Source organism: Puma concolor, chromosome B3 (assembly GCF_028749965.1).
Source record: "Puma concolor isolate L17-30 chromosome B3, mPumCon1.1.hap2, whole genome shotgun sequence".
NCBI classification, from domain to species: Eukaryota; Metazoa; Chordata; class Mammalia; order Carnivora; family Felidae; genus Puma; species Puma concolor.
Window position 1 is genome coordinate 114073392 of NC_141672.1, and position 243793 is coordinate 114317184.

General features: G+C 45.4%; 1 protein-coding gene and 3 long non-coding RNA genes across 13 annotated transcripts; 3 read left to right on the plus strand and 1 right to left on the minus strand.

The window, feature by feature from the left end:
- Positions 1-85871: 85871 nt before the first annotated feature.
- LOC147580310 (uncharacterized) lies at positions 85872-89568 on the plus strand. The gene is made up of 2 exons (XR_015252777.1): positions 85872-86926; positions 88303-89568. It is a non-coding gene; the product is annotated as an uncharacterized LOC147580310 (long non-coding RNA).
- Positions 89569-110041: 20473 nt separating this feature from the next.
- On the minus strand, positions 110042-207036 carry UACA (uveal autoantigen with coiled-coil domains and ankyrin repeats). Of its 4 annotated transcripts, none has more exons than XM_025918828.2 (19): positions 206787-207036; positions 154353-154486; positions 149446-149534; positions 146438-146502; positions 145612-145669; positions 141369-141439; positions 141163-141269; positions 137757-137938; positions 136326-136363; positions 133447-133515; positions 129709-129816; positions 129146-129178; positions 128541-128639; positions 122870-122906; positions 121939-121991; positions 117413-120151; positions 115268-115420; positions 113099-113164; positions 110042-110226 (listed from the first exon to the last, which is right to left on the minus strand). In XM_025918828.2, the coding sequence occupies exons 1-19, from the start codon at positions 206868-206870 to the stop codon at positions 110155-110157; spliced, it is 4257 nt and encodes a 1418-aa protein (XP_025774613.2). In that variant the 5' UTR covers positions 206871-207036; the 3' UTR covers positions 110042-110154. The 4 variants fall into 4 exon arrangements, with proteins under 4 accessions (XP_025774613.2, XP_025774614.2, XP_086567222.1 ...); XM_025918829.2 differs by lacking the exon at positions 206787-207036 and adding an exon at positions 156666-157244; XM_086711096.1 differs by lacking the exon at positions 206787-207036 and adding an exon at positions 155887-156567.
- An 88-nt stretch (positions 207037-207124) lies between these two features.
- LOC147580311 (uncharacterized) lies at positions 207125-240467 on the plus strand. 7 transcript variants are annotated; one of them, XR_015252780.1, is made up of 6 exons: positions 207125-207211; positions 207415-207537; positions 216840-216923; positions 223568-223648; positions 236208-236756; positions 236949-240467. It is a non-coding gene; the product is annotated as an uncharacterized LOC147580311 (long non-coding RNA). The 7 variants fall into 7 exon arrangements; XR_015252781.1 differs by having other exon boundaries at positions 236208-236382; XR_015252779.1 differs by lacking the exons at positions 236208-236756; positions 236949-240467 and adding exons at positions 235219-235366; positions 235609-236172.
- LOC147580312 (uncharacterized) lies at positions 207544-210079 on the plus strand. The gene is made up of 2 exons (XR_015252785.1): positions 207544-207753; positions 207823-210079. It is a non-coding gene; the product is annotated as an uncharacterized LOC147580312 (long non-coding RNA).
- Positions 240468-243793: the final 3326 nt, after the last annotated feature.

The window sequence follows — 243793 nt, forward strand, 5'->3', positions numbered from 1 at the left end:
GGCTCTGTGCTGATAGGTCAGAGCCTTAAGCCCGTTTCAGATTCTGTGTCTCCCTCTCTCTCTGCCCCTCCCCCGCTCACACTCTATCTCTCTCTCCTACAAAAAGAAATAAACATTTTTAAAAATTTAAAAACCAAAAAAAGGAGTAACTGGGCTGACTCTACTTTCTCGTTGAAAGCTTGTCAAATGGCCTGTGCCAGGGTTCACCCCACCTGCTTTGAGGATGTACTTTATCACCGTGGGGAATATCCTGAGGGAAGCATCTTCCCCCTAACTGGGAGTGAAGCTCTGAAGCCTTACTTGGTGTTAGAGCGGGTGGCCTTACTGTCCACTGTCTCCCATTTCACACCTCCCTTACAGCCTTCCCACTCTCCAGAGACAGAAGAGGAAAGAGAAAAAAAAAAAAAAAAGAAATTTTGCATTTCTAAAGACTTAGGAGTCTTCTGGAGAAAAAAAAAAAAAGAAAAAAACCTCCAGACTTTTTATCTACTTAAAAGAATCCTCACTGGGTACATCACTCCATTCCAGAGCCTTCTATTTCTTTTCTTGGCCATCAGTGTTCACACTTACAGGACTGGGCACGCCTTTCCTCACGGGGTTGCTCTGGTTGATCGCTTGCTTATTGGAGTTTACAGTTTTTAAATTCATCTTCTTAAGTATTGCAGGAGGGGATTTCTAAGATTCAGTCTGCAGTCCCCCGGCTGCCTCTTAACAGTTTTGGTAGCTGTGTTCGTTTTGTTAATAATAATCAACATTTATCGAGCGTTTGTCACCTTCTAGGCACCACACTAAGCACTCTGATACTTAACCGCCTCACCAAATACTCCAAACAGTACTTTAAGGAGAGTATTATTAATGAGTCCCATCTTAAAGATGAGAACGCTAAGACCTAAAACAGTTAAAGGATTTACTCAAAGCCACCAGCCAATAGGCAAAGCCTAGACTGGCCACCAAGCCCTTGAAGGCAGCCCAGGCTTTTATGGAAGCAAAAGAACGTGTAGGCTGACCATGCCGGAAATGGCTTCTACTTCCGCCCTGAGCGGTGAGAGCGGCGTCTCTCGCCACTTCCTGTGTCACGTGAGTCAGCCTCGCCAGGGAGCCACGGTCACAGGCCACGCCTGTGTGCCCTACTTCTCACTATCCCAGGGGGACGTCAGGGCCCTCCAGGCCCACCGATGGCACAGCTCTGCCCCGAGGGTGGCCTCCAGCTGCAACGAAGTCTCTACTTGGGGTTTCTATCCCAGTGGCCCCACATCTAACCCAGAGTCACCCAGACTTTTCCTGCCAAAGCAAGTCTCAAATGGGCCTCCGGGTAACAGAAGGGCCCCTTCTGATGGTGAGAGGCCTCCAGATTTTCATTTTAAAAACGTATGGGAATTTTTGCTTTCTGACACGTTTGATTTAATATTAAAATCGTCCAGGGAAATTGGCCTTCCAGGAAGAGAGGCTATGCTTCTCCTGTGGGTTTGCTTCCCTGGCACTCTGCCTTTGGTGGGTGGGTGAAAAGAAGATTTCCCCTCCACAGCCATCCCAGAGACCACGGGTCGTTACCCTTCCTCGGTTCAGAAAGGAGAAAACAAACGGTTCGTAGTGAAAATGGTCGTGAACAGGAGCGGGCCTCTTGCCCGGAAGGTTCGCCTTTCCTGGCTCACCTGCCTCAGTGCACTGCCTGGGCACACCGGCCAGGCCACAGGCAGGGGGAGGCCGCTTTTTCTAAATGCATCTCCACACCATCCCTCAGACTGGGCGGTTTTCATAGTGTGGCCCTGTCTCCGGAGATGTGTTCACCGTGCCCAGGGGAGCCAGCCAAAGCTCGCTGCCAGGCAGGGTGCCTGGGGCCCAGACACAGGACTCCCCAAGGTCTCCTCAGTCACTCACGGTCCCCTCCCAACCCCTCCAACCTCCAGAACCACACCCCCCAGTTCTTAGGTCTTAAAATCGCTTCTATTTACTGAGCAACGATAGGCCACAGGGTGTGAGCTGCTCCGAATTCGTCACCTTTAATCTTCTCAACAGCCCGGCAAAATAAGGGGTTTTTTTCTTGGCGCCCATTTTGCTGAGTAAAAAACTGAGGTTAAGGGGCTTGCTGTCAGGCACACAGTCAGTAAGGGGCACGGCAGGATTCAAATGCACTTGAGTTGCTTCACGGAAGTCTTAGCTCCGCGATGGGGACCCTCAAGCCCGTGGGCCGGAGGCGTGGCTTTTCCTTCTGTGAGTCTGAGCAGTGGACAGCGTGAGGTACACTCAGATTCGTCCCTCTTCTGAGCAGGGTCACGTCTGTGTACTTCCCTCCTCTTTCCCTTAGGGTGACATCTTTGCCCTGAGGCTTTTTCAGTCTTCCTGCAAATATACCTGTAAGGGCCTGAGGCCTCAGCTCTGCAGGACTGCCCTCTTTCTGTGACCCTTCCCAAGATGGATGGGGTCCCACTGGACAACAGGATCCTTTTCCATTGAGGAAGCGCGTTCCTGTGCCCTGAGGGGGTTCCTCTGTCCCCTGCAGTCACCCTGGACCCCTAATCTCTCCTTTATACCACTGAGTGCTATGCTGGCCCTGCAGAGATGCACCTGAAGGAGGAGCCCACACAGCCTGGCTGCAGAGAACACACACACACACACACACACACACACACACACACTTTGAGAAATTGAGCGACACTAGGGGTATCAGTTGGCATTCTGTGCTCAGAGTCATGTGCATGACACAGGGAAAGAAACAGGGGAGAAAGAGAACACTTAGTTGGGTTGGGGCTAATCAGGGAAGGCTTCAAGGAAGAGGTGAAATCAGAATTGAGCATGAGTTGAATAGACACTTCTCCAAAGAAGACATCCAGGTAGCCAACCGACACGTGGAAAAATGCTCCACATCACTCATCATCAGGAAAATACAAATCAAAACCACAATGTGATACCCCCTCACACCTGTCAGAATGGCTAACATGAACGACTCCGGCAACAACAGATGTTGGCGAGGATGCGGAGAAAGAGGATCTCTTTTTGCACTGCTGGTGGGAATGCAACCTGGTGCAGCCACTCTGGGAAACAGTATGGAGGTTCCTCAAAAAACTAAAAATAGAACTACCCTATGACCCAGCAATTGCACTACTAGGTATTTATCCAAGGGACACAGGTGTGCTGTTTCGAAAGGACACGTGCACCCCAATGTTTACAGCAGCACTATCAACAATAGCCAAAGTATGGAAAGAGCCCAAATGTCCGTCGATGGATGAATGGATAAAGAAGATGTGGCATATATACACAATGGAGTATGACTCAGCGATCAAAAAGAATGAAATCTTGCCATTTGCAACTACGTGGATGGAACTGGAGGGTATTATGCCAAGTGAAATTAGTCAGAGAAAGACAAAAATCAGATGACTTCACTCATATGAGGACTTTAGGAGACAAAACAGACGAACATAAGGGAAGGGAAACCAAAACAATAGAAAAACAGGGAAGGGGACAAGACATGAGACTCTTAAATATGGAGAACAAACAGAGGGTGGCTGGAGGGGTGGTGGGAGGGGGGATGGGCTAAATGGGTAAGGGCACTAAGGAATCTACTCCTGAATTCATTGCGGCACTGTATGCTAACTTGGAGGTAAATTAAAAAATAAGTAAAACAAATTACAAAGAACTGGGCATGAGTTCTGTCATCCTCACAGTGTAGCAAAAAGTGAAAGGAGATCCTGGTAAGCAGAGGGGCAGAGCGGTAAAGAGGCTTGAGGCTGCACCTTGCAGTTAGAAGACAGGACCGGGAGGTGAGGCCAGCCACGGGGAGGCCAGGCTGTGTGTAGGCCTGCTGCCCCCTTCTCTGCGTGTTTCTTCTTATCCCCTGCCCCACGCTGGCCACCAAGGGAGTATACAGTGGGCACCGGTGGGGTGACAGCTTTTCAGGACGCCCATTCTCAAGCATCAGCCCTTGATGGATGTAAAAGCGAGATCCCAGGGTCGTGAGGATCTTTCAAGACCCTGCCCGGGCAAGGACGACACCTCCAAGCCCCTGAGCTTGGCCGATCAGACTCTCTCCCCTGGTAGATTGAAAAGGAACCTGGGAGGTCACGATCTCGTGGTCCGTGAGTTCGAGCCCCGCGTCAGGCTCTGGGCTGATGGCCCGGAGCCTGGAGCCTGCTTCCGATTCTGTGTCTCCCTCTCTCTCTGCCCCTCCCCCGTTCATGCTCTGTCTCTCTCTGTCCCCAAAATAAATAAAAAACGTTGAAAAAAAAGTCAAAAAAAAAAAAAAAAAAAAAAGAAAAGGAACCTGGGAGACACAGGGCGGTCACGGGATGGTCGGGCAGAGCCAAGGCCTGCCAGGGGGAGACTGCAGAGCCCAGGAGCAGCCTGGCTCCTGCCCTCCCCAAGGCGGAAGTTCACCAAGGAAATTTCTTATTTTGCTTAAGTCCGCCAAGACTGGTTTCTGTTGTTTGCGATGCAGATACCCTCCATTGATACGGAAAGGAAGGTGGGCAATTTTCCCACTGGGCACCTGTGTGTGCTAGGAAAATTAATGCTGGCATCTCTCTGCATATTCCCCAGAACCACGTGGAGGTAGGCATTCGTGTTCCTATCTTACAGATACGGAAACTGAGGCCAGGCTCCCGAGGCCAGGCCTAGCATGCCCAGTGCACCCGGCTCGGAAGGAGCAGAGTTGACCAGCTCACCCTGGTCTGTCCGACTGCAGAGGCCGTTCTTTTCCTACCTTTCCACCCTTCCGTGTAATCGCCCCACCGCCCATCGCTCTAGGCCTGATGTCGATATTATCTCCGGGTCAAACTTATTTCCCTTTAGAGAAGCCAATAGAGCTTTTCTCTTCATTATTACTTTTGGGGCAAAATGTACACAACCAAGGTGATCATTATTAACATCTAGCACTTTCCAATGTCGAGCGACCATCACCGCTATCTAGCCAGCTGCGCAGAACGTTTCCATCACCCCAAAAGGAAATCCTGCACCCGTTAAGCTGTTACTTCCCGTTCCCCCCTTCTCCCACCCCAACCTGGCAATCACTAATCTACTCTCAGTCTCTAGGGATTTGCTGACTCTGGACACTTCGAATAAATGGAATCGTACAATACGGGGCCTTCCGTGCCTGGCTTCTTTCACTGAGAATAACGTCTTGGAGATCTATCCCTGTTGTAGCATACTTTAGTGACTTGCAGTCACTACTTTATTCCTTTTCCCGGCTGAATAATATTCCATTGTATGGACATACCACAGTCCGTTTATCCGCTCGTCTGCTGATGGACGTTTGGATCGTTTCCACCTTTAGGCTATTATGACTAACGCTGCTCCGAAACTCACATACAGGTTTAGTCTGGACGCTTGCTTTCAATTCTTCAGGACATGTGCCAGGAGTGGAAATGCTGAGTCATACAATAATTCTATGTTTAACTTAATGAGGAAACGATATCCTTTTATGTCTTTCTTTCCCTGAAAATTTCCACAGCCTTCTCCCCAACATCAAGGCACTGTGGCAAAGGACAGAGGAGAACAGTGTTCAGAGACCAGAAAGAAACCCCTTGTGAAATTTTCAAAAACGACCTTGTCTACGACGGGCTGAAGGTTTACCATGGACAGGCACGATGTTGAGCGCCTTGTAAAGCTTTCTCCAGGGCCCGGAACCAACAGAAGCCAAGAAAACCGTGTTTCCCCAACCACCCTGGGACTTAGGAGGGGCTGAGAGGGTGCTGTGGGCGGTGATGGGCGGCCTCGGTAGTAGTCTGGTTCCGGCCACCCCAACAGAGCCGCGGCTCGTCGCGCCGGGTGGGGGGGGCGGGGGGGGGGTAGGTGCATCACGGCAAATTGGCATTTCAATTCCCAAACACAAATTCAGCCCAAAGTTGTCATCAAAGGAGAGATGAAGACAAGGGTCAAAGTGACTCCACACTCCCGGAAGAGAAGAGATAAAAGAAAGCGAATTGAACAGTCTTAAAGAGGCTTCAAAGGTCTTAATGCAGGTTAATGCCGTTAATGAAGCTTAAAAAAAAATTAGCGGTTGCTCAGCTCGCATTTTCAGCCAGAAGAACTGTTTGCACCTTCCCTCGTTTCAAAGCCTGGATGTTTCCTCTTCTGAAAAGACAGCCTCGATTATTTGCAAAGGAAGAGGAGATTAAAAATAGACTGGCGATAATTGCCTCATCCATAACAGTAACAATTTATTTCTCGGCTCCCCAAACCGAGCCTCATAATATATGGTATACTTGGCTGCCCCCAAGCGGTCCTTGAACCAACGCGGTAGGGGCTGCGGGGTGAGGTGTGTAAAAGCAAGATCGAGGGTTTGCCTTTCTGCTGGGTACTCCGGTTCTCCTGACACAGTGGAAAGAAAAGGGAGCCCAGATGGACCCAGAAAGTCCTGAGGTTGCATCCGTCGCCCGGTGTCTATTCTAAACATCAATATTACGTAATAAACAAGAATCGGGCAGTCGGCCTTCCAGCATGGCTGGTGGTCAGGGTTCTGCGTGACGGTCTCTTGGAAGAGGTAAGGGCTGGTAAGGACACAGTTCATCCCAAGACAAATAAACTCAGCAGGTGGCGGGGCCCCGGGCAGAACGCCGGTCCATGCCGGGAGGGTCCCAGGAGCCAGGCGGGTCTGCTTCAGAGGAACGTAAAAACCAGACAGGTTGGCGAGGCACGAGGGAGTGACACAAAGTCCTTGTCTTCATGATCTGCATTTTATTCACCATCACCATTGCCATCATAGTAGCTAATGCTCATTGAGCACGCCTCATGTGCCGGGCCGTATTCCCAACACTTTACAAATATCTCATTTAATCCTAACATCGATCCTATGAAGCTGGCACTATTATTCCCATTTTACAGAAGAGAAGCTAAGGCTCAGAGAGACACGGTAGCAGTGAGGAGCTGAGGTACATTCTGGGCCGTCGCTTTCCATCACGGTAAGTCCCAGACATGGGTCAGGGCAGGCCCCAGTTACCATGGAGGGTTCCTTCAAGATCTCCCCGCTTCCAGCCAGGGACAGGTGGGGTTCTGGGGCGGGAGCCAGAGTCAGCAAGTGGGGCAAAGCTTCCCTGTGGGGTTGGAGGAATCGGGAGGGTCTTGAGTTACGGAAGGAGTGCCCTCTTCTGCCCTCGCGCGCAGGAGCCACCTGCAGGGACCCAGGAGGGACGGGAGTGATGCAGGCAGGGACCTATAATGAGACCCTTAGCAGAATTTGCTCAGTACAGGCTTACTGGGCAGGTAACCTCAGATGGTCCCACTTTCGCCCAACCAACGATCATCAGATGCCAAGGAAGCACAGTTCGTATCCTGAAAACCTCTCGGTTGAGGTGTGGGGAGGAGACTCTGAAACGGGAAAGGATAACATTTATAAAACCACGGATAAGTGAAATGCACGGGCTCTTGCTACATCACCGAGAAAAAGCACCAACCTCAACAGGGGAGGGGGCATTCAGGGAAGGCTCCCCAAGGGAGGCGATGCTGGGTGACGGTCATGGTGGGGCCCGCTGTGGGAGCCTGGACACCCAGGCTAACTAGCTGCTGATCTAACTAGCTGCCGGTCTAACTAGCTGCTGATATTTCCAGTTTGTTACACGTTAAGGACAGCTTTCAAGTCCTGGGCTGTCCGGTGGGGACCAAGTAAGGGAGGAGGAGTAACTCACGACCCAGTGCCTTTATTAGACCTCCTCTGGCATCAGAGATGGGGGCAAATGAGCAAGCCCTTCTGGCGGGGGCACCCGCCTCTCTGGATTTATCCATTTCACTTGAGAAAACGTCCTAAGCCCCAGAAAGACAACGGGGAACAGAGGACACCGGTGCCCGCCCGCATGGGGCTTACAACCCGAGAAACCTGGGCTCCCCTTGCTTTGCTTCAGGAAAGCTCGGGGGAGGCTCAGGCATTTAGGTGAGTGATCTTACACAGAAAAGAAGAAACGTTTCAGAAGTGACTGAATCCACGGCGGTGAGTGGCCTGGGCGTATCCGTAAGAACAGCCGCCTTTGAAAGAATCAGAGTGCTGATTCTTGAACACGCCTGGACAGGGCCCTGGTGGGGGAGGGGCCTGGTTCTCAAAGGGGAATCCTGAGGACTCACCAGCAATGCCGATTCCCAGGCCCCATATCTGGACCTGCTGCACCCGAGACTCTGTGGGTGGGGCCAGCGATCGGCGGGGATTTCACAGGGACTCTTATCGGTTCTGCTCCACACTCCAGCTTGCCAAGCACAGAGCTGGAGAAAAGCACAGTGGTAACCACACCCCCCCCCCACCCCGTCCCTGTGCTGGGGCGAGTCCAGGAGCCGATGAGGCCCCAGACCCCCTTCCCGCTAGCCCCGGCCTGCGGGAGTCAGGAATCACGGTGGCGGTGATGGTGGCGGTAAAGGGGAAGATGGAGACAGTAGTCAGCTGTCGCCACCGTAACCATTCACTGAGCCCTTCCTAGCTGCGTCTCCATTCATTCCTTACCCGCGAGATTTGCCTCGATGTTACGTTCGTCCTACAGGTGAGCGCACTGAGGACTGAAGAGACTGCGGTTCCCTCTGGGGTCCCATAATGTCATCCAAGTTATCCCGTTAAGTGTGTGCAAAGCAAAAGCAAGCAATTGCTCAATGCGACGTCGTCAGTAGCTCCCAAGTATTCGCGGTGTGTAAGATTCTAAGGGCAAGCGTCAGATGAAAAGAAGATTCTCCTCTCCTTCCCGCCCCCGAGTCACTTACAGCACAGACGCTCTGCGTCCCACAGGCAGGCGCATCCTTAAGAGAACCGACCCCCGTGGGGCGCCTGGGTGGCACATTCGGTTGAGCGTCCGGCGCTCGGCTTCGACTCAGGTTCATGAGATCGAGCCCCGCATGGGGCTCCGCGCTGACAGCGCTGAACCTGCTTGGGAATTTTCCCTCTCTCTCCCTCTCTTTCGGTCTCCCCGGCTCTCTCTCTCTCTCAAAATAAATAAATAAACATTTAAAAAAAAAAAAAAACGATCACTGACCCTGGTCATTTGCAGATTTGCTCTTTTGGATTTTAGTTGTCGGCTGGCAACCCTGAATCCCGAGGTCTGTAATCGGCGGCGGCTTCGCTGAGTCACCCACCGACATCCCAGGCTCTGTGACCCTGCGGTGGGGGAAGGAGGCCAGCAAGCGGGCATGAGCAAGAGTCTGGCTTGGGGCCCCTCTCAGCTCCCGTTCCCTGCGGTCTTCTCAGCAGGTGCAAAGCCTCTTAGAAAGGGATGGAGACGTTGCTTCCTTTTGAAAGGAAAAAAGCCCGGATGTTTGTGGCTCGGTGGCTTTGCACAGATCTCTGGAGGTACTCCTCCCGTGGACAGGGTCTGTGGCGTTCTGCTAGTCTGTGCTTATGACAGCAATAGTATGTGTGGGTTGATGCTTCTCTCTTACTGCCCCCAGCCACGGAAGGCCCTGGCGCATCTCTTATTCTCCTGCCCCGACTCCCTGCTCTCGCGTCTCCTGGTTCTTCCTCACTCCACTTGGATGGACATCACACACCAACGCCATCATATTTGCACACTGGCCCTCCAGAGGAGGCCGTGAGCCACTCAAGGGCAAGCCTGGTCCCAACGGTCTCTTTCCCCCAACGCTTAACACGGTGCCGGGAATCAAGGCACCACGGGAGAGTGTTTGTTGGATGGGTACATGAATTACTTAGTTAACTGATTGATTCATCCATTTTGCCTAGCCCCGTGGATGTGTCAGGGGAGGTGCTATTTCCCTTCGGTTCCGGAGGCCAGAGAGGGTAAGTGACTTGTCCAGGGTCACGCAGCCGCTGAAGCCCTAGCTTCTAGTCCAGAGACGTTATGCAAAGTACCTAGCCTGATGCTTGGAAGACAGCATAAACGCGACGTGTTCTCATGTCCCCCCCTCCACAGCTTTGCATGTGTAGATTGGCAACAGGGCTGGGACTAGTTTCTTCTTCTCCTTCTCCTTCTCCTTCTCCTTCTTTATGTATTGATTTCTTTTGAGAGAGAGAGAGAGAGAGAACACAAGTGGGGGAGGAACAGAGAGAGAGGAAGAGGGGGAGAATCCCCAGCAGGCTCCGCCCTGTCAGCACAGAGCCCGGTGTGGGGCTCAAACTCACGAACCGGGAGATGAACCCGAGCCGAAACGCTGAGCCGACTGAGCCACCCGTCAAGAGTTTGAGTTAGGAACCTGCCTCTGAGGCTATCAAGCCAACCTGTGAAGAGAAGCCAGCACTTAGCCCCCGGTTTTCTTCTCACGAACGGACGCCTATCCCGTGCCCCGGGCGCCAAGAAGAAGGATCGGTGAAGGAATGCGTTTATCCTTCCACGCTTTAGCCACTGTTCCGTTTGCAGAGGGCGCCAGCGTTGAGGAAATTCTCCCCCATCCCATTCTGCTTGTGGTCCTCAGGGAGCCCCTGAGACCTCGGAGAACCGGCCCAGTTCTTCCGCCCGCACGGCCCCCCTCAGTTTGAAGACAGCCCCTTCCATTGCGAGCATGTGCCTGCAGGATGCACGTTCTTTCCGTTGTCATCAGCGGTACTCCAGCTCGCTGTGCTCGGGGTGGCAGAGGGAAGACAAGTTTATGTTCTTTATTCATCTCCCAGGTTGGTGGCAGAACCCTTACTTTATGTCAAGGCCATGTCGCCTCTCAGTTTCGGGCTCCCCGGGGTCAAGGTCTCTGCCTTCCCCTTAATGAAGTCCATATAGCATCCAGGTCTCCACGGGGCCCAGCACTGCACTGGCACCCGGCCCAGCACACATGCGGGGGAGCAGTGAAGCACCCCTGGCCTGGGGGCGGGGGGCGGGCAGGCCACCTCGCCCGGTGCCATCCAGGCTTTGCAAATCACCCAGATAACTCTCCAGCCAAGAGCCACGTCTTTGCTGGGGGAAGGGAGGCTTAAATTGGTAGCTTCCGAACATAACAAGCTCAAGACCAGACAAAGGCTGCTGAACGGCCCCCGTGGGAACCAGCGGTTTTATGAGCCCGTCATATTTACTATTATCCAATGAGTCATCGGCGGCGTGTTTTCATTTTGAGGCTGCTGGACGAATGGGCTCTCATCGGAGCCGCTCTCGATCCATTATTTATGCCCACTCTTTGTCCTCTCCCAATTGCATCTTTGCAGACCGGAGCCTTGGTCTACATCCACCCGAAGCATTTCCCGGGCTGATGCACATCCTTCATTTCCAGCAAAGCCTGCGGCGCTTAAAAATAGCAAACTAGGCAAACACTCTGATTATGACATTTCTAGCTGATATTTCCCTCGCCTTTCATTAGGGAGAAAGCTAGCATTAGGCAAACCCGCCAAGTCCGATGGGTGGAAATTAAGAACGCCGTGTTTACGACTTCTGCTCAGACCTGTTTCCCGGGAAGCTTATGCTGGTATTGTAACAAGCCGGGATCAACAATTTGAACGTGTCTGTGGTGCCTAAAGATCCCTTGGCTGAGGGCAAGGAAGCCGGAACAATTAGCCGATTAGAAATCGCCCTTACGTTGGTACTCAGCCCGCAGGAACAAATCACTCGTGAGTGCTTGGAGCTGGCCTACGCCTTTTGGGCCACGAGAAAATATAAGGCTTGTGAAATTTAAAGTGACTCACTGCATCCAAGTTTGCATTATGGTATCGGCCACTAATGACCCGTGATCTTGGCTAAGTAAGGAAAGGGTCTACTTTCTAAGATGAGGGGTCAACAGGAGGGCAGTTCCCTTCATGGCTAATTGTCCTGCTGCTGCTGGTGTCACGGCCCAGAGGGCCGTGTCACCTGGATCAGGCAACAGCCTGGCACCTCAGGGGAAGGCAGTTCGGGAACCCCCTAGTGGAGCTGCGTGCGTCCGGAGGCATGGGTGGTTCTGGTAGCCAGAAAACAGCCAGGAGGCAGGGCAGTGGACGTCCAAGCAGAAGCATGTTCCAGGCCCAGGTGCACACTCTGTTGGAGCTTGAATCCTGAGCACGGCCGCCAAGAGACTAAAAGAGGTTGGCGCTTATATTCACCGGCAGTGGCAGCGGTAACGCAGCCCCTGAGGACTGTTCTTTCCTCCACAGTGCCTGTTTCTGAGAGCCACACCCCACCCGTGTGCTGTCCCGGCCCCGGTCCCCCTGAGCTGGCTCTCCAGCACTCCCTCCAGTTCTGTGAGTTCTGCCACAACGTCCCAGTAAACCCCCTGATGCTGACATCAGCCAGAGGGGTCCCTGTTGCTGGCGTCCAAAGTGCCCTAGCAGGTAAGAGCAGGAGAACGGAAGCAGGACATGGACAAGTGCCAAGACCCGAAGCCCAGTGGTCCAGGGGAGGGGCCGAGTTGGAGAGAGAGACATGGGCCCAGGGCTCAGGGCCTGAGAAGCCAGAGAGCACGCTCAAAGGACTGGCTAACGCATGCCTCGAAGCTCAGACATCGTTCTCTCAGGCAGAGGGTACTGTTGCCAGTGGGTTAGACAGCCACGGGCAGTCAACTGTGGGGTCACTCCCAACCTCGAGTCTTAACAATGTGACGGCTCCGGCCGCGATCCACCAAGTGCCTATTCTGATTTTGACCAATGGCGAGAAGAGATGTTCGCAAGGCGAGCACGCTTCCCGCCCGGGATGATTTGAGCGTCATTGTGAGAAAGCAGGGCGTCGGATTAGAATGCCGTCCTGACTCACTGAACAAACGTTCATGGAGCTCCTGTTCCCGGCAAGCACCTGCTGTGGGCACTGGAGGAGTCCCAGGCCCTGCTTCTGCAGGACGGTGTGCATGCAGGACGGTGTGCATGCAGCACTACCCAGCAGGGCGTGGTAAGTGCCCAGAGACTGGGACACACCGGGGTTCGGAAGCCAAGAACTCCTGGGGGCCGGGAGGAGGACAGAAGACGACAGGGAGCAGTTGGCCTGGGAGCTGCTTCCTGAAGGAGACAGAAGGTCTCACTGACCGCGATTCCAGTCGCAGGAGCAGGAAACAAAAAGGCAAGTGGTCTGAGCCGGCTGGTGTACCTTCAGTCCCAGGCCGGGTGGGGAAGGTAGGCCGACGTCAGATTGTGGAAGGCCAGGCTGGGAAGTCTGGAGAACCAACGGGGAACCAATGGGGATGGCCCCAGGCCGTGTCTGGCAGAGAATTTCTTGATAACAATGTGTGAGGCCAACAGGAGACGGGGAGAGTCTCAGCATAGTCCTATGAGCTTGGAGGCTACTGCAATAGTCCAGGCAGGACCCTTCATTTGAGGCTAACGGTGGGAATACAAAGGAAGACAGGGATGGAAAGCCTTGACGGTGGAAGGGCTGGAAGGCCTGGCCTTGGTACACGGGTGGGCATGGGGAGAGAGGGTAAGCCAAGGTCTGGGCCAAGATGTCTGCTCAGTTCCGTTTAATTAACAGACGTTTCCTGAGCACCTGCCGTGTGCCCAGCAATGGGTTGGGGCGGGGAGAGGCAGAGGGGTGGGAAGGAGGCGGGAGGGTGGGAAAGGAAAGAACTAGAAGGCCCAGGTCCCGGAGGGCCTGAGATGCTCCGTTGAGGAGCTGGGGCTATTTCTTTACGGCCAGGTTCTTACCAAAATGCGCTCCGCGCACGTGAATTTTCCCTTTAGCATCTGTGAGGGGAGAGACACCGTGTCTCTTGATTCCTCCCCTGACAGTTTCCTTGAGTGAAGGCTTGTGGGTAAGAGAAAGGAAGTACAACCCGGAGGAAAACGTTGTGCCGTCACTAGAAGTGGCTACTCCGTGAGCCGGGGGGTGCAAACCCAGCCCCAAGCCACGGTCTTCACTGGGCGGGGGGGCGCTTCCTGGCCTGGTTTCTAGGCTGCTTCAGGCTCCTCTCCCAGGATTCACTTCAGCCCAAGACAATTACGCCACCCTCGGCTTGTTTCCGAGTGAAATGTATCCACCAAGAGAAGACGTTCCTAAGAGTACACGGCACGCCGTCCCCAATCGTGCCCACGTAACATCTGTCACGAGAGGACAGGACCCAGTCAAGGCTCAGCTGTGCCATGCCAGGGCCTGCCCCTTGCACCACCTCCAGCACGAGGGGCCGGGGTTAAGCCTACATGTCCCTCCTTCAGTGAAAGTCTCCGTTCGGTCCCCACCGGCCACCTCATGATGGAGAAGACGCTGAGGCTCAGGAAGCACCAGTCACAAGCAACGGGTCAAGCATCGAGAGCAGAGCTGGGACTTGAACTCGGGTCTGCCCCTCCTCTCACCCAGGAGGCCTGTGGCCGTCCCTGCCAGGCAGCGATGGGCACGTGGTGGGCTGTTGAACCCTGAGGCCTTGACCTTGGGAGAGATGCGTCTAACGTGGGAAGCTCGGGCACTGAGAAGATAAAAACGGGTAGAAATGCTGTGTTTCCGTCTTGTGCTTGGGACTTGGTATTTCGAAGCCTTTCAGATGCCGCCTGTGGTCAAACACCAGGCCTTCACAGCAGCCGGGCCCGGCTGCCTTGACCTTGAATGATCTGGCCCACGTGAAATGGCCAACCAACCTTACCCCAGCCTGCCTGCCGACCCCAGCGTGATAACCGGCATCGGATTCTTGGATCAGCTCCCTCTTCTCAAGCAGGTTTGCCTTTGCCTTTTGTTGAAGGGAAATCAGGGCTGAGACCCGGAGGAGGAGAAACGGGACTCCCCCCCCCCCCTTCCCGAAAACAAAAGCAAAGTTGTGCGACAGGCAATTACTTTTGCTTTCATTTTCGCCGCTCCTGATGCAAAGCGGGAAGGGTGAACTCACCGGGGCCCAGACCCGCCCCGGGGACTCGTCCAGAGTCACAACTCACGGGCTTAGGCATCCAGCTGCCTGACCGTCAGCAAGCGATTCTCGCCTCCTTTCCACCGGTTGTATCTTTATTTTGAAGACCACACACGCGTGCCTGCACACACACAGCCTCTCGGAACCAATTAAGTAGACCCTGGGGTGACTTATCATAGATCAGTCACAGCATCACAGGTGGGGAGCTCTTGAAAGGTTGTTAGCAAACTAATGAATTCCGTGATAGCTGCTCAATAAGTCCCAGGGCTGAGGGAAGCTCCCGGCACACATACCTGTACTTGAAAGAGTAAGTTAAAACCATGTGTACTGTGCTTTGGATAATCCGCGAGCACCGCCCTCTTTCCTGAGAACGTTTGGACAAGGAAAAACGCGTGGGGATGGAAGGCCAGGGCTGCCTGGGGAGGTAGACCTCAGGAAACCACCTGACTCTGGTGACGAAAAGGGTGAGAGCCACCCCCGACTCAGCACTAGGCCACCGCCACCCCCGGGCCCGCCACGGTGGTGGCAGGCAGGAGGCCGTGAGCCCCGAGGATCCGTGTGTGCAGGGCTCAGTCCTGTGCACTGTGAGAGGAGACTAAATTCGGAATATGGTTCCCGGACTCAAGAAGCTACCGCCTTGGTCGGGAGACACCCTCCCTACTTTGGGAAAACTCCCGGGGAAGAGAGTCTAGCCTCCCCTTGGAGAGCTCTCGAGTTTGTTGAAGACATATGTCCTTCTGAAGTTCCTGGTTGGTGGAGAGGACACGGGCTGTGCCCTCGGGAAAGGCCAACCCATCTGCAGGTTGGAGGGGAGGGGGGAAGATGGAGCTTGCCTTCAGGAACCCTCCAGGCTGAGGGGGAGGATAAAGATGTGCTCTGATCGGGGAGGGGCGTGGCCCTTGGTCTCATGGGGGGGTATCATCCCCGTGTCCTTCACTCTAACAGGGAGTTGAGTCCCGGAAAGTGGTGCCCACGCGTGTGTGTTTCTGCCTTGCAGCACCTTGTCTGGAATCTTCTCTTATATGCATGGCTTATATTGACGATCTCCTTGAAAAATATAACCCAGTTCAGAACAGGGCCTTCTGCCTGCGTGTCTCCAACTGCACTGGCACCTGATTTAGCCAACCCCCATGAAGTCGCCATCCATCTGCACACGGAGAGGCCAGCCAGTCCCTGGAAGGCGGGATGGGGGGGCCTCTTACTCACACCCTGCACAAGACTCTCATCCCAGGCAAGAGGCCCCAGGGGCTGGCAAGTTCGAGAGAGAGAGAGGAGGGGCCGTGACAGGCCGCCATCAGTTTCACAAAGACGGCAACAGAGATGGCCATCCAGCTCTAGTCTCAAGAGGCACAGAGGGGACAGTGGAGAGAATGGAGGGGACAAATGAAATCTGCGCCTGCTTCTCCCCACCTCCCCTCTGTTGTGCTACCCCTAATTCCCAGGCCCTAACAGCCTTAAGGACCAGTGCTGACCTGAGTGAGAAACACAGAGTTTTCTCGATTTGAGCCCCCTCTAGAAGTAACCACAGCTTATTTCCAGGGTCCATGTTTGGCTTCCCAGTTCACTTCCACTAGGATCTTCGAACAAGATCTCGAGGGTGGTTCAAAGGGCCCTTTGAGAAATGCACTCACGGGCCAGTATCGATACTGAATCGGGCACCCACTGGGGAGCCATGGGCTTTGACTGCCTCCAACTTAAAGCTCAAGTCCCAGCCTTCAGGGAACCTACCAACCTCCTCCCACCCCCACCCCCCACCCCCACCCCCCCAGGACATATTGCAACTTCCCTCTTTTGTTTGAAAGTCTCGGTTCCAGGGTAGATATAGCTGCTCTTAGGTTCCAGCGTTTCTGAAAGGTAGTTTCCAGATCATACCCCACACAATGACCACACGACTGAATGGACTGTATTAACAACTACTACCTTGAAAAAAGTCAACAAACAATGTAATAAGCCAGCTAATGCGGTCCAATCATCATGCGTTAAGTTTACTGGGGGAAGAAAGTCACTCCGACCTGTTTAATGATGTAATCTGGAATCGTCTTGAATAAATGCAGATTGGAAGCTCAGGAGGGCATCCCCGCCCTCCCCACTAGCACAGCAATGCGCCAGGGGCTGTCGTGGCAAGCACACAGTTTCGTGTTGCCCTTTGAACCCCAATGCACATGGACCACTGATCGGAGCCAGGATTTCTGAACAGTGGGAGCACGTTAACAGGTGGCTAGGTGTCAGGAGGGTGAGACAGCAACGAAACTGAGCTTGGAGTCAGAGGACCCTTACTCTGTGCAACCCCAAGAAGTCCTCTCCTCCTTCCATTTCTTCACGCACAGAAAGAGGGGATGGTTGCGATGTCTCGCGGATCGTTGCAATGATCTTGAGAGAGACGCACAAAGGGACCCAGCCAAAAGGAAGGCCTGACTGAGCACAGTCGTGTCCTTCTCCTCCTGCCAATGTCTCTGGGATCACTGAAGGGGTGCGTTTTGAAGAAGGAGGAGGAGGAGAGGAAGAAGGGAGAGGAGGTGGAGGGGGATGGGGAGAAGGATGGGGAGGCAGGAGGAGGGGGAGGAAGAAGACGAGGAAGTCTGTGTATACCAGGACTAAAAACTGGAAAGAAGGGAGGGAGAGAGGGAGAAGAGGAGGGAGGGAAGGAGGGGGGCAGTGCTAAAAGACCAGAAACGTTGGGGGATCCCTGAAAGACACACAGCGCAAGGGACGGAGTCGATGGAGAAAGAAACGTAGAGAAAAACCCAAGCATGAGGAGCCCCACGAGAAACAGGGATTCTCAGGTGCAAGGGTGAATAGACCACCAAGAACCACCAACCATAGGAAGACCAACCACATGAAAGAGGGCCCCTGACACCTGAGGGAAACATCAGTAGGGGAAACAGAGGACCATTTTAAAGCAATAGTTAATATTCTCAGAACGAGTCGAGAAGATGACACACTCATACGGAATAAAAAGTCGCAGTGACAAGCAACGATTCAACGGTGATTTCGTATTCAAACTAGGACCATAAACATTAAAGTCACAATCACGGGCTGAATAAACGAACACACACGGTGATCCGATTAGTGAGCTGAGTGGTGGAATCCAAGAAGTGCCCCCGAACACAGAGGGAGAGGCCAGAGCCAGACTGGGGGCGAGCGGGGTGCCCGCAGGAAGTGCGGGTTCAGTCAATGCTGGTGGAATCTGGGGAGACGCAGCCTGGGGTCAGGGAGATGGCTTTTCCATCGTGACACCAACAGTACTCGTGAGTGAATCAAGCCCTTTGCTGTGTGAATTATGCAAGACTAGCCTGAATTCAGCCTAGTGCAAGTCAAAAAAATCACACGTTCAGAATCAATAAGGTCTGAATTTGCCACATTTGAGTGCGCTGAGCTCTCAAAGGACACACACACACACACACACACACACACACACACACACACACAGCCAAACTCCTGAGCTTGCTGAGTAGAAGGGTCTCCTCCAGAGATCACAAAACCCGATGCACTCTTTGTACAGCTGAGGACACTGAGGCTCTGTGAGGCCTCCAGTCCGCAGTCAGTCCATCCTTCCAGAAGATTCCAAGGGGTCTGACGTTGGGGGCAGCTCTGGGAAGGAGGACATGACAGGGAGGTGCTCGAGAGCTGCTTTTAGAATTGTTTATGCAGCAGAGGGAAAAGGAAGCCAGCTGCTGCTGTCCCCGCCATGTGTCAGCTCCTCACCCAGGCCCCTGACAGAGTCTTTGTCTGTCCATCAGGGGCCGTTCCGGGTCCAGCTTGTCCTTCTCACTCCCCACCTCCCAGTTTTCCATAAGTATACTTTTCCTTCTGTTTTTAGTGCAGTTGGCTATTTGCCCCTCACTTATCCCGTGGGTTCTTCCAGAGGAAGGAATAATATTTATAAACTTCATAAAACCTCTCCCATGTGCCCTCTCTGTGGGGGCATTTGACGCACTTGACTAAGTTTACTTCTCGCGGCAACTGTGTGCTACGAGCATCTTTCCCACTTTGACAGATGGGAGCCCTGAGTTCAGAGAGGGTAAGTAGCCGGTGGAGGGCCACACAGCCAGCAGGTGGGGAAGTCAGGATGAAACCCAGGCCCGACTCCTTGCTCCTCGAGTCCCCACGCCACCTTCCTGGGAATTTTAAGAGTCTCCTGAGGCTTCTGGAAAAGGACAGTAAATATAACTGGGGCGGTGGGGCGGGGGGGACAAGTCACACTAGGCTGGGACTTAGATGATCTAACTCCAGGTAGCGGGTGAGTAATGGCCGAATGGGGGCCTTGTCACAAGATCGCAAGCCACGGGATCAGGGAAGCTTCGTGGAGGAGGCGTTCCCTTTAAAAGGTCAGGCAGGCAGAATTTGAAGAGCCAGGGGGAGAAGGAAGAAAGACATTCCAGGCTTAGCAGGTAAGATTTTCAATTGCTCTAAAGAGTAAAAGACAGTAACGCCATCTGCCTTGAAGGGGGGTCAGCGGCGCAGAATAATTTATATCAGGGAAAGATTACATCATGGCCTGAATTCTTTTACTGACCCAGTGCGGTGGGGGTGGGGAGCCACATGGAAAAACCGATCACGGTAAAGATGACAGGTCAGAGCCTCTGCCGGTTCCTGTGCGTGTTTCTGATTTACAGAAACGGGTCCCAGCCCAAGTAGTGGGTGGAGGCTAAGAACCGCTCACTCCTCTGGGCTGAAGTTCCAGGGCGGGGGGGGGGGGGGGGGGGGGGCGGGGGAGGCAAAGGGACAGGGGTGAAAGGGCAGAGGAAGCAAAGAGGGGGAGAAATTCGAGGAGAGTCCCGTAAAAGCGAGGAGCCAGGGAACCCAGGGACAGATGGGGGGCCTGGGGGAGAAGGCGGGGTGCAGGAGGAGCTCCAGGAGGGAGTGGCCCCGGAACCTTCAGACCGGCCACGGGTGCCATTCAGTTCGAAGCTCACTGTACTTCCCTGTAAGGAACACACGCCCCCACCCTCCACAGCAGAGCACGCATCAGCCTACGGTTGTGGCTGCTGGATGGATTCCGTGGCAGAAGGGGCCAGCCGTGGGTTTCCCACTCCTCGTGACATGGGGCACCTGCAGCCATGGTAGTTAAATCACAAAGGGTGACCTCAGACGTGGGAGAGTTTGGGGACAGCTGGGTGGCCAACAAAGGCAGAGAGAATAGCGGAGCCGACACGCAGGCATGAAGTCGATGGCTCTCAGTCACCGGAAGGAGGCTTCTCTTCATCAAACCACACTGGCTATTTTCATGGAATTTTATTTAATGGGGCCGGGACACCATTTTGTGCCCTGGCAACAATTTGAGCCACTTTTTTTTTTAATTTTTTTTTTTTTTATCGTTTATTTATTTTTGAGACAGAGAGAAACAGAGCATGAACGGGGGAGGGCAGAGAGAGAGGGAGACACAGAACCAGAAGCAGGCTCCAGGCTCTGAGCCATCAGCCCAGAGCCCGACGCGGGGCTCGAACTCACGGAACGTGAGATCGTGACCTGAGCTGAAGTCAGACGCTTAACCGACTGAGCCACCCAGGCGCCCCTGAGCCACTTTTTAATAGCAGCTGAGGCGAGTTCGTTGAGTGCTCTCTGCTAACGTAGGTTACCACGCTTATCCCCGCTGTGCAGGTGAAGAAACCGAGGCACAGAGAGGTTAAGTTAGCTGCCGAGGTCACACAGGAAAAGGTCACGGCTGGGGCTCCGACCGGGCAGTCTGGCTCCAGAGTCTCACCTTCTCTATCACCTCGCTTCCTTACAGCTGCAGCCACTGCCTCTCCCCGAGACTAGATGGAGTATTCTCAGTCAGTGGAAGAAACAAGGAAAGAGATCCCAGGTCAGTAGAGGAAAGACTTTGCTAACATCCTGAGCCACCTGCACGAATACACGGTCTCAGGAGGTAGGGAGCCCCCTGTCGTCAGAGGGATGCGAGCCGGGAGCTCCCAACAACTTGGTCTGGATGCACACTCAGCAATGGGTGCTTTTAAGGCTCTCTCCAGCTTGAGATTCTCGGTCTCTGGGAAATTTCCCTGACCTCGAAGAAACTATGCAAAAGTGCTCGACACCGAGGAGTGCAAGGATCCAGGGGCTTCCAGTTACCCCACGTTTGTTATGTTGGCCGTTCCTGAAATCCTCTTCTTCTCTTTTGGTCTGCTCAGTTAACTCCGGCTCATCCTTCAGAGCCCAGCATGAATGACACCTCCTCTGGGAGGCCTTCCGTCCTCACTCCATTCCTACTAGGCACAGCGGTCACCCAGGCCCTTCCCATTCAACTATCCCATCTTTCTGATTGCATGTTAAGTCTCCTCACTAGGCAGAAACGAAGCCCGTTTATGTCTCTAAATCCATAGCTCCCGGCGTGGAGAAGGTCAGGGAGATCAATTCAGCTCAGCAAATACGTCTTTACGGTCAGCCTATTATGTTCCACTCTGATTATCCGTGTAGAGACAAGCCATCTCCCTCGAAGCGTTCACTCCCCCCTGAACACCGCGGCATGACGCCCTCTCCCGCTGTCTGACCTATGCAGACCCTGTAAATGATTCATGGATGAACAACGTCGGGGGCTCCCTCTCGGCTTAGTTCTCCGGGGCCCGCACGAGGCGACATCGCCTGGTCGTGAGGTGCCACATTTCCGGCAGCTGAGCTCTTCGGCCACGGCCACGGAGTGTGCCTTACTCATCTCGCGCCTGTACCCGCGGTGGACCCGCGGAGACAGGGGCCCCTTGAAGGAAGGTCTTGTCGGGAGGGCAGTGGCAGACGGCCGTCACTGGTCGGGCCCTTCAGGGACTGCCTTGGCTCAGAGGGCAGCCAAGTCCAAGGTTACATCCCTTCGCCCGGAACACCACACCCAGCGACTGATGGGACCAGAGAAACGTGTGCAAAAATATCACCATAACCACCCGAGACTACTTTCCTTACGAAGGCCTGCTTGCAGGGCTGACCTTGGCTGGCACCCGGGAACTGGGATTTGAGGAAGGTTCCTACCATTCCCCGATAAGAATGGTTCACGCTGCCTACTGTGTCCAAACAATATGATTTATGCTGTCCAAACCTGCTGTCCCCCTGGGGGGGGTCTGGAAGTTTGCTAAGGAGGCAGGCAGAGGGTGCCTAGGTGGTCAGGCCTCCCGCATCTCCCAACAAAAACCCGGGGCACGGAGTCTCTCTCTGCCTGGCAACGCTTCACACGTGTGGTCACGGTTTTGTGGCCGCGGGGATTAAGATTGTCTGACGTGGTTCCTGGAAGCTTGAGCCTGGTTTCCTGGACTTCTTCTGCATACCTTTCCCTGCTGCTTTGGCTTTGCCTCCCTGCAGGGCCACAACCCATTGCTACGAACATGACTATGTGCTGAGTCCTGGGAGCCCTCCCGCTGAATCCCCAAACCTGGGACCTCCGGCACAGGGTGGAAAGGGCCCCAGAGCTCCGTGAGGGTCAGGTGACGCTGCACGCGGGCCGCTTCCTCTCCCTCTCCCTCTCCCTCTGCCTCTCCTCTCCCTTCCCTCCTTGGCGGGTGACCCCAGGAGCACCCCCTTAATCAATATCCTGAGCGCTAGACTCCGTGTCAGAGTTTGTTTCCCTGGGAACCCGCCCTTCGACGGTTACAAACGAGCGTTCCTGAACTCCCGGGTCATCGGGCACTTTGTGGTGTGTTAATTTCACTGTCACAGCAGCCCTCTCTGGGTCTCACAGAGGAGGACAACGGGCACTGAGGGAAGCGAGGACAGCCACCGCGAGTGCGTGAGGGAGCAGGGAGTGGGCAGAACGATTCTGGAGCCCGTGGCCCGTCTCCTGAACCAGACTGCCTTTCACCTGCGCTTCTGGGCATCCGGGATTCTTCCAGGCCTGAGTGGCCATGCATTCCCCTAAGATATTCTAGGGGGCACCTGGGGGCCAGGTCTGGCCAGCCCTGAGCCGGAGAGAACTCCAGGACCAGGAAAGGAGGCAGGATTCCAAGGAGAGGATGTGTAAACACAGCTCCTGTAGTGTTCACACCCACCTGCACACACTCAGGCTGGGCCCTCTGGCCTCCCGGGTCTCCCACCCCAGCCCTGGAGTCTGTGCATCAGACAGGAGTGATCTAGGCTTATCCCGTTAACCCCGAGGCACCAAAGCATTCAGCCTGGCTGCAACTGCAGGAACCCACCCAAGGAGTGACGTCACTGAGAGAAACTTGGCTTCGGGCTGGAGGGCGGTTGCCCTCCGCGGAGGCAGCCCGGCCAGCTGTCGGTGCCAAAGACGATAGGGCTGCTGGAAGATGTGACAGACAGAGTCCCCGGGAGCTCGGGAGCCCCATCTGCCCTCGGGTGGGCGGGGGGAGAGACACCCCTCCCCGAGCATGGCACTGGCTACTAAGGCGATGGGGACAAAGCCCCACAGGGCCCCGGGGGGGTGTCCACCTGCTCCACACAGAGGTTGGAGGTCCGAGGAGGCAGGTCATGTGCTGCAGGGCACGAGGGGGCTGGTGGGCCACACTCCTCCCCGCCCCCCACCCCCACCCCGCACGCTGCCAGTCCCACTCCTCTGCGCTGGACCTGAGTCTCTCTCAGTCCACAACAGTTACATGAGAGAGAGAACCCAGGTCATCTCTAAAGTGCATTCGGAGCTGATCTCCAGGACTCGGTCAACCCAGAAGGAAACCAATCTCAGAAACCAGAAGGTTCGGAGGCTGGTGCTTCCCGCCTCCCAGAAGGTCCCAAGAGGCGGTCCAGGGTGGCCCCGGGTACTCTCCGTGTCTGAGCTCGCCACGCCTCGCTGCTCCCCCTCCCTGAGGCTCGAGCTGCAAATTGGATCACGTGACGAGCACGCACTGCCCGAATCACTCGTAGGATGGCTTGAGAAAAAGCAATTAAATGCTTTCTTAATTGTAGGATGGCAAGAGGTTAATGAGTTACTATAAAAACCGGTCCCTGCCATCTGGTGGCTGTCACCAGAGCCCGCATGCAGGGAGCGATCCCAATTTGTAAGACAAGATGACGGGATCACTCCAAGTCAGGAGAAGGGGTGGGGGCTGTCGGTGCTGAAGCCTGGGGCCCGGAGCTCCAGAGCCCAGCACATCCCGGCTGGCTTCCAGACGTCCCAGGGAACCAAGGGGGGGCGGTTCAAGACCAAACGGAGGAAGATCAGACAGGGAGCCAAAATCGTGCATCGGTTCCAACACTGTTTTTCTCTGGGATTCGGCTCCAGGGAGAGATGGCCCTGACAGCCACTTTGCTCAGCACGAGCCAGGAGGAGAAGAGGGAAAAGTGACAGACTGAGAGAGAACTTGGCCAAAGGCGGAGGGAGGGACAGACAGAGGCAGGGGCTGCAGCCCCTGCAAAGACAAAGAGATGCAAACCAGCCTGGACAGACAGAGGGACCAAAGAGAAAGGACGAGAACTGAAATGCCAGGAGATGAAAAACGACTATGACATCGGCAGGCTGTGAATGTGACAAGCAGATGAAAGGGCCGGTAATTTTCTGGAATCAGAGACAGGAAAGAACCTTTGAGGGTTTTGCTTTGTTCTGGGCAAATGTGTCCTCTGCGATATGCCATAGCTCCCAGGAATCATCTAGAAACATGGCCCTCCTCCCTTGTTGGAGGTGAAGAGGCAGCATGGGTCAGGGCCAGCCTTCGCTCTCCCCTGACTACCCCCCCCACACACACGTGTCCACACACATGCACATGTTCATATATGCACACGTGCATACACATACACATTCCCACACACACACGCATTTACACACATACATGCCCACGTTCACACACACATTTGCACACACTTGCACACACGCACATTCGCATATGCACACACATGAACACACACGTGCACACATATACGCGTGCACACGTATACGCATGCACGCACGTGCACCTGTTCACACAGGCACACATTCGCACACGTGTGCATATGCACACACACATGCACATAGACGCATTTACATAGGTATGCGCGTTCACATGCAGACACACATTCACACACACACACACGGTTCACACATGTGCACGCGCACACACACCCCAGTTCTCACCAGCCAAGAGCCACTTCTAGGGCACAGGAGGCCATGGGCCTCAAGCTGTCTCTCCTCTCAGCTTCCCGAGGTCCTCTTGGCCATGCTCAGCCTGGCCGCGAGGCAGGTCTGGTTTTCTGATACAAAGAAAGGAACCCAGAAAGTCCACATATTCCCAGGGCTGCACAGCCTGTGATTTCTATGAGGCCACGCTCAGCGCTGGCCCTCTCTGTCATCTTGAAGGAATTGACTGGGAAGGTGACTGGGTCACCCCTCCCCTGTTCTCCTAGCGTCTGACCTCAAGACACCCACTTCCCAGGCCTCTCTGGAAGTTTCCCCTCCCGGAGCAGGCTCTAACTGGCCACAGCGACCCACCTACAGCGAGGGGGTGAGGGTCCTCTTCCCACGACCACTACGGCTCTCCCCGTCCGCCCTGCTTTCCATCTGTGAGGACCCTGGCAGCTTGTGCCTGTAGGTCAAAGTCTCCACTTTCAGAAAAACTCTGTGGCCCAAAGTAAACACCACCACCAACAAACAAACAAACAAACAAAAAACCCCAAGCATCCAGAGCTAGAAAATTCCAGAATCTCCACTTTCCCCATTATCTTGCGTCCTTGCTTTAACTTCTCTCCAGTGCCATTTGGCCGATTCGCTTTCGAGCAGACTCTGCCCCTGTGAAACCAGAGCATCGAGGAGATGTCCCACTAATCCATCTAGGGGTTAGAGATGCCCCTAAAATCCCCGGGGCGGGGTGGGGGGGGGGGTTGCTGGTATTCCAGGGCTAAATTCGAGTTTGAAATTCCTCATCTGCACTCTGGGCCCAAGCAGCACAAGAGCTGACCATAATAACCGTCCCTTCTATTTCCAACAATAAACCGGAATGCCAAGACCCCACTGAGAGCCAGCTGGGCTCTCTGGGGACTCCTGCCACCTCCAAGGCTCCCAGGAGAGGAGTGCCTGGTCTTTGAGAAGCTTCCCTGATTCTGGTGTGGGCGCAGCCAGGGTCCGGCAGCTGCACGGCCGCGGTGCCAGTGGGGGACATCCAGGCGCAGGAGGGACGTCACCGGCGGTGTCCCCACAGGCCTGGTTCTGGGGTGCGATTTTGCCTGTGCCTTTGGGAGGTCTGTGTTCCTTTTCCTGGCGATTCTGTGAACCACACAACAGGTTTTCTGCTTCAAAAGAAAAAGAGTGCAGACACACACTTGTGACAGAGAGGCAGAGATTGACAGACAGAAACAGACAAGGAAAGACAAAGAATAGAAAATACTCCAGTGCTTGGAATTCAGTCATTAAGTCACGGGCACTGGTCTCTGGCCCTCTTCTGCTGCCTCTGGACGGAGCCTTCAGACTCCCAGCCGCACCCTCAAAGTCCCCCGAGTGCAGACCCCAAGTTTTGTCCCACGGCTTTAAACCTTCTCCCTCAGCCTGCAACAAAGACTCAGTCCCTGCTCATTATTTGCCACCCACCTTCCGCCCGCTGCCCCACACCCCTTCCAACACAGGCAGACACACATGCACACACACACACACACACACACACACACACACACACCACACCCACAACGGCTTTTGCTCACGTCCCGTTCCGCATTTTCCAAAAGTCAGCGCTGGGAGTTGGTGCTGTCCAACCTCCAGCTCCTGGCCTGGCTTGTGCTCAGTCGCCCTCACCCCAGACTGCAGGCATGGGAGGGGAGAAGCCACGGGGCCGTGGGCAGGGGCAGGGGGAGGAGGTGGAGGTGGGCAGCCTTAGGCGTCTGAGCTGTTCCACGGAGACCAATCGAAAGCCACAGAAATCTACTCCATGACTTTGAACGGTGTGAAATTAACACCCGAAACATCGGACCCAAGGGTTTTGCTTTAACTCATGAGTCTTGAGGAGTAATTTTCACCCAGGTGGGGTAGGCACAGCCTGATGGCACTGCCAGCCGAGGCACCTGAACTCCTTCTGAGCCACCACGTTTCGTCTTCCGAGCCAGCGGGGTGCCGCTTTGTTGGGAAGGATAACTCAGATGTCACTCTGAAGGAATGAATCAGAGGAAGGCGTTCCGTTTCGAGGACAGAGGGTGCACATCTCAGTGAATTTTAATAAGCTCAGCCCTGTGAGAAAACACTGAGACAGAACAAACCACCAGGGGATAACTCTAAAGCAAAACAGGGGCTAGTACAAGTTGCAGGGAACCCTCTGTGTTACACTTGGAATGTCAGGGAAGTCAGGCGTAAAGGACAGATCGCTACTGGGAGGTGATGCTGAAATGCGTGTGTCCCCTAGCCCCGCTGTCACAGCCTAGCCTGGCTGCTATCGACACGGCTCCCTCCCTGTGATTCCCTGGGGCTGTCACTGAGAACACGGGCCCTGGAGTAAGAAGGCTTCAGGGGTGAGTCCTGGCCCCACTGCTTGCCCTCTCTGGGATTTGGTGGGAAGTGGGAATAATCCTAGTGACTCGACCAGCGTTTCTGGAGAGGATGAAGTGAACCGATCCGTAGGAAGGCACATCAGTCCAGGTTCCATGGTAGAAAGAACACCAGCAGGAGATATATATGGAGAGATTTATTGCAAAGAATTGGTGCACGTGATTGTAGGGCTGGCTGGCCGAGTCTGAAATCCAGAAGGGCAGGCTGGACCCTCGGGCACAAGCAGAAGCTGCAGTCCACAGGTGGAATTTCCATCTTCAGGGCGGGTCGCACGCTCTTCCTCCCTCCCAAATCTCCTTCCCAAGAGGGTTGAGGACTCACCCCAGGGAATCAAAAGGAAGGTGATCCCTTGGATTCAGCCGCTCAGCAAACACTCCCTGGGAGCACCCTGCACCAGCCTGGGGCCAGGGGCCGCACATCCAGATCAGGAACGCCCGGGGCTCCTCGAGTCCTCTTCTGTGGCCACATGCTCCCTGCCAGGCCCACTGTGGTAGCCAGGGCCTCCCCTGCAGCAACATGTCCTGCACGGACACCTCACCAAGGGGGCAGGAATGGAGCCCGTGCTCTGATCTATGCACCGCCCAGGGAGACAACTTTTGCCCGAGGAGTCGGTGGCACCTGCTACTCCGTTTGACCACGGACCATCTGCTCAGCAACAGAAGGGGGATGCCCCCCGGGAGTCACGTGCCCTTGATCCTGGGACGTCTCCTGTCACAGGCACACGTGGGTTGCAGGGAAGAATACCTCTCAGGCCCTCCGAGCTACGTCCACCCCTGTTCCGGTCTGCAGGCCCTTCTAAGTACCCACCCAGACAGCGTCCTTCCCCCCGGCCCACCCCCAGCCTCTTACCGTGGCTCCCCCAGCTCCCAGACGGCAATCATACTCAGCCCATCCTTCCTCCCAGTCTGAAGCCGTCTCGCTCAGTGGCACCCACTAGCTTAGGACCGCCCCGTCCTGGGTCCACGGCGCCCCTGCCAGTCTGCCATCTCTCAGTTCACAGTTGCCCTGGCCAAATTTGTGCTGCCCCAGGAAGCCCCCAAGCCCTTTCCACAAGCACCGCTTTTGAGTTACGTGGGCTTGGCCAAGGTACTTAACCTCTCTGAGCTTTCATTCCTCCGCAGGAAAACAGACGCAATCACAAACCCCACTTCAAGGGGCTGTCACGAGACGCCAGCGAAACAATGGGTACGAAGTGCCTGACACATGGTCGTCAGTCCATCTCCCGCTCGCCCAGCCCCCCAAGCCTCCCCTCCCTCCGAGCTTACAGTTATCAGGTACACGAAACCCGCACTTAACCCATCTGATGGCATGGCATCCCCGTGCCGGCCGAGCTCACCGAGCTCGGGGCACCACGGCACCGGGAGAAAGGGTATGTCTGCCTTGACATCTGCAGGGGGGGACGCCTCCCTCTCGTAAGTGGAACCTGGCACAATGTGCAGGGTTTGAGTCATTGGGGTTGTGATCAAAGGGAGAACGTGAAGAGTCTTATGACAAGGAACTGATTTCATGGGAGAATGAGAAGCAGGTGTAGACTTCCCTGCCCACCCCCACCCCGCCCCGCGCCAGCCCATGACCGGAACAGTGCGGCGGGGAGTGCAGAGGACCCCAATCTGCATGAACCTCAAGCACAGAGGAAGCACTTTATCACTTGTCAAGCACGGTATCAACATCCATCATTATTATAACTTAATTTCCCCCAGCTCTGCGGGGCGGTGGGCAGTGGTGTGGGGGTGGGCAGGGCTGGGCTGGTTCTCTCCACCTGGCCTTTGGACAAATCTGCTTCTCCTCTGGAATATGAGCACTCCAGCCAAGGAACTTCCAGATGTGGGGTCCTTAGAACGCCCACCTCTCTGCAAAGCTGCAAGGCTGACCAGAGGGAGCTAACTCCGGGCAGGTTTTGAAATTTCAGCACCACTGAGACTTGTGCCTGGGTAATTCTTTGGCTGTCGGTATGGACTGTCGGATGTTCAACAGCATCCCTCGTCTGCAACTGACTAGATGCCAGTAACACCCACTCCCCATGGTAACAAGTATGTCTCCAGACATTGCCAAATGTCCCCTCAGGAGGAAAACCGTCCCCGGTTGAGCTCCACTGCTCTAGACCTGTGCAGGCTGGTTAACGTGGCTCACCGGGCCCACCATGGCTTGACCACCCACTCTTCTTCGGTCTCAGCACTCACCTCTGTTCTACGCCGGAACAGGACAGTCCATAGAGCCCAAGTGACTGCCATGCCTGGAGACCCTTCCGAGTCAAGCAGCCAGAGGACTTGTGACCCTATGACTGTGGCCAAGAACAAATGGACAGGATCTCCGTCCTGGACTAGACCCCCTGTAGCATCACTCGGTTGAATCAGAGCACTCTAATTGCATGATGATTCCCGGCCCCTGATCAGGTTTGCTTTGGGGCTTGGAGGTTGGAGCAGGATGTCCTGGAAACAGGATATGGGGAGAAAACAGAGAAACAAATACATCACTGACCGCAGCACAGGAGGCATCAGCTTCCCGGAAGCAACTCGATGACCATTCATTCTATCAGCTCTGTAATCCCACAGTTTCTGCAATGATGATATGCTACCTTTCAATCATTTTTTAAGGGCTTTATTTAAAATAATTGATCTACTATTGAAGTAGCCATCGAAAGCTCTATGTCCAAACTGGGCTGGTTATTTCTGGCACAAACGGGTTGCGTTATTTTTCAAGAATGTATTTTTGTTACCAGACGGGGTCATTTTTATTTCATTCAAGTGAAGTGGGCTCGGGTAATAAAAAAAAACAACAACAATAAAAACAGAAAGGAACTGAGCAGCTAGCTTTATTTTCTTTAATCCCACCACTTTTTAGGAAGAAAGCAAATCAACCTAATCTCACTGCCCTTTCAGTCGCTCCCACCAAATTACTCTTTCTATAATTAGAGTATGCAAACACACATATAAGTAACATGCATATTACATGTGTAGACACATATATTTTAACCAAAATGCAATTATGCTGTATCTTTCTGCACCTTGCTTTTTTATCACATGACATTCAACTTTTATCGGTGATCCCCTTCCGAGTCCGTGCCTGAGGAATCTCACTGCCTGGTTCAAATACCAGCTCTGACTTCTCACAGCTGTGTGATCTTGTGAAGGCTAACAACCTCTCTGTGCCTCTCCTGCAACATACGGATGATGATAACACTGTCTACTTTATAAAGTGTCCGGAAGGTTAAGTGAGGTCACATTTGGAAAGCACTCAGGGGGTGCCTGGGTGGCTCAGTCGGTTAAGCGTCCGACTTCGGCTCAGGTCACGATCTCAGAGTTTGTGAGTTCGAGCCCCACGTCGGGCTCTGTGCTGACAGCTCAGAGCCCGGAGCCTGCTTCGGAGTCTGTGTCTCCCTCCCTCTCTGCCCCTCCCCTGCTTGTGCTCTCTCTCTGTCTCTCAAAAATAAATAAATGTAAAAACAAAAAAAGTTTTTTTAAAAAAAGAAAGAAAAGAAAGAAAGCACTCAGAAAAGTGTCTACAATGCATGGCAAATGGTCAGGAAAGCCCTAGTCCTTATTAGACAGATCTACCTGGTTTCTTAACAGTTGGCTAGAATTCCATGCCATAAATATGCCATGCTCTGTGACGAGGATTTTAACTTCTACTACTGTTTGTTCTCCTGAGCCACCGTACAAAGAATGCCCTTGTACGTATATCTTTACTCATTTATGCTCTGATTTTTGGAGGATAAGTTCCCAGAGGAGACATAGCTGGATTATTAACAAGCACATTCCAAGTATATATATATCTCTTGACAAATTACCCTCAAAAAGGTCATTGGGATTTACATTCCTACCCGTATCTGCTCATTTCTTCATTCTTCCCAATTCGGAGGGTTACCGATCTTTTTTTTTTTTTTTTCAGTTTATTTATTTTTTAAAAAAAAATTTTTTTTTTCAACGTTTTTATTTATTTTGGGGACAGAGAGAGACATGGAGCATGAACGGGGGAGGGGCAGAGAGAGAAGGAGACACAGAATCGGAAACAGGCTCCAGGCTCTAAGCCATCCGCCCAGAGCCTGACGCGGGGCTCGAACTCACGGACCGCGAGATCGTGACCTGGCTGAAGTCAGACGCTTAACCGACTGCGCCACCCAGGCGACCCTTCAGTTTATTTATTTTGAGAAAGACAGAGAGAGCTCGAGCAGGGGAGGGGCAGAGAGAGAGGGAGAATCCCCAGAAGGCTTTGCCCTGTCAGCGCAGAGCCCAATGAGGGGCTCGAACCCAGGAAACTGATATCATGACCTGATCTGAAATCAAGAGCTGGGCACTTAACCTGCTGAGCCACCCACCCAGCCGCCCCTGGTTACCTATCTTTTCAATCAGGTAGGCAAAAATAAAAACAAATGTCACGTTGTTGTTTACACTTAAATTTCTTTAGTTATTAGTGAGATAGAATATCTTGTTACATTTTTCCCTTTCCCTTTCCCTTCCCAGTAAGGGCCATTAAAGAGGAATGTGTGTGTGTGCACATTTCCTATTTAATCATTTTTGTTGTTTCTGCTTGATCTGGAGGAACAAGTTCTATAGCACGGATATTCACAGTTTTCCTGCTCGAATGTGTAGCAAATACTTTCTCCCCAGCTGTCATTTATGCATTTACATTTTGGTTTTTTATGATGTTTTTCACAGTACAGTTTTGGGATTTTTTTTTTTTTCGTGTTTTGCTTTTTAATTTCTAGGTGGTCCAATTTGCCAAACTTTTTTCTTTGGGCTACTGGGTTTGGAGCCAGATTTAGAAAATGCTCCCTCACTCCAAGATATAGAGACAGAGATGAGATAGAGACATGACATATGCCCTCTACCTGACCTCGAGGGATAGATATGTACACAGATACGTAAATATGTAGACAGATACATAGATAGACTTGACTTACATGTAACCTTACATATACGTAGTCTTATACTGTTTTTTTTTCAAAAATGTTTAAATGTTCATTTATTTGTGACAGACACAGAGAGGGCGAGCAGGAGAGAGGCAGAGAGAGAGGGAGACGCAGAATCCGACGCAGGCTCCGGGCTCCAAGTTGTCAGCACAGAGCCCCACATGGGTCTCGAACCCGTGAACCAGAAGATCACGACCTGAGCTGAAGTCAGACACTTAACCGCCCAGGCGCCCCCGTTTTTTAATTTCTTAATATTTTATATTTAATGCACAAATCTTTAATCCATCTGGCATTTGTTATTATACACGGCATGCGGAAGGTATCTGATTTTACCCTCTTGCAAACGGACAGCGATCTGTGCCATGGTTCAAAGTGCTCACTTTGACCTCCAAGTGGCTCACCTGCAGGAGAAGAATCTCTAGACTTGAGTCTGCCTAGCCTGGGAAGAAAACCGGACGGGGAAGGAAGCAGATCTCCCAACCCCCTGCCCCGCCCCGTCCCTTTACATTTATCGCATCCAGCAACAGCAGGTGTCAGTGAGGTTCCTCTACTCAGAGAGCAGGGCAAGGCGGGCAGGCTGCCGAGGGGGCCATGAACACTACATCACTTGAACACAGCATTACAGGAATGGTCAGGGCCTGAGCTATGGTTCCCCTGGGACCACAGTAACTTATGTGCCCAGAGAAATCATTTTCCTGGAAGATGCATTTTAGGCAGTGCGGAGGCTCGGGTGACCCTTATATCATCCGGTCCCAGGTTTCTGTGGATTTACACATGCTGGCTCCCCACAACAGAAAGAAATCTAATTACCAGTGGAATAACTTACAGGTTAGGGGACCTCCAGTGTGCACTCAAACCGGCTGTAAATCCTCCGAGCTGGATCCCGAGGAAAGTGAACTGGTGCTCAACCGAGATACCTCACAGCTCAGAGAGCGAGCGTCCTTTCTAACCCAGGTGTGGCCAGGGGGAGCAGGTGGCCTTCAGAGGAACCGGGGTACAGGGGGCCCGGAAAACGGAAGGAACCTCAGGCCGCGCGTCAGAATGCCCAGGTCTTCGTTCTCCTACTGGCCACCAGCGTGACTTTACCCTCTTGCTTAACACCCTTCCTCAGTGTCCCTGTCCCAAAACACTGGTTCCCACGTATTAAGCTCCTCCCAGGGATGTGCTAGTTGTTTTAGACGCACATCTCCGATTTTCAGGACGGCGCTGAAAGGGAGACGGAGTATTTCCATTTTGCGTATGTGGAAACAACATCAAAGAGTTTAAGGGGATCTGTTGAGGGCGGCATTGCTGGAAAGCAGCAGAGCCCAGCCCCAACCCACCCCCCTCCGGCCAAGCACAAGGGGTGAACACTTGCCCCAGCATCCGTGTCTCCAGCTCTGTGCATAGAAGCTCAAGGGTGCACGGATTTCTGGGCCTCCCGCTGAGGCCACTGAAGAGGTTTCTCCGGGTTCTCTCTCCCTCGGCCTTGGTGTGGCCTTGGCCCTGGTGACACACACACACACACAGTCAGTGGCAGCCTGGTCCACACAGCAGGCCAGCACTCTGCACCAAGGGCTCCAGCCTCACCAGAAACCGCGTCCTCCTCCAGCGGACGCGCCCGAACGTTGGCAGGGCCGGGGCGAGAGACGAACGGGGCCCGCAGGCCACGTGTCTGCACACGCGAGTTCTAACACAGCCAGTGTTAGTTACATCACAACGGCCCACGCTCCCACCTTGACAAAAAGACCTTCGCAGCAACAAAATGCGAACAGATCAGCGATTGCAGCCTTTAAATAAATAAAAGCCTTCCGGGGCGCCTGGGGGACTCAGCCGGTTGAGGTCCAAGTTCAGCCCAGGCCATGATCTCACGGTTTGTGAGTTTGAGCCCCGCGTCGGGCTCTGAGCCTGCTTGGGACTCTCTATCTTCCTCTCTCTCTGCCCCTCGCGCTCTCTCTCTCTCTCTCTCTCTCTCTCAAAAATAAATTTTAAAGTATCTTAAGAAATAAAATAGGGGGACCTGGGTGTCCAGTCAGTTGGGCATCCACTTTGGCTCAGGTCACAATCTCACTGTTCATGGGTTCGAGCCCCGCATCGGGCTCCTTGCTGACAGCTCAGAGCCCGGAGCCTGCTTTCGGATTCTGTGTTTCCCTCTCTCTCTGCTCCTCGCCCATTCACATTCTGTTTCTCTCTCTCTCAAAGGTAAATAAACATTAAAAAATATAATAACAACATAAAAAAGGAAGAAAGGAAAGAAGATACCTTTAAAAGTATGTACAAATTAGGAACACTAAAGTTATATGTCGATACGATTCCAGTGGAAGTTATTTCTCTTCTAAAATATTTAAACGTTGCTAAAAAAATTTAAAAGGCAGAATATGAGGCATAACGAATATGAACTATTTGGATCAAAGCTACTTAAATAGAGCTGAAACTTTCAAATTTGATTTCTTAGAACTTTGGACGTAAGCATCTTTGTAGAAGTGAAACAGTTCGCGACCCTACGAGTCTGTCCATCTAGTTGCCGATGGACAGAACCGATGTCGTGCTTCACGCACATTACATCTCGAGCTGCACACGTACACAAATTTAAGAGTAACGTGAATTGTTTGCTATACTGAACTATGTCTCCACATCCATACGCAAGCACCGTGAGCCCTGTGCTCAGTCTTATCTCCAGAACCAGGAATTGGAATATGAAGAGAAGCGACACAATCATTTGTTTTATAAGAATCTATGGCATTCGAGCTGAGAGGAAGGATTTGACAAGCTAATTAATTTGCCTTTTCTCTTACCCAAGCACTTCCCCTGCTCCGATCCGCCCCGCTCTCCGAGGCGCTGCCTGCCCCCGATGTTTCTAGAAGCATACGGCACACAACCTTCGTGGCATTCGGTCCAGCTTTCCAGGACATAAGGCAAGGGATGTGCAGAAGGGTTTCCCTGGGGCCTCAGTGGTGACTGTCACTGAGCTGGTCTTTAAGGTGACAGATTGTATTGGGCCAGCCCTGAGCTCCAGGTCCCAAGCGTGAGAGTCGTGTGTGTGTGTGTGTGTGTGTGTGTGTGTGTGTGTGTGTGTGATACTCAGGGCCCTTCAAAGTATAAATCTCAGAGCAGAGGCTACTCTATTCAGAGTCTCAATGTGGTTCAGGAAACAGAAGTTTTGGGGGAATGCCAGGGGCCCCCAAGACCACCCCCAGGTAGACTCATAGGACCCAGCATACGGTCAAATTCATGGCTATGATTTATTATGGCAAAAGGATACAGAGAAACTCCGCAAAGAGAAAGGCGCAGGAGGCAAAGTCTAGAGGAAACCAGGCACAGGCTTCCACACTCCTCTCCCTTTGGGGTCACACAGGACAAGCTTAATTCCCCAGCAATGAATTGTGACAGCGTGCGTGAAACGCTGTCTCCCAGGGAAGCTCATGAGAGACTCGGTGCCCATGGCTTTTACTGGGGGAAGTTGAGTGGGGCTACTGGTCACAGAGCACCCTCTGCCTGCCACATACCAAAATTCCAGACTCCCAGGAGGAAAGCAGATCGATGTTGAGCATGAATCATATTGTTTGGAAAGCTTAGGCGCCGTGAGCCACCCTTACCAGGGAATGCTGGGGACCTTCCCCCAATCCACGTTGCTGGATGTCAGTTGCAAGAACCAGCCTTGCAAGCAGGACTTTGTAAGGAGAGCAGCCTTAGCGGATGGGGAACGTGGAGGAAGGGGAATCCTTTTCATTCCACCTATCCTTGAATTCCATTTAAGGTGAAAGCTGGGGACCGGCCTGAGCAGAATCGGAGGCAGTGACGAGCTTCCTGCCTTGGGCAGATTAATCTGAGTGCTTGCATGCAGTCTGAATGTGTTTGTTCATTTTCTCTCTTGGAGTAACATCCCGTTGTGCACACACACCACAGCTGATTAGCCTGTCTCCTAGAAGAGGCTAACAGACGACAGCATTCTTATAAAGCTCATGTTCAAGCAAACCTAAACAGTATACTGTTCAGGAATGTCCTAGACGGTTAAACTATTTTTAAATACAAAGGAATTCGGGACAATTTTTACCAGAGGAGGCGGGGCGGGGGGGGGGGGGGTGCGGTGGAGGCAGCGACTCGAGGTTCCTCTGGAGAGGGGCACGTAGTTGATTAGCAACGTTCTTAAGACAGGGGTGGGTTCAAGGGCTCGTTTTATAATTATGGTTCGTAACTCCACATGCAAGCTATGAATACATAGATTCTTTTATGTGGACCAAAAAATATACACACTAAGATGTTTTAATTGTTTAACATTTGCTTACCATCTGGGCAATGGTTAGGCAGGCACCCTTTCTATGAACACATGTGGGAAAGGATTATCAGTGCTGGGTACCCTCAAAGCTAAAAATCATTACACTACAAGGCGCCTGGGGGGCTCAGTCGGTTAAGCGTCTGACTTCAGCTCAGGTCATGATGTCACTGCTCGCGAGTTTGAGCCCTGCGTCGGGCTCTGTGCTGACAGCTCCAGAGCCAGGAGCCTGCTTCCGATTCTGTCGCCGTCTCTCGGCCCCTCCCCTGCTTGCACACTGTCTCTCTCTCTCTTTCTCTCAAATATAAAAAAAATACATAAATAAATAAAAACATTTAAAAATAAAATACATTATAATTTAATTGACATAGAAACCCATGGTCATCTTAACTCAAATGACATCAAGCTTAATATTCTTTTTTTTTTTATTAATTTTTTTTTTTTTTTTTTACAGAGACAGAGAAAGAGTGTGAGCAGGGGAGGGGCAGACAGACAGGGGGACAGAGAATCTGAAACAGGCTCCAGGCTCTGAGCTGTCAGCACAGAGCCCAACGCCGGGCTCGAACTCACAAACTTCGAGATCATAACCTGAGCCGAAGTCGGACACTTCACGGACTGAGCCACCCACGCGCCCCAAGCTTAATATTCTTTCCTCAGTGTCTGGTCGTATACCATTTTTCTCTTGGAGGATCTCATTTTCGTGAATCAATTAGGTTTTGTGAATCAATTCAAGTTTTATTACTCTGCCTTTCGTTATTTCTATTCACAGGTGAATAGCATTATTTCGTTTTCAGTATATTTACTTTCATAGCTACATTCTATTTATGAGGAGTGATTGTAAGGGAGGAAAAAGTTTTCCCTTCTCTTCCGCGTCCTTAGGCCAATCTAATGATTCAATTGACATGAGGCAGATGAGCAGGAGAATAAGAAGTTTAATTTTGTATGTATGGGAGCCCCACGAGGACATGAGACGCTCTCAGATGCTCAGGTAACTGAGGGAGAGTTACCATCCTTAGCTAAACAGGAGGCAGCAGGGCTCTGGGACTTTAAAGAGGCGACAACCTACAGGAAAACGAAAAGAAAAGTGCTCTCTTCCCCGTACAGGCTCTCCATCTAAAGTCCTATAGGCCGTGTAGGGGGAGGGAACAAGCTCTCCCTGACTCTATTGGTCCTCGAACGTCTTTAGCCTGAAATACTCCACATGCCAAAAATGGAACATTCTGGGGCAGCCTGCCCTGAACCCTATCCTGATGCTGGTTTTCTATTTATGGCACAGACGCAATGTTTCCCTTTAAAATAAGTTTCTCCTTATCTAAGCTCAACCTGGAGACGAGTTAAATACAAGTATTAACCAGGGGCGCCTGGGTGGCGCAGTCGGTTAAGCGTCCGACTTCAGCCAGGTCACGATCTCGCGGTCCGTGAGTTCGAGCCCCGCGTCGGGCTCTGGGCTGATGGCTCAGAGCCTGGAGCCTGTTTCTGATTCTGTGTCTCCCTCTCTCTCTGCCCCTCCCCCGTTCATGCTCTGTCTCTCTCTGTCCCAAAAATAAATAAACGTTGAAAAAAAAAATAAAAAAAAAAAAATTATAAAAAAAAAAAAAAAAAAAAAAATACAAGTATTAACCAGACGGTGGCACAAGGGATACAGGATGTGGCCAAGTCACCCGTGAAGTGAATGAAAATTCTCAGTCGGCAAAGCGCCATACGACGCTTCGTGACCTCCAAATATCTATCACCCAAGGTCACCCAAGTGACGTGCTGTGGGAGGCCACAGAGTTGCGGGGGCAGGAGGGCGGTGGGGCGACATGATCTTTATTCTTGGTGAGTCTCCACCTGGAAAAGCAGCACATACCGTCGTAGACGAGGAAACAGTGGGTGCCCGCGGGGGGGACACCCAGTAAGCGGAAACACGGGCAGGCCCTGGGCCGTGAGCAAGTGTGACGTTTCGAGTCGCACAGCCTTTTAAAAACCCGAGCCCAGCGTTTCCAAGGGCTGTGTACAAATCCGGGGGCTCCCAGCTGGCACCACTGGGTTGCTGGACTGAATGTGCTTTCCCGAGGCAGGGTGACAGGTGTCAGCTTTAAAGTGATAAACCGATAGCACGAGGCAGGGGGTAATAGGGTCTGTCCCACTTCTTGTCCGTGTGTCAGGCCTTACTGGGAATAGTCACTCATCCTGTCTGCCCATGGAAACTGAGCACCAGCTTGCTGGGTCTGAACTGATTGTGTTGGCATATCCTCAGTGGGGAAATAGAGGGGGCACGCTGGGAAAAACGCTCACGAGATGTGACCCAGGAGTCACTGCAGACGGCAGTCCTCTGAGGTTATGGCTTCCCATCTCCTACGCTCCTTTCAGTGCCGCGGGGCAACAGAAACAGGTGATGTAACAACATTAAATAAGTCAATGCGTATGACACCGTTGGGGACCAGGCAAGGCAGGGTGGCAGGCGGCCGCTACAGCTATACCCTAGGCCACCCAGGCCCAAGGAGACGAACACCAAGAAGGCCAGACGCCGAACGTTTAATTCTGAGACAGAGTGTATTATTAAAGCCACCTTAGGGGCGCCTGGGTGGCGCAGTCGGTTAAGCGTCCGACTTCAGCCAGGTCACGATCTCGCGGTCCGTGAGTTCGAGCCCCGCGTCGGGCTCTGGGCTGATGGCTCAGAGCCTGGAGCCTGTTTCCGATTCGGTGTCTCCCTCTCTCTCTGCCCCTCCCCCGCTCATGCTCTGTCTCTCTCTGTCCCAAAAATAAATAAACGTTGAAAAAAAAAAAATTAAAAAAAAAAAATAAAGCCACCTTAGTCTCTAAAGAAATTATACGCATAGTGGGAAGAATGAAAAAGGGAAGCCGGAAGCGACTTGTTCATGGAGTCCCAACTACATGTGCCACCTAGCACTAAATTCAGATATGGAGAAGTTAGGTCAACCTTCAAGGGGCTCCCGTATGTGGAGGCGGACAGGCATAGAACGGTTACCAGCACAGGAGAACAGGATGATCGTGCTATGTAACAATACCATGCTCCGGGAGGGAAGGAGCCCAGGTAAGGGGTAATTCACCTTGCAGGAGACGATCTGGAAAGGCTTCTTAGTCTTAATCACTCTTGTGGCCTAGAACAGAGCCTGGCATGTAGGCTGAGTGATAGGCTGTGATAGGCTGAGTGATGGTCCCCCAACACTCCCATGTCCTAATCCCTGGAACCTGTGACCATCACCTTGCAGAGCAAAAGGGACTTTGCAGACCTCATGAAGTTAGGGCTTGAGATGGAGAGATCATCCTGGATAATCCAGCCGTGCCCTAAACACAATCCCAAGTATCTTGTGAGAGGGAGATGTGACATACGGACAGGAGGAGGCAACGTGGGGCCACAGAGGCAGAAAGACTGACCACAAGCAGAGAGACATCGGCAGCGCCCGGAAGCCGGAAGAAGCAATAAAACCGATCTCCCTGAAGCCTCCCACGGAAGCCCCGTCCTGCGACGACACCTCCATTGGGGCCCCTAAGACTCAGTTCAGATTTCTGGGCTCCAGAACCGTAAGAAAACAAGTCTCTGGTGTTCTTAAGCCCCCAAGTTTGTGTCATTTGTTACAGCAGCCACAGGCAATTAATACAGCCACCGCTCTGGGAAGAAATTATAGGCAGAGGGAGCTACAAAAGCTGTCTGGGCAATGCCAGGTAATTTGGAGAGCCTAGGGATCCTGAGCTGAGGCACCCTAGGATGCAAACAGCGTGAGGAAGGTGAGCCTGGCTTGGCCAGGCAGGCTGGACGGAAGACACAGAGGCCAGAGGCAGGGAGCTCTGCCAGAGAGGTTCTTGAGGGAGCTCGGGCGTGCAAAGGGGATGAGAGCCAGGCCTCAGGGATTAGCAGCGGGAATGAGAGAAGGGGCTGGTACAAAAGAAATTTCAAAGGCAAACTTGATGGAGCTTAGTGAAAGATTGAATATAGCAGATGAAGGAGAAATTTCTTCCAGCTGTTAGAGCTGAGACTGGCAGAGAGGGGGAAATCAATCGGAGGGAAGAAGAGACATTTCTAAATGTTTCTAACAATAGCCAGTTGGTCGCAAAAACATCCCAGGGCCATGATTTGAGCTGATCTACGTGTCCAAGGAACACGTCAAAGGCCAACACCCTTCGTGGCTGGCCACCAGTGGCTGGAGTAAAGGGTTATTACCAGAGCTCCTTGTTAGAAAGTATGGAAGAGTTCCTTCCAGCCTACCTCCTGATCTCCCAGCAGCTAAAGCCTCCCGTGGCCTCAATTTGCAGAGTGGGGGGGGCGGGCAGGAGAATGGGGTAGAGGAGATGGAGGGAAGGAGAGAAAAAGGGGAGGAAGGGGAGGAGAAAACAAGAGCGCGGGTCATGCACACGCAGACATATTGTAGCTACCCTCTTGCCAGGAGCCTGGCCCCATCTCTCACTTGCGGCTACTACCCTGTGGAGCAACCTTTCTCACCAGCAACGCAAGCGGCTTCGGACATGTTGGGAGACTGCAGAGCACGGAGAGGTCAGTGGACTAAGCAGGACCTGATCTTGAGGGAAACAGCTAATTGAGAATGTGCTCTCAAACCGGGAACTGCCCGGAGCGTGGAGCGGGGCCCAGAAAAGACGGCGGTCAGTCCCAGAAGCACATCTCAAGAGATCTTGGCTATGGCTCGGGAGAGCATGAATAACAACAGAGCACAAGCATTCGGTCCCCGCCCTCAGCCTGTGGTCGCCCTGGCACCTACTGGGGAATCCTGCAAATGTGTCAACTAATCCGAGAAGGCCACAGCTCTCGAGTCCCCCTTTGTACAGAAACTGCCAGGCCTCCGTCTTCATCCTGGCTTGGGGGTGGGAAGGAGAGAAAACAGAGCTTCCTGCATTTACTTATTAGTAATTTATCGAGCATCTCCTGTGTGTCAGGCACCTGTTAGATGCTCAGACTACTCAGTGAATGAGACAGGTCCGGGCCTTGTCCCCATGATGCTTCTAAATATTACCAAAAATAGCCTTACAAAAAAAAAAAAAAAAAAAAAAAGGCCCGAGCAGAAGCTTGAATCAGAACCAAGTCTCCATATTTTCCAAAAGCATTGAACTGGCGAACGTGCAAGTGTTCTCTGGACCAAACCAAGATTCCGTTCCGTCTGAGTCTCTCTACTTTTAAAAGGAGACTCACGCAACCTGCCGAACAACAGGAAGCCACGTGGCGTGCCTCTTCGGACGCCGTCCCCCGAGGAAGGGGCCGTCATCACTGACAAGTCAATTTAGTCGCGTCACTTTCCAGAAGCGTTACCCCGTTCCCTGCCCAAGCCCCTTCGTACGTCCATTCGCTCACCTGACAATGATTTATGGAGTGCCCGGCACGTGCCAGGTGTGGACAAAGGGCCGACAGGCCAGCAGGTGTACCCCATTCGCTCGCTTTTCCTCTCGGCCTTGGCCGGCGGACAGGGACACTTTGGTCAGACCGGCGGAGAGCTGAGGGTCAGCCTGCAGAAGGAACTGGCCCCCACACCAAGGGCTGGCAAGTGGCAGGGCCGGAAGAAAGTGCCCAAGACCCTGGTTTCTATCCTAACACCTTCCCCCTACCCTCTGCCCGGTTCCATCCCTGAGAACCAGCCAGCCAGAGAGCCGCGGCCCGGCCTTTGGCATTACCCAGTGGGTTCACGATCCATCACCAAGTCCCCTGGTGACCCTGTACGGTAAGCTTTGCGACCCCCCCCCCCCCACCTTGACAGACAAGAAAACAGAGGCACAAGGAATGTCAGAATTTGTCCCAAGTTACGCAGCTGGTGGGTTGCCAGATCGAGGCGTGAGCCCGGATCTTAAGACTTCCATGTGTTCCTTTCTCTTAATAGTGAACTGCTTCTCTTTCTTCCTGGCATCTTGTCCCCACCCCCCGCCCCCACCAAGTCCCAATCCAACCAAAAAAAAAAAAGAAATACTAATAATTAAGTTAAATTAAAAACAGAAATGTCTTCTCCTCCCCAGAATCTGGCAGCCGGCAGCAGCCAAGCCTCTGGAGAACACTTAGTGATTTCCAGGGGAAATCTGACCATTGCTAACGGCCAAAGATACTGCCGTGTTTTCAATTAGGGAGCTGAGTACTCTGGCTTCAGAGGCCAGGGAACTGTGGACAGAATGCTCCAGGAGAGAAGAACTGACCTCTCTCAGAACCCCCTCTGTTCCCGGCTAATATGTCAATAGCCTCTTAAATGGAACATTGTATGTCTGGGATTTTACGGTCAGACTCATCCTTTTGGGGTAGGGTTGAGGGTTGTTGTGTGTGTGTTTTTTTTTTTTTTTAATCTAAAGTTGATTGCCTCCCTCATTATCAAAGCCACCATCCATCTGGTTCCACTTTCTTTTTTTTTTTTTTTTAATTTTTTTTTTTTCAACGTTTATTTATTTTTGGGACAGAGAGAGACAGAGCATGAACGGGGGAGGGGCAGAGAGAGAGGGAGACACAGAATCGGAAACAGGCTCCAGGCTCCGAGCCATCAGCCCAGAGCCCGACGCGGGGCTCGAACTCCTGGACCGCGAGATCGTGACCTGGCTGAAGTCGGACGCCTAACCGACTGCACCACCCAGGCGCCCCCTGGTTCCACTTTCTTAAGGGCTGCAGCAAGGATTGTGCTGGAAATGTGTTTTTCCTTGAGGTTTTAGGATTCCCTCCTCCCGCCGTGTTAAGGGTTGTTCAAGTTTTAATGTTGTCACTGCAATGTGATCTTCCAGTAGTGGAGGGGGGGGGGGCCGGCTGCGCCATTTGAAACTAATTTACAGCTTCATCGGGGACTATCGTCACTTGAAATGAATTAACCCAAAGCACCAGAAATTATACGACGGAGGGAACAAGCAAGGAAGGGATCGGGGGGAATGTTGTAAGCCGTTAAGAAAGGACTCCCCGAGCTTTGCCAGATACTGCCTTTGGGTGCAAAGGGCAATCTTCCCTTTCCTTCCCACCCACCTTTGGAAACCAAAACACACAGGGACAACATAAAAAATTCAGTATGTTGTTTTCTGAAAGGTTTCTCGGGGAAGATATGGACTCCACGTTGGCTTCCACAAAGCCAAGGCAGAGCTTTTACCAGGGGAAAAAAAGGTGGCTAGCCCCAGCACCGGGTGATGGGAACTTCTGCGGCACACGTAGAAATGGAAGCCTGGAGCAGGAATCAGGGGTGCGTGGCGGGGAGGGGGCGGGCTGCAAGCACTGCGGGGAAGGGGCACGCGGGGAAGAGCCCCGAAGAGGCTTCCAAGCTTCATCAAAAATGGCAACCTTCCTTTGCACCACTCTTGGCAGTCCCACACCTTCTCACTTGACCCTCCCAACCGCCCTGCGAAGCACACAGCGTTATCAGTCCGTCCGACCAGGCTCAGAGAGGCCAAGAGGCTTGCCCCAGACCACACAGCTAGCTGTGAAGGGACAGCGCCAGAATGCGAACCAAGGTCCGTCACTGGAACCCACAGCCGGGGATTATAAGCACAACAGCGACCAGGACAGAAGGGGCATGGAATCTTTGGGTGCCTCCACGCGAACGGCATTGGGAGTCGGCGGGCGTCTTACGTTCCTGCCGTCAAGCGTGCTGGCCCTGCCGCCTTGAGGCTCGAGCTAGTGACGTGGCCCAGAGAGGCAGCTCTCTGACTCGCTCGAGGGAGTTCTCTGCCCTCACTCAACACAGCATAAATCTGTCAGTGACAAAGCCACGCGCATCATCTCTGGCTCGACGAGACCTTCTAAAGCTGAAACACGCAGATTATAGCCCGTCCGCTCCTATACGCCAACGAGTATCTGAAAGTAATTTGAGAGCCATTAACTGATGCTTGCGTAATGCCTGGCACACACAGAACACTCAAAACACACTGGCTGTGACTGTCTTCCCCAAATCCTCCCACTCCCCTCCGGAGCTGGGATCTCAGAGTTGGAAGGAAGCGTCACGAAGGTCCTCGATCCAGCCAAAAGGATAGATATCTGTCATGGGGTTATGTCGCGGATAGTAACCGCTAACACCGAGCACGTAGCCCGTCGGAATCACCCCTCCACTGCTGTAAGCGCCTTTGTTCTCAGCACCACCCTGTGAAGTCTTGGACGACCCTATTTGACAGCCGGAGAATCCGGAGTGAGGACGAGTGAGACATCTCTTGCCCAACCAGGATTCAAGCCCACACGCCTTGCCTCCCAGCGAGGAAGCTTAGCCACGATGCAATGTAACCCGTGGAGCCTTCCCCGCCGTCTAGAGCAAGCGGCTGTCTAGCCTTAGCTTGGAGATCCCAGGGCGGGCCGCTCACCGCCTCCAGAGACAGCCCTCCTCCTGCTGCATTTGAGGACAGCTCTCGGGCAGAAGGTTCATCTCGACGTTTCGCTCCCTGCCGTTTCCTACCCGTCGCTCCCGATAACGCGTGGAGCCCTCCCCGGATGGCGAAGCCCTTTTTCCCAAACCTTGGCAGGCACAGGGGATCTGCCGAAGTGCAGGTCCGTGACTAACGACCTAGGGTGGGGCCCGAGGCTCTGCATCGCCCACACGCCCCCATGACGCTGCGGCTCCTGGTCCACGGCACACACTTTGCGGATGGAGGTTCCTCTAGGCCGGGAGTGGGGTCACGTCCGGCCTGCCACCTGTTTCCATAAACGACATTTTGTTGGAACCCATCCGCCAGCCCATCTGTTCACATACAGGCGGCGGCGGCCTCTGTGCGACGGCGGGGCCGAGTAGCGGTGACCGGAGCCGCCGGGCCTACAAAGGCCTTTACCCGGAAGGTCTGCCAACCCCTGGGTCAGGTGACTGCCGTTCAGATTTCTCAAAGCACTGTGGCGCCCTCCACCCACGCACTCGGAGCGTTCTCACCTCAGGGCTTGCCGTCTTTCCCACTGGGCTGAGTCTCCAGTCCCCTCGGCATCCTGGGGCCTAACTCCCGAACACATTCAGGTTAGGCAGAAGCCCTCTTAAAGGAGGAGGGAGCGTCACCCTCAAACACTCAGTCGCAGGAGTAGACAGAGACCATTCACTGCTGATCCTCAGGCCATATTCTCTGCAGGGGAGGGGCGCCAGGGCCTCTGCCCCCCCTCCTCACCCCTCACCCCCAAGCCCACCACCCCGCTCCCTCACTGCCTCCCCAGCGCTCTCGCCCTCCCCCTCTCCGCCCACACTCTCTACTGCCCCACAGCCTCTGCTTGGGCTTTCTGCTTAATAATTGATACCGACTGCTGCCAAATGCAGAATGTCAATTGTTGGGAGCTTCGGGAACTCTCCGCCCAGGCTGTACCGAACCGGTCCCCCCTCCTAAGGCTGCGGGGAACAGCCCTGCTCAGTTCCACGCTGTAAGTGGGCATCTCTGACCATCCAGAGACGGCATCCCAGAGGGATGCAGGGACCCAGGCCTGGGAGATGACCAGGGGCTATTCATACCCTCAGGACCACTGCTTCCGCGATCTCAAGGCCTGTGCTCACTCCGGGCTCGAGGTGGCTCACTTAGTGGCTGAGTGTGGCTCAATGAGGAGGCGTTAAAGACTTGGCTCTTCTTAGGCAGGGCAAGAACCTCTTAACTGGGGTGACTCAGGACTGAAGGAAGTTCCCGATACACCTCAGACCTGCTTTTTTTTTTTTTTTTTAAAACGCTTTGCTTTCCTGTTTCCTGTTTATTTTTTTTTTTATTTATTTTTTTTTATTATTTTTTTATTTATTTTTTATTTATTTTTTAATTTTTTTTCAACGTTTTTATTTATTTATGGGACAGACAGAGACAGAGCATGAACGGGGGAGGGGCAGAGAGAGAGGGAGACACAGAATCGGAAACAGGCTCCAGGCTCTGAGCCATCAGCCCAGAGCCCGACGCGGGGCTCGAACTCACGGACCGCGAGATCGTGACCTGGCTGAAGTCGGACGCTTAACCGACTGCGCCACCCAGGCGCCCCTGGACCTGCTTTTTTAAAAACTGCCTTTCCTTATCTCAGCATTTCCTTATCATCCCCATCTCTGATGATGGAGACCTGTCTAGGCCAATACGGTAGCCATTAGCCACACAAGGCTCTCGAGCATTTGCGATGTGGCTACGGTAACTGAGGAACTATGTTTTAAATTTTAATTAATTTAACGTTTAGTTCTTTTTGAGAGAGAGAGAGACAGAGCATGAGGGGGGAGAGCAGCAGAGAGAGAGGAAGACACAGAATCCGAAGCAGGCTCCAGGCTCTGAGCTGTCAGCACAGAGCCCGACGCGGGGCTTGAACCCACGAACCGCGAGCTCATGACCTGAGTCGAAGTCGGATGCTTAACCGACTGAACCACCCAGGCGCCCCTAATTTTAATTAAATAGCCACACATAGCCCATGGCTATGGTATTAGACAGGAAAGGGTTTAGCTCATGCATGAAACTCGTTAGAATTTGATCTTTCCACTCTGGGGCCTGGCCAAAAAGTCCCTTGGGAGAAGTCACATTTGGGGCTATTTGAAGTCATGGGCTCCTTAGTATGAACCCAGGCACTGAAAATAGGGATTAATTTGGGGGTGGGGAGTCAGGGAAAGGGGGTGCTGGAGGTCACTGGGACCCAGGGACGGATGAGAAAGGGCAAGATCAGGCCAGCTGGAGACCAGTACAGGCACATATACAATTTTGCCAATCTGGGACCCAGCCGGGACCTTGGAGGCGACCAGTCAGTATGGAAGAAAGCCCTATCCGTTTCTACTGGCACACCAGACACTTGACGAATGGCAGCAAGGGAGGAAGAGGAAAAGAACTTGTAAGCTGGTTTAAGAAACAAAATCACAACAGCTGAAACCACGGCAGGACAGTCAGGGGCCAGGGTACGGCAATGCTCCTATATAAACCAGAAATGCCGGGAGCGGGGACGTCAGTGGGGGCTGAAGAAATCCTGGAGGAAGTGGGAGTCGGCATGGGCCAGGCACTGGGCAAGGCTTGTTTTGATCACAGGAAAAGAGATGGCACCCTGGGCAGGAGGAGGCCTTGAGCAGATGCACAAAGGTGGGGCCGAGGGGGCAGGTGGCTAAGCGGGCAACCGATCCCATCCGGTGATGAGGGTGACGGGCCAGCGGGGAAGACAGAACTGCGGCGGGACGGCCGCCATGGCGCTGGACGTGGGGGTCAGGACAGCTGCGAGGCAGGAGTTTGGGCTTCGGTGGTGTTCTCGTGGTCTCAGAAGGTGCCTCAGAACAGGGTTCCGGCAGAGGCATCCTGGAGAAGCAGTGCCTAAGGTCAAGCTCAGGAGGAGCCAGGGGCGGAGCACCCTGCATGGGGGACGCAGGCCCCTCGAACTGGCTGATGGTTGCCTAGAACTGTACTGTGGTCTGAGTGCTTCCTGTCCGATGCCTGTTGCTTCATCGGCAGGCGGCAGACTCCTGCCCGCCCCCTGCCCTGTATCCTTCCCAGATTTCCCCCCAAAACCTGTTGCGCATGCCTCATTCCATTTCAGGCTCTGCTTTTGTAGGACCTGAAATAACACAGTAAGGGATAGAGAATTCTATTATCTCCTAAGAGAGTATTGCTTTTTAAAGGCTGAGGCATCCCCCTGACCCAAACGGCCCTTGATAACGTCTCTGGAGCTTAGGAAGTACTCCAGACACGTGGGTAGTGTGAATATGCATCAGCCACAAAGAAGGGGTCTGGCCACCAGGAGCAGGGGCATGGAAAACACAGGTTTTCTAATTTGCCTGGGCAAATCCTGATGATGGCCCCCACTGGTCTCCCATATCCCATTCTAACCCCGCCCCCTTCTGCTCCTGAAACCCACCCGCTCCACTTTTCTCCAACATGGGCACCAAATGTTTCAAACTTTTGATCCTGCAGCGATAACAGAAGTGTGAGGGATGGGGTGGGGGTGGGGGGACCACAGAGATGCTCTGGGTCCCTGGTAACATTCTCCCGGTGCGAAAGGAGTAGGGAGTAGAGAGGGCTTCTGTCACAGTGCCTCTCCTGTCACAGGCCTGTTGAAGGAAGTCAAAGGCCATCAGAGGAGGCCTTTCACGAACCTCCACTACTCACTGGGTTCACTCATTCCCTTGTTTTGAGTTGGGCTTCTCAACTCAGCACTAAGGACATTTCAGGCTTGATCATGCTGTGTTGAGGCTGCGGGCAGGGGGGCTGTCCTGTGCTTTGTAGACAGACACCAGCATCCCTGGCCTCTACCCACCAGATGCCAGCAGCACGTCCCCTGCCCCCCCCCCCCAGTTGTGACAACCAAAAACGTCTCCAGATATTGCCAAATGTCCGCTGAGGATAAAAGCATCCTATTTGAGGACCACTGAATTAAATCATCGGGAGCACTCCCGCTTTGGGCAGAATAAAATAAATTCGCATCCTGTGGACTGCTTCTGTCCCCGCCAATCTCCCTACACTGAGTGCAGCTTTCAAGTCTTGCCGGGTCTCTGGTTCACCTGAACCTCCCAAGATAACTTCTCCAGACCTGGTCCTGGGGGACCCCAGCCCCTCCCCAGACTCCAGAACCTTCTCTGTGTGTCCAGCCCCAACTTATCAAGTCCCGTTGGCCAGGCAGCCCAGCAGAGCCCAGCAAACAGCCACAGAGGTACTGTCTGCCCAGAGAGTCTTCAGATGGTCTTACTTAAGTATGCCAGTGGCTTCCATTATGGATCAATAGTGTAGTGCTGTTTCCCCTCACTGCATTTAAAAGGAACTAATCCAAGCAGGGATTACATTTGCTGTCCATCACTGAACATCTCTTGATTTATTTATTCATCCAACAAATAGTTACTGAGCTCCTTCTAGATGGCAGGCACGGTGTTAGGAGCTATGGATATAATCATGAGTCAGGCAGACACAACCAACTCTGCCCTTCCCAGCGGGAGCAGGTGCGGGCTCCCAAGTCAGGCCGCTGGGGTTTGAATCCGGGATCCACCACCCGCCAGCGACCTGACTTTTTCCGTCTTCACCTCCGTAAGGCTCAGTTCTTCATCTGGAACGTGGAGATAGTGGTGGCTCCCACCTCACGGGGAGATGGGAATTAGAAGGAGGAAAGAATACAAAATGCTTAGCGCAGCGGCTGGCACGTGTTAGGGTAACAAAGCGCTCATCCTGCAGTGGGGGGGGGGGGGTGTCGTTATTATTATTCAAGATGTTGCATTCGCGACTCTGTGGCCTGGGGGGAGAGACTGACAAATTTAACATATACAGTGTGATAAGTGACCTGAGAAATAGACCACCGAACTCATTTGGGTGCCGGTGGGGGAGGGCTAGGGCTCAGGGATGCTTCTAGCAGGAAGAAGTGCCGTCTAAGACCCGAAGCTGAAGTTGAAATTAGCCGGAAATTAATGAGGTGGTGGAGAGAGTGTTGCAGGCAGCAGGAAGGGCATGTGTTAAGGCTCAGAGACCAGAGCACGGGGGTGGGGGACGGGAGCACAGATGCTGCAGATGTCAGCTGGGGTCACACCAATCAGTCCTGTAGGTCAAGGTGGCTGATTTGACCCTCGAGCAATGGGAAACCATTGCGAGTTTTCAGCAAAGGAGGGGCATGATCAGATTTGGTTTCGAAAGCTCACTCTGGCTGGAGAGAGAAGAAATGACGGGAGGGGCGGATGAAGAAGTGACAGTGACCTGGCCTAAGGAGTGATAACAGGAACTGGAAGAGGGGGACAGCCTCCAAGTCCACAGGGCCGCAGACTCTGGGATCACCACACCTCCAAACACACAGTAGATGACCCAGAAACAGCTGAAGAACAAGTAAGTGAATGGGGTATAACCATCCGGTGTTTGGGGGACCATTTAGGCTCTTGGCAAATTCCCCTTGCATCCAGCCCAGGGGCATCTTCAGGAAGCTGATTCAGAGCAAAACAAAAAATGCCTTCCTCCCAGCATCATCTTCCCCCACCAGCAGCCACGACCTGCGCAGACAGAGAGAGAGAAAGAAGGAACAAATACCAGGCAGTCAGAGAAAAGAAACAAAACGTGCCAGGCTCAAGCGGCTGCCATCTGTGGTGAGGCTAAAGAAATGAGGTCCAGAGTCTGGAAGGGCAGGAGCCAAGAGGGACCGGATCAAAGGCTCCCAAGTCCCGCCACAGGCACCTAAGGCCGGCTGACGACAAATGAGCTCCCCCAGGGAAAGCGCCCGGCATGTAAGGTGCTCAGCACCGTGTTTGGGGGTTTCCGGCACTGATGCGGTACAAGCTCGCTCCCCACGGCACAGAACACCAGCTTGGAGCTTAAAGCAGGGAGTCTGGGGCGACTACAAGAAGGAGCAAACTTTCTTAAATATTAATTTTTAATTAGACAACTAATTCTCATAAAACATTAAAGCATCACAGATAAGCTGAAGTCCCTTGGCACCACTAAGCTCCGTTCCCAGCGCCTTCCTCCCCTCTCCCCGGAGGTGCCCACTCTCCAGATTCCTGAGAACGCTTCCCAGCCTTTTGCTGTTTATTTACAGGCAGGTAAGGTGCCCAAAGAAAGCACATCATACCGTTTTGTGGGGAGTCTCGTTTGCTCGCTTATCGTTGTGGCTGCAAATAGCCAGTGTTCTCCATCTGCAATTTGCTTTTTAATTCGCATCCGGTCTAGCGATGTGCCCATGTGGGTCCACAGGGCTCTGCCTCACCTTTCCCGACTGTAGCACAGTTACACATATTACACCTCGGGGAACGGGGCCATTCCCCCATGAACACTTTATACGATCGGCGGAAAATCCACAACACCTTACCCTTTAAGGATGGTTAGTATAGATCAAAAAAACAGATGTCTCTTCCAAAAACTCAGGATAAGGTCCAGAATGGTAGCGTCTACAGGGCCCCTGAGGCTTATAGGAGGAGCTGAGGGAAGTCTCCAACCTCAACAGCGAGGGCCCCACTCGGGGGACAGTTCAAATGCATGATTGAAAAGAGCTGCAGTGAGTGAGAAGCTGGGCAGAGAAACTGCTTCCGGCCTTGTTCATACTTGGCCGAACCCCTACCCCACACGGTAAAGGAAGCTTTTCTTAGCTCTCCCTTTGGGGTGAAGTCCAACCCTACCCTGTAGCCCAACCTGACTTCTGAGCTCAAGCAGAGCGAGCTCCTTTGAACATGTTGGCAGACGGAAAGAAGGAGGTGAGTAAGAGAAATTCATCCCTTCTGTAAATGTCTTCATTGACCGGGGCCACCTGCCTCCTGACCCAGAAGCATACATCCCGCCCTTCTTGAAAAGAGAGAGGGGGCTTGTTGGATCGCCGTGGCTTCTGTATTGGGGCCCTTCAGACGACACCTGAGTTTGGATGACTCCCCCCAGGCTAGATTCTATCAGACACGGCAGCTCAGAGGGTAAAAACCAAAGCAAGGCCGAGGATGCTGAGATGGGGCTGCCGGAGCTCTTGACCGGCCCTATCTGTAGGTTGGGTGAATGGTCACCACACTGTCACCCCTGGTGATGCCTGACGTCCCATACGACAGTGCTTGCTCAAGGTCCTCTCCCTCATCAAAATGAAACTACCTTCCGTGCCCACCAGCTTAAATCCCACCACCTGGCAGAAGTAAGCCACGCGGCACCCAACCCCACACAGATGAGCTGGACATTACCAGGGTTACCGCAGGGGTCGGGTGAAGACCCATAGAGACCCAAGGAGACGCTGGGTCTGGGCTGCAACCTTGTCTCCAGGTCAAGTCCTGGCTTTGCTCCTTATGGCGTCTCCAGCAGGTGACCCGCCCTCTCAGGAGCACCCTTTCCCAGTCACATCAGTGGGACCCCAACAGGGCCCTGCCTGTCTCCAGGGCTATTGGCAGCTCCCATGAGCTCGGGGTGTGCCATCCAGATGGGCACGGGACAGGGGAGCCAGGAAGGAACTCGACACTCACCCTCCGTTTTCTTATCCGTAAAATGGAACACCAACGGCCCCTACCTCGCAGATTGTTTTAAGGATGGATGTAGACGCTGCAGGAAGCACCCAGTAAAAGGGAGGTGCCAATAACCACCATTGAAATAATAATTAGGCGTAATGAACACTGCAAGCATTACAGTCTGGGATAAGCCGCTGGTGTCTCAGAGAGGAAGGACTTAGCCTCCGGCAGACGGAAGCTCAGCTGACCCCCAGAGATCCCCGGTTCTTGACTCCGCTTTTCTGAGAGGTACGAGGACTGCTGGAGGCAAGCCTCCACCCACCAACTTTCTCGGTCTTCCCAAAGTCCCCCGCCATTGTGCGCACAGGGTGCTGCCACGACCACGCTGACATGACTCAATTATCTCCACCATGGACCTCCGCGGTTGGGCAGGGAACAGCCGGAGGGAGAGTGTGACAAGCTACCTCAGGCTCCTGGTCACCATTTGCTACAAGGGGAAGGGCGGGGGAAGGTCTGGTGGTGGCCCATTGGCTTGCATCTGGGGCCTTCCAGAGAAAACTCAGGATGGTAGGCCAAGCAAGAGGGTGGAGGGTGGGGCCTTTGTGGCCCCTCCTTTGGTTGTTTTTCATTTTTTTTTTCATCTTTATTTATTTTTGAGAGAGTCAGAGTGCCAAGGGGGGAGGAACAGAGGGAGAGGGAGACACGGAATCCGAAGCAGGCTCCAGGCTCCGAGCTGTCAGCACAGAGCCCAACTCCGGGCTCGAACTCATGAACGACGAGATTATGACCTGAGCCGAAGTCAGACACTTAAACGACTGAGCCACCCAGGCGCCCTATCCTTCGGTTGTTTTTAATGTTGTTGGTCCCCATCCAGCATCCAGGAGCCACCCACATCCCCCCTCCTCCTCCGTGAGGCCTCACACCCTAAGGATGTCTGAAATTTGTGTGGCCCCAACGACAGCCTTCTCTACCACCCTTACATTAGACTGGAATACTCCGGAAAAACTCAGAAGCGGCCCCAATCTCCTGCTCAAAACAACTGGCCTTGGCGCAACAGCGTGGCCATGGGGGGGACTTGGGGGACGGGAGCGTCGTGCCAAGTCACTCCCAGACTTTCAGAAGGTCGGAGCTCAAAGGTCCAGGCCCCGCCCCAACCCCTCACTCAACAGATGAGGAAACTGAGTCCCAAGCGAGGAGCGACGCGCCCAAGTTGCAAGCCAGCTAGGGACCAGGAGCCTCTAGACCCTCCCCTCCTGCCCCCTGCAAAAATAAATAAATCCCACCTGGATCCCTGCGTCCTGCTTTTCAGTAAAACATGGTAATAAACCCGTTCGCAATTCCTTCCTGAGTGGAATCCTTCGCGGCTCTGGCCTTTAATGAGAATCATCTGGGCAGATGCCGTGTAAACCGTGGGCTGACTTGGGGGGGCGGCTGGGGAGGGGGGGTGAGAGGGAGCAGGCGCCTGGCGGAGCCCTGAGGTCCCCAGCACAGACCTGCGGAGAGCCAGGATCCCGGCCCCCACCTCCCCCACCCAGGTGTGGGGGAGGGGTCTTAACACCGCCAGCCCTCCCCCCCCCCCCCCCGCCGCCCCCCACTTCCTGCCGGGGCGCCCCAGGCTCCGCTCGGGGCTGTGAAAGCACGCGCCTGCCCGTCCTCGCCGCTCTGGAAATTCTGGGAATTTCCTTTGAAGTCTGGAAGGCCTTTCATTCCGCCGCCTTCCCTAGGAATTTGGGCGATTGGGTCTGCGGCGGACTGGGAGCCCCACCCCCTGCCCTGCGAGCCTCGCCGCGCCGCCTTTGCTCGGGTGCGCAGCGCCACCTGCGGACCGCTCGTGCGTCCCTTTCCCGGGGAGGGGTCCGGTCCCTCGGCCCCGCAGGAGAGGCTGAACCCGGTGTGGCGAGGACCCGGACAGCAGCGGGTCCAAAGAGCGCGGGGTTCAACCTGAAGAAGTTCTGGGGTCGAGGCCCTCCGGGACAACGTGAACGCGGGCCACCTGTGAGAGCCACTCCGTCCACAGGTGGAGGACCCCCAATCTCCTGAGCTGCTGTGAGGATCACAAGCAGTGGAGGTAAGATCCTTGGCAGTGCCTTGCCTCCCCTCCCCCGCCCCAGTCTCTCCACCCGGGTCTTGGATGCCCACGTGGGCCTCCCTCCCCCTCGGCGGCCACCTCTCTTCCTCTCCCAGCACCCTTCCCCAACCCTTACCTGTGCAACCAGTCTAGTTGGGGCTAAGCCTTCGAAGCCGCCCTTCCACCACGACAGACAGAAAGGCACAAGCACCGATCTGGGCCTCAGGAGACTGGACTGCATTCAGCTTAGCCAGCCGTCCCAGGACCTTGACCTTGGATAATTCCTTTGCCCCTGGCAGGGCAATTTCCTCAACTTTGAAAAAGGAGAGGCTCTGTTTAGATCTGTCCTCCTTGACTCAAATTCTCTTTCCGAAACCGGTATATAAGGAGGAGTGCTCGTGTGGCCTTCCCCCACCCCATAATGACCCCTCCCACTCCCTGCGCCTCCTGGGTTGAATTAGTAAAGGGCACCACCCCAAGCTCCTCGCCCACCTGCAGACCTGGGGAGGGGGCAGCATAGACTCTGCTCCTGTATTTGACGGTCTTCGGAGGCAGCCTCTTCTCTGCAGCCTCTTGCTTCTGCTCCTGCTAGAGCAAAGCGTCCCCCACCCATCCCATGTGCACACGCGCGCGCGCACGCGCGCACACACACACACACACACACACACACACACACACGACTGCCAGAATGGCCACCCAAAACATGGTTCTGACCAGGCCACTCCCCTGCTTGACACTCCCCAGGGGCTCCCTAGGATGCGGGCCCAGGGTCCATACCCTAGCAGAGTGAACCCTTGGCAATCTGCCCCTGCTGACATTTCCAACATCATGTCCTGTCCCTTCCCACCTTAGACTTGAGAGCCCTGTGTATATGAATCTGCTTCACAGGCCATGCTGGCTCACACCCCTGCATTTTACTTACAAGGTCCCTTTTGCAGAGGAGGCCCCCTCCCTGGACACACTGTCATGTGACTCACTCCTGCTGTCGTTCTTGTCCCCTCCCTGGCCAGGCTGTCCTTCCTCTGGGCCGCAGAACCCTCTATGCGGACTTCTCCGGCTTCCCCTAACCACATTGTATTAAAACGCAATTCAGTGTTCTTGTTCCAATTAGGTGTCTGTCTTCCCCTCTAAACTGTGAACCCCTCAAGGGCTGTCTTATTCATCTTCAAACAACCCAGATGGCTCCTGGGGCCTCCCAGCCCACTTAGCTCTAGTTTAGATGAGATCTCAGGCAGACACGGCTAATTGCCTACCGAACAGCCTCTTTCCAAGTCTTCCTTAATGACGGAACCCGGATTTTGTTCAGGGCGGCAATATGCCCAGCTAAAATAGTCTCCTTCCCAGACTCTCTTGCAGCTAAGTGTGACCATGTGACTGACACCTGGCAGAAGTCACTGGATGGGGCTTCTGGGAAAGCTTTTTCTAAAGAGGACAGATTTATGCATCTGGCCTTTTTTTCCTCCCCCCTTTCCCTTCCTGATGGGCAAGATGTCTGCAGGAATAGCATCCATCATGCAATCATGAACACAGAAGTTAGAGTAGAGTTAGAGTTAACCACACGCTGAGTTAGAGCAGCAAGATAGAAGGAACCTCTGTCCCCTGTCACAACCTTGAGACACTACACCAGCTCCCTGCTGTTTAAGCCACTCTTGGGTGGGGGTGGGGGTGGCAGTGGGGAGGCAGAGATCTCTTACTTGTAGCCAAATGCAGTAGCAACTGATACAAACATCACGTCCTCTACCAGGAGTTCAAAGTCCTCCCCTCCAAGATGTCTGCTAATTCCCAGTAGGCTCACATTCTCATGGTCACCACTGGCATTAAGATCCCGCTCCTTGGTCTCTTTCACCTTGGAGCCTTTAGTGACAAACCGCCAGCCCTTCCATTTATATAATTTCACAGTGGGAAGTAGGTTAACTGAAAACATTTTACAGTAAAGACACAGACATTACTCAGACTAAAGAGTGGCCTTCTTCCTAGCCCGTCGGTCACTTCAGTCCTCTGGGGAATAGATTCTGACCACATCATTCCATGGGGTCCCCAGCGTCACACCCTCTGGCCTCCTGTCTCCTCCTTCCCTCTCTGCTGATCTTCCCTCCCCAGCCCGCGAAGGGGCAAAACCCGAATTCTTCTCATGTCCTCACTCACAGCAACTTAACCATCAATTCTCTGGCTTGGACTCCCGGAAGCACCCTCCCTATCTGTCCCAGTGGCTCTCCAAGCTATTCTTCTAAAGTTGTTATTTCTCTCTAAGAGGAATTCTGTTACTAGGGGTTAAGGTCCTCAATTTCTCACTCTCATTACATTTATTTTTCCCCATGTTCCATGTAGGGCCTCCATGAATGAAGGTGGGTTGAGTGGACGGGTCCAGAAGAGAGCTCTGAGATACACACACCCCAATACTCACCTATTTTAAGAGGTGCCATGGCCTCTGATTCAAGGGAATAAGTCTCTTGCAAGACACGTCAGTCCAAGTAAAAAGAACGATGGGTGCTCAGGCCGGACAAGTGTCATATAGGCCCATCGACTTTGTGTGCAAGTCACATTTGGTCTCTGGGCTCAAGTTTCCCATGAAGAACTTTGACTGAAATTAGGAGGACCCTTTAAATCTCATCTTTAATACACTAAGAATGACATAAGATCCCTTTGTTACTTGGAGATGTTTTTGTGTTCCTTCGACTCTGCCAATGTTTCTTGATCAATCTTGGCAAATGTTTACTCTTCAAAGCAGTAATTTTTGGTGTCTTTTATTACTTCAACTGCATGTTCTTTTTCTTTGCTTTATTATTAGTTTCCTTCACTGTCTGCACTTACTCTAATTTCTTAAGTTTGGTGCATGGCTCCTTAATTTTTAGGCTTTCTTCGCTTCTCATACAAGTATTTAAGGCTATAAACTTTCCAATATGTACGGCTTTGACTGCATCGTGATGTTTTGATGTGTAGTATTTCTGTTAAGGTTCAATTCTAAATGTTTTATACTTATGATTTCCTTAACCCATGAGTTGTTGAGAAGTGTTTCTTTTTTTACCTTCCAAAATAATGGGGAGGGTTGTAGTTTCTTATAATTATGGTTGTTAATTTCTAACTTAATTGCATTGTGATTAGATAATGTAGTCTGTATGACAATAATCCTTTTGAAATGTTTGAGGCTTACTTCATGGCCTTCTCATGATCAGTGTTCATAAATGTTCTATGTGTTCTTAAAAAGAATGTGTGTTTTCTATTTGTGTGCAAAAGTCCTTACGTTTCTATTAGGTCAAACTTTGTATTCGCCAAATATTTTGTATCTTTGTTAATTTTGTATCTCCTAGAAAAATGAGTTAATAAGAAGGGAATGTTAAAAATCTACTTTGAGGGGTACCTGGTTGACTCAGTCATTTAAGCATCCAACTCTCAATGGTTTTTGTTTTGTTTTGTTTTTGTTTTTATTTATTTTTGAGAGAGAAAGAGACAGAGTACGAGTGGGGGAGGGGCAGAGAGGGAGGGAAACACAGAATCTGAAGCAGACCCCAGGCTCTGAGTTGTTAGCACAGAGCCCGATGTAGGGCTTGAACTTGCGAACCGTGAGATCATTACTTGAGCCGAAGTTGGACACTTAACTGTAAGCCACCCAGGTGCCCCTAAGCATCCGACTCTTGATTTCAGCTCAGGTCATGATCTCACAGTCATGAGATGGAATGCTGTGTTGGGCTCTGCACTGGGCATGGAGTCGGCTTAGGATTCTCTCTCTACCTCTCTCTATGCCCCTCCCCCACTCATGGGTATGCACTTTCTCTCATTCTCAGAAAAATCTACTTTGAACATGAATTTGTTAATTTCTCCTTATAATTCTATCAAGTTTTGCTTTATATATGTTAAGGCTATTATTTTAGATTCATGTCACTTAGACTTGTTACATCTTTCTGATAAAAATTGTTCTATCATCATGCAGTCGTACTCTGCTTTTGTAATTATGCTTTCTTCTTTGAATAGTATTTTGTCCTATATTAATATCCCCACACCATTTCTTTTCCTTGGCTTAGAATTTGCCTGGCGTGTATTTTTCCATGCTTTTACATTCAGCTTTTATGTATCTTTATTTCTCTTGTAAACCACATACAAACTGAATTTTGCTTATTTAAGAATAATCAACTCTGAAAATCTTTGTATTCTACCAAGAGATTTTAGTTACTTTATATTTATTGTGATTATTGGCATGTTTTTATTTTTTGCTCTCTTACTTTGTATTGTACATCTGTCCCACTTTTTCTCTTTCTCTTATTTAGTTTTTCTTGTCATTTATGGGAGGGAGTTAATTTTTTTTCTCATTCAGTTTTTTACCTCTATTACTTTAATCATTACTCTGGAAAATTTAAGTGCATTTTTAACAAAGTCTAAAGTTAATCAGTATCCTTACCCTTTTTCTGAACAATCCATAGACTATAAAATATTTATCTCTGCTCACTTCTCCATACTTGCAAGTTATTGAGGGTCTACATTTTATCCTTTTTTTTTCTTTAATCAAAAATGGGCATTATTCTTATTTTATACAGTCAACATTTATTTATATATACACACATGTTTACCACTTCCTTGTCTTTTAATTCCTTTTTGTGTGTCATAGCTGGGATTTGGAATCACATCTGAGATTACATTCCTTGTGTGGGAAGATATGATTTTAGAATTTCCTTTAACAAAGATTTGTTAGTTTTAACTTCTCATTTTTTGTCTAAAAAAGATTTTACTTTGGTCTTCCATTATAAGACACTTTTGCTAAGTGTATAATTTTCAACTAACAGTATTTTCTCTCTACATATTTTTCTGTTGCCTTCTGGCTTCTGTTCTGCTCATAGTATAATTACTTTGTGGGTAACATACTTTCTGGATGCTCTTGTAATGTGTTCTCTGCCTTTGGTGTTCCACATTTTCACTATGATATGTCTAGGAGTGGATTTCTTATCCTGCTTAAAATTCAGAGCATCCTCATTCTGATGTTTTGCATCTTTCAACATGGAAGATTCTCAGGTGCAATCTCCCTTTCTTCTCATCCTGAAACTCCGATTTGAGACTGCTCTATCCTCCATGTTGCTTAACTTTTCTCTCATATTTTCCATTGCTTTTTCCCTATGGTCTACATTCTAATTACTTCACATTTATCTTTTAGTTTATGAATCTCTCTTTAGCTGCTTCTAATCTCTATATCTCCCATCTACTGAGATTTTCCATTTCAGTTGCTATATTTATTGTTACTAAGAGTTTTGTTTGGTTCTTTTACAGTTCTTCTTGGTCTTTTTAATACTCTGTTTTTCTTTTTTTATTTTCAGAGTATCTCTTTATTTTCAAGTATATTTTTACTTTCTGTAAATGCATTAACATAATTAATAGTCTGTATTCTTAATTCTTTTGTCTGCTGATTGTTACCCATTGTGCCTTTTTCATGTCTGTTTTTTTCTTTTTTTTTTTTCATTTTTTTTTTCAACGTTTATTTATTTTTGGGACAGAGAGAGACAGAGCATGAACGGGGGAGGGGCAGAGAGAGGGAGACACAGAATCGGAAACAGGCTCCAGGCTCCGAGCCATCAGCCCAGAGCCCGACGCGGGGCTGGAACCCACGGACCGCGAGGTCGTGACCTGGCTGAAGTCGGACGCTTAACCGACTGCGCCACCCAGGCGCCCCTGTTTTTTTCATTTTTGACTATGAGCACAACTTCCTTAGAATTTTATCTGTGAGAGTTCTTTGCATTTTGGGATGAAGTTGTGTTTCTCCAGACAATTTGCATTTATTTCTGCCAGTGTCCGGGGTACTACAAACCTAAGACTACTTTAAATTCTCTAGTTAAAGCTTTTGGGGATTATATAAGTAGAATGAATTTAGACTATATTAGGGCCAGCCAGTAATTATGATTTCTCAAAGGATCTTCTTCCTCTCCACTCAGTGCCCAGTCTTGTCAAACAAAGGCAGGTTTGCTTGTTGTCCTTCCACCTGCCTGGTGGACTTATTCCCCACCTCTACACTAGGGATACAGCCCTTTTGAGTCCAAGCTCTCTATGAGGGTCTCTATTATATTTACCAACCTGGGTGAGCCCAAGACATTATCTCCCCACACCATATCTAGCTGTCAAAAACTAAAGCTCAGGATCATCAGTTCTTGGTGGAAACCTTCAAGGTGAACTGGCTTCTGTGCTAGCTTACCTACCTGGCTTCCCTGTTACTCTTGTTATTCCTCTTCCTCTTCCTCCTTTCTTTTTTTTGTTTTTGTTTTTGAATATTCTTGGTTTTTTGGTCAGCTCAGCTCTTCATTTAAAACTTTGTTTTTTCAAAATAATCTATAGAGGTTTTGTTTTGGTTTAGTTTGGTTTTGGTTTTAGTTTTCTCTAGAATCCAATTTAGGATGTCCAGTCCACCAAACTTTGTGAAACAAAGTCTAAAAACATATTTGGATTGTGACAGTTGTCCCTAAGTGGATCTGTGATTCATATTGTCTTCACCACCAGAGTCCCACAAGTACTGTAGTGATTTCACTGTCTTGCTTTCATGCCCCCCTCACCTTTACCAACACCAGACCTTGTGGATGATGACAAGTGACTTTTATCTGCACTATTTGGAGCCCAGAATGGTACTAAACTTTCAGGAGTGATGGAAAGTTCTTCAGGTCATCTTCTAATAGAGATAATAATGACTACTAACTCCTAATGAGCACTCACTACATGCCAGTCGTTATGCTAAGTGCATTTTGTGCATTCTCCCGTCTCATCCACACAACAGCCCTATGAAGTAACGCAGTAATTATCATATCCATTTAAAATATGAAGAAGCTGGGGGCGCCTGGGTGGCTCAGTCGCTTGAGCGTCCGACTTTGGCTCAGGTCATGATCTCACCGTCTGTGAGTTCGAGCCCCGCGTCGGGCTCTGTGCTGACAGCTCAGAGCCTGGAGCCTGCTTCGGATTCTGTGTCCCCCTCCCTCTCCGCCCCACCCCTGCCTGTGCTCTGTCTCTCTCTGTCAAAAATAAATAAATGTTAAAAAAAATTTTTTTTAAATATGAAAAATCTGAAGTCTGAGTGGTTAAGTAAATCATCCAAGTTCATCAGCCAGGCAAGACTGGAGTCTGACCCCCAGGTTGTGTCTAATTCAGAACCAGAGTTCTTAAGCACTGTGCTGTACTGCATGAGTATGCTCTTTGGCCATGATGACTAACAGCCACAGAGAGCATGAAAACGCTACAGGCAAGGAGGTGGCTGAAGGGGCCCCAAAGCATCCCAGAGCACTTTCAGCCTTCAGAAGCCTTAAAGCCAGAGATTCATCCCTTTAGGTGAAGGCACTGTGTCTTTAACCTTTACTTCGAGGAATGGTAGCATACAATGGCTGATAGTGAGGGAAGGAAAGAAAACTATCGTGTATGTGGCATCTGTTAATGTGCCAGACCCTAGCCAGGTGCTTCCCCATTGACCTTGTAAAATGGATATTCTCGTCACATTCTGAAGATGAAGCAACTGAAGCTCTGAGAAGTTAAATGACTTCCCCTGACCTGGACCGGGGGGTGCAAACTCAGAACTATGTCACTTCAAAGCCACGGTCTGTCTTCCACATAACACTGAAGATGGTAAGGCAGTGGAGGGAGGCACTGCTACTGAAGTTGTGTGGGAGAAGAGAGCCAGAGAGACCAGGCGACAGAATCAGAGAAGGTCGGCCAAGGCCCCCAGAGCACGGATTGATGGGGGAAAGTGAAATACTTTGGCAGAGACCGCTTGGCCTGCTCCTGACCCACTCGGCCCTGCTATCCTTGGCACTGAGATGACTCAGACCCCCAGAAAGGGACTGGGGAGCTGGATCCCCAGACAGTCCTATAGCAATAGGGACCCAGTTCTGGGGTAAGTGGGGGTGCTGACAGCCCCTCAAAAGCAACTACATTACAATTTCCAAGACTCCCCATGGTGGACAGTAAAGTGCTGGGTTATACAGTAGCCCTGGCTCTTGAATAGTATGGGGACAAGGGTAGTTCTAAAGATTATGCGAGTCATATGGCTTCTGTTAACTGCTCTGGAAGCTTTAAAAGACAATGATCTACAAAACTCTAGTGAAAGATATCAAAGAAAAGCTAAGTAAAGGGAGAGGTGTTCCATTTTCATGGATAGAAGACTCGATCTTGTCAAGATGTCAGCTCTTCCCAACTTAATCCAAAGATTCATTCAACCCTAGTCAAAACCCCGTCAACTTATTTTATTGATGTGGACAAACTGGTTCTACAGTTTATATGGAGAGGCGAAAGGTCCAGAATAGCCAGCTCAATCTGGAAGGATAAAAACAAGGGTGGAGTGGGCGCCTGGGTGGCTCAGTCATTCAGCATCTGACTTGGGCTCAGGTGGGATCTCACAGTTTGTGAGTCTGCGTCCCACATCGGGTGAACGAGCTCCACTTCGGGTGGGTGAGCTCGAGCCGCACTTCAGGGGAGCTCGAGCCCTGCTTCAGATGAACACGAGCCCCACTTCTGGTGAACACAAGCCCTGCTTCGGGTGACCCCCGCTTCTCGCTCTTCCCCCCCCCCGCCCCTCGTGGGATTCTCTCTCTCTCTCTCTCTCTCTCCCTGCCCTCACTCACTTGTGTCCTCTCTCTCAATTAAAAAAAAATGTGGAAGACTAACATTATCTGAATTTAAAACATAATGTAAAGCTGCCATAATCAAAATACTGGGGTATTGGTGAGAGAACAAATAGACCGACGCAACAGAATCGAGAGCCCAGAAACAGACCCGTGTAACTATCGTCAATTGATCTTTGGCAAAGACACTACGGCAGAGCAAAGACAGGATTTTCAACAAACGGTGCCGGAACACCTGGACATCCGCATGTAAAGAACTGAGTCTAGATGCAGACCTTACACCTTTCACAAAGATTAATTTACAATGGATGATGGGCCTAAAATGCAAAATGAACCATTATAAAACTTCTAGAAGATAACAGAGGAGAAAGCTAGATGACCCTGGGTACGGTGATGACTTTAGATACGACACCGAAAACACAATCCATGAAAGAATCGTTACACTGGAATTCGGCAAAATAAAAAATTTTGTTCTGCAAAAGATGCTATCAAGAAAAAGAGAAGACAAGGCTTAGACCTGGAGAAAATATGTTCCCAAGACATATCTGACAAAGAACTGCTTTCCAAAGTATACAAAGAACTCTCACAATTCAACAAAAAGGAAATGAACTACCTAATTAGACAACAGGCCAAAGACCTTAACAGACACCTCACCAGAAAATATATGCGGGTGGCAAATAGCATATGAAAAGGTGCACCACATCACGCGTCATCAGGGGAATGCAAATCAAAACAACAAGATACCAGGGGCGCCTGGGTGGCTCCGTCGGTTGAGCGTCTGACTTCAGCTCCGGGCATGATCCCCCGGTCCGTGAGCTCGAGCCCCGCGTCGGGCTCTGTGCCAACAGCTCGGAGCCTGGAGCCTGCTTCCGATTCTGTGTCTCCCTCTCTCTCTGCCCCTCCCTCACGTATGCTCTGTCTCTCTCTATCTCTGTCAACAAAAAATAAACATTAAAAAAAATTTAAAAAGCAAGATACCACCACGCACCTGTTGGAATGTCCAGTCTCTGGAACACTTGACGACACCAGAGGCTGGTGAGGGGTGTGGAGCAACAGGAACTCTCATTCATTGTTGGCGGGGATGCAAAAGGGCGCATCCACATTGGAAGACAGGCTGATGGCTTCATATAAAGCTAAACATACGTTTACCGTACAATCTATTAATCGTCGTATTTCCCTAAAGGACTGGGAAACTTCTATCTGCACAAAAACCTGTGCGCGGACATTTGTGGCAGCTTTATTCATAATTGCCAAGGCTTGGAGGCAACCAAGATGTCCTTCGGCAGGTGAATGGATAAATAAACTGTGGTCCGTCCAGGCGATGGAATATTATTAGGTGCTAAAAAGAAACGAGCTATCAAACCATGAAAAGACCTGAAGTAACCTTCAATGCGTGTCACTAAGTGAAGGAGCCCAATCTGAAAAGGCTATAAAGGTATGATTGCAACCCTGTGACCTTCTGGAAAAGGCAAAACTATGGAAACGGTGAACAAACCAATGGTTACCAGGAGTCGGGGAAAATGGCAGAACGAATAGGTAGAACACGGAGAATTTTTAGGGCTCGAGGCATGTAAAAGGGTATCTGAGAACTCTTGGGTACTTTCCACCCAGTTTGGCTCTAAAAATTAAAATCTACTTAAAAAAGGAACAGAAAGGGAAAAAACTAACAGGCCCAGACCAGGTAGCGACCAACTCAGGGTTCACTGTGAAAACCACAGGGCCTTTGTGGCGACTCATCAATGTTACCCACAGGGACTCTTGGGCAAAAACCCGGGCCCCAGATCGAACTGTAAAGGTATCAGTGTTACCGGGGGGACACATCTTCCGCATCAAAGTCAACAACTTCATAGGAAGAGGAGGACCCTGAGATACGGGACAGGGACATTGAGTGGACAAGCCTGAGGATTTTGGAACCTCCTGATGCCCTGAGTCCTCGGGCTAGAAGAAGCTCCCTCCTTTTTCGCTAGAGACAAGGGGTTTCCCCAGGCCTGGAGAGCGTGCATACACGTCACCTGAGACAGGCACCTCCCAAAATGATTCTTGACCTTCTCGAGGTCTTTCGGCACCATTGTTTGCTGCCCCGAGGCCGATAACCAGGGTCGGGATTCAGCAGGGCCCAAGCGTGGAAACACTGCCCCTGCTCTGGGACAGGACGGCTTCCACCTCAAAGGAGTGTCAGCGCGTGGCTGGTGAGCACCTGCTAAGAACCACGGGAATATTTGTGGAAGCAGATCTTCAGAGTCTGGGCTCACTACAGTTGGCGAAAGAGAAGGTGGAATGTCTTTTATATTCACGGACGTGGGCGCGCATCGTCACTCGGGCGCCAGGGTCCCGGCAAGACCTTTGGACTCGGCCTCAGACACTGCTGACACCTTCTTCGAGGCTGGGCTCAGTGATGGCCTGCGGCCCAGGAGGTGGAGATGCTGGAGCGTGTGGGAGAATTCTCAGGAAGGTGGGGGTGTTTGGATGTAGCACGTGAAAGCTCAGACCTCACTCTGCTTCCTCAAATCAGCCAGCGCCCACCCCACGTATGAGTCAGTAAAGCCGCACTGGGAAGGGGGCCGCCAGCCTCTTCGAGAAGCCCAGCAGTGGTGGTGGCTGTTCTCCACAGGACACGGTGGAAGGTAGCAGGGGCTGCCATGGATCCAGCATCCTAGGGGGGATGCTGTCAGCATCCTAGGGGGGATGGCGGGATTCCAGAAAGGCTGACACTCAGGAGAGCAGTTAACCAGCGGCACCAAAGTGGACAGAGCTACTATAATAGCAAGGCTGGGGTGCCGTCACACTGCCCCGAGCTGCAGGGATCGTGGGTTGCTAATTGATCCTGCTGTTGTGAGGGGCGTGGCAGATTGACAGCCGACTTGTTACTTGTGTAACCAAAGAAAAACAAAACACGAAAACCTCCCAGAGCTAGCAAGCAGAAGCTGCCGTCAGCCGCCACAAGCCACCACGCTAGAACGCAGGGGTTCTGTGTGATGGTCCCAGAGCTAAGTCCGTTCGCAGACGTGGGGCCCATGGATTGCAGAGGAGGCCATGTCTCCAGAAGGGCCCCCGTAATGCCATCACGAGCGTATGTATGATAAACCCTTTCCCGATCCCTTCCCAGAGTCCCGCAGCCAGTTGCCATGGTAACTGCACACTGGGAGAGGAAAACACCCGGACTTTTCAAGAAGCGCTGGACAGGAGGCTGAGCTGACCCTGATGCCAGGGGAGTTGAAATGCCACTGTGGTCCGCCAGCCAGAGTGGGGACTTGCAGAGGGCGGGCACCACAGGACGGGAGTGGGAGGGGACGCTTTGGGATGGCGCCCTGGGTCTCTCTGCAAAGCGGTGCCCGTGACACTGTCGACCTCTGAACTGAAAGAACGAAATGGTGTGCGCGTGAAAAAAAGACCACATAATCCTCCCGGCCGGTGATAAATTCCATTTAGTTTATAGCTTCATGGTAAGAAAGTCCCTAAACCAATCCTTGAAGAGCCGGAAACAATTAAAATGAAAACATTTTATAAAATATCAAAAATGCAATGGGCTCACCCACCCAGTGTTGGACGCCACCCCCATACCCCAAGTTCCCCATGAGAAGGGGCCGAGCCTCCTGGGCTTTCCCAGTGTCTCCCAGTCTGGGCAGGCACTACAACCCCCTCTCCCATCTAAGAGGTGGTTCTGTCACCCCCTGGCGGTGGAGGGGCGCACACTTGACTAGGAATCAGGAGCCGGAGCCCTGTCTTCGTTCTCCCCCAGCCGGCTATGTGACGTCGGGAAAGTTCCTCACCCCATCCACGTTCCCAGAGTGAAGTAAATTGGGGGGGGGGGAGGGACTGGATACCCCCCAAGGCCTCTTTTATCTCCAGGACCCATAGTCTTACCGGGAGCAACTCCCAGGGACTGCCTCTCTGGAACCTCAGCATTTCGAAGAAACTAAACCTCGTTATAATGGTCTCCGCCCAAAGACCTTCAGAGTGACTGTGTTTATCTAACACAAATGACCTTGTTTCGGCTGGCACGTGGCCTTCCACGTTCCCAGGTACACTCGACGCACGCTGAGGGGCCCAACGGGTCTCTGGCCTTGGGACAATCCCTGAACAGAGTACCCCACGCCACCCCCGGGGCACACGGCTCTTCTTGGCCTTCAGCTGCCTTTTCATTCTTTTTTTTTTTTTTTTATTTGACTTTTAATGTTTTTTTTTTTTTTTAACGTTTATGTATTTTTGGGAGACGAGAGAGACAGAGCACAAGGAAGGGGAAGGGCAGAGAGAGAGGGAGACACAGAATCCGAGGCGGGCTCCGGGCTCCAGGCTCCGAGCTGTCAGCCCAGAGCCCGACACGGGGCTCGAACTCACGAACCGCGAGATCGTGACCTGAGCCGAAGTCAGTTGCTTAAACCACGGAGCCACCCAGGCGCCCCTACCTTTTCATTCTTCATACACTCAACATATCCTCAAACGTGCCATTTGTGTCCTCGCTGTGATGCCCTTTGTGCCTGTGCGGGGTGGGGGATGGGAGGGGGGGCAGGAAGCAAGCTGGAGGCCCTGCCAGTCCCCCTCTCGGTCCAGGCCAAGGGCTGCATTTAATCAGACACAGGCCGGAGCCTACTTAGCCCGGGAACACATACCTTGGGCAGATGTCAGCTGCCTTGAGGAAGCTTTTACAGCAGCCGCTTTCTCCTCTCAGACTTTTGGCAAAGCCCTCTCCATTTCTTCGTGTTAATAATGAAAAAAGAAAAACCCTCGATGAATGTGCAGTGAAATGAATCTGCAATTAATTTCAAATAAGCTTAAAATCCCATCGAAATGCCCTCCCTTGGTGTTTGGACGGGAAATGGTTTTCGCTAGATATGCGCCCGGTAAAGATCCTGAAACATACGAGAGACGAAATCCTCCCAGGCGTGCTGGAGGCCAATTTGGTTTTTCTCAAAGCTACATTAAAAAAAATAATAAATATGGGATAGAAATAAGCCAGCTTTTAAAGAAATCTTAACCACTAACCTATAAACTATCCCAAGAAGCAATCTCCCCACTCAGGAAACCTAGCATATGGTTCGCCAAGCTTAACCCTTTTCCTTCCTCGCATCCTTACCCATCTCGCGCTTAAGTCAAATCCCTTATCCCAAGAGGCCTAAGAAGGCCCTTTCTCGTGGATCTAAAGCCAGCCACGACCCTCATCCTGCACGGGGCTGGTCTGGCTGCAGTTCAGGAGGGCAGCCGCTCCAAGGCTGTGGCAAGCCCTTCTCCCCCGGCCTCTGGGACGGTTTCCAGATCCAGCTCCCAGCCCCCCGCCCCCCTGTCTGATCCCAGGCCAAACCTTGGCTCCAATAATAACAAAGAGGCCCAGAAGATGAAAAGCCGAAGTCCTTTCTCTTCCAGCTGAAACCAGGTGTGATGTCGGCGGGGAGAGGTGCCAAGCTCCGGCAGGCCAGATGAAGGCACTCTAAAGCAATAACCCGACAACGAGCCCCAAGTGGGGCCAGATGCCCAGACCTCTCACTTATTTTGCTATAAATGAGTTTCCTGGGGCAAAATAATTTCTTCCTTCAAAGAAAATCGCAGTCAAAGGCCAAAGAAGAGAAGGATGGGGAGGTGGGAGGAAGGGAAAGGGGAGGTAGGAGAGGGCCAGGGGCAGGAGCCTCCTGGTGGGTTTTCTAGGGCTTTCCAGAGGATCCACCAGACCCAGAGGGAGCTCTGGTGGGTAAGCTCCCACTTTGGTGTTTGCAATGGGAAGGAGCCCTAGAAGCTTTGCCCAGCCGTGTTCCTCAGCAGGGAGACAAACCATCGGGATGGTCCGCTGGCTTCCCAGAGGGCTGGACCTCCGGGTGCCCTAAGGGCTGCTAGGCTCCCAAGGGAGGCATCTGAATCCCAGAGTAAAACCGTGGGGGGGGTGGTGGACGAAGGCTGCAGGCTCTATTAGAAGTCTGCTCCCACCTCCGTCTCCCTTCGCAGTCACTCAGATGCAGGGACTTTAGAAGGCGGCCTTCAGCCCTGCCCGCCAGGAAATCCTTGGTCCCTTTTTATAATCTCAGGGTCGCATATATTTGAAGCTTCTGGACTCGGTCTCAGAATGAAAACCAGATGCCCTGCTCAGCTGTTTCTGCCTGGTCATTTCGAGTAGATGGCCCTACAGGGTGAGCCAGAGCCGATGGCCATCAGCCCAGAAAGGGGTGTTTTCTGTCGTGACCAGAAATGGGGACGTGAAGATGGCAAAGCCCCTCTCTTGTTTGCCTTTGGTTAACAGCTCGTTCAGGTAGGGAAGGGTGGTCTGGCTGGTCACCACCCCACTTGCCAAGGCCCCAGCTGCCTCCTGGATCTCGAGCCACTGCTTGGAACCCAGCACATTCAACCTCAAACTCACAACCCTATCCCTCAGGTCAGTTTTTGCTTTCATTGCAACTTGGAGAAGTCTGAATTCTCACTCCATTGCATCCAGCCTACCGAGATGCAGAGAGGGCTGAGTCATTCCTTTGTTTAGTCGATACTTATTGAGCACCTACTGTGTACCTAGTACTGTTACAAGCACTGGGGAGATGGCTGAGAAAGAAGAGGCTCTTTTCTCAAGGAACTGCTGCTTGGAGTCCCAGAGTGTGATCTACAGTCTTTAAGAATCATCCAGCCATGGGGCGCCTGGGTGGCGCAGTCGGTTAAGCGTCCGACTTCAGCCAGGTCACGATCTCACGGTCCGTGAGTTCGAGCCCCGCGTCGGGCTCTGGGCTGATGGCTCAGAGCCTGGAGCCTGTTTCCGATTCTGTGTCTCCCTCTCTCTCTGCCCCTCCCCCGTTCATGCTCTGTCTCTCTCTGTCCCCAAAATAAATAAACGTTGAAAAGAATCATCCAGCCGAACACCAAACAGCCCCCTTTGCCAAAGGGCCCTGAGACCCAGAGAGCGGCACGGCCTGCCCAGTGCTGCCCAGAGTGGGTCTTCTGCCTTCTAGTCCAGTGTTCTTTCTGCCGCCCCACACGGCTTTGTCGATCACCTGTTGGGTACCCAACTTGGAGGACCCAAGATCCTAAGAGGAGGCAGGGTAAGGGGCTCAGAGTTCGAAGCCCAGAGCTGCCTGTTACTGCGGGACCCTGAGTGGAATCATTTAACTTCCCGAACCTCCTTTGCTGAGTGGGATCTGAGAGCAACTAGCTCACGCTGCTGACATTGTTAGGAGAGTTCAGGAGAATGTCCAGCTCCTGTCGCCTGATAGAGCCCTATAAATGCTGGCTGCATTACCAGGTCATGGCGACTGCCCTGCTTTCAAAGAGTGCGGTCTAGCTGAAAAGATAAGACAGGGGCAAAATGGTTAGAATTCTGACACCCGAATATGTGACATGTGTCCCGTGATTGATGCAGAGGAGGGAAAGAGCATCCCGTCTTTGACTTCTTTTTAAAAAAATTTTTTAATGTTTATTTATTTTTGAGAGAGTGAGACAGAGAGAGAGTGCGTGAACAGGGGAGGGGCAGAGAGAGAGAGAGGGAGACAGGATCCGAAGTAGGCTCCAGGTTCTGAGCTGTCAGCACAGAGCCCGATGCGGGGCTCGAACTCACAGACCATGAGATCATGACGATCATGATCCCATGAGATCATGAGATCGGATGCTTAACCAACTGAGCCACCCAGGCGCCCCCCGTCTTTGACTTCTTGAAGGTGATGGGGCCTTGGCCTGAGCACTGCTGAATGGGTAGGATTTGGGTAAGTCTGAGCAGGCTGAGAATTTCCTACTGGAAGGGACCTTGGTGACCACATAGTCATCCATTCATTCTTTCATTTGTTCACCTGACAAATACATATTGAGCAACAATTACGCGCCAGGCTCTGCTCTAAGCATCGGAGAGACGACGGGGAACGAGATAAGTGATGTCCCTGCCTCCATGGAGTTTATGTTCTAGGAGGGGAGACAGCATATTAGCATATAAATTAACAAGAGAATTTGAGGAGGTTGGTATGACAGAGAAACTTGGAAAGGGAAGGAAACTTCTTTAGACAGGGAGGCCAGCAAAGCCTGTCTGGCGCGGCGGTTTTTCTGAAGGGAGCAATGACAGCTCTTGCTTGCGGTCAGCCACGGAGAGGAACAGAAAACAGGGAATCAGGAGGTCTCCTGGGTTGTTCGTTGAAGCAGTTGGATGATGATCCTGCCTTCTGTGAGATGGGGAAGATTTGTGGTGAAGTCGTGGGTTCTGTTTGGGGCATGCTGTGTCTGATATGCTTCATTCAGGGAAGCAATGGAACCTGCAGTGGAGAGCTCAAGAGAGTATCAGGCCTGGAGACACAAACATGGGACCCACTGAAATGGAGATGAAAAGACATGGCGGGGGCACCTGGATGGCTCAGTCGGTTGGGCGTCCGACTTCGGCTCAGGTCATGATCTCGCGGACCGTGAGTTTGAGCGCTGCGTCGGGCTCTGTGCCGGAAGCTCAGAGCCTGGAGCCGGCTTTGGATCCTGTCTCTCTCTCTTGCCCCTCCCCACTCCCGCTCCGCCTCTCTCTCAAAACTAAACAAACATTCAAAGAAATTTAAAAGCCGTGGAACTGGGAAAGATTACTTGGGAGGGGACAGAGGAAATGCAGAGGATCCAGGGGCAAGCTCTGGTGCCCTTGGATACTTAGAGGTCGGTTGAGCAGAAAGGATGAAACCCAAGAAGGTGGTATCAGAGAAGCTGTGTGGCTCACTCAGTTCCATTCGCACTTCCTGGCAGTCAGCCTTCCTGCCTGCTCGACCCTGGGAAGCTAAAGAATATCTTCCTCGTGCTCCTCTCCATCTCAGGTCTGCACATGGCCTGACTTTCTCCAAGCAGGTGCACCAACTCAAGACGTGGGTGACAGGGCATAAGCCTGCATCCGCTGTGCCTCCTGGCAAACATGGGATCCAGAACGGATGAAACCGCTGGCCTTCCAAAGGATGAAAGGAACTTCCTCCGTTATAACAACCTCTTGGCATGCAGACGATACAGAGCAGGGGTGCCTGGGTGGCTGAGTCGGTTAAGTGTCCCACTCTTTATTTCAGTTCAGGTCATGATTTCACGGTTTGTGGGATCGAGCCCCACGTCGGGCTCTGCGTTGACAGCATGGAGCCTGCTTAGGGTTCTCTCTTTCTCTCTCTCTCTGCCCCTTTCCTGCTTGCAAGCATGCTGTCTCTGTCTGAAAATAAATAAATACTAAAACAAAAAAAACCAGAGAGGGCAGACCAGCTGGGTCCCAGGGCATGTGTTGGGATCCGTGAGGGATAAAGTGAGAGGAAGCCAAATTGTATAGAGTTTTGAGCCAACCCAAGGAATTTAGACCTCCTCCTGTAAAAGGCGAAAGATGTATCCTATCTGGAGAGAAACCAGAGTGTAGACCTCCTCCCGCAGACGCCGGTTTTGGGGGCAAATAGTCCCAGCCACGAGGATTACACAAGAGCAAATATCTGAGGGAGACCCCAATCAGGTCCACAGGAAGGAAAACCATTACTTAGTACGGTGTCCGTGGTTGGGCTGGTGTCAGCACTGGGGCAGGGTTTTGGACTAAAGAAACAGCAGTATGATGGATAGAGCACTGGCTTTGGATTCAGACAGATCCAAGTTAGAATCCTGCCAATTCATAGAGGTGACACTTGGGAGAAAATCTTCAACTTTTCTGAGCCTCCCCTGTAAAGGGGGAGGAATAATTGTCCCCTTGGAATGGATGGTGTAACGATGAGATGAGATTACGTACTCGCCTCATACACAGTGAGCGTTTACTGAATAGCAGCTACTGAACCCGAATTCCTGGAAGAGGGGCCTGGGATCCAGTTTTAGAAAGCTCTCGGAGGTGATTCAAGTGTTGGCCCCTGGGGCCTGCAGAGAAAGCTTGTCTTGGGTTTTCCCATGAGCTTTCCCTGCTTTGTCCAATGCTTAAATAGATAGACCGACAGACAGGTGGGGTGGGGGTGGAAAAGAAGGAAAAGAAGAAGAAAGAGCGTCTTAGTCCATTCAGGCCGCTATGACAAAATATCACAGACTGGACAGCCGATAAACAACAGACCTTTATTTCCTACAGTTCTGGGAGGCTGGGAAATCCAAGATCAAGGTGCCAGCCTCAGAGGACGAGGGCCCTCTTCCTGGTTCATAACTGACACATTTCTACTGTGTCCTCACCTGGCGAAAGGGGCTGGGGGTCTCTCTGGAGCCTGTTTTATAAAGGCACTAATCCCATTCCTGAGGGCGTCACCTCCATGACCTAGTCATCTCTCAGAGGCCCCACCTCCTAATATCATCACCTTTCAGGTTAGGATTTCAACATATGACTATGGGAGGGGGTGGTGGATACAAACATTTAGAGATAGGTGATGATTGATGATAGATAGATAGATAGATAGATAGATAGATAATGGAAAGAATGGACATAAGTAGAAAACAGGCAGATAAACAATTAGCTACAAAAAAATTACAGTCTCAGTTTGGGGTACTAAAATTTAAAACCCACTTTGTAAGACCTTACCACCCTCCTGTAAGTAACAGGGCCATTGGGCATGAATCATTTTCCTTTTTGGAGAACCAAAGCCCAAGGGAACGCCCCATAACCACACAAAACCCAACACCGGGCAAAACCAAACGAGCCACAGACTAACTGCATATACATGCTTGTTATCTCTTAATAGGACAGCGGGGGTTTTCAGCAACATCCTTGCAAAGCTGATCCGTTTGAAACACACATTCATCTGGAAGCAGAACAAGTCTGTTGGACCTAATTATACTGAACCCACATCAGGACCGGATCTCACCCCTCCATCCCAACGCATGCCAGAACTCAGAATGCACACACCCAAAAGATTCCCTGCCAGGATCCCCTGTTGAGGGTTTTCACCAACACCTTCTCATTCACCTAATCTAGTAGTGTCTGAACACCGAGGCTTTGGAACGGTCCTAATTTTACTTCTTCCTGCCTGATTGGCAGGAAGTTTAAATAAGCCAAGATGTAATGGGCAGGGAGTGGGGGGAGAAGAAGAGAGGGGGTGGGTGTGGGTGGGGGAAGGAGAGTCCAGAACAAAAAAAAAAAAAAAGCCTGCCTGACATTTTCCTTCAGGAGAATCATTTGTTATGCTATTAAAGCTCCCCACCCTCATCATTCTTAGAGAATGTCAGCTTGAATATTCAACTCTCCATCAACCTTGATCTCCAGTTGATGCCTCTTCTTCCCTGCAGAGCAGGAATTTTGAAAGGTTAGAAGCAGCCTCAAAATCACAGAAGTTTCAGGGCTTGGTAGGCAGACCACACCTCCTCCCGCTTCACCTCTTTGGGCAAATGGTGTGTGTATCCAGTGGTAGCTGAGCCTTGTTCCGTGAGGGCCCCGGTGGCTTCTGGGGACTTCCCCCCCCCCACCCCCCCCCGTTTTCAGTGAACATGACGTTTTGAACCTGAAACTGGCATATCAATCAAGTCTGCATCCGGAATAGGACTCTGAATCACCTGAAATGTACAGACTCCATTTGGAACAGCGATGGTTCCTGCAGCCATTTTCTGCGGATGCCGTCCGGGCACCAAAACGTCTTAAGAAGGGTGAGGGACACCTCTCAGATGAGCTCAAACTAGCCGGAGCCATATTGAGACCTGGTATAAAGCTTCAAAATATTTTTCAGTTTTTCTTCGAGTGTCACAGCCCAGTGAGCTAGAAATGCCACCTGGGGTTGGAATCCTAGCATGCCCATGAACTAGTGGGGGTGGCCTTGGTTGAATCGCTCTGGAGCTCAGTGTTCTCAGCCGTTAGCCGGGTGGAGGTGATGCCGGCTTCATCAGGAGAAGGGTGCAAAATACAGAACAGACGGTAGAGGATGCCTCGCCCAGCCCTGACGCGTGGTAACTGGTCAACCCAAGTTCGTTCCTCACTCCCTCTCTCCCTCCCTGGCCCTCTTCCTAGGACTGTAGAGGGAGTCTTCTCAGAGGACACTCACTGACCAGAAGACTCAGAAGAGTAGTTTTGCCAAGGTTTTGTCCGTGTATAAGTTCAACAAGCAAAGACTTTTTTGATGCTCAACAGAGAAAACTCTGTGTCCTCACTTGTGTGGTTAGCAAGTTCAATATCAGCTGCTTACTTCACATCAAGAGAGACAAAGGCATTGAAATTTAAGTCCCTTTGAGGACTAAAACAGTCAACACCTGCAAAAAGAACCCATATGTTAATAGTTTCAATGAGGGATTTTTTTTCTACATTGGAAATGAGCACGTGTATTTTCTTCCCTGAAAAGACCTCCACTCAGGCTGCTGAGACGTTGTTAGCATCCAGCCAAACGGGGCGTTTATTTCTAAGACACATTAATACTTTTCTTTTAAGAAAAAGTTTCAGGGAGCGCCTGGGTGGCTCAGTCAGTCAAGTGTCTGGCTGGGGCTCAGGTCATGATCTCGTGGTTCTTGGGTTCGAGCCCCACGTCGGGCTCTGTGCTGACAGCTCAGAGTCTGGAGCCTGGTTCAGATTCTGTGTCTCCCTCTCTCTCTCTCTCTCTCTGCTCCTCCCCTGCTTGCACTCTGTCTCTCTCTAAAATAAATAAACATTAAAAAAATAAATTAAAAAAGAAAGAGAAGAAGTTTCAGGATCTTTGAAAATCTTTTTTAGACCATGCATAAAATCTCCTATGTGCCACACCATGAGTTTCCCCAGCACCCTCCTTCACCCAGTCCAAGAATATTCCCCCATTTGACTGTCCTCTGCCTAAAATTCCTCTACTATGGATCCAATCCTTTGGGTCCCAGGGAGTTAAGGAACATAATAGCTGCTAATGACAGTGTAGCAGGAATTCATCTCTACACACAAATACAAATATAGTTACAAATAACTATAATTGGAGTTCTTTTCCTCATCAGACTAATTCCAGACCTCTGCGTCTTGAATCCTTCCAGAGGGGCCCCCCCCGATTCTCCAGCTTCCTGCCCCCCCTCTCTCGGGAGTCTTGCTGAAGTTCTAGCAGCTCACTCTGGGAGGGTTTGGCTGAGAAGTAGACCCCACCTGGTAGGTGTCTCCCTCATTTGCCTGATCCTATCCTTAGGGGATAGGATTCACATCCTCCCGAAGATGAGCAATACCATGATGAACATCTCTCAGTACCAGGGCCAGTGAGGCTCTCTGGCATTTGAGAACAGATAGCTAACTGTGGGTGTCACACTTAGCATGTCACTTAGCATGCCCAGTTTCACTCTGCACTGCCAGATTGCTCTCTAAGACCACTGGATGTACGTGGCAGTGGCTCTGGTTCCCCTTGGCCTTCCTGACATTGGTCATTCTCTGGTTTTCCAATTTTTGTCACCAGATGGGTATAACGTGGATCTTACTTCTGCCTTAGTTTTGCATCTCTGCGGTTACCAGCAATGTTCAGCATTGCTTCAGGTACTTATCACAGTCACGTTCCCTTTTCTGTGAGCTGCCTGTTCCTGACCTTCGCCCATTTTTCTAAACTGTTCTTAATTTTTTTTTTTTTAATGTTTATTTGTTTTTGAGAAAGAGAGAGACCGACAGAGTGTGAGCAGGGGAGGGGCAGAGAGAGAGGGAGACACAGAATCGGGAGCAGGCTCCAGGCTCTGAGCTGTCAGCACAGAGCCCGACGCGGGGCTCCGACTCCTGAGCCTTCGAGCCGTGAGATCATGACCTGAGCCAAAGTCGGCCACCTAACCGGCTGAGCCACCCAGGCACCCCCTAAATTGTTCTTGATTTTTTTTTTACTGTTGATTTTCAAGAGCTCCATGTATATTTTGAATGTTGCTTTATTGCTATTTCCTCTATCTTCTCATTTTGAAAAATCTCAAACTAACAATAAAGTCACATGAATGTCATAACAGATTTACCAATTGTACATACTGTGTCACACGTTTGCTTTCTTTCTTTCTTTCTTTCTTTTTTCTTTCTATGATATAGGTTATACATATAGATGTATAAATATATATTTAGATGAAACATCTGAAAGTGAGTTGGTGACATTCAGACCCTTCACTGCTAAATATTTCAATGTATATCTAAGAATAAGGACATTCTGTTGTGTAAACCCGTAATACAAGTCCTCCACTCAACAAATTTCGTGTTTATTTAACACTCATGTCTACTGTAGGGTTCATATTCAATGCTTCCCGTTATCCTCATCCACTTGGACATTGTAAAAAATACCTCCCAATCTATCAATTATTTATTAATGTCATCTATGAAGACCATTTCACAAAATCTCTCCCTTTTGATATCATCAAATGTGTTAATTTTTCCTCCCTTAGGAGAATGGTTTTGAGAGTTTCATTTAAGAGGTTTTGGGCTATCCCCACGTTGCAAAGTTACCTTTGAACAATTCCTCCTGCTAGCTTTATAGCTTCACCTTTCAAATTGAGCTCTAAAATCTCAGAGGGGTTCACCTTTGTGTAGGGTAAGAAGTAGGGGGTCAACGTTCTTTTCACAGAGTGGGCAGGGTTTTCCAATGCTATTTATTAAACAGTCTGTTGTCTCCCAAGTTGTTTGTGGTTGTCTGTGCTACATCCTGTTCCCGCCAACGATCTGTTCTCAGGCTCTCTCTTCTTTCCATGTATCTATTTGTTCATTCCTGGTCAGGGGCCACCAGTGGTTTTGCCACATGGGTCGTGAGCGACCTCGAAGGTCCCTCTCGCTGGACGTGAGACCAATTAATAGGAGAAAATCAAATTGAATAGTGTTTGTATGGAGACTGCACACAGACGTGGAAATTCCTTGCCACGTGGGTGGTGAGCAACCTCGAAGGTCTCTCTCGCTGGACTAAGAATCAAATTGACGTGAGACCGATTAATAGGAGAAAATCCAATTGAATAGTGTCTGTATGGAGAATGCACACAGACATGGAAATTCCAAAGGCAGGTGAAGTGAGGTATGTATGTCATTCGGAACTAAGGAGAAGGGCATCAGGGGTGCACTTCACAAGGTGATGAGAGCAGATGCTTGGTAATTAGATGTTTGCCCCTCCGTACAGATGGGTCACTCAGGTAAAATTTTTCTCTATTAATAACCCTTTTTCTGGGAAAGACCCCCAGTGTAGATTCTTCTATGTGGCTAAAGGAGGGACAGAGGTTTCTCTTGAGCCTGCAAGGTCTCAAGTGCCTTTAGCTCAAACTAATCCATATGCCAACGGGACACATTCGGCGGGGGGGTGGGGATTGTGGCTGCATTGAACCCCTTCAACATGTTTTCATATATTTTTGATAAATCAAGTTCTTTTTGCTCTCAAGTTTCAACCTGGACAGCTATTTGGAGACTTAGTTATTCTACTGTATCAATTTTTGACCATATTTTTTTCAGTGCCTCAAACAATCTTGCCGGTAGCCGACCACTGTAATAACCTTAATACAGAGCTGTCATGACACTAAGTAGCAGAGTTACTTCCATATCCTACCACAAAAAAAAAAAAAAAAAAAAAAAAAAGCCAAAATTTAGCCTGACAATAAACCAATAAAAGCAACTGTGAACGGGTGTGAATTCCAGTGTCGCAACGTCATAAATACAAGAAAAAAAAAAAAAAAAAAGCACTGTTTCCGATTTCTCAAGACGGAAATGAATTTCCTTTTGGAGCTTCTATTCCACTGCAGCAGAAACTTAATTTCATTCCACTTGAGGACACTTCCCATTTCCTCTGGGGTGGTATTTGAGTTCCAAAGGACTTACAGAGAACCAAGTCTTCAAGGGGAGGGGAGATCTATTAAGCCCTCGATATCCCTGAGACAGACAGACGTCAGTAGATGTCCCTTGCCCCATCCAGTGTTCAGCTGATGGTCCCCAAAGATCTCTCTCTACTCCTATTCCCCCTTAGGCTCCTGCACGTCATCCCAGAGCTACATAAAGGGGATTGACAAAGGCCAGGAGACCCTCATCTGCCGAGAGGCTCCTTGCAACCATCAGTCCTCTGGGATCCTGCTGCCTCCCCAAGGTCCACCAGGAAAACCAGGCCCAGGTGCCCTGCAGTCTCAGCCCCCACCAATTAGTGGATCGCATCAACATTCATTGTCCGCTCCCTGGGATCACCAACAGCTACCTCTCTAGACTGGTCAGTGGTCTCTGGAAGAAACAGAACCAATAGGATGTATAGAGATAGAGAAAGAGCTTTATTGTAAGGAATTGGCTCACACGATTATGGAGGCTGGCCCATCCAATATCGGCAGGGTGGGCTCCCAGCCTGGGGACTCAGGACAACAGATGCTCTGGTTCAAATCTGAGGGCAGTCTGATGTAGAACCAGAAAGAGATGTCACAGATGAAGTTCAAGGACAGTCTGTTGGCGAATTCTCTCTTGCTTGAGGGAAACTGGCCTTTTTATTCTAATCAGGTCTTCAACTGATCGGACAAGGCCCACCCACATTGTAGAGGGCAATCTTCTGCTTTACTCAAAGTCCACTGATTTAAATGTTAATCTCATCCAAATCACCCTTCCATAAACACTCAGAATAATGGTTGATCAAATATCTAGGCACTGTGAACCAGCCAAGCGGACGCATAAGATTAACCACCACATTCTCCTTGATTAGTGCGATCCCCTTTAGGATCCAGTCAGGTAATGCATTCCCCATAGGGGATTATATTTTTAATGAGGTATAATTCACATATCATAAAATTCATCCTTTTAAAGCATGCAATGCGGTGATTTTCAGCATAGTCACAAGGTTGGGCAATCATCACCACAGTCTAATCCCGGGACATTTTTACCACCACCGCCCCCTGCCCCCCAAATTCGAAAACCCATACCCATTAGCAGGCAGCAAGAGGATTAATGACAGGGAGTTGACAACAAAGGGACAGGCGTCTGGGGATTGAAAAATCAGGAGAAGGACACGACGTCATACAAACGCGTAGCTGGAGGAAACAGCTCCCACTCGTATGCCTGGGGGAGCCCGCCCTCGCTTTTCCCACCTGCTGAACCCGCAGCGCCCCACGCCACAGCTGGACATCCAGCCGCAGACTGTCAGACGTGGCGGCCCTGCGGAGGCCCCGGACTTCTACAGACTTCTTCCCCCACCGGCCCCGGTCTAGCAGCTGCACATGCCTGGTTGCCGGCTTTTGTGCCAAGTCCGAAAGCGCACCCCATGTCAAACAGCGCTTCGGGGGGGTTGGTGAGCTGATTTCTCGCTCCTTCGACTCCCCTTTCTGAGCCTCAACTCCCCTAGCCTTTACCACAACTGCATGAGCTCTGGTTCCTCTAGCGCGTCCTGCACGCCACGAGATTTCACAGTGTCCCGCTTCCCGGCTGGAAAGCCAACTGATACATAGGCCTCCGCGGTAACCGCCTTCTTGGTTTTCTTTATAGTATTACCAACCAGCGTGCATCCCTAAACGCTGGACTTGAGTCTTGCCTCTTCGCTTGGTTGACAATCTGTGAGTGCAATCCTTCAATGTTTTACTCGACGGCCAGCTTCACCGACTCAACATACGTCTGCAAGATTCATCCGCGCTGTTGTGTGAGGCTGTCACCGATTCATTTTCTTTGCTGTGAGAATTTCTTTGCACGAATAGCTTACACTTCATTTACTCATCCTATTGGTGGTGAGCCTCTGGGTTGTTTATTTGGACTATTATAAATGATGCTACTTTAAGCAATTGTGCGTGTAGCCCTTGCACTCGTGTGTCTGTATGTTGGTTGAATGCATATTTGGGGGCAGAGCGGCTGAGTCCCCGAGTGTGTGTGACTTCAAGATTAGTCAATAAAATCTGTTTCTCAAAGTGATTTTACCGGTGCACATTCTCACCAAAATCACAATTGGTTTTATCAGTCTCTTCCTTTTAGCCCTTCTGGGAGCTCATAGGGGAAGCTCATTTGGGTTTTAAATTGCATTTCCCTGATAATGACGTTGAGCACATCTGCATATCTTCATTAGCCATTTTTTTAAGCGTCTGTTCTAGTCTTCTGCTCAATTTTGCATTAGGTGTTTGCTTGCTGTGTTTATTTTTTTTCTCATTGATTCGTAAAAGCTGTATATATTCTGAATATAAGAACCCATTTTAGGGACGCCTGGTGGCTCAGTCATTTAAGCATCTGACTCTTGGTGGCTCAGGTCATGAACTCATGGTTGATGAGTTTAAGCCCCACATCAGGCTCTGTGTGGAGCCTGCTTGGGATTCTCTCTCTCTGTGTGTCTCTCTCTCTCTCTCTGCCCTCCCTCCACCCATACTTGCTCGCTTTCTGTCTCTCTCAAAGTAAATAAATGAACTTTAGAAAAAAAGAAACCCATTTAGTTTGGGGAGTGTTGACATTTATATACACCACATACGGAAAAGACTGCTCTTTCTGTGGAATGATCTGGACAGCTTTGTCAAAAATCAGTCCGTTCTCTGTGGATGGTCCATATCTGGGCTCCACTCTCCACATATATCTCTACACACTGTCTTATTTACAGCAAGTCTTAAAGTCACATAGTTTAAGTCCTCCAACATTTTCCTTCTTGTTCAAAATTGTATTTGCTTTTCATGGTCCTTTACAATTTCAAAATTTAAAAACCAGTTTATCAATCTCTGGTTTTAAAAAGCCTGCTTGGGGGACGCCTGAATGGCTCAGTCGGTTGAGCGGCTGACTTTGGCTCAGGTCACCATCTCACAGTTCATGGGTTCAAGCCCCGCGTTGGGCTCTGGGCTGACAGCTCAGAGCCTGGAGCCTGCTTCAGATTCTGTGTCTCCCTCTCTCTCTGCGCCTTCCCTGCTCATGCCTTATTCCTCTCTCAAAAACCAACAGTAAGAAAAAAAAAAAACATTTTTTTAAGCCTGCTTTGGGGGGAGCGTGGGTGGCTCAGTCAGTTAAGCATCAGACTCTTGATATGGTCTCAGGTCATGATCTCACAGTCCTGGGACTGAGCCCTGAGTCGGGCACCACACTAAGCATGGAACCTGGTTGGGATTCTCTTTCTCTCTCTCTCTCTGCCCCTTCTTTCCCTTTCTCTCTCTCTCTCTCTCTCTCTCTCCCTCTCTCAAAAATAAATAAATAAACTAAAAAAAAAAAAAGCCTGCTTGGATTTGTATTGATTAATAGATTCAATATTCCAATTGGGAGAGAATGAGAGAATTGACATCTTAATGATGCTGAGTCTTATGGTCCGTGAATATGGTATTATTTGTCTATTTATTTAGATCTTTAATTTCTCTCCACAGTGTTCTTCCATTTCAGTGTACAAGTCTTTCGTTATATTTAATCCTCAGTATTTCATGCTTTTGACATTGTATTCAATGAATCTTCTTATTTTATTTTCCAATAGTTCACTGCAAATATATAAATTACAAAGAATTTTTGTGTTTTACACCATGTCCTGCAGCTGCTAAATGCACTTTCTAGTTGTAGTAGCTTTTTTGCAGAGTCCTTGGAATTTCCTGTGTAAACACTCAAGGCACTCGCAAATAGGGGCAGTTTATTTTTCTTACTTTTCAACCCGTAAACCTTTTATTTCTTTTCCTTGCCTTATTACAATGGCTACGACTTCCAGTATAATGTTGAATGGCAACAGTGAGAACTGCATCCTTATGCTCCCAGTCTTAGGAGTAAAGCATTCACAATTTCACCAGGAGGGATGGGTTGCAATTCGTTCATACACGCCCTAAAGGAGTCTGAAGACGTTTCCTTCTTTCCTAGTTGCGAAGAGATTTTACGAGGAATGGATATTAAATTTTTCAAATGCAGTTTCTACATCTTTTGAAATGATCACGCTGTTCTCCTTTTTTCCATTAATACGATGAATTACATTCATTCTGAAATGTTGCACCAACTTTGCATATATCTAGGCTAAACCCACCTGGTCACAGCATGCTATCCTTTGTATGTATCGCTTGATTCAATTGGCTAACGTCTTGTCAAGAACTTCTGTGTCAAAGGTTCATGAGAGATATTGGTCTGTAATTTATATTATTTTTGGAACACCTGGCACAGATTTTGATATTAGGGTTTATGCCAACTTCAGGAAATTAGTGTGATAGTGGCCCCACCTTATTTTCTAAGGGATTTAATGTAAGATTTGTACTGTTTTATTTCACTCTTAAAGTTTTTATAGAATTTATCAACAAATATATTTGAAACTGATATTAACTACACTGGAAATATCTTTTAGGAAATATCCAGGCTGGAGATTTTTTTATGAGTAGTGTTTTGTTTTGTTTTGTTTTTTTTAACAACAAACAAACTAAATGTATCTGATGAGTATAATAGAGTGCTATAGTGAGTTTCTGTTTCATTTTGCAACTGTTCTTATAAATATTATTTTTAAAGTCACATATCCATTTAATCTATAGTATTGACTTTGTTGGTATAAAGTTATTCATAACATTCCCTTACTAAGCTTTTTAAAACTGTTTTATTTATTTTTGAGAGAGCGCGAGCAGGGGAAAGGTAGAGACGGGGGGTGAAGGATCTGAAGAGGGCTCTGCACTGACAGTAAAGAACCCCACGTGGGGCTCCAACTCAGGAACTGTGAGCTCATGACCTGAGCCAAAGTCGGATGCTCAACTGACGGAGGCACCCAGGTGCCCCTCCCTCACTAAGCTTTTAACTGTCTATAGTGTCTGTAGTGATAACCTGTCACTTCTTCTTGGTGTTGGTCATTTGTCTTCTCTGTGTTCATCATGAGGAACTTAGCAATTCTGTTCATCTTTTTCAAGGAAACAACTTTTGAACTTGTTAATTTTTTCTGTATTACTTGATCTTTTCTACCCTGACTTGTGCTCGTATCTTTATCTTGTTTCCTTCTACTTACTTTGGGTTTACTTTGTTCTTTTTCTGTTTTCCCCTAGCTTTTAGAAGGATACCCTTGGGCATTTCATTTGAACCTTTCACCTTTTTTTTATTATAAGCATTTAAAGCTGTATGTTTCCCTGGTTTATTTATATAGTATATATTACACTGGTTTAGCTAAGTCCACAGGTTTGAATGTTATACGTCACTCTCAGGCAGTCTGAAAGAGTTCTAAATTTCCTTGGGTTTTGGTTTTGGTTTTGGTTTTCGGGTTTTTTTTTTTTTTTTTTTTTTTTTGTTCTTTTGACCATGAGTTCTAGAGAACTGTAGTGTTTAATTTCCAATACATGAGTTTTTCCTACATGTCTTCTCGCTATTGATTTCTCACTTAGTTCAGTTTTGGTCAGACAACATACTCCAGAAGTCCCGAATTCTGAACGTATCCTCCTGAGCTGCTGTTCTCCCCCAAGACTCTTTACAGTCTCGTCAGCTAACTATGAGCTTCCAGCAGATTTTTTAAAATCATATTTCCTGGTTTTTCTTACTATGCCAAGTGGGAGGGTTCATCCAAATGACCTAGCCCTCTCTTACCAGAGGTCACTATAGCTGCTTTTACAAACAGGTATCATTCAGACAGAATCGATCATTTAGCATAAAAGCTAGGCTATAAATGCTGTTGGGGGAATTTTTCCTGCGTGGGGATACACTGGGTCACGTCTTGAAACAGGAGTCAAATGAAGTCTGGCCAAAGGTATTTTCTCCCTCTCTTAGGACGACCTTCAGAATCAAGCCGAGGCATTCTCTCTACAAGAACTTCCAAGAGGTGCTCCAGACTGGGGTCCTCTGTCTCAAGCTTCATTGCCCACTCAGTTTATCAAGATTGTCTTCAACAATTATTACGTAGTAATGTCTGAGGAAAGAGAGATTCCATTTCTTCCTCTTTATTCCTTGATCCCTGTTTTATCGACCTGAAAGACTCGTTTTGGACTGCCTTCCTCTTCAACCATCAAGTACAATATTTTCTGGAAAATTCTACAATGCTCTAGCCAGTCTTAGAGTTTTCTTCAAACCCCAGTGTTATTGTGAGGTTGGAAAGCTTAACCCGGTTCATGTGTCATTCCACATGGAGGATGTAACACTTTGTAACACTTTGGCCTCACTCAGACTGGTGAGGGAGAAAACAAACTGGGCATGTGCAGTCCAGGCCCCTCTGTCCTTTCCCTTAGGAACAGGCTGCTCTAAGAAGCATAACTTCTTAGGTGTGCACAATTTTGCAAGCCAATATTTCTGGGTGGGTACATCCATCACCATTTGAGGTTCAGGGTTAGAAAGCCCAGATATCAAGTTCACCATTAATAAAGGAGCAATTTTTGGTGTTTCTCTGCCTTATTCTCTCGTCTATTTTCTCAGGACATTCAGAAACCAGGGTAGGGTAAGAGGGTGCTACTTACGAGGTTCTCTCGAACCCAGTAGATACGCCAACCAATTCTCTTCCTGAAGTGAACCATCCATCCTTTGTTTAAAAGGAAAACATTCTCAGGGCGCCTGAGTGGCTCAGTCGGTTAAGCATCCGACTTCAGCTCAAGTCACAGTCTCACAGTTCGTGAGTTCGAGCCCCATGCCGGACTCTGTGCTGACGGCTCGGAGCTGGGAGCCTGCTTCGGATTCTGTGTCTCCCTCTCTCTCTGCCCGTACCCCATTCATGCTTTCTTTCTCTTTCTCTCTATTTCTCTCAAAAATAAATATTAAAAAATTTTTTAAAAAATTCTTATGTTCTCAAACATTCCAGAGAGACTGTAGCTCTTCTCAATTTGTTCCTTGGCTCAGAGCTGCCCGATGATATAATGCATCCATGAGAAAGTATGCCCTCCTCGTGAATCAGCTCATCATATATTTTTTTTTTGGTCACCATTGATCATTTGGACTATTAACAACTTCATATGAATCCAGAAAAGTATTTTAACGAAAGGAGTCTTATTTGTTATAGGAAAGGTCAAACATGAGGAAGGGGGCAGTGAAAAGGTAAGTAAGTTGAGAGCGTCTCTAATGAAAGACGAACGGTGGTCTTGAGTCCTCGTGTGGCAGGAGAGGCCAGAACTGAGTTCACATCCCTGCTCTGTGACTTTGAGCAGATACTTGGCCTCTCTGAGTCCCCAGTCCCCTCTGCTGTGAAAACAGAGACAGATGCCCATCCCAGAAGGCTGTTCAATGAGGTAACTTCGGAACGCCTGAAAGGTAGTGAATCCTCGACGATGGTAGTTTCTTTTCTCTTCTGAAAGCACCAGCTGGCCTGGGTTTTCTTGATCGCCTTAGGAAGTCTCGGGGGAACTTCCGGATGATCCCGAAAACCAGAGAAATGGCGCGATTGACAAAAACCAACAGGCAAAACAGAACAACAGAGTTTAGAGACAGAACGACTCGGTAAAGCTTCTTCTATCCGTACAACTTCACGCTTTGCCGAAGGGCTCCCCTAAATGCAATATGATTTGGGCCTCACACTCGCTCGCTCTAGGAGACCTGATGGGGCAAATACCACCCGGTCCACGTGAAGCACGAGGAAACTACTGGTAAGAAATTAGATATGATCGCTCATGGCCCTTCGGTGTCCAGTCTAGTGCATTTCTCCCACAGTGCTTTCTCAGCATCACGGTGATTCTAGAATAATGACCATAACGACGTCGCCTGCGTGCGCACACGTAGGGCCCTTTTCAGCGCGCACACCTCCCGTGGGGCGTCTCCCCTAGCTCTCACGACAGGGATTTCTGGGCTTTTCACCCATGAAGAGCCCAGCGCTTCAGATAGTCCAAGCAGTCAGCTCAACATCACACGGCTAATCCAAAGGTTGAGCTTGGGCCTCCTGCTACGTCCAGGGCTCCTGTGCTGGAGGCCTTTCATCGCACTCAAGGTACCGAGGGCAGTGGGGAGGTGGATGTGTGTCTAGGGTGAGAGCAGGCCGCGCGTTCTCTGGCCCCGGTGGAGTGCCATGCCCCGGCGGCCCCGGCCCTGGCGGTCACAGCGACGGGCACAGCCAGCTCCCTGCCCAGGTCATTTCGTGTGATCCGCGGCGGCGGTGTGATTTGTTGACGGCTTTTCTTCCCCGCTGGGACAGCATGGAAATAATCAGATGAATAATGAGCCTGTGAAGACGGATGCCGTCTGAGCCAGCTCCCACAGAAGGGAATCCTACGCCGGGATTCCCGCCTCGAGCAGCACAGGACGATGGATGTTTCCGCAGAAGGCTGGCCCTCGTTTGCTCCGTTGGCAGCCGATTGTTCCTCTCCACGGACGGCAGAGAGGCTTCGGATTTAATAGTGCTGGCAGCTCTGTGTTCCAGGAGCGGGGAGGAGATGAGCACTGGTGGGCTCATTCTGGGGACAGAAGGCCGCCTCTGACCCTGAGTCGGCTGTCAGGCGGGCCAGCCACCCTCCGCGGAAGGTTTTCCCACGCAGAGGTGGCCACCCTACCTGGTGACGAGCCACGGCGGGCCCGTGCTACTTTTCCTCACCTATTGCTGGATCACAAACCATCCCCAAACTCGAGGCTTCACGCCAAGTTGTTCTGCACCTTGCCATTCCATGGGCCAGGTTTCTGTTCCACGTCGCGTTGGCTGGGGTGGCCCGACTGGGGCTGGAGGATCCACCGTGGCCTCGCTCACGCGTCCGGGATCGTGGTGCTGGCTGGCGGTCGGCGGGGTGCCTCAGGTTCCCTCCACACGGCCCCCCTCCGGCAGCGCAGCCCGGACTCGTTTACGCGGCAGCTGGGTTCCAGGAACAACAGTGAAACGGTAAGTCCGCCGAGGCTTGGGCCCCGAAGTCCCAGAAGGTCAGTTGATCGAAGCAAGACGATACATGGAGCCAGCTCAGATTCTGGGGTGGAAGCAGATGGCATGAGAGGAGCGGCAAAGTCGCTGCAAAGGAGGGGGGGCCCAGGGGCACGATTCCCTGGGGGCCACCGGGAGGCGCCTCTGAGATGGAGTTTAATGAGTGAGCAGGATAGGGATCCAGGGGTGCCCGTGGGATGAACACCAGTGGCAGGGACGGGAAGGAAGCAGAAGCGGGGAGAGGGAGACCCTGCAGTCAGGTCCACAGGGCGCCTGAGCCTACGCCACAGGAGCAGCGAAGCTAGAATGGTCCGTCACAGCTATCCTAAGGTGATCCAAGATGCCAAGATTTCATACGCTCACGTCACAGGTAGTGGGCACCACAGGGAGGGGCCTGACCTTGGGCGAGGCAGTTCCTGAAGGGGCTGACCCTGAAGGCTGCCTGCCCGGGGCTCCTGGCAGCTGGGAGCAGACCCTGCGGGGAGGGGGGATCTGGGAAGCCAAGCCAATATTCTGCCATGCTTGCCTGCCCCAAGAATCTATTTTTCTCTGGGGCACCTGAGCGGCTCAGTCGGTCAAGTGTCCAACCCTTGATCTCGGCCCAGGTCATGATCTCACCGTTCGTGAGATCGAGCCCTGCATGGGGCTCTGTGCTGACAGTGTGGAGCCTGCTTGGGATTCTCTCTCTCTCTCTCTCTCCCCCTCTCCCCCTGCCCCTTCCCTGCTTGCACACGCTCTCTCTCTCTCTCTCTCTCTCAAAATTAATAATAATAAATTTAAAAAATTTTAAATCTTTAAACAAATTGTATTTTCCTCCCAAGCTCCCATCTCCTTGCACCCCGCATGCCACCACCCCTCCCCAAGACAAAGCAAAATGCCCCGACACCTCCCTCTCCTGGTTTGCCTCCTCAATGCCCCCCTCCCCACCAGCCCAGGCTTTCCCTCCTGCCCCGCCCCAGGACAGCTTCCTGACCGGCTTTCCTCCCTTCTGCCCTACCCCTTTCACAACTAGCTTTGCCCCCATGACTCTCCCTTCCCCGCTTCCCATCCCTCCCTTCACTTTCTCCCTGGCCCTGGGGAGCTTCGTGCACGCTCTCACCTCTGGGCTGCTGCACAAGCTGTTCCGTCTGTCCTGTGTACCTTTCTTCCCCACCTTTCCCATCTCGCTCTGTTCAGTCTTCAGCTGACCCCTCGCCCCGGCAGCCTCCCTGAGCCCCAAGCCCACCTCGTGTGGACAGGCGGCCTTCCTCCCCTTCCTGTAGCCCCTCCGCTCCCCTGCACCAGCTCACTGCACACAGGTACAGGTGCACCTGCTGACCTTGTCCGTCCTCTCCCGCTAGACAGTGAGCTCCTCGGGGAAACACCTGTGTTCTCTGCACCCCACGGGGCAGGCGCAGCAGGGCACAGCGGCTCAGTCACATGTTCTCCGGACTGTGGATGGGGCAGCGAGAGGAAGAGAAAAGAGGGCTGCCCCGAGGTCCTGAGTTAGACAAGCCTCAGAAGACAAACGTCCTCCAGGGAGAAAAGACAGCTGTTCTGGAAAATGGGCCTGGCCTACAGACTGTGTCCAGCCACAGTGGGGAGAGGCTGGCAGTCACATTCATCCGTCACGGGCATCTCTAGTTGGCTCTTAGCAAGCCCAGGGGAAAAGGCATTTCTCTCTCTCCTAGTTTCTGCCTGTCCATTCAGAGAACTTGGAGTGACCTTGCTTGGGTGTTCACACACGATTGATCCCTGGGGCCCCGGAATTCTGATAGGCTGAGCCCCGTCAGATGACCGCCCTGGTTTGGGGTGGGTGGACAGCGTGCCCCTTGCAAGGCTGAGCCAGGCAAGGGGAGCCCAGGGGACACCCCACAGAAGCACCCTGCCTCAGGACAGCATCCAGATCTCTACTCCCTCCTGGGCTTTTCCACACTGGCAGAGTCCTCCGCGTTTCTGTCTGTCTTCCTCCCACCCAGAACAACGCTGCCACCCCGCAATGCGAGAGAATTGCCCATCATTTCCTGAGCTCTCACTATGAGCCACACCTGTCTGGCCAGCTTCATGAAGATTATTGTCCTCGTGTTCCAGGTTAGCTAACTGAGGCTCGGAGAACTCAAGCAGCTTGTCCAAAGTGTTGGTGTATGGCAAATCGGGGATTTGAAATCCGGTCCTGACTCGTGTGGACCCCCGGGGACTTTGCGTGAGTCCCCGCAGGGCAACCTGGAAAAGTCAGAGCTCATGCCTTGGAAAGCAGCCCAAACCGAAGGAGGCTGGGGGCTCTGGAACTAGAACACCAAGCTCCTGTTTCTGACTTCCGTGATTCACGCTGCCTTCTACAAACACGGGGCTGAAAGGGAACTTGCAGACTATCTTATTGAACTACCTCCGTTCGTATTTAATTTTATTTCATGCGCCCCGAGGGCTGCGGTTTTAAGTTCCGTCCATGCTTCTCCGGTGAACATCTGGTCTGTTGCTTTTAAGTGCTCCTAACAGTGCCTCCTCCCTGGTTTCCTGGCCCCCGCTGTAGCGATGGACTTTCAGATCACAGCTCGCTCCACAAGCGAGCGCCCACGGTCATGGCTCTGTTTTTGAAAGTGAGGAAAAGATAAAGGGACGAGAAGTGGGGAGAGGCTGGCGGCCAGATTCATCCATCGTGGGCATCTCCAGTTAGCGCTTAGCAAACGTGGGCATTCCCCAGTTTGGGATGGATGGAGCTGGGCTTTGCCTCCCTCCTGGGGACACAAGGAATGGGGGACACAAGAATGTTTCCTTCTTCCAAGATGAAAGGAAAACAGCACGGGGGGGGGGGGGGTTGGCCAGGAAAAACAGCAGGGGTCCGCGGAGGGACTCACAATCACTCCCAGGCTGGGACACCAGGTGCTGGTCACAGAGGCGGAGCCCTTTCTGGGAGCGGGGGGCACGGTGGAACTTCCTCTGGGGGGCAGGGGTGAGTGCATGTGGTTCCATGCTGCCCATCCAGAGGGATGTGCTCCCTGCAGTGTGCTCCCCCACACGGGGCTCGGGAGCCCCAGATGCCTCTGTGCTCCCTCTGATGTGCTGAGCAGGGGGCAGCAGGGCCCCCTCGCTTACTAGACACCCCCTCCCCACCTTGGCGCAGCCCAGAAGACAGAGATGGTGAGCCTCGCCACATTTGCACAGAAGCAGGTGCAGGGGCACCGAGAGTCTCCCGCCACGGGAGGGAGCACCATTCTCCACCCCGCTAAGTGTGGAGTCCCATCCTGGCTGACAGTGTAATCTCTCAGAAAGTTCAGGAACGAGAAGGTGCCTCCGCGGACTTGGTTCTGGTCAACAAAGCAAGCCACAGCCACGGAGGACCGGGATGCAGTGCCTTAAAGGCCCCGCTCCCTCTCCTTCCGTGGGGCAGCTCGGGGTATGATCTCCGGGGGCCTCCCAGGGCTCCCCACGGGGACTGAGCTTTCGTTGCCCAAGTGGACACTCACAGTGCACACTCGCACGGGAGCTCAGACACCCCGGAGCTTCTTTCCCTCTTGCCCCACCTCCCCACTCCCCTGCCCTTGTCTCCCAGATCACGCTCCAAAAAAAAAAAAAAAAAGACTTTCACTCACATCCTTCCTTCAGGGTCTCTGTGTGGAAGGGCTCCAACTCAGGTAACGTGATAACCAAGAAAGTAAATCTGGAAACCTGGAGGCCTAGGAGCAGGCTGGGTAATCTTACAGGCTTTGGAGTCAGGCAGTCTGTGTTTGAATTTGCCTCTACGAGTATATAAACATTTAATATTGAAATGAGTGCTATTTACAGACTTTAGGAAGTAGATTTCAGAACAGGCAGAGCTGGAAACCCTGGGAACGGGAAGGTAGCTCAAGTATGGGAGGCTTTTACAGATTCTGAGGAAAACACAAATAATCCATTCCTCAGAGGCAGCTCCAGATATACTGTGGCTCCCCAGGATGCTCTGGGGAGGGAAGGGGCAGGTGTTTAAAATGACCAAGAGGGGCGCCTGGGTGGCTCAGTCGGTTAAGCATCCGACTTCGGCTCAGGTCATGATCTCACGGTCCGTGAGTTCGAGCCCCGCGTCGGGCTCTGTGCTGACAGCTCGGAGCTCAGAGCCTGGAGCCTGCTTTGGATTCTGTGTCTCCCTCTCTCTGACCCTCTTCCGCTTGCTCTCTCTCTCAGCGATAAACTTAAAAAAAATTTTTTTTTAAACAGCAAAGAGCAGGAGTAACCACAGCCAGGCAGAGAGCAAAAGAGCCCACCCCCAGCCCCGAAGGCTGGCATTGGAGGGCCAAGGCCCAGAATGCACTGCGGCTCACTAACATCCCAAGGACGATAGAGAGGGTTTTGTTCAAGTATGTCCCGAATGAGCTGAAGGAGCAGGGAGGGACAAGCCTGTGCTTGTGGCGGAGTGTTCGTGAGTGACAGGGAGAAAGCAGAACTGCCTTTCCTATCAAGGCAAACGTTTTCGAACATAAAAGGTGAAGACAGAGTTAAGAGAAATTAACACTCAACTGAAGTCCTGGCAGGCGTTGGGGCTTCACAGGGTCCCTAGACTGGTAGACGCCGTGGTGAGGCTGGGCTGGGTTCCGCGGCCGGCCGACCAGCAGTGTCAGTGCCGAGACTCCCTAGGAGTGGGCTGCTAGGTTCTGTCCTTCCTCCCAGCATGCTTTCCCAGAAGCGTCAGGAAGATTCCAAGCACGGCGTTTGCCTCTCCAAAGGCTCTAAAGCAGCATTGAGAGAATGCTGCTTACATACAAGGTCTGGAGACCATGTATGGTGGTCACAGCTGGGCAGGGGGGTAGGCATTGGCATCTAGTGGGCAGAGGCCAGGGAGCCTTACCGCCCCACAATGCACAGGACAGTCCCTTACAACAGAGAATTCTCTGTTCCAACACGTCGGTCAGTAGGGCCAAGACTGAGAAACCCAGCTCTAAGTGGGTGACTGTTGAATGAATGAGGGAGCGGTTGAGCACCCACTGTGTGCCGCGGGACTGCACAGATGCATAAAACACAGGCTGTCCCCTCCCCTCCAGAGCTCATTCTCCAGTACAGGAGACAGAGGCAGGTGGCCGCCTTACCGTGTGAAATGTGCTCTAATGGGGGGGAGTGAGAACAGACATAAAAGAAACGCCAGCCCTGCCAAGCAAAGGCGCCATGTGAGCTGGGCCATGAAGGATGGGTGGAAGCTTGTCCAGGACACAAGGCAGAGACAAAGGTTGAGCAGAGGCATTAAACACGCCTCCGTGCTGGGGACAGCAGGAGCTGGAGTGCGGGACTCTCGAGGAGGAACAACTGGAAGCAGGGTGGGGGGCTCCAAATGCCATGGTCAGGCTCCTGGACGGAGTCATGCAGGCATAGGGTTCAGGAAAGGTGGTAATCAGATGACGTCATGATCAGATTGGGCTCTCTCTTTCTTAAATGTGTATTTATTTATTTTCAGATAGAGAGAGTGCAAGCAGGCGAGGGGCAGAGGGAAAGGGAGAGAGAAGCCCAAGCAGGCTCCGCACCGTCAGCACAGAGCCCGACCCAGGGCTCGATCTCACGAGCCGTGAGATCATGACCTGAGCGGAAATCGAGAGTCGGATGCTTAACCAACTGAGGCACCCAGGTGCCCCAGATTGATCTCTTTAAAATAAGAATGTATGTATTGCCTGTTTGGTTAAAAACAAAACCAAAAACAAAACTTCTTCCTTCCTGTAAAGAATGAGTGTAACCTTAATCTTATTTATAAATCCAGCATGATGACCAAAACACAGGGGAATATATTGGAATCTTCTAGAGCACACCAAAACATTACCCCAACCATCCCATCAAACCCTCCCTTTGCCCTGTGTATGTGCCAGATTTAAGTGTACAATTCACTAATTTTTAGTAAATTTACAGGATTGTGTAACGTTACCATAATCCAGTTTTGTAAGATTTTTAAGTTTATTTTTGAGAGAGAGAGAGAGAGAGAGAGAGACAGTGTGTGTGTGTGTGTGTGTGTGTGTGTGTGTGCAAGCAGGGGAAGGGGCAGAGAGAGAGGGAGAGAGAGAGAATCCCAAACAGGCTCCACACTGTCCGCACAGAGCCTGACACGGGGTTCGAACCCACAAACTGCGACACCTGAGCCAAAATCAAGAGCTGGACGCTTAACTGACTGAGCCACCCAGGCAGCCTTACTGTAATCCGGTTTTAGAACATTTGTGGCCAACCCCCCAGCCCCAGGTAACCACTAATCTGATCTCTGTTGCTATTTATTCGCTGCTTCTAGACATTTCCTATAATGGCCATCTTACAATATGTGGTCTTTTACCTCCAGCTTCGTTCACTCAGCACTGTGTTCTGAGGTTCATCATGTGGGAGTATGACTCAGCAGTCTGTTCCTTTTTATCGCTGAATGATACTCGGGTCAGATGTCTACTTAAAAGACGATGCTAACTGAATGAAAGATGGGCGGGAGGAGGGAAGCCCGGGGACGTACTAGGAGACCACGGTGGTTGTTCAGGCTGTAGACAAAGAAGGCCTGAGCGGGCAGAGTGGCAGCGGGCCCGGAGAGAGGGAGGGACGAGGCGGGGGCGGGGGGCGGGACACAGGCCCTGGAGGCAGTTCACTTACACAGGGCTGTGTGGGGAAGGGGAGAAGCCTGGGGGCTAAGGAAGGGGTGGCAGGCAGATTCGGGGCTGGCTGATGAGGTGGGGTATCCACAGGTCCATGTGGCCCTAAGGACCCTCTGGGGGCCTGCTGAGAGGCTGCTTCCTTAGCTTTGGGATGAAGACACTGAAAACATGTCTGTCAACCCTGCTGATGACACAGAGCCGTGGGGGACAGCAAATGGGGATGTCAGAATTGAAGAAAATTCTTGGCAGGCTCAGATGATGAGCCATGGCAGAATCTGGGCAGCTCTTAGGACCTAAAAATGCCAGGGGACTGTGGTTTTCGGGACCCTCGTCAGTCCTCCTGGGCTGCTGCACCCAGAACAAGGGCAGTGAGTGAGTCCTTGTGAGAACAAGGACGGTGTCTACAGCGGTACAAGGAGGATCATGGGAAAATGGCCCCAGTAGCTTGCTCTGGGTTGATGGAACCTTCTTTTGTCAGCTTCCTAGGGGACCAGGAGCCCCTTTGCTCTAGCAAGATAGTCTGCGCCTGCCTGAAACTCCCACAGGTCCCCAAGGCCCCCAAGTGTAAGGTGACGGCTTTCCTGGACCACTCCTCTAGCGTCCCTCCACCTGACAAGCCTGGCGTGCCACTCCATGGGATGTTGGAAAGACGGAGACCTCATCCGTCTTCTTCCTGATCTTTACTGTGTGTTTCTCCCAGTAAAGTCTGTTCCTTATCGCTGACTGTGCGGTGTGCTGGAATTTGTCCCCAGCCCTGGGACACAACAGGTGGCCATCATGGTAGCAACAGCAGGACAAGAGTGACGGCCTCATCTTTGTCTCCATCCACGCCAGCGGAGTGCCTGGCCCGTGCTAAGTGTTCGATAGACGGCGATGGACACGTGAATGCACGAGCCCCCTGGGTGAAGGACGCCTGCCTTGAAAGGGGGCAGTTCTGACCTCCAAGTAGCAAGCAGGGATCCCATCCCTCGAATCTGTTCATCGTGCCCTAATTCTTGGAAACTGGGACTTCTGGTAACATTTACTGTAATGTTTAATTATAGAAGTAGCATGTGATCTCCAAGGCAGATTTAGAAACTATAAGCAATGCTACCTTTTTGATTAATTTCTTTCTCTCTCAATATAGAGCGTATGTTGAGAGTAGTCATCCATTCATACACGTATCCACACACGTATGCCACGGATCTTCACTACGTAATTGGGTCAACAGCAGGATTTTCTGTTTCCACTTAAAAATGTTTTCCTGGGGCACCTGGGTGGCTCAGTCGGTTAGACTTCCGACTTCGGCTCAGGTCATGATCTCACGGTTTGTGGGTTCGAGCCCCGCGGCGGGCTCCGTGCTGACGGCTCAGAGCCTGGAGCCTGCTGCGGATTCTGTGTCTCCCTCTCTCTCTGCTTCTCCCCCATTCATGCTCTGTCTCTATCTCTCAAGAATAAATAAAAAGTTAAAAAAAAAAGTAATTAAAAACATTTTTATGTGAGTAAAACTCTTTGGAAATACCTTTATAATCAGGGCAGCATGTTCCGTCACACGTAGGTTACGTGATTGACTTGCGCATTCCCGTCTCACTGTCCCTGTGGGTTGTTTCTGGGTCCGGGGATGGGCTTCGGTGGTCCCTGAGCCTGTGCTCCCCACGTGGGGCTCAGGAGCCCTGCTCTGGCCACGTGGTTCTCTCCTCTTTAACTGCCTGCTCTCAGTACCTGAAAACTCTCCTCTTCCGGTTACCTTGCCCAGAGTCTATGAGAGGCCTCACCCTCACCCTGCTCCCCACCACAGGGGCCATCTCGCTGGGTTCCTGTCTTCTCCCCGCCAGCTGGTTTCCAGAACTGCACACCTTCACAGTCCTGGAGGCCATGCTAGTGGTTCCTGGCTCTCTCCTGCCATCTCCTGCCCAGTTGCAACATGTCTGGCACCAGGCTTAACTCTCCTGGTGCTGGAACGGGCTGGGACAGGACAGACCTGAGCCACCATGACGACATTTAACATGTTTAATTGTGTGGGGCACCTGCGTGGCTCAGTCAGTTGGGCGTCCGACTTCAGCTCAGGTCATGATCTCGCGGTTCGTGAGTTCGAGTCCCACAACGGGCTCTGTGCTGACGGCTCAGAGCCTGGAGCCTGTTTCGGATTTTGTGTCTCCTCCTCTCTCTGCCCCTCCCATGCTTGTGCTCTGTCTCTCTTTGTCTCTCAATAACAAATAAACGTTAAAAAAAAAATTTTTTTTTAAACCAACATGTCTAATTGTGAAGTCCCATAAACTTTGTTCTCAGTTATCTGCATATTCACACCATGAGAGGCCTGATTTCATTGCATCTGAAAATGGTCCTAAAGGTTTTACTTGGTAATAAGCCCGGTAAGAATCAATAATGGAATGTGGCTGTCAAAAAAAAAAAAAGGCTAGGATGCCTGGGTGTCTCAGTTGATTAATCGTCCAGCCCCTGATTTCAGCTCAGGTCATGATCTCGTGGTCCATGAGTTCGAGCCCCACGTCAGGCTCTGCGCTGACAGCATGGAGCCTGCTTGAGATTCTCTCTCTCTCCCTCTCTCTCTGCCCCTCCCCTGCTTGTGCTCTTTCTCTCTCCAAATAAATAAACATTTAAAAAAAATTAAAAAAAATAAGACTAAGCAAGGAAAACCTTGCTTCTTCTGCAAAATTAGAAGACTGCATGATGGTCTTTGTTCGTGAGTTTTTACCACGTACCAAACCACCCAGACGCAGTGGGCCTTCCAGAAGCGTTTTTCTATTGAAACCTCCGGTTACAGCGCCGTTGGAGAAACGGCACCTTCGAGGTGAGGGTGCTGATGTATAGTGCACAGTACCCGTCTTGAACCAGCAACCGGTCCCTGGGGCCTGGAACCAAGCAGCGGACGTGGAACCGGCGCTGGCTTGTCAGTATCACACCTAGCGTTTGCTTCCTTCCCATCCCTCTGCCTCGGAGCTCTTTTGGCTTCCAGCTTTCAGTCTTCAATGTTTTGTTTTTTTTTTTTTTGGGACAGAGAGAGACAGAGCATGAATGGGGGAGGGGCAGAGAGAGAGGGAGACACAGAATCGGAAACAGGCTCCAGGCTCTGAGCCATCAGCCCAGAGCCTGACGCAGGGCTCGAACTCACGGACCGAGAGATCGTGACCTGGCTGAAGTCGGACGCTTAACCGACTGCGCCACCCAGGCGCCCCCCAGCTTTCAGTCTTGAGAGAAGAACGCGTCCACCGGGAGGCCAAAGGGTGGCTTCAAATGCTCGGCCATGTCACCTCCTCAGGCTACCGTGGCGGCCTCACCGCACTACTGCATGACGCAAGAGGAGAAAAGTGAAGACAGAGCACGCAAGATCCCATGGGACTCCCCTTGACCCTGCAACGGTCAGGGGCGGTGCTGCACTGTTGGCCAGTTTCCTTAGGGTCAAATCTCCCCCGCTGGCTAATTTCGAGCTATCGATATGCCATTACTGCACTAAGAACACGGAAGGGGGAAAAAAATGAAAGAGCACGCATTCTCTGGCATTTCTCCCATGTAGGTTAAGAGATACAAATGTTCTCGAAAGGACAGATAGTAGTAAAACAATTAGGAAGTGACGAGTTCGGGGGTATTTATTACATTGTTTTTAATTTGCTTTATTTAGTTGCGGATTTATACCATTTGATCATTAATAATGGCTGTTTTTAACAAACGACTCCCTCCATCGCCAAAAGTCTCCTCTCCCAAGGCGGGAGAAGGTAAAGCCAGCACACCACTGATAAGCAGGTCCCTAGAAAAAGGATCATCCTCCTTAGATCCCTCAGAAAGGAAACTCTTCCTTTCTGGAAGAGTTCCTTCCTTCCAGGAAACCCTTCCTGGTTAAAAAATCCAATTGAGATTCTGGCTGAAGGAAAAGGGAGTCTTATGTTTTTGTGGAGGAAAAAAGTCATAAACACCGAATCTGGCCTTGGGTCCGTTTGCAAAAACTGACTAGAGCAGCCACCCATATTTTCTCCCAGTCCGTGTACGCATTTCTGGGTTGTAACTCATTTTCCTCGTCTTTGCTCCATCGTCCCCACTCAGGGAGTCAAGTTTACAAGTTAGTGTCTAGGTCAGGCCACAGAATTGTGGGAAGAATGTGAAGGGACTGGAAGAGGAGGATGTCCCCAGAGACCCAGGACATAGACTTGGAACCGTTTTCAGTCTTTATGAGACGCTGGTTTGTCTCCCTTTGTCAAATGGATGGATGCGGGTTTTTGTTTGTTTGTTTCTTTGTTTGATCATATGAGGGTTACCACTGGGGAAGTTTTGCTTGGTCATATTTTGTTTTTGAAGCAAAAATGTGGGAAGAAGGAATATACTGATATGCAATCGTACACAACCTCACGATGCAGACTTGGACACAGCACGATTAGTAATCACTCTGTCTCCTGCCCAACCCCTGTCCTCTAATGGGGGCAGGCATAACTTATCTTCTGCTTCTGCGGCAGGACTGAGGAAGGAGAATGAAGCCGAGCAGAGAAACAGCAGGCTACCTTGTATGGTAAAGGAGAGAGAGAGAGAGAGCATCTTCCATCATTGGTATTCGCTCCAGATCAAGGCAATGAAATGGGAACCAACTGGGGGAGTTTTAGAATCACTGCAACTGTTCTAGAATCCCTTCTTGCTGCAGAATCCAGAATCGTGCTCTTGATATTGAAGCTGGAGGTGACACCTGCCCCCAAATGACACCAGAGGGCAGCCAGGACCTGGACCCAAGTGCGTCATGTGATGGGGCTCTCAGAACTGCCATCCGGCTAACTGCCGTCACGCCCACATATGATTTGTTTCACGATCGTGCATCTCTCATCTTACAAGGCTTAGATATTCTTGGAACTTACTGATAGTATTACAACTGGGTGCTATGGTATTGGACACCAAAGGGAAGTTAATGGCGGATACTTGTGTTTTCTTTGTTGGATTTTGGGCTTCCCAGAATTGGAGCCCATTTCCACAATTGGGACATTCCCGCCCTAAGAGTCTTACAGTAGGAGGTGGTGCTGATGGTGCCCCGTGCCCACTCTCCCAGTCTCCCGCACACTTAACACAGTCAGGAGCAGCTAGGTCGCAACCCATCCCCCCCACCCTCCGCCCCGGCACCAGACACTGAGTGGTAATGGTGCTGGCATCCGCACTGAACCAATTCTACAACATGGCTTGGCTGTGTAGACTTCACACTTTGTCTTTCCTTCTTTCCAGTGGTTCTATGAGCTTCCTTATATATTTTTTTCTCAGTAAATTATGTTTATTCTTAAACCAGACAACTGTTCCTGTAACTGAAATCCCTGGTTGTTACTATATACATAATTTCTAAGGGGAAGTAGCAGAATCTCATTTTAACTGTTGGACGAGTGACCCAGGTTGTAGGGCCACCCCCCCTCCAACAGAGTTCTGGGCACACAGTGGTTGAAATAAAATGATGAGCCACTTTGAGCTACTATGGAGACTTCTTTGAATGAGTCTGCTTCCAGCATCAAATTGCTACTTCCTTGGTGAGTACTATGAACTTTCCGGCTTTAATCTCTCCTTCTTTCATATGGCTTGTCTTCCAGCCACTTTTGTAGAGGCAGGAGAGAAGCTCTTCTCTTCGTGGCAGCTTGATTGTGCCCTGTATTTTTCCTCTCCTGATTAATGCACACAAGCTCTGGATCTCAAGGTTGTGAGTTCAAGCCCCTTGCTGGGTGTGGAGATTACTTAAAGTCTCTAAGAGAAAAAGAGAGAAGAGAAGGGAAGGGAAGGGAAGGGAAGGGAAGGGAGAAGGGAGAAGGGAGAAGGGAGAAGGGAAGAGAAGAGAAGAGAAGAGAAGAGAAGAGAAGAGAAGAGAAGAGAAGAGAAAGAAGAGAAGAGAAGAGAAGAGAAGAGAAGAGAAGAGAAGAGAAGAAAAAAGAAAAGAAAAAGCAACCTGAAATCCATAATTCAGAGAAAACAGTAAGAGCATGATTGGCCCAAATGCCAAGACAAACCAGCAATCACTCCGGGAATAGACCCTCATAAAACTTTTATGCTGAGAAGTACTTTTGTAATCATCAAAGCATCTCTTTTTCCATTCAGGTCTAGATACTGGAGTTATTTATCCGAGGTCACACCAATAATCAGGAGTGTACCAGGAGCCAGAACCAAATCTTGCTTACACCTGTACATTTCACAATCATGGCCACGGCATAAATTGGGCCAGCCAAGCTCTTGAATACACCCAGATCCCGACGCAGAAGAGAAAGGACTGATTTGGATCAGTGTTTTCAATGTAACACAAAATGACAGAAAGTCCCTTTGATTCACCTGGGTCCTACAGGCACTGTCTTCTGGATTAGAGATGTAGCTCGGGCGGGGGGGGGGGGGGTGTAGGGGAGGGGACAGAAAACCCTAACAGACTAATTTTTCTTTGGCCTTTAGAGAGCTCGGAGCTGATTTTGTGGGTTATGAGCTTTATCTTAACTCTCAGCTTCCTAACATAATTACTTCTACTTTGTCATATATGTTTCTGTAAGTCATTGCTTATTTTTCTCAAGAACAAAATTATTTTTACGATCTTTACATTGTAAAATCATTTGAGAGTCACCAAAAGTTTTAAAGATATTACAGAGAGGTTCTGCTCACCATTTACCTAGTTTCCTCTGGTGGTTACACTTTACAGAAATACAGTAAAGTATCAAAACCAGGAACTTGATGTTGGTACAATGTGTGTATATAGTTCCTGGTCATGTTATCATGTGTGTAGATCCGTGTAACTATGCAACTCCCAATGCAGTCAAGACTCAGAACATTCCATCACCACAGAGACCTCCTTTGTGCTATTTATTCCTTTATAGCCACCCTCCCCACGACTAACCCCCTCTGGTAACCGCTAATCTGCTCTCCATCGCCGTTAACTTCGTCATTCTGCAAATGTTACATAAACGGGTTCATGCAGTGTGTGAAAGTAAATATATTTTTGAAGTATATTTATTTGTTCACTCATCTCTTTTTCTCTAAGTCATTTTCATTGGCTATTTTGTTCATTATGTTCACTTATTCAAGTGGAAGATTCTGGGCTGGGATAGCCACTGCTGGAGAGATGCAAAGTTTTCTAAGTTGCCCAGTAGTTGATAATTTGGTTTAGGAGATAAAAAACCAGTAAAACTGATTTGGGACTTCTGCCTTCCATAGCTTTGAAAGAATACATTTCTGTTGTTTTATGCCACTGTGTTTATAGTAATTTCTTATAGCAGCCATAGTTAACTGATATATTCTTCATCCACTAGCCTTGTGCCTTTCTGTACATGACAAGTACTCAGGAAATGTTTTATGAATGTCTTTGAGTTCCGAATAAAAGGAAAGACTCTTCCAAAAGGAAATTCCTGGAAGCCTTCATGGAAGTAGGATTTGGGTTGTTCCTTGAAGAGTTAGGTGGGCTATAATAGGAAGAAATGGAGTAGATTATTTCCAGCGGTGGGATAAAATGCACAGAGCAAGGAGGCAGGCAAGCCTAGGACTATGAGAGCAATGACCTTGGCCCAGTTTGCCTGGGATCCAAGGGTGCAGATGCCCTGGCTCCCTCATTTATCAGCCCCTGTGTGGGTTTTCATTGGTTTTCCTCCAATACAGTCAATTCTACCGATGTGGGGAACATTCACGGATTAAAGACCTAAGCATAAGCAGTGGTATTCCGTGGTGTGCCATAGAAATTCAAGTGGGTCCTCTTGATAGCTGCAAGGAAGCTATTTAGAACCTAGTAGGATAGAAAGAAACTTTTCCCTCCCCTGGGAAATGGCTATGTAAATTACTGACCAACTGTTTGGGATTGTTTACTTAGCATTCTGTAATAGCACTAACTCAGAGTCCATTCATCAGCTTAGTGTGGATGTGGTAATTCACATAGCAAATTGGTAAACTTGTCATCTGTCTCCAAGGACCTATACTCACTTCACTGCCAGCATCTGAAAAGAAAATATAGTCAATTCCAGTTTATCCAGTATTCTGCTCAGACTCTGTTAATGAGCACATTAGTGTATCTACAGCATAATGATAATTAGTGTTTGTGGTGTTGGTGATGATCCTGAGATACTATAAGGTCTTGACAAGCCTTGTGAGTTCTCAAAGTCAAAATCAAATGACTTCAATCCAATTGCTTATTGACAAGAATCCTGCATTAACCAGAACATCCCATTCCCCGTCCACATGAAAGAACAGTGTTTTCCATAATGGCAATCCCCAATTGATAGGTACCCCCAAATCCTTGCCTATTTACCCAGGATGGTTTTAGTTTGTTTGTTTGGTTGGTTGGTTGGTTGGTTTTGTTTACCCAAGAGCAACTGCAGAGAGATTTGGAACTTGACAGAACCTATAGATATTGAAGTGGAGGGAAGAGATAGGTAGACGAACGAAATAGAACGAAGAGTCAAAAACCAGCCCCAGATAGGAATTTGGCACCTTCCCATGGTGCCATTAGAAATCAACCAGAGAAAACACAAATTACTGAACTGAAGATAAACGATAATTGAATTAATCAAACTGGAGAGCAATAGAAACAATAACTAAACAGAATCTGTACCTCACGCGACACCAGAAAACAAACTCCAAGTGGATTATTTGTTTAATGTAAACCGTAATACCATAAAAGTACTAGATAAAATGTAGGCCCGCATGTTGGACAAGGATGTTTAAGGTATGACACTAATGCTACAAACCACAAAAGACAGCCAAATTTGACTGTATACGAAATTTCAACTTCTAAATGAGAGAAAAAAAACCAAAAAACAAAGTTGAAGCACCGTTGACAAAATTAGAAGGAAAAAACTGCAACCTACACAGCAAAGAAGTCAACAGCCTTTTGTAGGTGATGCTTTCAATAGCTCCAGGGGTTAGAAGTAACTCCTGCCCACACAGTCCAGTGCAATTAAGCCCTCTTAACCCCAGGCTCTTAAAACAGGGGTAGGAAACCTATTTATTGGATTCCCTGGACAAAGACAGTAGCCCCCCAAATCCTGAACCATTATTTTTCTAAAGCATAGTCTTCCTTGAAATGGATGCATACAATAGTATTAGGGGAAAAAAATGCTTTACCAAAGCATTAACAATATTTGGGTTATCTGGGCTTGGGGTAAATTATGTTTTCCTTTTTCTAAGTTTCTAACTTGAATACAGTTTGCTTTGGAAATAGGGGGAAATTTTTATATCAGCCTAGGTTCTTAATGGCAAGAAACAGAAACCAATCTTGGCTGTTTTCAGCAAATAGGGGATTTATTATTTATTACGAATGTACTAGGTAGCTCACTGAATTATAGAGAAGGCAGGAGACCAGGCTTGGGCCCAAGCAGACAGAAAAAGCTTCCAAATCATGCTCCAAAGTCTGTCTGGGAGAAAACAGCAGCTGTCCCACCAATGGATGCTAATCTCTGGACCACCTCCATCTCTGCACCAGGAACTTGATCTTGGTGCAAACCAATCTGTCCCTGCTACTAGAAAGTGATCAGTATCACCTCTGCCTCTAATGGTCTCCTAGTGCCCCAGTCAAAGTCGAGGACACAGTTGGCAAAATGACCTGGCCCGGGTCATGTACCTCCATCCCAAGATGTCAGGTAAAAGCAAATATCTGACATTTTTAGTCTCTTTATCTCATTAAGGCGCAAAAGACAGACAATCACCTAAACACAGAAAGATGGTTCATGTGATGGGTGATCAGGAGGACAGTGGCTGTCCACCGCGTAATACACTTTACAGAAGAGATTTTCATCAAAAATCTCGAGGGAGGGAGGAATCTGTGAAAAGCAGTAATAGTTTAGAGGGAGTTGTGATGACAGGGCTAACATAATTCAAGCAAGGCTGACCTCTCCTCCGCTTGCTGCAAATTATTTTCCTCTCCCTTTAAAATGTGATTTCCCCTTAAGTTTACTATCCCCCCCCCCCAAAAAAAGTTCTTGGATTAATACATTATTGGGAGTTCAGCATGTCTTTTTAAGTAAAAATTCATTTATAATAGTTACCACATTATCAACAAGGTACAACGGGTGTGAGCTAATTTGGCCGTACTGGCTTTTGATACCTGCCCCAAAGCGCGGCCCCGTTTCCTACTTTGGAATGGAGGGGAGGAAGATCAAGGGAAACAGAAGCACGTGGCTGGCCCGGATAAGGGGGTGCCAAAGGGGGGTTTAGGGTCTGGTGAGAGCATAGGCGCCTGAAGGGACACAGGTAACGAATGCAGGAGAGCAGAAAGGAAGGTGCAAAATCCCATAGACAAACCTCTACTCGAGAATAATTTGGCTTGAAACATCTGTGGATCAAGAGGAGAGGGGTGAAAAAATTCTTCGTCCTCATGGGCTCAAATGGCCCCCACACGTGGGCAGTCATTACCGATCCAGCCATCTCGTGGGCTACAAGTCATTGCAAAATAGAAAGGTTATCCCAAACCAGCTTCAGTTTCTTACCGTCAAGTCCGACGGAAGCGCTTCGGAAGAGGCACCATTCATTCCACCGTGCACGCCCCCAGGGGAGTGCACACCCCGGTTTGAGTTGTGCACCACCAGATGTGCTGGACCCACGGGGGGAAGGCTGGCTGGCTTCAGAACCAGGAATACCTGTGCTGTCTGTGACGGGTGCCGTGCCTCACGGATGGGATGCTCGGTCCTTGCACCGGCTGCTAGGAAGCTGAGTCCTGTCGAGGCCAGCTCCAGAGAAGCAAGCCGTGGATTATGGTGTTTATGAAATGTTTTCTGGATCCCAAGCTGCTGCTTCTTTTTCCTACCCTTTCAGTATTTACCATCCCCCTTGTCCTCTCCCACATTAAGGAAAACATTGCAAGCCACCTTAATTTCCTTTTTGTAACGCGGCAGGGCAGAAATAATAAATATGCATACTGACATTTGCTTGGGAACCCAGAATGTAAATTCAAGGCACCAGCTCTTTATTCTGGTTAGACATCAGATCACAATTAAATCTTCCTCAAATTCTCTGTCGTCCTGGTAACTGCTCTCTACTTAGAACATGAGGGCGAAATTACCCAAAAGGGTCTGGAAGGGTGTAGCAAGAGCTTATTAAGGAATTCTGATGTCGAGAACCACACAACAAGCTGCGCCAGCAGGGTAGCGTGGAGTTGGAGAGAGGCCCTCCTTCAGGTTATCGCAATTGCTGGGATGTATTTGGGCTTTGCTGCCGTTAAGTAGTTATGTACATTATAATAACAAGATTGGCTATGGCACACCAAAAATATTGACAATGAATAGTATTTTGGATAATCACAGATTGCAAATCCTCTTAAACGCATTCAACTCTAACAGATATATTTAGACTTAGATGAACAGTAGCTGGAGGAATTTCTTCAAGTGTCAGTTGGTGTGAATGAATAAAGATGGTTTTCGAGGAGCCATATTGCTTGGGGATTAAGGCCAACTGGAACAATTCACTTAAAAAAAAAAAAGCCTCCAAGCTCAAGAGAGCAGCTTCCCCTTTATTCAATTGAGGCGCACAGACTTCAGTCCTTAAGACTGGTGTTGGCAGCCCAGCCCCTACCGTGTCGGTTCAGCTCTCTCCGTTTGTCTAAAGAAGAGTTTTTAATTGTGCATCCACGGGAACTTGCAAATCCTGTGAGACAATGTTTGTAGCGGCGACGAGGAAAACAAAATTTAAGTAGCAGTCATTTTTATTTTGGCTTAACAGATTTGAGCAGGAAGACGCTGAATATGAATCGGCTTCATTTTTAAATCCTGAAGACAATTTCTGAAGCAGCCCAGAAGGTGCCACTTTAGTCTTGAGGCAATTAAAAAAAGCCTAGAATAGCAAGAAAGAAAATCACACAGTTTGTTTGGACATTGCAGGGGGAGAAAGTTACAAATTCTATTAACTCCATTCCTTCATCCCCCCCGCCCACCTGTTTGCTTTTGTGACCCGACAGAAGACCCTTCCTGGTTTTCAGAGGTGGGGATGGGACAGGAGGCATGGTGCGAATAGTAAGAAAAGTTTTTAATATTTAAGATATTGCTTGTCACGTTTTAACTGCAATGATGTGAAGTGTGTGACGAGCTTTGAGAAAAGGGTGGCACAGACGTTCCCCCCATAGCTGAGTGAGTCTTCTTAAGAATTGATTCCTTCTTTGATAATTTGGGCATCACTAAAAAAAAAAAAAAAAAAAAAAAGTAAATACTTATTAGAACTAACTTCTCCTCTCTAGGTCTTTTTTTTTTTTTTTTTTTCTTTCCTGGTCCTTAATAAGGACCCCTGGAAAAGGCATCTTCAAACTTAAATTCTTTATGATACTGAATGACCGGGAAACCATTAGAAATGTAGTTTCTGGAAGTGGCATATCAACAGAGGGTCCCTGGCCACTTGGATTTCCTGCAGGGACCACCTTTAGAGTGGCCTTCACTATATTCTTGTAGCCTGTAAGCTACTTAGTGATGAACAGAGCTAATTATTCTAACACCAGACCGTATCTGTATAGTAGCTGTTCGCAAGGTGGAAAATCACACTTTTTTCATGGCTTCTTTTCTTTTTTTAAAAAAAATTTTTTTTTTCAACGTTTATTTATTTTTGGGACAGAGAGAGACAGAGCATGAATGGGGGAGGGGCAGAGAGAGAGGGAGACACAGAATCTGAAACAGGCTCCAGGCTCTGAGCCATCAGCCCAGAGCCCGACGCGGGGCTCGAACTCCCGGACTGCGAGGTCGTGACCTGGCTGAAGTCGGACGCTTAACCGACTGCGCCACCCAGGCGCCCCATGGCTTCTTTTCTTTTAAAACGTAGGCCCTTTTCCCATCCTTGATGCGTTCTGTATATACGAAATAAATACTCTTCGCAGCAGGATCTGGACTCAGAGGCCTCAAAACCCAATAGACGAGTCCTGTAGTTTAATGGTCCTTAAATGCTCAACATCTTTTTCACTTAATGTAAAATCCATCTGATCTAATAGCCGTGACTGAATTATAGATATATAATTTTTTTTCTATTAAATGTTAATCTTCTGACTTGGCAGAGCAATAGAAGCTCTAAATTATTAAGAAGGCAATAACCTCTCTAAACTCTTTCCTGAATTCAGAATATTCCCAGGACTGCTATCTTGAGAAATAAATTGCAAAGCTGTTTAAAATATAAAAATCAGGCCCATTCAGTGTAACAATTTGATGCCAAATACCAATTATAATGGGCATTATTTTTATGGCTGTCTCTTCTAGTATTTCACAGAGAGTACACACACACACACACACACACACACACACACACACACACACACCTGGGGGAGCGACCCTCACAAGCCTTGGCTCTTTTTCATTTACATATGACATTTTTGTAACCTTCCCTTTTTGGTTGAATTCATTCATCATCGACGTTTGTTCACACAGGCATAAATAATGAAAATGCCCTCTGATGCATAAGTGATGCCACATGGCCAACTATGCTAACCACGAGTGCTCTCAGTGCCCGGGGATCTTCCCGGGAACGCCACCTCTGTTGCATTTTTTGTTTTTAATCTCTAAGTCAAGACTCTTATGAGGCAAAGGCCCCTACGTGGAGGTAAGAGTCAGGCCGTGCTAAGAAGCAGGTTAGGATTTCCCCAGAGAGGTCCGGGCCAGGCAGTCTTGGTTCAAGTAGCCAAGCCCCGGATGCAAGAGAGAATTTCCAACAACAAAGTCTCAGATGGAGGTTAGCTGGGGGTATCACTGAAGGCGATGGGCGCTGAGATGCCCATCGGAATTTTCCATTCCGTGTTTCGTACGTGATACATTTTATGGTGCCTTTTCTTCCCCCCTTCTGAAACGTAGTCATTGCCGCACCTCTCTCACACAGCACTGAGCAGTCAGGAGGCAGGCCCAGGCTCTTGTTTCTCTGGCAGGCATGTGCGACCATATTTCTGCATGTTCATCACAGGCAATTCTCTTTCAATCCTTATCTTGGTGCCAGAGGTACAGCCATTGCTCTGATGCACAGAACTTGTGAGAAAAGATCACACGAGGTTGCAGAGTCCGGTGATGAGGCAGGTCAAGAGGTAGTAAGAAGTTTTCTTCCCCTGTGGGGAAGCAGGTGTCGGGACGCTCGTAACCAATGCTAAGGTTGCCCGTGCGAGCAGGCACCGATACACCTAGTCATCACAGACACCAAAAATTTACTTGAAACTCTTCCCTTTTCTACTCCGAAACAAGCAAACCAAGAACATGAACCATTCCGGTGGGTTCCGAAGCTGCAACATTTTCAAAGCAGCAATGAACCAATGCATAAGAGAGACTTTTACACCATGTAACGTTCGGTTAGGGTCGAGAGCAGTCTAAATCAGTAAGCCTTCAGAAAGATTATGCTACATTCATCCGGGGTTTTAGAACAGCGCAGATATGGCTAGTGAATACAGTCACTGCAATGTTAAATTTTAAGAGGTTCGTTGAATGAATATTCAATTTTAGTAGTTGTTTATAACACTGACCTTCTGGCCAAAAGAATGAGCTTTCCTGAGGAAGCAGGAATGATAAGAATAAAACTGAACAGGGGAAGAGTAATAAAGCTTTCAAGAAAGGAACATACCCCGACAGGGATTTGGTGAGTCTCCCAGAAAGCACGCCCATCTTGGACACAACCGATCTTTCTCCCTCTCGCTTCTTAAGTTCAGATGTTATCGTTTTTCTGAACACAGACCGGCAGAGAGGCCGGCATTGCCCACTATATATATTCCATTTGTTTACTCTCTAAAAAGCTTTAACCTTCAGTGTTGTAAATGCAGTCTCTGCCTTTGATATCAAAAAGTGGGTGAAGGAGACAACAGGATTAATTCAGGGAGGCGACCTACTACTCCGCCCTCCACGGAGGACTGAAAATGGGTAACACCTGTCTGTACTTGGACCCCATCGTTCTCTACACCAAATTCCCCAAAGCGGCACATGGAGTAATTGGCCTCGTAGATCTTTTACGAGGATGTTCAAAAACAGTAGTCCACAGAAAACATTTTATTTGTGATTGAAGACAAAATAAAGTACACACAAGTTTCCCCTCCCACTTCTAATAAGGAAAATACAAGACGAAAATGTGAGTATTCAGTAAGGACTTTCTCTCCTCTACAGCTTCAAAGGAGACCTACATAAAACTCATGGAACAGACTTCATGCAGAAGGACAACATTAAGCATAAAACCAAGGAATTTGAGTACTGCTCGTGTAAACTGTGTATAACTAAAGAATTAAAAAGAAATCCAATTCTGACTTTTCACTGTGGTTTCTACACTGAAGAAATCTGATGGTTTCTGGTGGGAGAAGCTATTCGGATGGCTCTTTGTCCTTGTTATTATTTACAGAATTGGGCTAAAAAGTCTGACTCAGGGAGCACCTTACTGGTTCAGTCGGTGGAGTACACAACTCTTGACCTTGGGGTCATGAGTTCAAGCCCCACGTTGAGCACAGAGATTACTTAAAAAAAAAAAAATTCCAAAAAATAAGAAATCTTTCAAATCTTTCAGGATGCTCAAAGATTACTGCTAAGGCACACTTTGCGATTGAAAGAAAATCTGGCTGAAAGGATTCATTTGTTCAGTTTATTTGCTAACAGTCAAATTAGTAATCTTCAATCTGGATGGAAAACAAAATATTAATAAAAACAACAAAACATATAAACTTTCCTTAATGAGATGTGGTTAATAAAAATGGTTGGTTACAATAAAGTGTTCACTAAAACGTGGCCAATTTTATTTTTTCCTTGTGATCTATATTCTCACAGTTTACTATATTATTGCACTTTCATCTGAAACCTTAAAAATCTGTTTTCTAAAATTAGTTCTCTAATTTTGCAAGAAAACTGCATTTCACATTATTAATTTCATTAGTGCAATTTTCCTATAAATAAGTGCAAAACATTTGGAGGATGCATGTATAATGAGTGTTTGGTTACTATAGTAGCAAATGTCAAAGTAATTGCTAAAAAAAAAAAAAAAAAGCCTAAGAATTTTGATACTTTGAAAAATCTAGGATACCGGCTATCATAGCTCTCTAGATACTATGGCAAGAAAAAAATCACCACAAGTAAAAAATTAAGATACTGTTGTGGATATTATGAGGCCATCGTATTAGAAATTCCTGATATGTTCTATGCTGGTCTGCTTTTAATCCAAATGTAATTTCGTACAGTACACCTTTTATGAAAAGAAATGTATTGAAAGAGGCATAAAAGTTAGAAGAAAAAAATCTGTGCCTCCAAAAGAAGTCAAAGGCACTCATTAGGTTACTTCAATAAAAAATGCAACTCGGCCAGCCAAGTTATGGTGCATATTCCTTAAAATCACGTTAGGCTCTCGTGGCTCAGCTGAAGGCCTGAAAGATCTTTTGATCCACTTAACCAAATTAATTTCTCTGAAAGAAACCTTTAAACAATTATTTCAGCCTAACGCCTCTTCGTATGGACCTACACAGATGGCTTATGTTTTATTATTAGGGACTCAACGGCTTAAAAATACATAGCCAACCCGAGGCAAAGTGTTACATTGTTTGCCTCACCATAAAATTAACATATATAGATTATAAGATCTGAATTGCTATTGAAAAACTCAGTAACATCCCCATCTAATTAAAAAAAAAAAAAAAAAAACTTGCTGATGAAACAAAATATATTTTATTTCAATGATACTAGCACAAAAGGGCCCAGAAAGGCTGTGGGTTTGCACACGGAAGGCTCGGCACCAGCAGCTGAAGCACAGGCTGCTTAGTTAGCACACAAGCCCCTGCCGCATTTGTATGATTTGGAGTAAGGCCGCCTGCACATCTTCGTCCATGTGACCCTTGAGAGAAAGAAGAAAGGGAGAAATATTTTACGTCCTCTTCAATGACACAAGAATTCTATTAGGCCTAAATGGCTGTGATTCACCAAATGCTAAAGCCTCATCATTGCAGAGATATTCTAAAGGATTTATTGGAAAAGACAGCAGAGCTCTGCGATGGAAATTTAAAAAGTCAATCTAAAAGCAGTGCAAACCAGCTGCTCTTAACACTTATTATCAGAAGACAGATGGACAAACTTTTCTCCTTCTCTCTTTTTTAATAATGGCTCAGATAATAGGGGCGGCGTAAGTCATAAGTGAGCGAAGTCAGCTACACGTTAAGTTTTCCTTCTGCTCCTGCTGAGAAACGTTTTTGTAATTAGAAAAATTAATGGAAAAGCCCCCATACTTATATTTTTATCCTAGGGAAGATCACATCATTTTGCAACTTGCCATTTCACCTAATGTCACGGATGTCTTTCCTAAGCTATTTCCCTAATTGTTTTAAGTTACTGGATACCATCGCACCGTACAGATGAATCGTACTTTCTTTATTCGTTCCCCCAAACGACGGGCATTTAAGGTGTTTCCCATCTTCATGGGCAGATTCCTAGAGAAGAAACTGCTGGGTCAAAAAGCAAGGCTCCATTGCTAATTTTGCAAAGCACTACAAAACTTCCCTCTACGGGCATTGTAACAAGTTACACTCCCACCAACAGGGTATAAATGCCAATTTCCCACAACACCTTGGCCAATGCTGCAGATGCTCATCTTGTTTAATATTTGCCAATCCCATAGGTGAAAAAATGGTCCCTCCCTGTTTATTTGGATTTCCCCCATTACCAATGAGGAGCAGATCCTTTTACATGAATGTTAGTCATCTATATTTAGGAAGAAACATTTTGAACTTAAAAAGATGGCAAGGGGCAGATTAAATGCAAGTCAGTATGGTGGGCTTACGACACCCTCGGCCCCTTCTCTTTGCTTGGACATTTGAATAGAATTCAGCTTAACACTTCCCATTCATATAAAAAGTTGTGCTTCCAAAACCTGTTTCTGTAAGAATGGGATGTTGAAATTTCAAACATTAGCCATGGCTGACTACACTGAATTTCTTGGTTAACTTTATGATGCCGGAAGGCAAGACAATTTCTGATGTCAGTTGTTTTTGTTATGTTTCATTAGGAGTCAGTAGGATTTCAACTTTTGGAAGCATACATTATACAGAGTTGACAGGCTTGACAGTTTGTGGTGTCTTTCATGCTCTTTCTCTCCTGGCTGAGATCAGATCTGAATGAGTTCTTTATCCACATCTTCCACACTTGTCTACCATTTCCCTCCTAAAGTTCCCACTCTGCTGTCCCTCAATGGTCTTCTCGAACAATTTCAATATACAGCTACCCTTGAACAACACGAGTTTGAACCGTGGGGGTCCACTTACACAAAGATCTTTTATTTGGATTAATACCGTAGAGTACTATAAATGTATTTTCTCTTTCCTTGATTTTCTTAGTAACACTGTCTTTCCTCGAGCTTCTTATTGTAACACTACAGTATTTAGTAAATATAACATCCCAAATACATGTGAATTGACTCTTTATATTACTGGTGAGGCTTCCTCACAATAGATAGCCTACATGAGTAGTCAAGTTTTGGGGGAATCGAAAGTTACACACAGATTTTTGACTGCAGGGTCAGCGCCCCTACGTCCCACTGTTCAAGGGTCAGCTGTACTTTCAAATCCCAGCTTATCTTCTAGCTCCTCAAAAGTTCTAGCCAAACTTCCTCTTATCATACCACTCGTTTCCCCTCATCTCCTATAGAAAAGGAAGGCTTTTTGGTTTTACGAATTTGATGTTTCTTCTTTTTATTATTTTACCTAGTTCTTCTTATTAAAAAACGACCTTCTTGGAAGCTTTCTCGCAACAACTCCCCGCCCCCCCCCACCCCGCCTTTTTTGGTAAACAGTGTCGCCTGATACTTCAAATCCTGAACAATTCCTAACGTATCTCACCTGCCATTCTAACGTTGCCTCTTTTAGGACATCTTCCTGAAAAATCTACTCTGAGAATTTTAGAGATTGCTGATCACAGGGTTTCTACAGGGCATTAAGTATGGTATTCTTCACATGCTGAACAGCTTCTCAGTGTGATATATTCTTCTAAAAGAGGAGCCTTTTCATTACACCCCCCAAAAAGGGAATTCTTAATCTGATGTTTCACTGAATTTAAGCCACATTAAATAAATACTATTGATAATCTCCAAACAGAACCAGTTTATTTTCTTACATTACTACAATTTTGTGCACACCTTGTCATCTTTGCGCTTTTATAGCATTCTCTACGTTTCAAAGAAATACTCCTGAGCTACCAAGAAACAGTGAAGTCCTTTGCACTCTCTTTAGCTGACAGCCAGGTATGGATGTCAAGGCATTATCTCCAGCTAGCAATACCATTAACATGTGCTGCCATCATATGTTGCCAAACTGTCTATAAAATGAGTGACAAGCAGATGGAGAGAACACTACATTTAAGATGTTGTGTTACCATATAGCTTTGTAAATTTCTCTGGGAGATACACAAGCCATGATTTAAAAAAACACAATGATTTTAAAATAAGCATATGGGATACAACTACTTTACACAGCAATGACTTTCACATAAATTTACTTGAAAATAAAAAAAATGATCTTCTCTAAAACGGGGATGAAGGAGTGCACGTGTTGTGTTGAGCACCGGGTGATATATGAAATTGGTGAATCGCTGTATCGTACACCTGAAACTAACATAACACTGTATGTTGACGATATTGGAATCAAAAAAATAGAAGCATTTTTATAAAGAAAATTAAAAAATAAAATGGTATCTCTGCCAGAGGAGAAATCGTTTTTTACCTGCGCAGCACTAAGGAGATGTGTCCGATAAATTGCAATTACCTCTTGGTGCTGTCTGTCGGCATCCTAGAAATGTGGAAAGATGGACAGATCAGAGTATCAGCATTCACGTTTTCAAATACACAGAGGCTTGTGACAATGCCATCTTCAGGCCTGACACTACAAAATGGCAATATTATTAAAGTGCTCCTGCCACGTCTTGTAACAAACCACCTGGGACCCACCGGATGCAAAACTTCACAGCATTAACAATCGTTTAAACTTTCCTAATCAATGTGTGGAGACATTCATAGCGAAAGCAATGCCGCTTGTCCTAGGTAACATGAAATTACTGCCTTAGTTCACATCTAATGCCACGAAATTATCCAGATACTTAACGGTTTATCCTTGGGATTATTGCAAAAGCTTCCAATCTTGTCTCCCTGTCTCTAGATTTTATTCCCGATCATGCTTCCAAGATGAAGGCAGCTCTTTTCTGGAATCACTTCTGGTTCAAAGACCTTGGGAGAAACCTCATTACATATAAAAGAGAATCTAAACTCCTCAAACTTCTCCACAGCCTGGGCAATCTAGCCACAAATACAGTTTCCACTCCCAGCCAGGCTGATCAGCTTTTACCGCCCCTGGGGTACACCGTTCACATTCGACCCCCACGCCCTTCTTCAAACTACTTCCCTTGCCTGGAAGATTCTCTATTTTCCATTCACCTACCAAAACGCCAACTATCTTACAAGTTCCAGCCAGCTATTCCCTTCCTCTCGGCCTAGCTCCTATCGCACCAGTGATCTTTCCCTCCTATGAATTCATATCACTTATAGCCGGGGACCTTATTCTCAACTCTGTATATGACATTTTTTGTCTTGTTAATTCACTTTTCATGGATCTAAATTTTGCTTCTCTAATTACCTAGAACTCCTTGGGACAAAACCTGTGTACTCTCTTTATCCCTGACAGTGTTTTAGCACAGTGTCATGAATATAATAAATAAGAAACAAATATTTCCAATTATTGAAGGGACTACCAGATCCTTTTGATAAGATCCAAATCAATAATCTGTCATCATTAATCTGTAGGCCAGTAGTATTAATAAACAAACACTTACAAAAAGAGCTTTCTATTCAAAAACAACTCATAACCAATTCCTATAAAATAGGAAATTTTTAGTAACAATTTACATTTGACTGGGCTGTTTTACTTAGCATCTCCGTGTATGTCATATTACCTCGTTTGATTAAAAAAGCAAACAAATAAGTAATCAGTTCTTGCTATTGCACTGTATGGATAAGGTAGCCAAGGATTAGGGGGAATGTTCCACGTCACCTGGTTTTTAAGCAGCAGTGTTTAGAACTGAGCTCCCATGTTCAGTTTCTCAATCCAGTTGCTTTCCTTTTTTTTTTTTTTAAATATTTATTTATTTGGGGGAAAGCACAAGCGGGGGAGGGGCAGAGAGAAGGGGACAGAGGATCTGAAGCGGGCTCTGTTCTGACAGGCTGACAGCAGAGAGCCCAAGGTGGGGCTTGAACTCACAAACTGCAAGATCATGAGCTGGGCTGAAGTAGGACGCTCAACCCACTGAGCCACCCAGGCGCCCCAGTTGCTTTCTTTAATATAGAAAGGAAATACATATATGCATATAGGATACGTATGTGGATATATATATTTCCAGGTGTTTTCTTTTACTATATAAGGATATAAGGTATAAAACCAGAGGGATGCCTACCTTTATTCATAAGTAGAAAATATTTTAAAAACTTCCCTTAGTTTAGCGGACCGATATTTTAAAGAGTGTGCTGCAGCTGGGAAGACACCACCAGAGCTGGAGTTAGCCAGTCTCAGGATCGAATCCTAGCTGTATGTCCCCAAGCATCAAGTATTTTCCTCTTTGTTTCCTTAAGAATCAAATGGGGGGGGGCGTGGGGGGAATAAAATCTTACAGGGCCGTGATGAAGATAAAGGCTAAAGTACGTAAAATGTTTAGTGTAGTGCCTGGCATATAGTAGGCACCAAATATACCGCTGCCACTGGCGTAAGTAACTTCTGGCAAAAATGATTCAGTTCCTGGATCTCAGCACAGCCACGAATCGATCCCGGCTCTACATAAACTTTCACAAGCAAACGAACACGACCCCGCGCGTACAGCACGAAGCCCTCCCAGGCCGGGGTACTCACAGCCAGCTGCTGCTGCAGGGCCTTTACTTGGCTCTGTAGGCTGTCAATCAGCTGGCTCTGTCTCCTGCCGGGGCTCCCACTCGGGTAGGTGAGCTGTGAAAGGCCACTGAGCGCCTGCTTCAGTCTTTCCACGTCATTAAGCAGTTCGGTTATCTTGTAAACAAAGAGAAAAGGTATGGGAGAAACATTTATTATTCACTTATGCGATTCTAATGAACATCTTTACACCAAAAACTCTCCGCGAGGAACCAAATTTATCTTCGTACACCAGAAAATTGAGGAATGAATACTGTCGAGATTGTTATCAACAGTAAATACAATACATAATTTAATTGCTTTAAATTCCTCTCAGTAAATTCCTTGCAAAAGCATTACCAAGTTGAGAATAAATATATATCCTAAGGTCTGAGTGTGACCTCAGTCTTCTTATTCTCAATATTTAAGTACCTATGAAAGTCTACAGATCACCTTCTAGGCTCTCTGAAACACAGGAACTTGTGGGGCATTCCCTCCAACAAAGTTTGAAAAGAAAGTGCGGCTCATACAAGCCTAGCATGAACTTATGTGCCTTGTTCATTTCAAGAAGGTAGGATTTTAGACTACTTTATCTTAAAGAGGGAAAAAAAATCAGGAGGCCGTTTAGCAGAGAGAGCAAAACCTTTTTATTTCAAGTCAGACTGATCTGGTATTTATTAGCTGTGTGAGCTTGGCTAATTTCCTTTATTTTTATGAGCTTTAGTTCCCTTATCAGTGAAAGAAAGAAGTTCTTTAACAGTTAAGAAAACCAAATGCAGGGTGGCTAGGGGGCCCAGTCGGTTGAGCGACCGACTCTTCATTTCGGCTTGAATCATGATCTCACAGTTCGTGAGTTCGAGCCCCGTGTCGGGCTCTGTGCCAACAGTGTGGAACCTGCTTTGGATCCTCTCCCGCTCTCTCTGCCCCTCCCCTGCTCACACTCATGCTCTCTCTCTCTCAAAATAAATAAACAAACACTTCAAAAACTCAAACGCGATCATAAATATCTGCCTGGTACGTAGTATATCCTCAATAAATGACAATAATTGTAAGTAGTTATTAATAACTTGCTATTATAAGTATACACTGTTATATCCCTAACTACCTTCTGAACAAGGTGCGAGCATTTAAGTTCTGGGTCACACGAACAGATGGATCAGAAGGCTAGTACTTGTACTTCTCCACTGAGGAGGGCCAGGGATGTGTATTTGCCACTGTATCCCCAGAACTTGGCATAGAGAAGACATTTCATCATCGCTCACTGAACTGATAAAAATGTACCCAATCTCCCTGATTTCTCATCCTCACAGTACACACTTTATTATGTCAACCACCAGTTTCGAAAATATTGAAAGCATCTACCGTGTAAACTGTACCACGGGAATGAATGAGAAGAAAAGGTTAAGTTGCAAACAGTCTGATCTTAATAGCTGGTTGAGAAGATCGAGCACCTAACTCTGACACAGTAATATTTACGTTTTGAATAGTGGCAACGCTAACATTTCAGAAGAGGAACAGTTCACGGGAGGCTAGAGTGCATAGCGAAGGCTTCAGGAAGGAGGGTAAGTGTTGAAGTGGGCGTTAAGGAACGCGTAGGACTTAACTCGGTAGAAAGGAGAGGCAGGACATTCTGGGTGCGGAGACCAGTCTGTGGGAAGTTATGAGGACAAAATGTACACGGAACTGGAGGGCTCGGTCACTCGTGTGGGTGAATGCCAAGATCAAGTCTGGGGTGCTTCCCAGTGTCCTTTGTTTCTTGTAGCCTGGAAACACAGCTTTCTTCCTCCTCTCCCTCAATCACCCTTCAGGTAACCCTAAAACCCACTGGACTCTGACCACTTTTGAGGCAAGTGAACCCGGAGTCTCCTCATCTTTCCTCAATTCTTGGCTATGCCAGTTGAGGAAACCAGAGGAGAAATGCTTTTGCTTGTGTGACTTTAACTATTTTCTCAATTCTGAATTTTTTTGCACACCAGTAGACTAACCGGAAAGGTGGCATTTAGTGGTCCCCCAGCTAATGCTTCTGGAAACCTGTCTTGTGGGATGCTGCGGTAAAGGGGCCCTATTCCACTCGGGCAGTTCCGCTCGGGGGCTCCTGATGCAAAGCCATGCCGCCTGCTCGGTGCCTACCTTATTATCTTTCGCTTCAATTTGTTTGGCAGATTCCTGTATTCTTTTCTGTAACTCTGTGATTGTTGTTAAGGACTTATCACACCGTTCCTGCTGGTCCTTGATTTCTTGCTCAATGCTGAAATGGAGCAATTCCTTCTCATCCTTTGCAGACAGCTGCTTCCTTTGGGCGTGCAAAACCTCCTCACAGGCTTCTTCGTACTTTCTATTCAGATTGGCCAATTTTTCATTCAAGTTGGAAATCTGGGTCTCCAAATCACTTTTTGTTGCTTTATATTTAGACAAATCAACCACCTCTCTCGTCTCTAATTTTTTTAATGCTCGTTTAGTGTTCTGCACCTCGGATTGGAGTTTGGAGACCTCTTGGGTTTTGGTTTGGTTTTCTTCTTCCTTCTCCCTCAAGCTAGCCTTGATGATCCCCACTTCCTTCTCAAATGCCTCCTTAACCTGCAAATGCTCTGCCAGGGGCACCGACGAGTTCTTCTGGTTCTCCAACATCTGATGCAGGGTGGCCACTGTCTGCTGCTCTTTCTCGTAACATCTTTGCTTATTCTTCAGTTCTTCCTTCAGACTCTCGATTGTGCCGTTCAGAGACTTTTTGAGGGCCTCAACCTGTTCCAACGGAACATGCTGCTTCTGCAGAAGGGTCTGGGCTGCGAGAATCTCCGAAGTCTGTCTGGCATTTTCATCGACCAGCTTCTCTTTCTCGGTCTTTACCTCCGTGTATTTCTGCAGCAGGTCTTTGAATTGTTTGTTTAGCTCTTCTGCTTTTCTGCTTAGCGCTCTTTCCATTTCATGAGCACTCTCAAGGAGAACATTCTTATCTTGCAAATCCTTCTGGAGAGTGAAAATCTCCTTCTTCAACTTGTCATTCTCTTGCTTGCACTTCTTGGCCTCTTCTTCCCTGACGTGATATTTTTGTGTCTGCTCGGATAACTGTTCTTTTAGTTCTTTCTCTGTCGCTTTAAATTTTCTTTCACACTCTTCGAAGCTGATGATTGGAGCATATTTGAGCTTGATGCATTCTTGAATCGTGTCGAGCTCCTTCTTCTGGGCTTCGATCTCTGCGTGCAGCGTCACAATCTCCTCTTGGCCCTTCTTGTAGTTGGCCAGGATTTCCGCACTGTCATCCTGTACCCTCTTCAGGCTCTGACTCGCGGCACCCATCTTCTCCTCGTGCTCTCGGAGGCTGATGTACTCGGCCTTCATTTGGTTCTGAGTGTTCTCCAGGTTTCTTTTGAGTAGCTCATTCTCCTCTTTTGTTTTTACAAGTTCCCGACTGAGATCCTCGATGTTTTTCTTCGCATCTAGTAATTCTCTGTTCGTCTTATCTAGGGTGCCACTCAGTGCGGCTTTAATCTCCTCGTGGGCTGGAGCTGGCACGTACTGAGTACTCAGGCTCTTTTTCAACGCGGTGTTTTCGGACAGGAGTGCATGTATTTTCTCTTGGTCTCCGGCACGTTTTTTGTGAAGCTCAGAGAGCTGTTGTCTGAGGTCAGCAAGGCTGGAGTTCAAAGCCGTGACCTCCTTCTCGTGTTTCTCAGGAGGCACGAACGCGGTCTCGAGGCGGCTGACGTTCTCACTCAAACGGCCATTCTCCACCAGCAGCTTCTCCATGGCCATCTTCTGCTCCGTGTACTTCTGCGTGACATCTACAAGCTGTTGGTTCAGCTCACCGACCATGACGTCATGCGACTTTTTCATCTCTTCGCTCACTTGTAAAGGAACGTAATGACTCTTCATTTCACTTGTTAAGTTACGGACTTGCTGGCTGAGGAGCTTGTTATCCAGATACACCTTTTCGACGTCCTTTTGTAACGTCTGATTTTTCGACGTGAGTTCGGTGATCTTCTTCGTAAGTTCTCCCGCCCTCTGCTCCAGCCTGCTCTTGAGCTGCTCGTGCTCCTCTGGTCTGACGTGCTGAGCAAGCTTGGCCTTACAATTCTCAACTTCTCTCTTCAACTGTCTGATTTCGCTAAGTGACTTTTCGTGCTCGCTTTCCATCTCTCCTATTCTCTTGGCCTTCTCAGTGACTTCACTTGACAACGAGCTCTTCATGCTCTCGAATTTTTCCGTCGGAACGGAAAGGGCCAACTTGGCCAACAGTTCTTTGACCTGGCCTTCCGCCTCCGTGACCCTCCTGCCTTTCTTGTCTCGCTCCGTCTCACACATACTGAAGTCCCTCTGCAGTCGCTTGTTCTCTTCCACCAGCTTGCCTGCATCCCGCTTCAACTCTTCTACTAGCATCTCGCTCTGTCCGATCTGGTTTCGTAACTTCCCCACTTCTGCTGACGCGCCCTCGTACTTTGCTTTCATGTCTTTCAACTGGTCCTTCAGTTCCTCGGTTAGTCTGTGATTCCCCGCAGCTGCTTCACTCGTTAGGTGCTCTTTAAGGGCAAGAAAATGTGTCTGCATTTGTTTTACTTTACCTTCCGACTCGTACATTCTCTTCTGCACATCTTTCAATGCGTCTTCTAACTGCTTTACCTGCTCATCTGAGTCCTCCTTGATCCGTTCACATTCTAATGCTAAAGCTTTGCATTCGGCCACCTTGTGAGCCAGCTCGTTCTGGAGCTTGAGTCGGTCTTGTTTTGCTGACTCGCAGAACGTTCTCATTGCTTCTAACTCTTTCTTTAAAATGTCATTTTCAGAATATGAGGTTTGATGGGGTAAGGACAGCTCCAGCGGTCTTAACATAGACCTGCTTTGCATGTGGGCCGGCACCCCTGGGGACGTACACTGAAAGGGGAAACAAACAAAAAAAGAGATACTAATCATAAAAGCCTAAAGAAGACATTTACTTATTTGCCAAACTTCTAGATTCCCACATCATCAGTAGTCAAGGGGTTTTCAGACTAGCGTATTGGAAAAATACAGTACTGATTTTTGAGGTTAAGAAAAGCAATTCTGGGTATGATTCCCTTAAAATGCTCTCAAGCAGGGATACTTTGAAAGTCTGCTCACCGTAAGTGTATTTCTGGCAGAACAAAGAAGGAAAAGAGTTGTGGCCTCTGGGGACCATTTCCTCTTCCCTTCTCCATTCACAATAACTACCCACAAGTGATATCAACTTCATCAAAACACATTTATTATTTCTATGCTTTATGGCACGTAGTGTGCTTAGAACTTCCAATTCTGAAGAAAGTCATCAAAACCGTTGAATAAAAACAAGTATGGCAATTTTATATCTGCAAATAATTTCACAGAATGATATATTATTTAACTTCTAAGAAGCTATATAATTTCTGAATATCCTTGTTAACTCCAATGTAATGTTCTTTAAATTATAAAAACAGCACCAAAATAAACACAGCTAGCATGAGTTGTTGAGAGGATATTAGTTAACTCACAAAAAAAGAAAGCAGTTTTCTCCTCTCGAGTAGGATAAACTAAAACTTAACATGTGATCTTAGTACAACATTTTATTGACATCTTATTCCTCCACTAAGAGTTGACACAAAAAGAAGTATAATTAAACTTCTCATGAAATAGTGCCTAAATAGAACATGTAACCATGAAAGACTAAATTCAATTATCTTACTTTTTCCCACACAGCCTATTACAGCAAGGGCTCCTTACAAGTACTAACTCATGGATAAAAGCTATGTGCTGTGAATACATTCCACCATTTTAACAGGCAGGTTTTACTGTTGTTCAGTTAAATCTACACTGTCTTGCCCTGGATCAAGAAGAAAATTAACAACATGGAATAATTTCGCAGCCTTTAGTCTGCTTTTAAATTACCTTTCAATTTACCAATGATCTTTAGACTAAGACTACTATAATTTAGCAATTACTTACACAGCTTTACAATTTCCATACTTGCTTTATTACAATCCAATATTTATCTAATCTTAAATACTTCTCAGGTGACATTCATTTTCTCAACTTAGAATCTTAGAATTTTCCAGCTTCAAGTGATCTTAGACATCACAAAGGCTAACTCACTCTGCCTATAAATGATGGTATGTAAAAGGGCCTTTCAAAGCCCAAATATTTATCAGTTCAGGCCATGGGAAGTGCTGACCTTCCCATGCAATGCAAACCTGTATCTACCGGAAGCAGTATAAACAGGTTAGAAAATCAGACAACACTACCTCTTGGAAGCTTTCCTTATTCTGAGGTGAATTTCCAACACACAGGATATATATTGGAATGCAAGGAAAAATACATTTCAAAGTCCAAAAAAATGACTTCTGAATTACTCGTAGTTGGCTTCCCCTTTATATGGGTAAATATGAAGAGTTAACCGAACAAGGTTAACGAGGCTTACTATCAAAGACAATGAACTTGTAATTCAAATCTCTTATTTAAGCTACTGTCATCAAAACACTCTAGAGGGCACCAGAAACAGTACTATCGGCTTTTATTAAACTCAGAACACCAAGAACAACTTTTCTTTGAAAATGAAGGCCTTATTCAATGTATATTGAATTTCTGTATTTCATTTTCGTATTCAATTAATACACAAAACTGTTTTCCTCTTTTTAAAAAGGTACAAATATTTTTAATTAAAAAACAATTACCTGTGAATCTGTCATGTACATTTGACCCTGTTTGAGAAGCATATCTTCTTTTCCTACATAAATCCAAATAAATGAGATCTTAACTGAAATACTCATACCAAATAGGCTAAGATTTAATTTGGTGTTATTATCTCTCCTCTTATTCAAACTAAAGAAAAGCATGAGTTAAAACATAAAGTTATTCTTGTTCTAAAATACCCCTGGTTTTCTTTATTTTTTCTAGACACATAAGGGAAGTATCTATATTGTTCTGAGTAGAAACTAAGTTGGTTTTTAGAACTATATAAGACTGTTAGACTAAATAAGCTACATGATTATTATAAAAGACGTATCTTATAATCAGTCAAAATAAAAATGGTGTTCTTTACAACTTACGGGATAAACATTACTATTGTACTTAAAGGATAATTTAATATTTACTAGGAAGCAAAAAATGGATTTTGTAGAGAAATTCTTTAGAACTAGCAAACAAAAAACCGAAGTTAATACTAATTACATATACTCTTAAGTAAGAAATAATTATTTATGTAACTTCTCATTTTAAAATGCTTCCCTGCATTGAGACTATATCCAAAGATTTCTCCAAATGAGAAAACTATGTCATGTTTCTTTTCATAAAAAACAAGCTCCAAATATCACAAGACAAATATCTACTAATCAACAAGGTAAGTTTGGCCACGCATACAATATCCAACTTAAAAATACAAGTGGCTAGGGAAAATCGGAGCCTCAGGATTACCAGATTTTCTGTTCGAGACTACAGCAGTCATCTTAACCTCTTCCTGCTTCGATGTGTTGAGGTTTAACACACAAGTAGTTGACATTTAGCAGCAAGAAGGGCATATACAGTTAGACAAAACAAACAGACGTAAACATTCTCCCTTGTCCGAACTGGGTGAACAGTAATGATAATCTATGCTTCCATACTTACGGTTACTGAAATGACTTCCTGATCCTAAATGATCACTCTGAAATCAGAAGCATAAATTAAAACATTTAGGTGAATATTGCTTCATTTTGTTACATTCTGTATCTATTTCAGTTCTAAATGATCCAACCGTTAAAACCACATTTTCAACATTCCTTGTTTCTCCCGAGTATTACTCTACTTTAAAACCACAAAAAAGTCACAGCACTAGCAACAATTAGAGAGATCGGTTGGGAATAAACTACTTCACTAGGCATTTTAATAAAGGCAGCCAAGTGTTCCAAGGAAAAATTTTATTGCTCAAAAGAAAAAAAAAAAAACAACCGAGCCCCAAATGAACTACAACAACTTTCAGCGCATGCTCTTTGTTGCTGTTTTACCTCAAAAGGAAGAAGCTGCCACCTGTGCCTCCAATACTGACTTTACCCCTGTTGGGAGCGGGAACCCTACCGCACTGCCTGTGAAATATTAGTGTAACCTCTTTTTTCAGAATTTATAAAATACAGAAAACTTTGGAAGGCAAAGGGAGACAGAGAGCAGAAAAGGAAACTGAGGCACACTACACACAGTTAGTAATAAATCCGTCAATGTGTCGGTTAGGAAAAGGAGAATAAGAGAGAAATTTTAGGTACTCTGAATTGAAGTGTGTTTGAATTGCTCCTTTTTTTTTCAAGTCAGAATCTAACAAACAAACTGAAACATATACCTTCAAGAGTAAAGATACCCAGAGGTGAAATTTAACCAAGGAAGTGAAAGGCCTATACTCTGAAAACTAAGAACCTTGGTGAAAGAAATTGAAGATGACACAAACAAATGGAAAGATATTCCGCACTCATAGACTTGAAGAATTAATACTGTTAAAATGTCCATACTACCTTGGGGCTCCACGGCAGCTTAGCCAGTTAAGTGTCAACTCTTGATTTCGGCTCAGTCACGATCCCATGGTTCATAGGATCGAGCCTTACTATCGGCGCAGAGCCTGCTTGGGATTCTCTCTCTCTCCCTCTCTCTCTGTCCCCTCCCCAGCCTGTGTGCACACGCACTCTCTCTCAAAATAAATGAATAAACTAATTTTAAAAAAGTGTCCATACTACCCAATGCAGTCTAGAGATTCAATGCAATCTCTATTAAAATATCAACAGCATTTTTCACAGAACTAGAACAAATAATAGTAAAATTTGAATGGAACCACAAAGACCCCAAATGGCCCAAGCAATCTTGAGAAAGAAGAACAAAGCTGGAAGTATCACAATCCCACATTTCAAGATAAATTACAAAGTTGTACTAATCAAAACAGTCTGTGGGGCGCCTGGGTGGCTTGGTCGGTTAAGCGTCCGACTTCGGCTCAGGTCATGATCTCACGGTCCGTGAGTTCGAGCCCCGCGTCAGGCTCTGTGCTGACAGCTCAGAGCCTGGAGCCTGTTTCAGATTCTGTGTCTCCCTCTCTCTCTGCCCCTCCCCTGTTCATGCTCTGTCTCTCTCTGTCTCAAAAATAAATAAATGTTAAAAAAAAAAATAAATAAAAACATAAAAAAACAGTCTGGTAATGGCACAAAAACAGACACCTAGATCAACATAACAGGACAGAGAGCCCAGAAATAAACCAACGCTCATACAGTCAATTAATCTATGACAAAGAAGGCAAGTATATACAATGGAGAAAAGACAGTGTCTTCAACAAATGGTGCTGGAAAGACTGGACAGCTACACGCAAAAGAATGAAACTGCACCACTTTCTCGTACCATACACAAAAAATAAACTCAGAATGGATTAAAGACCTAAATGTGAGATGTGAAATCACAAAGCTCATGGAAGAAAACACAGACGACAATCTCGCTGACGTCAGCCACAACAACATTTTTCTAGATGCCTCCTCTGGCAAAGGAAACAAAGCAAAAATAAATTACTGGGGCCACATAAAAATAAAAAGCCTTTGCACAGTGAAGGAAACTATCAAAAAGATAAAAAAAGCCGCCTAGTGAATGGGAGAAGATATTTGTAAATGATATATCATATATCTGATAAGGAACTAATATCCAAAATACAGGAAGAACTTATACAAGCCAACCCTCCCCCAAATAATCCAATTTAAAAAATGGGCAGAGGGCCTCAAAAGACAGTTTTCCAAAGAAGATATGCAGATGGCCAACAGATACATGAAAAGATGCTCAGTACCACTAACCATCATGGAAATGCAATTGAAATCACAATGAGATATCACCTCACACCTATCATAATGGCTAGTATCAGAAAGACAAGAAATAAGAAGTGTTGGCAAGGATGTGGAGAAAAAAAAAAACCCTGTGTACTGTGGGTAGGAATGTAAATTGGTGCATTCACTATGAAAAACAGTATGGAGTTTCCTCAAAAAATTACAAATAGAAATACACCATATGATCCAGTAACTCCACTACCGGATAATTTACCCAAAGAAAACAAAAACACTAATTTGAAAAGATATATGCACTATGTACAATAGCCAAGGTGTGGGAGCAACCCATGTGTCCACCCATAGATGAATGGATAAAAAAGATATGGCATATGTACACACGCACACGCGCACACACACACACACACACACACACACACACACACACACCAAGAACTATTTGGCACTTGCAAACCATGGATGGACTTCGAGGGTATTATGCTAAGTGAAATAAATGAGACAGAGAAAGACAAATGCACTTATATGTGAAATCCCCAAAACAAAACAAATGAACAAACAAAAAGCAGAAACAGACACATAAATATAGAGAACAGTGTTATGGTTGCCAGAAGGGAGAAGCTAGGGGAATGGGCAAAACAGATGAAGAAGAGTGGAAGATATAGGTTTCTAGTTATGGAAGGAATAAGTCATGGGGATAAAAGGTACAGTACAGGGAACAGCATCGTAACAGTGTTGCATGGTGACAGATGGGAACTACGCTTGTGGTGACCACAGCATAACACACAGAGTTGTCGAATCACTAAGTTGTACACCTGAAACTAACTGTGGGTCAACTATTTTCAATTTAATAAAGGATGTGCAGACGTAGTTTGTGTTTGTGTATCTGCATTAGTACTAATAGCTATGTGTCAAGGTGATATAGGTGACCACAATAAAAATGGTCCATAGTTCTATAAATTAATGCCACTTCCACTAATCCTTAGTGCCCCCAGGGTATGGAAAGATGTCTGTAGGCTTAGTTAAGCTCTTTGTTAGATGTAATAATAAATATTAGAGTTTGCAATAGTTGCTAAATGGGCTTATACATGTATGGGTTGGGAGAGGCCTATCCGCATATAAGGAGTTCAAAAAACTTAGTTTGGGTTTATTACCTTTACTTGACTACTCACATAAAAATGGATTGATGAGTTGTCTCATAAAATTAGTCTCATTCTAAAATACCCGTATTTTTCCACGTTTTTCTACAAACATAAGGGAACTGCCTACATATTGTATATACAAATAATGTAGCATTTCTGTTGGCAGTTTAGGAGGAACTTTTAGCATGTAAATATTCAATATTTAGTTGTAAATATTCAATATTTATAAATAAAGCATTCTTAGTTTTTAATGGCTGCTGTCACAAATACTGGATCACATGTAAAGTGGACCCTCTAATTTTCTTTTTGAAAGTAAAAACTTATTTCTAATGTAAAAATTCATCAAAATGAATTATTTATTGACTGGAGAAAATGTCCCCACTATAATATGTGCAAAAGTTACAAAACGATATTCCCACCTCTGGCTGAATGTGCATGTAACACAAGTTATGCACAAAGCAAGTTCTGAAAGGAGATCAGTCAGGTACGAAGATTGCTGGGATCATAGGTGTGTTTATCTTCTGTTTTTAGTCTAATAATATTTTCTAAATTTTCTAAAATAAATTATGTATTGTTTTTATGAGAAAAAATGTGTTATTTTTCTATAATATATTATAATCTTACTGAAAATTATAGACTTGACTCCAAGTTTGTCTACAGCTCCAGAAAAACATGTTAGTCTTAAGATGTGAGTGTCCGCTCGTAGAAGAAAATACAAAAATAGTACTCAATTATAGGTATCCAACTTTGATCAATACTTCAAAAATCCTATATTCACAACTGTATTTTCTCATTCAAGCCATACTGAGGATAAAACTAGTCAGACTGCCTGGGTTCAAGTTCTGGCCCTGCCACTTACTATTTATAGAGCCCCTCCATGCCTCAGTCTCCTCACTTACAAAGCAGAGTTAAAGTAAAATCTACCACACAGAGTCGATGTGTTTATGAAATGCATGCAAAGCGCACAGAGCAGTTCCTGGCACATGGTTGGTGCTATGAGCTGTTAACTGTTACAAGTTTCACTGTTAACCTTAAAAACAAACATGTTCAAATGTGAAAGACAGAAGCCACTATACTAGTTCTAAATTAGCCTATAAACCTGTATCTCTGAATAATCTTCAGGATTCAGTCATATAAATGCAAACATGCTTTTATTTTTTTCAATGTATCGAGGCATAAAATACATGAATATTAAGTGCACAGTGCAATACATTCTCTGCATATGTGCACCCTGTGTAATCACAACCCGGATCTAGAACATTCCCTGCACCCTCAGAAGCTTCTTCATACCTCTAGTCAGTAACCCGTCACCAAAAGGTGGCCTCTACTCTGACCTCGTTCACTACAGATTTGTTTTGTCTGATTCCGAATTTCATAAAAATGGAATCATGAAGTATGCACTCTTTGTGTCTGATTTCTCTCACACAACATTATGTCTGTGAGATTCATCCATGTCTTTACTTTTTTCATAGCTACATGCATTTTTTTCATTTACAAAGAAAAAAATTACTTTTGTTATGTCCTTTGGAGTTCTATTCCCCAATGAAGATAAAAGATTCGCACTGAATCAGCCACCTTCTTCAGTGACCCCAGTGATGAACATTTATAAAATATATATTACGGCCTTTCAGAACAAACCTGTGCAATTAAAAATCAGGAGAGTGGTCACTGTTGGTGCATGAAGTGTGGGTAGTGACAGGAAGTAAGAATGAGGAGGCTTTTAGGTATTGGAGATGTTCTGCTTCTTGATCTCAGTGTGTTTGACTTATGAAAGTTCTTCAACATATATACACTTTAACAAGTGTACTCTATAATGTATACTGTATTTCAACAAAAAAAAATTTTTAAAAACCATGACTTTGGAAAACATAAGAGCTAACTGATCCAACCAAAGTTGAGTATACAATCTAAGACTTATTAAGACACTACTCTCACCAAAGTGGTCTACTTAAGGCATATATACACAGACTCCTGAGATAAGCCTGGAAAGATACTATTCATTTATGACACTTTGTTATTATCACTATCATAATCATTGCAGATTTGCAGGTAAAAGTATGAAGTTTTGTAAAGGTAAAGATGGACAAAGAGGCAAGCTAGAGAAGAGATACTGGGACGGAAGAGAACGCCAGGCACACGTTGGTCAATTTCAGGCGTCTCGTTTAACCTTTACAACAACTCTGTGGAGAGGGGGACAATCCCCCCGATTTTGCGAAAGCGGTAGCAACCTCAGAGACTTTAAATGAATTGCCCGAGGTTGCACAATAAAGAAAAACGTGGTCATTCAAATTTAAGTCTGACTCCAAGCTCCTTATCACTGCCCATTTTGTGCTATATGAAATAATTTATTTAAGCTTTCTATACCTCAAAATATTTAAATCTATTTTTCAGAGCCTCGATAGTTCTCAGGCTTTCTTCATGCTGCTTTTCTTTAGCTGCCAAAAGGGACTTCAGCTTTTCTTTCTGAAATGGAAAGGAATAAATACAGAGCAAAATCATTCTGTGCTTGCAACTGGGTTAAAAATGGGTTTCAGAAAATGTGAATTAAAATTACTTTAATTTTTTTTAGTATTTTTAACTATTAGTAGAGTTGAAAATTTCTACAAGTATACTAATATAGAACACATACCAACAATACTATGAAAAATTCAAAGGTCCGTTGTTTGTTTTAGATCTTAGTATTTTCAGACATTTTGTTTGTAGTGTTTAGAACTTTACAGCTTTTCATAAGAAGTTTCACAGAAAATCAGGCATTCAGAGGCAGTGACAACAAAATGTTTATGATAACCCATGCTACTGTACTTAACGTGTATTTTCACAGTCACGTGTACGTTTTGTTTTCCCCTTTCAGCAATACCCAGAAACAGAATCCTCATCCCCAACTCAGTTCAAGATTCAAACCTCTCCAGCAGTACCATTTTCCATTTACGTAAGATTGTATATCTTTAAAGTAAAACCTATCATCCTACCTCACTTTCCAGATCATCAGCAACCATTACTTCCTAAATTTAAAAAGAAGAAATGTACTTTCGTTATTAAAAGGCATGAACTTGGCGAGTATCATTTTAAAAGACTAGCGTGTGTCTTTAGGATTGGGAACAAGGACATAAGAAGCACACGTCTCTAGGTGACCAATTCTGTGGTCTGAGCTTTCATTTGTTTTTCCCACTAACCAGGCTCAGATGCACTGATTCTCCTGAGAACCCATCACTTATCAACTCCTACTTATTCCTCTTCCTCACGTCTTTTGTCTGCTCCTTCCTCTCCAATCCCGGGGCCCCCACTAGAGTTCAGAGCTTTGCTATCACCATCGACCAACAGTATTCCTCTGTTCTTACACGTGACACTGAAAGTTTCCTGTAAAGATCCCAGTAAGATATAACTTTCCTCAAGGGCAAGGACCTGGCTGTACCTCCTTTAGCATCTAGCACGGTGACTTAATGTGACAGGCGATCATTAACGATTTGTTGTCAAGGACGATTACCGGTAGTAAAACATTTAAACAAATTTTTAGATGAGGTAGATTCTTTACCTCATTCAGCTGTAGTTGTAAACCGTTGACTTTATCCAGCAATATTCTCTGTTCTTGCTGAATTTTTCTCAACCTCTCTTTCAAATCTTCATTTTCAATCTCCAGATCCTTAAATAGTAAAGATAACAGGTGCTAGACTGGCCTTAAAAGAGCAATTCTTATGGAAGAAAATTTTAGAAGTAGTTTGCTATCATGTATGGATGTATACATCTCTAACATGGCTTTAAGCCCAAATACACAATAGTTTCGATGACATTTCAATGACCTAAAATCTGTAGATCAGAAATCACACACAGGCATACTCATTTTATCGTGCTTCGCTTTACTGTGCTTTGCAGACACCGTGTTTTTTACAGATTGGAAGTTTGTGGCAACCCTGCACTGAGCAAGTCTATGGGTGTCATTTTTCTAACAGCATTTGCTTACTTTGTCTCTGTGTCACATTTTGGTAACTCTCTCGATGTTTGAAACTTTTTAATTGTATTTGTTATGGTGACCTGTGCTCAGTGATCCTTGAGGATACTACTGCAACTGTCTCGGGGCACCATAACCTGTGCCGATCTCAGATTATAAACTTAACCAACAAATAGTGTGTATGTTCTGACTGCTCTACCCACTGATCCTTCCTCTACCCCTCTCCCTCTCCTCAGGCCTCCCTAGTCTCTGAGACACAACAATACTGAAATTAGACCAATTAACAACCCTACAGTAGCCTCTAACTGTTCAAGTGAAAGGAAGAATCACACATCTCTCACCTTAAATCAAAAGCTAAAAATGATTATGCTTGAGGAAGGCATGTCAGAAGCTGAGAAAGGCCCAAAGTTGGCTCTCCTGTACCAGTTAGCCAAGTTGTGAATGCAAAGGAAAAGTTCTCGAAGGAAAAAGGGCTACTCCAGTGAACGAATGAATGATAAGAAAGCAAAACAGACTGACTGCTGATATGGAGAAAGTTTTAGTGGTCTGGATAGAAGATCAAACCAGAACCATCCACAACATTCCCATAAGCCAAATCCAGAGCAAGGCCCTAACTCTCTTCAATTCTATGAAGGCTGCTAACATATCATCCATGCTACAGTTCATGGATCAAGGAGTAATTTCAACTTTCAAGGCTCATTAGTTAAAAAAATACATTTTGGGGGTGCCTGGGTGGTTCAGTCGGTTAAGCATCTGCCTTCAGCTAAGGTCGTGATCTCACGGTTTGTGAGTTCGAGCCCTATGTGGGGCTCTCTGTTGTCCACATAGAGACCACTTCAGATCTTCTGTCCCTCTCCCTCTCTCTGCCCCTCCTCTGCTTCCTGGCTTTCTCTTGTTCTCTCAAAAATAAATTTTAAAAAATTTTAAATAAAAAAAGTAAGTACATTTTGTATGTATTGTATGGCTGCCTTAGATAGAGATTCTTCTGATGGATCTGGGCAAAGTAAATTGAAAACCTTCTGGAAAGGATTCACCTTTCTAGATGCCATTAAGAACATATCAACATTAACAGGAGTTTGGAAGAAGTGGATTCCAACCCTCATGGAAGACTCTGAAGGGTTCAAGGCTTCATTGCAGGAAGTACCTGCAGATGTGCAGCAAATAGCAAGAAAATTTGAGTTAGAAGTGGAGCCCGAAGACGGGATTGAATTCCGTGATAAAACTGATGACTTGAGGAGTTGCTTTTTATGGATGAGCAAAGAAAGTGGTTTCTTGAGATGGAATCTACTTCTGGTGAAGATCCTGGAAAGATTACTGAAATGACAACAAAGGACTTAGAATATGACATCAACTTAGTTGATAGAGCAGCAGCAGGGTTTGAAAGGATCAGCTCCAATTTTTTTTAAATGTTTATCTCTTTATTTTTGAGAGAGAGGGAGAGAGAGAAAGAGAGAGAGAAAGCAGGGGAGGAGCAGAAAGAGAATCTCAAGCAGGCTCCACGCTGTCAGCATGGAGCCAGACATGGGCCTGGAACCCATGAACCTTGAGACTGTGACCTGAGCCGAAATCAAGAGTAGGACGCTTAAATGACTGAGCCACCCAGGCGTCTTGGATCAGCTTCAATTCTGAAAGGAGTTCTACTGTGGGGAAAATGCTACCAAACAGCATACTACCAAGAAAACCTTTGCTAAAGGAAGAGTTCATCGATGTGGCAAACTTCATTGTGATCTTATTTTAAGAAACTGCCACACTCACTTCCACCTTCAACAACTCACCACCCTTATCAGTCAGCAGCCATCAACACCAAGGCAAGACTCTCACCAATAAAAAGATGACAGCTCACTGAAAACTCCAATGATGTCTAGCATTTTTCAGCAATAAAGTACTTTTATTTTTTTCTCTTTTTTCTTTAAAAAAAATATTTATTTAAGCAATCTGTACACCCATCATGGGGCTCGAACTCATGACCCCAAGATCAAGAGTCGCACGCCCTTCTGACTGAGCCAGCCAGGTTCAGCAATAAAGTATTTTTTTAATGTTTATTTATACTTATTTTTGAGAGACAGAGAGGCAGTGAGAAAAGGAGACAGAGAATCCCAAGCAGGCTCCACATTGTCAGCACAGAGCCTGATGAGAGGCTCGAGCTCACCAACTGTGAGATCATGACCTGAGCTGAAATCAAGAGCCAGACACTTAACCCGACCAAGCCAGCCGGGTGCCCCAGCAATAAACTATTTTTAAATTATGATATATACATTGGGGGTTTTTTTAGATACAACGCTGCGTCACACTTAACAGGCTACAGTAAAATGCAAAAATAACTTTTATATCTACTGGGAAACTAAAAAGGTCATTTGACTTGCTTTATTGCAATATTTGCTTTGCTGCAATATTCACTTTATTGCGATGATCTGCAACTGAACTGCAGTCTCTCCGAGGTATGCCTACAGATGACGGTCCCATGCTGTCTAGTTAATACAAGCATATACAACACAGCAAACCACCATGATTCTAGTAAGTACAAAATAAAAGAATCACCTGGAAATAGAAAATAGAAGAATATGCCACTTTAACTTCTGTTTAACATCTCTCAAGTTCATGAGAGTGTTCTACTGCTTTTGCTAAACTAATTATTATTTCAGTGCTCTGATGACATGTTTAAGGCTCCAATTTAGGGCTATAGTTCACTTTCTTAATACCACATAGTAAACTAAAAAAGCCCAAAATAAAATGCTTTTGTTTTATCATATGGAAAACAGCTATACAATGTATATTTTAACGGTGTTTCAGTCATAAAATAAGCCGTTTAATTATGGAATCTTCCTCTGACATTAATCCACATAATAATTATTTTTTGAACACTTTGATGAACATAAAATATTGTGTGCTTAACAAATGATTTTTTGATCAAAATAAAAAATACTTGCATTAGACAAAAGTAAATATTTATTTACATTAATAACCATCATTTTTAATCACAATATTTAAACTTGTATTCATTTTTAAAAATAAATACAAATTTAGAATTTATGGCCCAAAACAGATATATTTAAATCAACAAAAAGTTACATAAAGTTGTTAAATTATTTGCTCCTAATACATATGAAAACGATACTTTCTGTAAGATAATACAACCCAACCATTTGTTTCAAACGTCAATTCTTTTAGAAGATATGGCAAGAAGACAGAATCACAAAACGTAACAGGCTGCCCTCCTTTCTCCCACTCATTTTCTCTCGTTTCTTGTTCCTTCTCCTCACCCGACCCCACTACAAACAACACTGCCATTCGCTGCAAAGGAAGACACCACTTTTTTCTTTTTACCTGAATGTTTGGATGCTCCCTCTGACCTGACTTCACATTTACTTCATCTAGCATGTATGGCAAATTTCGCTTTGGTGAAACATAAGAAAACACAGGTTAGCAAGTAGGAAAATACAGAGAAGGACATTTTCCTCAGTAGGCAATGATCAGCGCTCTGAAGCTTATCCAACGCTAAATTTTGCTGTACAAAACACAAGGTGGCAGTGTTTCCACTTAAAACTCCAAATGGACGGCAACTCTTTAAGTTTTAAATAAATCAAGTATGATGTATTTTGAAATACGAAGACATAACAAAATTTAAAATCTGAATTGTGAAGGGTTTATTTTAACTAAAGTCACCAAGATTTAAAAGGTAGGATTCACGCTAGACCCAAAACTAACATTGCGTTAGAAGGCATCATCAACTATTCCCAAAGGAAAAAATCTAGTATTGAAAATGAAGAAGGAGGGGGACTTACATTAATGTTAAAATGAAATACGGAAATTATTTACTTTTCTAAGCACTGATAAACTACAAAACAAAGGGTGTGGGAAGAAAGAGAGAGACAATCCTCTGATCAGAGCTATACAGAAGATCTCTAAAATGACTTGGTTCAGGACATGTCGTTTTGTACACTTACCGCTTCGAAACCTTATTCCAGCCTACAGATGGTGCTTTCATAAAAACATTAATAAGACAGCGTAAAACCTTTTTTTTGGCCCCAACTGACCTTTTAATCTACATAATAGTTTAGAAAGCTATGGTCTTCCTTTTTGAGAGCTTAAAAAAAAAAAAAAAAAAAAAAAACTAATACTTTAATTCTCCAAGGCTTTTTTTTAATATTTTGTATTATTTGTCGAGTTTTATTTCACCAGATGTTTTAACTACCATTCTAATGAGAGGGGCAAGGTCCCATTAGACAGATATTTCATACCCACGATTTGGTCCAAACTACATTTCTAGCCTCATTCCTTCCAGCAAAGGACTGTTCCTCATGTGAGATCTGACCTGCTTCCTCACTCTACCTTCACCCCCGCCTTCCCTTCAGAGGGCCCTTCATCATCTGACATCTGCTTACCTCGCCCGCCTCTTCTCCTCCTCGGTCAAGTGCATTATCGCTCCTCCACTCTGACCTGCTACTGCCCCGTGGACATGTTCAACATGTTCCTGTATCAGGGGGCTGGCACCTGCCCTTCCCTCTGCCCGTGAGGCTTCTCCTACAGAGCCCTTGTGGCTCCCTTCCCGCTTCCTTCAGACCTCTGCTCAAATGTCACTTCCTGAGAGAGGCCTTTGCTGGCCACGCCATCTAAAATAGCTTCCTGCCCTCTCCTTCTTCATCCCCTAATCCCGTTCCACTTTCCTTCAAAGTGTACGCCAGGATGCTAACTACTAGTATTTGCTTAGTTTTCATTTCTCTCCCTAGGCGGGGAGCAACGCGAGGCAGGGACTTCACACAGCACTATGATTCCATGGCACTTAGGACAGTAATTGGCATATAGTAGGTGCCTCACAGATGTCTGTTAAGCAAACAACCGAAGAAGTCTTATTTTGAAAACTATACTGTGGTCTTCTTGATAATAGGGATTAACTGTCCCTTAGTTCAGGAACAAATCCTGTTTACAGCAGATATTTTTAAATGTATTCAATAAATAATGGGAATAAGTGAGTTTTACTGTTCCTAGCAGAATATTAACTCCATGCATTCACTTAGATAACTCCTAGAGCACTAAACAGAATACCCTTCCCACATTAATATTTGACAATTCTTTATCTTAACTATCTCTGTAATTCAGAAATCACTTTGGTCTGATCCCATGTAAGATGGCTGATACAGACATAACAGGGTACAGTTTGTTTTTTCACTCCACTCCCACTTAGGTTGCGTGAGGAATGGAAGAGAAGGGTGAAATGGCTGCTCCAGATGGAAAGGTGAAGTGATGGCAGACGTGACCCATGCATGAAGTATGACTTAATTCTGATGGGTGGAAAAGGAGAACATGCGTTAATGTAGCTTTCGGATTCTGGTAAGAGGAAGAGAAATGATGTTCAGAGAGAATGATGATCAGGACTTCTCAGAGGGTACCTGAGGCCTCTCTCCGGGGTTCGCAAGTGCTCAGGCTCCTCTCACTAGAGAAAAGCTGAAAGCCTGGAAGGGAACAGCCAACAGAAAAGGACAGCTGCCTACGCTAGCTTTGAGCACGTCGGTGACCGCGCAATACGCCAGCCCCCTTACTCTAACCTAAAGAGATCAGGGGAAAACAGGAAGACATCTACTGAGACGGGGACACAAAACCAGGGTGACACGGTGTTTTGATAACAAGTTAGTACAAAGTATGAATTATCTCATGCATTGTATTTCAAAGTCCTCGTTAAATACCGGTAAGGCGAAAACAAAAAGTGCAAAAAAGCAGAATAGTAACAGCGGTATTGAAATCACACTATATAATTAGTTTTAAATTCTGTTTTCTTCATTTCTTACTGCATTAGAAGAATTTCCCGTAACAGTAAACATTTCGCTCTCCTATTAAGGGAGAGTAGAGGAAACTGTTAATGCCCTACCAGGCTAAAACTCATCATTTAAGAATCTCCACAAGGTACAATATCTCATATTTGAAAGGGCTGGAGGCTCGAGGCTGGCAATCAGGAGGTGATTTACTTCCCACTGGATATATTCACTGTATGACTGTATCACTGTAATTGAGATTCACTGTCTCAAGCTGAGTGATTGTATCAAAGCCTCAGGATCTAAATATCTGGGTTCTACAGGGGCATGATTAACTGAGGAGAGAGAATAGCATGCACTTAAACTCAAAACAGTTATGTATAATCACTAACCTGTAAACACTTTACTGAAATTGAACAATATATATAATTTTTAAAAAATAAAATGAAGACCTACCTGTTGTAAAGATGGTCCTTTCTTCCAAAGTTCTCTTCCTGAAGATTTAAAGAGAGAGAGAGGAGAAAGGAATAGTAAAATGGCAGGTTAACTTGGATAGATTACAGACTATGGATTCCTTAACACACAACTGAGTCATTAAAGAAATCAGTTTTAAGTTTCCTCTAAAGCTTGCTACTTCACAGGTAAAGTGACAGGGACCTATTTTTTACCTGCATTTTCTTCTTTTCTTTTTTTTTTTTTGCTATGACTATGTCCAGGTAGATAATATTCAATGCTAGGAAGTGGAGGCAATTGCAAAATGTGAAATTTTAAACACTCTTAAATTGGAAGGTAATTTGTCAATATATATCAAAAGCTTAGAGAAATGTGTATATCCTGAGACCCATGATTCAATTTCTAGGAACTGATCCTAAGACTTATAAAAATATGCTAAAACATTTATGCATAATGACAGTCACTGAATTGTTACGCATATTAGTAAAAACTATAAACTTAAATGACACATACAGAAAATTGCTTAATTAAATTAAACTTAAATATATGGAATTTTAGGGGCACCTGGGTGGCTCAGTCGGTTAGGCATCCGACTTCGGCTCAGGTCATGATCTCATGGTTCATGAGTTCAAGCCCTGTGTTGGGCTCTGTGCTGACAGCTCAGAGCCTGGAGCCTGCTTTGGATTCTGTGTCTCCCTCTCTCTCTTTGCCCCTTCCTTACTCATGCTCTGTCTGTGTCTCTCAAAAAAAAATAAATATTAAAGAACATATGTGGAATTTTATGCATTAACAAAAATCACAATATAGACAAAATGTTTATCTAGGAGGGAAAACTCTTCAACATTTATTACACAAAAAATAACCTGCAGCTCACTGTAAGTGACCTTAATTTTACGCATAGGCAAAAGACTGAAAGGCTATTCCTCAAAATAGTAATAAGGAGTCTTCAATGGTAGGATGAGTAACTAATTCTACTTGTGCTTTTCTGTATTTCCCAATTTCTCTTTCATAAAGATAGAGAAATACTTGGTACAGGTATCTGATAAATATTGGTTGAATATTTTATATACATGTTTAAACAAGGATTCTTTCTTTAAAACTTTTTAAGTAGAAAAGGTCAGCGCTACAGCCCTCCTCATCAAAAAAATACGTATATACTAGTAAAACGCACTTGATTTGGCTCTTTGTCCTCATTGAACTTACTCCACAGAACGGGGTTTACTCAATCAACTGGCCAATATATGCACCAAACACACTGCTCCAAACAAGTGACTGCTAAAATCAAATACAAAAAGCTGCGGAACAGAGGGAGACAGACCAATGACGTGCATCATGAAGTAAGGTTTTGCTTCTTACAAACCGTGGTTCCACCATCTAAATCTTTCAAGGCTGCTCTTTATTAAGCTAGACATTTCTAGTTACTTTGCTACCTACCTTTGTTGGTATTTTCCGATGCAGTCTTCAGTAAACTTAGGATGTCCAGATTGTCACCAATTCTTGCATAGTAAGAGCTGTCATGGCCCAGGGCATCCAGCAAGCTTACATCGGCACCATTTTTGATTAAGACTTCTACAGCATCTTTACAACCATACTCACAACCTAGCATGAGAGCAGTTCTAAAAGAGAAGACAAGAGGCACAAAAGACCTTGAGAAAGATCCAAGAAGATATTTCAGAAACCTTCCAGGGGCTCCCTTCTTAAAGAAGAAGTATTACTTATTAGGGGAGTTTGGGTGGTTCAGTCGGTTAAGTGTCCGACTCTTGGTTTCGGCTCAGGTTATAGCTCACGGTTCATGAGTTTGAGTCCCGCATCAGGCTCTGCAATGACAGTGCAGAGCCTGCTTGGGATTCTCTCTCTCCCTCTCTCTCTCTCCCACTCCCCCCACCCCACCTCTCAAAAAAATAAAGGAACTTAAAAAAAAAAAAAAGAATAGGTATTACTTTAAAAAGTCATAACTTGTTATACATACCGATTTTACTTCATAGATTTAGCTTCTATTTTAACTTCATCACATTTACAAAAACATTTGCTGTGTGTCTTAGTTTGCAGAACTGAAAACCTCACATCACCTTACATACATTTGTTGCTGCCGCTGCCAAACTCACTGCAAAATCTTCCAAAACGGATACTGTCACCCATCCATTCAAAACCCATAGCTATAAACCCACACTATGCAAGTCCCTTCATGAACTGAACCTTGTATCATGCAAACCTCTTCACAGAGTCCCTTCTACTCCAAAACAAGAATCAGATTCCCGTTCTGATTTCTCTCCTTGGAAGAGCTTGCCTTCTCCTAACCGGGGACCTTCGCATCCTCACACTTAATTTCAAAACCTGCCTCCTCTATAAACCTTCCTCAACTATCCCCATTATCATGGACCACCGTAATAGGATCATTAGCACTGAAACCCTTTGCAAATAGTAATAATGTAATTACACAACTGAATCATCATGGAGATGTGGAAGGACGCTGGAAATTATTTTGTCCCATTCCTAGTTTTACTGCTGAGGAAACTAAAACATAACGAAATGGAGTGACTTATCCTATGTCTAACACTGTCTTTGACTGTGAACGTTGGATTTTGTAAGGAAATGGACTCTTGCCTTATTCTGTGTATACTCTGTTTCTCTTCTCACTCCCCAGTAGTTGTTGGAATACAATTTTATATCCACCAGGTACCAACAAAGTTTTTTTTTTTTAATTAGGGAAAAAAATGTTATAGATAAGACAGGAAAATAAAGAAATAGAGAGTGTCAGAAACTAAGATTTTAATTTATTTTTAAAGCCATCTGCTACCTAGCCTATTTAATACACATTGCCCTACCTTACTCTGTGTGTGTGTGTGTGTGTGTGTGTGTGTGTGTGTGTGTGAGAGAGAGAGAGAGAGAGAGAGAGAGAGAGAGAGAGTGACAGAGAGACAGAGAGAGAGAGAGAGAGACATTCAAGTGCTTGGGAAAATATAAGATTAAAAAATAATAATAACATGGATCAACCAGATCATCCCTCTCTGATCCTAAACTTTATTTTTAAACCAAATGTTCTTAGTCATGCTTAGAACCAGATTATAGTATCTGCAAAAACAAAGTAATGTAAAAAAGCCACTTCCTTAATAATCACATTAATGATTTAATTGCTTAAGAATTTCCTCCTTTGAGAGGTCTGAACAATACAAACAAGTAGAACTATAATATCTGACATCTAAAGACTATTTTATTATACTTATCTGCCTCTAGTGAAATACAAAAAACAGGATACATGTTTAGAGGAATAAAACTAAGTCAAACGAAAGCAAAAATTTTACCAGTCATCATTTACAAAACGCCAAAAATTTGTTATAAATTATCGTAATGCTTCAACTAGGGGATGGGATGCATTTCAGATACTTCGCTGTCAGAAGCGTGACCATGAACATGAGAATTAGTGCAGCGCCACAATACACTAGACCTACAGGAGGGGAAATGGAGAATTACGGACAGAAAGGGCTAGTGCACACCAAATAAAATGACATCGGACACAGAAGCAAAAATAAATGCAGGGAACCTCGGGGTGCAGAAAGGAACTCGGTTTCAGAGAAGGAGACAGCACTATGCCCAGGCGGGCTAAGGAGAGGGAGCACGTTGGGGAAGTCTATAGAGAAAAACGGCAAGCTCCAGGACACCCAAGAACCTTTACTCTCAAAAGATTCACTAACGAAGAAGCAGACTGTAGATGTAATTTCTTATTCCTGTCCCCCATATCTTATTTGAGCACATTTCTCATTGAAAATTGTTTTAAAACTTTTTTTTTTTTTTTTTTTTTTGGTTCGGTCTTACATATTAATCCTTTATTTATTTATTTTTTTGATGGTGCATCATTAATTTTTTTTAATGTTTGTTTATTTATTTTAAACATAATTTATTGTCAAGTTGGCTAACAGCAGCCCCTCTGGAAAACAGTGTGGTGGTTCCTCAAAAAATTAAAAACAGAACTACCCCACAACCCAGCAACAGCACTACTGGGAATTTATCCAAAGGATACAGGAGTGCTGACGCATAGGGGCACATGTACCCCAATGTTTACAGCAGCGCTTTCAACAATAGTCAGATTATGGAAAGAGCCTAAATGTCCATCCACCGACAGATGGATACAGAAGATGTGGTTTATATATACAGTGGAATACTACTTGGCAATGAGAAAGAATGAAGTCCTGCCATTTGCAGCCACGTGGATGGAACCGGAGGGTATGATGCTAAGTGAAATAAGTCAGAGAAAGATCTGTATTCACTCATATATAGAACTTGAGAAACTTAAGAAGACTTTAAAATAGGGGCGGTGCTTGGTGGCTCAGTCAGTTAAGCAACTGACTCTTGATTTCGGCTCAGGTCACGATCTTGCAGTTTGTGGTATCGAGCCCCTCATCAGGCTCCGTGCTGACAGTGCAGAGCCTGCTTGGGATTCTCTTTCTCTCCCTCTCTCTCTCTACCCCACCCCCGCCCTCTCTCTCTCTCTCTCTCTCTCAAAATAAATAAATAAATAATAAATAAATAAAAATTCTTAAAAAAAATAAAGTAAAAATAAAATAAATAAGTGGGACATGATTCCTCTTTCTTCAGTTTTCTGACCTGAACACAGGCTCCAATCACTGCTTGTATTCCACATTTACCCTGTCATCTTCCCCTATTTCCCTCTCCTTCCTTCATTAGACTCTGGGGAAAAAAGGGGGAAAAAAAAAAAGAAGTGGGTGCTAATTCCAAGGAAGGGGAGATCTAAAGGGGAACGGAAAGGCCAAGGCACAGCGGCAGAGTTTCAGAGTCGCTGCAAATCCAGCTGGAGTCTGCAGAGCTGTGATAAAAGGGTTACCTGTTTTGTTTGTCTCTGGAATTAATATCCGCCCCTTTATCTATCAGCATTTGACAAATTGTTGGCCTGCACATCTGAGTGGCCAGAACCAGTGGTGTCCGCCCATCCTAAGCAACAAGAAAAATAAAACAGCATCAAGACAACAAATCTCCCAAAGCATAAAAGGCAGAATACTTGGATTGAAATGACAATATAAACTGACTTACTACATCTTTGGCATTCACTGAGGCCCCGTGGTCACAAAGCAGCTGAATGCTAGAGGGACAGTCGGCCATGGCTTTGAGGAACAGAGGAAAATGATAAATGGTGAACATCTGGTGGTAAGACACATGATGCTTTGCTACGTCCATAAAAGGCGTAAGTTCTTCCATTTCTAAACTACCGAGCTTCACGTCAGCTGCTCTCAGTTTAGTACAAGTACCCATTTTCTCTCTGAAAATGGATTAGACAAGATCATTTCATAAATGTTGTATAATGTATTGGGACTAAGGAATATTGCCACCCTTGCAGAAGACAACATGCTGCTACCCTACAGGTAAACATGGAAAATAAAAATAAATTTTCTGCTTAGAATGTATTCTTAAATGTGGCTTAATCCTTGAAGGGTTAGCTCAATTATTTTTTCAATGAATCATATTCAGTTGTTTATAGAAGAGTCACAGTAAATAAGGTTTGACTCATATAATTCATATTTCCTTTTAAAAGCAGAGACTGCAATGTCTGCCCTTAATGATGCAAAGCAGAGTCACTTTCCTAAAAATTCTATTACAAAACCACACACTGCTTCTCCTCTGACCAACACTGGAGTTCATTATTTGTATTAGAAAAAAAATTATTGTTAACTTCATAAAAATAGGATTGTGTTTCAACTCCCCATGAGTTTTTATTAAAAGTTTTTATATTATTATTAACAAATACTCCCCATGAGTATTTATTAGGAGTCAAGACTAGACTATTACCCACAAAAAGTACAAAGTCAGCATTCTTGTGTGTGTGTGTGTGTGTGTGTTAAATTAAACAGAATAAAACCAAATATAAGAAAATCAAGTAAATTTCATTTCTGCTGTCTTTAATCCAGCAAGCCTTTTATATAAAATACAAAATCAGTCTTAAAAAAAAAGCGATAAATTGAAGCTGAATACATTAATTCAGGAATTATAAAATTAACAACCATTCGGGCCCAATTAAAAGTAAGAATGAGGGGCGCCTGGGTGGCTCAGTCGGTTAAGCGTCCGACTGCAGCTCAGGTCACGATCTCGCGGTCCATGAGTTCGAGCCCCGCGTCAGGCTCTGGGCTGACGGCTCAGAGCCTGGAGCCTGCTTCCGATTCTGTGTCTCCCTCTCTCTCTGCCCCTCCCCCGTTCATGCTCTGTCTCTCTCTGTTCCAAAAATAAACGTTAAAAAAAAAAAAATTAAAAAAATAAAATAAAATAAAATAAATAAAAGTAAGAATGCAAAAGTGTAAAGCATAGCAAAGGCCAGAATTACAATATGGTGAACCAGGAAAGTCAGTACTAAAGGTGCTATGGTGGAGAGTGGCAGCTGTTCATCAAACTGTGGTCACCCTTTCTTCCATGGTGATAAAGTTGTGCTGGGAGCATGGCAGCTCACCTGGAGACCACAGTTCCCAGACTTCTTTGCATGCGGGCATGGCCACGTGCATTAGATCTCACCAGCGGAATGTGACAGGAGTGACGTGTGCTACTTTCTGGCTCTAGGGCTTAAAAGTGTGGCTTGTACATTCCTCCGTGATCTTTCCCCTTCCTGTTAGCAGGAAAACACAAGTGCCTGCTATCAGCTTCAGCCTTATAGATGAGGACGACACCCTAGGCAACAGCAGAACTGCAAAGTGGAAGACATCTGGGTCCCTGAATGACCATATGGTACAGAGGCACAAGCCAATCTGAACACCAGGACTATGACACGAGAGAAAGCAATTGCTAGGTTGTTGGTTTTTTTAAGCCACTGTTATGTTATGGTGCCTTTGTCACAGCAGCCTAGTCTTAGCCCTAAGACAAAAACTGCTATCAGGAGTTAGGTGCTATTACAACAAATACCTAAACGACATGGCACTGGCTTAGTGGCTGGATACCAGGTGGCGAATAAACATATTTCAGGCTAGAGGTCTTGTGATTTTTCTCATGCTGTGGCAAAACATTTGAAAGAGCTATCATCCATGATAGAAGCGTATCATGTGGCTACGGAGCCTTTCCAGGTGACTACAGAAGGGGTACCGTGTGTCTATGGAGCCCTTCTAAGTGAAGCAATAGAAAAGGGCCAAAATTTTGGTGCATGTTGGCAGCTGCTTACTACTTTTGGTGAGGTATTACAAGAAAGAGATGAGGTCAAGCAAGACTCAGCCAGTTTATGAACAGAGATAAAAGGGAATAGAGAGCATCTAGATAGCTGGGACCTCAGAGATGTGGGGAAGCCAACTGTTTCTCTATATCAAACAGCAAGATAGAAACTATTGTTGGTCACAGATTTTCTCAAGGACTTCCCAATAAGGAGAAAAGAAAAAAAAAAATCTAGTCTTGGAATAAACAACATCTTAAGGATACTATAATCCCATTCAAGAGTATGATTTCAGATGGCTTAAAGGTGGCAGCCATTAAATGAGGCAGGGAATCGTGAGCCTACAAATAAGGACAAGAAATAAAGGAGGCTTAAGAACTTTGTGTCCAGAAAACAACTTCGAAGACAGACGTATGGAAGTAGCTGGTGATGAATAAACCAGAAAGTTCACCAAGGCTTTATAGGAACCGTACTACGTAAGGTCCCAGAAGCCCAGTCTGCTAACACTCATGATTGTTCTAGCCTTTAAGCTGCCTCTACAGAGGACATGCTCTCTGCCGTGCAATTTATCTGTGACCCTAGAGAATAATGGACAAGGAAGAACCTCCCAGAAGGCGGAGCTAGGGCCTGTAGAGAATAATGGATAAGACATTTGTCCTCAAGACCAAAAACCACATAGGCATCATTGAGAGGCTCAACTGACAACCTATGTGAAAATGCTTTGCAAGTAACCACCATCTTATACAAAAAGAAAAGAAGAAAAAAATCATCGCGTAAAAAATTAGACTATCCTAAAGCACATAAAATGTTTTTAAAAACTATAAAAAAGGGGCACCTGGGTGGCTCAGTCGGTTGAACGTCTGACTTGGGCCCAGGTCATAATCCCACGCTTCGTGGGTTCTGGCCCCACGTAGGGCTCCGTACTGACAGGCTCGGAGCCCCAGAGCCTGCTTCCGATTCTGTGTCTCCCTCTCTCCCTTCCCCTCCCCCGCTCACACTCTGTCTCCCAAAATAAATAAACGTTTAAAAAATTATTTAAAAAACTAAAATAAAGATACCAAAGTTTGAAGGAAATTTGCAGTTTATTGCATTTTTTTTTTTAATTTTTTTTTTTTCAACGTTTATTTATTTTTGGGACAGGGAGAGACAGAGCATGAACGGGGGAGGGGCAGAGAGAGAGGGAGACAGAGAATCGGAAACAGGCTCCAGGCTCTGAGCCATCAGCCCAGAGCCCGACGCGGGGCTCGAACTCACGGACCGCGAGATCGTGACCTGGCTGAAGTCGGACGCTTAACCGACTGCGCCATCCAGGCGCCCCAACAGTTTATTGCATTTTTCATTCAGACCACTTTCCTCTACTGCAGAGATTCCATAAACTTGAAGAGAGAAGGTAGCTATTTTTCTTTCCTTTGGCCTTCCAACAAAATTTAGGAATGTCAGACTTAAGAGTCAGGCCAGAGGTCAGACTGTTGAACATTCCAAAAATACTTTCATACTTAACCTTTGCCCTGAAGACACCTAAAGAATAATGCACATAAACTTAGATCCATAAGTATGCATAATAAACTCTGTGAAATTACTAGTACAAATCTTTTTAAAAAAACAGCACATTATAGAAACATGAAAATCAGCACTGAGACCTAAACCAACAGATATCACCACCATTAATTAAGAAATTACTACATGCCAGGCACTATTTATGATTTAATTAAAACCACTTACTGCAGTAGTATTAACTTCATTTTGCAGATGAGAAAAATGATGTTCAGACATGCTAATTAGGTAAAAGTAGTTTTTAAGAAAAAGAAAAGTCATCTTCCCATTTCTCCTACCAGTTCCCCTGCTCCTCTCATAACACACACACACACACACACACACACACACACACACACACGGTGCCTGGAGCTCCTTGAGAGCAGGATCATGGTTTATTTATCTTTGGACTTTGGATATCTAGCAAACTAGCCTGGAAACATTGGCTGAATCTTTTTAAGCTGTACAATCAAATAAATTTCAAATCTGCATAAACAAAAACTTTGTAATGTTGTTTCTCCGCGAATTATACAAATATATACGTTAAAACTTTGAAATTAATTTAAATGCCTAGCTGTTTCAACAAATAATTGCTTCTGTCCAAGCGCAACCTTCGCTCACCTGCGTCATGAAGTGCGGTTCTCCCCTGCAGGTCTACATGCTCAGTGGGACAATTGTACTGTTAAAACACAGAAACTCAGTCATCTGGGAGAGTTTTACTTTACAGTTAAATATCTAGACTCAAATGAACAGCTGTTATTTAATCTTAAAATATTCCATTTATCAAAAAAAACTAAACGTCTACTAGACAAGCCACTAAATATTTTGACATGAAACAAATAACATTATACTGTAAAGTTGAGTTTTTCACCAAACAGGAAAACATATGGTACATTATAATAGCATGGGATGCAGAGACTGTTATTGTTTGGGTGTTTTTCTCACCAAGAGTTAAAATTTGAACTGAATCAGGAAAAACAAAGGAGGTCTGCTGTGAAACTTCGTGGCAACAACATTTATGGAAATGTATGGTGGGACCCTTTCCCACTAGTTCAAGGAATTCTGTGACTGCTTGACTACAAGTTTAACTAATGGCATTCATATCATATAGTCTAAGTGCCTGATGTTTATATAGAAATATATAGAGCCTATGTTGTATCACTTTATGTCACAGCCCAGACAACAGAAAACTCCAGTCTCCAGCTAATGTCAACAGGAAGGTCAAGCCTTTGTTATTTATTTTTAATACACCGAGTTATGAGATTCACTTCCCTCAGAGTTTCTGCTCTTTATTGTTCACATTCTTTCACAAACGATGGGAAAGATATTACGTAAGTCAAAATTAGCCCACTATTTTCTTTGATCTCAAATTCCAAAAACACATTGAAAACACGTCTATTATTTGTAGTCAAAATAATAAAGCTGAAGTATTAACCACTTTTACTACCTGTAGAAGTTTTTGTAGACACAATGCATGCCCATACTTTGCAGCCAGGTGAAGAGCATTTCTTCCTAGAAAAGAAATAATTAAAGACATCCACGAAGGGTTATTTCCTTCACGCGTGAATTTTCCAAAGAAATGGGACTCATTTTTCCAACATTAGTTGACAGGACACTTAACTTATCAGCACGCTTTCACTCAGGTCGATATTTTAATAAGAGATACTATACACACCAACACAATGAAGGGGGTAAGAAAAATTAAACATATAAATCCATAAAGAGCGAGAACTTTGCCATAGTCATCACTGTATCTCCAATATCCACAGTAGTGCCTGAGACAGAGTAAGTAAGTTAAGTCGGCACAGGAAAGAAGGGAGGGAGGGAGAGGAAGAGAAAGAGAAAAAGAGAATGGGGACAGGAGAGTGAGAAACATACCTAGATTTCTCATAATAATTCCAAACAGGCAGTGTGGACACTAAAGTGCAAGAAGTTAAGAGACCTAAATGAAAGAAACTAATTTTCAACTAAAATTCAAAGTTCATTAGGACTGTGTCTCTGAAAATAAGACAACTTGTTCAAATATAATGTGTATTAAATGTGAAAATTTAGGGGTGCCTAGTGGCTCAGTTGGTTAAGTGTCCGACTCGTGATCTCAGGTCATGATCTCGCGGTTTGGGAGATCAAGCCCCACATCGGGCTCTGTGCTAACAGCGTGGAGCCTGCTTGGGATTCTCTCTCTCTCACTCTCTCTGCCCTTCCTGCTCTCTCTCCTTCTCTCTCTCAGATACACAAATTTTTTTTTTAAATGTGCAATTTTAAAGGAAATTATCATCTGAAAGATTAACTCTGAATACTGATCCAGAACAAATTAGCAGTGAGTCCGGGTCTTTAAACGGGTACAGGTACAACATACTCATCCATACCTAAATATCCTCGAATTACAAATAAGACAGATGTGATGGTTTCAAATTTCAATTTGTTACTGTTCATGGACAAGTTTCCTAGAACTTTTACACTGTGAAAATTGACAAGAAAAACTGTCACATTTACATGGAAAGTAAGAGAGAGTATGGAGTGGGACGGTGGGGGAAGGCACAGTGGTGACGGTCCCTGGTACTCAACAAACTGCCAAAGAAACTTGACCAGATAAAAATGTCAGGTAGGTATTTCCTTAGCCAAATCCAAATCCAGCCACTTGAGAGGACAGAGTAAAGAAATTAAGGAAACATCAAAATCTAAAGCACAACACTATGAATTACACCCAACACTATGAATGACACTATGAATGCCTACCTGGTAAGACCTGGGTCACAAATACCTCAAAACCCAAACCACACTAACTTGAAATCTGGTTATCTTTCACCTACGTTTGTACTGGTAACAAATCAAGGAGTTAAGATAAAATACATACCATTTTTTAACTGAATTGTTATCCAATATCCACATCTGGACTACAACTGACAATGTGACAGCAAATGAGACAAGGTCCTTGCCCTGAGGACAGGACAACTCAATGGAGAAAAATACTAAACCAAAGTAAATAAAAGTATAACTGGACAACAGCAAAAACAAAAGACAAAGAGTTGAAGCAGAGTAGGCTGGAATGCTGCACATGAGATGATGTCTGCTGAGCCTGGGAAAGCATCTGAACCTATCTTCTCTGAAGGCGGGAGGGCAAAAGTCACTAGATCGGCCACTAGGCAAAAATACCCAGAGCGGAAAGAACACAGACAATACATAAGAAAGATGCTTGTTTGAATGAGAATCAGCACAATATCTAAATAAAGTCTAAAGAGTTCTAAAGAGATACACGGTTAGTCCGAAATTTCTAAAGCTAAATATTCCTCCACACCAATGGAATGCTTTTGTAAATAATTAACGTATTCTTCTGTTCGTTCAGAGGTGGCAGATAAATAAATAGAGTTTGTTCTTCGATTTGGAAGCTGACACATCTTTAGGTGAAGATCTTCCTCACTAACTCACTGAGATCTCTCTATCCCTCTGCCTCCCTTCCATTTCTAAACACGATGCTGGTTTAACTGTAACATATTTATTTGTCTATCTACGGAACCACAGGATAAAATATGAAAGTTGTTAAGGATATTCTCTGTTCTAGGTCACCTCCTATATTTATTGAATAACAAAGTAGAACTGCAGAGAAATAAGCTGTCGAGAGAACGGAGAGCGATCATCCTGAGAAAACCAGCGTGCGCATCGAAGAAAGACAATGGCTATCTTCACATGCTTAAAGGTCTATCCTGTGATGTGCAGACAAACTTAGGCTATACAAGTTTGAAAGACAGACATGGGTATGACTACATGTAAGCAGAAGGCACAGAAAGAACCAGACTTCAAACTGTCTACAAAAAAATTTTTTTTCTAAATGTAGCTAACCAAATACAGCGCAGGCTTCCTTGCACGGCATAATGGTGAAAAGCAGACTCTGGTCACAGCTCATCCATTGAAGGACCCTGGGCAAGTCAGTGAATGGCTCAGTGCCTCACAGCCTCCCTGGGATGGTGTGAGGACAGAATGAGCTGGCACGTGTTCGTGTGCTCAGCAGAGTAGCAGGTGATGTGAGTGGCAGCTCTCCTTGTTATGATCATTAGTGGTAACGCTGTTGTTGTCATGAGGCCGTTAGTTCCCCGTCACGAGAAATGTTCAACCCAACGCTGAACCACCGTATGACAGCAAGAATTCATATACTCGAGGCGACAGGAATAGAATCTAAATGGCCCCTAAAGGTCCTTCAAAACCTGAAATTTTAGGATTCGGGAACACTACCAAGACCAGCACTTGACTTCAGTTCAGCAACCCTGTCTCCGCACTTCCCTGTACTTCACCTCTTCCCATCGACGATACCTCAGAAGTAAACTTTTTCTTAACTATTTAAAAACAGAAAATGAAGGACTTCTCTTTTTAAGTCACGTTCGGGTCTGATTAAGAACATCAGCAGTGGACAAGGCTTGTCCTCTCTTTTTCTTGCACAACTGACTATGGAGGCAAACCCACCTGCAGTGTCAGTGGCTGTAATATCAACTCCATGGATAAGGATGGCATTCAAACATTCAAGATTCCCTTTTGAGGCCACAACATGGAAGCTAAACAAAAAGAAAATATTTGTTATGCACAGAAACTACTAAATGTCAACTTAACTGTTACATCAACGTCACCTTTTATTCAACACACACACACACACACACACACACACACACACACACACACGTTTTAAAGGCTACATTAAAACACCTATATATTTTATGTCAGAAAAAGAACCCTATCACTTATTACTGAAAAACTAATTTTAACCCAAATTTACATAAGGAGCCAAAACGTCCTAGAAATAGCTCCTTGGAACCAATGGAATATTCCAATGTTCAACAGTCTTAATAATAGAAAATGTATACAATAATACCGCTAACTCTACAGTTTGTTATTCAGTAGCGAAGGCACTGATGCACGGAAAATTTTCTATCAGATTATTTTGCTTAGTTTCAAATATACTGAAACTGCCAAGACAACTCAAGTTATCGCAGAATGCTAAGGCCAAAGACAATCAAAACACTTAATCCTTCTCTTTACAATTATCAAATTAAACCTTGCAGAGAAAAGCCTTCAGGACAACAAACTAGGCAACGCTTGGAAAGCCATAAAAGTCATCTTCCCCAAAAGTACCAACAACTACCACCCATCCTTCCTTTTGTTCACAGACCTGTATGACTGGGCAAAGTTTCACACAAACAGGCATAACGGCACAAGCTTCCTAATAAGGCAAGTAAAGGCTGCTTTAAAAACTTACTTTAGATCGTCAAGTATTCCAGATACAGTGGAAAATATCCCATTGTTTCTTCGATCATCTAACACTTTATTAACCAACCAACCTGTACAAAAATCTTTGGGCCGCAGTAAGAACAGACAGCGACTGATTGACTATACTCCACCAAATCCAAACTGGCAGGTAAACCCAATAGGGCTTGCTAGCAAAGGATGTTGAAATTGGGTCAACATAGAACTGAACCCTAAATAAGGACAATAACCACTGTGAAGATGCCAGGAGATAAGGCTGTGCAAGCTCTCTGCCAGGTGCCTGGATACAGACAAACTCTGAACACGCTCTCAAAAGGCGTCTTCCATAACCACGTCATCTAAAATGGCTATGATTCCCCATTCCCTGAAGCCTTAGTATGCCTACTTCCCCAATCCCTGCCTTTATTCTATGGAGAACTATGTATTATCGAATACACAAATTCAAGATTGATTTTCTTTACAGTCTTTCTTTATAATCTGTCACTCTCCTCCTACTCAAGTATAAACTCAACAAAAGCAGGGATTTTTGTCTGTTTTGCTTCCTATTACATTCCCCAGACCAATTTAAGTACCAGACAGATGACAGGCCCTCAAATATTTGAATAATTAAATGCCTGGAGTCGCGCTTGGGTGGCTCGGTTGGTTAAGCAACCAACTCTTGATTTCAGCTCAGGTCATGATCTCACAGTTCACGAGTTCGAGCCCTGTATTAGGCTCTGCACTTTGGGGACTCTCTCTCTCTCTCTGTCTCTCTCTCTCGCTCGCTCTCACTCTCGCTCTCTGCCCCTTCCCCACTCATGCTGTCTCTCTCTTAAATAAACAAACTTAAAAAAATAAATAAATGCTCAGAGACAAAATCTGGAGATAGGTTGCAAATTCACTTCCAGATATTACAACACTCCGTCATGTGTCTCGACTAGTATTATTATGATGGATGTAAATGCAAACCAGACACCAAGCACTAGTAAGTAAAATAAAGGAGGTTTGTGTACAATTTGAATTCGAGAGACAGAGATATTTCTGATTAAAGGAATACGGTGTTCACAGGAATCAGATAAGTTCTCCTTACAGTGGAATTAAATTCCACTATAAATCTGTAAGATTATAAATCTCTTTTCAATACCAAAGTAGGGAATTATACCGTGCAATGCACCATTAGAACCTTTTGAGGAACGGTAATTTCCTTCAAGCAAACATTTTTAGTCTCCCAACAATCTTGGAGGGAACATTTTTTTTGTTTGTTTTCCTTTCTTAGCTCAAAAATTTGGAAGACTTCTTTCTTCAAAATAAATCAACTGGGGCGCCTGGGTGGCTCAGTCGGTTAAGCGTCCAACTCTTCATCTTGGCTCAGGTCATGATCTCATGGTTCATGAGTTTCCGAGGCCTGTGTTGGGCTCTGCCTGTTTGGGATTCTCTCTCTCCCTCTCTCTCTCTCCCCTGCTCACTCGCTCTCTCTCTTTCTCTCTCTCTCTCAAAATAAATAAATAAACTTAAAAAAAAAAAAAAGGAAAAACAGATCAACATTACACTGATGATGTACCAAAGGGCAGAATTCACAACAAATCTACTATGCATTATTAATGCAGATGTGCTATAAATAGCACACTTCAGAAAGAAGACATATCGATCACTAACTTGTATACAAAGAGTCATAAAGGAAATCTGAAAAATTAGTTTGTAGAAATACTCTTTTTCAATATAAAAAAATCAACTTTAAGCTGTCTTTTTTTATTTATTTATTTTTTCAGTGTTTATTTTTTGAGAGAGACAGAGAGACAGAGCAGGGTAGGGGCAGAAAGACACAGAATCCAAAGACACAGAATCCAAAGCTGGCTCCAGGCTCTGAGCTGTCAGTACAGAGCCCGATATGGGGCTCGAACTCACAAATCGTGAGATCTTGACCTGAGCCCAAGTTGGAGGCTTAACCAACTGAGCCACCCAGGTGTCCCAGAAGCTGTCTTTTTAAAAACAAGACCTGTATTTGTGTTTCCACAACAGGAAACCCAGGTAATACGGGACAATGGGAAAAACCACATAAACCGTACGACATCTGTGTGAGGGCATCAGTAGGCTAACAAGATAGTGAAAAATATCTAGACCAGGATGCAGGGAAGGAGAGAGGCCCAGAGAGGCGAGGGTGGTATCTGAAGCCATTTTTTGCCAAGGAGCATTTACTGATTCCAGAGAAAACAGCTGGGAGCCAAACAAACGTCACTTCTGACAGCCTTAGGGGACAGAGGGACAGGAATTGGTATCTGACTTTCCAAGTGGCAGTGGGGATTTCCGGTGACTCTGTCCCATTTTGCTTTGGCAATGGGCTGAACCCTAGGAGAGAGGTGAACAGGAAGAAAACAAGTCCTTGCAGTGACTATGGCTAGGCTTCAAATATTTCATTTCTGAAACTGGACTGAGGTCAAGAAGCACAGGTTACTTTGGTCTTAAATTTCAAAATTAAAAACAAAAAAAAACCAAGTCATTCAAAACGAACTCACTTTTGTAATTACATAATATACAGAAAGCATATTTGTAACATGTCCTATACACAAAATGCTTTTGGAAGCATACAGTTTGTATGCAATTTAGGAAGAATACAGTTTGTGTGCAAGGAGCAAAAGGAAAATATTTTATCCCATGAATCCTAAAAGACTTCTATTTCCTGCAGTGAAAACCTTAGAGACTAGAACTACTCACATATTTCACAAACTAAAGTTCATAGTTCATCAAATTACACCAGATTTTTATAACTCTGACCATCAATACAAATAATTTCACTCCAAACTGAACCTCAGATTTAAAAGACATTAACAGAAACTGAAGCAATCATTCATTCAAAACATCCAAAGCATGGATAGGCAGAACTGAAGAAATCAGGTTTCACTGAAGATTTCCATCCCAAAGATTTCCTGTATCTTCTAACATGTTGGCATTTGGGAAAAGAGAAACACGAAAAACCGAGTCACTTCTAGATGTTAAATTTTTACTGTTTATACTGTGAGCCCTAAAAATAGCTTAAAATTTAGCGAAAATAGGAGCAGGACTCAAAATAACTAATGTTGTCACAGCTATCAGACTGCCTACTTGATAAAACTGAGACAGCATTTAAAAACTTGGAATTTTTCAAACCTTACTGGTATTAAAAACCAACTTGATTTTTAAGTCGTGCTTTGCTATGTTTCCTGTACTTAAATATACAAGCATCCTAATATATTGATCTATATCAAACTTTCACTATCCACTTCCTAATATTCATTTCTATATTTAGTATCTGGTTTCCAGTTATAATATTCTAAATAAACTCATGAAAGACTGGGAGGAATTTTAGGAAATGAGACTTTTCACCTCTAACTTTGGAAGGTTTCCCAGAGGTTTTAACTGCTATAATTATAGAGCATGGTGCCAGACCATACACCTGCCCTTTAACCCAACTGCTCCCACCCTCAACAGGAAGGCAAGTGAAGAAGATTCGGGAGGGGCGGGAGGAAAGATAAGAAGGTCAACAAGCCAGTAGTTGTTCTCGGGGACCCCAAGGCCAAAGGGTGGGATCACTCCCTGTGCCTCCCTAAGACACACTAGTTATTCTGCCTCTTCGGTTCTACACATTCTTGTTTAAAATGATTACCGAATATAAAAACAGATCGGGAGTTGAGAGGAAAAGTCCGTGTAATTACAGAAAACTCTTCCAACACAGAAAACTTGGGTTCACATCCCAGCTCTGTGACTTTTCATGAGTTTAGACCAAGTTATTTAACCTCTGTAGACTTTCTCCTACTGCTTTCAGAGGGCCGCTGCAAGGATCAAACGGGATAAGGAATATGAAAAAGGTGATACACGGAAATGCACCAAACAACCCAGGCTACGGTTTGCCATAGAGCCTAAACAACTAGACCACTGGGTAGTATTTTAGCATTCTCTGTCTAGCTTGAAAATCTTTCAAATTGAGGACAGTTATTAGTCTATGATGTCTGAAAAGCAATGTGTGAAAGATTGTAGAGCATGGTTTTTGATCAAGGCTTTTTAAATTAATAAGTTGATAGCCACAATTCACAAATTTCACTTGTGTCCCAAGAGCATACCCAAATCCCCTTTGGGGAGTTAGCATCAGTAATACTTACGCAGATCTGCCCTCCACATCTAGTTTGCCTGGATTGATGCCCTTTTTAGCAAGGATGGAGGAAACTTTTTCTACATCTCCCCTTTCTGCAGCTTTCATCAGTCGGTCATCATATTTATTCCAATCTGCTGCATGCTACAAAAAGAAAAAAAAAAGTAAACATGGCCTACTCTATATACTATATTAGCAAGACTTTCTAAAGCAGGAAGGAAGAAGAGGGAAGACAATACTGCATAATGTATCACTCAATGTCGGGTCGCATCCCACATTTCCTTCTCCCTGCTATGCCGACTTCACGAGAAGAGCTTCTCCAAACACCTGATATTCAAGAAGCATTTCAAACGACGCTTTTGAGAAAGGGCATGTTTCTCACGTTCTGTTTTCTTCGCCTTCAGAGCCAAGAAAGGAAATTAATAATTGCCCAAGACGTACCCCGTGCCAGGCATGAATTACGCAAACCCCCATAAACTAAAATCATCATTCCCATTTCACAAATGAGAGAAGTCAAGGCTCCAGGGACATTGAAAAACATAAGGGGCCAAACCCAACCAAGACTTCTCATGACTTCCAGAATCATGTGTCCTTCTCCTACTCTCTAACTCATACTTTCAGATTTGGCTCTGGTTACCTATCTCCCAAGACCTTAGATGCAGTGGAATTCTGTACACATTTTAAAACACCTCCCTCCCCCCACCTTATTTAAAAGATACTGTTGGGAATATATTTATAAATGCAAATTAGACACACACACACAGACACACACACACGTACACTGTCTCTGTCTCAACACAGAAAGCAATTCATTAAGCTTACATATTAGAATAAAAAGAAACTTCTACGTAGAACAAACTTAAAAAAAAAAGCCTCTAAAGTATTAACTACTTTAAAATCCTAAAATAATAGGATTACAGGTGACTTTCATTTTCTCCCTTCTTTTGTACATTCAACATACAAAAACGATTTTTTTATATTAACAAAACTCAGTACATATATTTAAGAGGAAGATTAAAGGAAATTTTTTAAATAGGAGTATGTATCACATGATATACACCTTAATTGTATCAAGGTTATTTTCAGCTTTGGAGAAAATATATTCAAGACATTCCAAGGCCAATAACTTGGATTTTTTTCTTAGTAGGCAGAAATGTAGAACCCAGAACTAAAACATACGTTATTTAAACAAGTAAGGTTTTAGCCTTTTAAAATATTATACAGTAAACTTACTGCTAAATTCTGTACTAAGCCCAGTATTATTTCCAGAACAAAGAAAGATGTACCTATTTTTCACTTAAACTTACAAAACAATTCCTGTGTCCACAAATACCATAACAAATCCCTGAGGGAGAAAAAATGAATCTCTTATATGAAGCATATCCTCTAAATGTTTCATCATTATGATTACTTAATATCACCTATCTCCTTCAAACGGCCACACAAAATCACCAGTCTTCTAGCTAAATAAGCAATGTCTTCCTTACATACTTAAAGAAAGTGAAACTGTATATGAAATTTGAATAGGAGAAAAAGATAAATACATTAAATTTTTAGCCCACTCCTGAAGTGAAATGTTTCAATGGAATCCGGTTCAAGTACCTACACAGACTTCAGAATTGCTGCCTCTAAATCAGTTAAATTTGGAGATGAGCCCACTTCCTCCTAACTTCAAAAGCACAAATTGTCAACTCTGAGACTCGCCCTGTTTATTGGCTCAAGGTCTAAACTACATTTTAGGCACCCCCTTCTTTAGCTTTAAAACAAAACAGTTTACAGACTCTCAACTGGGGAGTGATAGTAGATGCAGGCTTAAGAGACTTTGTGTTTTCAAATGCCTAAGGGATTAAGTCACGTTTAACACACAAATACTGGCTCTAAATTGATTAGTTTATGCTTGCAGCTAAAACAATCTGTTTTATTTCCAATTAAACTTGCTGCTGGGGAAAAGAGTTATTGAAAACACTGAAAAAAATTGTAAAATCCTAAAGTAAGGCTTTTTAGGAGACAGTTAAACATGACCAAAGTCTCATATTCTCATGTGATTTTTCAGTTCCACTTCACGAAGTGCCGTTTCCATTCGGTCCACTGTCAGTTAACAGAAACACTGCTCAATTACGAAGATTCTATTATGAGCTTCTTAAATCCAGAAAAAAAAAACAAGAACTTTTGTTTTCTATCATTAACCCCAACCTACTAATCAAACAGAAAGATAGTAAACAAGGAGACCAAAATTAATAAAACAGTAGTCCACTTTAAAAGAATACGGTTTGGAAAGCCTAACCGAGAATCTTTTGTTACACTGCGCTACAGGGATACCTACTCTGTTCTTAGGAGCACAAGAAAACCAACAGTTCATCATAGACAGGATTTAGTTTCTTGTTGCCAGCAGCAAACGGCTTCGCCTTAGGTTACGAATCTCTGCAGCTCACAAAGCACGCCCTCAGACAAACTCCTAACCAGTGAATCCGTCCCTCGCTTTACAAATCTTCCTGCTCTACAATCTTCATGCTGTGCTACACTTAGCTTGGATCTCTAACGATATTTTCTTCGTCTTCGGGATCCTTCTCCGCCTTCATACCGCTTGAAAATTATCTTCCTTGCTGAACAGCACTTGATTGCGAGTGGCCGGAGTCAGGTACCGTAACTCCTCCTGTTTCTTATCGTTTAGACGCTGTCTTTCAAAGCTGTCCCTTTCAGGGACTCTGCTGGAAAACCTGCACAGCACTCTACATCCTGCCTCAACACTGCAACCCAGACGCTGCAGTGCATGATAAAACTGTCCACCTCCGAATCCTCCTGTAAACAAGGGGTAGACGGTCTCCCATTGGTCAGGTTCTATTTTAGATTCCATAGGCCTTGACAGCTGAGTGATAGAAAAGAGCAGCTAAGAATATACTGTAAATGCATGCTTCTCCTCTGAGTAATAAATTTCAGGTCTACTGGGGACAAATGACTCAAACACATTGTAAAACGTGCTTATTATACATCGCGTGACATCATGACAACACTGTTAAGAGACGAATTTGGTTATTCCACAAGACAACATTTGAAACCAGTTTCAGTCTTCGGATCTACCGTGAAGTTATAACAGCCTTGATAAACAGGATATAAAATTCTATTTTAAGCAAACGTGTCACACTTTAATTTAATACACAAACACAGAGTGACGCTTTCAAATTTTCTCCATTTTCCTTCATACCCCTGCCGGGCTTACTCTGCATACAACCAGGTTTCAATTTACAACTGCTGCCAGTCTGTCTCCTAACATGTTAAATGAGAAGAGCAAGAGGCGTTGCCAAGACATTAAATAGACTGCATCATGATGAATACTTTCGACAAATTTTAAATTTAACTCCGTACTCTTCATGTCTAAGTTTAGCACCCTGCCTGATACAACAAGTAAATATTTTACCAGTGGAAAGTCAAATTGTCTGGATTCAGGAATTTTTAAAAAATAGATTAAAAACCTAGCGAGGCAAATAGATATTGAACACTGGGCTAGACGGTAAATAACACTCTATTTGGAGACAAAGCAGACTACTCCTCTACATTCTTTATGACGTTTAACATACTTGTACCAATGTTCCTTACTTTGTCAAGGAAAATAACAAACATCCACAAGTTCCAGGGTGTTGTTTACCGTGTATTACCACAAGAGCGTGACAGTTTACGCTTCCTCCAAAAAGACCAATTTGGGAAAACTATTTCATGGGAATGTAAAACATTCCAACACAAGTGTTTATAAGAAGGAGGTAAGTGCTACATTATAGATCATGCTGCCAGTTAAAAGCTGTTACGAACTTTGGGGTGCCTGGGTGGCTCAGTCGGTTGAGCATCCGACTTTGGCGCAGGTCATGATCTCGCAGTTCGTGGGTTCGAGCCCCACATCAGGTTGTGCTGACAGCTCAGAGCCTGGAGCCTGCTTCAGATTCTATGTCTACCTCTCTCTCTCTCCCTCTCTCTCTCTCTCTCTCTCTCTCTCTGCCCTTCCCCTGCTTGTGCTCTCTCTCTCTCAAAAATAAATTGAAAAACATTAAAAAAAATTGTTCTGAACTTAAGCAATCCATTTCCTACTAAATTTAAAATATTAGGTGCATATTCTAATTATAAAATACATAAGGTCACACTCCATAATATATTATTTTTGAAACAATTATTTTTTTCCCCAAATCGCATCAGACATCACAATGGATTCTTGGCTCGACCCTGAGACTCCACCCACTCTATTTCACCCTTCTTCAGAGGAAATCTGGGATAAAATTCAGGCCCTGTTCTTTGGTTAACAAAGCAAGCACATTCTTTCTAGAAATAGACAGCCAAGGGAAAGGAAATAAAAAGGAGGAAATCTGTAATGAGTAATAAAAGCCATATAAGGAGCTGTTCACACTAAGGCTCAGGAGATGGGATTTATGTGCTCTCCTCCACTGTGGACATCCTGAGCCTCTCCACCCTCTGTCACAATCTCCTGTTCCCACTCTCACACCCTCTTTCCCAGCTATTTCTCAGAAACTCTAAGTCCCACCACTGCTTGTCCCCCGTGCCTGCAGGTTCTTCCCTCACTTTCTCCAATGGCACTTCCTCAGAGGGCTTTTCAAATCTCCAATCTAAACAACCCCAGCTTCACTCTACTCCCGCCACTACTTTTTTTTAAAGTAAGTTCTAGGGGCGCCTGGGTGGCGCAGTCGGTTAAGCGTCCGACTTCAGCCAGGTCACGATCTCGCGGTCCGTGAGTTCGAGCCCCGCGTCGGGCTCTGGGCTGATGGCTCGGAGCCTGGAGCCTGTTTCCGATTCTGTGTCTCCCTCTCTCTCTGCCCCTCCCCCGTTCATGCTCTGTCTCTCTCTGTCCCAAAAATAAACGTTGAAAAAAAAAAAAATTAAAGTAAGTTCTACACCCAACATGGCGCTTGAACTCACGACCTTGAGATCAAGAGCTGCATGCTCTACCGACGGAGCCAGCCATGCGCCCTTACTCCTACCATTCTTGACCTGCCCTGTTTTACTTTTCTTCGTAATAAATACCCATCAGTATCTGCCACTATATCATATGTTTATTTGTTAGCTTACTGCCTACGTCTGTTTTTGCTTTAAAAAGAATCAAAATAATCCGGGGGCAGGCTGAATTCAACAGCACATTATAAGGATCATGACCATATGGTGTCTATTGCTGAAATGCAAGGATGGTTCAACATATGAAAACTGATCAGTGTAATATACCACATCAACAGAATTAAGGATGAAAATCACATGAGCATCTCAACAGATACAGAAAAAACATCAGGCAAGATTCAAACATCTTTCATGATAAAAACTTCAACAAACTGGAAACAGAAGGAAACTACCTAAGAAGGGTCATATATGAAACGCACACAGCTGGGGCGCCTGGCTGGCTCAGTCGGTTAAGTGTCTGACTTCAGCTCAGGTCATGATCTCTCGGTCAGTGAGTTTGAGCCCCATATCAGGCTCTCTGCTGACAGCCCAGAGCCTGCTTTGGATTTTCTGTCCTCCTCTCTCTCTGCCCCTCTCCCACTTTGCACGCGTGTGCATTCTCTCTCAAAAATAAACATTAAAAAAATTAAAAAAGAAAGAAAATATTTCCACTTACAATAGCATCCAAAAGAATACAATAATTAAGAATAAACCTAATCAAGGAAGTGTAAAACCTGTACCCTGAAAACTATAAAACATTGCTGAAAGAAACTAGAGGAGAAACACATATAAATGGAAAAGGCAGTGTTTGTGGTTTGGAAGACTTAATACTGTTAAGATAGCAATACTTCCCAGAGTGATCTACAGATTCAGACAATCCCTATCAAAATTCCAATGGCATTTTTTTTTTCTTGGCAGAAATAGAAAACTCCACCCTAAAATTCGTATTGGATCTCAAAGGCACCCCAACAGCCAAACGACCTCAAAAAAGATCAAACAGCCAAATAATCTTGAAAAAGAAAACCAGAGTTGGAGGTCTCACACTTAATGATTTGAAAACATTTTATGAAACTACAGTAATCAAAACAGCGTGGCACTGGCATAAAGACAGACATACAGACCAATGAAATAAGACAGCAAACTACTGAAATGAACACTCACATATGTGGTCAAGTGATTTTCAACAAGGGTTCTAAGGCTACTCAAAGGGGAAAGGAGAGTTTCTTCAACAAATGGTGCTAGGGAAACTGGATATACACATGCAAAAGACTGAAGTTGGATCCTTGTATCACACCATATACAAAAATGAATTTTAAATGACTAAGACCTTACATTTAAGATCCGACCACAAAGCTCTTTTTTTAGGGGCACCTGGGTGGCTCAGTCAGTTAAGCGGTTAAGCATCCATCTTCAGCTCAAGTCATGATCTTACCGCTTGTGAGTTCCAGCCCCGCGTCAGGCTCTGAGCTGACAGCTCAGAGCCTGGAGCCTGCTTTGGATTCTGTGTCTCCCTCTCTTTCTGCCCCTCCCCGACTCGTGCTCTGTCTCAAAAATAAACATTTTTTAAAAAAAAAAAGCTCTTTTTTTAAAACAAAATTTATTATTTACTTATTTATTTATTTACTTATTTTTGAGAGAGAAACAGAGCACAAGCAGGGGAGGGGCAGAGAGAGAGAGGGAGCCACAGAATCTGAAGCTGGCTTCAGGCTCTAAGCTGTCAGCACAGAGCCTGACATGGGGCTCAAACCCATGAACAGCAAGATCATAACCTGAGTCGAAGTTGGATGCTCAACTGACTGAGCCACCCAGGTGACCCCTGATTACAAAGCTCTTAAAAGAAATTATAAGAGGGCACCTGAGTGGCTCAGTCGGTTGAGTGTCTGACTCTTGATTTCAGCTCAGGTCGTGATCTCAAGCCCCATGTCAGGTTCCACGCTGACAGCACAGAGCCTCCTTGGGATTCTTTCTCCCTCTCTCTCTGTCCCAGCACCCCCCCCCCCCCCACACACACACGTGCACTCTCTCTCTCTCTCTCAAAACAGATAAACTTAAAAAAAAAGAAAAGAAAAAAAGAAACTACAGGGAGGGAGATTCAGGACACTGGATTTGACAATGATTTCTTAGATATGAAACCAACAGCACAGGCAACAAAAGCAAAAACAGACAAATGCGATTACATTAAACTTAAAAACTTCTGTACATCAAAGGACGCAATCAATAGAGTGCAAGGGCAACCTATGGAATGGGAGAAGATTTTTGCCAATTACATATTAGATTTTTATATTTACATATTAGATACAGGGCTAATGTGCACAATATATGAAGAACTCCTACAACTCAGTAACAAACAAATAACCCAACTAAAAATGGGCAAATGACTTGAACAGACCTTTCTCCAAGGATAATACACACATGACCAACAAGCACATTAAAATGATGCTCAACATGATTAATCATTAGAGAAATGCAAATCAAAATCATCATAAGGTATCACTTCACATTCATTAGAATGACTAGAATAAAAAAAAAAAAAACAGGAAATAGTAAGTGTTAGCAAGGATGTGGAGAAAATGGAACCTTTATGTGCTGTTGGTGGGAATGAAAAACGGTATAGCCGCCATGGAAAACAGGATAGCGTTTCCTCAAAAAATTAAAAACACAGCCACTATATGACTCAACAGTCCCTATTCAGGGCATCTATGAGAAAGAATTGAAAGCAGGGTCTCAAAGAGGTATCTGTACACCCTGTTCACAGCAAGTATTCACAACAGCCAAGATGTGGAAGTAACACAAATGTCCGTGGATGGATGAATGAACAAAATGTGGTGTATACGTGCAACAGAATATTATTCAACCATAAAACAGAAGGAAATTCTGTCACATGCTACAACATGGATGAATCTGGAGGACATTCTGCTCCGTGATGTAGACCGGTCCCCAAAAGACAAACGCTGTATGCTTCCACTTACACGAGGTATCTGGAACAGTCGGATCACAGAAACAGAAAGTAAAATGGTGGTTACCAGGGCTGGAGGAAGAGGGAAGTGGGGAGTTATTGTTTAACGGGTATAGCTTTTCAGATTTGCAAGATGAAAACATGCTGGTGACCAGCTGCACAACAACGCGACTATACTTAATGAGTGAACTATACGCTTAAAAGTGGTTAAGACAGTAAATTGTATGTGTTTTTTACCACAATTAAAAATAAAATAAATGGAATAAATGCAATCTCTCACAGTTTCATTGTGATTAATAATTAAAAAAAAAACAAGACGGTGAGGATACAGATGAGACAAGATTAACTATAGGCTAATAATTGTTCAAGCCAAGTTATAGGTTCATGAGGATTCACCATACTAAACTATCCTCTCAGCTTCTGTGTATTTCACACACTTTTGATACTTGGTCCAAGAAGTCTGGTTGCGTATAAATTTGTAAACTATTTTACATGCTTATCACCAAGGCCCTTCACGGGCTCACTAACATGGCAGGAAACGAAGCATATCCTTTCTACTCAATCCTCCCCAGATTAAAATCAAGCTGTTAACATTTCAACATATTTTGGTGAGTCCATAGTCCTATGCTATCAAGATAAGCCCTGTGATATCAAACAAAAGCATTCTAAAACATTTTTTAATTTTCCAAATTTTATTTAATTATGAGAGACAGAGACAGCATGAGTGGGGGAGGGGCAAAGACAGAGGGGGACACAGTATCCGAAGGAGGCTCCAGGCTCTGAGCTGCAACACAGAACCCAATGGGGGGCTCAAACTCACAAACCATGAGATCATGACCTGAGCCAAAGTCAGACGCTTAACAGACTGAGCCACCCAGGTGTCCCAATGCTCAAACAAAAGCATTCTCAAAAGAAACCGTTAAGTTTCTTAAGGAGCACTAATGTTTATTGTATATCAAAACAAACACCCTTCTAAAGTCAGGGACTGCATTCATTTGAAATAAAGATATTCATCAAACTCAGAATGCAGCAAGCCCAACTTTGTATGGTAAATGTTAAAATACAACTGTTTCTAGAGAACAAATAGATCATTCTAATACAAGTAGTTATTTCGCTTTCTAGACCTAACAGGATGATAATGTTAAACTCTAAATCAGCATAAAGGAAGTCACTTGAAAGTTTTTTGACAGTGACTCCCTCATATTAACATCAATTGCAAATTCATATCTTTTTTGGAAATTATGAAATGTTTAAAAATTTTATGAAAGTAATGCATATGCAGTGTAGCAAAGTTATAATACGTTTCAGTTTGTATGTTAAAATAAAAGGTACAGGGGCGCCTGGGTGGCGCAGTCGGTTAAGCGTCCGACTTCAGCCAGGTCACGATCTCGCGGTCCGTGAGTTCAAGCCCCGCGTCAGGCTCTGGGCTGATGGCTCAGAGCCTGGAGCCTGTTTCCGATTCTGTGTCTCCCTCTCTCTCTGCCCCTCCCCCATTCATGCTCTGTCTCTCTCTGTCCCAAAAATAAATAAAAAAAGTTGAAAAAAAAAAAAGGTATAATTCTACCATGAAGAAAGACCATTATCAAAAATGTTGTATACAAACCTCTAATCTCTTTTCTGTTAAAAGATCTAATCAAGATTTTCTTTTTTTTTTTAATTTTTAACATTTATTTTTGAGAGACAGAGAGAGACAGAGTGCGAGCAGAGGAGGGGCAGAGAGAGAGGGAGGCACAGAATCTGAAGCAGGCTCCAGGCTCTGAGCTGTCAGCACAGAGCCCAACACGGGGCTCGAACCCACCAGTCGTGTGATCGTGACTTGAGCCCAAGTCAGACGCTTAACCGACTGAGCCACCCAGACACCCCAAATCAAGATTGTTTTTAAACCTACATGAGTCCAACGGTTGCTTCATTTACTCAATATTTAGGATAGAAGGTCTCCTGAGAAGAAATGTATAGATGCAAATAAATAAGGAGACTTTAAAATATATGCAAATCCACATAAAATACTTACATTTAAGAGGTAGACTCAACAGAATACAGCTAAAATGACTGACGACAAGTTTTAACCTACAGGCAATTTTTTGTTTATTATTCTAAAGAGAAATATACAGGATGACAGCAAAACGTTCATGGGAAACTGCTTAAAACAAAGGAGTTAAAATATTTAACTATTTAATAAAAATATCTAACAGATCTTAATAATTTTGGTGCCATGGACCCCTTTAAGAATCTGGTGAAAGCAATGGATCCTGCTTTAAAAATTATACACCAGCACATATTCAGAAAAATTTACATTTGTTTTCAGAGACTTCACCGATCTCCCTACAAATATGGAGTCCATGAACCCCCCCCAAAAAAAAATGCTTAACATGGATAAAGAGAAGCAGCCGGAGAATTTTGTTTTTTATGCAAGGTTTATAAAACAAGTACTGAAAAACTGCCAGACGACTGGATAATGTAGTTGTTCAATAAAAATTTACTGAGCGTCTATGTATAAAGGGATACAAATACTTCACACAACTCTCAAATATGTATGATCATTTATGTATCATGCTACACGCTGGGTGTCAGGTAGACCATGGGGAGAAAAACAGACAGGAGGCCTGGTCTCAGGCAATTCAGAGAATAAAATCCAGTAGTCGCTTTCTTCTTGATCTCACACTATAAAAAGACAGATTTGTATGTAAACATGCATGTAATCATAATACACTGTGCTAATACCGTAATAGTTGTGTGTGAGGTACAGCGGTAGTTCAAAAGAGAAAAATCAGAAAAGTTTTATAGAAAATAATAACGAAACCATCTACTGAAGGATGAGTCGAAAGTCACTAGGATGAAAACAGCACCATAGGGGCACCTGGGTGGCTCAGTCAGGTAAGCGGCCAACTTTTACTTCCGCTCAGGTCATGATCTCGCAGTTTGTGGGTTCGGGCCCCCTGTCAGGCTCTGCACCAACAGCGCAAGACCTGCTGGGATTCTCTCTCTCTCTCTCTGTCTGTCTCTCTCTCTCTCTGCCCCTCCCCTGCTCATGCTCATTCTCTCTCCCTCTCAAAATAAAACATGTTTATTAAAAAAAAAAAACATGTTTATTAAACAAAACAGCACCACAAATTAGGAAAATATCAACACAACTTGGAGCCTCATAGTTTACAAAGTATGGTACTTCATAGTCATGATTGTCAATTGGAATCCATCCACCATGACTTACATACACACCTGTGACCCACGTTTCCCTAAGCTCCAGGCCCACGTATTTAAATATCTTCCTAACAGTTCTTCTTCAGTTTCTTAAAAGCACCTCCATGTCCCAAACTAAAAACATGTTCTTCCTCCTGAAACCTGACCCCATTCCAAGTTATACGTACACAGCAAATGATGTGTCTAGTTGATCTATCTAGCTGTACAAAAGAGAAACCTAGAAATCAGTCTTGACACCTTCCTCTCTTTGGTCCTCCATCACCAAGTCCTGGTGGATTTCTCTCCCCCCATTATTGCTCAAATCCCACTGCTCATCTCCGTGTCCATCAACGTTACCCTACTTTAAGTTAGCAGCATCCCTCACCAGGATGACCGCATTGAGCAATGAACAGTCCGGCCATATTCATTCCAACCCTTCCCTGTGTTCTCCACACTGCAGCCGGAGTGGTTTTCCCAAAATGTAAACCTCGTCATACCACCACCACTATCGTTCCCTTCCGTATACCCTGTCCCGCCCACTTAAAATCCTTCGGTACCTTTCTATTCTCGTAGGATAAAGAGAAAATTCCTTAATGGAATCGACAAATCCCTGAACGGTGTTACCCCTACAACCTACTCAGCTTCATCACATGAAACATTAACACTGTTTCTCATGTTATATATGCAGATATTGAGTCACTAGGAGATTACGGAACTTTGTCCACTATAATTAGTTGCAGAATCATCAGAGAATCCTATTATTATGACTTCTTGTCCGGAGCTTTCCACTAATTAAGCTATTTCCATTTCTCTAATCATCTGAAAATAAATCTTTGATGTAAAAATATGTAAGTGTGCTTTTAAAATTTAAATATAAGCTTAGATATCCTTTATAGTAAAAAAGGATGAAAGCTTCCACATTTGGATACCTAGCTTTTACAAAGCACCAACCACAGGTCATGCATGGCACCGGGGACACAGCAGTGAATAAACTACTTGAAGTCTCTCTGTTTTAAAAAAAACCACTTTATTGAAGTATGACTGACATATAAAAAGCTGTATATATTTAATGCATAAACTCAATGAGTTTGAGGAAAGTATACACCCATTAAACCATCACCACCATCAAGGCCATAAACTATCAGAGTGTTTCTAATGGAATTTAATGTTCTAGTGGGATAAGATAAACAATGAAGGAAAACAAGAAAGTGTCAGGTAAGAATGGGAAAGGAGATGTTGATGGAATGCTGGGGATAGATTCAAGGAGATAGACTGGGTAACCTCAAAGTTCTGGGGAGGTGATACTGATGATGGGATCTGGATGAAAAGGAACAGCCAGCCTGTGAGAATTTCTGTTTCAGATGGAGGGGGCAACTACTGAAAGGAGCTTGGCATGTTTGAAAGAAGTATAGTTGACATACGATGAGTAAGAAGGATCACAGAATGAGATGAGAGTACAGGGGAAGGCAGGTACCACCAGTTGTCAAACGTGGGATTCCCCAGCTGTGTCATAAACATCTTTCAAAAGTGATTTCTTCAAAGACTACAGCAACTCTTTTTCATAGGGTTCTTGTGGCCACTTTAGGATCAAGTCTAAAAACATAAATTAAATAAATCATCCTAACGTACTATTTTTTTCACTTCAAGAATTTATCTTTAAAATAACCAGCTGAATCTCAACTTGCCTTGAAATGTAAGATTCGCCAATTATATTAATATAATAGATATTATAATCTACCTCACCCACATCAGACCTAGAAACCTGAACAACCTTTACAATGAACTACACTAAAAAAAAAAAAAATCCACCAAAGAAGAAAGACAGCACCCCCCAAAATAGGATTTCATAATCATATTCATAAGATAAGACTCTTCAAATAAAAAGAACACAGAGGCAACTAAATAAAGCCTTCTCCAAGGGGGTGAAAATCCTAAATAAAAACTAAACAACATGTACATTTGGGCAAAACGCCCTGAATGTCTGACTGAAACAAAGCACAGGTACTGATAAGACTCTACAGTTGCCCACATTCCCCAATAACTAAATCCAAGACAAGCTCCGACACAACTGAAAACTGAGCGAGTGGCAGAAAGCAAGGCTCATGGAGCATAAACATTCCTTGCAGATTAGGCTGCACAATTAAGAACTGTTCTACAGTTCATTGGATTGATGATAATTAGAAATATTTCCCCCGTTCCATGTAGTCAAAAGGTTATTTATTCCCCCCTCTTACATAACAGCAAATTAGAGCTTACATAATCGAAAAGGCAAAGAAGAATGCTAAAATAAACCAGAAAAACAAGAGCTGTACATCCTGTTTCTTTCTCCCTGACCCCCGACTCTCTTCCCTTTTTCATTTTGCCTTACCCTTATTTAATTATGCCCCGTCCACTTCCCTTTACCTCTCGACCCTTCCACTGTACGATCTGAAAGTATGTAGTTATGGCTCACTGAAACAAATAGAGGAAAGGGAAAGTTATATGCCATCGATTATTTTCCTGACCAAGACAATAACAAGCTAAATCCTTCTTTAATGGAATTTCACTCCATAAAAATAACATGGACAAAAAAGATAACAAGAATAATTATTATTATTACTATTTCAATAATAAATCTAGCATCTTCAGGACTGACAGTGGCTATGAAATCTGAAAAAAAAAAAAAAAGAAAAAGAAAAAGAATAAAAGAAGTGGAGTCAGAAAGACTCCGAAAGCACTGCTTTGCAGATAAGATTTCCTAACTACCTGCTTTGAGTCTATTGTAGTCAGTTGTATAACTACCCCTCCCTATCACAGGTGTTCCTTAACAAATTCCTGTAACTAGTTCCTGTAACAAATGTTCCTTTATTAAAACTGGCTAGGCACCCAAAAGAGTTTACGAAAAATGCAGATAGGAAATCACCTCTCCAATTTTAATAGGCATTATTTGTTTTGTAGTATCACTTATTTCACCTTTCCTCACTAGAAGAAGCTTTAAATTCCAAAGTAACTACATAAATGGATCTTTAACACATTTATAGTTAAATGTAACTATAAACATTACATTATGATATTACAATGTTTATCATACAAGAATAGAGCTCCCAGGCTATAGAAGGAAGATTTAAGATAGTAAGCAACTGGTTATTCGGGAAGAATAAACTTTGTCCCTAGAAAATTTTATAGAAAAATGTATTCAAATGAGTTCTTTGAATGCCTACAAAGCCACGAGTGAAATTGTTTATATATGAAGGTTAAAAACTGAGGAAGGTCTACATGCCTCCTACCCCACCCTACACACACCAATGACCACAGAAGTACTTCTGATAAGTTTTAACAAACATTTTTGCCAGTCTGATATATATTTATATCTCAAAATGGGACAGATTTAGGAAGCATTCTATGTTTATTCCTAACAAAGTAAAGAGCAAAACAGATATACTTACAGAAAAGCCTCTGATGGGGTTTGACCACAATGAAAAATAAGATATTTTTGTTCCTTTGGTTTTCTATTTTTTCTTGGCTTTGCAAGGAAACATCAGCCAAACAAAAATATGTTTGCTAGAGCGCAAAAGACTTTTCTAGAATTAAACTGATACAAACCTTATACTACTGGCCAGTATTGTTTAAATTTTAAATGGGAAATATAAACACACAGAGGGTTACAGGAATACGTATGTTTTTGTAAACACATCAGAAGGTAATTGCTTTTCTTTTTATTTATTGAATGAATCCCATAGTTCTACACAAAAGTATAACTCTTCCTATGCTGGTATTTTACATAGGATATCCTTCGAGTCTTAATATATGTCTCCCATATTAAAAAAAAAAATACATAGCCAAAGTAATAATGAGAAAGAATAAATACTCTCATGACATTTAGGTCTATAATAAAAAGCACAATATTTAACATAAAGATTCAATTTCTTTTTTTTTAATTTAAAAAAATTTTTTTAACGTTTATTTTTAAGACAGAGAGAGACAGAGCATGAACGGGGGAGGGTCAGAGAGAGGGAGACACAGAATCTGAAACAGGCTCCAGGCTCTGAGTTGTCAGCACAGAGCCCGACGCGGGGCTCAAACTCACAGACCGCGAGATCATGACCTGAGCCGAAGTCGGCCGCTTAACCGACTGAGCCACCCAGGCGCCCCTAAAGATTCAATTTCAAAACTGTTTCAGAAAATCTTCCAAGTGCTCTCTATATAGGTAATTGTTAAACTTTAAAGAACTCTTCAGGTCAATATTGCTATTTCTACTTTCCAAATGGGGCATACAGAAACTAAGCAATTTATAGTCGTGGTAGATTGTGCAGTCACTATTAATTTCTTTCATTCCTATAAGCCCATCCGTTTGCCATGTGACTTTGCCACACTTCCCATCAAGAGACGGCATTTATTTCTTCATCCCTTGAATCTGAGCTGGACTTGTAACTTATTTTGACAAACAGAATGTGGCTTGTGAGACTTCTGAATCTAGGTCTCAAGAGACCTGGTCCTGCCATACTGCGGGCAGAATGAACAAGCTGGCCTCCTGGCGCCCCAGAGATCTCGGGACAGAAAGATCCCGATTGCCCAATCATGCCAGGTAGCCGTGCTGGCTAGCATAATATGCCAGACATTATCAGTGTGGCCATCTCCAACCAACCAATCCCTAGAGGAGCTTCTAGATGACAGCAGCCATATGACTAAGACCAGCGGAACAACCATGCAACAGAGCCCAGCTCAAACTGTTGACCCATGAAGTCAGCAGCAAATAAAATAGCTGTTGTTTTAAGCCACTAAATTTAAACCCAGGACTGTCTGGACCCAGGGCCTAGACTCTCTTCACTAACTAAAGCTGCCATCTATTCTTTGGTTTGTAAAAAAAAATACATCTTATAGTCGAATTCAATTTTATGGATATTCTACAAGAGCAATCAAATGAGAATTAAAATAATAGCTGGCAGAATGGTTCAAATGGCCTCTACCTCTTGGGCATCTATTGTGCTTGTATGTGTAAGTTTAGTTGTTAATATTAGTGAAATAATGTAAAGAACTAGGGAACTGATCAGAAATACAATTATTAGTGTGTGGTCACGGAAGTGTAGGAGCTCCTCTATAATAGGAGACGTAGCATCTTGAAAACCTAGCTGGAAAGGATATGCCATACAAGTATAAAGCGTTTAAACCTATAATTTAACTTTGACAAAGTTATGTAATTTTTTACTAATACTTCTTTATCGAGAAAGACATAGTGGTTATGGTATTGGCTTGAAACGAGTTTTTAAGAGGGTTCGATTCCTTCCTTTCTTATTTTAGGGATACGTAAGTTGGCTCCTCAAATGTATGGTATGGAGGAGGGCATTCATGTAGTCACTCGAGATTAGTTGTAGTTCACTCGACTATAGCTACTTCTTGTTTGGATGCAAAGGCTTCTCAGACTGTGAAGCCCATTAACATAACTGCTGTTAATGAGATGAAACAGCCTATTGAGGAAATTGTGTTTCAAGTTGTATATGCATCTGGGTAATCAGAATAACGTCGAGGCATTCATTCCAGATAAACCTAGGAAGTGCTGAGGGACAAATGTTATGTTGACGCCCACGAACATAATTGTGAAGTGAATTTTTGCCCAAGTATTATCGAGAGTATGCCCTGAGAATAGGGGGAATCAATGGACGAAGCCTCCTATAATAGCGAATACTGCCCCTATTGACAAGACATAGTGGAAGTGGGCTACCACGTAGTACGTATCGTGAAGGACAATGTCTAATGAAGAGTTTGCTAGTACAATGCCCGTTAGACCCCCTACGGTAAATAAGAAAATAAAGCCCAAGGCTCATAGTATGGCAGGGGATCACTTAATATTTCCTCCATGAAGGGTAGCAAGTCAACTAAATACTTTTACCCCAGTAGGAATGGCAAGAATTATAGTGGCTGATGTAAAATATGCTCGTGTGTCGACGTCCCTTCCCACAGTAAACATATGGTGGGCTCATACAATAAAGCCCAGAAAGCCAATGGATATTATTGCCCAGACTATTCCCACATAGCCAAAGGGCTCCTTTTTACCCGAATAGTAAGTGACAATATGTGAGATTATTCCGAATCCCGGTAAAATTAGAATATAAACTTCTAGGTGGCCAAAGAATGAGAATAAGTGTTGATATAAAAGAGGATCTCCTCCTCCGGCAGGATCGAAAAATGTAGTATTTAGATTTTGATCTGTCAGTAGCATAGTAATCCCTGCTGCTAGAACTGGTAGTGATAGGAGCAGTAGGACAGCAGTAATTAGAACTGATCAGACAAATAGGGGTGTTTGATATTGAGATAGGGCAGGAGGTTTTCTATTAATAATACTGGTGATGAAATTAATGGCGCCCAAGATTGAAGAGACACCTACAAGATGTAGGGAAAAGATAGTTAGATCTACGGATGCTCCCGCGTGGGCTAAATTACCAGCTAGAGGGGGGTATACGGCCCATCCAGTCCCCGCCCCAGCTTCTACCATAGAGGAAGTGAGTAAAAGTAGGAAGGATGGAGGCAGAAGTCAGAAATGTATATTATTTATCCGAGGGAATGCCATGTCGGGTGCCCCAATTATTAATGGTACCAATCAGTTTCCGTATCCTCCAATCATAATGGGTATCACCATAAAGAGAATTATTTACAAAGGCATGGGCAGTGACAACCACATTATAAATCTGGTCATCTGCTAATAATGTACCAGGTTGGCCAAGCTCGGCTCGGATTAGGAGACAGAGGGCAGTCCCTACCATACCGGCTCAGGCACCGAATAGAAGGTAAAGAGTGCCAATACCTTTATGATTAGTTGAAAATAAAAAAGGGGATGAGTTAGGCACACTAATATTACCTTTTTACCATCTTAAAAGAAAATAGGTACACTGAAATCTGTAATTATAATAGTATGAAAATGATAAAATTTTGTGGAAGTACTTTCTATTCCCAAAGATGCACAAGTATTCATTTTAAACAACCAGCATTTATATGCATTTTATCAGCAAAACCTGAACTCTATTAAGCGATCTAAAAGAAAATCTGAATGGCTATGCAATAAAAATTAATAAGCTGTTAATTTTTATAAATCTAATAAAATTTAAATAATACTTTAATAATATTGCTACTGTAGTGTTTAATGAGCATACATTCATCCTCAGATGAAGACGCTGCAGTAGGAGTAAACCATGACAAAGCAAAAATCACAAGCTTCTTTTCCATGTATTCTTTAAGGGTTGGTTGGCAAACATTTTCTGTGTAAACCAGACGGTAAACACTTTAGGATTTGCAGGCCATGCATTCTCTGTTGTAACTATTCAACTTTGCCCTTATGGAATGAAAATGGCCATAGACAATATATAAAGAATAACCCTGGCCATGTTCCAATAAAACTTTATTTATAAAAACAGGCAGTAGGCCACAGTTTGCCAAACCCCGTTTTAGGTGCTCAGTTATCTTCGGCCAAAATATACGATGTTTATTAGCTATGATCAAGCTAATTTGTTGGTGCTCTACCATGAGACCTATGAGAGAATACTCTCTGTGTTCATATTCTCCTATCTGCAAAATAGCACTATGTGTATATGAAGGTCAATTCTTTATCACCTTGGCTCAGCTATGGTGCCCAGTCGTTTTGACAAACATGAATCCAGATGTTACCAGGAAGGACTCTGTAGATGTGACTGACATCTAAAATATGTTGACTTGAGGTAAAGAGATTGCCCTTAATATTGTGGATAGGCCTCATCTAATCATTTTAAGACCCTAAGAGCAAAAACTGAAGATTCCCTGACAAGAAGCAATTCTGTCTCATTACTATAGCACAGAAATCCTGCCTAGCCTGTGAGCTCCTAGCCTGTGAGCCTGCCTTATACATTTCAGATTTTCTAGCCCCCACAATTATATAAGCCAATTCCTTAAAGTAAATTAATTTATCTCTCTCATAGTTATAGATATCTATATATTTCCTATTAGTTCTAGTTCTCTGGAGAGTCCATACAGTATAGTACAGTAAGGTAATATGCCATTAAGTTTAAAATACACACACACACACACACACACACACACACACACACACACACACACTATTCTGATTTTTCATGCATCATCCAAAACTACATGAGAAAGTTATGGTAGACTGTATTATTTGAGACTATCCATTCCCCTGCTTCCTTGCAAGATTATTATACACACACACATATGTTTAGGTATCTCTCTGTATGTAGATGTGTGACCTGTGTATCATCTCATAGGGAAAGAATAGCCATCCCTAGGTCACTGATTTGGGGATCACCCATGAGATATGATTTGGCCAACAGAACATGAACAGACGGGATATACATTGCATCTAAGCAAAACCTTGAAGCAGCCGTCCAAGTTTGCGCCAGTCTTGGCTTCAGTCAAGAGACTATCTCATCTAGGGGCGCCTGGGTGGCGCAGTTGGTTAAGCGTCCGACTTCAGCCAGGTCACGATCTCGCGGTCCGTGAGTTCGAGCCCCGCGTCAGGCTCTGGGCTGATGGCTCGGAGCCTGGAGCCTGTTTCCGATTCTGTGTCTCCCTCTCTCTCTGCCCCTCCCCCATTCATGCTCTGTCTCTCTCTGTCCCAAAAATAAATAAATGTTAAAAAAAAAAAATTAAAAAAAAAAAAAAAGAGACTATCTCATCTCATATAAGGGCTTTTCCTTTAGCCTTGGGTCTGGAGGGGAGCCACAGGCTGTTTCGACAGAGCTGACCCATAGTCTACAACATATGGTAGGAAATATAAGTTTGTTATTTTGAGAAGCCACTGCAATTTGAAGGTAATTACTACCATAAAGCTGAACACTGCAGAAACTGGTACCAGAGGCAGGTGCTACACCTTAACAACCACTGTCACAAATAATAATAAAAGTATGTGATGTAGGCTTTAAAGCTGGGTGATGGAGAGCCAGGAAATGGTTAGTGGAGGTTGGAAAGACAGCCAACCACATAATGTAGCAGTAAATAAAATTGTTGACATGTGAAAAATGAGATAACTTGGTTGAAAGGACTGGACTTGCTACTGATGTCCAAAGTGAGAGGGGGGACAGTCTAGTGGGACTGAGCCCTTAACCTGTGGGGTCTGAGCTAAGTCTAGGTAGTCAGTGTCAGGATTAAGTTAAACTGTAGGACACCCAGTTGGTTCTCACAGAGAATCAGGGAACAGCCTGGTATGGAAACACACACACACACGCACACACACACACACACACACACACACACACACGCACTTGGGAGTACAAAAGAAGCATTCAGCGGACAGTGAGTAAAGGAAACAAGTGTTTTCCTTTCACCCAGCAAATCCTTTCAATGAAACAAAATGGCTCGGAGGGGGACTCCCCACAGGAAGAGCCTAAGGATGTGGTCCCATTGAAGCCCAATAAGCTCAAGGTAACTGAACTGAAGTTTAGAGAAAAATGCGTCTGCCAAAGGATCGAGGATATGATTGTCGGCACCTGGATCTGACTCAAGTAGATAAAAAGACAAAAAAAAAACTTCCAAAACAGCCCCCAGCCTGAGTTTAGGGTCTGTGACTCCTAGATCATATTTAATGGGCCCCAGGTTTCTACAGGCAAGAAGCAGACCAGTAAAGCTGTTTAACCCTTACCTCATTCCCTCGCCAACAAGGGCATCCCCTCCAATACTCTGTTCAAATATGGACACAGATGATATATTAAAAGAAACACCTCACAAAGGGCACAACCCAGAGCCATGGAAAACAATGGACTAGGGAGCTACCCACAGGAACATAACCAGGGCCAAATCAAGGAACATCCTCCAGTGCCAAGAAAAGGAGCCCTCGTTACATTCACCCAAAAATCCAATTGATACAATACAATACAATTAACTGCCAGGGACCAGAGACTGCTGGGTGCCTCCATTATTCCTACGTCTTAACAGGAATGTTCACTGTGGATATCCTATCCCTGTTCCATCACTGTATGGTGGGGGGTGGGGGGGTGGGGAGGGGGTGGAGGGTTGAAGAGAACTGGTCTCCGGATCAAGAAAATCTACACACATAAAAGACGTACAAATTCTAAGAGGTTCTAGACTACAAACCTAATGCAATTGAAAGAAGTTCTTGAGGTATTTTCCTTGATGAAGGGATAAATGTATTTTGTAAGCAGAAGGGAACACAGTTGGCATTTGTGATGAAGAGGACAAATTGTGGTAGATTACATCACTGTTCACCATTTATCATCCCCATCCTTGGAAGAGGCTTATACATCCCTGCCCGGTTTATAACTCGCCTATACCTACAGCATGAAGAGTATCTGCCCTTGTGCCTCACTACTCGGAGCGCAGCCATGCGGCACGCTGTGGCGGTCATGACACACGGCACAGCTGAGCAGAAGCTTTAAGGGGTATCACAAATTTCAGCCAGCCCTCTGAGTTCTGGCTACCACGCAGCAAATGGCAGGTCCAGAGAGAGGCTGCTCCTTCAGTCTGGGTCTTAGAATGAAAGCATGTGGAGCAGAACCACTCTCCACAGGCAGCTCAAAGGCTACATGTAATGTAATGTTGTTAGAAACCACCAAGACTTGTGGGTTGTTTCTGCCGCAAAGTTGCTTAATACAGAACATGAACGAAACAAAGGGTTAAAGGGGAAAGAATTGTGTGATGCATAGCTATATTTTGGTAGCTAAATATAATGTGAGATGCCTATGATTGTAGGTAAGTGTAGTTCATGATGGATCTGTGTGCCTACAGCGGCTATTGGTATGGGCAAATACGGATTCGATAAAGGACAAATCAGTTCAGTTGTTGGAAGCGAGCTTGTGGCAAAAACAAAACTAAGGTTGCAAACCTGATAAATTAACGTTTACTGTAATAATAAACACTTTGCAAATGCTTCTGATAGTCCTCAACTATGACCAAAGAAGACTTATTACCATCTTCGTTCCCCATATAAAGCAAAAGAAACTTAGAGAGGTTCAGTAACTTGCCAACATGTGATAACTACTAAGTGGCAGAGTTAAAAGTCAAATTCCAGGGGACCCTGGGTGGCTCAGTCGGTTAAGTGTCCGACTCTTGGCTTTGGCTCAGATCATCATCTCATGGTTCACGGGATCAGGCCCCGCACTGGGTTCCGTGATGGTAGCATAGAGCCTGCTTGGGATTCTCTCTCTCTCTCCCTACCCTCCCCTGCTCACATGTGTGCATGTACTAACGACCCCCCCCCCACACACAATAAATAAACCTTTTAAAATATTAAAAATTAAAGTCAAATTCCTAGACTATCTAATTCTAAACTTCAGTTAAAGGTACAGGTTATTAAAAATCATTTCACTGAAGTGATAACTTGATTTTATACTATTTACCAATTCTATAAGATAGATGGAGGAGAAAGCTGATACCATGAATACCATGAACTCAGTTCTGAGTCTGAATCCTATTAAATATATTATTCATAATGAATTTTTTCTTTTATATTCTACAATATTCTTATTAATGGGACAACCAAGAATCTAAAACATTTTTTATTTCTACTTGATACACTTTCTTAAATTTAGGCTGTAGTAGTTCAGAATTTTGAAGACTCAGATAGGTGATGGCCTAAATTTACCTTGTCAAAACAAAAAAGATACCCCAAGTAAACTAATAATGCATTAAAATGATGGGTAATGCATTTTAGTCTAAAAAAACATTTTAAACGCTTTATAAACCATTGATAGCCCTTCTGCTGCTCACATAAACTACAAATAAGAGTTACGTTTTACTGCATAATACATGTTCATGGCAGAAAAATTCTATAAGACTAATATGTTCCCAAAAAAAAGGTGGAAAAGAAAAAAACCTAGCAAAACCACTGCTGAGAGATAACAATAATGTTATATTTTATGTCTTTCCGGACTTCTTCTCAATACCTAGATACACATTTACCTTTAAGTCAAAATGAGACCACACCATATACATATTTAATCTAAACAATTATTCTTAATATGAGTTCAATAGAATTGCTCATGAATACTCCTAACTTGGAGAATTCCAAAATTTATTACAATATCAATCTTTCTGGCTCCCTCTGCTGGCAACAAAGAGAAGCTCTTTTTTTTATTCAATGAAGTTTGAAAAATCAAACTCAAAAAAGCATTAATTTATCATTATTAAAAACATCCTTAATAGCCTGTCTGAAGGTACAGTTTGGTCAGAAAGTGCACACTGGACAATTTTTGGGTGAAGTCCTATTATCCCACAGGGATTTAGCATCAGAAAACCCTGGGCTGAGTTTCCAGCTCAATCACTCATTTGCTAATGAGCTTGGTCAAATTACTTAACACCTTCTGCACGTCAGTTTGCTTATCTGTAAAATATCAACCGCCTCACTAGTAATAAGAATGAGAGTTAATATATTTATACCTTGGGTATGCTCCAAAGGACTGACACAGAGTAAGTGCAAAATAAATGGCAGTTAAGTATTATTACTGCTACTACTAACTACTGCTATCGCCAAGGTGCTAAAATGTGATTAGAGAGCATCGCTACTAAGTTATTCAAATAGATCTATTTTTACAATAGAAACTTAGCATACTTACACTTTTTAAAAAACTTCCTATTGCCCTCAAGATCAAAATCCTTAACATGATCTCAAAGATTCTTTGTGGTCTGGCCCCTACTGGTCTCTATAGTTGGATATTCTCTCTCCTGCCCTCCAATCTCTTTTCATAGGAAAGTTCTTTAGAAGCACCGAGTGCCCTCACAGGGTACCTGAGAACACCCTTCCTTTCCTCTATGCTACGTAACCTGGGTTTTTTTATCGCAGCAGCTCAGCTTTTTCAGAGAAACTTCCTCTGACTTCCCAGGCCAAGTCAAGCCTTCCCTGTCATATATTCTGGAATACCTCTCCTTCACAGAGCTTATACATAGAGCTGTAGCTTTCTATTTAAATGTGTTAGCGCTGTAATAAGGTCTCCCCCATTCGTCTGTCTACAAGTTCCTCAAGAGCAAGGAGTAAGCTGCATCCTTACCAACCTAGCCACTTGACTACATGGAATAGGGAATTAAGTATCTGCACAGGGACTAAAGAAACTGAAATTAACAAATATCGAAATTAAAGAATTCATTCTAAACCTGATCACTTCAGATAGAAAGTGATCACACAAGTAACATTTACAAATATTTGGCTTTGTATTGCATCTCAGGCTAGCTGGTATTCATAAAGTCTGATAGAAAATAATACATAGAAATGTTTTTAACACATATACTCAGAAAAAGTTGTGCCCTTCAAAGAGAAGAATCTTTAAGAACACAGAAACCTACATGACAATCCTTTGACACTTTTTTTTCTTTAGAGAGAGAGAGAGTAAGCACAAGTGAGTGTGGGGCAGAGAGAGTGGGGGGGAAAGGTGGGGAGAGACAGAGAAGCAGGTCTCACCCAAGGCAGGACTCACGTTTTACCCGAAGCAGGGCTCATGTTCACCCAAAGCGGTGCTCGAGCTCACCGGATGTGAGACTCCAACTAACGAACCATGAGTTCGTGACCGAGATGAAATCAGATGCACAACTGACTCTGTGCGGGCGCCCAACAATCCTTTAACACTTCTTTTTTTTTTTTTTTTTTTAATTTTTTTTTTTCAACGTTTATTTATTTTTGGGACAGAGAGAGACAGAGCATGAACAGGGGAGGGGCAGAGAGAGAGGGAGACACAGAATCGGAAACAGGCTCCAGGCTCTGAGCCATCAGCCCAGAGCCTGACGTGGGGCTCGAACTCACGGACCGCGAGATCGTGACCTGAAGTCGGAGGCTCAACCGACTGCGCCACCCAGGCGCCCCAACACTTCTGATTTAAAATTTTTAAAAATTTGAATGTGGCTGGTTTGCTTTTATAACAAATACTCTACTGAAAAGTTTTCTGAAACTGACTGTACTAGGGAGTTTCACTTTTGAAGGAAACCTGTGGTAAATGAATTAGTAAAGCTAATAATAACCAGCTAAAAGGTGCCTCATGGTTTCTTTGGGAAGTGTGTATACTGAGCTATTTTAAGCCAAGGCGTCCCTACAATTGCCTTAGAGAGTGTGACCTTTTTATAGATTAAATTCTTTCATTATATGGTAAGCATTCCCAAGTATATATGCTAAATTTTGGCCCAGAATGGCTTTTTCCTCTATTCATTTACACCAAGCCAGAAAATAAGACCTGGAAAGCCCAACCAAAGAAAGCAGCAAGGTTTGCAATACATCTTTTAGATTAAAATCTCTATTTGATAGAATATTTGATAGATTTATTTAGTGACAATTAGTAAAGGGAAACCTCACTAAAATGCAGTCAGGAAGCCAGCCAGAAGGGGAGCTGTCGGGCTCGAGGGGTCCTCAGTTGCAGACCCAACAGGAAAAGACACGTCGTGCACTTGGTACTATTAGCTACTACTTTATTACCCCAACAGGAGGAAGAAAGGCTTTCCTCTGGCCCCAGCAACAGCCCAGCCAATGAGAGACTGTCACAACCTAGCCAATGACAAGCCACTATACTTCAAACTCCACTTTAACCTCCGATGGACTTTTTTTTTTTTTTAATTTTTTTTTAACATTTATTTATTTCTGAGACAGAGAGAGACGGAGCATGAATGGGGGTGGGTCAGAGAGAGAGGCAGACACAGAATCTGAAACAGGCTCCAGGCTCTGAGCTGTCAGCACAGAGCCCAACACGGGGCTTGAACTCACGGACCGCGAGATCATGACCTGAGCCGAAGTCAGACGCTCAACCGACTGAGCCACCCAGGCGCCCCAGACTTTTTGTTTATTAACAGCCCTTCCAGCTGCCCCCACCCCTCTCCTCTATAAAAGAGCAGTCCTCTCCTTTGTTCTCAGGACTTGCCTATGGTTTTGCAGTAGTTTGCTTGTGCTGAATTGCAATTCTCTGTTATTCTCAAACTCATTTTTGCTGGTAAAACAACCGGCAGTTTTATTTTTAAGGTTAACATTATGATAGATTGTTCGCACATCCTGTAACTCCAAAATAGCAATAGTTATTTTCTTTCCCACAAGCTGCAGTATGTATGGAAAATCTAAAACTCAATGTCTTTCCTTGTTATGTTAAAGGAAGTTACATTTTAAAACAGATCTTGGATTTATAAAAGAATCAAGACTTCGAAGAATCATCAAGTCCAGGAATGGTAAAAATCTGGCGTATATGTGACCACTCACTCCCATGGCGAATATGGATAACTCCATTTAGCGTTCCTTCCTTTTGACCAGAATGTCCACAGGCCTCCCTGGTCCCTGAGGACAAAGCAGTGGTCGGTAACGTAAGAAAAGCAGAGTCATTTTAATTGTCACGGGGAACATTTGCTGCTAATGGTTGTGAGAGGAGGCAGACCGCTGCTTCAGGTAAACCCTCCTTCCTGTTTGAAAAGGAAATCTTTGGGGCGCCTGGGTGGCGCAGTCGGTTAAGCGTCCGACTTCGGCCAGGTCACGATCTCGCGGTCCGTGAGTTCGAGCCCCGCGTCGGGCTCTGGGCTGATGGCTCAGAGCCTGGAGCCTGTTTCCGATTCTGTGTCTCCCTCGCTCTCTCTGCCCCTCCCCCATTCATGCTCTGTCTCTCTCTGTCCCAAAAATAAATAAACAGGAAAAAAAAAAGAAAAGGAAATCTTTTCAGCCTTCACAGTGTCCTTCCTTCCCCACCTTAAGGAGGACCTCTCAAGATACAGCTCTTAGGGGCGCCTGGGTGGCGCAGTCGGTTAAGCGTCCGACTTCAGCCAGGTCACGATCTCGCGGTCCATGAGTTCGAGCCCCGCGTCGGGCTCTGGGCTGATGGCTCAGAGCCTGGAGCCTGTTTCCGATTCTGTGTCTCCCTCTCTCTCTGCCCCTCCCCCATTCATGCTCTGTCTCTGTCCCAAAAATAAATAAACGTTGAAAAAAAAAATTAAAAAAAAAAAAAAAAAGATACAGCTCTTAATTCTCCACAGTCCCGATGGAGGTGGACAGACTGTGAACGGACTCAACAATATATTTCCTTCGTTATCATTTAACCAAGAAATAGGAACAGCGAGCAGGGACACGGCTGAAGTAGCTATGAACGTGCCTGAATGAGAGCAGAGGTACGCTGATACCGAAGGTTTCCAGGAATTCTGGCACTGACTGTGCACGAACGATACAAAAGGATGAAGACATCTAGTCATCAAAGCACCATGGCTTTCAACATTCGCATCCCTTCATTTATTCCATTGTTCTTCTACTTTCAACAAGCAAGCTTCTGCTAAACTTGCTTCCCGTTTATGGAGAGACTGGATGGAAGGAACCAGCCCACTGGCCAGCGATTTCATTCTCCTTATACATTACTTAACACCACAGTGAACTTTTGGTTTAACTCTGCAGCTTCTAATCCAAGATTGAGTTTCTGCTTAAACAAGGCTAAGGTGAATTTATCAGGGTGACAAAAGGCCTTCACCTTGCAATGGGAAACTGAGTCTCCCCTAACAAAACTTCTAATTCAAACTTTTACAAGACACGGAATATATTAGCAGCACAGAGGAAATTGTAAAAACTATAAACGATATTTACTTTCTCATTAGTTTAGAAGCTTCTTTGCTGTTCTTTCGGTAACGAAACTAAATGTCTCTAAAATTTAGGGTTTTTTTTAACGTTTATCTATTTTTGCGAGTGGGGGCAGAGGTAGAGAAGGGGGACAGAGGATCTTAAGCGGGCTCCGTCCTGACAGCAGACAGCCCGATGCAGGGCTTGAATTCACAAACGGCAAGATCATGACCAGAGCTGAAGTCGGATGCCTAACTGCCTGAGCCTCCCAGGTGCCCCTAAACTCCAGGTTTCAAAAATACATATTCCCTACATAGTTTCTTCCAACTATTCTCATTTCATTCAGCTTTGCTTTAATTTTCTTGTGAACTACAAATAAGATCACAGAGCTCAGAATATTGAAAAGGCATACAAACGTTAATTTTGTAAAATCACAATTTTAAGAAATAAACACTCAAAAAAAAAAAAAAAAAGGAAATAACCAGAGTTAACAGCGATGGAAAGTGGAATTAGAGAAGATTTTTTTTAATATTTCCTGTATTTTCTAAATTCTATAATGAGTATTATTCCGTTCAGCCTTTATATAAGAAAGACCCATTCAGTTGCCTTAAGCAATAACAAGATTTACCATAAAGACACACATAAAGAGCCACAAGGGAAAATCGCACAGAAAACAAATGATGGGAACAACAATTGAACGGGTCCCCAGGTCTGGAGCTAGAGGGAGGCCCCCGGGGTCACCTGAGTCCTAGGAACCTCCTTGAAGAGAGTACCCAGAGCCACCTCCAAAGCTCTGCAGCTGACACGGCCCAGCGCGGATCTGGGTGATCTTAACAAGCTCGCCCTCAGCCAGGGACATTCTTTCTTTGCTTCCATCTTAAGCTCCGAAACTCCAAATTTCTTTCACTTGTATGTGTAGGCTGTGGTTGACGTACAAGAAGGTTAGGGAAACAGGCAGCTTTTGCTTAAGGATTAAGCAAGTGGATTTTAGAGGAAGAATTATACATACACATGGCTTTTAGGAAGATCCAATAGAAGAGATAGAACTGGGTATATTTTTAGACCCAGTCTTTACCCATGTAAAGTCTTTACCCAGTTAAAGTCTCCTTCCTGGTCCCTGGCATTTGGGGGGGTGGGGGGCATTGTAATCTATAAAAGAAATTTTACATTTATGTTTCTAAATATCACAAAAATATTATTTAACAAAGCACAGTATAAAGTGTGTTCTCATTTTCCTATAGAAACAGGTATGGTAGAACAACTAGAAAGAGCACATAAGCAAAACAAATAGGTTACTTCAAAATTATTTTATAACATATCACATAGAAATCATATAAAGCACTCTAAAACTGATTGCTTCTATTTCAAATACTGTTCTGAACTCTACTGTCCACAGAGCAGATAAACTTCCATTGACAACCTATTTATAAATTATTTGAGATACTTCATCACTGTAGGAATATTTCAAGTCCCATTGTACTTTCCATCTGTTCCACTCAGGTTTAATTGGCTAAAATAAAAATAATTGTTCAAAGTCTCCTCAAAAACTAAAAACATCAAATAAACATTCGGTAGTGATGTTTAAGATTTTAAGATTTTAAATTATTGAATACCCTCAAATTGTCCTAGAACTTCTACTCGATACGGGCAGTTATCTCAGATGTAGTTTTCAAGCCTTTTTCATTTCAGAAATGTTCTTCAAGGAAGCTCTGAAATGAACAAAACGGAATTGCTCTGTTTGAAGATAGGGTCCCTTTACAGCCTGTATTTCTTCCTTTGTCCCTGCACCACCTAAGATCCTTCATAGGGCAGCTCCGAGTATAGCAGGCAAACGGTCTACGTCAAATGTGTGTGTTTATTCAAAACGTCGATAGTCACCACTCTTAACTAAACCTTCCAAATTCACCTCTTTTTTTTTCTTTTAATATTTATTTATTTTTGAGAGACAGAGAGAGACAGAGCACAAGTAGGAGAGGGGCAGAGAGAGAGGGAGACACAGAATCCGAAGCAGGCTCCAGGCTCTGAGCTGTCAGCACACAGCCCGACGCAGGGCTCGAACCCATGAACTGTGAGATCATGACCTGAGCCGAAGTCGGACGCTTAACCGACTGAGCCACCCAGGCGCCCCCAAGTTCATCTCTTAAAGTGTGATCCAGGAATGGTTGAGAACCTCATGTCATATTCCTGAATTCCTTAAACACAGGAATCTATTTTTAAGAGTTTGGTGAAGAATTTGGTGTGTATTTCTCCAATTAAAAAAGTCTCCACTAATCAAACAAGGATTATACTAATGGACTGTCCTCCAACTTGCTTGTTTCACATAATAAACACGTCTTGAACATCTTGACAAGTCACATATACGGAAGTATGGAGAATTTTCACATTCTAAATGATAATTTCTAAAGATTTACAATTGTCTATGATCAGAGAAAACGAAGACTTCTTAAAAGGAGTAAAAAACAAATGCTTTAGTTTTTCTGTTTTTGTTATTTCAGGTACCCTACATTGATTTTAGAATTTAATGTTGGCCAGATTATGACATTAAATTTGTACCGGCAGATACCTTAATGGGAAACACCTCTGGTTTGGGGTTTGGAAGAAATTGCCAAATTTCTAAATGTTTTCATGTTTTAGAAATATTTAATAACTATTAAAAGCAATTTTGAATGTTTCACATTCTATTTTACATCAGTCAAATAGCTGCAAAGACTAATTTAAATTTGGCATGGAATAATAAGTAGTTTCCATATTAATTAGGATGCTTTAAGTATTTTGCTTTTACAGTCAAATTCTTATTTATCATAAACTATTCTAAATGTTGTATTTTATTATGCAAATGGATTAAAACATTTTGTACTGATTTTAATGGAATGCTGACATAGTCAACAGGCTTTTTGAATAATACTTTCTCTACTTGAGAAATGGAGCTTCAAGTCCAGTATCTTTATTATCATCTGAACGAAGGACTGTACTTTTTATTTATATTGAAGTGATTATTCTAATCCTACTTAATAAACGCTGACGCTGGTAACTTTTTGGCTGACGGTGACACGAGGCACGACCTTTGCTAAAGGCAGGGCTGGGAGCTGTGCATCACATGAGTCTCAGCTCCCTGGCTCTCCCCCCGTCACTGATGAGTGACCCCTTAAGTATTGTGAGGGGTATAGGGGTGACCCATAGACATTATACTGTTTCTCTGGCTTTCAAGGATGCGGAAAATGTTTTACAGTGGGCAGCTCTGAGATCCAGAAGAGTTGCGGTACTTTGAAATCATTCCCGGTTGGAGCTGGGAGACGAATTTGAATGGGTGGCTCTCAGGGCTAAGTGTCTGAGGCAGATTGTCTTGAAGATTGTCTCTTTTGAGTGTGGCAGTACCCTACTTGAGAACCACGCCTATATTGTGAACAGATTAAGAAGAGTGAGGTTTTCATACGGAGTCTTATAAACATCTACCTTTAAAGGAAAAAAATGGCATTTTTCTTGAGGTCAAAATCTCAAATTTTATATTAGACTCCGTCTAATTCAGTTTTTAATTTGCACAGTATTTTTCCCATATTTAAAAACATTTGTTAGTCTATTTGCTTAGATGTGTTTATAAAATATACTTTGTTATATACAGGATATTTGGGTTTTTTAAAGGAACATCTTTTATACCTCAATCACAGCCGTGTACTTAAAAAAAAAAAAAAATTGGCCACAGTCCGTAAACAGAACCAAGCCACACCCAGAGGCCAATTCCTACAAATACGCAATTTGCTTGGGCTTTTCCAATAACACAGATATACCACAGCCTCACACATGTAATGTGTTTTTCTCTTCTCGCAACTCTTCCTGAACTTATCATTAATGTGTTAGGGAAAGATGAGTTTGTTTGTGTTTTTAATGTTTATTTCTTTATTTTGAGAGAGAGAGAGAGAGGCAGAGAGAGAGAAGCCCAAGCAGGCTCCACGCTGCTCCACCTGGGGCTCAGTCTCACAAAACATGAGATCACGACCTGAGCCAAAATCAAGGGTCAGACACTTAACTGACTGAGCCACCCAGATGCCCCAAGATGAGTTTTTAAATAGGCTTAGGAGTACAAGAGTGCCTGGCTGGCTCAGTCAGTGGAACATGCAACTCTTGATCTCGAGGTTGTGAATTCGAGCCCCACGCTAGGTGCAGAGATTACTTAAAAATAAAATTTGGGTGTACCTGGGTGGCTTAGTCTGTTGAACGTCCAACTCTTGATTTCGGCTTGGGTCATGATCCCAGGGTCATGGGATCGAGCTCCACACTGAGCGTGGAACCTGCTTAAGATTTTCTCTCTCTCTCCCTCTGCCCCTCACCCTTACTCATGCTCTCTCTCTCTAAAATAAAAAATAAATAAAATAAAATCCAAATAAATTTTAAAAAATAGACCTAGGATTCTATAAGCCAATTTTTAAAGTTTCATTACTTCTCAAGTGAGAGCATATGGAAAATACAAAAGAAAGTTTTAAAAATAGCCTCGCATAAACGAATTTACTCAATAGCAATAAGATTTATTATATTTTACATTTTTTTCTGGTTTCAGCATCCTCGTCTGGATTATGATAACCTACTAATGGTCTCCTTGCTTCCACCCTTGTCCCCCACTCCCTACAGTTATTCTCCACACAGCAATCAGAATATGTTTTAAAACAAGTCAGATTATGTCACTCCTTTCCTTAAAACCCTCTAGTAGTTGTATTCTTGCCACAAATATTGAACCTAGAAGTAATAATCAGGAAGCAATCAAACAAACCCAATACATGGGATGTTCTATAAACAAAAACAAAACAAAACAAAACAAAACAAAACAAAACAAAACAAAAAACTGATCTGCTAAACTCTTTAGCCTGGGATCCAAATACAATCCAAAACCATTACCCAAACATGATCCAGACCCCAAGAGATCACGGATTTAATCTCCTTCCACCTTCTCCCCTTTGTTCACTTGACTTCAATCTTTATTTCAACAATAACCAAATTATGGAAAGAGCCTAAATGTCCATCAACTGATGAATGGATAAAGAAATTGTGGTTCATGTACACAATGGAATACTACTTGGCAATGAGAAAGATTGAAATATGGCCTTTGGTAGCAACGTGGATGGAACTGGAGAGTGTTATGCTAAGTGAAATAAGTCATACAGAGAAAGACAGCATATGTTTTCACTTTTACGTGGATCCTGAGAAACTTAACAGAAGACCATGGGGGAGGGGAAAGAAAAAAAAAAGTTAGGGAGGGAGCCAAACCATAAGAGATTCTTAAAAAGTGAGAATACACTGAGGGTTGATGGGAGGTGGGAGGGAGGGGAGGGTGGGTGATGGGCATTGAGGAGGGCACCTGTTGGGATGAGCACTGGGTGTTGTATGGAAACCAGTTTGACAATAAATCTCATATAAAAAAAAAATCTTTATGGCTTTCCTGTCTGTAAAACATGAAGACAACAAATGCAATCCCATATCAAGGCTTTTTTAACAAGCCCTCTGCCTGGCATTATTAATAATCAGAGGAAAAGGCAATAATGTCCATTCTCCCACAAAAGTGTTATTATTTCATCACGTATCAGTTTTCTATTGCTGCAAAACCAAACAGTGATTTAAAACAGCGACCATTTACTATTGCTCACAAGTCTGCAGGTCAACTGGGCAGTTCTGCTGTGCCGGGCCAGACTGAGTAATCTCAGGCCCACACAGGCCTCTACTACCACCTGCCCAAGGGGGTTGGGGCCTGGCTGGTCTAGGATGGTCTCTTTCCCATGTCTGGTGAGTGGCTCGCCGACAGGGCAAAAGCAGCAACTGCTAACTAGCAGTGTGGCATGGGCTCGCTCATAAGAGAGAACAGAAGCATGAAAAATCTTTGATACCCAGACTCAACATCATTTCCAACACCTTCTATTGTCCAAAGCACAACCTAGACTCAAGAAGCAGGAAAACAGATAGTCACATTGCAGCCTGTGGATACAAGGAAAGGTACAGAATAGGGCCATTTTTGTAATCAATCTACTAACTATCGTGACAAAAGCACTTTTTTAAAAATTCTGGTTCACCTAAGTGGTGGAAAAATGGAAAATGCAAAGGACTACAGAAACTATACTTTGCTATGATGACATATAAGGCAGGGTTTCTCAACCTTGGCATTATTGACATTTTGAACCATGTTAAGTTTTTGTTGCAGAGGGACTGTCCTACGCATTATAAGAGGGTTAGCAGCATCCCTGGCGTCTTCCCACTAGACATCATAGTACCCCCCAAGTTGTGACAACCAAAAATGTCTCCAGACATTGCCAAATGTCCCCACGGGAACAAAGGTGCCTGCAAGTTGAGAACCGCTGCCATAAAGAGATGAATTAAAGCAAAAATAATTTGGTCTTATCATTTGCAATATAAACTAATGTTGCTTTAAAAGTTTGTTCAAATGATTCTAAAATGCAAACTTTATAGATGTGTAAGATATATACCAAATTCTCAAGTGGCTACATATTAAAAACTCAAAATTCAGGGGCGCCTGGGTGGCGCAGTCGGTTAAGCGTCCGACTTCAGCCAGGTCACGATCTCGCGGTCCGGGAGTTCAAGCCCCGCGTCAGGCTCTGGGCTGGTGGCTCAGAGCCTGGAGCCTGTTTCCGATTCTGTGTCTCCCTCTCTCTCTGCCCCTCCCCCGTTCATGCTCTGTCTCTCTCTGTCCCAAAAATAAATAAACGTTGAAAAAAAAAATAAAAAAAAAAACCTCAAAATTCAAAAAACAATAAAACAAAAAAACTTCAAAATTCCACTGATGATAGAGTCCTGCTAATTTATATAATTTAACCAAAAATTCTGCCATATTTTTGAAATCAATAGGAAAGATAACTGTGTTAGAAGTTCAACTAAATTGATACTATTGGCTCTAGAATTCGGTTTGAGATGTGTATCTAAGCCCCAGGGATTCTCTCCCTCCCTCTGCCTCGCCCTTTCATGAACTCTCTTTCTCTTTCTCAAAATAAACCAATAAACATTTTTAAAAAATAGATAAGGGTGATCTTAAAAAAAAAAAGTAAGCACAACCAATCAGAATCAGAATATTCCCTGGACAATTAAAAAAAAAAAAAACAACAGATAACACTTTAGAAAAGGTAGCAATCACAGTCATGTGATATTTGCTGATCTAAACTATTTTCACAATACTTACATTACTAAGATGCTATACACAAATCAAACTACTTCAACTGCCTAAGAAACTTTATGAATCTTTATAAACTGAATATTCTTACATTCATGTATAAATCTGTGATCGCAGTGGCCAAGTCAAGTCATATACACAAGAACCAATTTAAAGACCCTCGCTGTAGATTCTCTGGGCAAAAAAAGAATAGTTTCTCCTTCAGAGAAAAGAAGATGGGGTAACTTGCGAATCAAATGAGGCACCAATGAGCAAAGCCAGGACCAGGATTAAGGGAGAGATTTGCTTAGGGTACCAAATTTAAGGAGGGACTCATTCAGGATCAGGAAATGAGCCAAAATAGGAGGCAAGAGCCTGTTGTTTTAATCTCACCTCCCACTCAGCAGGAATTGCACCAAGCAGAAAACAGCACACTGATTCCCACATGCCCAAGGTCTGTCCTGTTCTAAGCCATGATGACACTTGCCACCCCACTCATCATCTGCGTCCCCTCAAAGAACCACAGGGTCTGCTTAGCCTGTTAGGAGGGATGGTACCAAACAGGGACAGGGGAACTCAGCAGAAAGAGTCACCGATAAGCACACACTCAGAACACTTAAAAGTTTTGAAATTGTGAAGGAGGAGAAGTCAGGCATTCCAGAAAGCTCCCGAAACTGTCCTTTATAAAGTTGGCCTGGTGTTTAAAAGTGGTTTGTAGGGGCGCCTGGGTGGCTCAGTCGGTTGGGCGGCCGACTTCGGCTCAGGTCACGATCTCGCGGTCCATGAGTTCAAGCCCCGCGTCGGGCTCTGGGCTGATGGCTCAGGGCCTGGAGCCTGTTTCCGATTCTGTGTCTCCCTCTCTCTCTACCCCTCCCCCGTTCATGCTCTGTCTCTCTCTGTCTCAAAAATAAATAAAACGTTAAAAAAATAAAATAAAATAAAATAAATAATAAAAATAAAAGTGGTTTGTAATTTTCAAGCACGTGCGTTCACACTTGAAATGGAAATGTTGCCATTTTAGGCATTTATTTCCAATTACTGCTATTTAACTGAATCAGTGTTATCACCCAGGGACGATGAAAAGCAATAGTACCCTAGGTGGCTGGCAATGTTGGTTTTAATAAATCAGTCCGACTCCAGGATAACTCGGAGGATACGGTCTCATCTCCACGACAACAACATTCCTTCTCTAGCCCTCTTTGAGGAGTATCTACCACGCTGTGCAGTCAGGAGCAGACACAGGAAAGTTGATCTTACAGGTCAGAACCAACAATAACAACAAAAACCCAACAAGACAGGCTCATTGCGTTAAATGAGACACTTCCTTTGTCTTAGGGGTACAGCCCAACCCACCACACCCAAAAGCCTCTCTAATGGACCCTAAGTGTAGTGCCTTCCTCCTCTGTGACGCATCCTTTCCCACGCCATCAGTTTAGCAGCAGGAATGTAATTAGATCTAAGCAATTAGGAAAACTGCTATTCTACTTCCTCAGTTGTGTGTACAGAAAACGCTCTGACTAATAAAAGCTGAACTTACAGGGCCCTTACAGTAAATAATGCCTTCACTCTAAGAGGGATGAAGGACTCAAAGTGGCTTGAAGGCAAGCAATAAGAAGTCCTTGCACATCTTTATTTTAAAGGCCACACACAAGCGACTTTAAGCCTATCTTTCCAAGCCACTCTTAGACCTCTCTGTGGACTCTCTTTTTCAAAAACAACATGCAGGCCTGTGCGTTCTCCCTGTCAATATAACATGGGCCAGCAAGAGCTGTTTCCCCAGCAAATGAATGAGGTGGCAAATGTTAGGAAATACAGGGCTTTTAGCTAATTACCCACAGGTTCTTGCTACCCATGAGCTTCATGATATATTCAGTAGTTAAACAATATTAGGAGGAACGTTCAGAAGTTTTTCACATGTGACACTTGCCAGCAAGAATCTTTCAAGGCCAATGATTTGTATGTTCCCAGTAATAAATTCCCAAATTAGGTTCCTAGTTTTATATAAATCAGTTCATTATAAATGCTATTAATATAAGTCTATTTTAGGGGCGCCTGGGTGGCTCAGTTGGCTAAGCGTCCGACTTCGGCTCAGGTCATGATCTCACGGTTCGTGGGTCTGTGCTGACAGCTCAGAGCCTGGACCTGCTTCGGATTCTGTGTCTCCGTCCGTCTCTGCCCCTACTCCGCTCATGCTCTGTTCTCTCAAAAATAAACAAACGTTAAAAAAATATAAGTCTATTTTAGTTACAACAAGTCACATCATGACAAAAAAAAAACAGAAAATAAAAATCTGATAATTCGTAATGATGATCATCTTTGTATATTCCCTGCTGATCTCTTCCCGAGTGAATGTTTTATATGACTACTATCAGGTTGCACCTCTGTTTTTTATTCTGACTTTTTCACTTGTAAGAACTCTATCTCTTCCACAGAACTTCTTCATATGGTTGCAAAATAGTCTTGCGTATTAGTTTTCTACTGCTGTGTAAAAAATCCCTACAAACTTAGAGGCTTGAAAACACACTTATTTATTACTTCACAGTTGTGTAGGTTAGAAGCCCAGGTGGGACCAACTGGCTTCTTTGCTTAGGGTCTCCCAAAGCCAAAGTCACCAGCCAGGCTTGGCTCTTACCTGGGGACAAATGCTTCCAGGCTTGTTCAGGTTGTTGGCAGAACTCAGTTCTCTCCAGCTGTAGTTCTGTGGCACCTGTCTCCTTGCTGGCCGTCAGAGCCTCTCTCCCACAGCTCTTGAAGGCCACTGGCATTCCTTCTCCCACAACCCCGTACCCCCTCAAGGCCAGCAACAAACATGACCAGTCTCTCTTGTCCTTCAAAACTCTCTGACTTCCAGTTCTGCTGTGAGCCAGAGAAAAATCTGGTTTTCAAAAGTTCAAGTGATTAGAACAGGTCCACCTGGATAATCTCCTTTTTGGCCGACCCAAAGTCAAGTGATTACAACCTTAAATTACATCTGCAAAATCTCATCTGCCACATAGCAACATAATGGTGGGCATATTTTCTCATCATATTCAAAGTCCTGGGGATGGGGGAGATCATGGAGGATCGTTTTTAGAATTCTGTCTACCACACCTCTGCGTCACAATAGAAAATGTACACTTAACTGTGGGTTGTGGCTGAAAAGCTTGAAGGTTATCTTGCCACTGGATCAGAAAACCTGAAAGGTCCTTTCTAACTCTAAAAATCAAATATTTAAATGTATTAAAGAAATAAAGTGTAAAGTTATTTTAAAACTCAGGGGAAAATTACATGAATTCTAAAATTAGTTAAATAAAAAAGTGAGCTGAAGTTCAAAAAAAGAAACATGTTTTTGCAAAATTGTCACCTCTTTGGGGGCCAGTGTTCTAGTCACAACAAAAGGTTGAACATTTAGGAAATAATGAACCATTAAAGTGGAAATAAAGGTTAGTGCCACTTTAGTGCTAAATCATAATGCCTGGGGAAAACAGAAGCAAAGAACTCTGAAACCAGTGACAATTTCCTTAACACAAAACTCCAGTTTGATTCTGAATATGCAGATTGGAGGAGAGGTAAATAGGCCAAATAAAAAACTAGCTCATATATAGATTATTCCATCCAAAGTTCATTAAGAAAAACTAGGATTAAGGATATGACCCTGGGATCAGGCTGGCAGGGCCTCTCAGGAAGGATTCAGCTGACTGACTTTGGTTTAAGATAGTTCCCATCGGCACCACACAAATCAGGTGGAGGAGGAGGAGGAGGAAAGAGAAAGGAGGAAGAGGGAGGAGGAAAGAGAAAGGAGGAGGAAGAAAGAAAAAAGGAGGAAGAGGAAAGAGAAAGGAGGAAGGGAAGGAAGAGGAGGAAAAGAAGGCGGGCAAGGGGAAAGAGAGGAGAAAAAGAAAGGAGAAAAGAAGAGGGGAGGAAGGAAGGGAGGAAGGGAGGGAGGAAAAGAACCTGACATATAGTCAGTACTAAATAAATATTTGTTGAATGAAAATACAATGTAACAGATCATAAATACGTTTGTGGCCTTCAGGAAATTCTTCCCCCTAGGCAGAGAAGAAAGTCTTTCTAAATCTCAGCTACTCTTGAGCTAAAAATTCTGGGGCAGTCTGCAAGGGAGCTGGATAACAGCTCCTAGAAGTGACACAAAAAAATTGAGGGCAGGCAATAAAACTGTGAAGACCAAATCTGTTAAATAGTGGGGGAACTGAACTGTGCTGAAATGTTTAGTCTCAAAGTAATTATAACCTATAACAGTGGCAAATATGTAAGTAGCGTGTCCCTCAATAGAATTCCAAAGTCTTGTCTCCAGCAAAAAAAAAAAAAAAAAAGAGCCAGGATCCTGACTATTGGTACTAACAGCAGAAAGAACATGTTGATAGCTGTGAGAGATACCCCTGGAATGAGAAGCCTGTGACGGTCAGAAATACAAAATACTAGCCATAGTTTCAACTCTGCCCTTTTCTCCACAGCCTGCAAAGTAGTCATTCATTGTGTTACCCCAGCAAAGTTCAGTGGGGAAAAATATGCATTTTGTAACCTGACAAAGACTTCTCCCTTGCAAGTGTATTTTTAAATTCAGCTAACCAACTCAAAATCCCCTTGTACAAAAACAAAAGTTGTACTTTTCTTAGTCTTATTCTCTATTCATGCAAACATTAGAAAAAAGCAATTCAAATTAGAATTCAGAAGGTCTTTTCATTCCACATATAAACAATAAACTTTACTCTTCACCCCATCAAGATGTGAGCAACGCTTTCTATATTTTCAGAATAGGATCAATACAATTTTAGGTACACCTAACAAAAACTAATGTAATTGTTTTAACTGACAGATAACAACCACTGCTGAAATTTCTATTTACATTGTTGTACAGCTTCCAAAATGTTGGCATTCTTTTTAGTTACCTATAATCTCTGATAGGGTAGAAAGGCAAGTAAAATCATCCCCACCTTACAAGAGAAAGAATTGGAACTTCCGAAGTAACTTGCCCAAGGTCACAGAGCTTTTCAATCGCAGCGCCTGGACTCAAATCAAGATTTTCGGGCATCTTCTTAATCCTGATCTTTTGCCTATAGAATATCTCTACTTATATGGTATGACACTAAAATGAAAGATGCTTCTAAAACTGCATCACATTTTCCTTCTATTTACACAAGGAAAAGGAAAATCATAGAATAATTTATGTCAAACAAAAGCATTGATTTTGATAAAAATTCTTATGAAATAGACCAATATAAGAAACCAAAAGCAACAATACAAGAAATAAAAAAAAAAAAAAAAAAAGATATAATGCCCTTCTGCATCTCTTGATACAGTCTTTAAAGTCTAGATTGTCTGATATAAGTATGGCTATTCCAGCTTTCTTTTGTTGAACATTAGCATGATAGGTGGTTCTCCATCCCCTTATTTTTAATCTGTAGGTGTCTTTAGGTCTAAAGTGGGTCTCTTGTAAACAGCATATAGATGGGTCTTGTTTTCTTATCCATTCTGTTACCCTACGTCTTTTGACTGGAGCATGGAGTCCATTGACGTTTAGAGTGAGTACTGAAAGATGAACTTATCGCCATTATGATGCTTGTAGAGTTGGAGTTTCTGGTGGTGTTCTCTGGTCCTTTCTAATCTTTTGTTGCTTTTGGTATTTATTTATATATATATATTTTTTTCATCTTTTGCCCCCTCAGAGAGTCCCCCTTAATATTTCTTGCAGGGCTGGTTTAGTGGTCACAAACTCCTTTAAAATATCAGTATTAGGGGCGCCTGGGTGGCGCAGTCGGTTAAGCGTCCGACTTCAGCCAGGTCACGATCTCGCGGTCCGTGAGTTCGAGCCCCACGTCGGGCTCTGGGCTGATGGCTCAGAGCCTGGAGCCTGCTTCCGATTCTGTGTCTCCCTCTCTCTCTGCCCCTCCCCCGTTCATGCTCTGTCTCTCTCTGTCCCAAAAAAAATAAATAAAACGTTGAAAAAAAAATTTTTTTTAATAAATAAATAAAATATCAGTATTATATCATAGATAAGAAGGTATCTTATCCTTAAGTGATGGATGCTACAGTATTTAAAGGTAAAATATAATGTCTGCAACTCTCAAGAGACTTAATGAAAAATGTGTGTATATATTACATATAGATAGAGCAAATACAGCAGAATTTTGACTCTTGAATCTAAGTAGTGAGCAAGTAGGTCCTAATCCACTGTACTATTTTATATTTCAAATTTTCATAATAAAAGTTGGAGAAAACTTTTATGAGCACAAATTAGATATGTGCTCAAAATCTGTGCTTATAAAGATTATTAGAATAGCAAATTAAACTTTCAAAAGTATTTTGCAAATAGCATCATCAGAATATTGAGCTATTCATCCAAACTGGTTATAAATCAAGCTCACTTTAAAACAATGCCAACTTGCTGGCCTTCAAGAAGACACAGGCGGTGTTCTAGCACACAATTACCTCTGGTCAGGGACTATGCCTCCCACACACTGCATCATGCCCTGGGGGACTCACTGGGGCTCGCTGAGGGCCAGCAAGCAAGGGCTCTTGTCTGTTGACTGTGACTTTAACAAGTCACAACTTCTCTGGGTCTCAGATAGCATGTCTCTAACAGTGCCCTCCTCTCTCTCCCTCACAGCACTGTAAGGATTTGGGCCCTCGGGGATTCCTGCCTACACTACGGCGGCAGCCTCATGAACCATCCACCCGCCCGCCAAGCTTGAGCCCCTACAATCCCTCCTAAACAGGCCTATCAAGTAATCCATCCGAAGCACAGTTGATCGTGTGATTCCCAAATTCAGAATACACGGGACAAAGTCCAACACTCTTAAAATATGGCGTATTTTAAGCCATTCCAAGATTTAGTCCCAACTTCCCCTCCTGCCTATCTCCTACTCAATCCCCCCACCTATTTATTACTCATTCTAGGAGCCACCAAAGCTAAACTGACAAACCAACTGCCCTCTTCCCCCACTCTTGACACTTTTCTGCCCCGTGCCTTTGCTCTCTTGCTGTTGCCTCGGACAGCAGTTTCTTCCTTTCCTGGATCGCATAAGCAACTGCTTAATGGGTACAGGGTTTCCTTCTGGGGTGACGAAAACGTTCTGGAACTAGACAGAGATGGCAGTTACACAACACTGGGAACACCCTATATGACACCGAGTTGTTCACTTTGTGACTGATTAACTTTGTGTTGTGTGACTCTCACCTCCAAGTTTCAAAAAGCAGCAGCAGCAGGCTCATCCTGCTGGAAAACACCTGCACCGACTCCTCAGCCCCAGACGGGATCCGCACGGAGACCGCAGAGACCCATTCCCCTGTCACAGCAGTTAGTACTTTGTAGCATGTGTTTAAAGAATTCCCCCACCTGACTTCCAGCCTCCTATCTTCCTCATCTTCTCATCCCTCAGAAACATTGTTTGTTTGGTTTTTTAATAAGTAAAACATAGAGACACCACTTATATCCTTAGGGGCAAGAGACTGGAGCAGATGGTCCTTTGAAGATCCAGATCTAAAAGGCCACAAGGGCATGTATTAATTGGAAAGGAAAAGATCAGGAAAGACTGCCATTCAGCTGGTTATAAGGGTAAAAATGGAAAGAACTTTGGTGAGATTTTTCAGTTCGTAATAATAAGAACTAACATTTATTGAGTTCTTAACTTTAATTAATAATCCCACTTTCCAAATGAGGAAACAAATATATTTAAGTAACTTGTCCAAGGTCACAAAGGGACAGCAAGATTCAAACCCAAGTGGGCGGACACACTGCCCTGCCTCCATACTGCCTCAGACAAGGTTTCAAGAGGTATGAGTGGACATTCTTTGGCCCACAATTTGGCTTTTCTGAAGCTAAGAAAACACTCCCTTTTCCACATGTATCTACTTAGCCATTGCCATGAATGTCGATATTTCATAAAGTGCTTTTTTAAATATAAAATGTTGGCGCCTGGGTGGCGCAGTCGGTTAAGCGTCCGACTTCAGCCAGGTCACGATCTCGCGGTCCGTGAGTTCGAGCCCCGCGTCAGGCTCTGGGCTGATGGCTCGGAGCCTGGAGGCTGTTTCCAATTCTGTGTCTCCCTCTCTCTCTGCCCCTCCCCCGTTCATGCTCTGTCTCTCTCTGTCCCCAAAATAAATAAACGTTGAAAAAAAAAATTTAAAAAAATAAATAAATATAAAATGTTAATTTGTCAAACCTTGACAACATATCAATAAGGTCAGTATTAAAAATGTATCATCCTCCCCCAAGAAACTATATACCCTATGGTACACACTTGTGTGCACACACCTCCAGCTAGTAAACCCACAATTTTTAGTTCTACTGGATTCTCAGATCTTGCTTCACTAATTTGTCCTCCAAAATATTTAAAACCAAGAATGCTAGGATAATATGTTGGGCAAAGACACACACACACACACACACACACACACACACACACATACACGCAAAAGCAAAAAGGGATAATATCACAAAATATGACAAAGCAGAATTCAAGACAAAAGTTGAATAGGACAAATTAAAGACTTTTATACCACTAGTTACACTCCACAGTGAATGTAAAAAATCCAAGATTCTTAATGTATCAATTATCACAAAATTAAGTACAAAAACTAAAAGTGGCAATAAGCCTAGAAATATGTTCACACTCCCTAGCAATCAAAAACCCAGATTAAAGCTGTAATTTTTTTCCGATCAGGTCGACAAATGGGTTTAAATGATAGTGCCCATTTTGGAAGGGTGTAGTGAATGCAACAATTTCTACACTGCTGGAAGGAACACAAATTGGTTTTGAGACTTAGCATAAAAGGCCTTCCTTCCCTCTAAACGTTCCTCTCTCTCATTTTCTTCGGTACATACATGGTTTAAGATTCAAATGCCATCTCTTGGAAATCCTATCAGTTCACATGGTTAAAAACGTGAGTTCCAGAGTCAGGTTACCTGATGTCCACTTATTAGCTATGATACCTTAGGCACGCAAATTACTTAATTTTGTCTGTAAAATGACAGCAATAGTACCCACTCCTTAGGGTTGCTGTCAGGATTAAGTAAGCCAATGCAAAACACTTTAAACAATGCCGGGACATACACGCTCAGTACACATTGCCTATTGGCACTTGGATTTCTTATCAATAATTTCTTTTTACGTAATTGACTAGTATTTGCTAAGTATTCCTGGTGGGACATTTGTATCTGCTCAAATCATTTCAAATTACTTCTAATTTTAAGTACAAAGCTTATCACAATCAAAGATGATCCAAAAAATGATACATGTATCATCACTGTTATCAAGATAATTAAATTCTGATTGAATAATAAAGAGGCAATATGCAATCTTTAAAAAGAGCATGACCAGTGGCTTATGGCATAGTAAAAAGCATTGCAGGTGACTTATTTTATTCTTTATCTTCAACTGTATTTTGTTTTCTATACTGAACATGTATGACTCTTAGGGCACGGGGAGGGGAAGGTTTTTTTTTTTTGTTTTTTTTTTTTTTATTTTTTTTTATTTTTTTATTTTTCAACGTTTATTTATTTTTGGGACAGAGAGAGACAGAGCATGAACGGGGAAGGGGCAGAGAGAGAGGGAGACACAGAATCGGAAACAGGATCCAGGCTCCGAGCCATCAGCCCAGAGCCTGATGCGGGGCTCGAACTCACAGACCGCAAGATCGTGACCTGGCTGAAGTCGGACGCTTAACCGACTGCGCCATCCAGGCGCCCCGAAAGGTTTTTAAAACAATAGGCAGTCACTTATCTTGACTGCTTCAGTCATACACTTGTTCTCCCTCCAGGGCACTTGCCAGGTCTGATTCGATTATACACTTCATCCCATCTCATCCTTCACCACAGCTTTAGTAACTGTCATGGCTCATCTTTTGCACATCACTTTGGAGACTATACCATTCTGAAATAAATTCATCAATGTTCGTTAATAGTCAAGACTTCCGAGGCTAACAAAAATGCAACAGACAAAACCGTTTTTGTGACCACAAAAGGGTAATTCTTTTCTTGTCTTTTTGTGTTATATATTTAAGCCTAGAAGAGAAAAGCTATATAAAGCTTTTAATTATTTTACGATTCAGAATAAGGAGGCATCAAGTGTATATTATCCTGCCATTCTGTTTTATAATTTCAGGAAGTGCATTTCAACCATCATTTTTTGGCAAATTTCCTACAGAAATCAATTTGATCGCTCTTATATAACTATGCTCAAGCAGGTGGAAATGTTCGACAATTTATTATATGCCTTAGGTGTCAAGGCAAATGTTTGCATGATTGCTAACAGGACGCTTAAGTCTTCTAATAGGATAGAGATGAAACAGGAGTTGTAATGTTTAAGTTTAATATTCTTGGATGTAGATTTCTTTACCAAGTATGTTGCTGGCTATTAGCTCATTCTAAGCAGGAAAGAAAAGAAGGATAAACTTGTTAACTCCTACCCATACAATAATTTCTTCACATGAAATTTTACCAATTGAGAAATCTGTCTGGACAAGGACTTAAACTTGTCAAGGAACTCAAATTCTTTATTCTTGAGAGAGAGAGAGAGAAAGAGAGAGAGAGAGAGAGAGAGACAGACAGCATGAGCAGGGGAGGAGCAGAGCAAGAGAGGAACATAGAATCCGAAGCAAGCTCCAGGCTCTGAGCTGTCAACACAGAGCCCGACGCAGGGCTCGAACTCACAAGCTGTGAGACCAGGGCCGGAGCCGAAGTCAGACTCTCAACGGATTGAGCCACCCAGGCGCCCAGGAATTCAAATTCTTAATTCAAGTTAACAAAAAAGAAAAGCTTTCCTTTATTCCCCTCTAGCTGCCACCCTCCAGCTTCTCACTCTGAAATTTTCATCCGCACCTCATCTGTGCCACCCTCTATGGTAACACCAAGGTTCCTTTCCACATCTGATGCTCCCTCAATGCACTATGGAATTTCAAAGCTCTACACCACTGCGTTTGCTGTTCTTTGGCCTGGACAACCTTCAAACTGTCTATCTGGCCCAGGCTCAAGCTTCACCTTTTCACCTCCTCCTCCACCCTACACATCTGTGCACCCACAGCAATTTATATACACCTCTATCACTCCCTGGCTTTTAACATACTGCATTATATGTCTGGTTCTTAAAACTTTTGAAGGCTGTGGCTAGATCTTTCTCATTATGGAATTTTTAGGACATACACAAAATACAACAGTATCACAAAAGTAAATACAACAGTATCATGAACCAGCCAACTACAACAATGAATTCATGACCAACCCTGTTTCAACTCTACCCCCTACTACTCACTTCCCCCATCTGCCCACTCACAGATTATTTGGAAACAAATCCCAGACTTCACATCGTTTCACCTGTAAACAATATACTTCTAAATGTTTCTCTGAAAGATAAAAACTCTTTGCAAACATAACCACATCGCTACCATTATCACATTTAAATCTTTTTAGGTAATGGTTCCACAATGCCATCACTTATCCCGGTAGTGTTTACGTTGCCTCATTTTATTTTTATGATTAATCAGGGTCCAAATGAAGTCTATCATTGCAATTGGTTAATATGTCTCCTAAATCTCTTTTAATCTCCAGATTTCTCCATTTTTTTTTTCTTATTATAATTTACTTTTGAAGAAACTAAGCCATTTGTTCTAAGAGTTTCCCATGATCACAATTACATTCACTGCATCCCCATGTTGCTCTATACCTGTATTTTCTGTTAAATGGAGGCTCTTTGGGTAAGACTATCCATAGGTAGTAATGAATATTTCTATCGGGAGAAATAGACAACAATCCATCTGGTTGTCTTTCCCTTTGAGACCTTAGTAGCCACTGATAATCACTGTCTGTGCTCTAGATCCATCAATTCAATAGGAGCTGGGAAACTGTGACATATACCAATTCCATCATCCCAACTTCATCTATCAGCTGGGATGAAAACACCTTGTATAAAAAAGAAACCTCCCTCATCAAATACTTGGTTGGCTTAAGGAAAAGTATCATACTTCATTCTTTGTCTTTATTTTCTGGTTCTTAAAAGAATACATCGGCTCCCTAACATCCTCCAAAAGTGACAAGTTTCTCTTTGTTTTGTAATCATTATTATGAATGCACAGATTTAAAGACTAGTACACTGCCACATTATCCTTATTGATGATGGAACTGTCCCAGCACTGGCCACGTGGGAACCTCTTCAAGTTGGCTCCTGAGTCCGAACCTTTGATAGCCCCCTTGCTTTCTAGTGTGACAGAGGATTCCAGGCTCCATTTACGCATTTTCTGCTTCCAACTTGGAATTACCTATTTCTTCACAGAGGACTTAATTATAATTCACTCTTGAGCCTAACTTATGTGTTCCATCAACGTTTTCCAAACTAAATAGGGTCCAATTCCTGAACTAATAATTTTAAATTTGAAAAATGTGGATCGTGCACAATAAACAAAGATTTACAATCATTATTTCACTCTTATTAATAAGCAATTAAGGGGCGCCTGGGTGGCTCAGTTAAGCGCCTCTTAGTTTCCGCTCAAGTCATGATCTCACAGTTCATGGGATCAACCCCTGCCCCCCCAACCCCCACCCCATCAGGCTCTGAGCTGACAGTGCAGAGCCTACTTGGGATTCTCTCTCTCTCCCTTGCTGTCTGTCCCTCCCCACCCTCTCGCAAAACAAATAAACAAACTTTTAAAAAAAGAAGTAATTAAAATCCTTAACTACTCAGGTCCCTGAGTGGCTCAATCAGTTAGGCATCTGACTCTTGATTCTGGCTCAGGTCATGAGCTCACAGTTTGTGAGTTCGAGCCCCACATTGGGCTCAGCAAGGACAGTGCAGAGCCTGCTTGGGATTCTCTCTCTCCCTCTCTTATCCTCCCCCACTTGTCCTCTCTCTGTCTCAAAATAAATAAATAAACTTAAAAAAGAAATCCTTAACTACTCATCATTTAAGTTCTTGAATTCCCTGTGTACCAACTCAACTGTCTGCTCTAGTATTATAATAAAATTCAGCAATTCAAATAAGCATGATCACCTGCAGTTAAAATCAAAAGTATAAAAACAGGGCTTCTTTATTGTGATCTTCCTTCAAGAACCACAAGAAATGCAATGCAGGGATAACTCTAGGAAATTGTCTGAACAAAACTTTAATTAAGTTAAGCGTTTTTAATTAAAGGTTGGCATCCTGGGGGCGCCTGACTGGCTCAGTCATGAAGCATGCAACTCTTGATCTCAGGGTCGTGAGTTTGATCTCCAGTTGGGTGTGGAGATTACTTTAAAAAATAAAATAAAATCTTTAAAAGAAAACAACAAAAATAAAGGTTGGTATCCTAAATGAAAGTGAGTAAACAATGCTCAATTAAGTATCATGAGTTTAAATGTAACAATTTGTGATCTTAATTCTTACTATTCACATTACCCAAAAATCATTGTTATAATAATAATGTTAACATCTTTTCAAATGTACTCCAAAACAGAAAACGCTTCTCAAAATCATAACTGAGACAAAATTTAATCTTTTATACTTTCTAAACATCTCATACTTGTGTTCTTAGTGGGAATCAAAGGAATTTTTTTTTTAATTTTTTTTTTAACGTTTATTTATTTTTGAGACAGAGAGAGACAGAGCATGAATGGGGGAGGGTCAGAGAGAGGGAGACACAGAATCTGAAACAGGCTCCAGGCTCTGAGCGGTCAGCACAGAGCCCGACGCGGGGCTCAAACTCACGGAGTGTGAGATCGTGACCTGAGCCGAAGTCGGCCGCTTAACCGACTGAGCCACCCAGGCGCCCCTCAAAGGAATTTTTTTGAAGATATTTTTCAGTTGCTGTATCTGTAACTCTAAATGTGTTTAGAAACACCAATATTTTTTCAGGTTACTGAGATATTAACAAGATGCTTTAAAACGTATTTGGTTGCTCATTCATAAAATTCATTGCCCCCAAATCAGAGTAGCCTAGAGAAACAGCAGAAAACTAACTGCAGAACCTCCCATCTCAGAGATAACTAACAATCAGCATTTACTCCACTACAAATGATAAGTATAAGTACAGTTTAAGTGGAACCCCCTTCCAAAATGTCTGTTAACAGTATTTGTTACTGTGACTGTTCTGGAAATACAGTCTCTTAATTTTAATTACTCAATTTTCCTAGTCTGAACTAGGTGAAAACGGAATAGTCTATTCTCACTGTACACATAATTGTATACATAATTGTACATATAATTGCATATGTAATTGACTAGATTTGAAATAGCATTTACAGTCATTCAATTATCCCTTTCAGAAATCTGAAGCTCCAATTTAGTGATTAAGATAAATGTCAACAACAAAAATAGTTTTATTTTATGATTAAAAGATGCAGCTATCTCCAGATTCATCTAGTATAGGACAAACTCTCAAATGTATTTTACCCACAATTTATAATTATGAACTACATTTATATATATATATAAACATAACCACTGTTGAGTGAACTCTAAACTCATTGGCATATTTATAACCATGGTACTATTCAAAATATTTTAAATGACTTTTTCTACATATAACTTAGCATGTTAAGCTAATAATCTGTATTTCACATACTATAAAATATTTACATACCTCAGTCTATTGTTAATGCATCTCTTTCAAATAAATAACCTTAAATAAATACAAGAAGAAAAAGATTTATGAAATACACATGTTAAGATTTTTCTTCCTCAAATCAAAGTTGTGCAGAGAACATTATGATGATTACCATGATAATTAAATGACTGCTTTAAGATTCAAATTAGGTAATCATGGGGGTAAAAGGGAGGGGGGGAAGCAAGATATATATATATTAAAAAACTAAAAGAAATTAGGTAGATTTTTTTTTTTTGCTTAATATTACAGAGTAAAAAGATGAAAATATAATGTAAACCTAAAAGTCACAAAAGGTTGATAAACTGAATTGCATAAAAATAACCACTTTCTGCATAGCAAAAGCCACCATAAACAAAGTCCTAAGATGAATAACCAACTAAGAAAAAATATTACTCCTACTAAAATGGCTAATTTCCATGACATAAAGTATGTACAAATGAATTTAAAAAATCAACAACCCAATAGAAAAATGCAAAGGATAAACTGTTCATGAAAAAGAGAAAAGATCTATTGGGAGTTGGATTGGAATAGCATTGAATGTATGGGCCAATTGAAAGTTGATGTTCTTAAGATAATGAGTGTTCCAATCCAAAACATGGTTATTTATCTCCTTATTTAGGTCTTTAGTGATTTTCAATAAAATTTTGTGATGAAAGAAAGAAAGAAAGAAAGAAAGAAAGAAAGAAAGAAAGAAAGAAAACATGCAGCAGGCTCTTAAAAGCATGGAAAAAATAATTTCTCACACATTGAGTACATGATATAAGGAAGGAAATTTAACATTCTTCACTATTACAAATGCGCGTATCCTTTAACCCAGCAATTCTTTTAGAAACTGATCCTACAAGTGTACACGCACACACACACACACATACACACACAAACTTGAAATATACACAGGTTTATTCATCATTGCACATTACAGCAAGGATCTGAATGGAGAAGCTCTGATTAGGCCTAATTATTTACAATTAAAAAAATGATATAGAATAGTACAGTATGCTATCATTCCCATAAAGAGTGAATATTTATATTCATATTTGTTTGTATGTGCTACACTCTGAAGGAATATGCAATTAACTGGTAACACCAACAATATATACACGTGTGACCAAATCTGACTGACATTTGGGATTATGGTATAGATTGAAAGCAAAAGGAATCTATTTCTCCTGTACATTCATTTCATTCTATCTTGGTTTGGTGTTATTCATCATCACACTCATTTATTTTCATTTAAATATTTTACAAAATTTATTCTAATGTCTAACTTAAACAGAAATGCTCACTTTTTCTTTTTTATTATTTATTTATTTTGAGAGAGAGTGAGAGAGAGAGAGAGCGCGCGCGCGCATAAGCAAGGAAGGGGCAAAGAAAGGGAGAGAATCCCAAGCAGGCTCTGCGCTGTCAGCATGGAGCATGAAGCAGGGCTCAAACTCGCGAACCATGATATCGGGACCTGAGTTGAAACCAAGAGCTGCATGCTTAACCGACTGAGCCACCTAGGCGCCCCAAAATGTTCACGTTTTCTAAGCAGGCAGATTCTGTCTTTTTTATACTATGTATTTCTCTTTATTTTTATGCTATTTTAAGAAAAAGAATGCTCAGTTTAGTAAATACTAAAGATTTAAGGTTGGAGAGATGCACTTCATGTTCCAAATGTATAAAATGCAAACTGGCAGGCTAACAGCAATAACAATTAAATACTCTGCATTTCTAGAGGAGAAAACAGGATAAAATTAAGGTACAGAAACCTCCCAGTGGGATGTGGATCTGTAGCCAAACAAAATGGGAAAATATAGCAAATAAATATAGAAAAGCTTATCTTTTACAAAGCTGAAAGGCAACCTGCACTACAAAAAAGTTTAATCTTTAACTACGGTGACCTCTGATATCACTAAATATTTGTCAATTATTATTTTAAAAAACAACGTGAAGCAAAGAAATCTCTTATGTGCTTATAAAACAAGTCCATGCTTTACTAAACTTCAAATCATCAAGTATCGTGCCATCTATAACTTTCCTTTTTTTTTTTTTTAACTGGAAATTAAACAGCCTAGTTTTGCCACAATGTCCTGTTAAGACCGAGTAAAATCATCGCAGAAGTAGGCGAAGAGAAAGCCACAATTCTGAATTAACTCCTAACCAGAAGCAGATTAAATAGTATTCTCATAAAAAGCACATAGAATCATTTAGTACAATTTGTGCCACATTATAAAGGCCCCTTTTAGTAACTCCAAGTGGGCAAACAGGGCAGTTTGGGCATCCCATCTCGTGTACGTTTCTGACTCTTCGCGACTTTTTAAAGCAACCTTTCATTTAATAACGCAGAATTTTGATGACACTGCCATTCTTCTGACTTGCCAAATTATCCAAATCCCAACATCTGCAGTCAGGCTGTTTCTCAAGATTTCTGATCTGCTGCCAACTAGAGAGAGGCCCTGAGTACTCGTGAGCGTGCACGCTGAGGCCGGGCTGCCGAGCGCCGCCCGCCTGTCCCCCCCGCACGTCTGTCCCACAGGTGAAGCTCGGCCCCGCAGGACCACCACCTTCCCAGCGTCACCACCACTTCCAGGACCGCTCCCTACGATGCTTTGTCTGCATCTGCGCCCTAGTCCGTCCGCCTCACTCAGAAATCCAGCTTCCCCAGTGATACAGCGACGGCGGCCAGCACCCGACGTCCCCTGGGCCTCGGAGTCTCGGACCCGAGGAGGGTGCGGAGTGCGACGGGCCGGCACCCGGGCCGCTGCCCTGCCCACCCGGATCGTGGGGCGCTAGTCCCCCGCCCCGTCCCGGCCCCCCGCGGGCCCGGCCCGACAGGACGCGCGTGGGGAACCGGGCCAGCCCCGGGCGAGGGGAGGGGCCGGGGTCGCCGGGGAAGAGGGGAGCCAGAAACCCGGGATGGAGGGAGGAGTAGGGCCAATTGAATCCCGGAGCGCCGGGGTTTCATCCAGGAGTTTCGGGGACCTGGGGGTGAGCGGCGGGGGCTGTGCCGTGGCGGCGACGGGGAGGGTCTCCAGGGTCTCCGCGCCGACGCCGAGCCCCGGCCCAAGGGAGGAGGAGTCCCCGGGACCACGGAGAGGGACGAGCCGAGAGGAGGCTGAGCAGGGCGGCGCGCGCTTCCGAGCAAAGGACCCCGCGGCTCGCGGGAGGGCAGCGCCGGCAGCCCTGGCAGCCCAGGACACGCACGGGCCATGGGACTCACCGCGCTGGCGGTGGCGACGGCGGCGCCGGACGACGCGGGGCCGGACGCCTCCTGCCTCCTCAGGCGGGACTTGAGACTCTTCATGGCCAAGTCTTGGCAGTCCGGCTCCTGGCGGCGCGGCGCGCCGGAGCCGCGCGCGAACCTTCAAGTGTGCGGGATGCGAGCGCGCGGCGAGGCGACGGAGGCGGCGCCGGCGGTCCCGGCCCCACCTGCCACCTGGGGGGCCCCCCGGCTGCCCCCGGCTCCGGGCCTGCGGTGGGGCTCCCCTTCCGCAGCCAATCCTCCCGCGGCCCTGGCGGGGGTGGGGCCGGCTCCGGCCAATCGGAATCCGGGAAGGGGGCGGGACTTCCCTTTCAAACTTCTTAACACCCTTCCTCTCCCTGCTGGAAGAAAAGTTTAGAACTTCAGCCGCGGGACTGGCGGAGGTGAGCGGTGGCTACTTGGAAGGACGTGGGAACCAGTCTCCAGGCCACCGGTGCCTGCCTACTTTAGTGGTCTCAGGTCTAAAGAGAGCAGAGGGTCCAACCTAAGCCAGCTCGCGTATTGGCCGGATCCCCCTCTCCCCGCCCAATCTCCTACCCATGTGCTTTTTCCCAAGTTAAGTTCCCTTTCTTTCGTCTGGTCCCAGGAAGAACACACAGCTTTCAACTTCCCTGCCGTCGGCCGGTGTTTTACTACACAAATCCCAGTGCCTGGAAACAACCACACGCATCTAAACTCCGGAAACATACCACAGCCTCTAAGGAATAAGGTGCGGGCGCTACAGAAAAACACAGTTAAGAGCAGACTTTGAAAGACGTTACAGTAAATGTTAGATGGTCAGTGATTATTTGTTGGGGAAGAACCTGCTGCTTTAGAGAGAAAGATGGAATGGCGGGGGAGAGAGAGTGGGAGAGCATCAATAAAATATAGTGGTAAAGACAGTGGTGAAAAAAGGAGAGACGAAATTTTTGAGAAAAAGAAATAAGTATACCTCTAACCCTTTGTGCTGTGCCAAGGAAAAAAGAGGAAACAAGGTCTAGTGCTTTCCATATAGTCACATTTTGCTACACTTTTTGCTTTCTCACTTCATCTTCCCTCTGCTCTAGTATTCCCTACTTAGCCTACTGAATTAGTTTGTACTCCTCCAAAAAAGAAAACGAAAAAAGCCTGGATCTTCCAATGAGAATCCAGGCTTTCAGTAATACTATTTCAGGTAAAAACTTATAAATTAATATGGATAGTAATATATTTCTTGGTTCTCAGCTGTAATTGTCCTCCTTCCTCCTCCCCCCGCAACAAAAAGTATTTAACTAATATCTATTAGATCAGTCTGCACAGATTTTGTTAAGACATCACAATTCTCTGAATCCAATCCATTCATTTATTCATTCAACCCACACGTATGTTTAAGGAGTACTATACACAACTAGTTACCAGAGGGAAAATAATAAACATGATATGTTGCTTTGCATCCAGGAAGTTTACAATCTAGTGAGTAAGACAATAAAACAGGTAATCTCACTAAAGTATGTAGAGTTTGCCTCAGCTGCTAGGAGACAACATAGATAGCCCAGTTCTACAGTCTAAGTTCAAGGAAGATCTGATGGAAGAAGCAAAGCCTGATTTGATACTTTAACTTATTTAAAAAAAAAAAAAAAAAAAAAAATGACCCACATAGCCAAAGTGATACAAGAAGTTGCCAAAGGAGAACATATCATGGCCTTTTCTTCAAAATACTTTTCATTTTCTGCAAAAATACACTAAAGCTAATGAATTAATTCGTCCTGTCCAGAAATTCGGATTAATGAGAATCATTTAAAGGAAGGACGAAGAGGGGCGCCTGGGTGGCTCAGTCGGTTGAGCATCTGACTTCAGCTCAGGTCATGATCTCACGGTTCATGAGTTGAAGCCTCCCATATGAGGCTCTGTGCTGACCACTCAAAGCCTGGAGCCTGCTTTGGGTTCTGTGTCTCCCTCTCTCTTTGCCCCTCCCCTGCTCGCTCTCTCTCTCTCTCTCTCTCAAATAAATAAACATTTTTTTAAAGGAAAAAATTTTCTTAAAGGAAAGATGAAGAAACAGGCAGGTGAGCAACACCCAGTAATTTGCTTTTAATATGACATCTTCAATCATCATTAGGGTCCATTTTTCCCAGCAAAATATTTATTCTAGCAGGCACCCATTTGAAAAGACAAACAGTCCATGTTTCTGACTAACAATGGATTCTTTTTGTCTGAAAGGTCAGTGGCTTCCTTTAGAATTTCCTTAGAAGTAACTCAAGGTTTTATTTAAATACTGTTAAAAAAAAATTTTTTTAGAGCTCTCTTGGAGAGGCAGCATTCAAAGATTGCATTAGCCCTTAACAAAAAAGTAATTAACAGTGAATTTTGTCTTGATTAGTTCTATGAAAGGAAATTTCTTTGACTCTTCCTCTTTCCTCAGATCCACAACCATACAATTTTTGGTGGCTCTTTTTTTTTTTTTTTTTTTTTTTTTAACGTTTATTTATTTTTGAGACAGAGAGAGACAGAGCATGAACGGGGGAGGGGCAGAGAGAGAGGGAGACACAGAATCTGAAACAGGCTCCAGGCTCTGAGCGGTCAGCACAGAGCCTGACGCGGGGCTGGAACTCACGGACCGCGAGATCATGACCTGAGCCGAAGTCGGACGCTCAACCGACTGAGCCACCCAGGCGCCCCTTTTGGTGGCTCTTAATAAGGGTGCCTGTGGACAGTTGTGTCTCTGTCTTCACCTGCCACTACAAAGCCAAAATTCTCCCATATCGGGATATTCTAGAAGTTTCCCAACCAGTCATCCAACCTCCAGTCTCACCTTTCCCGTCATTAGTAAATTACCAGCCATCCTCAAAAGTCTTAACAAAATATTCCTCCCTTGCTCGAAAACCTTCAGCAGCTAATGAAGGAAATCTAACTCCTTTACTTGGCATTTAAAGCTCTACAACATGAGCTCAACCCTGTTCTCCATCTGACGCTCCAAGCAAATTACTCTTCAGTTCATTCCTCAAACATGGGTCATGCCTTTCCATTTCCACGTCCTTATGAGGCTATTCCCTCCTCCAGTCATTTGCTATCTACATGCAGCTAACAAAATCCTACTCCCTCCAGGAATGATTGGAAAAAGGCACGAGGTGGCTTCTGGAGTACTGTACTATTCCATCTGGTTACCTAACCAGAGCGCTGGTTATGTAACTAGTGTGTTCCATTTGTGAAAATTCAGTTAGCCTGTAGTCTTTACGAGATGTACGCTTTTAAGTGTGTGTGCTAACTTTAATAAAAAGGTTTTTTAAATCATACATCTGTTCTAAGTGCCCTCCTCTATCATAGAGCCTTCTCTGATCACTCCACTGAAAGTGATCTCCATCCTCCAACGGGTTAAATTGGGTCTCCTAGGATACTAACAGATATGTTCTGAACAAGCATTTCGCTACTAGACTCCAAATTCCTTAAAACTAGGGGATAACTGATATATGTTTCAATCTCTTTTGACACTTAGCACGTAGTGGTAAGTGCTCAATAAATATCTCTGAATGGATTGATGCATTCTTTTAGAGTGCATAACGGTTGTTTGTTCCAAGTATTCATGGACAGGATTGGCAACCCCCTGTTTATGAGTAGGAGTAGTGGCTATCTCCTGTAGCATCCAAGTTCTCATAGCCCTGGTAACTGGCTTCTTCTCTGTTGTTACTGGATAAAGCAAAGGAAACAGACAGAGCCACAAGCCCAGCCTGCATCAGTTTCCAAAAATGTTGGGCAAGTTATTTTTATGAACTGTCTGTATGATGTCCCCATGTTGTCTGTGTCCAGTGGCCTTTATGGATTTTTCCAGGCTAGAAACTTGATAGCTGATGTCTGCTTATTCCCATTTGAGAACAGCTAAGTAAATAGCAGTGGCTTGAATATGGAGTGAGGCTTTTTATATTGATCTGGAAGCCCCCTACATGAAGTAAAGTCACTATTATTAGCACTCGGCCAGACAGGTTTGGTTTTGTTCACTATCATCACTACGGTTTATTTTTATCTTCCCTTCAGAGCAAAAGGCACTTGTCAAACGTGGATGGATTTTTATTTGTTACCATACCGAACCTGTATGAAAGCTTTTGTTTTGCTTATGTGTTACAATTTACGAAGCCAGGAAGGGAAATGATGTTTAGAAAAGCATTTTAATGTAAAGGCTCTCAAATAATACCAACGGGCAAAGTTAGTCTCCTTACCACCTCTATCGCTTGACCCCTGTTGTCAAGGAGCTTGTGTTCTAGACCGGGGAACAAAGCTAACATGTATAGCTCAGCTGGCAAACGACTACTCACTGAACTGCAGAGTAGGATCGTGGATGTGGGTGGTATTCAGGGAAGGCAAAAAGCAGGAGATAAGTGTGGATGAAGGGATGGTATCCAAGAGTGGACGGAGCTTCAGTGAGTGCCCACAGGTGACAAGGAACACCAGGGAGGAAGAGGATGCCGAGGGGACCAGCCAGAGCAGGTACAGAGAGCACAGTTGGGAGATGCCTACTGATAACAATCTGATGACAGTGGCAACAAGCCGACGAAGACCATTCCTTACGAACAGAAAGAACTGACGTACAAAATCAAGTGTACACATAAAAAGATCCCTTTTGAAACAGGAAAATCTTCCAGACAAACTCCGGTTATGAACTTCATGTCCAATGACTTCCCTCCTCACTTTTAGAGCTTCCTGCCACTCCGGGTAGCCCAGGGAACCCAGCCAACAAAGCCCCGTCAAAATTCCTTGGAGGGAACCATGGTCTCCCGGCTCAGATGCCAGGGCATAGCTGCCAGAGCCACGTGTGGCCACGGGGTCACGAAGAAGGGCACCCCCAGCCACGACTCCTACAGCAGCCCCAGGAATGTGAGACCTGAGGCAGTTCTCACACCCTCTTCTCTTGCCACATTCAAAACTAAAACACGTTGCATGAGAGAGCTTTTAAAAAATAAATAATAGGTCATCTTTGGCACTGATTCAAAAACCATCTGCATCTCTAGTAAGCTCTCCGATGACCCCATTCTGGAAAATCTAGAGTAAGAAGAAGAAAAGTGGGAAGAAAGGGTGGCTTCTGCTCCCTAGAACCATAGGCACTTGTGTGAGTTTTCTTAGTTACTCAGCTCAAAAACTCGTAGGGATGTCAGTTCCCTCTTACAGAACCTTCTCTAATTTCTCCCATGGAGAAATTATCACTCTGCTATAGCGATCGTTAAGTCTGCTAGCTATCTCCCAAAGAGGCCTGCTTTCCGTCTATCTCTCTGTCCTCCGTGGCATTTACAGACTGCCTTTAACCTACAACACACACCAAATGTGCCATGGGTTTCAATATTGAAAAAGGGAGCAAAAGAGCAGGGAGGGTCATGGTCAGCAACTTCCTTGGCATAATTGAGCTTACACCTAAAAAAAACAGTTGAGATACTCAGTTATTTCTTTGAATCCAGGTTTAATGTAGAAAGAAAGAAAGAAAGAAAGAAAGAAAGAAAGAAAGAAAGAAAGAAAGAAAGAAAGAAAGAAGGAGAAAGAAAGAAAGAAAGAAAAAAGAAAGAAAGAAAGAAAGAAAGAAAGAAAGAAAGAAAGAAAGAAAGAAAGAAAGAACACGTTTCATTTGGTGAAAAATAACTTCTGTTATCAAGTCTTGATTATACAAAGCTCTAGAAATACCAATGGCTTCGCTTTAATGAGATCAATGGCCCTAGGTACACATGGTTCAAAGGCAGAAGCTCTTGATTGTCTCTTTTAAAAACAGTCTTCCTTGTCCTGGAGCCCAGATAAACATAAAGCATTTGGTTCAGGGATCAGTAACTGTCTGACTCCACAGTAAACTTTCCTGGACCTTGGGGTTTTCTTATCTTGGCTAGGATACCAGGATATGCACAAACAGTGAGCCAAAGACTCCCAAGATTCCAGCACTCCTGAATAAGTAGATAAAGAAAGCTTCTTGCTTTTGAGTTGAAAATATGGCCGATAAAGACTATCTCCATAGAATTTAAATGAAATTTTTACTTTTTCTCCTTATAATTTTTGCCTTCCGGATCTTCAGGGGAATTTTTAAATTCTGGCAAGGTATCAGTAAATACTCTGGATTGAATAACTAAATTACTGATAAATTATGTGACTGGTACACTCCATGCCAATCTTTGCTAATGAAAAAACATTGCAGATAAAATAACTCAAGGTAAATCTCATATTCAAATGCACTTGGTAAGTGGCCCAAGCTTTATGATGCACGTTTAACAATGATCTTACAATTACTTAAATTAAAATTACTATTGACCTGAGGCACCTGGGTGGTTAGTTGGTTGAGCATTGAACCCTTGACTTCGGCTTAGGTCATGATCCCAGGGTTGTGGGGAGCCTGCTTAAGAGTCTATCTCTCCCTCTGCCCCTCCCCCACTTGTGTCCTATGTGCCCTCTCGTTCTCTCTCTCAAAAAAAAAAAGAAAAAAAAAAAGGACTATAGTGATTTAAATTATCCCAAAAGAAAGGCTATAGGCACCATACTGGATAGGTAGATGTTCTAACAAAGTTGTATGTAAATACAGCTTATTACATATATTATATTTCATATTACATAAGATTGCATATTATTTTTTTTTTTAGTTTTTTTTTTTTACATTTATTTATTTTTGAGGAACAGAGTGAGACAAAGCCTGAGCAGGGGAGGGGCAGAGAGAGAAGGAGACACAGAATCCGAAGCAGGCTCCAGGCTCTGAGCAAGCGGTCAGCACAAAGCCTGATGTGGGGCTCGAACCCACAAACCGTGAGATCATGACCTGAGCTAAAGTCGGAGGCTTAACCAACTGAGCCACCCAGGTGCCCCTATTTTATATATTTTTAATGTACTATTTGGAATTTTCATAAAATATCTTTACAATTTCATATATCTTTATGTAAGTCCTGATTTTTATATAAAAATTATATCGATATAAGTGTAGATAAAACATGTATTTTTAAAAATTTAATCTTAAAAATGAGTTCCTAGGGCACCTGGGTGGCCCAGGCAGTTTAGCATCTGACTCCTGGTTTAGGCTGAGGTCATGATCTCACAGTTGCTGAGATTGAGCCACTAGTCAGGCTCTGGGCTGACAGCAAAGAGCCTGCTTGGGATTCTCTCTCCCCCTCTCTTTCTGCCCCTCCCCTGTTCCTGCTGGCTCTCTCTCTCTTAAATAAATAAACAGAACTTTTAAAAATGAGTTCCTTGCACAATATTATACAGGATTTATAGATGGATGGATGGATGAATGGATGGATGAATTTGGTTACCAAAAGTCTCAGACTTCTGCTTTTTGGAAAAGAATAGTTGATTAAAAATTTTTCCTGCATGCCCCTTCTTCAAAACGACTTGCATCAATGTTTAAATTAGCATAAAAATTAAAATATAATTTATACCAAATTGGTGATATTTAATTACAATGCTGATTTGAGAGAAATTTTTTAATTAAAATATGATTCTTAAATACTGCAACTTTATTCCACTTTGCATATAAGCCATTAGGGCTGTTTTAAAAGCATACATTATTCAGAGACATTTCTCCATTATTCCACCCTCATAGATAAGCCACATATATATTCTTTATATCATCTGTATCAGTTTAGTACAAGCATCAAGAGATATTCAATAATAATTGATCAGTGTATGCTTTTCCTATGGCTATTTTATGAATGCTGTTGCCACAAGCAAATATTCAAAATAACTAATAAATTAAAATACCAATACATCCTGGACTTCAAAAGAGTTACGTTTTAATTTTGCCATGCTAAGTAGAAGCATGTATGTATTATGCTCTGTAAACTTCAAAACCGTCCCTAACCCAAACAACAATTAAGAACAGCTCCTTTGAACCTTCGAGGGGCGTGGCCCGTGAATCTCCCGAAGATCAAGGCACAGCATTTTAAAGCTAAGCTAAAAGGCATGTTTCTTCCACTACTGAGACGCAGACCTCTGAAAGAATAATAAACTCTCACGATCCAACGTCTTAGGTCATAACTCTGAAGTGACACTCATCAAGTCAACAAATACCAATAAGCCTGAAAACCTTACCACCCAGAGGGCTGGGCTCCCACTAAGCAAGTAAACCCTAACTGAGTAACCTTGGGGAATTCCCAAATATGAATCACAGCAAATCACCCAACAACGATAAAGGTTGCTCCCACTCCGACATGAACACATATAGCCAGAAAGCCCCCGTTCACGAGCACACTATCCAAGGCAACAAACACTATCCAGCCTATGGCAGAATGTCAACACGTCTGCATGCTTTTGTCTAAACGACACTTCTCTCCAGAAAGGAGTTGAAGTGACTTACAACAAATGTCATTGCCATGCTTCCCATAACAAAAGTCGGAAATGAGCCTGAGGAAGGGAGAATTTGTGTTCGCTGTTGGAACAAAGATTACTGCTGTCCTTGAGTCTGAAATGTGGTTTTCAGCTTCCTAAGAGCCAGGGCAAAACAAAACTGGGAACAGTCAGTGACAGCTTTAACAGTGGAAAAGGAAAAGGTGAAGCAAGTTCTCAATGGAGGTAAAGTTTTCCTGATGCTGCCTTCCAAAAGAAATTTCTCGTGTGGGTGTGGCTTTCTATGTGGGTCAGGGAATAGTATGGCAGCCGGTCTCCGGTCTCCTCAATGATACTAGCTATTGTATTTAGAAATACCTTTGTTGGGCGTCCAGAACGTTCATTCATTCACACAGCAGTTGTTGGTTAGTCACAGGTGATGTGTGAGGCAACGCTAGGGGAACAGCAGTGGCCAAAATAGTCAAAGGATCCACTGGTTGTCATGAGCTGGATTCTAGCAAGGCTGGTGGGAAGGAGACAAAACAGATGAGTGGACAAGATAAACGCAGACGGTAGATATGAGGAAAATACAAAAAGTAACATGCTGGAGAGTAAGCTCCCATAGATTGGGTGCTCAGGGAAGTGCTTTGGGGAGAAGTGACTGAACTAAGGTCTGAATGACAGAAAGGAGGCTGCCACGTTTAGATGTGAAAGTAGAACACTCCAGGCAGAGGAAAGAGCAAATGCCAAAGTACAAAGGGGCGGTCCAGCTTGGCAATGTTGCAGGAGCATATGGAAGGCCAGTGTGGCCGAAGCACAATGGGAGAAAAATATGAGCCAGATGAGTTTGGAGAGGCAGCCTGGGGCCAACACAAGTAGGGATTGTAGGCCAAAGTGAGGATTTGGGATGGTTTTCTAATGGAAAGCGAATGAAGATTTCCTGATAGGAAGCTAATTAAGCAGGGGATGATGGGGTCTTATTTATATCCTGAAAAAAGTCTTCCTGCTTCTAGGGAAAGAATTGATCATAAGTGACTAGGAGGGAAAGCAGGAGGGCATGAACAGGATTGGGATACAGTCTAGAAATAGAAGTGACTTCCTAGTAGACTGGATCTGGAGAGGGAAACCTGAGGCAACGAGGTGGATGGAGATACCACTTACTGAGTGGGGATGACATTGGGAACTATGTTTTGAAGGGAAAGCCAGGGGTTCTATTTTGGTCATGCTGGTCGGAGCTGCCCACTGGGGAGCCAAGGGTGGAGATATTAAGTAGGCGGCTTAAATAGCTAGAGTGAAACTCCTTGGGGAGGGGGCTAGAGACACAGCCTTGGGAAACCTGGGCAAATGCATAGAGCTTAAGGCCATGGGACCAGATGAGATCTATCATGGGAGAAAAAGGCCAAGGGCCAAGAGGAGAAGGTCCCGCATAGGAGACAGACAGGGATGGCCAGAGGGCAGGCAAAAAACCAGAGTGTGGTGCTCCAGTAATCAAGGGAGGGTGGTTTTTCAAAGGCAGAATACTGCAGAGAGATGGACGAGCATGAAGACAGTTGAGTGACCATTGGGTTTGGCATTATGGATGCCGCTAATGACAAAACAGCTCCCGGCGGGAAAGAGAAGCCTGAGTAAACTGGGTTCAAGAGAGAATGGAAGGTAATGAGGTAGAGGCTATGACCAGTGCGGTGTGAAGGAGAGCAGAGAAGGGGATAGTAGCTGGAAAGTGGCAAGGGAACCACAGAAGGCTTTGTTTTTTTAAGAACTACTAACACTTTTTTGTAGGCTGGGAGAATGAACCAGTCAAGGAGAAAGACTGAAGAAGGACTGAAGAAGGGGGACACAGATGGGAGTTAAGCTCTAGAGAAGGTAAAACAAAAAAGGGGGGGGGGGTGTGATCCTTTAGATAGGAGCTTGGACATGCCATCTGCAATAACACGAGTGAAGACAAAAAATACAGGTATAGACGCACAAAGGTCGCTATATTTGTGGAAGGAAAAGAAGAAGGTCTTTACTGTTGTCATTGCTTCTGTTTTCCTGCGAATCATGACCATCAGTTAAAAGGAAGATGGGCAATGAGGACACAGGGCGTTTGGATGTTTCAGGAGAACAAGAAGGTACGAAGTAGCCAACATTTCTCAGTCCTACAACTCTGAAATATCAACCTGATCTGACTGATCTACGAAATCCGCCTTGTTACTCTGAGTGTCCAAAGATAATTTCTCCACTGATCTCTTTCTACCTGCAAAGCAATCCGCTTAGATAGGGACACCCAATATCTCAACTACCAGGCGGCAAACATTGGTTTATTCGTGTTCCTAAGCTATAAAGGTATAAAGGTCAAAGTATTTGTTCACCAAAGCATTCCATCTCACCCTTTTGTGTGTGCGCTTCTTACAGCTCAATACCTGCCACTATTACTACACAATAAGTAAAAGGACACCGTGCCGAGTCCTTTACATGTTATTTTTTTAATACTCCCCGCAAGTAAATGAGCAGCATGTACCATTACTCCAGTTTTAAGAATGATGATGCAGAAGCTGACATAGGCTAAATTACATCAATATTAGAGAAGGGGCGGGACAGAGAGTCAGCAATTATTAATCATGCTATGTAGTTCTAAATGGAGTTGTGTAAACAAACGTAAAACCGAAGCCTAATCAGGGATTCCCACTTGTAAAGAATTTGCTCATAGAGAAAAAACAAAAACAACAAGACAAAAAACACACAACAAATGATAAAGTCAAAACTTAAATAAAATGACCTGTAAGTGATTTGCTATAGAAAATTAAAATAGTTCAGAGAAAAAGACCAAAACTGGAAAATGGGAACTTAGAAACCCCTGTTGACAAAACTAGGTCTGTTGAAAAAGAAATTCAACCCCTGCTATACTGGTAAAATGTCTGATAGCTGACTTTTTTGGTGGTGGTCAGCTGGTGGGGGTGGGGGGAGGTTTGTAGTAACTGTCAACTTCCAACTCTCACCGTGGAGAGACAGCAATGTGACATCGACCGGCTCAAAAAAAAAACAACTCCTTTGAAATTTACCAGTCGGCTCTTGTGAGGTCACCCCAGCACACCACGGGAGGCAGTTAGAATGAATCCTTCTGGAACCACCAGAACTCATGTTCCCTCAGGCAGGTCTAGCAAGATCTCAGACTGTCAGCTGTCTGAGATTATAGCCCCCCCACCCCAGGAGCCAAGTCAATGAAATAAAAAGAGAACTCCAGCCCCGAATTATGCTGAGTCTAATGTATTTTTGATACTAGGGTTAGGAAAAGTATAACAGACCAGCTTGCTTTAGTCTTTGCATTTTGCTGGTACTTCCTCTTTTTTCCAAAATATGGAAAAGATGAAGTGAAGAAGATATAATCACATCTAGAGATTCAGAGTAGTCATTTCCTGGGTAACTCCGGGTCTATGTCCTCAAGCAGGAGTCATGGCTTCTTCCAGCAAGTGCCCAGGAAGTCAGTGTTGATTTATTGGATAATGTAAGTGACTGAGTTTTCTGAATGAAAACAATTCAGACACAGATTTAGCTTAATGCCATTTTAAACAAAGGATTCGTTGACCTTCTGGTTTCAGGTTTAAGAATATGAATACTCATGGGGCACCTGGGTGGCTCAATCGGTTGAGCTTCCGACTTCTGCTCAGGTCACGATCTCACAGTTCATGGGCTCACGCCCCGCATCGGGCTCTGTGCTGACAGCTCAGAGACTGCTTCAGATTCTGTGTCTCCCTCTCTCTCTGCCCCTTCCCCATTCATGCTGTCTCTCTCTGTCTCTCAAAAATGAATAAACATTAAAAAATTTTTTTAAAAAAGAATATGAATACTCACAAAATCGGTGCGTTTATAAAGTCATGGGTGATTGTCGTGTGAACTTTCAGAATTACGTATTTGCAGTTTCATCTCTGAGTCAAGTCGGAACAAGTTTGGTGGAGAGTGCCAGGTTGAAAAACCACTCTGAGGTAGACTCAAGCTTTCAGACATGTTCCCTAAGGGTTGTTTTTTCAATTGTTTGCTCTTTGTTTTTAATATTAATGCTCCTGACATCATAAAAGCACTGCATTCTAAATAAAAAATCAAAACATTCAAGAGCCCAGTCAATGCTGTCCAAAACTGAGATTCTAGATAAATATCTCAAGCAACTAGTGGTGTAAACAGCATCATTAAAAACAAGGAGAATCAGGGGCGCCTGGGTGGCTCAGTCGGTTAAGCGTCCGACTTCGGCTCAGGTCATGATCTCACGGTCTGTGAGTTCAAGCCCCGCGTTGGGCTCTGTGCTGACAGCTCAGAGCCTGGAGCCTGTTTCAGATTCTGTGTCTCCCTCTCTCTGACCCTCCCCCGTTCATGTTCTGTCTCTCTCTGTCTCAAAAATAAATAAACGTTAAAAAAAATTAAAAAAAAAAAAACAAGAAGAATCAAGCAACAGGAGAGCTAGTGATTAAGAACATTCATTTGTTCACTCATTGAATATTTACTGGGTGCTTCTTAAGTGCCAGGCATAGTTCAGACTCCCTGAGACTGATCGTTCTTCCTAAAGAACAAAGATCCAGATGTGAAAAGCACTAGGGTGGCTGCAACAGAATGGAAAAAAAGGCAACAGATAGAGATAGCCTGAGGGACAGAAGGTGGGGTGGGGATCCAGATCCTGTATTGCCTGGTGAGGGCTTAAGGCTTTTCTGGGAGGGACATGGGAAACCATATCATGGTTTTGCAGTAATCCAGGCAAGAGGCAATGGTGAGCAGACCAGGGTAGTAGCAGTAGAGAAGTGGTCAGATTCTGGATATATTTGAAGGTTGAGCCAATTAAAGTTCCTGATAGATTGATATGAAACGCAGTCAGTTATGAATCTGAGCACTTGGAAGTTATCTACTGAGATGGGGAAGGCTGTGGACGGAGTAGGTTGTCGGAGGCAGGGTGGGATAGGGCAGACCAGGGGTTCGGTGTTAGACATGTTCCCTATGAGATGTCCATTACATATCCAAGTGGAGATGGCAAGTGGGAGGCTGGATGTATAAATCTGGAGCCCAGGACAGAGGTCTGGGATGGAGAGATAAACTTGGCTGTGGTCAGCATATAGTTGGCATGAGACTATATGAGGTCACCAAAGGAAGAAATACAGCTACAGAAAAGAGGGCCAAGGACACTCTAGGACATTCCAATATGAACGGGTTGGGAGAAGATAAGGAACAAAGGAGATAGATATGGAAAAGTGACATCCGGTGAAGAAGGAGAAAAACCAAGAGTGTGGGGTCCTGCAAACCAAAAGAAGGAAGTGTGTCTAGGAGGAGGGCATGATCAGCTGTGTCAATGTCGTTAACCAGTTGCACCATTAGAGACTGAAAATTACCACTGGGTAATCTGAAAACTGGAGAGACTAACAGGAAGTTTCCAAATAAATTTTGATGTACACAGCTCCATGCACACACTCCAAACTTGGCACTTTTATTATGCTGTTCACATGTTTCTCTCCACATGTTTCTTGTTCAAGAAACAATTTTGTGAGTTTCTTGAAGATAGGGACTTTGTCTTATTCAACTTTGTATGCCTTAGCCTAATCCAATGTATCAGTTTACTGTTGCTGACCACAAATTTACTGGCTTAAAACAACGCAGCTCTGGGGCACCTCAGTTGATTAAGTGTCCAACTCTTGATCTCAGCTCAGGTCATGGGTTCTCAACCCACGGTTCGTGGGTTTGAGTCCCTCATCAGGCTCCGCACTGTCAGTACGGGGCCTGCTTGGGGTTCTCTCTCTCTCTCCCTCTCTCTATCTCTATCTTCCTACCCCAATCACATGCTCTCTGTCTCTGTCTGTCTGTCTGTCTCTCTCTCCCAAAATAAATAAATAAACTTAAAAAAAAGTCACAGTTCTGTAAATTAGAGGCCAGACACAGGTCTCACTGGGCTAAAATCAAGGTGTCCATGGAGTGTTCATTTCTGTTTTTTCCAGCTTCTAGAAGCTGCCCTTATTCCATGGTTGGTGGCCCCTTCCTCCATCTTCAAAGCCACATCTCCCTCTCACTCTGAAATCAACTAGGAGACACTCTCTGATTTTAAGGAGGCATATAATTACATTTCTCCACCCCCCAATTATCCAGGGTAACATCTCCATCTCAAGGTTCTGAAGTGAATCACGTCTGCAAAGACCCTTTTGCTTCGTAAGATAGCATATTCACAGGCTTCTGAGGATTAAGACAGGGCCATCCCTGGAGGTCATTACTCTGCCTATCATACCAAGTGACTGACACATAGATAAGCAGGCATTTGGAATACAAAGCTTCTACAGTTTTCCTTTTGGCATTTATCACACTGCATCAAAGGCCTAAATTCCTCAAAAGACTGCACTCCCTCCAAGAGCGGATATATTACACCTTCGTTCTTTACTGTATTCCCAACACTTAACACAGGTCAAGAAATAGGTGCTTAATTAATATTTGTCGAATGAATGAGTAAGTGAGCAAACCTATTCTTTCCCATCAGCTGCTAGAGGGGAAATCTCTTCTCTGAGTTTAGCAGATAATGTCTGAACCTTTCAAGAGAAATAGGGCTCCTTCTTTAGGAACAGGTTTTTACCTTCCTTGTCCTCTCTTACGTCTGATCTAACAGGCTATGCGTGGTCTAGCTCGGCATAGACAACTTCTCTACATAAGATGGAAGTGTCCCAAGACAGACTTTTCTACACCTTGCTTTTTCATTTTGATGAGGGCAATCTTTCCGACAGCTGCTTAGGATGCCATTATTAAACAGAAATGCAAGAACTTAGGACACCTTTATAAATAGGGCGCTAAGGTGGTAACTCGAATGTGGTAGGATTTCAGGCATCGGAGGCAGAGAGAATGTGACCCGTCCTGTGTGGAAAGGACACAGAAAGAACCGGAGTGGGGGGTGGGGACAGGGTGCAGCCAGAAGCCCAGATGTGGGTCGCAGGCAGATCTTAAAGAATGTTAACATAGAGAAGGCTGCAACAACCAGAAGGCAGCCAAAGACACCTGGATGCAAGGAGAGGGAAGGCCAAGGGAGCCGAAAGAATGGGCACTGAGGGCTCTTCACAACCCATCGCCACCCTCAGGTGCATCTTCCTCTGCCCCCTAAGTGTCTCCACCCCTTGGAGCAGATGCGGGTCCTCTCCGCACCCCCACCCCTCGGCGAGCGAGCACATTCCTCTGCTCACATCCTCCTGCTTCCCGGGATGCATCGGAAACCATGGAGCACACCCTCCTGCCTGGGCTGTCACCTACCCAGGTTTCCGGGTTCCCCTCGCCCGACTGGTATTCCTGCCACTTCTCTGAACTTCCTTCAGTCATTCTCTGGATCCACGTTCGTATTAGTTTCCCAGGATTGCTGTAACAAGTACCACAAGCTTTGTGGCTGAACACAACCGAGACGTACGGTCTCACGGTTCTGGAGGCTAGAAGTTCAAAAGCAAGGGGTCCGCAGAGCCATGCTCCTTCTGAAACCTGTAAGGGGGACTCCTTCCTTGTCTCTTCCAGCTTCTGGTGTTTGTTGGCAGTCCTTGGCTCACGGCTACGTCACTCCGATCTCTGCTTTCCTTATCACACGGCTATCTCCCTGTGGGCCTCTACCTTGTCTTTTTTTCTGAGCATCTCCTCCTCTTGTCAGGAGACCAGTCATATCAGATAAAGGGCCCACCTGCTCCAGCTTGACCGCATCTTAATTAAACTAACTATATTTGCAGTGACCTTATTTCCAAACACGGTCACGTTCACAAGCATGTGCACCCCCTGGTTCAGGAGTAGGATCTACTGCATCCTACAGTGGGGATGCAGTTCAACTTAGAACATCCTCCTCGAAAACCACGGTCTACAGAGACCCCCTCAGAATGCACAAGATAATCCTTTGAGGAAAGAGAAGAAAATATTAAAATTCTATTTAATTTATTTTTTTAAAAGGCAATAGGCCTTCTTAATGTTTACTGGGTTACCGATACTGGTGATTTCCCCCATGTTCTATTTGTCAACCTCCCATGTCCTGCCCTATGAGTCCTGGGGGCGTAGCAGAGGGAATAGCAGACACTCCCAAGTAAAGAAGGGGTTGATGGAAGGACCCCTGCGTCTTGTGTGAGTTCAGCGTATCCCTGCATATTGCAATTTATGTGAGTCAGGATAACATCCAGGTGACCACTTTTATAAAAACAACACGTTTATAAGGCAGAATCTTTACAATGCTTGGTACTGAGATAAAGCACGACCAGGGAATTACTCTAAAATGCAATCGAGAGACGAGGTTCTACTTTATTTTACAAAATTAAAGATTTTCCAATTCTGCTCACCTTTTCTGTCCTGTGATGACTAGTAAGTAGCATGCCGCCTAGCAAATATCGTTGGGGAAGAAAATGAACGTCTGGGAGCCACAACTAGAAAACCATCGTAAAGCTAGGCGTTGCATGGAGGGGATGGACTAAATGGGCGATGGGCGTTAAGGAGGGCGCTTGTTGGGATGAGCACTGGGTGTTATACGGAAGTGATGAATCACCGAATTCTATTCCTAGGTCTTCTGTGGAAGCATGCACTGGAAAATATCCACCCGCTGGCAAAGAGATGCATGGGCACAGGCGTCAAGTGGGAAACAGGTAGTCTCCAAAAAGGATCTTTAACTTCATGCTTGGCCCCACACCATCTGGGGTTTTCAAACTATATTAATTGCATGACCAGGCACCTTGAAGCCAAGAAACTGGCATTAAAATTGTTTTTAAGGGTGCCTGCGTGGTTCAGTCGGTTGGGCGTCTGACTTCGGCTCGGGTCATGATCTCACGGTTCTTGGGTTGGCACCTGCGTCGGGCTCTGTGCTGACAGCTCGGAGCCTGCAGCCTGCTGCGGATTCTGCGTCTCCCTCTCTCTCTGCGCCTCCCCTGCTTGCCCTCTGTGTCTCTCTCTCAAAAACAAACATTAAAAAAATATTTAAAAAAAAATATTTGTAATCTACTCTACACTCATGGCAGAAGCAAACTAAAGCAAAGTAAAACCAACTCGGAGGGACACAACCTCAACCTAGGTTGGATATGATTCTTTTCAATACAGTTTTTTTTCATGAGTAAAGTAGTTGCCTGGTTAAAAACTAGTTGAGTTGTGGGAGTCCAGGTTAGAGGTTCTGACACATGGGTGGAAGTGGGGTGGAAACTAGGAGGTGAATTGAAAGATTTTAGAGGATCTCAGTAGCCTTTGAGGACTGATACGAATGTTTGGCGGGGGGGGGGGGCGGCGGTGAGAATGAAAGCATAAGAATGACTTCCTGGTTTTTAACTTGCACCCCTGGGTGAAAGAATGTTGTCTTATGCTAAGAGGGCAAGCAGGAGTGGAAGCAGCTTTGTGGGGTAAGAAAGTTCATTCAGCTCAGGACACGTTGAGCTAGAATTGCCTATTCCAGCTTGGAGCTGAAGATAAAAACTCAGACAGATGTTGTCAGCAGATATAAATGGTAATCTGAGCCACAGGAATGGATAGGAAGGGCCAGGAAGTACAGCTTTTAGAGGATGCGTGGAGAAACAGAGGCCAACCAAGAGAGGTAGAAGGAAAGTCAGCAAACTCTCGGGTCACAGAGGCCAAATATCAGTAAATATTAAATACAAGCAATATTGACCAAGGTCAATAGCCACTTGCCTTCTGTCATCCCCACACAGGGCACAGCTTGTCGAAACACTCAGAACACTTCTGAGCCACACCTCTGCCCAATTTTCACTCATGAGAGAGCAAATAAACCCGACGCACCCAACACAGCAAGGCTGTGTTTGCACCGTTGATCGCAATTATTTGGGACATTTATTTGTTCTTCTTTTTTGGTATTTCAAAGTTTCAGTTAACGTGCAGAGCAAAAGTGATGATTACAACAGTGAATCCTCCACACTAGCAAATGGTCAACCCATTGATACGAGAACCACGGGTTTGCCTAAATGATGGCGGAAGGTCTATATAATGACATTTCCTCCAAATGAGGCTGCCCAGGATCCAGTGACTCAGAGGTCCTGTGTGCTGATCTCCCTATCAACAGTCTGTGTGCATTGCACATGTGTTGGCAACTGACTGAGTTCGGACATTAGGCTAGCAAATTTGGGTCACGGGACTTGTGGCCACATCTTGGCCTATTCCCTCAATATTTGCCCATTGTTCAACATTTTTCTCAAATTGGGATTCCAACACACATCTTTCCTTGACCATTTCAGCCTGTGGATGTTTCTCCTTCCTACAACCTTCTATCACATTTTGTCATTCACCTGGTTCTTCATAGCATTTGATTTGAGATTCCCTTTATTCTTGATCTTACTTCTCTGAGTTATTTGTTGTCATTTGGAAGGCTAGCAAAGGCCTTGACAACTTTTATTCATTCCCCTGGAAGCTCAGATGTACCTACATCCTTGGCATAGTTGTTACTAATAACTTGTCACTACTTACATAATTGTAATTAAAACAGAGATATTTATAATCATATATAAGCATAATTATGGCATGCTCAGAGTTTTAAAGTCAAAGGTCTTCCTACCCAGGACTGTTTTGTTTTGTTTTGTGTTGTGTTGTGTTGTGTTGTGTTGTGTTGTGTTGTGTTGTTTCTGAAGCAATTCATTAATTATTGAGGAATAGAGGTGAGGAGATCATAGAATAGGCTAAGACCATGTCTAGGCTAGGTACCATACAAATGATTTACTTCTTTCATACATTTGAACGTTAAAAAAAAGGACTGAATCAAAGTATCATGTATTATAGAATGATAATGTGCCAGTCATCGATTTGTCACATCTCATCTGCAAATCTACCCTTCATTGCCCAGCATGTGGTACTGGGGTGGGAGCCTGAAAATATTTCTCTTTACCCGATGATGGCATGATGTTACGCTTTGTCAGTAGAGGGTTCTGGAAGGACACCGCAGGAGAGTGGTAGAAAGGGACTTCTCTTCCTGGTTCTGACATGCTTTCTTCTTTCTCGTGTGCCTTTCCTGCAGCAGGGGACCAGGGGATGGGGCACACGCACCTCAAGCAAGTTTCCGTGCAACCCTCAATGGCAGCTTCTGTGGGCTTCCACAAGCTCCTTAGTGGGCTTCCCAGCAAGACCCACAGCACTCCCAAGGGCAGTTTCTCAACAAATTTCTCTAGTGCCTCAGTGGAGGACTCCTTGCCTGCCTGCCCAGCCCGGTAACACCTCAAAGAATTTCTGTGCCATTCACTGGATTACAGCTACATGGTCCTCACATCAGCCTTGGGGATAGGGACTCTCCAACTTGTTCCTTCCTTGGATACTCTGTCTCAGCCCGAGGGCAAGCCTGAGGCCGCGCCCTCTAGGTGCTATTCTAATACTCTGCAGAGTTCACTTCACCCCCCAGTAACTAGTTCTCTGTTATTAGTGAATGATTCCGTGTATTGAATTTCCCCTGTTCCAAGTACTGTGTGGTTTCTGTCTCCTAACTGGATCCCAAATCACGCAGGTAGAAGGAAAGGGAATCATTTTGTACAACCCCTTCACTTTATAGGTGATGAGATTGAGCCAGAAGTACAAGGAGGTGGACCAGAAAAATAAACGCCTCGCCCAAGTCACACAGCTAAGGAGCAGTAGCATCAGAGGTGGAGGTCACATGATGGTCAATGTAAGTCGTGACTTCACCATACTAACCTGGCACAATAGATGGGCGTTGAGTGAATGGATTAATGGATTAAGGCTCCCAGAGCAATGCTTTGTTAGGGAAACTTGACCAATAGCTTGACTTCAGTCCACAGATGGTCAGGGAATTTGGGGTGATTTCTTGAGGGCATTTGCCCCTCCAGATTCCTGAGCCTCAAACATCCTTGGCCAGAAGGCCTATCTGTGTATCTCAGTGCCCACCCACTGACTTTCCAGATCACCCAGGACGCCTAAATATTCACCAGATGGTGGGAGCTTCCCTGGCCGGGTCCCAACCTAATTGCTTTCTGGTATCCTAGGGAAGACAGCTCTCTGTTGTGGGTGAAAACTAATGACAGTGAAGAAAGCCCCTCCAGAACTTCCCCCATCTCCCACCCGTGCTCACGAAATCCCCACAATCCACAAAGCAATGGTTTGGGTTCTGTAATTAACAGTCTGTCTTTTCCAAGGATGGTTTTGGCATTGTGGGTGCCAATACACAGACTCTTTGAAGCATTGGCCTGGGCCCAGGAGTTGCTTCTGATTTCTAATTAGGGCATGTTTAGATAGCAAGAGAAGAAAGGCCAGTCTAGCATTGTGATTAGAATAAGAAGGCGGGTGGGTTAGCCTCAGGCAGACTTGTTTTAGACAAGTAGTTCTGATAAATTCAGTGAAAGGAAAGGGATTTTCAAGGTAGGAAGATAAAGTGGAAAGAACACTAGCTTTGAAGTCCAGCTCCTAGAGGTCAAGTCCCAGCTATGCTAGGAATTGGTTTTATGAACCTGGGCAAGTCACTTTTCCATTGGAGCCTTAATAGTCTCACCCATGGAAGGTTGACCTACATGATTTCTGGATCCCAGCAGTAACATTCTAAGAGATTATAGGATTCAGGGGTTCCTGGAAGGAAATAGGAAAATGCCTCTCCTCTTCATCCACTGCTCCTTGCAAGAAATTGACTCCTGTGTGTTTCCGAGGAAGAGTTATTCTTTTGAAAAATGAGTTTCACTTTGTACCTGTCTAAGAAGAAATAACCCAAAGTACTTTTTGTATGCATTAATTCATTCAGTTCTTCTCTGAGCACCTTCCAGGGCTGAAGGAGGCAGCCAGGTCCTAATCATCTTTCAGTTCGCACTGAAACTCACTGCATGATTAATCCTATAACCTGTGGAGTTCAGCCATTAAAGAGTCACTTGCTCTCACAGCCTTAATTCACTAATTCATTAATGCATTCGTGGAGACACTTGCCATGTCTTTATAACTGTACTGTCAGATCTCAAGACTAAGAAGTGGATCTTATACTTTGTATCTCCCAGAGTCAAGTTCAGTGTCCTGTGTGTGGTTAGTGCTCAGTTGATGATCTTTAATTGAAGGGTCTATTAGCACTGTGGATGTACAAAAGCATGTAAGGGGAAGTTCTTGTCCTCGGGAAGGATTCAGTCTAACTGTGGGATATAGTCCAGCCTGAAGAGTTGAGTGACCAGGCAAGCAGTGTCCCTTGGCGTGTGATTCTTTGTATATAAATGAAATAGGCCAACGGCTCCCAAACTGTGGATCTTGGTTCCCTTGTAATCTATGGGTTATATTAAGCATCACAAATCCTTATATCTGTAAGATGACTCAGACACAACTCAGAAGGTACATATACTTATTTTATAAATATATATTGTGACTACCAAATGCATAGCCACTTAAAAACAATTTCATGCTGTCTGTCCTTTGGTCTTCATGAATTTTTAAAATAGGTGTTCAAAGAACACTTATTGTCATGTGAGTGTGTAAACATTTTTTGAAATTAAAAGGAGATTGTCATACCCAAATAGGATTGTTTAAACCACTGGCATAGACAGCCAAAATTTAGAAGACAACCTGAATTCTTTAGCGTGGTGGTTGGAGGCAGGGAGAGGGGGTGTCAAAAGATTTTTTTTTTCCCTGAAAGAGATGGGATTTGAATCTAGCCTTGAATAATGATTAAGGGTGTTTTTTTTTTTATTTTTTAATGTTTATTTATTTTTGAGAGAGACAGAGCATGAGGGAGGGGTGGCAGAGAGAGAAGGAGACACAGAATCTGAAGCAGGCTCCAGGCTCTGAGCTGTCAGCACAGAACCCGTCGCAGGGCTCAAACTCACAGAACAGACTGCGAGATCATGACCTGAACCGAAGTTCGACGCTCAACCAATGGAGCCACCCAGGGGCCCCAATGATGATTAAGTTAATAACAGCAAGATCATATCTAAGGTTAAGTCTTAGATATCAATGTCCCAATGTATGTGGAAAGGGAAAGGCCACAAGACTCCTACCTACATGCTTTAATTCTCCCCGCGATAGGGCATTATTCTTCAAGAGCAGGTGCACAGATGAACTGGAACACAGGTAGATCCACACCTCCCATTAGTTAACTTACTTTAAGAGCATCCAGAAAATTAGCAAAGACCTGAGAAACCATTCACCCTGGTAATGAATACCAGTCAGAGAAGCCTGAAACTTACGTTATTAGAATTTTTTAAAGTGCACCTTCTAAGCACTGTAGACAACTGTGCAACATCAGCCACCCCCAAAACTTAGGAGGAAAGCATACGTATACAAGGAATCATGTAAACAAGGATTGTGCTGAAGTAGAGTGAATCGGAGAAATACAGTGAAAGACCAGAGAATCTTTAAGATCTCTTCCTTTCGGGCATGTTTCAGCCTTTTAGATAGAGGTTATGGTGGGCAGGGCACAGCCACCTGTCTCCAGGGAAGCTGGCTGCTGCCACTACTCAGCCCTCCGTTCTAGGAGAGATGGACAGGGGAGTCTCCCAGGGAGATGAGCAGAGGAAAAGCAGATGGTGGGTTCCCAAGTTAATCTGGAAAAAGTCCCCATTGGTTCTCCTTCCTATAGTCGTTTTGTAAAAGTTGTTTCTCTGCAAGAGGTGACACTTCATTCTTTCCCTTCCTGACCTTTCCCTTTAGGCTAAAATTTGCCAGTGAATCTGATTTCTTTCTTTGAACTTGGTTCGCTCACTTCGAAGTGCTGCCTCTTCACCCCTCCGCACTGCTGGGAGATCATGTAAGATGACCCAGCTCTTTTGGAAAGTATTTTGGCATGAAAGATCACAAGGCTTAAAAATATTCGTAGCTTTTTATCTTATAATCCCACTTCTAGAAATTGATCTTAAGGAAGCAATTCTAAATGTCATTAAAGATTCAGGCATAGCGATGTTCATCATCAAGTAGTATAATTCACAATTGCAAAAAATCAGAAGCAACCTCCGAATAGGGGAATAGTAAAGTAAGCCATAGTTCATTGAAACCATAAAATCCTGTGTTAGCAAATGGTCTTTAAAAGTTTGAAGCAAAAACCTGAAGACTGCTTATTTTGCAGAATGGAAGGTGAAGAAATGAGGCACGAAACCGATGGCGTCGTAGGATTTCAACTCTGTAGACCAAAAAAAAAAAAAAAAAAAAAAAAAAGAATTGAAAAATACTGAAAAACTTGTATGCTTATCAGAATTAAAAAAATGACTCAAACATCAAGAAACAAGACTGGACAAAATATTAACAAGGAAACCGCTTAGTGATGGAAATAGAAATGTTATTTTCTTTTTCATATTTTTCTGTATTTTCTAAATTACGTATTACTTCTATAAGCTAAGGAAAAAAGAAACTTAAGAAAGCCCACAGTGCAGGAGACCCCAGCAGGAAGACTACGGTGGAGCTCCCACACCAACTCACCACCCCCACGGTGGCCCCACACTCAGCAGCTCAGTGGCCTGAGCCCGGGGGTGGAAAGTGCTGTCCCCTGCTCGTCACTAAATTTAGACTACAGGTGGCAGGAAGGACACAGGAGGAAGGATAAAGATCCAAGGGGGTGGCTAGTTAGCAATTCTCAGGAACCTAAATCTGGGTTGCACTGGTGAATGGAAACACCACGTTCAAACATCACAGCCAGTTACTGCCACACTTCCTCCTGAGGTGTGCAGGCGGGCTCACTTGTCCCCACAAGCATCACCAGCAAAAATCAGTCGAGAGAAGGAGACAACTGGACAGGTGACCCCACTAGAGACTTAGGAACGTCTCTGACACTTCCCTGGGCTGCTCCAAAAGCTGGCTGACTCTACCTACTGGGAGGTCAGATTCCAGTAGATTCCAGGCTGGACAAAACCCCGGGGAACACCTATGAGTTCTTCCCTCCAGTTCAAACATCTGGCATTGAGGTGAAGAGTGAGGGCTGTGGATTGAGCTCCATTTGTCTTCCAGCTCTTCCACCAACTGGCTGGGGGACCGTGGACAAGCTTGCTTGATCTGTGCCTCAGTTTCCCCATTAGCTTTGAGCATAGGACCTGGTATATAGTCAATGCTTGGTAAAAGGTATTGACTGAATGACAAGGAGTAAGATAGGGTCGGCCTCACCAAGCAGGCCCGGGGAAGGGTCACAGGGTCTTCTCCCCTTTGTTTGTATTTTTAATTTTTATTTCTGAGAGAGAGAGAGAGAGAGAGAGAGAGCAGTGGAGGGACAGAGACAGAAGGAGACACACAATCCGAAGCAGCCTCTGAGCCATCAGCACAGAGCCCGACACGAGGCTCGAACTCATGAACTGAGAGATCATGACCTGAGTTGAAGTCGGATGCCCAACCAACTGAGCCACCCAGGGGCCCCGGGGCTTCTCCCCTTTGGAAAGAGACATATAGTATGGTGTTGCCTGCCTTACTACACCCATACCCCACCTATGACAGGTGAATTCCCTTCTGCCCGTGTAGGCACTTTTCTGGCTTTCCTCTTGGTGGGCAGGCCCAAATTGACAATCCGGTCCACAGTTAGGGATCACTCAGTCTCGTCTCCAGTGTCGCCAGCTCAGTTTCATCCAGGATCTGTTCAAACGCTTGTTAAAGAAATAGGGACGAAGTGGAGCTGGAAACATAGAAAAGACCCAGTCCTCATCCTCACCAAAGCTCCTGGTTCAACCAGGGGCGAGGGAGCTAACTGTGGCTCAACATGCTACGTGTAAAGGGGAAGCCTGAATCCAGGGCTCCCTGGGGGCCCCAGGTCTGGGGTTGGGGAGGCTGTCGGGATGGATGAGGCAAGTCTTCACCTATGCACTGATGCTACAGGAGTAACAGCTAGCCTGATGATCGCATGAGAGCTAAAGGGAGAGGAATGGGGGTCCCTCTGCAGAGGACTGGGGGAGCTGCTCCTTCTGAGAAAGGGAGGATCTGTCTGCTCTGGGGACAGAGTAAAGAGACGCAGGGGCAGAGACAGACAGGAGTCACTAAATGCGGGCAGGAGAGTGTGTGCGACAGGGGGAAGAGGGGCTGGAGCACCTGCCCAGGAGGCCAGTATGGGAGTTTCGGAGCTCACGGTGCACAGATGTTGCTTGTAAATCAAGACAGGGCTGAGGTTGGCCTCGGAGCTGTCATAGGATTAAACAGAGACATGCCGCGAGAGAGATCTTAGGTGCAGGGAGCAGAGGGCATCTCTGGGGAAGAAGCCCAGGACTCAAGAATTCGCAGGGAGAGTTTTGTTGGCTCAGGCAAAGAGGTGGTCAAGAGCTTGACTGGCGGGGAGCATGCGCGGTGGCGGGTTTGGGTTGGTGGGGCGGTGGGAACTGCTTTTCTCCATTGGTCTCACAATCTCCATTTCCTTTAGCATTGTTCCATCTTAGTCTCAACCATGATGTTATTATATTATCCGTAAAAATGTGGAAAAGCCCCCCACCCCTGTTTCCCACCACCCCTACCCTACTATACTGCCTCTGGTCACACACTGCGGGGTCGAGGCTTAAGCCAAGTATAACCGGCCCACAAAGATGCAGGGGGCCCCAGGGGACCTTAACCATTAAAGGAAAAATAACAGCACTGATCAAGGCGTTCCCAAGGGGCCAGCCGAGAGATGCCGAAGCCCACGCAGACTTCTCCAAGGGTAGAGTGGGGTGGGAGAGCTTCCCCTGAGGGGGCCTGAGGGGAAAGATAAACAGAAAGGAAAAGCAGCATTCAGAGGAGAGGAGGAGAGAGGAGACGCCACCCCCAAATGTGGCAAGAACGTCTGAGTGGCCTGCAGGATGGGACCGTTCACTGAGACCTCTCAGTCATACTGAATCTCTCCATGTCCTCCAAACCCACACAGTCTGTGGTACCGTAGTGGTTCCCTTTCAACCACTAAAGTAGAGGTCGGGCCACATGAAGAGCCAGCTGCAGTGACTGGGCCACACTGGGCCACACTGGGAATTCAAGCAGAGGAGGGCACATGTAGTTGGCTTAATGCCTGGCTGGGCTTTGTGGATGCAGGGGCTGGTGTGCCCGTGTGTGTGCGTGTGTGTGCGTGTGTGTGTGTGTGTGCATGCGTGTGTAAAAGGGAGCTTGCCCGCCAGCAGATCAGGCCCACCAGCAGCAACTGCCCCGGCAGTTGGGGATTAGGGGGCTTCCTGCGAGGCCGGTGCAGCTAATTTAAGTCATCTGTCTGCTGAAACTTAGTTAAAATGAAGTTTTAGTAGGATTCTTCCTGTGGGCTCTGTGGTTAAACAGAAATTCCTTTGAAATGATGTCTGAAGAGTGAGTCAAAACAAGGCCGAAAGCTAGGGATGAGTAACTCCAGGCCGGAGCCTGAGCTGGGTGGAGAGGATATTTACGAGGAGCACACAGTCCAGAGCGGCTTCGAGATGCTCTCCAGCTCTGGACCCAGGGCGTGGCCTCTGCTCCCTCCCCATCCCACCGCTGTTCCTGGTCCTACAGAATTCTGGGGGTGGGGCTGAACCTCAGTAATCACAGTCAAGCCCCTCTCTTTGCCAAAAAAAAAAAAAAAGTTTCTTTCATTGCTTTGTCTTTCTAAAGAGCACCTTTGCTCATTATAGAAAATTAGACAATACAGACAAGCAAGAGGAAAACAGTATGGTCAAATACCCGTAATCTCACTTACTTCAAACAACCACTGGCAAAAGCATGATAGATCATTAAAATAGCCCTCTAGGTAAAGCGCATAAATTCTTAAGGCTTTTTCTGGATACATTCCCAGAAGTCAAATTTGGATTCTACAATCTGGATAATACTTTACACTATTAGCACCATATTAGATCATTAGAAGACCCTCCTAGGTAAAAATATATATTGGTGTTATTATATATAGTATAATGCAGAATAGAATATATGCTTCATATAAGATGTATAATAAATGTTATACTATGTATAATAAGTTATATGTAATATATATTTCATATACACATACAGATGTACCTTTTTTAAATAGAAATGAATTCATCCTATATAAACCATTTTTTGGTGATATTTTCCCCTTTTACCTAATATTTTCTGCTCTGTAGATATGTTTCTTAACATCATTTTAATGCCTTTGTATAATCCTACTACCTAAACTACTAACCTTATTTAACCAGTCCCCTGCTGCTGGACACTTAGGTTATTCCAACTTTTTCTCTATTAATAGCAGTGCTGTAATGAACATTCATGCCGCTAAATATTTGCATTAATTCTCAATGCTTTTTTTTTGGGGGGGGGGGAATACATTCCCAGACATCAAATTGCTCACAGCTTCTCGATTTTCATAGGCTAGGAAAATGAAACCCAGAGATTGGCCTAAGGAACTAGAAGAATAATAAAAGGCGGTAGGACAGGGGAATGGACGGCCCACGAACCAGAGCCCAGGCCTGCTGGTTCCAGATGCAGCACTCTTCGCGCTATACAAGATGAGGAAGGAACCCTCCAGATTCCTCGGACAGTTGGCAACATCAGCTGGGAGAATGGAGGCCACAATGGTGATACGATGTCTTGTAAAACCAGGGGCTCTTAATTCAAAGTCACTTATGGGAGTCACTCACTTTCTAGAGCCTCAGGTCCGGCTACTCTTGACATGTGTGTGGTGTGCATCAGACCTTGGCAGTATTTACCTACCTTCAGCTTTGACACTCCACTCTCTACCTTCTTTCTTTCCAGCTGGCCACAGGTGAATTGGGACATGTGTCTTTCAATTCTACAGGAATTTCCTGGCCCATTATTATGCGATACCTACTTCTCACTTAACATCTCTGGCCTGACAGTATTTGGAGAACAATCCTAAGGCCTCAGAACAGAAACACAGATCGTCCTGTTTATTAGAAAGTAGGGCAAAGTTCCTGCCACCCATGGCTCCCCCACCACACGTTAGTAATACAACATAAACTGAACCACCCAGCGGCTGAATCTGTAAAGTAGCAATCTTCCTCCAAGGAAGAAGATGGCTGGGTGGAGAAGAGGTCCTGGGGCAGGCAACAGCTTTCTAGAGGACTGCAAATGGGGGTGTAGAGGAAAGGAGAGGTTATGCAGTGAAGTCAAAAGAACGTTGGCCTTTGAGTGAGGCTACTGGGATCCAGTGCTTCCCATGTGCTGTGTGGCTTCAAGGAAGTTGCTTTCTACCCTGGTCTCGTTTATTCATCAGTTAACCAGGGCACCAGACCAGTTCAGCCTTACTGTTCCTTTCTGCTTTAGCTGCTCTGCCGTTTTCCTCACTCCTTTGGGACATTGGTTCAGCAGCATACTTCAGAGCATTCCTTTTTGCGACTTTTGACAGTCTTTTTGTGTTTTCTGAATCTTATAGATGAATCACCAGTCATTGATCCTATGCTGATGCCGTGGAAAAAAGTCTAATGCCAGTGGTGTTCTAACGCCAGTGTCAAAGCCCTGGAGGTATCCTTCCCATAGCAACAAGATCTTTTTTAATAATTGACCACACCCAGGGCGCCTGGGTGGCTCAGTTGGTTAAGCGGCTGACTTTGGCTCAGGTCATGATCTCATGGTCCGTGAGTTCGAGCCCCGCGTCGGGCTCTGTGCTGACCACTCAGAGCCTGGAGCCTGTTTCAGATTCTGTGTCTCCCTCTCTCTGACCCTCCCCCGTTCATGCTCTGTCTCTCTCTGTCTCAAAAATAAATAAACGTTAAAAAAAATTTTTTAAAAAAATAATAATTGACCACACCCTTTGTATTCAAAGCCTAGCACAAGGGCTCCAGGAGCTAGAATGTCCACCTCACATGTACCTCAATGCTTTCTTTCTGCCTCCTTCCTACAAAGCTTTTGGGTCACCAGAGTTGGTAGAGTCTGTCACGCCAGCCTGATCAAGCGGTAGTGCCTTCCTCAAGGGTTTTACTACACAGGACTCTAACCTTCCATCGTCAACCAGAAAGACCGCCATGTCTGCCACACAGAGGAATGGGGGCAGGCCGTGACGTCACCATTTCTCACTCTCCCTGACCTACATACACCATGAGAATGTGGATACTTCTCCAGTCCCAGCTTTCCAAAAGGTTCCTATGCTCCAGGGTTCGTGGTAAAGAAAAGCCGCTCTCTCAAGGAAGATGAGCTTGGAGAGGAGGTGACACGTGTTGTCGTGTTGTCCAAGCAATATCTCATCCCAAGCCTTCTAGCAGCACGTCGTCTCCTACCTCTACCATTCCTCCAATGGCTTCCAATGGCTCCTCCTCCAAGCCTTCTTCGACGTTCATTTTGAATTTCTCTTGAATCACATTTTATTTTGAGGAGGTGGGGGGGGGGCAGTCACAGTGAAATTGGCTCTGGGCCTCTGTTTTCCAGCAGGAGGACGCTGGCTGGATTCTCTATGGGCTGGGAGTTGGAACTTCAAAAAGAATTCACCATCTTCTCCCGGCAACAGAAGATGTAGGAGCCAGGACCTGGAGGACATGTTTGATGTTTTCCCCTCATTCTTTCTTCGTGGACGCAAAGTACAGCGAGTTTACAGTGGCGATGAGTAAGTAAGGTATCAAGTGGAAAACCCCAGAAGGGTTTTTAAAACAGGCTTCCTAGAGCTGAGGAGAGCATACAGCTCTATTCATGACGGTGTGACCTTCTGGACAAGCCGAGATCTGGAATGGGAAACCGGAGCTCCGCCTCCAGCCTTGTCCCTCACGGGGAAAGTCACTTCCCCCTCTCTGGGCCTCAGTTTCCTGATCCGTTACCCACCCTGCCCACCTCAAAGGGTTTGGGGGAAGAGGTGATGAGAGAAAGGATGTGAACGGGCTTTGAAAAGAAGGCTCAAGAGCTGTGTAAATGGAAGGGGTGACTGTTTGTTTTCACAAGTGGAGTTGTCTCTTTGCCATTGCCACTGGAGAGGCTGTTCGGGCCGTAAGTATTTGACCTCTGAGCTTTGCTCAGACTGGAGCAGCTGTGGGTGGCAGGAATGCAGGGAGGGAGGAAATATCAGAGTTAGCCAGCATGGGCCTCAGTCTCAGAGTTGGCCAGGCTTCTTCAGGGGAAAAAATATCTCAAGTAGCTCTTTGTGGTCATGAAGAATACACTTATGTGATTGTTTTTAAGTATTTTAGACTCTGAAAAAAAGCTTTAAGGAACCCATCGCAATGGACAACAGTAGAGTTACTCATTCAACTTCGCGGGAACAAATCCACGAAATGGAGAATGGAAGAAATTAGCTAAATAATTCAGTCCCGTCTTCAATCTAGCATGCAGGTGCACACACACACACACACACACACACACACACACACACATGGATTATTTCACCCACATTGATTCAGAGTGTGGTTTTAATTCTTGCCCCTTTCAATCGGGTTAGAACCTTTCCAGTCTTCAAAGTTCTTCTCAATCCTTTGTCATTTTATACTCAGTGCCCAGCACAGTTCCCGGCTCATAGTAGGCACTCAGTAAGTTTCTGATCAATGACATACCGCGTGATCTGCAGTATACTCTTACCAACATGGCCTCCGATGAACCACACGTCTCTGAATCCATGTGGAGCCCTCTCCACACTGACTCTGGGCTTAATTTGCTTGCCTGGAGAGATTTAATAAATGCGATACAAACAGGCACGTGAACGGCACATTGGAACATCACACTTGTGAAGAAGCCTGGGCCAGCCTGCAGGGGACACGTGGCCAAGTCAACAGCCAGCTTCACTACTGCTAGCCATATGAGTAAGGCTGTTTTAGACCCTCCAGTCCCCATCAAGCTGCCAGATGACTGCAACCAGACAAAATCAGCAGAACGGCCCAGTTGAGCTCAGTTCAAGTGCTGACCCATAAAATCATGAGAAAATATATTGTAGTTTTAAGCCCGTGAATTTTGGGTTGGCGTGTCATACAAAGACAATTGAGACGGTACTTTTTTTAAAAAGTGCATAGATAGATACCTTTAGACCAGAAATGACAAATATGTAACATCTCATCTAACACATTTAATGGATTGGTACTGTCTTCCTGGAGGGCCATGTGGAGGGGAACTTGAAGTCCCAGTTACTAGAAGAGAAAGCCATGATTCATTAGTAATGGGTGCAAAGAACGCGGATGGGAATAGTGGCAATATGCGTGCCTTATTTTTGCCATCTTTGTTCCTTTTTATCAATCAGGGGCCAGCGAACAAGGAAAGAATTATCAAAGTGAAATGCTAAGTGGGCCATTTGGTAAGGAGATTTTCCACTGAGTTAGGGCACAGCTCCCAGGGACAGTGATTATGAAGGTAGAACTCCTTGAGTGAACTCAAGCAGACGTTATTTATGTCACTGGAGAACACAATTCCATGACTGCAGATACCCACAATTTGGAGCTCTGGTTGATTTCCCAGGTTTGCTAGGGGGCAGTGTCCAAGTGGCTTTACTCTGCCCACAGATCTGGTCATCAGCTTCATAGGTACAGAAACTCGGTGTTTTCGGTGCATCCAGAGGTGGTCCGGCTCTTGGGAACAGCCCTACAAGAATCACGTTCATGCGATTCCGTCAGCAAAATAAAATGCAAGGACTTTCCAAAGATACAACAACTCTTATTGGCTTCCCAGACTCAGTTAGTCATCAGAAAAGCTCCGTCCCACAAAGAAGATGGAATGAGAAGAAAAGAAGTGGGAAGGTTCGGAGGGAATATTTCACACGAGTCAGTAAAGGCGGATAAAATATCTCTGTCTGACGAGAGTACCCTCTCCGTAGCAGTGGGAAACCATGAACCTCAGGTCCAGTGTCTCTCTCCCTTGAGAATAATTGGAAGCATACTGACCAGTTGTAGACATTGACTTATCTTCTGACATCTCTGCAGACCCCATTCCTTCTGGAAGATATGCTTCCTCGGACACATTAACATAATTGATTAAGCCATTGCCATTTTTTTGGTTCAGCAGCACCATCTGAAGATCCCACCTTCTTTAGAGTTTGCCTGCCCAAGCTCCTGACTATCCATTATCACCTTGATTTATAAGGCATCTTTCCCCTTCCAAGATTTCTACATAACGCATGGATTTTGTCCCATCTACCCATCCATCCGTCCATGCATCATTTCATCTACTTATTCTATAAATCACATGCACTCAGTTGGTCTGGGGGGCCACAAAGAGGAATAAACATGGACCCTGCCTTTGAGGAGCCTCAAAGGTGAGAAAGGAGATGGGAGTTGAGGTGAAGACTCGTCCTAGATAAGCCCAGGAAAGACAGGAGGATACTGTAACTAAGACTGAGCAGCGGTGATAGGGAAGAAGGGGCAGATACCAGTGTTACGGAGAGAAAATGAACAGTGATTGCCCAGTGGGCAGGCAGTGAGAAAGAGGGAAGAGACCAGAGCAATAAAAATGGTTGTAAACCACTAAGTATTCATTAGTATCATCATTATGACCATTAATAGCTGGCATTTATTGAGAACTTTCACCATGCCAGGGACTATTCTGAGCCCTTTATATGCACAAATTCACGTAATCCTCAACACCAAGTAAGGTAGTTACCATCATTATGTCCAGATTTCAGATGAGGAACTATAGGAGGAAGATCCACAGAACAGTTCTAGAAATGTGTCATTTGGCATGCCTGGGACCGTCCCAATGGAGAGCTCCAGCAGGGAGTGTAATGGCGGGAGGCCAATGAGAGCATCTGTGCTAGAAACATCAACTGAGACACCATCTGCGCCTACACGTGGTGGTAGGAGCCACAGGTCTGGTATGGCAGGTTGAGGACAGGGACAAGGTCAGGACCCAGGAGAAGACCCAAGGCTCCTCACTAGGGGGCCTTGAGTATGGAAATGAATGATTAAACAGTTAGGCTATCTCTCTACCTTGGTGCTGCCCGTGGAGGTGGCAGCCATGTCTTACTGGGCATCATGTCTGCCCTCAGATCTCTGGTGAATCCCAAGATCAGTAAAAACAGAACCGGGAAGTTCACCCAGCACCGGTCAGACCAATATGTCCAAGTTGAGGGCAAACGGCACAAATCAGAGGGCCCAGCCCGATCTTGATGTCCAACACTGGTTACGGGAGCAGTAAGAAAACCAAGCACGGGCTGGCCGGTGGCTCCTGGAAGTTTCTAGTCCACAACGTCAAGGAGCTCGAAGTGCTGCAGGTGTGCTACAAATCTCACCGTGCACAGATTGTTCACGATGTCTCCTCCAAGGAGCCATGAGCAGCCCAGCCGGCCGCCGGAGTCACCAGTCCCAATGCCAGGCTGCGCAGCAAAGGAGACGAATAGAGAGACAGCTCATGCACCCACTGCATTTGTGTTAATAAAACCACAACACCCCCAAAACTTTTTTTTAAAAGTTAGGATACGCACCAGAACAGGAGGTGTCAAAGCAGCAGGGCGAGCCAAAGGTTTCAAAAAGGAGGCAATGTTCCAGCGACTTCAATCCCACCCGAGAGAGAGCACACAAACGTGTATGAGAAGCAGCCACTGAATTAGACATTCAGGCAGTTTGACAGCTAGTGACGTCGAGAAGCACAGTTTTAGAGGCATACACACCATCTCCCAACACGTCTGGATCAGTGGTTCTCAGATTCTGGTGCAGAAGACTTTCCTGGCAGTTTATTAAAATTCAGATTCTTGGTGGCAGTTTATTAAAATTCAGATTCCTGGGACTAGCTCCGGAGATTTGGATTCATAAGGCTTGGGTCAGGGTCCAGGAGCCTAAATTTTTAAACACCAACCCCCCACCCCCACCCCGGTCCCTGCAAGGTGATTCTGATGCGGTTGTTTCCAAAACTATACTTTGATAAGCACTGCCCTGAAGACATAAGCATCCTTTCCCCACCTGCCCCAGGTTCCGGTTTCCTGTTAAATGATCCACAGGCTCCCTGCGGGAGATCAACGCTGTGAGTGGCCAGCCTTCCCGGTTCATGCCTTCCCACGGAGGCCTTGCTTCCCGGGCCCTGGTGTGGTGGGATTACGTCTCAGGACTACAGTTAGCAAAGCGTTCATCGTACCACAGACACACGTGCACATTCTGTGCATATGCAAAATAGGAGAGAAAACATTTATCCCAGAGATGAACACTTAGAAGCAGATAGATATAAATACAAGTGACTGATCCAATCGAGACAGAGGAGGAGCCTAGAATAATGCAGAAGGAGGCAGATTAGCACTGGGTGTTGTATGGAAACCAATTTGACAATAAATTTCATATATTAAAAAAAAAAAAAAAAAAGGAGGCAGATTTGCTCAAGTGAGTCAAATACCACCAAAGAGAGCCTGTAAAAGAGGTTCTTAACGGTCAAGTGCATGATATTTACTCTAAGGGAGTACACCCTAACTTTTTAATCATTCATTTCCATACTCCCTACCGGGCTCCTTTTCCTTCAAATGCCCCCAAGTGCAAAAGGAACACAGACGAAGGACTAACAAATTCTCCTCGGAGAAGAAGCTGGTGAAGGCATCCCCAAGGAGGTAGCACGGAGTCCTTCCCCAGTAAGAACTCCCAAGGCAGAGAAAGGGAAAGGGATCTGAAGGCAGAGGAAAAGCGAGTATAAGAGCAGGGGGTGGGTGGGGGGAGGCACAAAGGAGCAGGGTGTTTCCAGGAAGCCTAGGAAGCTTGGCTGGAAGAGAGGAAGTAGGGCTGGAGGGAGGGAGAGGCAGATAGAATAAGAGTGAACTAGCTTGAAAAGCTAGGGTCTTGGAGGTTCTTCCTCGCATGCTAAGGATTTTAGAGCCAATCTCAGCGGAAACGGAGAGTCCCTGCGGTTTCTAAGTGGGAGCCGCATCTTTGGCTTTAGGGAGCTGGGGATCCCACGCCGGGGAGGCGGGCCGACTCCTTCCCTTCCACCCGCCACGGGCATCCAGTGGAAGAGAAATCTCCAGCACAGCCAGGCTCGTGAATCCACAGGGTACTTGCAGGCACAGCTTTTGAGTCCGTTTCTTCTCCCCGAAGCCTCTCATCTAGGAAGTAAACCGCAGGGAACGCGGAGGGAGAGAAAGAGGGGGGAGAAATAACACTCAACTCCCATTCCTCAAGTGGAAAAAAGTTAGGGTGACGCCCTTCCTGTCTAAACATGGGTGGAAAATAATCACCAAAAATGAAGTTTGGTTTTGCAGGGTGGGCTAGGGGAGGAGAACCAAAAATGACGGAAGCACAACAAAGCAGAAAAAACCAGCAGGGGAGGAAAGAGTATAAAAACAGGAAGGCCCCAGGGGCAGATTCTCTGCAGGGCGTGGGGCTGGGGAAGGGAACGCTGGCCTGGCGTGCAGGCCTTTCCCCGTAGCCTTGGGCACTAGAACCGTCCAGGACGTGCATGGGGTCAATGCCAGACACACCTGGAAAAGTTCAAAAACCGTTTCTGGATGGGATGGGGGAGGAGTAGCTTCCAGGCTGCCCAAGGGGGCCCCGGGGGTGAAATAGGAGGCAGCCGCTAAATTCAAGTCAGAAACCGAGTCCTGGGTGCGGGCCTATGTGACTTTGGGCGAAGGGCCTCTACCTTCCTGGGCCTGTTTCCACTTCCGGGATGTCGTGTGGTTGGCCAGGCCTCTGTGCATGGGTGGCCAAGGGACACGTTGAAATCCAGCTGTGCACTCTGGCGTGAGCGGTGACCGCGAAGACAGAGCGTTTTGTTTCTCTAAATTTACGCCAAAGGATTGTTCCGCCGGCCAAACCAGAGGCCACAGGACTGGAGCCGCTTAGGTCACCTTTTTTTCTCTTCTCCGGGGACTTCAGGACCTAATGGGGGCCCTGGGTGCAGTGCGCTAGGCTGGGAAAATCTGCTGAGCCCCGACTCCCCCTGCTCGCCGGGGAGGGTGTCCCATGCCGTGCTTAGGAACTTGGACTTCAGTGTGAAAGAAACAGAAAGCCAGATTTGCTGGAGCCCACCCGCCTCCCCCTCGTACTTCTCCTGGCCCTACTCAATGTCACCTCTCTCCCAACACAGCAGGCTGCCTGGGCCACCTCGGGGGTGAGCACTGAGTTTGGGCGTGACCATTACTGTGCCCCACTCTGATGGGAGGAGCTAAAACAGCCCCGGCACCCACGTCCAACCTGACCTGGACGCGCCGGGGCTGGCCCCAGAGCTGCCCAGAGGGCCCGGGTTCACAGCCCAGACGTGTGAGGGAGTTAGTGCCCACGGGGTGGGTTTTGACCAGTGAGAGACCTGAGACAGAGAGGAAGCAACAGATAAACCCCTGAGTCTCCTCCCCAAGATGGTTCCCAGGCGCAGGGCGTTTATGTGGTGTTCCCAGAAACATCCAGCATGGCCACACGATCCTTCCTTACTCGTGGGGCCGCAACCCCACAGAAGAGACCATTTTGTGTTGGCTTTTGCTTTCTCTCCACCTCACGTCCCCTTTCTTTCAGTGTCTCTGCCCTGGGATTACCCTCCCCTCCCCGTAGAGCCTTGGCACATAAGCTTTGCCTCTTGCTTTTTAGGAAAAATGGGCGAAGGCCGAGGGCTCGATGGCTCGTTCCTGGCCATCTTGCTGACCGTGGCAAGTGAGGGCTGGCCACGTTAGCCACGTGACTTTTCTCACTGGGGTGCGTTGGAACGAAGTTTTACTTGTCACACACGTTTGGGCCGCAGAGTCCAGAGGGCATGGGGTCAGTCAGGCCCGGGGCTCGAGTCCTGGCTCTGTCTCCCGTGCTAGTTTACATGCATGAACTTGGACGACCGAAGACCTCACCTTGCCTAGTCTTGGTTTCCTCTTCTGTGAGGAAGATGGAGACAATAAAACTTACTTCACGGACTTGGTGATGATTCAATGGTGACATGATGTTTGTTGAATAGTCAGCCGACTGCTGGACGCATGGGGTGAGCTCAGACAATGCTGTTTCTGTTGTAACGATTAGGAAAATTGAAGAGTAGGCATCCAGGAGGCCTTTGAGTCAGCGCCCTGCCACAGCAACTCAGACAGGGACAGACGAGGCCTGCAGGAGGGGTGTGGCCTTGGTGGCCGAGGCCAGCCTGGAAGATTTCCCAGACTAGAT

What these genes read in the sequence shown, in the direction of transcription:
- UACA (XM_025918828.2), bottom strand. Translation starts at nt 206,870, where the DNA reads ATGAAGAGTCTCAAGTCCCGCCTGAGGAGGCAGGAGGCGTCCGGCCCC. An exon ending in CCGTCGCCACCGCCAGCGCG is followed by an intron (nt 154,487 to 206,786) that starts GTGAGTCCCATG and finishes TTCTTTTTGTAG; the next exon opens with CATGCAGCAGATTGGAATAA. An exon ending in CCCTGCAGCAGCAGCTGGCT is followed by an intron (nt 113,165 to 115,267) that starts GTGAGTACCCCG and finishes CCACATTTCTAG; the next exon opens with GATGCCGACAGACAGCACCA.